General features: G+C 40.9%; 4 protein-coding genes across 58 annotated transcripts; 1 reads left to right on the top strand and 3 right to left on the bottom strand.

The window, feature by feature from the left end:
- Positions 1–3,374: 3,374 nt before the first annotated feature.
- On the bottom strand, positions 3,375–27,264 carry FGL1 (fibrinogen like 1). Of its 10 annotated transcripts, none has more exons than XM_080658865.1 (9): positions 26,744–26,782; positions 26,202–26,250; positions 19,447–19,526; positions 16,909–17,089; positions 10,295–10,454; positions 9,947–10,044; positions 9,571–9,659; positions 9,213–9,400; positions 3,375–4,169 (listed from the first exon to the last, which is right to left on the bottom strand). In XM_080658865.1, exons 3-9 carry the CDS (start codon positions 19,516–19,518, stop codon positions 4,010–4,012), a joined length of 948 nt encoding a protein of 315 aa, XP_080514991.1. In that variant the 5' UTR covers positions 19,519–19,526; positions 26,202–26,250; positions 26,744–26,782; the 3' UTR covers positions 3,375–4,009. The 10 variants fall into 10 exon arrangements, with proteins under 10 accessions (XP_080514991.1, XP_080514990.1, XP_080514983.1 ...); XM_080658864.1 differs by lacking the exons at positions 26,202–26,250; positions 26,744–26,782 and adding exons at positions 19,710–19,799; positions 26,308–26,382; XM_080658857.1 differs by lacking the exons at positions 26,202–26,250; positions 26,744–26,782 and adding exons at positions 19,710–19,799; positions 20,242–20,330.
- An 11,528-nt stretch (positions 27,265–38,792) lies between these two features.
- On the top strand, positions 38,793–123,140 carry PCM1 (pericentriolar material 1). Of its 46 annotated transcripts, none has more exons than XM_080662574.1 (43): positions 38,793–39,135; positions 40,665–40,734; positions 49,779–49,896; positions 51,864–52,109; positions 53,583–53,852; positions 54,815–54,985; positions 55,168–55,284; positions 56,721–56,909; positions 60,809–60,986; positions 61,142–61,231; positions 63,788–63,897; positions 66,302–66,518; positions 68,382–68,568; positions 69,460–69,633; positions 70,029–70,183; positions 70,300–70,535; positions 74,928–75,082; positions 75,225–75,354; positions 76,614–76,754; positions 77,484–77,674; positions 79,189–79,392; positions 83,438–83,657; positions 83,763–83,908; positions 84,405–84,595; positions 85,817–85,988; positions 88,272–88,627; positions 93,178–93,342; positions 95,531–95,587; positions 99,027–99,199; positions 99,511–99,642; positions 104,767–104,887; positions 106,295–106,453; positions 106,699–106,835; positions 109,604–109,738; positions 111,868–112,065; positions 113,589–113,651; positions 113,913–114,048; positions 114,839–114,999; positions 115,919–115,991; positions 116,495–116,751; positions 119,571–119,663; positions 119,744–119,858; positions 121,076–123,140. In XM_080662574.1, the coding sequence occupies exons 3-43, from the start codon at positions 49,801–49,803 to the stop codon at positions 121,099–121,101; spliced, it is 6,543 nt and encodes a 2,180-aa protein (XP_080518700.1). In that variant the 5' UTR covers positions 38,793–39,135; positions 40,665–40,734; positions 49,779–49,800; the 3' UTR covers positions 121,102–123,140. The 46 variants fall into 46 exon arrangements, with proteins under 46 accessions (XP_080518700.1, XP_080518692.1, XP_080518661.1 ...); XM_080662566.1 differs by having other exon boundaries at positions 54,812–54,985; positions 70,303–70,535; XM_080662535.1 differs by having other exon boundaries at positions 54,812–54,985; positions 79,351–79,392.
- Positions 123,141–125,788: 2,648 nt separating this feature from the next.
- On the bottom strand, positions 125,789–163,282 carry ASAH1 (N-acylsphingosine amidohydrolase 1). Its single transcript, XM_080660966.1, has 14 exons — positions 163,119–163,282; positions 152,126–152,172; positions 148,975–149,065; positions 146,550–146,636; positions 144,172–144,250; positions 143,563–143,637; positions 142,729–142,774; positions 141,762–141,906; positions 141,168–141,222; positions 140,952–141,033; positions 128,674–128,805; positions 128,452–128,575; positions 127,986–128,042; positions 125,789–126,869 (listed from the first exon to the last, which is right to left on the bottom strand). The coding sequence occupies exons 1-14, from the start codon at positions 163,197–163,199 to the stop codon at positions 126,780–126,782; spliced, it is 1,191 nt and encodes a 396-aa protein (XP_080517092.1). The 5' UTR covers positions 163,200–163,282; the 3' UTR covers positions 125,789–126,779.
- An 18,602-nt stretch (positions 163,283–181,884) lies between these two features.
- FRG1 (FSHD region gene 1) lies at positions 181,885–199,350 on the bottom strand. The gene is made up of 9 exons (XM_080662416.1): positions 199,054–199,350; positions 194,748–194,818; positions 191,919–192,044; positions 190,858–190,915; positions 189,195–189,309; positions 187,268–187,372; positions 184,748–184,839; positions 183,867–183,977; positions 181,885–181,988 (listed from the first exon to the last, which is right to left on the bottom strand). The coding sequence occupies exons 1-9, from the start codon at positions 199,113–199,115 to the stop codon at positions 181,952–181,954; spliced, it is 777 nt and encodes a 258-aa protein (XP_080518542.1). The 5' UTR covers positions 199,116–199,350; the 3' UTR covers positions 181,885–181,951.
- Positions 199,351–243,793: the final 44,443 nt, after the last annotated feature.

Here is a 243,793-nt window from a genome sequence, read left to right as displayed (position 1 = left end):
CTGAAGGGTCACAGGTTCGATTCTGGTCAAGGACATGTGCCTCATTGCAGGCTCTATCCCGGGCCCTGGTCAGGGCACATGTGGTGTGTCTCTCTCACATCCATGTTTCTCTCTGTGTCTCTACCCCTTCCTTCCATTCTCTCTAAAACATCAATGGGAAAAAATGCCCTCTGGTGAGGGAGGATTAACAACAAACAAAAAATGTCAGCTGAAAAGTTTAGTTCTCCCAGGAAGCTTTTCTCATCCTCCCCCTAAACCAGGGCAGGCCCCCTGCTACCAGTATACATGTCTGAGGCACATATTTTTCCTTCATTTTTATCTGCTTTTAAAATTATATTTTTATGACTATACTAGAGGCCTGGTGCACAAAATTCTTGCACTGGCTAGAGGAGTCCCTCAGCCCAGCCTGTACCCTCTCACAGTCTGGGAGCCCTCAGGGGATGTCCGGCTGATGGTTTAAGCCCACTTCCCATGGAGAAGCTCCCACCACCACCACTGCACTCACCAGCCATGAACCCCACTTCTGGCTGAGCAGCACTGACCACCAGGGGGCAGCTCATGCATGGAGCATCTGCCCCCTGGTGGTCAGTGCATGTCATAGCGACCAGTCATTCTGCCATTTGGTCCATTTGCATATTAGCCTTTTATTATATAGGATGGCTAGTGTATATCTTACTAAAAACACCTGAGCTTCATGTGGGCTTTAACTGTATTCTCTGTGCCTGATTCTTGTCGGCACTCAAATATTTGGGGGAATATCTTACCCTTAGTCTTGCTTTCACTCTCACTTTAAAGGTTCTCTCTCTACCTCACCTATCCATGTTCGAGTCAGAAGAACCTGTAGCATGGTGGCAACATGTTTCATTTAGCATCAGAAGGCTTGGATGTGAGTCTTTGTTCCCTTACTTACTAGCTTTGTAACTTTGAGCAGTCACAAAACCTTAGATCCATAAATTCTCAGCTCTGTTCATTGGGATAATATTACTTCACAGGCCCTCACTGGTTTGGCTCAGTGGATAGAGCATCGGCCTGAGGACTGAAGGGTCCCAGGTTCGATTCCAGTCAAGGGCATGTACCTTGGTTGCGGGCACAACCCCAGTAGGGGGTGTGCAGGAGGCAGCTGATCGATGATTCTCTCTTATCATTGATGTTTCTATCTCTCTCTCCCTCTTCCTTCCTCTCTGAAATCAATAAAAAATATATTAAAAAAATATTACTGGAGAGAAACCAAGATGGCGGCATAGGTAAGCACCTAAACTGCTGCCTCGCACAACAATTTCAAAACTACAACTAAAAGACAGAATGGACACCATCCAGAACCACAGGAAAGCTGGCTGAGTGAAAATTCTACAACTAGAAGGAAAGAGAAAAGCTCACAGAGAATCGGAGGTACGGCAAAGGGGCTTTGTGCGCGCAGAGAGGAAGGGCGGCTGAGAGCCTGGCTGACTTTCTCTGGCGGAAGGGGGAAGGAAGCCCCCTACCGCACTGAACCCCAGTTCTGACTGCACTGAACCCCAGTTCCGGGCGAGCCCCTGGGGACCCACGCTCTTGTGGGGGGAATCTGGACTCTGGGGCGGAGACTCGGGAGCCAGGGAAGGCAGAGGTCTGAAGCCGTGCGCGTGCGCGCAAGGGCAAGGCTGACGGGAAGCCAAGACTGTCTGCTACGCCCTGAGACTCCACCCCAGCCGTGGGCAAACTATGGCCCGCGGGCCGGATCCGGCCCGTTCGTCTGTTCTATCCGGCCCGCGGAGCCGAAAGAGCGGAGGGTTCTCTTGCTCTCCCCTCCACTCCTTTACTTTGAATTTATATTAGTTCACACAAACACTCCATCCATGCTTTTGTTCTGGCCCTCCGGTCCAGTTTAAGAACCCATTGTGGCCCTCGAGTCAAAAAGTTTGCCCACCCCTGCTCCACCCCATCCAAGCTGAGCACAGAGGCTATTGCAATTTGGCAAGTCTAATCCTGTAAGGCTGTCTCCAGCACTGAACTTCTCCCAGCATAGACACAGCTGATCCTTACAGCCAACTGGCCTGGAGGTCAATTCCTCCCAGTGATACCAACAACAATCAAGACTTTAATTACAACAAGGCTGTACACACAGTCCACAAAGGGGTGCACCAAGAGTGTCCACCTCAGGTTAACTGGGGAGGCCGACCCACTGGGCCATATAGGAAACCTAGCACACAAATCTACCCTACCAACTCAGGGAAGCAATGAAAATGCGGCGTCAAAGAAACAGATCACAAACGAAAGAAATGGAGGAAAACAAATGACTGGATATAGAATTCAAAACCACGGTTATAAGGCTTTTCAAGAATATCCTAGAAAAGGCCAATAAATATAATGAGACCCTCGAAGATATGAAAAAGGACCAACTAGAAATTAAACATATACTGACTGAAATAAAAAATATTATACAGAGACCCAGAAACAGAATAGAGGAACACAAGAATCAAGTCAAAGAATTGAAATACAAAGAAGCAAAAAACACTCAACCGAAAAAGCAAAAAGAAAAAAAAAATCCAAAAAGTTGAAGATAGTGTAAGAAGACTCTGGGACAACTTCAAGCGTACCAACATCAGAATTATGGAGGTGCCAGAAGAAGAGAGAAAGCAAGATACTGAAAACCTATATGAAGAAATAATGACCGAAAACTTCCCCGACCTGGTGAAAGAAATAGACTTACAAGTCCAGGAAGCACACAGAACCCCAAACAAAAGGAATCCAAAGAGGACCACACCAAGACACATCATAATTAAAATGCCAAGAGCAAAAGACAAAGAGAGAATATTAAAAGCAGCAAGAGAAAAACAGTTAATTACCCACAAGGGAGCACCCATACGACTGTCAACCGATTTCTCAACAGAAACTATGCAGGCCAGATGGGAGTGGCAAGAAATTTTCAATGTGATGAATAGCAAGAACCTACAACCAAGATTACTCTACCTAGCAAAGCTATCATTCAGAATTGAAGGGCAGATAAAGAGCTTCACACATAAGAAAAAGCTAAAGGAGTTCATCACCACCAAACCAGTATTATATGAAATGCTGAAAGGTATTCTTAAAGAAGAGGAAGAAGAAAAAAGTAAAGATAAAAATTATGAACAACAAATACATATCTATCAACAAGTGAACCTAAAAATCAAGTGAATTAAAAACCTGAGGAACAGAATAATCTGGTGAATATAATAGAATCAGGGGCATAAAAAGGGAGTGGACTGATAATTCTCAGGGGGAAAGGGGGGTTCAGGAAGAAACTGGACAAAAATCATACACTTATGGATGAGGACAGTGGGAGGGGGAGGTAAGGGCAGAAGGTGGGGTGGGAACTGGGTGGAGGGGAGCTATGGGGGGAAAAAGGAGAAACAATTGTAATCATATGAATAAAGATTTATTTTAAAAAATTAAAATTAAAAAAACTTAAAAAAATATATTACTTCACAGGATTGGTATAAACAAGGCTTCTGAAAGAAGAGTATAACCTACATAAACATCCTAAAAGTATAAGATATGTTTTCTAGTTATTAAGATCCTGGGTTGTGTTTATAAGATTTCCAGCTTTGTAATCAGAGACCTGAGTTCAAATCCCTACTCATAATATTTATTGTCCAGGCAGTTGATTTGGCAATCCATTATTTGCTGGATTTTTTAATGTGTATATTCAACTGCATTCATACTTAATTTAGTATGTATTTAGGCTTGTGTTAGCTCTCAAGTTGGCATATGTTCTATGCTTTTTATTTTTCTTATGCTTTTTATTTTTTATTCAACTCTTTAAATTTTGTATTCAACTCATCATATCCCCCTTTACAAAGGAATGCAATCAATATTAACATAATCTACATTTATTTGGTGAATATTACATAAAATTTCTGTACATTCAGTAACAAAGACACGTAAGAATGAAAAGTAGTACACAACAATGACCATCATCATACATGTATATGTTCAGAACTGTTACTTTTCAAATCACTTTAAACCAACAGAAGTAAAACTCCAGGGGGAACGATTAAACAATATTTGAAATAAAGTCATTTGGCCTAATTTTCATAACCACGGATTTCAGAGAATACCACCATCCATGCCAGGTGTGCCAGACAACCCCGTTGTCCGTTTTATTGCTATAGGGGCCCGGGTAGTATAAACCATTCAGGTTTGCAGAGTGACACCTAGTGGGAGAAAACATAAACACAGAACAATCAGACGGGAAAAATATTCAGACACCCCTGTAGTATTTTGCTAACAAATGATCAAAACCATCTTTATGAATTCTTCCATTTCAGACAAGGAAATATTTATCAGTTTTCAGAAGCCAAGATAATCCTACAACAGATGGTTTTTTTAAAAAACTGGTGGATTTTAGTACCATAACAAGTCTGAGGATATGAGCCAGGACGCTTGGAGTGAGCATATTGATAAAGAAGCATTTCTGTTCTTAACAGCCTTTAAACAAAAAAGGAAAACAAGCAAACAAAGGCCGAGCTTTGTGGTCCTCGGCCTTGGCAAGAGTGGCGGTGGGTAGCGCAGCGAGGTGTGGCGGAGTGCTCTACCGCTGCTCCCCACGCCCCCCCCCCCGCCGCCCCATAATTTGCACTGACACATTTATCCATCTGCTGCCAAGACGCCACTTCCGTAATTCCAACTCTTTCCCTCCCCTTTTAAAAATTGCTAGCATATCAATATTTTAAACTCAAGGATAAGAAAACAAAGACTAAACCCACAATTTAAAGTTTTCCCAACGGACAACCAATAATCATATGCCTGAGTTGCTGAGTTAATTTTTTACTCTAATATATTGCTCCAATCTGGGTAAAGTGGTTAGGTTATCATGCATTTTAAAAAGTCTCCCTTCTTCCTTTAATATCTATAAACTAGAGGCCCGGTACACGAATCATGCACGGGTGGGGTCTGGCCGGCCAGCCCCATGTGCAGTTGGCCCCACCTCTGATCAGGGTGGGGGACCAATCGGGGGCCAGACCGGCCAGGGGGAGGGGCCGTGGAGTGCTGATCGGGTCCTGGATCAGGCCAGTTGACCACTGCAGTGTGTATCATAGCGACTGGTCATTCTGGTCATTTCGTTGTTCCAGTCACTTGGCTTTTATATATATATATATATATATATAGACTAGTACCAGATGCATGAAATTCGTGCACATTAAAAGGGGATTAATTAGAGGAAATAATTTAATATTGCTATTTGCCCTTTCTCTATAATAGAAGTGTCAGAGATGAAAGAAAATTAGTAAAATGTATATGAAAACCTTCCTCCTGTCAGAGTCTGGGGCACACTATGGGACCCAAAGCCAAGTCCCTGCCCACCCACATGCACCTCAAAATCATGTGAGACTCAGACCCGGCCGCCCCCCTCCATTGGGCTAGATCCAGACCCGGCCAATCTCACCCTTGTCAAGCCCTGCCAGGCAGGGGGCATAGCCTCAGGTCCCCTGGCCCGGCGCCAGGATGGGGGGCATGGGCTGAGGTCTCCCAGCCCAGACCGGGGCGGGGGGCGTGCCTTGAGGTCCTCCATCAAGCCCTGCCAGGTGGGGAACATGTCCTGAGATCCCCTGTCAAGCCCCTCTGGGTGGGGGGCATGGCCTGAGGTCCCCTGTCAAGCCCCACCAGGCGGGGGGAGCAGCCTGAGGTCCCCTAGCCCAGCACCAGGATGGGAAGTGCACCTTGAGGTCCCTTGTCAAGCCCCGCCAGGTGGGGGGGGGCATGGCCTCAGGTCCCTTGGCCTGTCACTGGGGCGGAGGGTGTGGCCTGAGGTCCCCCAGCCTGACACCAGGGTGGGGGGCACAGCCTGAGGTCCCCTGTCAAGCCCTGCTAGATGGGGGGCATGGCCTGAGGTCCTCTGTCAAGCCCTATGGGGGTGAAAGAGGGCGTAGCCTCAGGTCCCTGCTGATTGCTCATTAAGGCTCCTTATGGGAATTTGGCCTCAGCTGTGGGTGCAGCCATCTTTGTGACAGAGTGATGGTCAATTAGCATATTCCCTCTTTATTAGATAGGATTTTGTCCCTGGCATGCACTAAGAGTATGTACAGTGTTATGAAATGAACTGCTGTGTATTTCTTTATTGATACAACCAATGAAAAGATGTCAGGCAATAGGATGTAAAGAGAACATTCACAAAGAATAGTTCTAACATCTATGGAAAGCACCCAAATTATATGGTTTTCCTGAATTAAAAAAAAAAACACACAACACCATATAATTTGCCCATAAATGCCAAGTGGTTGGCTTGGATCATTTACCCACTTGGTAATTCACTCCTGCTGACCACCCTGAAAGTGGTCCTAATCTAAATAGATGGAACTAATAAAAAAAGTACACTAAATTTGAAGTGTCAATAGTGTACTGTGTTTTTAAAACTGCATGGAGTCTGGCCAGTGTGCCTCAGTGGCTGAGCGTCCACAAAGGAACCAAGAGGTCACTGGTTCCATTCTGGTCAGGGCATATGACCTGGTTTCTGGATCAATCCCCAGCAGGGGGCATGAAGGAGGCAGCCAAATAATGATGTTTCTCTCTCATTGATGTTTCTCTCTCTCTCTCTCTCTTTCTCTCTCTCCCCCCTTCCTCTCTCTAAAATCAATAAAAATATATTTTTAAAAATATAAATAAATAAAAGAAAATCTATGTGACAGAAAAAAATAATGAGGAAGAGGTTAATAAAGTTAGACTACAGTAGCAGCAGGCATGGTAGAAGTAACACTAAACTTCTGGAATAATTGGCTTTTTCTCCAGCTTTTCTGATTTCCCACCTGCACAGCCTTCTCATCTCCTCTGACTCCAAGGATGATGCAGGTTCCTTGGGTGGCCAGCCACTGAATTGCCTTTGTCCTCCCTGAAGCCCTATCTTTAAAGTCAGGTAGATAAGGTATTTGCCCAGGTTCACATGTCCGCCAGCATCATTCAGACACAATACAAGCTGAACAACTGAGCAGATACATGGTTTTGATCTTATGCTAATATTAACCGATGTAATTGGGATGTCTGCATATGGAATTCTGTTCAAAGCTAAACATGAAGGGATGCTTGAAAGTTTGTGAATTATAGGTAAGTTTTACATAACTTACAAGGACAGGGAAAGAAAAAGGAGAAAGAAAAGGTGACCAAAGATGGCTTCTAAAAAGAACAAGAAAATTGCTAGGGAAACGACTGTCATTGCCTTTGATTCTCTAAGTAGGAAAGATAACTTTGTCTCTCTGACCCTTCTCACTGGTGTATGTGCTTCAGTTCCCTTACAGATGACCAAAAAGTAAACACACTGGAACTTTTAGAAAAGCAAAATCCAGAGAAAATACTGCTTTACAACTACTTACATTTAATTTGACCCTGCCTACAACTAGCTGTATCCCCTAGACCCGTGGTCGGCAAACTGCGGCTCGCGAGCCACATGCGGCTCTTTGGCCCCTTGAGTGTGGCTCTTCCACAAAATACCACGGCCTGGGCGAGTCTATTTTGAAGAAGTGGTGTTAGAAGAAGTTTAAGTTTAAAAAATTTGGCTCTCAAAAGAAATTTCAATTGTTGTACTGTTGCTATTTGGCTCTGTTGACTAATGAGTTTGCCGACCACTGGCCTAGACTATACAATTCTAAAACCTCACAATAGCAGATGTTCATAATGAGGACTCTCTTGGTTTTAGGGAAAATGAACATATATCTGGCATACCTCCACTTTACACGGTAGATGAATCTTAAATGCTTTAAAAGTGCTTACATCAAAAATGTGGAAAATGCGGATTATGAAAATTGTCCTTGATTGCATGGACAATCTGACGTTTCAGAAATAATTACGCACAATACTATAATGGAAAGTTTAAATGTCCAGGTATTGTGAGGTGGCCCCTGTCTTCTAAAGAGAGGAGATGCTTAAAGCTGGGGTACTGCCCAACAGGTTGAGCACATCAGCTTTGCAGAGCAGGCCCATCAGCTTACTTTAAGGATGGTTGTGTGAGGTGTCCCTGCCTGCCTTAAACGTGTGATTACAACACAGGGAGCTGTCTTGAAACCACTTTGGGTGGAGAAGAGGAATTTGGGATATCTGGACTAGAGAAGAGAAAATGTGGAGGAATACAGTGAATACCATCTGAGCCAGAGCCTGAAGACTTATGTTGAAAAGGAATTACAATTACTTTGTAGCTAACTGAGGAAAAAACTGGCAAAGTATAAAAAGGCAGATGTCAGGTTAATGAAAGCAAAAACTTAATACAATCAATAATGGAGTGAGCTTGCTGATTAAGTAACATCGCAGTGTTCCATCAGAGAGTGGAATTAGGTTTCAGGAATATGGTAGAGGAAATTCTGCATTGGGAAGAGCTTGGGTTCAACGATTTAATGGAAGTCACAGTAATTGAAAAGTATTATTACACAGAAAAATTTACAACAATAACATGGCCACCTCCTATGAGGGGGAAGGTGAAGAGCTACTTGGTTACTAAAAGGCCTGAAAAATTTTTTCCTACATATAAATACTTTCTTTTGCTTCATGCCTAGTTTCTTCAATTTGTGGCCTGCTGTTTATGAAAACAAATCCACAATTCAGGTTGCTAACAATCTTTTTTTTTAAAATTGATTTCAGGCTGAAACCAGTTTGGCTCAGTGGATAGAGCGTCAGCCTGCGGACTGAAAGGTCCCGGGTTCGATTCCGGTCAAGGGCACGTACCTTGGTTGCCGGCACATCCCCAGTGGGAGGTGTGCAGGAGGCAGCTGATCGATGTTTCTCTCTCATCGATGTTTCTAACTCTCTATCCCTCTTCCTTCCTCTCTGTAAAAAATCAATAAAATATTTTTAAAAAAATTGATTTCAGAAAGGAATGGAGAGGGAGAGGGAGATAGAAACATCAATGATGAGAGAGAATCATTGATCAGCTGCTCTTGCTTGCCTCATACTGGCAATCAAACCAGCAACCTGGGCATGTGCCCTTGACCACGACCTCTTGGTTCATAGGTCGAAGCTCAACCACACCAGTCGGGAACAAACATCTTTGTAAAAACAGTAATTTGATTTATTTCTAAGACGTATTTTTCATGCTTTGCTAACATGCACAATGAACGAATCCTCAAAAATACTTCATCGGTGAAGAATTCTAATGAAGATGATTACTTAGTACCAGTATTACAAAGAAGACCAACATGACCTCATACAGACATAATTAATGCCCAACAGTGAGATACCATCAACGCCATTACACCTATGTTTATGAGACGTCAAACCTGTTAAACCACCAGCCGGACTGATCTTCCTCCGCGCAGTTGCCTTCGTAGTTGTCATGATCCCTGTCCCATGTGCTGAATTTCATTCTTTGGTGACTACCCCACCACTGCACCTCAGGATGAAATCTCACTGCAAGCGCGTCTCCTGCTGTTCCAGAATATTCCCCGATATTCAACTCATAGGAATCCTGAAGGAACAGAGGCAATTTCTACTGTCAGTTGTGACTATTAAAAAAGTAGGTTTATGTAACAAACAAAAGAATTCTATTGGTATATGTTTGTTTCCACTGACTTTGGGGTTCATCTTGTATGTTTTATGCATTAATTGATGGTATTAGCTATTTGAAAATTTTATTACCTTTTCATCTCCAACTTTGAAATTTTTGTATTGGGCATAACGGCTATTTCTTTCAAAATCTGCAAGGTCGATTTTTAAAGTGTAGTCTCCTAGAAAAAAAAACAACAAAAAAATCGTAGTGGGTTCTTTTTTAATGTTTTAGGTAACAATGACTTACTGAGGTTTAAAATAATTTCAGTCTTGCTCAGTGGACAGTGTTGGCCTAGTTTCTTTTTCTCTATATCTTAGCTTTACACAGCCACATTTTAGAAAGGGAATTATTGCCCAAAAGAGACCATTGCCATCTGCGAATTAGTTCTATTGTCTATGATTTAGAGAAAAACATTTTAGTGTTGTTTTTATTATATTTCCAATGAATATATTAGGCAAGTCTTACCTTGTGTGGTTAATAAGTGAAGATTTTTATTACCCAGCCAATATTCACCATTTTTTTGGACAAAATTTCCAAAGCCATTTTCGTAGTCATTCCAGGCTCTACAAAATTTAAAGTGAAAGCTAATTTTAGCAAAATCCAAATAGACCTTTGCAGTACCCAAGGTGCCCACACCCCCTCGATGCTGCTCTCACACCCAACATTTCCTTGATTTGTTAATGCACTTTCAGTATTCTTACTTAGAGAGTGAGAGTCTGTCTAATTAGTAGAGTTTAGGACAGGAGAAAAAGGCTCACTTATAAATCTCACATGTCCTACTCCAAATAAACCCTTTTGTCCTAATTAGCACACCTGTTGAAGTTCTCGCTGCCATCAGATCGTCTCTGAATCACAGTCCATCCTCCTCCATCAGACATGTCACAGTAAACAGAGAATTCTGCTGGGCTCTGGAGAGGTTTGATTTTGTAAAATCCACTGAGCTTAGAGCCATCATTGAAAATTTCTGAACAATCTGTTTGCAAAACAAGGTAATGTAACATTTGTTATGTGTCTTTTAAAATATATATATAAAGGGAGCCTCTGAATGAGATTACTCAATACTAATGGAGATAGATAAACACATGGCATAGATAATCAGCTTTTTTAAACTGCATCTTGTACATTAGGAAAGTATTTCTTTTCCTAGTATTTAATTATCCTCTGACTCCCTGATATGATCATAAAAAAAAAAGGAGTGAAATACAAATCTGCTTTTTCATTTCTAATTTTTGTGGAACACAATTTTTAAAATATGTGTTCAGTTGATTACATTTATTTAAGTGGAACTTACAGATTTATCAGACAGAATAGTGGAACTTACCTCTCCTCTGAAGCTAAAATAAAAAGTAGAACTATAACACCAAACAAGTCATATGGGTTATCTTGACTTAGGGCATTGCAAATCATTCAGAAAATCTGGAAATGACCTCAAAATAGTAATTTTTTAAAAAATATGTTTTTATTGATTTTTAGAGAGAGAGGAAGGGAAAGGGACAGAAAGATAGAAACATTGATGAGAGAGGAACGTCATGGATGGGCTGCCTCCTGCACGCCCCCCACTGGGCATCAAGCCCGAAACCTGGGCATGCGCCCTGACCAGGAATCAACTGCCGACCTCTTGATTCCTGGGTCGAAGTTCAACCGCTGAGCCACACTTGCGGGAATAAAATCATAATCTTCTTGTTAGATTCTTACAACCCTCCAGTCTCATTAGACGTTTTACTAAGCCACTGACATTTCTAATCGTCCATGTATTCTTAGATATTTTTGCTGAAAACTGAAAGTTTCTACTATTCTTATCTCAGCATTCTTTTTTAGCCAGGATATTTCTTTGATCATTGAAGCAAATATAGCTACCAGGTTGTCACTATAAAGTGATTCCTGTTTCTTAAACCACTTGAGGGTGAGACAACTTAATATCATTGGGTCTCATTTAGGCTGATCTGTGCAGACTTAAAGAATATGGCGAGCCCTAGCTGGTTTGGCTCAGTGGATAGAGTGTCAGCCTGCAGACTGAGGGGTCCCGAGTCAAGGGCACATGCCTAGGTTGCAGGCTCAATCCCCTGTAGGGGTCATGCAGGAGGCAACCAATCAATGATTCTCTCTCATCATTGATGTTTCTATCTCTCTCTCCCTCTCACTTCCTCTCTGAAATCAATAAAAATATATATTTAAAAAAATATATGGCAAATACAAACTAAGCTATGGTTTAGATGCCCAGGAAGCTATGTTTTAAGGTGAAGTATTGGTATTGGTCACTATACAAAGATTGTTTCAAGAACACTCATTCACAGACTTTTGAATAAAGACTATAATATGACATCACTAACTTTCAAATTTTACCCTTACTATTTTGTTAATTTCCTATCTTTTTAAAAAAGTTTTATCTTCCTGATTGGATAATTCTATCCTTTCAGCAAACTTTTAAGTTTTTCTTCATTTTCATTGTTTTGACACCAAACTGTCTACAACTCTGCTTTGTTACTAACGTATACTCCACTTTAAATAGATTGAATAGGCAATAGGAATCAGAAGAGAAAGGAAACAAAGAAACTTGGTCACTTTCTAAAGCCCTCCCCAAGTTGAAACCAGTCCCACACTATTGCTTTGGTGAGATGATCATCTTTGTAATGATTTAAGCTTTGTTCACATATTTATTTTTGAGACTCAGAAACACAAGTGTTCTTAATACTGCTGAATTATAAAGAAAGGTCCTGTTTTGTCAATTAAACAAGAGTATAAACAATAGGGAAATGATTACCTAAAATTAGTTCAATGTTTGTTCAAAAGCTGACATCTTGTAGGCCACTCTTCATTAAAGAAGGCAGATTTTAACTTTCCTTGTTAAGAAAGCTTTTTGCTTACATTTAACCTCCTACCAAAATGCTGAATAGAAAAGTCTCATAAGGTTCAGACTGTTTTCCAGGCAAATATGGAAATAATCAGCTATAATGTTTGCATCTGGAAAACTTTGTGAATATGGAGTTTTCAGCCAACATTTCCTATTTGTTTTTATTTTATGCCAAGTGTGAGTTTGTTTGTGTGTTTTTTAAAAAATTTCTTCTTCCCAGAGGAAAATGTTATCTACAACTTAAGATCCAGAGGAAAGCTTTCAAGCAGGGGGAAAAAACAACACAGAACAACACCCAACGTATAAATGGAGTAAGCGCCTGTAGCAAAATTAATTGTATCACATAAGATAGGCGCCTGCCATGGGCAAGTGTGACTTCCACTAACAGGGTAGGGTTTTCAATAGTAACTAAAACTATAATTTTCAAAATGTTTTGAGTCACTCAACCCCCCTGGAGAATAGGCAGGAGGACAGGGTTAAAGAGCTCTGTGTTCATGGGACTTAAAAAAAAAAAAGATTTTGGATACTTACATAATATTAGAGTGAAGCCAAGGCTTCCTGCCCCATCTGACAAACACTGCATTAACCTGGGCGAGGTGACTACTTCCTTTGACCATGCAGAAAACAGACCCTGTTGGAAGTCTGAATGTTTAAGCTTTTCATAAAGGCATATGACAACCTGCCAAGTGGGCTTTTCCTCTTGTCCCAGAAGGGAGGCTGAGCTTAAAGCCGGGAACTAAAGGCATTAAAAAAGGCCAGCAAGCCCTGGCCGGTTTCCTCCATGCTTAGAGCACTGGCCTGTTGACGGAAGGGTCTCGGGTTTGATTCTCGGTTCCCGGTCAAGGGCATGTACCTCAGTTGCAGGTTTCCCAGCCCTGGTGGGGGCACATGTGGGAGGCAACTAATGGATGCTCTCACTAGATGTTTCTCTCTTTTTCTCTCTCTCCCTCTTCACTCCCTTCCATTTCTCTCTCCTCCTTTCCTTCCACTCCAGAAAACAACAGAAAAAATATCCTCTGGTGTGGATTTTAAAAAAAAGGTCAGCAGGCCCTCCAAGGGGCATGCTGGGAAATGCCAGAACTGGCTCTCCCACTGCCATTCTCAGCCAGGTGACATAAGAAGGAAACACAAGAGCCCTGGCTGGTTTGGTTCAGTGGATAGAGCGTCAGCCTGCAGACTGAAGGGTCCTGGGTTAGATTCCGGGTCAGGGCACATGCCTGGGTTGCAGGCTCATCCCCAGTAGGGGGCATGCAGGAGACAACCAATCAATGATTCTCTCTTATCATTGATGTTTCGCTCTCTCTCTCCCTCTCTTCCTCTCTGAAATCAATAAAATATTTTTTTTTTTTAAAAAAGAAGGAAAACTAACAGGAGGACCTCTTATGGCTCCTTGGAGAGTGCAATAGTACTCTTGTAGGGTGGGGTGAGTGGGCGCTCTCTTCTGAAAGCCAGGGAGAGAGCATATACAGCCGTTCCCCCGTATCCACGGTTTTGCTTACACCATTTCAGTTGCCTGTGTGTGCCATTCTGAATAGTGTGATGAAATCTCTCGAGTCCCACTACAGAGATTAGTGGGACTAATTCCTGTGTCCAGGTCTCCACACTGTAGACACTCCTCACCTGTTAGTCACTTAGTAGCCGTCTCTGTGATCACACTGACTGTCTCCGTATCGCAGTGCTTGTATTTGTCACCCTTATTTCAGTGATAATGACCCCAAAATCTAAATAGTGTTGTTGGCCATGTGGATGTGCCAAATAGAAGCTGTAAAGTGCCTCCTTAAGTAAAGAGGTATGTATGGATAGAAAAAATATAGTATGTATAGAGTTTGGCTCTATCTGTTGATTCAGGCATCCATGGGTGTCTTGGAATGTATTTCCTGAGGCTAAGAGGGGATTCCTCACACAAATAGTTGACATTCATTGAGCTAAATGCTAAATGCTTTTGTAATCACGTACATGTACGTTAACTCATTTAATCTTTACAACAAATAAACGAGTATTCTTTTTTAATATTTTTTTATTGACTTCAGAGAGAAAGGGAGAGGGAGAGATAGAAACATCAATGATGAGAGAGAATCATGGATCAGCTGCCTCCTACACACCCCCTACTGGGGATCGAGCCCCAACCCGGGCATGTGCCCTGACCCGGAATCAAACCGTGACCTCCTGGTTCATAGGTCAATACTCAACCACCGAGCCACACTGGCTGGGCTCTTCGCTCTCTTTCTTGCACCACTCTCATTTTCCTCTTTTCTCTAGTTTTGATCACACACTTGAGGTTTTCATCACTACTTCCTCTAGCCCCCTCCCCCCAGTCCTGATCCCTTTTCTGATCTAGGGGCTAAAGACAGAGCAACAGGGGCTGAGGGTGACAGCAGCAAATTCAAGGGCATGTGGGAAGTTATATCAAATTTAAATGGCGGCCCTACCCAGTTTGGCTCAGTGGATAGAGCATCGGCCTGTGGACGAAGGGTCTGGGGTTCGACTGCCAGTCAAGGGCACATTGCCTGGGTTGCGAGCTCGATCCCCAGTGAGGGTCATGCAGGAGGCAGCCGATCCACGATTCTCTTTCATCATTGATGTTTCTCTCTCTCTCTCTCTCCCTCTCCCTTCCTCTTTGAAATCAATAAAAATATATTTTTTAAATAAAAAAATAATTTTAATGGCAAGGACTTCACATCCATCCTCCCCTAGGAAATTAGATCGGGAGAGAAATAGATACGATACATAAATCTGCTCATTTTTGTCAGGACCCCTTCCAGTTTTATTTGAAAAATTTTTAAAAATGATAGCTATACCGTGAGCACTTACTGTGTGGCAGGCACAATTCTAAATGCTTTCATTCATTTAATCCTCACAATAATCCTATAAACTAGCAGCTGTTACTATCCTCATTTTACAGCTGAGAAAACTGAGGCATGGAGGAATTAAATAACTCGCCGGAGGACATACTGCTAGCAGGGCTGCAATCCATTCTTCAAACAATAGGCAGGACAACCCTCGTTTCAAAATAGACTGTTAATATGTGTTTGGATGACTAAGGGTAGGGACATCCAGGGAGGGCAGATCCAGGCTGGTCCTTCAGGAAGATGCTCTGGCAACAAAGATCCTTCTAGGCTTCTTCACCAAAACATGCTAACTTAATGGGTTGCCTGTCTGGTTTCACAGTCCTTGGGAGCTCTGACTCAAGGCACTTCTAGTTACCTTTCTTTATAAGAGTGTTACCTTTCTGGGCCAGAAGCTGATATCTAAGGCAATGCAAGGCGCATTAACTTGCCTTAATAAAATACCATAGATTGGGAAGCTTAAACAACAGAAATTTATTTGCCCACAGTAGTGGAGCATGGAAGTTTAAGATTAAGGTGTCTGTATGTTTGGTGTCTTCTGAACCCTCTCTCCTTGGCTAACAGATGTCTGCTTTCTTGTTCTGTCTTTATGTGGTCTTTCTCCTGTGCACCCATATCCTTGGTATCTCCCTGTGTGTCCAACTTTCCTCTTCTTGTAAGGACACCAGTCAGATTGAATAGGGCCCATCCTAATGGCCTCATTTTAACGTCAGCACCTCTTTAAAGGCCCTGACTCCAAATATAGTCACATTCATCATGCTGGGGGTTGGGGCTTCAATGTGAAGATTGGGAGGTAGGGGACAGAATTCAGCCCATGAGGCAGGGTCATCAATCAAATGGCCTTCTGACCGTTCTGGTGATCCCCTTCTCTGTGAATCATTTCTGTCCTCCACAATGATCGACCCAAATGGCCCAGTGAGATCTTACAACTATTGCTTGTTTACTTTAAAAGAGGCCTGGAGGAAATCAGGTGAGTAGTTTTCTGAAGGTAACAATGATATGTTCAGTGCTGTGTTTCTAGGGGGAAATACTGGCCTCATGAAAAGGAAAGTCACCAAACTATAGAATATACACATAAAACAACTCTTTTATTTTCCTAAATGATTTTCATTCCTTTTCTAAAATTTTATTCTATTACCTTACTTATTTCCCAAAGGCACATCAGAGTTTCAGAAGGAAAAACTGTACCAAGAAAAGATACACAAGTAAAAACAAAGCTCGCCCTAACCGGTTTTGCTCAGTGGATAGAGCATCGGCCCACAGACTGGAGTCCTGGGTTCAATTCTAGTCAAGGGCATGTACCTTGCGGGCTGGATCCCCAGTAGGGGGCGTGCATGAGGCAGCTGATTGATGTTTGTAACTCCCTTCCTCTCAGTAAAATCCATAAAAATGTTTTTTTAAAAACCCCACAAAGCTCAATTGTAAGATTTTGCAAATATAATCTGCCATTTGCAAACTGATATTTAAACAATCTGTTGTCTTGACCTCTTATTAAACTATAGAAATCCTCCGATATTGAGCATTGATATTAAATGTCCCCTGCAGAGATAACAGAGAAAATAGGATAAAATATGATGGAAGACATTTAAATTTGATATGATGCTTTATGTTGCTGGTTACTGGAATAAAAAAGCTCTTTAGCAAAACCTGAAGTGATCAAATGATTAGCATCATCATTGCACGTGGGTTTATATAAGTTATTGAAACACTAAAGAAAAACAGATTCTGACCTGCATATTGCCTCTTGCCTCCAAGGTCAATGACACCGCTCTCCTCTCCTTTATCCAGGAACTGGATTTCCTTCTCATGCAAAAGCTGAGCAATCTTGACCTGTTGTTGTTTGACCCGGGTCTCAAGCAGGTGCACCTGGGCTCTGAGACGCGCCTGCTCCTGGAGACAGTTCTCAAGAGCCTGCAAAGTAACGTGCATGTTGTTCTGATGGGAAATAAATGCTCCTGGTAAGTTGGATAAATTAATGATTCAATTTTGTTCCCAATTCCCATTTCAGAATATTATTCCAACCAGGAAGTCATTAAAACTTCTAATACTATTAGTTATTTGAAGGATAGAAAGTCATGGTTTATGCTAATGTGCTTGAACTAAAAAATGTTATAAAATAATCTGATGATTACGCTAAGAATTTTAGAGTCACTCTCTCGTTTGACCCTCATAACTATTCCATGATGAGGGAATGGGTTCGATCCTGATGAGGAAGCTTGCTCAGGAATTCCCAGTGGGCAAGAGAAGTCCAGATTTAAATCCAGCTCAAGGTTTCTAGTCTCAATCTCTACATGACACTAAGTGCCTCTTACTAGTGAAATTATCTAGGCCTTTGAATGACCTTTTGATATTAACACATTGCGCACCAGTAGTTTTATTGCTAGCTTTACCCAGTGGCCAGGTAAGTTTCTACTGAACAAGTACAAAAAAACATTTTACGAAGATTCATACTTTAAAAAGATATTAGCTTGTAAGAACATGTAATAAATAAGTGCAAAATGCAATGGGTATTTAATTTTAAGGCGTGCCTTTAACATTTATGTAAAACACTGGGTAATATGAAAACATGAGAATGCTCGTGATCCGCCTAAAATGTTTAATATGTTTTAAAATTATAATTGAATGCTTATGATCTTAGACATATGGTCACCTTTGTTAAAAATGCTTAATTTAGACTCTCATATTTTTGAACATCTCACCCATTTACCTGTTGCTGAAAATTCTACTGGGTTCACTTTAACTTTTTGCTTACTTATCGTTTTGTCCTCAGTCACTTTAAAAAGGGATGGGAGGACCCTGAGCCTTCCAGTTAAGTCATTTATCTACTCTAAAAAGTCAAGTAACCCAAGACTATTGCCGGTGAGAGAGTTTATTAGCTTCTTTCTAAAGTGGCATCTGACTGGGCAAACCCTCCAAAGAGAAAGCAAATGTGGTGGGTGAATGGGGAAGGAGGCTTATAGAGCTGGGTCTCCTGGGAAGAGGGACTGAGGCCAGGAAGCTGCAATAAAGCTCATGAGTGCTCAATGCTGGGAGCCGTACTAAGGGGGAGTGGGGGAGGGGGGAGAACAAAAGACAAATTTTTGCCATTTTCACCTTGACTTCTCTATTTGCAGCCAATGTCATGATCTCCTGTGGTACAAGCCAATGTTTACTTCTGAGAAATTATCAATTTTAATGTGTAAGTGCTTCACACTACTTTTATATACATTGATTTCTAAAGCAGGCATTTGGTTGTAGTCCGATATATTTCCCAATTTATATTTGCATCACTTCCTGTCCCTGTCTTTATCGGCTACCTTGAATTCATTCCATAAATACGAGGCCCTACTGCGTTCCAGGCCCTCTGCTAGGCGGTGAGAACAGCACAATTAGATAGCCTCCTCGGGACAAAGGAAAGAGGTACATCGCTTTCCTATGAAGGATTATAATGTAAATACAGAAGTGTAGCCTCACAACTGAAAGTCCCATCACAAGAGAATGGAGAAGGGGAGGTAGAGACCCCCGCCCCTGCCTCCAATTTCCTGATCCAAGTCATTGACTCTCCCCGCTATTTCTCTAGGATTATTCCTTATTTGTTCTTGATTTACCCTCTTTGGTTTATCCTCTTAGCCCATTGAGTCCCACCTGTCTAAAACAATGAACAGCGAAGACTTTTGATGGTGTCTGGAATCCTTGTTGCTTTCTAATAGTGGAAAATTGTTTGTGCTCTTGTTAAATACAGTGGACTATGCAACTTAAAAATAACTGAAGGGATTACAAGGCAAGTATGTTCAATCTGTTCAATGTTTATGAGACTGGACATACAGTGTTAATAAGCTTATTTAAAACCTAGGAGTTTTCTTCCTCCCAGGACTGTGAGTAAATGAGTATTTTTACCTTTTTACTCATGAATGGAGGAAGGCATAAGTTTATTGTAATTACTTTCGAATTATCGGTCTAACTTATACCAATAGTGTTCAATAGTAGAAAGCTCAGGGTCCATATTATGGACAGTTTTAAATTCCTAATGTTAGGTAACCACCCAAATAACCCCAGTAAGTTAAAAAAGAGTTTACTGACTTGTTGTCAATACTGATTTTTTACTTCAAAACCTTTTTAAAGCACGTGGTAAGTGCCTACTATGTGGCAGGTGCTGCCACAAACCTTCGTTTCCACCCCTTAGATAAGTTCTTCAGTGTGACAACTTACTATACATTTTCTGCAAAATAAAATAACATGCAGATCAAAGCAGGCATTACAGACACAACAATAGTCTTTTAAGAGCTTACCCAGCTTGCCTTGCCCGTTACCAGAGCAGTGGTAACAAGGATGAAACTGAACATCTTCGCCATTTTCCCCATTGAAAGGACTGCAAGAACAAGAAGACTTTCATGAAGTTATTTTCTGTGAATTTTTCATGAGGGCAGGGTTAGAGTCAGACACAAGGCCATCCAGGAGGTCAGATGCAGTTCCAGGTCACCTGAGCGTCGCCAAGGAAATTCTCCTGGACTTTGCCTGGCTTCCCCCACAGAGACAGGTCCTCTCACAGTACCTTTAATAGAACTGAACCTGTTCAACGGCAAATATAAAGGAGGGACTCTGGATCTGTGGGTGGTCCGAATGTGCTGCTTGTACACTGGTGCTGAAAAGGCACAGGCTCTTGTTAACACAACACAAAAGGTCTAGATTTTTACTGAACTGCTTCCTAGTGTGTGGCCTCAAGCAATTTACTACAAGGCTTTTTATCTCTAAAACTAGAGGCCCGACGCTAAATTCGTGCGTGCGTACGGTCCCTAGGCGATCAGGGCCATCTTCGCCAGGTGCCGGAGGCCTGCTCCACCCTTTGCCGCCACCCACCCCCAGTTCCACATTTGCCATTGGGCGATCGGAGCCTGACGGCGAGGGGGAGGGGGGTGGAGGGGGGGAGGGGTGGAGGGTAGGGGGGTAGAGGGGAGAGAAGGAGGGAGCCAAGAAGTCGACTGTTCCTGCCTGCTCGCAGCCCCCGCCCCCACCATGGGTTGCTCTCTGTGTGTGGCCTGGCGCTGACCCCATCCCCCACCACCTACCCCTGATTCCCAGTTCACCATCAGGGGATGGGAGCCTGCCGGCCAGGGAAAGGGATGAGAGGTGGTCAGTGCGCCTCATAGAGACTGGTCGAGTGGTCATTCTGGTCATTCCACTGTTAGGATCAATTTGCATATTACCCTTTTATTATATAGGATGGAAATCCCAATTCCTACTTTGCAGGACTGCAGCAATTTTGATGTAAGATTTTAAGATACCCTGGCATATGATAAGTGCTAAATGAATAGTAACTCATTTTATATATGGAAGACAGCTTTTATTTTTAAAAGAAGAAGGAAAAAGTTACAACAAATAGCAGGTGATGTACATTGTTTGCCTTAATGTCTTAATGTTTAGGCAAACTACCAAGGTAATATAAAATCTTTAGGCCCTATTTGAAATTGTGGAGGAAAATTCACTTTACCATTTCTCAAGATTTTTTAAAATCAATCTTGAAATCATTAGTCTTGATGAGAAATTTTGCCCATCCTCAGAATAACTTCTGTATGCTGCCAATGGTGAGTTTTTTAAAAAATATGTTACTATTGATTTTTAGAGAGAGGGAGGAAGGGAGAGGGAGACAGAGAAATATCAATGTGATAGCAGAACATCCATCTGCTGCCTCCTGCATGCCTCCCACTGGGGATCAATCCTGCAAGTGCCCTGACCAGGAATTGAACTTGCAACCCTTTGTGCCTGGGATGACACCAACCAACTGAGCTACACCTGCCAGGGAAGTAGTGAGTTTTTATACATTTTAGAAGCTAAGGTGCCTAGAAAGACAGAAATATCTGTGTTATCTTCAAACAAATTGTAAACATATGGTTTCTGTTAAAATAAAAAAACTGGAATCAACTGACATTTGTTAGCCAATTTTTTTTCTTATAGAAGTTATGATTACTAGGTCCTTTTAATGTGTCTCTGTCTCAATTTTTTATGTAAATGGTTCCTAAACGTGGCTATCCATTAGGGTCTCTCAGGGAGCTTTTAAATAATCATGTCTAAAGGTGGCAGCCAGACCTTGGAATTTTTTAGACTACCCTCTGAGTGCAACGTTTGGCAAAGATTGGGAAGCAATCACTTAAAGACTGAATAGGCAATATATGTTTAGTCTATGTTATTAAAGTAGGTAGTTCTTATTCCTCCTGGGGCCAAACAAAATACTTACAGAATGGGAGAGGCATTGTGCACATTCAGTCACAAACAGCATGCATGACCTTCTTGGGAAGCATTGTAAAAGACAATATGAATTTTTAGAGTATGTGAAATGTGTGCATTACAGAGAGTAAGAAAGAGTCTGCTAAATCTAACTGTATAATCTTACTTCACACATGATTGCTTCTGGCTGACATTTTTATAACTGTGTACCTAGAACTATGCTATGCATTTTATAAACATCGTACTTAATCTTCAAATAACTATACAAGGCAAGTACTATTATCCTCATCAAATAAATTAATTATAGATCAGAGAGGTTAAGTCACTCCCCTAAGCTCACACAGCAGGTGTATGGAGGACCAAGCAATTGAGCTTTCCACCTTGAAGGCTTGCCCCCAACCTGTACTCTACTTGGCCTTCCTCCCTACATACATACAGCATGGGGCAAAAGTGGACTTACATTTGTGAGTACCTGAAACACAGAGTTTATTCCTGTATTATTATTTATTAACTAGAGGCCTGATGCACGAAATTTGTGCAAGGGTAGGCCTTCCTTCCCCCGGTTGCTGGCACTGGCTTTCCTCTGGTACCCGGGACCTGGGCTTCCCTCGCAGCCCCGGCTTTGTCCAGACGGTTGTCCGGAAGGACGTCCGGTCTAATTAGTATATTATGCTTTTATTATTATAGATTATTGTATTATTTTCCATACATTCTGAATATCCCTGCTGTCTACAGGGACATAGGCTGCAGCGAGGAGTAGAGGCCCTCTTACTTGGCCTTCTCCACTGAATATCACTCTCACTCCTGAACATGGCTGTGACTTATTTGCTCTTGAGCCACATGCTTCTCTAAAGGGACATTAGGCCTGCGTGGCGGGAGAGGAGACAGCTGCACTGAAGCCGAAGCAGTCCTAGGGAATGGTAGCATCCGCAAGCATTTACCGATGACCTGCTCTCCGCTCAGCACTATGCTAAACGCTGCGAGAGAATAAAACAGCTGCCTCAGCAAAGTGATGTTTTGAGGAAAAATACAGAAAATAAATATTAAAACGGAAATTAAAGACAATATAAGTTATGTAGCCATGACACCATATGTAATTAAATATAAAAACTAAACTCCCCCAGACCACCCCTTAAGAAAAAATTAATTACTTTCTCCACTGTGATCACACACTGTATTTACAGACCAATACAGCACTTATTCACTCAGTAAACATGGTACGCATGCCTGCTGTGCTCCCGGCACCGTGCCAGGTAATGGAATTCTCATTTAGTCAGCCTTTCACGTCTTTCTCCAACTGCTTCCCTTTATCCATGCTGTTTTGCTTCGAGTAAGCTTTTTGAGGGAAAAGGCCACAGCTTGCTAATTGTTGTATCCCCAGCATCTAACCTACTTTGGCAACTCAGATAAAAGTGTAGTTATTGCCTTTGCAGAAAATATTTCCCAGGAGGGAAAATCTTTTACGGAGGGCAAAATGTGATTTCCTTGCCATAAATCTGCACTCTGTTTATTCTGACATACTTCCTCCTCTACCCTTATTTTGGTCAAGGGGAAAACAATGGGATAAGTGCATTTTTGAAAGTAAGGGTTGAGGAGGAGGCAGGCACTTTTAGTTGGATCGAACTCATGAATTTATTTTTTCTTTCTCACAAAACCCTACTCCCGAGCCCCCTTGAGTCTCCTGAGTCTCTTTCTTTAGTGCCTCGTTGTTCCTTTCTTAATATATTAAATCAAACGATAAGAAATGACATATGTTTGAGCATTTTTGACCTACAAAATTGGAAGTTTCATATGATTCAAATTAATACATATTGGTTAGATGGAAAAAAAACACACACTTGAAATCATGGTAGCCTTTTGCCAGAAGGCAAAAGTTAAAAATAAAATATTTGCAGCTTATATAATGAAAGAAAACAATTTAGTAACAACCTGTTTTTATATGAATGCTGCCTCCATGTGAATACTATATAATAAAAGGGTAATATGCAAATTAACCGTCACTCTGTCACAAATATGGCGGCGCCCATAGCCACAAGATGGCGGCGCCCACTCCTCTCAGCCCTGCCAGAGTCCCCCAGTCCCGGGGGGGAGGGGGAAGGGTGGCTGCTGAGCAGTCAGTGTGAGCTGCCTGGTGGAATGCTTGCTTCGTCACCGTGGCAACGAGGCAAGTGTTCCGCGCCCGGCCATGGATGGGCCTCTGGGCCACGGAGAGCCTCTGGGCAGTGGGCGCAGAGTGGCCAGGCCCCACAGAGAGCTATGGAGCACGAATTCGTGCGCAGGACTACTAGTACATTAATATACATCAATTAAAATACATTTAAAAATTTCTAACACATAGCCAACATGTGGAATCTTATAGTTCTGCCATGAGTCAATCCTCAGGATGTCTATAGAAAAGAAACTACAGCTTTAAAAAAATGTTTTTATATCTATGTCTGAGTCTGATTCTTGCATAAGTAACAGTGTTAAAAGTGCTCTGGGAACTAGGAAACTATATAACACTAGTGGCCTGGTGCACAAAATTTGTGCACATTAAAAGGGGATTAATTGGAGGAAATAATTTAATATTGCTATTTGCCCTTTCTCTATAATAGAAGTGTCAGAGATGAAAGAAAATTAGTAAAATGTATATGAAAACCTTCCTTCTGTCAGAGTCTGGGGCACACCATGGGACCCAGAGTCAAGTCTCTGCCCACCCACACGTGCCTCAAAATTGCGTGAGACCCAGACCCAGCAGCCCCCCACTGCTCATTTGGATAGATCCAGACCTGGCTAGTCCCACCCTTGTCAAGCCCCGCTGGTCAGGGAACGTAGCTTCAGGTCCCCTGACCCAGCGCCAGGATGGGGGGCGTGGCCTGAGGTCCCCCAGCCCAGACCGGGGGCGGGGGGGGGGGGCGCGCACATGCCTTGAGGTCCCCCGTCAAGCTCCGCCAGGTGTGGGACATGGCCTGAGATCCCCTGTCAAGCCCCGCTGGGTGGGGGACATGGCCTGAGGTCCCCCGTCAAGCCCCACCAGGCGGGGGCAGGGGGGGCTGGAAGCGCAACCTCAGGTCCCCGGGCACTGCACTGGGAGGGGGGAACAGCCTCAGATCCCCTGTCAAGCCTCATCGGCAGGGGGGGTGCAGCCTCAGGTTCCCCCTGAACAGGGGGCGCAGCCTGAGTTCCCCTGACCCAGCACTGGGGATGCACCTTGAGGTCCCCTGTCAAGTCCCACTAGGCAGGGGGGCACAGCCTCAGGTCCCCTGGCTCAGTGCCAGGGTGGGGGGTGTGGCCTGAAGTCCTCTGTCAAGCCCCACCTGGTGGGGGGCGTGGCCTGAGGTCCCCCGGCCTGGCACTGGGGCAGGGGGAGCAGCCTGAGGTCCCCTAGCCCAGCACCAGGATGGGAAGTGCACTTTGAGGTTCCCTGTCAAGCCCTGCCAGCCTGAGGTCCCCTGTCAAGCCCCACGGGGGTGGGCCTCAGGTCCCTGCTGATTGCTTGTTAAGGCTCCTTATGGGAACTTGGCCTCAGCTGTGGGTGCAGCCATCTTTGTGACGGAGTGATGGTTAATTAGCATATTCCCTCTTTATTAGATAGGATATGTTCATATTGCTGTACCTTAAATTTGCTATAAAATAAAGGGCCAACAAAATGCTTTGGCAGGTCTCTGCATCTTGGTGTCCTGAAATTCCTATCTCATTGGCATTAAGATAATCACATCTGACTTTTCCCAGAGAAAGGAGGCAGCTTCTAGTCTTTAGATCCTTAGACAATCAGGCATTTCAAAGTGTCATATCCATCTCCATAGTCATTATGTTAATTTGACCACCTGTAGAATAATTCCTGAGGCTATCTGAAGTCTGCTGAAAGTCTGCAGTGCCCTCATTTCTTTCTCTCTTCCAGTTTTTTACCTTATTTCTAATTCTAACCACCTTCTACAATATTGAAGGAAAGTTTAGGTATTAAGAAACTTGCTTTGAGAATGTGGTCTCCATCATTCATCAGTGTAAACCATTATTATTCGGCAAATCTGGCTTGTGGTAAAGTTATATCAGATTATTTAGTTCTTCACTATGCAACTAGTTGCATTTCTTTTACAATATTTTTGCTTTGGGCTACTTCAAAACTTTTTTTTTCAAAACTTTTAATTATTGTAAAATAGTTTCAATTGACTATTCTTTGATGTACTGTATTATTTGGTAAACTAGTCTAAGTCTATAAAGTCTAATTTCTTCCCCACTAAAATTTTTTAAATTTAAGTTTGGAATGTAAACGTTCAACAGCTAATATTAACTTTTACAAACACAATTATAAAAGCATGTAAAATTTCAAAAAATGGTATGTTTTAAATGAGCTATTATGGAAAAAAATACAAGATAAAAGAAATTTTAAAAGAAAGGAAAGGTTATCAAAAAGAGCATATTTAATAAGTTAGCATTCACAAATGGACTGCACCCTTAATGTAAGACAGTTCAAAATTTACCCATGACATGGACTTAGAGATTGTTTATATGCTATTTTCTTCCAACTTTTTTCCTTTTAAAAAAAATAGAAAATAGCAGTATCTTTACTTATCTCAAGAATTTATACTCAATGAAAGCTTTCAAAGCCTAAATGAGTTTATCTCCAAAGATAGAAATAAGAAAAATATTTCTGAAGTTTTTACTTCTGAAGTGGAAATTATAAAATGGTCCATTGTTTCCCACTTTGTATATTGAAACTTCAAATATAATTACATCAAATTCCCATTCAATTCATCCATAATGTACTGGGAATGGGAAGGAGATAAAATTCGAAATCTCTTTTCCAAGCTGCAGAAGCAGCCTTTTCTCTCATCGGCCTGACCTGTCTCAGTAGCTGCCGGTTGTTTATTGAGTTCTGCTGAAGATCACATCTATGAAATAAATGAGCATTATTACAATTATGTCCAAAGCGAAGAGATGTTAAATACCTTGCTAAAGTGAGAACCGAGTCAGACACAGCGCAGGCTAGGTCCGGCCACTCTGCAGGATCCTTTAACTGCATCAGGATTTGTAATTTTTTCTCTATTATTTGATTAGAAATATGGACAATGTTGATTCTGGCTTTAATCCAGAAACAAATATGTGAGGAAATCAGTTTAACTGGAAGCAAAACTAAAAGAGGAGATTCAAGGACAGATCCCAATACTCTGATATTTTTCTCCTATTTGTATGATTTTTTATGAAAGATACAATAATATGTCTTCACAAAAATACATCTCTGATTTTTAACCTCTTATTATTGGGCTCATCCAGAGAAGTTTTGTAGTTTGATTAACTTCAGTAATGCTCACTTAAAGCTTAAATAAAGCCAAAGTTCAATTGAAGCTTTGCTTTATAGTGCTAATAATAATGATAAAGTTTTACCTATGAAGATATGAATTAAAACGTCATTTCAACTACAATAAAAGAGAATCTAAATTTTTCTTAGTTATAGAAATGGGGCAAGTTAATAATTGCCAAGATGAAAGGGTCAGTTTATTTGCAAAAGGATTCCCCGAATGGCAAAATTGTGAAATTTATCTGTAAGCATCAATAACCTTCTAAACGAGTTGTTCCTTTTGTTTTAAACTCCAGAGGATTTTTGAATGTGTAGGGGGTGACTTGTTAGCTCCATCGCCCTATTGCATAATAGTTCAGACTGCAAATCCTGGTTCATCGTTTTCTTTTCATTCTGATGTTACTCAAGCTGTTGTTTGCTATTTGTTCTGTGATCCCTATTTCTTAACTCAGATTCCAGTAAAATACTGAAGTGATGTTTTCTCTCTGTTCTTTGTTGTTTTCTGGACTCAAGTACTGCGGGTGGTAGGCCTTCCCATTGAACATTTTCCTGTCATTCACTCAGGAAATTTGAAATACATCCAGGAAAAGGTAATCCTGATGATTTACTGGAAAGAAAAACAGTCAGTTAGGTTGAAGTGATTTACACACTCAGGAGAAGTAGATATGATACACAAATTTCATGCATCGGGCCTCTAGTGATAAAATAAAATAAAATAATTTGAAATACAAACCTATATTTTCCTCCTTGTATCCCTTTTGTCTTTTCCCCATTCAAGCATTTAATAACTGCTCTGCTCACTTCCTCAGAGGAGGGACAGTAATAACGTAACAGTAACTAACATATGTGGCACATTTATTATGTGCCAGACATGGTATGTTTAGTAAAGAATTCAGCCACAATAGCCCTATATGCAGGTATTGCTAATACCTCCATTTCACAAATGAGGAAACTGGGTAAGAGAAGTTTAAGTAACTGGCCCAAGGTCACACAGCTAGAAAGAGGTGGCCAGGATTCAAAGTCTGGCTCAGAATCTGCACTCCTCACTATTAAAAATAGACAAATCTGTCTCTCAGGGACATTGCCTCAGAAAAAAACCTGGAAAAAGCAAATCGAAGGGCAGAATAAAGGTCAATGTTCTGGGAAGGCATGCCAGAGACAGGACTTAACTGGGGAGGATGTTTTTCCTTTAGTCCTTGGCTGTTCGGTCAAAACATGGTGGAAGACTGTCATCAGGAAAGGTCAAATTTTCGATCTTGTATGATTGCACCAAAGGTATGAGATGAGAATGAGACCAGACATCACTGGCTGAAAGAAGTAAGTTAAGCTTTTTTTTTTTTTTTTTTTTTCACGGCCTAGGAGATGGTTTGCATGGGAAAGAAACTGGAAGTAGATTGATCCTCCAGGAGGTACCAATAGATTATGCTCAGGTGGTGAGGACGCAAATGAAGGTGATGGCATTCAGGTTGTGACAGCGGGGCTGATGAAGAGAGTTTGGCATCCAGGAGGAAGAATCAATAGGACTTACCACTAAGGAAGTGTAGGATGAGGGCAAGAAATGATGTGTGATAATGCCAAGACTTTGAACTGGATAAATAAATAGTGGTCTTACTTATATGCTCTATCTTTTGTCATATAGATAAAAACTCTGGGGATTGGTTCTATTTTTAAATGTGGTCATAAAATTTGAATCATCATGTGTTTTCCAATTAGTTGGATAATATTCTAAAATGAGATAATATTTTAAGAATCTAAAAGCTGGAGAAAAAGTACACATAGAGATTGGATTTAGGTATCTGAACAAAAAAAGATTTATAACAAAGTTATTGAAAGCAGAGAAGTCATACTGAGGACTACAGTGAAAGCAGACATCTTGAGTTACCGCCCATCTTCCTTATGTGCACAGGCACATTTTAAAATGTGGTTTTACTTAACATGTGTTCTTGTTTTCTTTTTCCTCCACATATTTTTACACAATATAGCTACATTTCTTCTTCATGTGTTACGTGTAAACAATCTGTTTTCTATTAGAATTTAACATTTATTTGGTTTCAATTGTTTTGTTTTTTATGATGTGATCTTATGAGGAGATTCTTGCTTCATAAGAAAGATGTTATTATTTAGAATCATAAAATATATGCCATTCTGAAGTCCTTGCCTACACATGGCAAAAAAATACCCCAAACATTCCTTGGCAGAGCTCTTTCTATTCTTTGCAGGGGAAAAATTGAATAAGAAAATATCTTTTGCACTTTGTTAGGGAACAATTTAGAGTTATATTCCAGTAGAAAAAAAAATTCAGATAGGTGTGTCGACGGAGCACAAAAAAGTGAGAAGGCTTGATATAGAAATAAATGACAAAGATTTATTAATGTGTCTCAGGATTTGCAAATCAGAAACACTACCAGGTAACACCCAGCTTGTTCTGAAGAAAAGAGAAGAATAAAGAGTTCTTACTCTTTAAAAAGTAAATTCTTGAGAAGAATAGGTCCTGCATTCTTAGCCTCTGGATTGGTCTGAGATAGTAATCTTACCGATGTCTGATGGTCTGAATAATGTATGTCAGGTGATATGGACACATGAATGTTCTTTCCTAAGTTCTTCAGAAGGTTACCTATAGGCTATATATATATATATATATATATATATATATATATAGTCCCCCCCCCCAAAATGTATACACACTTTAATGTAAGACAGTTCAAAATTTACCCTTAGCTCCATTTTGAGAATGAAATGTATTTTAAAAAACACTGCCTTTAGAATTATCTAAACCCCTGGTTTAAACCCTCCAACTTGATATGTCCTGGGAAGCAAGCATTCCACACAGGGCTTACCATGAATAGAGAAGGTGGGGTAAAACATATAGACCCCCAAAGAAAAAATATAGGAAAAAGTATATAGTAATTACAACTCTAAAGAACTAAAACCATGTACACATTGATGAAATGCAAACGTGGATGGAATTGTCAGAATCACAGGGTTATTATTTTTTTTTTAAAGAAAAGGACAAACTGGTTATGAAGGAAAGGGCAGTTCAGACTGGTGTAAATATTAATATTGTGTGTTGAGAGTAGCAATTGGGTATTTTGGAACTTAGTAAAAAGCGAAGTAGGCAGTAATGAGAGATGTCATGGTGATTGGATATGAAGAAAACACAAGAAGGTAAGAGGAGCCGGGGAACATTACTTATGCAAGTGGATTTGATATAATTAGTTGATAGGATTATATATAGCAATTGATTTAATTATTTATAAGTATGGGCTTTTAGCAAAAGAGGTACATAAGAAAAATTATAATTAATATGCCTCTTTTTTTCAATACAAACACTAGATCAGTGTTTCTTAACTGGGGGTGATTTTGCCATCCTCTCCTCATCCGACCCCCATTCTGACAATGTCAGTAGACATTTTTGGTTGTCACAACTGGGAGGTGGGGTGCTACAAGCATCTATGGGAAGAGGCCAGGGATGCTGCTAAGCATCCTGCATTGCACAGGGCGGCTCCCACAACAAGGAGCCATCCAGCCCCAGATGACAGTTGTACCAAGATGGAGAAATGCTGGGCTAGCTTACGGCAGAGAAGTAAAGTTCATAAATTTAATTAGAAGGTCTAAGAACCAGGTCAGAGGCTTCCAAATAGTCCCTTGTTTGACATGATCAATCTCTTCTTTCATCAAGCTACCCACAAAGCTAATATAAAGAGTAAAGATAAAATTAGTTATATTCAATTGTAGGAATATTCCAAATTTCACATTCTGCTCTTAATAGACTCTGTGTTTCCACCCATCAACATGGATGATTCTCAGAAACATAATGTTGAATGACAAAGCAAGTCAAGTAAGAATATATTCAGTGTGATACCAGTTACAGAAAGTTTGAAAACAAGCAAAACTAAACAATATGTTATTTAGGGGTATATAAGTTATATGAGGAAAATTAAGAATGATAACAACAATATCATTCAGGATAGCATTTATGTCTGCAAAGAAGGAAAATGGATTTGGAGAAAAGCACAGGGGACCCTTAAATATATTGATTACATTCTAATTTTTAGAGTAGGTAGTGGGTTATCGAGTGAAGTTACTGTACTTCATAGTTTACATAAATGTCATATATTCCCTTGGGGGTATCGAAATCACATAATACAAACAATCATAAAATTCAGTTATTGAGCGTTGGCCTGAGGACTGAAGGGTCCCAGGTTCGATTCCAGTCAAGGGCACATGCCCGCACTCGGCTCCATCCCCAGTGGGGGATGTGCTGGAGGCAGCCAATCAATGATTCTCTCTCATCATTGAAGTTTCTATCTCCCTCTCCCTTCCACTCTGAAATTAATAAAAATATATTAAAATAAACTAAAATTCAGTTATTATATCAGTGCAATGGCCACTGAAGATTTTTCCTTTAAATTCTATTACCCCCTGCAGGTTAATACTAGGTACTGCAAAGAACTGTCTTTCAAAAACCAAATGAATGAACATCAAAATAAATGAAATCTGCAAGGCATTTGGGATATAAACAAATACAAAAGGCTGGGTTTCTGCTCCAGCCATGCTTAAAATCCATTTGTGGATAAAGAACATCCAGAACACATTAAGGAAATAAATGATATAGCACACAATATTATATTGTAATGGCCCCTTTGTCAGTGTCATACTTAAATAACAGAAACAAATGATATTTTACAGCATGAGAAACTGATTTAGTTTAGCATCAGAATCCAACCCCTTGACTTGATTCCTCCTGCCGCCATCTTAGGCCAGGCCTTAGTCACTTCATGCCAGTTACCACCTGTTCTCTGTCTCTCCCCTCTCCTCTGTTCCCCCTCATTTGTTCTAAACATTGCCGCTGTCTTAAAATAACTACTTCATATTAGAAGCCATTCATGTTCTCCATCTACATTTCCACCAGACCGTTGTGCCCAATTTCACCCTGTACAGAAATCCTGGAACTATCGTTATCTTTGAGGGAGTACTTTTTTTGATTTCCTAAAGCACTTACTGTTTGTATCATTTATTTGCCATTTTTACATACTGACACTAAAACTAATTCCTTTACATACGGTTTGTCTTCTAAGTTAGGTAAGTTTTTGGAAGTCTGGGATAATTTTCTAGTTTTAGGGGGTTTTCTTTCTTTTGTCCCCTGCTAAGATTTGTAATGCCCATATTTGAGTTTGAGGACCCCATTTTAATGTAAAAATTTCTCAGACTCCTCCCTCACCAAACAGACATAATAGCATTTACATTTTTCAGGTTCCATAAATTAAAAAACAACAACATAATGACGATATTGATTTCAGTAACACTTCAGAATTAATATGAATTGTTTTAATGACAATAGCTTCTACATAATTATATATACACTAGACGCCCAGTGAACGAAATTCGTGCGGAATGTGGTGGGGGGGGAGCCCCTCAGCCAGGCCTGCATCCTCTCGCAATCCAGGATCCCTCGGGGGATGTCTGGGAACGGCCCTAAACTGGCAGTCGGACATCCCTCTCGCAATCCGGGACCGCTGGCTCCTAACCACTCACCTGCCTGCCTGATCGCCCCTAACCACCTCTGCCTCGGCCCCTGTCGCTGTGGCTTCATCCGGAATGACGACCAGAAGGTCTTCGGCTGTCTAGTCTAATTAGCATATTATGCTTTTATTATTATAGATAATCATTAGGGTAGGTAGTGGATATATATATATATATACACATATACACACACACTAGTGACCCGGTGCATGAAATTTGTGCACATTTAAAGGGGATTAATTAGAAGAAATAATTTAATATTGCTATTTGCCCTTTCTCTATAATAGAAGTGTCAGAGATGAAAGAAAACTAGTAAAACGTATATGAAAACCTTCCTCCTGTCAGAGTCTGGGGCTCACCATGGGACCCAGAGTCAAGTCCCTGCCCACCCACATGCACCTCAAAATCGTGTGAGACCCAGACCCGCTCCCCCCCCCTTGGGCTAGATCCAGACCTGGCCATTCCAACGCTTGTCAAGCCCTGCAGGGCAGGGAGCATAGCTTCAGGTCCCCTGGCCCAGTGCCAGGATGGGGGGCATGGCCTGAGGTCCCCCAGCCCAGACCAGGGAGGGGGGCGGGCCTTGAGGTCCCCCATCAAGCCCCGCCAGGTGGGGGGGTGCAGCCTCAGGTCCCCCATCAAGCCCCACTGGCAGGGAGGCACAGCCTCAGGTCCCCCGTCAAGCCCTGCTGGGCGGGGGCGCGGCCTGAGTTCCCCTGACCCAGCACTGGGGGTGCACCTTGAGGTCCCCCATCAAGTCCTGCTGGGTGGGGGTCATGGCCTGAGGTCCCCTGTCAAGCCCAGCCAGGCAGGGGGCGCAACCTCAGGTCCCCTGGCCCAGTGCTGGGGCCGGGGGCGCGGCCTGAGGTCCCCTGTCAAGCCCCACCTGGTGAAGGGTGTGGCCTGATGTCCCCCGGCCTGGCGCTGGGGTAGCAGCCTGAGGTTCCCTAGCCCAGCACCAGGACGGGAAGTGCACCTTGAGGTCCCCTGTCAAGCCCTGCCAGGTGGGAGACACGGCCTGAAGTCCCATCAAGCCCCACGGGGCAGGGGAGGGTGTAGCCTCAGGTACCTGCTGATTGCTCGTTAAGCCTCCTTATGGGAACTTGGCCTCAGCTGTGGGTGCAGCCATCTTTGTGATGGAGTGATGGTCAATTAGCATATTCCCTATTTATTAGATAGAAGATATATATATCCTATCTAATAAAAGAGTAATATGCAAATTGACCGTACCTCCGCTACACCCACAAGCCATGCCCAAAAGCCATGCCCACAAGCCAATCAGGAGCAAATATGCAAATAAACCCAACCAAGATGGCTACGGGCACAGAGAGCAGGAGGGAAGCTTGGGTTTCCCCGGCAATGGAGGAAGCCAAGCTTTCCGCCTGCCCTTGCCGGCCTAGGCCTCCACTCAAGGCTACAAAGTTTCAATGATAGAAGATACATAAATTCAAACAGAAATGGTGGCAGCCACGGAGCTGGAAGAGCAGGAGGCTAGGGTTGCCCGTGGCGATGGAGGAAGCCAAGCTTCTGCAGCCCTGGCTGGCCCAGGCCTCTGCTTAAGGCCACAAAGTTTCAATTATAGAAGATACATAAATCCCAACAGAAATGGCTGCCGCCTCAGAGCAAGCAGAAGGCTTGGCTCCGCTCCAGGCTACAAAGTTTCAGTTGTAGAAGATAAATAAACCCCAGATACCAGGGCCTCCGCTTGGGTCTCCAGGGGGCGTGGCCAGACTGCAAACCACCACAGGCCCCTCGCCCAGGCCACCCCAAGCCCCAAGGGAACCCCCACCCTGATCCGGGACACCCTTCAGGGCAAACCAGCTGGCCCCCACCCGTGCACCAGGCCTCTATCCTATCTAATAAAAGAGTAATATGCAGATTGACCATCACTCCAACACACAAGATGGCTGCCCCCATGTGGTCAAAGATCCTGCCCCCATGTGGACACAAGATGGCCACCATAAGATGGCCTGCAAGGGAGGGCTGTTGTGGGTGATCAGGCCTGCAGGGAAAGGCAGTTGGGAGGGCCCCAGGCCTGCAGGGGAGAGCAGTTGGGGGGGACCAGGCCTGCAGGGGAGGACAGTTAGGGGTGACCAGGCCTGCAGGGGAGGGTAGTTAGGGGCAAACAGGCTGGCAGGGGAGCTCAGTTAGGGGTGACCAGGCCTGTTTTTTCCTTGCTGGCCATCTTGTGGTGGCCATCTTGTGTCCACATGGGGGCAGGATCTTTGACCACATGGGGATAGCCATCTTGTGTGTTGGAGTGATGGTCAATCTGCATATTACTCTTTTATTAGATAGGATAGAGGCCTGGTGCACGGGTGGGGGCCAGCTGGTTTGCCCTGAAGGGTGTCCCGGATCAGGGTGGGGGTTCCCTTGGGGTGTCAGGCGGCCTGGGCGAGGGGCCTGTGGTGGTTTGCAGGCCGGCCATGCCCCCTGGAGACCTAAGCGGAGGCCCTGGTATCTGGGGTTTATTTATCTTCTACAATTGAAACTTTGTAGCCTGGAGCAGAGTCAAGCCTTCTGCTTGCTCCGTGGCGGCAGTCATTTCTCTTGGGATTTATGTATCTTCTATAATTGAAACTTTGTGGCCTTAAGCGGAGGCCTGGGACGGCAAGGGTGTGAGGAAAGCTTGGCTTCCTCCATCGCCCGGGGCAACCCAAGCCTCCTGCTCTTTCGAGCTCCGTGGCTGTCGCCATTTCTCTTTGGTTTTATGTATCTTCTATCATTGAAACTTTGTAGCCTTGAGTGGAGGCCTAGGCCGGCAAGGGCAGGTGGAAAGCTTGGCTTCCTCCATCGCTGGGGAAACCCAAGCTTCCCTCCTGCTCTCTGTGCCCGTAGCCATCTTGGTTGGGTTTATTTGCATATTTGCTCCTGATTGGCTTGTGGGCATGGCTTGTGGGTGTAGCGGAGTGATGGTTAATTTGCATATTACTCTTTTATTAGATAGGATTATTATAGATACTAGAGGCCCAGTGCACAGATTCATGCGCCGGTGGGGTCCCTTGGCCTGGCCTGTGCCCTCATGCAATCCAGGACCTCTCAGGGGATGGTGGAGAGCCGGTTTTGGCCCAATCCCTGCAGACCAGGCCATGGGACCCCACTGGTGCACAAATCCATGCACCCAGCCACTAGTATGCATATAGGATCTTTGGCTAATCTCTTTCTGCCCTTCCCCCTCCCCCCTTCCCTCTGAGATTCATCAGTCTGTTCTATGTTTCTATGTCTGTGCATTGAGCATCTGCACCCTGGTGGTCATTGCCTGTCATAGGGTCGGCTGGTCATTTAGATTTTTATATATATACTAGAGGCCCAGTGCACAAAATTTGTGCATGGGTAGGGTCCCTAGGCCTGGCTGGCAATCAGGGCTGACCAGGGCCTTCCGGCTGCTGGCTTGGGCCTTCCTTCATTATGCGCCACCCCCTGGTTGTCAGCGCATGTCATAGAAAGTAGTCAAACTCCCGAGGGGAAAATTTGCATATTAGCCTTTTATTATATAGGATATATACACACTAGTGGCCTGGTGCACAAATTCGTGCACATTGGAAGGAAATTAATTAGGAGACATATTTTAATATCGCTATTCGTCCTTTCTCTATAAGAGGAGTGTCAACCAAACTCACAATCCACAATGACAGATGGAAACACAAGTGTGCAATTGGCACCAGTGAGAGCTTTATATGTATCGTGCATGCACGAAGTCAACTTAGCCTTTTATAGATATAGAATAAACTTGTTTAATTAGACCTGCTTTCTGATTTAGCTAAACTTTTTCCAGCCCAGTGAGGCAAAACAACTTCTCTTTCAGGTAATTGTCAGCAACACTGCAGTAAATATCAATACGAAGCATATTATTATTATAGATCATGCAGGGAGAACAAGGGTAAAATATTTAACTGCCACAGTGTTTGACTATATTCTGTGCAGTGAGAAAACCTGAAATCATTTTCAAGGTCCACCATTTCTTACTTCTTTTCAGTCAGGTCAAGTTTCTAAACTTTCTAAATCTCCATTTTCTGGCTAATGGGATTCCAGCAAGTCTCCTATCTACCTACTCCAGGACTTCTGTGAGGATCAAATAAGATGAGGCACGTGAAACGCTTCACAGACATTTGGTTAAAGTGTGAAATGTTTGCACTTGTCTATAAAGCAAGTCATGCTCCTGGGCTGAAGAAACTGCAAGCAGGCTAGTCGTCACTAGGGAGAGGAAGCCATACGTTGCTACGTGACATCATTACCCAGTGCCCACAGCCACCGTTTCTGGGCTGGGCTGGGCTGTGGGCCGCATTTTGTGCCATGGCAGCATCAGTTGCGATTTGGTGGGCTGTCGCTCTGGGGTGGTAGCGGGGCCTGTGTCCCACTTGGGGGAAGCCGAGTGTTGCTTTGTTGGCGCCAGGTCCACGCTGCTGTTTCTCTGTAAATGGCCAGTGCATGTCACAGCAGCTCCGGCGTTGAGCGTCTGCCCCCTGGTGGTCAGTGCGCATCATAGCAACCAGTTGGATGGGTGGAGGGACACTTAGCATATTAGCTTTTTATATATATAGATAGATATGAGGGGGACCAAAGGTTTGCCTCCTCAAAATATGCCTTTTAGGATTTTGATTTTAGGCTGGTTATTAAGAAAACAAAACTCGGAAAGAAACTTTGACCCTCCCCCTTATGTGCTTAAAGGAATTTAAATAGAAAAACCTGCTTAAAGCATAATACCATAGACTAAATGTGCCAGGCCCTGAGAAATCTAGCAAAGCCTGTTTGTTGAACTTCCTTCTGTGTACCTTTGTTTCTGGGTGGCCCAGCAAGCATTTGTTTATTACATATTTGCTATTTCTATCCACCTCTAAACTGCTTGTTTTCCCTTTAAAATCCCAGATCCCAGCCGCCCTCTCATTTGTCCAGAAAGGCATATGTCTCAACTGCCAGTGCCTCCTTGGGTCTCATATTCTTATGGCACCCCCGGCATGTATATCTGTAATACAGTTTGGACATTTTTCTCCTGTTAATCTATTTGATTATTATTAGCTCAGCCAGAACAACTTAGAAGGTAGGAAGAAAAAATACTTTTTGCACCGCCATATAAAACAAAATGATAATGATGATGATACTGATAGCTAATATTTTGAAATCTTATACGGTAGTACTTTTTCCTATGCATTTTCTTCTTTAATCCAAAAATCCCTCCAAGGATTCAGTAGTCCTTGGTTTAAACCTGGACTCTACCACTTGGCGCCAAGAGCTTTGGTGATTTATTCAACCTGTTGTTTGTAAAATGAAATGAATGCAGAATCAATCCCTTCAGGGTAGTTGTGAGAATTAATATAATCACAATAGGAGAGATGCTTAACTCTGTGCCTTGTACAAAACAGACACTACGCAAAGAGGCTCTGAGAGGGTAATGTGCCCGAGACCTTGGCGCTGAGTATGGAATTCAAAGGGGCGAGGGCGCGCGGGATTGCAACCAGCACCTACTGGTTAGCTGCTCTATGCTCTGTGCACTGTTTTCCTACAAAACAGAATTTGTTGACATCACACCCTGTTCCATCGTTCAGTAAAATATGAGCTCTCCACGGGCAACGTTTTTGTTACCTAAGTCATCAGCCCACAAAGTACTAAAACATGTATGACAAGAAGAAGCGCCAGACCAGTGCACTGAGGCTGAGCCTGGATACATTGCAAATTGCAGCAGGCTGGAAGAGCGGCCGCGCCTGAATTATGCATTGAGACCAGTTCTGGTGACCGGTTTTGTGAACAGCTTCTGTTGGTCATGGAGAGCAATTTGTTGTTGGAACCCAGATGCCCATTCGTTTTTCCTTCCTTATTTTGCTTAAAACAAGCAAACAAGCAAGCAGAATTATAAACTGCCTAAAAACAGAATGCCCTTGCACTCCAGGAAAATTGACCCATTCTAACTTTCCAGGTAGGCACACTTGAAAACCTTACATATCCCTTTGTCGCATGTTTTTGTTTTACGAGAGAACTGTCAATTTACTAACCTTAAAAAAGCTGCTGCTCAGAGAAGAGCGTAAAGTAAAAGAGAATTCAGAATGCAGGTTTAGAGAAAATTTCTCAATATTAAATTCTGATGTAAATCATCTGTTCCTTCTGAAAACAAAAAAGTAGGCCATTTATCCAAGGTGGCATTAATTATTAATATTTATGATCTCCCACAAACTATATATATATATGGCTTATGGATTTTTCTCCTCACGTGTAAACCTAAAACTAGATTGTAAAGACCCTTTTGTTCCCATCCCTTCGTGACCGGGAAGTGGGTGGACAGGGAATCCAAGAGCGACCGCGGACTTGGGTCAGTTCTCCTCCCTCCGGCACCATCCGGAGTGACACCCCCACGGAAAGCGAGAAGGCGGCTCCGCTCTTTTTCCAGCTGCCAAGGGTGGTCAACCCACTTCCGCACAGGCCTCGAGTCCCCAGTTTCGCGAGCCGCCGCGGGAAGCGCACAGCGTGCTGGGATTTGTATGCCTCTCCCTTATGGCGGAAGGGCGGACACGCCTAACCCGGGTCCAGTGGCATTCTGGGATATGTAGTCTCTGGTTGTTCGTTGGTGTAATCGGCACCGGCCCACTGAGGATCCTGAGGTGATACCCGAGACTCCGGCCGGTCACATGACTGCAGTCTAGCGCGGTGAGCGCACTGCGGCCCCGCCCCGGCTAGAGGTCGCAGCGCGCGGCCGTTGCCGCGGAGACGGCGCACGTCGCACAGCGCGTAGCCCCCTCTGCAGTCCCCCCGCCCCTCTTCTCCCACCACAATGAGATCCTAAGATGGCGGTGGCTGCGGCGGTTGGCGCCGCCTGGCTCAGCTAGGGAAGGCGGCCATTGGGCCCGCGGCAGCCCGGGAACTGTGGGCTCTCCCTGCTGCGGTCTCCAGGGGAGGACCGCGGTCGGTGGCGGGTCGAGGGGGCTGACCGTTACTCCGCCCTCGGCTGGAGCGGCCGCTCGGTTTCCAGGTAATACCTGCGCGTCCCTAGCCCTTGGCAACCGAGGCAGCGCGGCGCCGGGGGCGGGAGAGCAACGGCTCTGGACACTTGACCCCCCGGGCCTGGCCTCGGGCCACGCCTCGATGGGCTCCTGGGTCTTCGCGCTGCCTGCTCCGGTCCCCCAGGCAGACAGCCCGCCCCCTGGTCCGGACCGGCCGGCGCCATCTCCGGGTGAGCGTCTGGGACGCGTTAGGGACCGCTGAGCCCCCTGCTCGCCTCTCCGCCCCTCCTTTTCCGCCCAGGGGAGGAGGCCGCCCGCGTCCCGGCCGCCTCGGGAATGTCCCTCGAGTGCGGGAAGCGGAGACGGGGTAGCGGTTTGGTTGTCAGAGGCAGGGTGGGATCTAGTTCTCGACGGCCAGGGGCCTCGGTGGCCATAGTCTCGGTCCTTGTGCTTCCTCCCTCCCTCCCTCCCCCAAATTCCATTCTGTGGGGCTCTTCACCCAGAATTTGGGGTGAGGAGCGACGCGGCTTTCGGGTCGGGCTGTGAGCCGCGGGGATTTCTGCTGTCCGGGGTGTTGGTGGAGCAGAAGGGCCGCGGGAGGCGTCTCGGACCCTGGCGGGCGGAGAGGCGCCTTGTTGCGAGGGGAATGCTGACCCGCGCCCCCCGCCACGCCGTCGCTCCCCGCCCCGGTCCCTCGGCAGGTCCAGGTCGCGTGGGCCTCGGACGGGGAAACTGCAGGCCCGAGGCGATGCGGGAAACGTCGCCTGCTTTGCAGACCCTGTGCTGGGGAGGCGGGGCCTCCAAACTTTCCATCCCCGCGGCCCACTCGGGAGCTCGCCTTTCTGAAAAACAACAACAACAACACACACATACACACCCCGCAACACTGTTGTGTGTGTGTCCTCTGCCCTCCGGGTGACGGGTCGTGTTTTGGCGCCGGGAGAAGCGGGCTTTCTGGGCGCCCCCAGCACCCCCGCCCCGTCCCCGCTTCCCAGACCCGCCCCCTGGTCGCTTCTGGTTACGGGGGTGGGTGAAGCTCAGGGCGCACCTGCCGCCTGCCTTCCCTCTCACCTGCCGGCGCATACGCATACGGGGTTTCTGAACGGGAGGTAAACTTGTGTTTTTGTAACAACAGTTATTTCTCTGTAAGAATGTAGGTAGCTTTTAAACCCCTCCGACCCCCCCCCACCCCGGATAGACAAAGTTCTGGAATAGTTTGAGTGATTGGAAGTTCACATGGGTCTGTCTTCCCATGATAATTAGGACGAACCACTTTTCTCTGGACTCCAGAGTCGATGTCAAGGTCTGACATTAATGTGTGGTGGGAATCGTACAAGTTTGGAGGATTTAAGCATTTGTGTGTATCGCATTGTTTCCCAAAAGGATTAAAGTAACTTGAGTTTAAAATATTATTGGTAAATTGGATTTTTTCTTTCTGGTTGATCTTCTAAACATATTTTAGGTCTAAACAACATAGTGCTTGTTATTCTGTACTTCCTAGTGTAAAGAATTTACTAAAGTCTTTTTTTTTTTTTTTTTTTTTTTTTTTACTCAAAAGCAGACAACAGCTTTGAAGTGTGAAGCAAGAAAGAGCTATTTCTGAGCTGCAAAGACTAGTTTCCAAACAGGTAATTTGACATCATCAGATATGTTACTGTCCCTCGTATTATAGTTGAAGAAGACTTTATGATGAAGACTGCAGTCAAAACACCGTGCGAGGTGGAGGCCCTCTCTGCTTAATGATACACACCGTCCTGGTTTGCTGCCCTGTTTGCCTGCTTTTTGGAATGCCACTTCTTCAAAATAGACTCGCCCCGGCCGTGGTATTTTGTGGAAGAGCCACACTCAAGGGGCCAAAGAGCCGCAGTTTGCCGACCGTTGTCCTATAGCAACTGTTTGGATAGCCAAATCCATTTATTCTTAAGTAATCTTGTACAACTTCTCTATTAATTGCTCTTATTTTTTTATTCACAAACAATTTTGGGGGTTTGTTATACATACTATTGACTAGAGGTTATTTTTTTTTTAACTGTCTAAAATTACCTTAAACATTAGTTTCTATGCATAGAGTATTATTAAATCCTGGCTATGTGAAGATACTCTCTGACCAGCAGAAAAAAGCCAGTGTACTAGTAAGTTCATTGAGGGAAAGTTTGCTAAGGACAATTTAGAAATTAAATGACTGAAGGATGAGGAGTAGAAGAAATTTTTGTTAAAAATGTTTTAGAAATAATCTCTTTTTAAAAAAAAATCTCAGTCTGAATTCTGAAAATTTTAAGGCAGGCCATTTTCTAAATTTATTTAATATGTTTTTGCTTTCTAGGAAAGCAGACAGATCTTCAGCTTCCTTATGAAATAAGCTGACCCTCATGATAAAATACAGATTGACAGTGGATTTATATCTTAATAGGGGCCTGGTGCATGAAATTTGTGCACCGGTAGGGCCCCTAGGCCTGGCTGGCGATCAGGGCGACCGGTGGGGCGCTTTGGGGGCCCCCACTGGCATTGGCCTTGGCTAGCCTGGTGCTGCCCGCTTGCTGGTCCCGCTGCTGCTGATCGCCTCCCTATGGCACCCTCCTTGGCTGGCCTGGGGCCTGCAGGCTGAGGGCAGCTCCTGCATTGAGCGTCTGCCCCCTGTTGGTCAGTGTGTGCCATAGTGACTGGTTGTTCCCCCGTTATTATATAGGACTAGAGGCCCGGGGCACGAAACTCATGCATGGTGGGGGGGGGTGTCCCTCAGCCCAGCCTGTCCCCTCTCATAGTCTGGGAGCCCTCGGGGGTGTCCAACTGATGGCTTAGGCCCTCTCCCCGAGCCGCAGTCTGGCCTCCCACTGTGGGAGGCAACCGGGCTAATCAGGGGAAGGCGCCACCCCATCACCCCTCTGTGGCTGCCACTGCTGGCTGCCACAGCCCCCAAGGTGTTTTCATCAACACGGACTCCAGTTCCTTCACCACAAAAAAATGACAACTTTCTTTAGGCATTTTCAAGATGTCTCATAGGATATGACATTTCTTTTTTATTTATCATCACATGAGGATATTTTCCCATTGATTTTTAGAGAGCGTGGAAGAGAGAGGGAAAGACAGAAACATCAATGTGAGAGGGACACTTCGATTGGTTGCCTCCTGCATGAACCCTGACTTGGGCCCTGGCCAGGGAGGAGCCCGCAACCTAGGTACATGCCCTTGATCAAAATTGAACCCGGCCACAGGGCCAGGGCTGAGGGCTGGGCCCCCTGCATGTTTGTGTCTCCGCTGCTCCGGCCCCAGCAGCCTAGCGCTGCGGGGCTGGGGGCCGGCCCCCCTGTGTGTTGTTCTCTCCGGCTCCGGGTCCTGGCACGGGCCGCTCTGTCTGTTGTTCTCTCAGGCTCTGGACCCACGCCAGGCCCCTCCTCCTGAGCTGGTCGTGACAGTTAAGGTGTCCCAGCCTAATTTGCATATTACCTCTTTATTTCTATATATATATGATTATAATTCTCAGTAGTATTTTCTTTTTTTAATTGTCAGACTATAACAGAATAGGACAAGAAAAATGGAATTCTGGGGAAAGGTCAAAAGTGAGTGTGTGCATTAGAGTTCTTAACACTAAAGTACATAGTAGGAGTTTGGTAAAATAAAAAGAATTGTAAAATGAGTTATAAAGTAAAATAATTTTCCTTTTAACATGGTAGGGAAGATGGATAAGATGAAACAAAAACCTAGGATCATTGGGCTAACTCACATTAGAAGAACTTGTTTTTCTCAATAGGGGTTTGGCCACCTGAAGGAGACAAGTAAATTGAGACCTGGGGGAAAATATAAAAGGTTTGGAATTCTCACATGGGAATTCAATGAGAAGCCATTATGGATACATAGCAATATATTCATCTTACAAATTTAATTGAGTGCCTACAGGTGGTACTTAATGACTGAAAAGTACTTGAGATATGGCAGTGAGCAAAAGAGACCAGGTGCCTTACCTCATGGAGTATTACATTTTGAAAATGTATGTGTGTGCGTGTGTGTGGTATACTGTAGTAATGGACAAAGGCAGTGTCATTTTATAACTGTTCCCCACTGACAGGTGGAGAGTAGAAGCGGAGAAAAACCATTAAATGAATTGACAGAATAGGCAAATAGGTGAGGAAGTTAAGGATGCTAACAAGGCATTTTTGGAATGCCTTTCCTTCACAGAATGATTCCTTGAAAAAATTACCAAATGACCTTCATTTTTTCAAACCCTTCCCATTAATAAACAGATGACAATTATGGAATTGACCCTCACCACCCTGTTGAAATTTCTCTTAACAAAGGTTATCGTTAGTAATCTTGTTGCTAAGTCCAAGTGGATATTTCTCAGTACTTTTCTTACGTGACAAAAATAACATCTAGCATTCTTATACCCCGACTTTATACACTTTTCTCCATTTCTAGTACACTGGTTTCCCTTCAGTCTGTTTGTACCTTCACAATGTTCTTTTTCTCTTTAAATATCAGTGTTCTTCAGTCTTTTCTCTTACTCTTCATCTTTCCCTGAGCCTTTTGTTTCATTTTAAGTACTTTTATGAATGTGTGACTTGCAAATTTCTCTCCAGTCTAGATTTCACTTCTGAGAGATACGTATTTGTTCACTAGACAAATTTAATTTGGTATACCGTAGGTATCTCAAACTCAACATTTTTTCTCAACCAAAACCTGTTCCTTTTCAAGTCACTTTGAATGTATCATCGTATACCCAGTTGCTCAAGCTACAGGTTGTTCTAGGGGTCATCCTTGTATTCTTTCCTCACTGCCTCATCTCCATATAATACGTAGTCACCAATTCCTGTTGATTCTGCCTTGGAAATCTTGCTTGTATTGGCTCCTCTTCTCTACATACCTACTGTTTTGATTATTGGAAGTCTTTCTATATAAATAATAGTTTATAATAATAAACTATATAAATAATAGTTTATATTAATGTGTCTACAGAATAAAATTTAGAAGGCAGAGATCCTATATTTTTAATGGTGACTCTGAGATGATTAGAATGGTTGGCATGAAGAAGAAATAACTTGCCTTTATTTTGCACTTTTTATGGGGTGGGTTTTTATAATGTTAAGAGAATTAGTCCATTTGCTTTTCAGTTTTAATTTTTTAAATATTTAATGATCATTTTTTAAAAAATGTATTTTTATTGATTTCAGAGAGGAAGGGAGAGGGAGAGAGAGAAACATCAATGATGAGAGAGAATCATTGATTGGCTGCCTCCTGCACGCCCCACACTGGGGATGGAGCCTGCAACCCAGGCATGTGCCCTGACCGGGAATCGAACCCTGACTGGGAATCGAACCCTGACAGGGATTCGAATCTTGACTGGTTCATAGGTCGACTCACCCACTAGGCATGTGCCTTTTAAATACATTTGGTATTATGTTATTACATATTCTACCTCATTGTATTGTTAATCACAATATAACAGTAGACAAAGTTGTTTATTTTGTAAACTTAATAGACTTTATTTAGGAAGTGGTTTTCTTAGAAAGATTTAAAAATATTTGATCCATTTTCCCCAAACTAATTTTAATGTGTTCAAATTGTTTTAGAACCTTATTTTAATAGTCTTCGGTTATTAGCCTAAAAATAGATTGTTAATAAATTTATAAATTTATCTTTTTTTTAAAAAATATATTTTATTGATATTTTACAGAGAGAGGAAGGGAGAGGGATAGAGAGCTAGAAACATCGATGAGAGAGAAACATCGATCAGCTGCCTCCTGCACACCTCCCACTGGGGATGTGCCCGCAACCAAGGTACATGCCCTTGACCGGAATCGAACCCGGGACCCTTCAGTCCGCAGGCCGACGCTCTATCCACTGAGCCAAACCGGTTTCGGCTATAAATTTATCTTAAAGGGTTTATTACTCTATTGATAGAAAGCATAACATACTCTAATTTTAAGAAAAAGTTATGTGAGAATTTTTACTTACCTTTAATAATTTTCCAATCTAATTTACATTTTAATACAATTTACTTTTAGTACTTTTAAATATACCACCTGTATTGCATATGTATTTTTAAGCTATTTAATATTGCAAATATGATCAATGGTTCATCATTGATTTTTCTGTCTCCCTCTCTCTGAAATCAATAAAAATATTTAAAAAATATTAAAAATCATATCAGTACATCTAGAATATAGTAGTTGCCAAATGTTTAGTTTAAATGAGTCATTTCAGCTTACTGGACATATCTCTCTATGGGTATCAATTATTGCAAAAAATGTGTAAGACAGAGAAAAGAGGAAATAAACTTCATGTTCCTATCCCTCTAACCAATAATTGATTGCATGCAAGCATTTTTTTTTTTTAAATATATTTTATTGATTTTTTACAGAGAGGAAGGAAGAGGGATAGAGAGAAACATCGATGAGAGAGAAACATCGATCAGCTGCCTCTTGCACACCCCCTACTGGGGATGTGCCCGCAGCCAAGTTACGTGCCCTTGACCGGAATCGAACCTGGGACCTTTCAGTCCACAGGCTGACGCTCTATCCACTGAGCCAAACCGGTTTTGGCTGCATGCAAGCATTTTATTGTATTTTCTTAAGATCTGTATACAATTTTGCATATTGCTTCTTACCTCTTTTACACTATACTAGAGGCCCGATGCATGAAATTCGTGCAAGAGTAGGTCTTCCTTCCCCCCATTGCTGGCACTGGCTTCCCTCTGGCACCTGGAACCCGGGTTTTCCTTGCAGCCCCAGTTTCGTCCAGAAGGTCGTCCGGTCTAATTAGCATATTATTGCTTTTATTATTATAGATGATGATATATTATAAACACAGGCACTATTATTTAGCTTTCATAATTACATGTTTTGAAGGGTACTCTTCCCTAATAGCATTCAGTCTATCGTTTGATATTTAGTTTGTTTTCAATTTATTACAATTTTAGCACAATAAACAACTTCCTTTATTATAGTCCCCTCCTCCTCAACTGTGCCCCCACCACCACTCCATATTTTTTTATATTAGCTATGGAGAGGTAGAATTACTAGATCAAAACAATTTTAGTTCTTGATACAGTATTGCCAAAATGCTTTCTGGAAAGCTTATACCTGTTTAGGTTCTCACCATAGTGACTGAGTGTCTGGTTTCCCTTTGCTGTCATTAGGATTTAGTAATAGATGTAATTGAGCAAATTTAATAATCTCTTATTTTGATTTTCAGCTGGATTGTATTCATATCTTTATCATTTTATGTTTATGATTTTTTTGTAATTTGCGTGATCAGGTTATTTGGATGGGGAGGTTTTTTTTTTAAAAAAACTTCATATAGTAAAGGTATTAACTGTATACTTCATATTTATTTCAGTGGTTTTTTCCAATTTATCATTTACTGTTTATTCTCAGCATACTTAGGATTTACTTTTATGTGAATAAAATCTGTTGAACTTTTTTTTGTTTGCATCCCAAATTAGTAATATCTCTCTTTTTAAAAGTTCTATTTTGTATGTTGTTTGATTTTTAAAACTTACTTACTTTTAATCTACTTACTATCTTGGTGTTGTATAAGGCAGCCTTTTTCAATTGGAGAGAATTAAACTCTAATGCTCTGAGCCCTCCATTGTTTACTGTGAATTAATTCCTCTCTGTTTCTGGACTGGTACTGGGTATGCACCATCCTTGGAAGAATTGAGAAAACAGTCACTTAGGTCATTTTTCTGAGTTCTGTATCTGAGATGAAGAATTCTAATTAAAGAAAGCCTGTTAAAGCTCTAAATAAATCTCTTTCAAAATTAGTTAGCAAATTGTCTCATCAACTGAATAATCCTGCATCATAGACTTCTTGTGAGGATTAAATGATAAAATGCATATAAAATTGTATAGTGCTTGGCTTACAGATAGTAAATACCAAGATATAGATATTAGCTATAATTTTTCTCATTTTTTTCTAATTAGGTATATTTGAGGATTTTCTTTTTTGGGTCGGTACTAATTTACCCATATGGGCATTCAATGTGGTTGAATTATCTTGGAGCTAGTTTTCTATTTTCCTGACTTCTACTGCTATTCTTTTTATTTTTCATACAGTAATTTTTTTCCTGACTTGTTTATTCTTACCTGTTCTATTAAATTCCAAGAAGAATTACAGTGAGGTTTTTGTTGGAATTTTATTAAGCCTGTACATTTAGAAAAAAAAACGGTGTGTTTGTAGTATTTGACTTCCTACCAGAGAAGAGAGTTTGTTTTTCTCCTTATAAAATTTTATGTTCTATTGTTTTATAGGGTTTAGTAGTGCTTCTCCACAGAGGGCAAATAATATTATTCCTACATATTTTTTTTGTCACTACAGACAGTCCTCGGGTTACGTCGGACTCGACGTGCATCGTTTCTTGGTTACGTCGCCATCTCCCATTTATTTATTAAAAAAAAGGTTCCGTCATTTTGATGTATGTACATATGTGCTTGATGTTTTTTATTATTTATTTACCACAAGTAAAGGTCAGGAATTGTTATCTTTCTTTTAAATTTTTTTACTGTTTCACTTCATTACTGCTGTGTCTGTGCTCCATGTGAGTGACGTAGGTACTTACGCAGGTGGGCTCCGACTTACCTGCAAAAATCACATTACGTCGCACCGTAGGAACGGATCTCTGACGTAACCTGAGGACCTACTGTATTATAAGTGGCATCACTTTTCCCCAGTGTATTTTCTGAAAGGTTATTGGTGATTATTTGAAGTTGTCTAGGTTTTTTAATGCATATATATATATATTAAAATATGTTTATATTGATTCTAGAGAGAAAGGAAGGGAGAAGGGGAGAGAGAGAGGCACATCTATCCAAGAGAGAAACATCAGTTGGCTACCTCCTGCACATCCCCCACTGGGAATCGAGCCTGCAACCTTGGGCATGTGCCCTGACCAGGAATGGAACCAGTGACCTTTATTTTTTATTGTTAATTCTCATGGAAGGACATTTTTCCATTGATTTTCAGAGAGAATGGAAGGGAGGGGGAGAGACAGAGACAGAAACATTGATGTGAGAAAGACATCAGTTGGTTGCCTTCAGCACGTGCCCCGACCGGGGTCAGGGATTGAGTCTGCAACCGAGGTACATGCCCTTGACCGGGATAGAACCCAGAACCCTTCAGTCTGCAGGTCGAGGCTCTATTCACTGAGCAAAACCAGCGACCTTTGGTGCATGGGACAATACTCAACCGACTGAGCCACACTGGCCAGGGCTTAATGCATATTCTTTAAAAATACCACCTTCTCTCTTTTCAACATTAATATTTGTTCCTTATTTTTCTGTATTTTTTTTTTAGACTTCTGAAACAGTGCTAAATAACTGATAATGTGGCATTCTTGATTTGGTCTTTAGGGATGTCCTTCAGGTTTTATTTTAAAATTATTGGCCATTGGTTTAAAATGTAATTTTTTCAACTCCAGAAGTTTATTAAAGTAACATGTTCATTGAAAAAAAACACTATAAGAATAAATATAGCTATAAGGAACTGTCAATATATTTGTACTTTTAAGATTTTTCTTTTTAAATTTGTAGTGCTGAATTTTATCACATCACTTTTTATTTTGAGATGAAAAAACTTAATCTGCTCTGTAATCAGTTAACACATATTCTGATAGATATCCTAGCATTAAAACATCCAGGGGATCAATCCTACTTTGTCATGGATGATAGTCCTTTTAATATTGTGTTCTAGTGATGAATGGGATAAGTTAGGATCTTAGAATTAAAGCACCTCGTATTTGTATTCATCTTTGACATTTTTAACTGCATCACCTTGGCAAAATTATCTAACTCCTTTTAATGTTAGTGTTATTGTTTATAAATGAGAAACCTATTACAACCCTGATGTCTAATGGCCTTTCGTGCCCTTTGGATTATAAAGTTGTCTCACCCTCTCCTTCACTCAGCCTCTCTCCAACCAGCACAGTTCCATCCAGGGGAAATTCAGTTCTCCACAGGATATGTAGAAATCTTATTTTCTCTTAAATATCTCTGCTCTTAAACCTTTGCTTGCTTCTCCCATTGCTGCTACTGTTTCTCATCTGTGACTCGGGCATGAAATTCACTGCCTTCCTTGATTTTTACAAAATTCCTAGAAATACAATTTAAAAGGCAAAATATTTTTAAAGTAATTTAAGCCACTGTATTCTTTGCTTTTATAGGCCATCCATCTAGTCCTGCTTCTTCCTGCCTTCTCATCTTGCTTACCATTACTTTCCTTTCTGTTATAACCAAGCCTTCCTCAGTGTTTCATACAGAGCAGTTCTGCCCTCTGAATCTTTGACATAAAGCAAATGCCCTGGTCTCTGGAGAGTATTAGTTTCTTTTCTAAGAGCACTTTTGGTTTTAGTTATTAATAACTTTTTCCTACCACATTATCTTTTAGGACTTTGTTGAATAAATTAAATGAAGTAACCTTAAAGTTTACAGGCAAGTCTACATAGTGAATATTCAGAGGTTTTCCTTCCCTGCACCCGCCCCATCACTCCAACTACTTAACTCATATTAATCATACTATGTCTAAATCAATGTGTTTGTGATACGTGGTTTTCAGTGCCTGCCTCTTTTAATTTTGTAAAATCAACTTTTCCGAGATTCTTTTATATTGCTAAGTTTCATGGAGTGATTTAAATATTAGAGTATGTTTTTACGTGTTAAAAAGGTTTTTACTTGTTTTATAGGAAATTAATTGTTAAAGCCAGAATGGCCGCAGGAGGAGGTCCTTTTGAAGAAGGCATGAATGATCAGGATTTACCAAACTGGAGCAATGAGAATGTTGATGACAGACTCAACAATATGGTATGATTATCTTATTGATGGTGTGTTATTGACTACTGATACTAAAATGCAGCTTTCCCTTGATTTAGCTAAATCACACTCACTGAAACTATCTGTAAAGTAGACACATGTTTTCTAGCTGGCCAAGATATTAAGTGATGCTGGGCTATTTGTTACATTAGTGAAGACATTTTTGTTTGCAGGTAACAGATACCAACCTTAGTTAGCTTAAGCCAAAAAAGAGGTTTCTTTAATAAGGATATATAGCTGTTTTATGGAAAATAGTTTAAAGGAATAAAGTTGGGTTTTAAGAAGGGACTAGAAAAAGGAACTAGAAAGTTTTCAAGAATTACTTTTTTGCTACTTTCATTCTTTTGAGTGCCTCTGTTTAACACAACTTTTTCTTCACAGCCCAGCTTTCTCTCTCCTCTGCTCCACATGGTGCACTTTGGCTGGCCTTTGATTCTAAAGTTTTCAGTTATAGCTGCAATTAAATACTGATTAGTTATTTTTTTCACTGACTAGTGAAATTTTAAAGTATGAATGTCCCAATTTAGATTAGATATGCATCTTTTTTTCCAGTTATCTATGGCAGGATGGGATGGGGTAGATAGAATAAGAGGTTGGCAGGAACACCAACACATGGATTGGGGTGGAGGGACAGTTTGTAGAGAAGGAAGTTTTGTTATAAATGAGGAAAATATCCCAAAGGTTTTATTATTGTAAAACTAAAGGATTCTTCTAATCTGGATATGGTGGGAATTTATAGACTTTCTGTTGAATGAGTAGGTTAGTAAGTAAAAATGTTTTCTAGTGAAAACATTAAGCATTTTTTGTTATCAAATCTTAGGTAATAAGAACACTATTTTTTATAAAAATAGTAAGTTATGTTTATTGCTCACTATATACTAGGCACTGTGTTAGATTTTTTCTGTATGTTATTTTTAATTGTGTTTTAAAAGTGACACTATTTTAGAGATTAGGCAGCTATGACTATGGGAAGTTAAATTGCTTAGGGTCATGCAATGGAGCATTTCTTCAGAAAACAGTAATTACTTTAGAACCCAGGTTGATTCCAGATCTGCCTTCTTATCATTCATACTAACTTTAAAGGAGGCCAGTAAAGGTATCTATAAATTCATTTCCCTATTCAATATATGTGTGTGTGTGTGTGTGTGTGTGTGTGTGTGTGTGTGTGTATATATATATGCCTAAGCGACTATTATGACTGGTCACTATGATGCACACTGACCACCAGGGGGCAGACGCTCAATGCAGGTGCTACCACCTGGTGGTCAGTGCACTCCCACAGCCAACCTCCCCTGGCCGGCCAACCTCCTTGGTCCCTCCACCTGACCAGCCCCGATTGGGACTGGGTGAGACAGCCCGATCACTGGCCAGGCCGAGGGACCCATCCCAAGCACGAATTTGTGCACTGGGTCTCTAGTTCATAAATAATAAAGAACCATTTATAAAAATGCTTTTGAAAATATTCAGACTGACCCTAGGGTTGGAGTTTGGGGATTTTTTTTTTTTTTTTGGTACTGATCTAAAACTGATGGTTTAGTAATCCTCCTATATAATAAAAGGCTAATATGCAAATTGTCCCTGCGACTGGGAGTTTGACCAGGAGTTTGACCAGGGGGTGGGGCCAGCTGGCCAACAGCCCACGGCCCCTTCCCCTGGCCAGCCCCACCCCGATCAGCCACCCTACCCCGATCAGGGGCGAGGCTGACTGGCCAAACACCTGGAGTCCCTCCCTCATCCAGCCCTGCCCCCGATTGGCCCAGATTGGGGTGGGTTGGCCAGACCCCACCCATGCACAAATTCGTGCACCAGGCCTTTAGTAGTAAATAATTGTCTCTAAGAGTACATGTTGATGTGAAAGTCTTTTGTCATTTTTAAGGCTGACCAAAATTTTTTAAGCATAAGTTATTTTCCTGGTTGGATAGAGGCCCTATTAACCCTTGCCTTTATTTTTTTTAAAGGATTGGGGTGGCCAACAGAAGAAGGCAAATAGATCATCGGAAAAGAATAAGAAAAAGTTTGGTGTAGAAAGTGATAAGAGGGTAACTAATGATATTTCTCCGGAGTCGTCACCAGGAGTTGGGAGACGAAGGACAAAGACTCCACACACATTTCCACATAGTAGATATGTGACTCAGATGTCTGTTCCAGAGCAGGCAGAATTGGAGAAACTTAAACAGCGGATAAACTTCGGGGATTTAGATCAGGTTAGTGAATTATTTTAAAAATAAGTTATGACTAAGGGAAATATTTGAGATGGCTTAAATAATTTCTTTTAAGTAAAATATTGAGCTTTTTATTTTTTCTTAGTTTCTGTGCATAGAAAGAATTTTAATCAGTGATAATGTAGGTTCTTGGAAGGGCAACAAGGTCTTATTTCTAAATTTGCTAAAGACGTCTTTACTTTGTTACTATACCTTATTACTAAAATTATTTCATTATGAAACTAAATTTTGTATGTTAGTACTGGATAAGATTGCTATTAAGGAAAAAGGAAAATCCATATTAGAATATTTATTATTGGCTCAGTGTGGAATGTGCTGGATAAACCTCATTTAGAATAAAACTAGGGTTTGTATTAGTAATCACTCAAATAAAGTTTACAAATAAGAGCAAGTAGAAATGATAATGAACTCTTTTTTTTAAGATGCTGAGCTTTGTTTTTTTCAATTGTGGTAAACTACACATAACATGAAAATGAACCTTCTTCACCATTTCTAGGAGTTCAGTTCAGTGACATTACTTACTCTCACCTTATTGTGATACCATCACCACCATCTAGCTACAGAACTATTTTCATCTTGGAAAACTAAAATTCTGTTCCCATTAAAAAAACAACTCCTCATTCTCGCCTCCCCACAGCCCCTGACAACCTCCATTCTATTTTCTGTCTCTGAATTGGACTGCTCTTGGTACTTCATGTGGGACTAGGTATAACAACTTGTGCTGTTGGTGATGAGTTTAATGTTAATGAACTTCACATGTGCTTTACACAGTATTTGTCCTCTTTGTGACTGGCTTATTTCACTCAGCATAGTGTTCTCAAGGTTCATCCATGTTGCAGCACGTCAGGATTTCCATCCTTTTAAAAGCTGAGTAATATTCCATTTTGTGTAAATGATAATGAACTCTTAATATTTTATTATGACATTGGTACTTTATATAGATAAACAGGTTTCCAGATATTCACAAATGTAGATCAAGTCTTATATGGTGATGATCATATGTCATTAGTCATTTATTTACTAATTATTGAACACATATTATATGCCAGGCACTGAGCCTAGTACTTTTTCAGGCTTTGCTTCATAAAAACAAATCTTTATGCTGGTGTTCATATTAATTAACATTGATTCATTGGGTCTAAAGCCTATACAAAAATCTGTGAACAAGTCAGACTAGCACTGTGAGTTATAAATATGGCCTAGTACTTTCTGTAGATTAATCTTGCTAATATCATTAGTTGAATAGTCTGAAAATTAGGAATCAAATTTGTACTAATCAAATTTTAATATTTTAGTAGAATTTTGTAGATCTGAAGCTATTTCATATCTTACTTCAAGGTGTTTATGCACACCTCCTGAATCAATATCGGATGGTGAAACTGACTAAGAATGTTGGAATTTTTTTAATTGTTGAAAGGTTAATGTTTGTGGATTTGTTTTCTTTTTCATATATAGAGAAGCATTGGAAGTGATTCTCAAGGCCGAGCAACAGCTGCTAATAACAAACGTCAGCCTAGTGAGAACCGAAAACCCTTCAACTTTTTGCCTATGCAGATTAATACTAACAAGAGCAAAGATGCTGCTCCAGGTCCTCAAAAGAGAGAAGTGATTGCCTCAGCACAATGTAAAGACTTGTTTGCTTCTGCTTTAAGTAATGACCTTTTGCAAAACTGTCAAGTCTCTGAAGAAGATGGGAGAGGAGAGCCTGCAATGGAGAGCAGCCAGGTGGTAAAATGTTTCTTTTGCTCTTTGCCTTCACAGACCTCAAAGTCTAAAACATTAACATTAAAAATCTATATATATGTAAAAACCTGAGCGACCATAACGACCAAACGACCAGTCGCTATGATGTGCACTGACCATCAGGGGGCAGATGCTCAACATAGGAGCTGCCCCCTGGTGATCAGTGTGCTCCCATAGCCAACCTCCCACGGCCCCGCCCCCCTGGCCAGCCGCCCCAATTGCCCGATCCAGGCCTGCCAGGCAACCTCCCACAGTCCTGCCGCACCCCCCCACACACACACACGCACAAATTCATGCTTTGGGCCTCTAGTATAATTATATTAGATTATGCACATAGGAGTATTTGTTAGGTAGAATTAAAGTACTCCCTGACACTTTTCATTAATCTTTCAGATTTATTCAAAATAAAGTAAATTTCCTTTTACCTAAAACGATTGTAGAAATGACATATATATTCAGATAAGTCAAGGATGCTGTTTATCTGCCAAATACTATATTGCCAATTTTTAGTAAAGGGGGGTTGGGAGCAAAGTGATTAATAGATTGTTGTAAGAATTTTTAAAAATGGTGATATAATTCTTTGGAAAAGTACTTTCAAAAGTATAATACTTTAAAATTTATTTATAAATAAATATAAACATTAGAAAAAATTTATATAGTTTGATATGCAGTTCTATAAATAAAAATTTTCAGGTAAATATGTAAACAAATTTTGAAAAATTTAAGTTAACAGTAATTGGAGTTATTAGTATAGCTGATTATGTTTGATGAAATTCTAAATTTGATTCAGGTGTTTTGCATGTATGAATTCACATAATTATTAGAAGTATTTTTAGTCATTATATTGAAGTTTAAAGTATATAAAATTGTTGCTGTTGAATGAATTATGCTGTTTTACATACTGTTTACTTTTATGCCTTTTTAAAAAAATATTTCCCCAGCAGATTGTAAGCAGGCTTGTTCAGATTCGTGACTATATTACTAAAGCTAGTTCCATGCGGGAAGATCTTGTAGAGAAAAATGAAAGATCTGCTAATGTTGAGCGCCTTACTCATCTAATAGATCACCTTAAAGAACAAGAAAAGTCATATATGAGATTTCTCCAAAAAATCCTTGTAAGTTATGGACCTTTTAAATAACGTATTGAGTTATTTTTTAGTATATCAGTGTACATGTACTGATGACATTCTGTGCCACTTCAGAGGAGTTGATATATTTCAGAAAATCGTGCCATCCATTATAACATTTTACTGCCCTTTTTAATAGTTGTATGATTTATACCACTAAAATATTTCAGGCTAGAGAAAATGAGGAGGAGGATGTTCGGACTATAGATTCAGCTGTGGGATCTGGTTCTGTAGCTGAGAGCACATCGCTAAACATAGATGTGCAGTCTGAGGCTTCAGATACCACGGTAAGCGGCTTTTGGTAATTAAAGTGCTAGAAGTGAAGATTTAAACTTTTCTCCCATTTTTCAAGATTATATTTTTATAGGCATTCCTTAATGAAAAATATATTTCAGGGAAGAAACTTCAAATTGTTAATGCTGACTATATTCTTTTTAAACCTGGAAGTTTAAAGGTTTTACTTATTAACATTAAAAATATAGTTTTAATGGTTGATTTTAAAATCTAATAATTTCTGATCTTCACCTTACAGAAACAAGGTTTTTCTAGTTTGTTTTGTTAAGCACAAGTTTACTCATCTTGAACAGCATTGGGAAAGTTCAAATTCATCATGGATATAAGAACTATAAGTATAGAGTATTACTGCTTAGCATATTGTCTATTTCAAGTGACCAAGTTCATTCGCCATTGAGGACTCATTTTAAGGCTATTAGGATTTTTCATTTCTTAGGTTAGTCTAGGAACTGTAGCAAATCAGATGACTGAAAAATTGAGATGAAAATGGGACAAGGTAGTATTTTCATTGTCATTTATTCACACAGAAAAATACTATAACTTCTGACTCTGAAATGAGATTTCTTAAAATATATCTTGAAAAATAATCAAGATTTTACAGAATTTTGAGGAAAGATTTGTAAAATACACTTAGTTCAGAGAAATTAGTGTGCTTTGAAACTATTTTGCTTTTAAGCATTTTTATTTTAATAGATGCACCTATAACTGTGCATTAGTAAACCTCAAAACCTGTTACCAGTAAACCTTTTCTTATGAAACATGATATGTGTATGTCTTTTATTCCAGATACTATTCAGCATTAGGAATTTGAAGGTTTGTTTCCTTTTAGTATTGACCTGCATAGTGGTAGTTTCTTATCTGCCTTTCTCTTCCCTGCCCTTCTTAATTTAAAGAGGAAATTTGAATTTTTTTTCTCTACATTATTTTCACCAGGAGATATTCAGAGGGCTTGATCAAAATAGTTGTAAAAGAATGGATTCTAATGAGGAAATTGTTTTTCTGTTTATAGTGGTGCTGGGAATAATTTCTTCCTCACCTTTCATTCCAGCAGAAATGGAAGGGTTGGGGGCCTATGGGGATGGGTGGGAAATGGTATAGTTGGTTATTACAATTTTTATATAGTGTTAACTATGAAGAGAATTTTTTATGACAAAATCATATTGAAAATTGATTAACGTAGCAGCATAAATGTTAAAATATGCATCAGCAGTTGTATAACTTGGAAATTGTCTAGGATAAGATAATTACAATAAGCAGTAGTCTAGTGTACAGAAATTTAAAAGTTGTAAGTTTATTGACACTTGTGGGAGGGTGGATTGGTTTTTTAAAAAATAGACTGGTAAATTTTCTGTATTTATTTATAAGGGTAACTTGTATGTTAAACAGGAGTTTGTGTTAAGAAATTAATATGCTACACTATTTAATAAAGGAGGCATCTTTTAGTCTGAGAATTCGGCCGTTCATTGAGGACAAACTAGGGAATTCAGCTTCACAAGAACAGGTTTCAGACATTGACGTTACTACAAGTCCAAAAGGGAAAGGTGACAGACCTCCTCAGAATGACAGGGAACTGAGGCCTAATAGGAAATATAGCCGAAAACGTGGATTTCCCTCAAAGGTATATACTTCACAATATTAACTTGGGAAGTCTGTATATGAGCAACTCTTTTGTTCATATTTCCTCTTCCTTATTTGCTTTTCTGTTACTGCTGTTTTTCTTAAATATGTTATAAACATGGTTAATTATATTGTAATGTGCTTTAGCAGAATGCTGTTTTTTAATGTTTTTATTCTTTTCTGCTTTCTTATACTCCTCTCCAGGGGTTAAATTTGGCAGCTGGTTTGAATTTACATTAACAAAGGATCTGAAACTTAATCCATTTTTCCTTTGAGAATTCAAAATGTAACACAAATTTTTTTGCTATTGAGAATTCAAAATAGACCAAAGTATCTGCCTTGACCATTACTTGCCTTTTGGTTTGTAGTTTTGTTCCTATTGGAAACTCCTTCCATTCTTGTTTTGTTGTTTTTTTGTATGTGTGAAAAATACTTAATCCAGTTGACTTTGTTTGCTAATGTTTTTGCAATTCTTTTCCTCCATTGTTTGCTCTAAATGTTTTTTCTTTTAATTTTTCATTATTTGCATAAATGCACTCGGGAAAGGTTTAAAGACAACTATTTGTGTAGGTCTAGTTAAACAGTTTGAATAAAAATAGCATTTCTAATGGTGCTCATATCCATTTGGCAAGAATAAAGGGCTATTTTAATAACCTAGTATAGATAAGACTAGCTTTATGTTTTATTACAAGCTTATAACCTAGGACTAGTCTTTCTTTTATGTTATGTACATTTTTTTGTTATGTACATACTTTGTATTTTTTTGTGTATGTTTAAAAATGGCAAAGCTTAACTTCTAGGTGTCTTTTGTTTTTTTTATGGCTCCCACAAGAGTTTGAAGATATAGATTAAAATCAGCTTTGGTGATGTTACTATAAAGTGTTAAGGAAAAGGTACCCTAATTCAACAGAAAAGTCAGTAAAGTAGTTGATTATTTTTAAAACTACTGGCATTGGAGAAGAGAAAGTGAACGTGAAGCACAGTAGATATTCTTTGAAACTAATGTTCTTTAAGTCTTCTAAATAGTGACAAAGAGAACTTAAGAGTTGATAATTACTATAGCATAGTATTTGCCAGTTCTTTCCCTAAGACATTACATATACCACTTTTCCTTATTTTAAGTTTCTTTTAATAACATCCTTGTAAATGAATTATATTATTCTCCTGCACTTCTTGGAGTTTATTCTAATTTGAGTCTCTTTAATTGTTTGATTATTAGGGCCATCCTAGAGTAGTTCTATCAGTACTCTGTTCATAAAATTATTTTAATTTCTCAGAAAAAATTTGTAATTCCTACCGACTTGATTCTTTCTCTGCTATGCAGAATCTGTCATTCTTCCTACCCCACCTTCCCTTCCTTAACATCCTATCAAAATGTAGTATTCTGTTAGAAGAGTAGGGGGAAAAGTTGTGATCTTACCTGAGATTCAATGTAATGGAAAATGATTAATATTCTCAAGCTGCCTACAAGGGCAGAGTCCATTTTATGGATTATTTTATAGATTATATCTTAGACCTCTGTGTTTATAACTATCTAAATGCATAATTTTGGGGCAGATAGAATGGTGTTAAAAACTCAAAACTAGAACCTAGGAATTTTACTTCCCCGAACTGTGATATTGGATAAATCATAGCTTTATTTTCTCTGGGCTTTAATTCCTCATCTTTCACATTAGAAAAAAAAAAGTTGGAGTGCATATTTATCTGAAGTGCTGTTTAGCCTTAAAAATACATTTGCATTCATGAAGAATATTGGAGGATCCTCAGCTAAGTAGAGGAAACTTAGGGTTTTCTGAAATCAGACTGTTAACCTTGTATGTAACTCATGATTTCATGCCCCAAGTTATTTTTATTTTTATTTTTTAAATACATTTTATTGATTTTTTTTACAGAGAGGAAGGGAGAGGGATAGAGAGTTAGAAACATCGATGAGAGAGAAACATTAATCAGCTGCCTCCTGCACACCCCCTACTGGGGATGTGCCCGCAACCAAGGTACATGCCCTTGACCGGAATTGAACCTGGGACCCTTCAGTCTGCAGGCCGACTGAGCCAAACCAGTTAGGGTCCAAGTTATTTTTTTAAATCTGTAAACTAAAAGCATGCTTCTTGAAAGTGACTCAGAAAGTTTAGTATGGTTTGAAGGGTGGATATAGGCTTGGCTTCTTTTTGGGTTTCTGTTCCATGTACCATCCTCTTGGCATGTTCTTATCCCTAAGTATTTTTATTTCCATTTTCTCATCTTCCTTTTATATTTGATAGTAGTCCCCACCTACAGCCCTTAGTTCAGCTTTTTGAAGTATTATTCTGAAATGTTATTTTTTATGGATGCAAGAGTTATTAAGCAGTAATAAAACCTCACTAATTTAAAAAATTGTTGGGAATTCAACTCTGGATTAGTGAAAAATCTAAAGGTGTTTACTTTAGTAAATAGTTCAGAATTCTTTATAATTAGAATATCAAAGTTTTGCAAATAGATGTGACTAACAAGGATTAAAGTTAATTTAAAAAGTTTGCTTTTTAAAGTGTAAAAAGTCCATAATACTATGTTGTTTAGTAAATCCTTTAGGAATAAGTACCTTTCAGGTTACCTTGAGGTCTGAACTGTTTTTGAGAGATGGGAGGATTTTTAAGTTAGGTCGAGCTATATACATTCTTGAAGGTTTTCTTTTTTTCCTAGATCACATTTTGCCTTATTTGTGCAATGTTTCTTCTCCTAATTAATCACCATTAATTCTTTGCTGGAATATTTGATATCAGTCTGGAGACATTTCTCTTAGTCGTTCCATTAAGATCTGTACCTGTTTTTGCTCTGGTTTCACATTTTACCAATGACTTTGATGAAATTATTTTGGATCAAGTCTGAGAAAGTTAACTACTTATAGTTACCCCTCCTCCTTCAATTTTTTTTTTTTTTTTTTTTTTAGATATAAATAGTGTTGAAATAAGCCAGAACTAAGAAGATGAGTTATAACAGGAAAGAATGTAACATGCGTTTCTGAGTTAATAGAAGCATTTTATATAAATATTAAGTAGAATCATTAAACTTTTAAAATATAAGATTTTTAAAAGCAAATCTATGATGAAAAATATAATGGTAAATAGTTCAGGCATAATTTGGTTTATAATTTATTTATATAGTTATATTTAAATTTGTCTCTGCTTAATTGACTTAATTTTTCTTGTTGGGTTTTATATGAATAATTTTAAGTTTTTAAAAGTTAGTTTTTAAATAATCTGATCCTCTATTTTTAGGCAAAAATGCTGGCTACTTTGGGGGGAATATCAGAGTATTCTAAATGAACTTATTTTAGAAGAAAAAATATTTTTGATACAAAATATAGAATCTCTGCTTTACTTTTGCTTGTATAATGTGATGTGAGTAAATTAAAGCCTTTCACATCAGATTATCAAATGAAAAATGTGTTTTTAAAATTGTTTGGTGGGTTTTTTTAAACATCTCTTAGGAGTGGGGCAAAACTGTGTTTTTTTAGTCTTTTTCAAGGATACGTTTAGGGCATTAGCCTGGTGTGATTTGCTCTTCCTTTTCTGTAAGGGCTGGATCCCTCCTTTATTTGTGTATATGTAGGTGTTTATAGCTCCTTTTGCCTTTTAGCCTTCCTGTCTGTTATTGTATGCCTTTTTCTTTATTTTCCTTTTGTTGATTCCTCTTTATGTTAAGCCATTGCTTATGGGTTTGACTATGAAATTACCTATCTGCCTTCTCTTAGTATGGGAGGCTTCCTGTGTTACCATTTTTTTTTCTTAAAGTGTACTAAACCTGTGTCTAGGGTTGTATATTTAGTACTAATTTATTATCTATGTATGTACTTTGCCACTGGTAATTGAAACGGAAACATGAATTTTAATAGATATAATTGTTGTTGGTCTTATTTTCCAGGCCAGAGATCCTCAGCAGGAACCTATGGAAGAGATAGAAAATTTGAAGAAACAACATGATTTATTAAAAAGGATGTTACAGCAGCAGGAGCAACTGCGAGCTCTGCAGGGAAGACAAGCTGCTCTTCTTGCTCTGCAACATAAAGCAGAGCAAGCTATTGCTGTGATGGATGACTCTGGTATGCCACAGTCTTAGAATGTTGTTTCATGAGCAAGGCGTGATAGTACTGCAAGGTGGATGCTGGTTATTAAATAGTCAGATCTTGATCATTGACAAGTTTAGAAACCTAAATGTAAGGCTTACCCTGTCCTGTGCTTCTCTCTGGTTATGCAGAAAAGATTGCAGGGACAACTCCTGGCCATCATACTGTACCGGGCAGACAGCCATCTCGCTCTCCTTTTCATCAGAGAGTACCCTTACGAGGTAAAAGGGACAGGCTGTAGTTCTGTTTTTGTACCTCAGACTGATAGTGCTGTTGATGCTTTTATTTCCACCTTTTGTACTTTATTTAGGTAGGATTGCTGTATTTTGCTTGTCTCCCAAGGAAGGGTTAAGACCTTAAGTAAGATGGTGATTAGATTTGTAGAGCTATTTTTAGCTTCTGAGGTTACTAGTAGTTCTGTTATTTCAATTAGGTATCCATTTGTGTACAGTAGTTCCTGTGGGGTATGTTTTTATCCTATACAGTCTTCCTGAGACTCAGAAATACTCTTTTTTCCCCTAATAGTTGTATATCACTTAGGTGGAAATTTTATTGCATTGTTTAGTATTGAGTATAATTTGTCTCATCACCTTCAAACCTAAGTGTTTAATCTTCATTAAGTTGGAAATAAATTGTTACTTTTTAAAACTCAGGTAATATTTTCTAGTAGTCTGTCATCCCATTCTAATAATTTATCACCCTGTGGGCTCTCCATTTTAGGTCCTCACTGAAGTTACCTTGTTACTCGATTTATCCTGCTACTCACACCCAACCCACTGGCTCAGCCCTCTGATCACTGTTATGCATAATTTAATTTTTCCCTTTTCATAAGGAACTTTATGACTTGCAAGTAACTTACTCTTTTATAATAATTATATAGTTGTATATAATATATATAGTATAGCATATAGTAATAAGTATAAGATTTAAAAGAAAATCCTCACCAAGCCTATGCTTATTGACTTTTAGAGAGAAAGGAAAGAGAGAGAGAGAGAGAGAGAGAAAGAAAGAGAGAGAGAGAGATAGGCAGAAACATTGATCAACATTGATCAGTTGCCTTCCATAATCACCCCCACCAGGTATGGAACCCTCAGCCTAGGTAGGTGCCCTGACCAGGAATTGAACTCACAACCTTTTTGTGCACAGCATGATGCTCCAGTCAGCTGAGCTTCCTGACCAGGGCAATAATTATAAGATTTTTATTCCCACTTTCCCTTTTAAAATTCAAAGTATCATTAGCTTTTACATTTAGGAAAAACATATTTTACTAACGACCAATACTAGTTTGGTTAATAATACACTTTTAAACATTTTTCAAATTTGGAGTGTTAGATTTCAGAGACTTTCCTGTGATAGTTATGTTATTTGAAATAGTTAAGTTTACATCATCTCATTTGATTATCACAAAATTAGTCTCAGGAGCTTTTCTTGTTTTCTCACTTTATAAAGAAGGACCTCCAGCACAGAGTTTGTGACTTGCCTAAGCTTATACGAAATTTTAGTAGCATCAGATCTCTTGAGTTTTAGGTCAGTGGTCTTCTGTTTATGAACTTTTATTTTTAAGTAAGCAGGTAATCTATTTTTTTTTAAAAGAAAAATGTGTACTATCATGAGACAGGGACCAGGAATAGAACGAATAAGAGTTTTAATTTATATACTATTTCAAAAAGAACTTTAGGTTAATAATTTTAAGACAGATTTACTCTTGTATTTATGAGATTTTGCAGAGGAATACTGATGGAAAGCCACAATTGTTATATTTAATTTTCTGGTATATAAGAGGCAACATAATTGTCCTGGGAAAGAGTGCTCCTTTCATCATTTAACTAGAAAGCTGTGTGTTAGTTATCTAGACTGTAATTTCTTCCTTTTCAAAACATAGTTTGGACTAGATGTGTGGGATTCTCTCCAGCCCAGAAATTCGAATTTCTCAATAGAAAAAGCTAGTATTTTCCTTTTAAAGAGAAACAGTTTATAGCCAGTGTCTCATTTAGAGCTAGGATAAGCATGGGGTGACTGGGTAGTAGAGCACCAAACGTTATCAAAATTATCATCAGAATACTGCCTTAGAAAGGAAGATAAAAACTACGGTCTTTTAGTATGACTAGTATCACAAGCAATTACTTCAATAAATTATCTGTTCTATTGCAGGGGTCAGCAACTGATGACCAACTGGATTTGGCCCACTATCTGCAATAAAGTTTTAGGGAATATAGCCATGCCCATTTGTTTATGTATTTTCTGTGGTTACTTTTGCCGTATAATGGCAGGGTTGAGTAGTTGAAACAAAAATTGTATTTCTACAAAGCTTAACATATTTAATACTCTCTGAATTTTGAAGAAAGTTTGCTAGCCCCTGAACTAGAGCATAATTTGTTAGTGGAGATGGGAATTGAGCCCTGTCAGAATCAGCTGTTCTTTTTTAGACAAGTGCTTTCCCTAACACAGCCCCAACCCAGACTGCTAGACCTGTCCCATCCCCACTCCATTCAGTCACTGTTCTTAATTGGGATGTAAAAGTATCCCTCCTTAAACGTTGGGACAGAAAAAGATGAACCACTATCTTAGAGTTTTGTCAATTTCCCTTTATTTTCAGATTAGATGGAAACAATAAAATGATTGGTTGACAAATAAATCTGAGGGTTAACTAGTTTCAAATTATGTTAGTGGACGTTTTTTAAGTCCTGTTTCCCCACAATTTATTTTTAGTTTCTCACAAATTAAGGTGTTGTATTTATTTATTTACTTTAATTAATAGTTCTTAATTTTCTTTCCAGTTGTAACAGAAACTACAGGTAGCCTATCTGGAGTTAGTATCACATCTGAACTAAATGAAGAATTGAATGATTTAATTCAGCATTTTCATAATCAGCTTCGTGATTCTCAGGTAACAATTTTTTCACTATAGTTGAGTTTAAAGTCACATTAATTAAAACAGTGGAGCTCAAACCTTACTGAGCATAAGTATTATATGATATGATTGTTAAAATAATGTAGATTTCTATTCAGTGGGATTCTTCCCACCTTTAAAATTATGATTCATACATTTAGCGTGGGCTTTCTTCCATGTGTCCTAGTGCTGGTAGTCTAGGGACTATACTTTGAGAAGAAAATTTATTTTGAATGAAGCGATTAGTGAAATTTTCCCTTTGTGTGCTACTGGAAAACACGTTCTTTTTTTCTCTCAAAGATGAATGGTCACAATCTTTAAACGTGTTTTGTTTGAGTCTATGTCCTTGTAATAATTTCTAACAATTTTAAGAAAGTTCTTAAGTTTAATTTCAGAGTAAATAAGTTCATAATTTATTAACCTTTTATTTATTTAAAAAAATACATTTTATTGATTTTTTTACAGAGAGGAAGGGTGAGGGATAGAGAGTTAGAAACATCAATGAGAGAGAAACATCGATCAGCTGCCTCCTACACACCCCCAGCTGGGGATGTGCCCGCAACCAAGGTACATGCCCTTGACCGGAATCGCACTGGGACCTTTCAGTCCGCAGGCCGACGCTCTGTCCACTTAGCCAAACCGGTTAGGGCGTGACCTTTTAAAATAATTATATAAATGCAAACATTTCAGTCTGTGGACCTTGAGTAAGAAAGGTGAATTAATACCTCCAGTGGAATTGAGTATGATTGAAGATGCACTATCACCTGCCTGCTGAACAACTGAAAATAAAAGAATATGGCCCAAACACTCGGGGGAGTTATTTAGCAATATCTAGTACATATTTTCCAGGAATCCTGCAATGTCCCACCTTAAGAAATTCTATGTTCACAAGGAGTCATGATATGTACAAGAATGTTCATGCAGCATTATGTTAATAGCATAAAAATAAAAAGCACCCTAAATGTTCATCCATGAACAGGAAAATGGACTAATAAGTTATGTATACATAGAGTGAAATCCTGTAACCAGTGTAACTGAACTAGAGCTGAGGAATGAAAAATGCAAGTTTAAGAAGGGTACCACTTAGTGTATGTTTAAAAATGTATAAAGAATGTATATTTTTTTATGAGTACATACATAGGTATTACAGACTAAAAGCATGTTAATACCTTTGGAAAGAGTAATGGGGTTGGGTATTTTTATGTATAGAGCTTTAGCTGTATAAGGTTATAGTTCTCTTTAAAAAGAAATTGATGCAAATGTGACAAAATGGTAAAATTTGAGCTCAATGGCATTTATTCAATACTAGAGGCCCAGTGCATGAAAATTCATGCACTCGGGGTGGGGGGGTCCCTCAGCCCGGCCTGTGCCCTCTCTCAAGTCTGGACCCCCTCAGGGGATGTCCACCTGCCGGTTTAGGTCTGCTTCCTGGAGGATCGGGCCTAAGCTGGCTGTCAGACATCCCTCTGAAAGCCCGGGAGCCCTCGAGGGATGTCTGACTGATGGCTTAGGCAGGGAGCGGGCCAACGGCTTAGGCAGGGAGCAGGCCTAAGCCGTCAATGGGACATCCTTAGCGCTGCCAAGGAGGCGGGAGAGGCTCCTGCCATCACCGTTGCGCTTGCAGCCATCAGCCCGGCTTGTGGCTGAGCGGTGCTCTCCTTGTGGGAGCGCACTGACCACCAGGGGGCAGCTCCTGCATTGAGTGTCTGACCCCTGGGGGTCAGTGTTATAGCGACCGGTCATTCCGGGTCGTTCTGCCGTAGGGTCAATTTGCATATTATCCTTTATTATATAGCTATGATTCCCTAAATCTTAGTGGGTTTTTGAAAAGTTTCATAATTTATTTTAAATAGAGGAACATAGGAAAGAAGTGGATGGAAAGCCTTCGATAGGTTTAAGAAGTTAAAAGTTTATGGTGGTGGTAAGAGAGGGATTGAGAAGGCTTATTTTGTATGAAGTGTGGCACTGTGTAGTCATGTGTGTCTATAAAACTATGTATATGTTATAGTGGCACAAAAGCAAGCACTATGCAATTTAGGAATAAGAAAGGCATATACTTACCCACCATACAACCTAGGCAAATATATATCTCTCAGGAAGAATATTTATTTTTTATATATTTTTATTGATTTCAGAGATGGGGAGAGAGAAAGAAACATTAATGATGAGAGAGAATCATTGATTGGCTGCCTCCTGCATGCCTTCTACTGGGGATCAAGCCTGCAACCTGGGCATATGCCCTTGACCGGAATCAAACCCGGACCCTTCAGTCCGCAGGCTGATGCTCTACCCATTGAGCAAACCAGCTAGGGCTCTCATGAAGAATTTTTATGCCTTTTTAAAATGAGGATGCAACCTTAAATTACCTTAATTTTTATTTTTCTTCTATTTTTTTTATAAGCCTCTACCTGTTCCAGATAATAGGAGACAGGCAGAAAGTCTTTCATTAACTCGGGAGGTTTCCCAGAGCAGGAATCCAGCAGTTTCAGAACACTTACCTGATGAGAAAGTTCAACTTTTTAGCAAAATGAGAGTGTTACAGGAGAAGAAACAAAAAATGGACAAACTGCTTGGAGAACTTCATACGCTTCGAGATCAACATCTCAACAATTCATCTTGTAAGTAAATCTGGCTTAGTGGTATTAGGTAGAAGACACATAAGTATTATAGCAGCATATAAGTAATTCCTCAGTAAATATTTGGTGAGTGAATGAACACATAGTTCCTCAAGAAAATTACAGTTTTTTTGTGGGGAGATAGAACTTGCATGTGAAAAGTTTTTAAGTAATAAGGCAGTATGATTAAAGCCAAATAGATGGCAGATCTGTTCTATAATTCAGAATAGGTAAAGGATAAAGTTAGGCCTTGAAAATTGGGAGAATTTAAAGGAAAAGTAGAAGGTAATTAGATTCTTAGACATAATAATACTGCAATTTTAACATATTCAAAATTTTCCCTTAAAGAAAAACTAATCCAAATTAATACTTGGTTTAAAAACATGTAAGTATTTATACCAAAAAAAGTGAGATAAAAAAAGTTTATGTAGTACATAGAGTTCAATGCAGAAATTCCAAAACATCCTTTTAAAAAATATATAACTAGTCATCTCATGTGGGAATAGGAAAGACAGTAATCATCCTAGTTTTACTATAGAAACGGTCTTTACTGCTTTGCAGATGTTTTACTTGCCTCTGTCTAAGATGTAGTTGCTAATTTCTCATTTGCTGTCCTCATCTTCACAAGCTGGTTCCTGCCTTTTGCCCCAACAGTAGTAGGAGCTCTAGCATTGGAAATGGAGTCAATGGAGTCAGGCTCAGTTGGTCATTATTCTTCAGCATTCCAGCTATTCTCCTACTGCTGTTCTCTTACTAAAGAAAAAACAAGGGATAGAAGTATTTATGGAGTCCCTGTTTCTTCTCTTTGCCATGTTCAAAAGAATCTTAGTATTCCTACCCTGAAACATACTCCTTTTCCCTGACCTCTGTTATTCTGCTACTCTCTAGAGTATAAACTAATCCCAATACTCATCCTTCCTAAACAGATTAACACAACTAAGAAAACCTTAAAATTTGAAAGTTGTATTCAAGGCCTTGTGATCAGTGTTATTCACATAGGAAAGTAGCACACTGCTTACTGATGATGCCAAAACGTCATTTTCTTTCCCCTGGAAAACTGTGCAAAGCAGCAGCAAAGGTAGAACAGCCCGGGAATAGAGGGAAGAGACTACTGGAAAGCAGCTGTAGCAGTTGATAATGTAGGCAACAAGTAGTGGTGATGTTGCTGAGAGAAAGAGACAAATGACGATAGTTTTAAAGTGGTGGAAGATAGAGAAGTACAAAAATTCTTAATCTTCATTTATTGCCCTTGAAGGCATAAGATAACCTTTGTCTGATCTGTGTGAACAGAAAAGTAATTAAAATGTAGTGGTTAAAGGACTACAGAGGATTAGCCATCATTAATTAGAATGTCTTATTGCTGAGTAGTATTTCATAGTATGGGTATACCACAGTCATTTTAACAATTTTGCTTTATTTTTTGGAATAAGAAAAGTTCTGCTTGGTGACCGGATGTAATTTCCTCTGAGCTATAGATTTGGTGTTCTCCTAAGGACATTCTATGCTAGGGCTGCCTTATAAAGATTTGTGGATGGTGTACTGCACATCATACACAGTGGCCTTGATGAACTTAACAGAACCAAGTTTATCAGGGGCTTTAACAAGGAATACCGTAGTTACTTTATAAAGGTAGAATATCATAGTTCTTGTCAATTTCCATCTTGTCTTTCGTTCTTTCTGTTTTAACTATGTTTGGTTGGGGGTCACCTTTATAAGTGGTCTGGATGTTAATATTATTAAGTTTCTAAAATTTATGCAGAATTTAAGATATTAATGACTTCTGCTTTCTATTTTTTACATCCAAACAAACTGTAAATAAATGTTTGGTGCGTATTTGTTTCTGGTAACTTTTTTTTGTGTGTGTAGTTGTGCCTTCCTCAGCTTCTCCACAAAGGAGTGTGGACCGAAGAAGTACAACTTCAGCTCCCTCTGCTCCTGTGGTCAATGGAGAATCCAATAGCCTCACATCCTCAGTTCCTTACCCTGCTGCTTCTCTGGTTCCTCAGAATGAGAGTGAAAACGAAGGCCATCTAAATCCAAGTGAAAAACTCCAGTAAAACACTTTTACACATATTGTTAAATAGATTAAAATTGAATAATGGGGATAAATTCTGGGTTTATTTAATATGATAAACATTCTTAAGTGATATGGTAGTACAAGTGTGTCTGTGTGTTACATGAGCAATCTTTAGGCTTTCCAGGAGGTATGTGACGTTGTAATATAGATCATTTCTATGAGCAAATGTATTCCCGTTTTCAAATAAAGAATTTGAAACAGCTGAACTACAGTTAAAATAAGTGGTTTAGAAGATGGCTTTACAGTCAAGATAGCTCTGCATTTGTGTCTTTCAAGGCTCTGTGACTGTGGACAAATAATTTGCCCTCACTTAGCCTCTGTTTCTTCATCTGCGAAACAGGGGTAATAATATACTAGTTCACAGAGGTGTTTTAAGGATTAAAAAGCATTGGCGTGCCTCCTGGCACTTAATAAAAACATAAGCTGGTCATTTTTTGGTAAACATATGACATACTTTATAGATTTCTATGTTATAGGAACCGTCTACAAATGCTCAATAATGCCTGCATACCTGATTTGCCTGAGAGCTAGTATTCAAATTGAGTATTTTGTACTTCTCATTTTAGATACATATTAAGAAATCTAGGAATATTTCTGACATTGCGTTTTAAGCTGTTAACATCCATACGTGCTTAAAATGAACACTTGGAACTCTTTAATATGCTTTTGTCCCTAACACAGCATGAAAAAATAAAGCGATGAGATTTTGAATAGACTATACTTGAAATTAAATTATTTACAGTCATAGCCCCTGGATATTTGACTAGACTTAAGTTTTGTTTGTGTTGGCTGCTATTAGATGAAAATAATGCATGCTTTACTTTCCTAAAATAGTTATAAATATTATATATTTATGTTGTTTATCAGGAAGTTAAATGAAGTTCGAAAGAGATTGAATGAACTAAGAGAATTAGTTCATTATTATGAACAAACATCAGATATGATGACAGATGCTGTAAATGAAAACACAAAAGATGAAGAAACTGAAGAGTCAGAATATGATTCTGAGCATGAAAATTCTGAGCCTGTTACTAACATTCGGTAAGAACTTTTATTTGACTTTTCTCCTGTAAGTCTGCTGTTTTGGTCAGTGTAATATTAATTGCTCTGTGTACAAAATAGCGAAAAGTTGAGTATAGTAGTTTCGTAAGTTTGCTATTTGTTAGATCAAATGCAAGTAAATTATAAGAAGTATCTAAATTAGCATTTTTCTACCTCCTTAATTTTAGGTATAATTTTGATTTTTCAAATGTTTTAAGTTTTTAAATTGCAGAAGTTAATGAAAAGCAAGTGCCAATTATTCATAGTATGAATTTAAATGTGGAAAAGCCAATGACGTTCATAGTTTGGAAGTACTTTATCAGCAGTTCTAAACCTTGGTTATTGTTGTTATTATTTTTACCTTAAATAACAAAGCTGTTTTTTTTTTTTTTTAGAAATCCCCAAGTAGCTGCCACCTGGAATGAAGTAAACAGTAATTCCAATGCACAGTGTGTTTCTAATAATAGAGATGGCAGATCAGTTCATTCTAATTGTGAAATTAACAACAGATCTGCTGCCAACATAAGGGCTTTAAACATGCCTCCTTTAGGTATGATTGACTCTATTCACAGAAATGTTTGCCATATTGTTCTTGGGAAGTAGATTTTCTTTCATTAGTGCTCTTAAGTTTATGAAATTACGGATTTCAGTGATACCTGTTTTCAGCAGATTGTCGATATAATGGAGAAGGAGAACAGGGGATTCATGTTGCGCAAGGTGAAGATGATGAGGAGGAGGAAGAAGCAGAAGATGAGGGTGCTAGTGGAGCTTCCTTGTCTAGTCACAGGAGCAGTGTGGCTGATGAGGCTCCAGAGGATGCTGAATTTGAACAGAAGATCAATAGACTTATGGCTGCAAAACAGAAACTTAGGCAATTACAAGATCTTGTTGCTATGGTACAGGCAAGTACTGCTTGGTTTTAAAAAAACTGCTTGTCAAATAGTACAGTCTTATAAGGTAAAATTTATGTATTTTGACAATTACATGACATAATTATACTAGTACATATTTATGTATTAAGTTCTTGCTATATGCCAGCTTTACATGCTTAGCACTTAAATTTATTTTTCAACTACAGTTGACATACAATATTATATTAGTTTCAAGTGTACAGAATAGTGATTAGACATATTTTATGAAGTGATCAGCTCGATAAGTGTAGTACCCATCTAATATTATATGTGATTATTACAATATTATTGACTATATTTCCTATGCTTTACTTTAATTTATATTGTTGTGACTGTTTTTGTAACTACCAATCTGTACTTTTTAATCCTTTTCACCCATGACCCCAACCTCCCCTCCTATCTGGTGACTATCAGTTTGTTCTATGTATCTGTGAATTCATTTCTGTTTTATTCTTTTATTTTGTTTTTTAGATTCTACATATAACTATTACTTACATTTTGCTTTTTTTCCCACTTCACAATGTCTTAGAGAACTTTTAATATTAGCATATATATTCCTATATAATTATAGATAAATAATTGTGAAATATTAAATAGGAAAATAATTATAAAATATAAATCATACTGCATATGTATGTGTGTGTTTGTGGTATATAGTAAATACAATTCTTATTAGCTGCAACAGAGTTTTCTGTAGTATTAACAGACCTTAATTTAGTTAATCTGACTCCTACTGATGTATACTTTTGTTGTTTCCAGATTTTTACTACTTGGAATATTCCAGTGAATATTCTTGCCCCACTCTCTTTGTGCATTCCAAGAATATATATTTTTTATTGATTTGTGTGTGTGTGAGAGAGAGAGAGAGAGAGAGAGTGATTGAGATTGATAAGTTGCCTCCCATATGCACCTGACTGGGAATCAAACCCCTTCAACCTTTTCGGTATATAGGATGACATTCCATCTAACTGAGCCACTGGCTGCATTTGTGTTTTTCAAGAGCATATAAGAAGTGGAATTGCTATGTTAGATTTTTTAAAAAAAATATATTTTATTGATTTTTTACAGAGAGGAAGGGAGAGGGATAGAGAGTTAGAAACATTGATGAGAGAGAAATATCGATCATCCGCCTCCTGCACACCCCCTACTGGGGATGTGCCCGCAACTAAGGTACATGCCCCTGACCGGAATCGAACCTGAGACCCTTCAGTCCGCAGGTAGACGCTCTATCCACTGAGCCAAACTGGTTAGGGCTGCTATGTTAGATTTTATGCACATAGCAATTTTAATGCACACCGCTTAACTGCTCTCCAAAGTGACTCTATTAATTGATATCTAAGCAGTGGTGTATGAGTCCTTTTTCTCATACCCTTGATTACATTTTTTATATTGATACACTATAGCTTGTTTAACCATTACTGGAATTGGATTTTGGCTTTTTCCAAGTTTTCCCTAATATAAGAAAGGCTTTTGTGTAAACACATGTATACAAACACATATAAGTGTGTATATACACATGTAAATATTTTTGCTTATACAAATTATATGTGTAGGGTACATAAACTGATAACATTGGTTACCTATGGAGAAAGGAGTCAGTTGGGGACAGAGATGGAAAGAAGACTTTTCTAAATGTCTTTTTTACTTTTTGAACTTTGATTATATGACAGTATTACCATTAGAAAAAATTAAAACAGCTTCTAAAGCAAATAACAATAATAGGTTGTGCTTTCTTACACATCATTGTACTTGTAAGTTACTTTGCCTTTTTTATAAGACTTCTGTCTTCAGATGTATTACCCAAAGTGGGAATAACAGAGCAGAAATGATAAATAACTTGGTGGCTTATAGATGAATCAGCTTAATTTCAGGCTTACGTTGAATGGAGATCTTTTGCTTTAGGGAGTTCCTAGGACCTAAAATACATATGAGAAATGAGGAAACTGCAACCCAGAGGGAATAAGGGATCTCCTTCTGAAAGAGAGCAATTGAAAAAAAATGATTGGTCCTGGCAGTGTGGCTCAGTTGGTTGAGTATGGTCCCATGCATTGGAAGGTTGCTGGTTCGATTCCAGTTAGGGCACATACCCAGGTAGTGGTGAATATGGGAGGCAACTAATGAATATCAATGTTTCTCTTTCACATCTATGTTTTTCTCTCCCTCTCCCTTCCACTCACTCTAAAAAATCAATTGAAAATCCTATCTAATAAAGAGGGAATATGCTAATTGACCCTCACATTATCGCAAAACGGCGGCACCCACAGCCAATAAGGAGGGAATATGCTAATTGACTGTCCGCCATCAAAGATGGTGGCGCCCACAGCCAGTAAGGAGGGAATATGCTAACTGACTGCCCTCAAAGACAGTGGCGCCCATAGCCAATAAGGAGGGAATATGCTAATTAACTGCCCCGCCCTCGAAGATGGCGGCACCCAGTTCCCTCAGCCTTGCTGGGGTGCCTGCCTCTGGAGTCCCCCAATCCCTTCAGCCACCCAGGGCCTGCCCAAGGTGCAGGCAAGCCTCAGATTTCGGCTGCCCAGCCACCCACGACCGGCCCAAGGCGCAGACAAGCCTCGGATGGCAGCTGCCCAGCTGCCCAGGGCCGCCTGAGGCTCACTGAGGTAACCAGGGCTGGCCGAGGCTTGCGCTGCCAGCAGTGGCAGCAGCAGAGGTGTGATGGGGTGTTGCCTTCCCCTGATCGCCGGGTCGCCTCCTGCCCCTGAGGGCTCCCAGAGTGTGAGGGGACAGGCCGGGCTGAGGGACCCCCCTCCAGTGCATGAATTTTCATGCACCGGGCCTCTAATATATATATTTTAAAAAATGGTAAGTTTTACTTATTTTATCTAAGGTACTCTTCATGTTCTTACATCTTTACTTATATTCTCTTTCCCAAGAAACTCAGGAGACGGTCTCAATAGTTACATAGTTATGAGCATCTAAAGGTATTATTATGCTTGATTAGATTAGCTTGGACAACTTACATGGCCCTTATGAAACTTTATGTGTCTTAGAGTCTCCAGATGGCCATTTCTTTTAGTTCCTTAGTCTGATGAATTTGTGTCAACACACTACTTCTTTGTTTTAGTGTTTGAGTTACATCATTTTAGTTCAGGCACTTTCATACTACCATCTGAAACATGCAGTTGTTTTGTATCTTTTCTCATACTTTAATTTTTCCACTTTTTATTATCAGAAAATGTCTCATGATCTAGTTTGTTTATTCCCGAGTCCCAACCCAGTTACTTTCTAATATTCCTCTCCATAATAGTAATGAATTAGGTTAGTTTTTAGATTGCAAAGACCAGAATAACACCATCTATAAACTTAAAATTGATTAGGCGGTTTTATAACTAAGTCATCTCTAACTTTTTAAGGTTTTATTAGAATGATGTTTGCAAAGTTTTAGTTCAGGGCTTCTGAGAAAGCATGAGTAAACATAAAATATATAGAGTTAAAAAATTTTTAATATACTTTTATTGATTTCAACAAGGAAGGGAGAGATAGAGAGATATAGAATCATCAGTGTGCCCTGACTTGGAATCGAACCATGACTACCTAGTTCATAGGTCGATGCTAACCACTGGCCCACACTCACCGGGCTAGGATTAAATATTTTTAAGAAAATGCAGTAGTTCACCCCAAACCTTTTTTTTTTTTTAATTCTTCATTGTTTAAAGTATTACATATGTCTCCTTTTTTCCCCATTGACCTCTCTCTGGCCACCCATTCCCCAACCCCCCCCCCTTTTTTTTTTTTGAGGGCCTTCTGGTAAAAAAATGGAAGTCCTGCTAGACAAATTCAAAAAGAGCTGTGAGCACTACCCCCCAAATCTTTAAATAAGTACATTGATTTCAATAAAATATGGATCTCTTAGGAAGATAGTAACTTCAGTTGTATTGCCAGGGGTGATCACTAATTTGAAATGGTATATTCTCATTAGTTTTTGTATTGCAAGCCATTGTCACTTGTTTGGCAGACAAAAGCCAGTGAGGAAAGGGAAAATTTTATGTAAGCAAGTGACAATGGACATTGATTATTTGATACTGTTACTGTAAAAGTTAAATCTTAAGAAAAATTAATATTCAAGTGTTTACAGTTCCAGTAGTATATTTTTTTATTTTCATATTCTTTGATAGCTCAGTATTTGGTCAAAATAACAGAAGGCAACTTAATACTTATTACTGGATAATAGGCAGCTCAGATATTGAATATACTATTTTTAGTTTCAATACTTCATTTCTTGCCATTGGTAGAGAATGAACTTCAGTGTTCTCTACTACTTTCTCTGCTTCTCTGATTTTTCTTATATAACTTTGACAGACTAGTAGTATTTACTAAGGTATGAATTAGATTAATCAAGATTATTTAATGATGTATTTTTAGGATGATGATGCAGCAGATCAAGGAGTTATCTCTGCCAGTACTTCACATTTGGATGATTTCTACCCAGCAGAAGAAGGCACCAAGCAAAATGTGAATAACAATAGAGGAAATGCCAATAAAACACAGAAAGACGCTGGAGTAAATGAAAAGGCAAGGTATGTTAAGCTTATAGCCTTCATTTAATAAAAATTTAGTGTCTGTTATAGAGAAAGTACTCGGCTAGGTGTATTGTATTACATCATGCTTAATGTTATCAGATTTACTGGAGTCCAAAATATAATGTCAATTTAATTATAGAGAGAAATTTTATGAGGCTAAACTACAGCAGCAACAGAGAGAGCTCAAACAGTTGCAGGAAGAAAGAAAGAAACTGATTAAGATTCAAGAGAAAATTCAAGCATTGCAAAAGGCATGTCCTGACCTACAGGTAATTAGGAAATTTCTCTCTTTCTATTTGAAAAAGATGTCTAAAACCCAGTGTCAATTGAAAGTACTCTTTCTAATACTGATAAGATAGATTTATTTCTGTTAATTTTATGATTAATGAAATGGTTGAACTAATGAACTGTTTTAGGGATACACATCTACACTGTGAAAGATACCACAAAGGAATTGACAGATTATTTCCATTCTTTCACTTGTTGGGTTAGCTAGCTAGAGATTCAGAACATGAATATAGCTATTAAAATACTCTGGTTTCACATTTCTAGGTTCCACTGAACTTCAAAGAGATCACTTTTTACAACATTGTCAGGCCTTAGCTAGTGAAAAAAAAAAAAAATCAAGATGAGGTAAAATGCCAGACTCGGAAAGAAAGAAAATGAACCATACTCAACACGTACTATGACTATGTACCAGAAAGCCTAGCAATTAATTAGATTTTTTAAATGAGTTAAATAAAACCTAAAGAGTAGTTTTTCTACAAACCTTCAATAAAGAATTAAAAAATAAAATATGCTGGTTTCAGCTTTGCAGTTCAGGGACTAGCATTTCCATCTTTACTGGCCTAAAATTATATAATAAAGCTCTTAAGCCATCATGTGTTATCTAAGGAAATTAAAATGTTTTATTTTTAGTTTGAATATTAACTATATATACCTTTGTTTATTAATAGTATCCCATGCTTAGGTCTTTGATATTGAACAGAGAATGAACAGTCTTTGACCATGTCAGGTAATAGGGTTAGGGTTAATATGGGAAGGAAATACCAATTCTTTTTGAGATTTTTTTTTTCTCCCTAAAATTTATTGGTTAAGTTTATTCTTCAGTCAGGTTTTATTTTCAAAGGAAGGGAAACACATCAAATGATATTTCTAATGTCACAATTTATTTTCTAGACTGTTACCTTTTCCACTATAATCCCTTTTTCCTTGTCCCCAATCTAAACAATGTCCAGAGGAATACATACCTGAGTTGGGTTGAGTATATGAAATTTTCCACAGTAACATTTTATCATCCTCTTATCTCTCTTGTTTCTGAAGGTTGGTTACTACTCATCAGCTTTAGTCTGTGCTTTTATCTTTGTTTTATTATGTCAGATTTTCTTTGAATCATGATAGCAGTTGTGGTCTCATAACAACAAATTAAATATGTCACTAGAACCCTAGAGGAGTAGTAAAATAGCTGTTTTTATGAAATTAACATAATTGCTTTAATTCCTCATAATGTTTCTAATCCTTTTTTTAGCTGACAACCACTAGTACAGGTAATTGTCCCACAAAAAAATATATGCCAGCTGTTACTTCAACCCCAACCGTTAATGAAAATGAAACCAATGCAAGCAAATCTGTTTTTGAGCCTGACGATTCTTCAGTAGTAAATAATGAGGTATTGTATAATGTACCCTGTTGTTCTTGAGTCTTAAGTCACATATTGTTTTAAAATTTATTTTTCAAGTACAGTTGAATACAATACTATATTAGTTTCAGGTGTATAACATAGTTTATTAGACATTTATATACCTTATGAAGTAATCACCCTGGTAAGTCCTAGTACCCATCTGACACCATACATAGTTATTACAGCATTATTGACTATATATTCCCCATGCTGTATAAGTCACAACTTAAGAAGGAAACAGTATCTGTGAAACATGTTTTTAAGTGTAGCCTGTTTGTGTCTTTTAGTTTGGGGAGGAAATTTTTTTTTTTCAAAAAGTGATTAAGTTAGGATCTCTTCAAAATAGTCTTGATCTTTATTAGCAAATATTTGGTAGAATTACATGTAAAGGATAGTTGCAACAAATAGCAATCATTTCAGTTAGAAAGACCTATCCTTTGGTATTTTCTTTCATTTATATGTGATTTGTAGGAAACATAACTTTTTCTAAATGGTTTGTATTTGGGTGCTATTTGTTTTCTTTAAGAATTAATGATTGCCTAATTTTTTCTTATTCATCATTAACATTATTTTTAATCTTCATGAATATTTCAGTGTAAAAAGAATAGAGTGAGAATAGAAATATTTGTTGGTATTGACAATAGTATTAGCCTGTTGTCCTTTAAGGGGAAGAGAAATCCAACTACTTTACCTTTGCTCTAATTTTTAAATTAATAGCTGTGGTCAGAAATGCGAAGACATGAAATTTTAAGGGAAGAGCTGCGACAGAGAAGAAAGCAGCTTGAAGCTCTGATGGCTGAACATCAGAGGAGGCAAGGTATAGCTGAAACTGTATCTCCAGTGGCTGTTTCATTAAGAAGTGATGGATCTGAAAACCTCTGCACTCCTCAACAAAGTAGAACAGACAAGTAAGAGTTGTTTAAATCTTTTTTTTAACATCATACCTGGAGGCAACCTTGTTTCCCTCTGCGTCACAGTACAAATTTGCTGTGGAATTGAGGATAGTATTAAATATCCCCTTTGTGCCTCAGTTTTACTAAATTGAGTTACTTTCTGTTCAAAGTTCTCATAGTATCAACTTTTTTTTAAATTACTAGGACACTTAATCAAATGGTGGTCTAGATTTTCTTGAGTGTATGACCTTTATTTTCTTAATTAAGTTTTAAGCGTATAAAAAGAAAACTTAGCCAAAACCGGTTTGGCTCAGTGGATGGAGCGTTGGCCTGTGGACTCAAGGGTCCCGGGTTCGATTCCAGTCAAGGGCATGTACCTTGGTTGCGGGCACATCCCCAGTAGGTGGCGTGTAGGAGGCAGCTGATCGATGTTTCTCTCTCATCGATGTTTCTAACTCTCTATCCCTCTCCCTTCCTCTCTTCCTCTCTGTAAAAAATTAATAAAGTATATTTTTAAAAAAAAAAAGAAAAAGAAAACTTAGTTAAGCTTTAACTTTGATACTTTGTAGTGCTATTCCATCAGGCCAGAAATAAGCACTTTTTTTTTTACTTAAATTGAGTATCTGCTATTTGTAAGGTTTCTAAGGATCTTAAAACATTTTATTACATAAGACATTTAGTTTTTAGGATTTAAATTTGAAATTTTCATATCAAGAATATTTCTAAAAGACTTGGTCATCTTTAATATCAGTCAATTACTATCTGGATAGTAGTGTTCAGATCTAAAATTTGGAATTCAAATGTGTTGTGACTTTACATTTTGATATTTTCAGATGGCATTTCTGGAACATTGCACCAAGCCTAACTCTTCTTCCTCTTAGAAGAACTTTTCTTATTCGTGGAGTCCCCATACGTATTCAGTGATCAAACTACATCTTTAGTATTTTATTCTGTTCTGAATACCACACATTTATACTTCAAGTTCTTCGGATAGCTTTGATAAGCATCTAGATTTTAGAATATAGGTTCTAGAATTGTAGTACCCAAATATGACAGTCACTAGATAGAGTATAGAGGTAACTAAGTTAAAATTAAATAAAATAAACATTTTCTCAATTACATCAGCCATATTTTAAGTGTTCATTGGTTACATGTACCTAGTGGCAACTGTGTTGGGCAGCACAGATATAGATCATCACTACTGTTCAGAGAATGGTATTGGACAAGAATGGTATTGATCTAGAAAACTGTCACTCAAGGAAAGGAAAGTTGAGGAAGGTTTAGTTTAGGAAAAAATATTCAGAGGATATGATTACTGTTGTAATTGGAAGAATTGTTTTATGGAAGGCAGAGGAAATATATTCTATATATAATTTAGAATACTGCTCATAGTTACTAATGATATTTTATATACACACACGCACACGTGCATGTACATATATATTTGGTACAGTGTCTGGCACATGGTGGTAAAGTATTTAGCTCATCTCCAGAATGATCTCTTGGGTTTTTTGTCTCTTAATCTCTAGAACAATGGCAACTTGGGGAGGTTCTACCCAGTGTGCACTAGATGAAGAAGGAGATGAAGATGGTTACCTTTCTGAAGGAGTTGTTCGGACAGATGAAGAGGAGGAAGAAGAAGAGCAAGATGCCAGTTCCAATGATAACTTTTCTCTGTATTCTCCTAACAGCATGAATCATAACTCTTACAGTGTAAAGGAAACTAAAAATAGGTTAGTTTCTGTTTTAATTCTTTGCTTGATTTGAAGAGTTTCAGGTTTTCTGACACCAAGAAATTCTTTGATTCCCTGAACCGACAGGGGATCCTACAGTATAGTTCAATTCTGACACTTAACTAGTTGGACTTATGGCAGACTCCACAAATTAAGGTGTTCAGTCCGCCAAGACTACTGTCACTTCTAATGCCAGTCATAAGTCCTCAGGGAACCGACCTTTCTGTCTGACATGGCTACTAATTTGGGGGTTCCCACAACCCCTCTTCAGGTTTCATAATTTGCTAAAACAACTCACAGAACTTAGGAAAATGCTTACATGTATTGGTTTATTATGAAGGATACAACTCAGGAACAGCCAAATGGAAGAGATTTATAGGGCAAGGTTTGAGGGATGGGGTTGCAGAGCTTCAGTGCCCTCTCTGCATGCACCACCCTCCCTGCACTCCAGTGTGTTCACCAACCCAGAAGCTCAGCTAACCAGTGCTTTGTTTAGTGGTTTAATGGAGGCTTCATTTCACAGGCTTAGTTGATTAAATCATTGGATATAGACAATGCAGCTTAATCTCTGGCCCCTCCTCTATCATCCTTGGAGTTTGGGAAATAGGGCTGAAAGTTCCAACTTCTCTAGTCGCCTGGCTGGTTTTTCTGGCCATCAGGTCTCCTCATGAAGCTACCTCAGGCCTGCCAAGAGGTATTAGCAGAAACTCAGATATGCTGGAAAGGGGCTCTTTATGAAAAACACAGGATACTCGGGATGCCAAGAATTATAGGAGCTCTGCTGGAAACCTGGGACAAATATTTTTTAACTAGTGGCCCAGTGCACGAAATTTGTGCACATTAAAAGGGGATTAATTAGAGGAAATAATTTAATATTGCTATTTGCCCTTTCTCTATAATAGAAGTGTCAGAGATGAAAGAAAATTAGTAAAATGTATATGAAAACCTTCCCCCTGTCAGAGTCTGGGCCACACCATGGGACCCAGAGTCAAGTCCCCGCCCACCCACATGCGCCTCAAAATCGCGTGAGATCCAGACCCGGCCGCCCACCACCCCCATTGGGCTAGATCCAGACCCGGCCAGTCCCACCCTTGTCAAGCCCCGCTGGGCAGGGGACATAGCTTTAGGTCCCTTGGCCCGGTGCCAGGATGGGGGGCGTGGCCTGAGGTCCCCCAACCCAGACCAGGGTGGGGGGTGTGCCTTGAGGTCCCCCGTCAAGCCTCGCCAGGTGTGGGACACGGCCTGAGATCCCTTGTCAAGCCCCGCCAGGCGGGGGCATGGCCTGAGGTCCCCGTCAAGCCCTGCCAGGCAGGGGGGGCGCAGCCTCAGGTCCCCCAGCCCAGCACTGGGAAGGGGGCAAAGCCTCAGGTCCCCTGTCAAGCCCCACCAGCAGGGAGGTGCAACCTCAGGTCCGCCATCAAGCCCTGCTGGGTGGGGGGCGCGGCCTGAGTTCCCCCAACCCAGCACTGGGGGTGCACCTTGAGGTCCCCCATCAAGCCCCGCTGGGTGGGGAGCACGGCCTGAGGTCCCCTGTCAAGCCCCACCAGGCAGGAGGGTGCAGCCTCAGGTCCCCTGGCCCGGTGCTGGGGCAGGGGCTGCGGCCTGAGGTCCCCCTGCCTGGTGCCGGGGTGGGGGTGGGGGGCACAGCCTGAAGTCCCCTGTCAAGCCCCACCTGGTGGGGGGCGTGGCCTGAGGTCCCCCGGCCTGTCGCTGGGGCACGGGGAGCAGCCTGAGGTCCCATAGCCGAGCACCAAGATGGGAAGCACACCTTGAGGTCCCCCATCAAGCCCCGCTGGGCAGGGGGCATGGCCTGAAGTCTCCTGGCCTGGCCCCAAGGCGAGAGGCACGGCCTGAGGTCCCCTGTCAAGCCCTGCTGGGCGGGGGGTGCGGTCTTAGGTCCCCCGGCCTGGCGCTGGGGCTGGGGGAGCAGCCTGAGGTCCCCTAGCACGGCACCAGGACGGAAAGTGCACCTTGAGGTCCCCTGTCAAGTCCTGCTGGGTGGGGGCACAGCCTGAGATCCCCTGTCAAGCCCTGTAGGGTGGGGGACACGGCCTGAGGTCCCCTGTCAAGCCCCACAGGGGTGGGGGGGGCATAGCCTCAGGTCCCTGATGATTGCTTGTTAAGGCTCCTTATGGGAAGTTGGCCTCAGCTGTGGGTGCAGCCATCTTTGTGATGGAGTGATGGTTAATTAGCATATTCCCTCTTTATTAGATTGGATTGAATTCATTGGGAGTTTTATGTGTATAATTCTTTTTTGAATTTTTATTTTTTAAATATTTATTAAATTGATTGGGGTGACATTGGTCAACTTGAACATACAGGTTTTAGGAATGGGTTTCTATGTTTCAAAATCTGTATCTTGATCATGTCCCCACCATCCAAGTCAAATTTTCTCCTGTTACCTTATATTAGGACCCCTTTCCTTCTCTCCCTCTATCCCTTCCCTCTGGTGATCACCACACTGCTTTTCGTGTTCAAAAGTTTCAGTTTTATCTCCGACATGATTGAAATCATATAGTTCTTAGCTTTTTCTAACTGACTCATTTCAGTTAGCATAATGTTTTCAAGGTCTATCCAGGTTGTTGCAAATGGCAGTATTTCACCATTATGGCTGAATAATATTCCATTGTGTATATGTACCATGTCTTCTTTGTCCTTTCTTTTATTGCGGAACACTTTGGTTTTTTTCTGTGCCTTGGCCACCGTGAGTGATGATGCAGTGAACATAGGGGTGCATATATCTTTGTGAATACATGATGTCGAGTTTTTCGGGTATATACCCAGGAGAGGGATTGCTCGGTCGTATGGTAGCTCTATTTGTATAATTCTATAATATATTATTTGTATATTGTGTTGTGTATTCACCACTCCATGTCAAGTCTCCTTCCATCACCATTTATGCTCCCTATTCTTTCTTCTACCTCACCCAAACCCCCTTTCCCTCTGGTAATCACCATGCTGTTGTCTGTGTCTATGAGGTCTTTTTTCCTTCTTCTTAATCCTTTCACCTTTCAAAAACTACATCTATATATTTTTTGTTAATCCTCACCCAAGGATATTTTTCCATTGATTTTTTTAGAGAGAGTGGAGGGATTGGGGAGAGACACATGGATTAGTTGCCTCCTGCACAGAGAGACACGTCAATTGATTGCCTTTCACAGGGCCCCAACCATGGCTGGGGATCGAGCCTGCAAACAGGTACATGCCCTTGACTGGAATTGAACTGGGACTCTTTAGTCCTAGGGCCGATGCTCTATCCACTGTACCAAACCGGCTAGGGCTCAAAATATATTTTTTACTATACCACAAGAGTGTTGCTGAGATATATTCCAGTTACACTGAATCAGGATTCATCATAAGCTTTGATTTTTGTTCTTTTGGGGGAGGTTGGCAAACATTTAAAAATCATAGAGCCTAGCCGGTTTGACTCAGTGGATAGATCGTCGGCCTGTGGACTGAAAGGTCCCGGGTTCGGTTCCAGTCAAGGGCACATGCCTGGGTTGCGGGCTCAATCCCCAGTAGGAGACATGCAGGAGGCAGCCGATCAATGATTCTCTCTCATCATTGGTGTTTCTATCTCTCAATCCCTCTTCCTTCCTCTCTGAAATCAATAAAAATATATTAAAAAAAATAAAAAATAAAAATCGTAGAGAGTGAAAAAAGTCTGTACAGAGATACTCATTATATTGTTATTTACAATAGTGAAAAATGTTTGATGAGTAAAAGATGGTGAAATAATTCCACCTGATGTAATGTGGCTAAGCTTATAACATGAAGAATGGAAAAAATGCTTGTGATATATTTTTATTTTGCAATATACAGAATTATATGGACACTTCTGTTTAAGACGTAAGTGAAAAATACTGGAAAAGAGTAAAATATGATAATTGTATAAGACTAAAATCCTAGAATCTTTATCCCCTTTATTTTTCATGCTTTTTGAGTTCTTTAACTTAAAAAGAGAATACTGGCCTGTGGTTTGTTGCCAGATTTTAAAAACCAAATAATTATATATGATGACCTAATGCTTTAAATCTTGTACTAGATGGAAGAATAATCGCCGTTTTCCAGAAGATGGAAATTGTCGTCCATTAGCCAAGACAAGACAACAGAATATCAGCATGCAACGTCAGGAAAACCTTCGTTGGGTGTCAGAACTCTCGTATGTAGAAGAGAAAGAACAATGGCAAGAACAAATTAATCAGCTAAAGAAACAACTTGATTTCAGTGTCAGTATTTGTCAGACTTTGATGCAAGACCAGCAGGTAGAGTTCACTATGAAAGTAAAAAATTTTTATCTTGTTTTTGAAGCAGTCCACACTTTTCTCAAGTCATTAGTAAAACATTACGGAATATTTTTCTTTCCATAGGCTCTATCTTGTCTGCTCCAAACTCTTCTCACAGGTCCCTACAGTGTTATGCCCAGCAATGTTGCATCTCCTCAAGTGCATCTTATAATGCACCAGTTGAACCAGTGCTACACTCAGCTAACATGGCAACAGAATAATGTACAAAGGTAATCAGTTTCTTGGAAATAGTGAAACTCCATAATAAGTGCTAAAACTGAGCAGTGGTATTGCAGTTATCTTCTGGGACAAAGGGTATGAGCCAAATTATATATGCAAATATTCTCTGTCACCTGAGAATTTTATAAGCAGTGATTTGCCCAATATTCATCTTTAATATTGTGGACTTGTCTTTTGTTTTTAAAATTTTACACTTACATTAGGTGAATTATATCGTGTGTAACATACCTCAGTAAAGCAGCAGACAAGAAAAAGAGTTTCTTATAATTATATCTACTATCTAATAGAAATGCTAAGTGCAGTTTTTGATCCTAAGGCTGTTACTGAATTAAGCCTGCAGGACAAGCAAATATTTGTTGTAGTGAATATCAGAGCAATCAGTCTGTTTTGCATGAATCATTTCTTACACATATTCGTTCTGAATGTACTGTAAGTAGATGTTAATATAACTGATTTTTAAATTACCAGCTTCTTAAATTTTTACAGATTGAAACAAATGCTAAATGAACTTATGCACCAACAAAATCAGCATCCAGAAAAACCTGGAAACAAGAAAAGGGGCAGTAATGCACCACACCCTCCTTCTCCCAGTTTATTTTGTCCTTTCAGCTTTCCAACACAGCCTGTAAATCTGTTTAACCTACCTGGGTTTACTAATTTTTCATCATTTGCACCAGGTAAGTGACTGAAAACCTAAAGGAAAAATAAACAAGAACAGAAGCGTTTGAGAGTATTGTTTGTCTGTTGCATGGATATTTATCAGTCTCTTTTTGGACTGGTGGGAAATACTTGCAAAGAAAGTTAGAAACTCTTTTCTACTTTGATTTTTTATAGTGAAAATTTAAGTTTATTATGGTTGCTAATGGAATTAAGTAAACAATTATGAATTTTTGCTAATTCTTATATCTTTGAATTATTTAACAACTATTAAGGAGAAAAGGAATTGATGTATCCAGTGGCTACTGTACATCAGGCACTGTGTAAAACATAGAGAAAAGATGAATAACAGTGTTCTTGTAGAGGAGCTTCATGTCTCAGCAGGGAGATACACTGCTAGACTAAAGGTGAATGCTTAGTTTAGGCTTACATTTAATTTTATTCAGCTTAGGCTTTTATTCAGACTTTTTTATGCACACATTATGTGCCAGACACTATGTATAGTAATAAATGACTGGGATTCAAAGATGACTATCGCATTAAGGAATTTAAAGTTTAGTGAGGAAGCTAAGAATGTTAATAAATGCCTAGTGCAGTACTGCAGATACAAATGAGGTGAGTGACCTACTCTTACTTGGGGCAAGAGATCATCAGGAAATGTATTTTTTCCAGAAAAAATAAGTTATTTAAGCTAAAAAATGAATAGAAGTTATTTCCAGGGAGTAAAAGGGAAAGAAAGGGCTTTGTAATCAGTGGAACCACTTAGAGTTACAAAGCGATGAAACAGTATATCACTTAGGGAATTTAAAGGTCAGTAAGTATGGCTGCTGTGTAGGGCCATAGCAGGTAAGAGTAATTGATGTGGCTGGAGAGCAGCACAGGCCTTTTGTGTCTGTTTTCCCATGGGTAAAATAAAGATTACCTCTATTTTATAGTGTTGTTTTAAGCATTGAATGAAAGAACATGCAGAGTGCCTACAGTAGAGTCTGACACCCTGTAATAATTTGATGTTAGGTACTCTTATTCTTACCTTTTAAGGGGATGGGATCTTTTTTTTATCACTAATGCTGAAATAGAGTGGGCTGAGCTAAAACTGTGATTTAATAAATGACTTAGTTTATTTTAATAAACAATTTCTTATTTTGGTAAATCTGAATGGCACATTTAATTAAAACTGTCTTATTTCATATTAAGGCTAAAGGTACTTTATTGTCATCTTACCCATTGCTTTTATTTACTAGGTATGAATTTCAGCCCTTTATTTTCTTCTAATTGTGGAGATTTTTCTCAGAATATTTCTACACCCACTGAACAACAGCAACCATTAGCCCAGAATTCTTCAGGGAAAACAGAATACATGGCCTTTCCAAAACCTTTTGAAAGCAATTCTTCTATTGGAGCAGAAAAACAAAGGTAACTCAATTGCAAACATAATTCATTATGTTTTAATAGATCACATTAATCTCTTTTTTTATTACATTTAATTATATATAACTAGAGGCCCGGTGCACGAAATTCGTGCACTTGGCAGGGGGTCGCTCAGCCTGGCCTGTGCCTCTCACAGTCCAGGAGCTCTGGGGGGATGTCCTACTGATGGCTTAGTGGGCCTAAGCTGTCAGTCAGACATCCTTAGCATTGCCACGGAGGTGGGAGAGGCTCCCACCACTGCCACTGTGCTCGCCAGCTGTGAGCCCGGCTTCTGGCTGAGCGGCGCTCCCCCTGTGGGAGCACACTGACCATCGGGGCAGCTCCTGCGTTGAGTGTCTGTCCCCTGGTGGTCAGCACACATCATAGTGACCAGTCATTCCACCATTTGGTCATTTGCATATTAGCCTTTTATTATGTAGGATTTGAAAACACAATTAGGGAGTATGTTTGTGATTGTTTGGCCTGGGAGTGTTGGGATTATGAAACTTTGACCTTTCACCAGATGTGTCTCAGGCATATACCTGCCCTGATACAAGAGCAGTTCAGAGTTTTGATCAGGGTGTCCTATGAGATTCATTTTGAAAGGATAAGACCTTACCCATACAGTGTCTTTTGGGCTTGATTTGATATCTGTCTTTAAGTTCACGGATTTCAGTAAAAACTAATATTAATTACTAGAGGATAGTTGTAAAGTGATGGCACTTTTGATTCAGAGCTCCTGATAAAACTGAGTTCCTAAGGCTTATCCAAATGTAATGTTGAGTACTATTTTATTATAGAGACAACTTTAGACAAGAAAGTTATAGTGATATATGGTATCACTTCAACTAGGAGTCCTATGATTGTCCTCTCTGACTTTGCTTTTCTTAGCTGTACTAACCATCTTTTTCTATTAAATCTCATGGTGCTTTATAAAAGAGTCTAACAGTGTTCAGTTGTCTTTCAGAAATGATGGCTGAGTGAATCTCCGTAATAAGCAATAAACATTTTTTCAAAGCTTTAGTGAATAGCCTACCTTCTGTAAAGTTCCTACTTTCTGTAAAGTTCCTACTTCATTATTATCCATATTTTATATATAATTGGTAGTAAAAAAGGATGGCTGTGGATATCTAATATGGTTTTAGATATTTGACCTACTTCAGATTATACCTAATCTCCTCCCCAAAATCTCAACTAGTATAGGTTCCCTGAATTGAATGGCTGGAGATAATAAGAGGTCAGGTGGAACATTATAATCTTGAGCTAGGGTTAGAAAACTTTTCCTGTAAAGGGCTAGGTAGTAAATATTACTGTGCCTTTCGTACCGATTCACCTCTGCCATTTTTGCACAAAAGCAGCCATAACAGTATGTAAACACACGAGTGGCTGTGTTCCAACAATGCTTTATGGGCACTGAAACGTAAATTTCATATACTAATAATTGTCACAAACTTTACTCCTTTGATTTTATTTTTCAACCATGTATGAATATAAACATCATATTAGCTCTCAGGCCGTACAAAAAAACAGCAGGCTCAATTTGGCCTGTAAACTAGGTTGGCTAACCTTTGTCTAACCTCTATAAGTAAATCAGTGTCTCCCAAATTACACTTTCAGGACTGGAACATTGTTGTTCATGTCAGGTTCTGTGATAAAAGGTTTTGGACATCTCACTGTGATCCCTTTTAAGATATTTTATAAAGTACATTGGCATATTAAAAATTCTGAGGAATCCTGTTTAACTTTGTTTTGACTCTTTTTTTTTCAAATTAGATGACCAGTGAATACCTTTTAAAATATTAAGGATGCCAGTGTTTAGCAGGTAAAATTTGAAAATGACACTGGGCCAATAAAACTAAACTATACTTGATGTGTGGAGAAAGAAATTACTAGTTGCATGGCCATTGTTTTTACCAAATTCTGGTTCTAGTTGAACTACTGTAAGTGACACAGATCCATGTATGTTTCATACCCTCTGCTTCAGCTCTTCGTCCAAGTTTTTTGTGTTTTCCTTATATGTCCTATCCTTTCTAGTCTTTTCTGTTATGAATGCTAGATCTTTGGTTTGGGACTTTTACTAGTGAGAAGGGTTTAATATTAAAGTTAGATAATTTAGAACACTAGCCTGTAAAATATTTATATAATGCATATTTTGTGAAAATATTTTAATAGTCTTTTGATTATTTACTGAAATCTAGTAAACTATAAGTTAAGTGCTATATCTGGAGTTTTTGATAAACATAGAAACTATCATTGTACCCTCTAAAAGCTTATTTTCATTGGTGTAAGGAATCAAAAGCAGCCCACAGAGGAGGTGGAAAACAGTAGGACACCATGGTTATATGACCAAGAAGGTGAAGTAGAAAAACCATTCAAGACTGGATTTGCAGTGTCTGTAGAGAAAACTACAAATAGTAATCGCAAAGATCAATTAGATACCAGTATGAGAAGACGCCAGTTTGATGAAGAATCCTTAGAAAGCTTTAGCAGCATGCCTGATCCAGTAGATCCAACCACAGTAACGAAAACGTTTAAGACAAGAAAAGCATCTGCACAGGCCAGCCTGGCATCTAAAGACAAAACTCCCAAATCAAAGAGTAAGAAGAGGCATTCTGCTCAGCTGAAAAGCAGAATTAAAAATAGTGGTAAGTATTTAAAGTTGTTGAATATTGATCAGTTGTGAATGTTGGTAACTTTATTCTGGCATATTTAATTTCACTATGGTTAGATGGGTGGGCACTGTTCTAGATATAAACATTGCATTTCTTCTTTTTTTGCTTCTTATATTTCTTATATATGTGTTTACTGTGAACTCAGAAGATTTTTTTTTCAAATCTTGTAGGTTACTTAAAAGTTGCTAAAGTCCAAGTTTTACTATTATATTTTAATATTACATCTTGTCCTACATTCAGCACTTAGTCATGCTTCTGGTTATATCCTTGATTTGATTTATTTAAAGAAATGTGGGCCTCACAATACATTGCAATCTTTGAATACCAAAATCTTTGAAACTGCTTTTAAAACAAGTTTGCTCTTAGCCTTCCTGAACCTTAGTTAATAAGGTTTAACATTAACCCATATTTTATTGAATCTTGCCATTGAATATCACATAAACGTTCTCTTTATAGTGTTAACTACATGTCACTTTAAATTTTTTTCTGTGATTTTGAACATTTTTCTATGATTTTTAAATAATTTAATGAAGGTTACACTAGGTCTGGGGAGGGACCTGAAAGTCTGCGTTTCTAATGAGCTCCCATGTATTGCCAATAGTGGTCTGTGGACTACACTTTGAGTATCAGGGTCTTACAGGATCCTTAGTAAACATGTGGCCATGTCTGCCTAGTCCTCGAAATACTGGTGTGTTTGTGTTTTAAAAACCCATTTATTCTGAGGAATTACGCTTTTTATGTATACAGTGCAGCTTTTTTACTTAAAGGCAAAGATTAACATTCTGATCTACATGCTCTCTTTTCTCATATTTAAGTATAAAAATACCTGCCAAAACATGTGTTCACATTTGATCAAGACCCATCTGTAAGGCACCCTCACAAAAATAAAAGACTAAATAGCATAACCAAACTAATATGTAACAAAATCAAGTGAGTCAGCTAAATTCTTGGTATTCAAACTGTGAGTTATGGAGAGCAGATGGCATCATTAGAAGCTTATTACAAACGCAGACCCTTGGCCCCTCTTGATACCAACTGAATGGGTGGGTACGCATTGTTTTTTAGTGTGCATGTTAGCAAGATTTGGATGTCTTAATATGTATAGATATATGTAAAATCTGAGAAACACTGAGCAAGGCCATAATTTATGTTGCTTTTGTTCTCTTGATAGCACAGGAATAACCATGATCTCTTAGAAAAAAGAATGTTTACTCTGTTGTAAAGGAAGTGGTAAGGGAGGTGGAGTGGATGGAGAGAAGATTGGAAAGCATTTCAAACAAGAAAGTATAGAGTCAGAACAAAGCTGGAAGGAGAAATGAGAGGAACTGGGTTAGGAATAGGAGATGACAAATAGACCAGTGTAGTGGGACTTGGTTGCTATCTTGAGAGATGTAGTATAGACAGTTGTGCTACAAGACTGAAATGTGTGGATGTTTTTTGCAAATGTTGACAGTCTTACAGAAGTGGCATGCTAAACCTTTGTTTATCTTTTTTCCTGTGATGTAGTATATTTTAATCTTTACAAACTCTTTATATGTAAAGATGCATGTTACTGTATGTGAAATAAGATTTTACAAATTATGTGATGATTATCTTTTAAACTTCAATTCACATTCACACTTAATGAGTTGAACATGATTTCTTGCCTTGCTGGATGTTATCAAACCTATCACTTGGTTACCAGACCCATAATTTGGGTACAGTCCACCAGGCCCATTTCCTCTTTTGATATGATTAGAGAGAATAGGAGCATATATTTTAGATATTCCTAATTTTTTTCTTGGAATATTGGGTAGAATTGTTAATGTGCTGACTTCTGGGTTCCATCCCTGAATCTTTTCATTTCTTCCCTTCTCCCCCTCCTATGACTCATTAATTAAGATTGAGATGAAATGGATGTTAAGCATTAAGCATGGCCTGTAAAGAAACAGCCCTTTTTAGATTCAGAGAATTTATTACTTATATAAATAGAGAAAGGAGAAGTAGCTAAAGGTGCCAGCTCCCTATGTCATGTATTCCACACACCATAAGGGCAACACTGAAACAAAAAGGGCTAGATGACAAGTATCACATACATGCGTGGTAGATACCTATTGCTGAGGAGCCAATGCTTATGCTGTAGCTAAGCCACTCTGTAGAATGGAGTTGTGCTCGTAGGGTAGCAGAAAGGTGTCATGTCGTCAGAATCAGGGAGAGGATGGAAAACGTTAAAGTTTTCCAGGGGAAAGGGGGAGGCGAGTGAAAATGGCCACATAGCAGCTTCTCACAAGCCTCCCGTGCTCTTGTGTTCCATGTTCCAAGAGGATTATTATAAGGCCTTCAGCCAAGCCTTAGAATCAGCTGCAGTTCAGTACTTTGCTGTGTGGCTTTTGTGGATACGTGCAGAGTCCCCAGGGTGCCATGGCTGAGCTGTTTACCTACAGTGGACACAACTAGAAGTAGTTTCTTCTAGCTATGTCAGCAACTCATGCTGAGAAAAACAGAATGAGTGTAAGGGAAGGAGTGATGAAGTGGGATAGGGGATGACACTCTTACAGTAATGAATGTCATGTGTTGTTATTCTGGCTGACTTAGCCAGTGTTCCTCTGAAGTATTATTAATTTTCATTAAGTCTCCTGTTCTCCCTGGAGGATTACTATTAAAGTGCCCAAGAGAGAAATAATTCAGTCACACTAGTATCTTACCTTTGGAAATCTAGCCCTTGATGTTTTTCATTTGGGACTCAGAACACCATAGTTGTGTGTGTGTGTGTGTGTGTGTGTGTGTGTGTTTAATCTTTTTATAGCATTTTAATTATAGCATACTTCTTTCCAGTTTCAGCTGTTTTGGAGTATGAGTTTGTCTTTGAAGTGCCTACTGGGGCTACCCAAAGAGAATTTTGTGTATGCCACATAATGTATATTTTAATTTTCTATTAGAATTCATTCAGCACTTTTTTATTCAGTAACAGTGGTTAAAAGCTTAATTTCATAAATGTTGTGAAGGTCAAACATAACCAAGAGAGCTCTTTTCCTGTAAGTTTTGAACAGAATGAATGAGCATGGCTAGACTTGAGTCAGCGAGACCAATGAAGAAACCAGGAACCTAAATATGAGATGATGAAGTCCTAACTGGAAAAATGGCTTTAGAAATAGGAAGGGAAGGTTGACTCCAGATAGGCTATCACAGAGATAAATTAACCATATATTAGGGACTTGTTGTTAGCAAAGCAGCTGCTGTGATTGGGAAGCTGTAAGCAGTAAGGCTTTATTTAGGGTCTGCTGGCTCTTTCAGAGTATGTCTAGGGCAAAGATCAGAATTCTATGGTTCTTGGGAAACATTTGGTTGAGGAGATCCATGCAACTCTTTCTGTTGTTGAAAACTCCCTATGCTGTAATTTACATCTCTGTGACTATTCTGTAACTACCAATTTGTATTTCTTAATACCTTCACCCTTTTCACCCAGCTTCCTTACCACCCTCCCCCACTCTGGCAATGGTTCTCTGTATCTGAGTCTATTTCTGAGAGCCCAAGAGATACTGGAAAATAGCTCCTAAAGTAACTGGTAAATATTTTTCTCTATTATAGTAATACCCAGTAGAAATGGAAGTGGAAGGAAATATTCTCATTTTAGTATCCAAAAACTATGGGGAAATTTTTCTTAGGAGTAAATTAACAAGGAAAGTCCTAGTTCTGTAAAAAATTATAAAATATTTTTGAAGAACACAAAACAAGAATGAACAAATGTAAAAAACACAACCATGCTCTTAGATGAGAATGGATAAGTTATTAAATATTACTTCTCAAATTAATAAATGCTTTCAATGTGATTCTATTTTGAATCCCCAAAGATTATTTTTGAAATTTGGGGGAAAATTTTTACTGCTTATCTGGAAGGACAAATGTCCAGGAATAGCCAAGGAAAGCTAGGAAGGACTTGCCTTACCAGTTGTTAAAACACACTGTAAAACTTTTGTGGCTAAAAGAATGAAAATGGCATTGGAATAGACAGAATACCCAGGAATAAAACCCAATAAATATGGAGATTTAATATGTTAACCAAGGTTACATTTTTTTAAATTTAGTAGAATATATGTATAACCTATGGGTGGGCCAAGACTTTTTAGACTAAGTCATTACATAAAAGGTATAGTAAGAAGGCAGGCATATTTGATTACTTAGCGCCCATTATTATTCTCTGTATTGGACATTTTGTATAGATTGGATCTAATTTTTTTCTTGTATTTTTTAATACTGTAAAGTTGTTAAAGTCTAGTAGAGAATTTGGGTCATATTAGATATACTCATTAAGATGGGTATCAAAGGACAATGAGTGATAGAATATATTACTGTTACCTCATGCTTCCAAAGATTATTGCAAAGATATCTCCAAGACATTTCATTTACTCTTTCATATTCTATTTATACCAGGCCTTCACAGCATGCTCAATTGAGTTACCTGTACTAGTTCACTATGGAAATCAGTTTCCCTTTCAGTTTGAATTAGTTACAACTGATAACAGTTGTCACTTTTTTTACTTAAGGGTATGAAAGTGCAAGTATGTCTAGCACATGCGAACCTTGCAAAAATAGGAACAGACATTCAGCCCAGACTGAAGAGCCTGTTCAAGCAAAAGTATCCAGCAGAAAGAGTCATGAGCAGCTGGAAAAAATAATAAAATGTTGTAGGTCTGCAGAAATATCTTCAGGTATGTTCTTTTTTGGTTTGCTTTAATTTAAGGACTTCATCTTACATTTGAAAAACTGTACTAAAGCAAGTCTTAAAATTGGTCTATCACACTTTTCTTTCTGTAGAACAGTACACATTTTTTTATATCAAGAAATATAAACCAGAACTTTTTTATTGTTGTAATGATATTAGCTCTTGACTCATTTTTCTAAAATTCTAGACAGAAAAGTATGGTTAACATTAACTTGGAAATCCTAATTGAAATTCTGAAAATCTTCTCTGAATAAGAATTCAGATATACAATCATGTCATTTTCCTGCTTCAAATCATGCCTGCAGGAGAAAGTCCATATGCCATAATGTAATATATCTGCCTCTCCAGTCTCATTTCTCATCACCTTCTGCCTTAAACCTACTTTTTTTGTGGCACAGAACTGAAATGTTCCTATAGCTGTCATGCTGTATGTTACCTCAGCAGTTGTTTTTTCTGCCTCAAGTCCTTTCTGCTCTTTGTGAGAGCCCTTTCCTCTGCTGGTCTCTTAAATAAAACCTTAGTTCTGTAACTCTGAACTTGCATCTAAATGCAAGCTGGGATAAGTTTCCCTTCTTCTTTGTTTTTGTTGTAGCCTGTGTAAACCTCTTTTGTTGCCTGTATTACATTGTCTGGTATTTACCTGTTTAAGTGTCCATATCGCCTTTTTGAGTCCCTTGGCAACAGATACTTGCCTTTTCATATTTGTTAAGTGTTAGTGTGATACCTGACACATGGCAGTCACTCAGTAAGTGTTTATTGGATGAATGGAGTCATATGTATTTGCCACTGTTTTAGTTTAAGCACTGGTACTTTCATAATCTATAAAGAATAAGTACATCTCAAAGAAATGTGGAGAGGAAGGGAGGTAGTAAATATTGATTGTCCGTTTTCAGTTGCCTATAAGATTCTTAGTGAAAATGATAATTGCAGCTACCATTTGTATTATGCTTCATTGTTTACAAATTAAGTTACTTATCTCATTTGAGCTTCATAATCCTGTGAATTGTTTTTATTTCCATTTGTAGATGAGTATACATGGTCAGAGAGGGTATCTGATTTTTTTACAACACTCAAAAAAGGGCCAGTAATATAAACTGGCACAGTTTTTCATCAAAAAGTCATGCCGTTAACTCAGTAATTCTACTGTAGGCATCCATCCTAAGGAAACAAATGGGAAAAAATAAATTGAGATTTATTGTTGTTTGAACTATATGATTTCAACTATGTTTTGTTTGTTTTTTTCAACTATGTTTAAACAAAAATCTGAATGCAAAAACACTAGAAGAAAATGTATCAAAATGTTAATAGTGGTTTTATCATCTTTAAACTTTCCTATATTTTCTAAAATTTTATAGTATTTTTTACTTTTGTAATCACAAAAGAAACATCACTTTTTAAAAAAAATGACTTCCTCAAGGTCATATTGCTTAGAAATAAGTGGTAGAGCTGAAGTTTTCATCCTGGTCTGTTAAGTCTAGGATCTTTTTGGCAAAAATACCAATTTTATTGTCCTGACCCTGAAATTTTAGCAAAATTTTATAATTTTCATCTCCTTTCACTATCTTTATCAAATAGTGATGTCTTCAAAAGTAAACGTTTGGATGGAGGTTAGGGAAAGGCACTAAATTTAAAGGATATCAGTTACATAAATTGATTGTTGATCAGATCTTTACTGTCACTTATTAAAAGAAAATGATTGAATTTTAGTGAATTGAAAAATGTTTGAATGGTGTAAATATACCTTTGTGTGTATTTACATGCTTTCTAAAAAGACTTATTTTTCAGTATTAACCATCACCCTAAAATTCTTAATAGCATATAACAGTTTTTGTTGTATGATTATTAGAGAGTAACATACATGACTGCTGGTATTAAAGTATACAGTCCTCCTCTCCCTAAGGAGATGTGAAAGGTTCACCTGGATGCGTATACTTCTAAGTGAATGGTAGAAGCTTATTATGATCACTATCAGGCACTTTAATATAAGTTTATGGCAAGTCGTTTTATATTTTCTCTGATGAGATTATTTTTAAATAGAGCATATGTGATAACATTTCAGTTCAGGCAAACAGCTTTAAAGGAATTTGCTTATTTAATTTTTTTATTCACTTGTTTATATTATAGACCCTATCATACACATTTTATGTTCATCCTATGTCTGCCCTTTCCTACAGCACATGCTAGGAGAATACTACAGCAATCTAACAGAAATGCATGCAATGAAGCGCCAGGTAACAATATGTTTAGTTTTGGTGTCCACTCTATGTTAATTTTTTGCCATTGGTTCTAAAAATCCTTAGTTTTTTTTTTTTTTCATTGTTCTGATTTTTTTTTTAGATTTAGCTTAGTGTATTATGTTATTTGGCTTGTAAAAGTCAAAGAAAATTCATACTCATAACATTCCAAAGCCTTTCATTTGTAATTCTTTACTTGGTAAAATTGGCTGCTTTTTGGTTTTCATTTTCTGTTAGTGTATGTAATATAACCAACACATCCATATGGGTAACAGAAAATGTTTTTATAATTTCATGTTTAGTAAAGTTAATTTAGTATGTCCTAAATTCTTAAGAGCATTAATAATTTTTGCAAAAATAAATAGTTATTTTATTCCTACCTCTTGATTTTCAGTGTTAAGTATTGTGTATGCCTTATAGTTGCTTGTTTTTCATTACCAGTCATCATCTATAGAAAATAAACCATTAAACAAAAACAACTGTGACATGCAGAGACCATCCTATATAATAAAAGCCTGATATGCTAAGTGTCTGGTCAACCGGTTGGCCGTTCAACCAATCAAAGCGTAATATGCTAATGATATGCTAAGGCCGCTCAACTGCTTGCTGTGACGTGCACTGACCACCAGGGGGCAGACGTTCCGACCCGTATGTTAGCTTGCTGCTGGGGTCTGGCCAATTGTGACTGAGTGAGATGGGTCAGACACACCCTGGAGCCCTCCCGCAGCCCCTCCCTAGCTGGCCAACCTCCTGTGTTCCTCCCCGGCCCCGATCGTGCACTGGTGGGGGTCCCTCAGCCTGGCCTGCGCCTTCTCGCAATCCGGGACCCTTCGGGGAGTGTCGGAGAGCCGGTTTCAGGCTGATCCAGCAGGCCAGGCCGAGGGACCCTGCTGGTGCACAAATTTGTGCACTGGGCCTCTAGTGATAAATAAAGATCATGGAAAATTACAGATTCCAAAATGCTGGTTTTATCTTGAATTATGCATTTTCATTAAGCATGGTTCTTTGTGATTTCCTATATAATAAAAGCATAATATGCTAAGTGTCCAGTCGTCCATTGAACCAATCAAAGCATAATACGCTAATGATATGCTAAGGCTGCTCAACTGCTCGCCATGATGTTCACTGACCACCAGGGGGCAGACATTCAATGCAGGAGCTGCCCCCTGGTGGTCAGTGCACTCCCACAGGGGGAGTGCAGCTCAGCCATGACGGCTGTGGTGGCAGGAACCTCTACCATACAGAGGCATAAAAAATAATAAATATGCTTATTCTTATCTTTGAGATAACACATTTTCTAAGTTAACTGTGTCAAACATATAAATAGGAAGTTTGCATATATCTTATCTGGGTTTTTCCTATAAGTTGAGATTTCCTACGGAGATAGTTTGGGTTCTTGCTTATAAGATTACTTTTGTAGTAATATATCACACTTGGACATCCTATATAATAAATAGGTCATATGCAAATTGATCCTCATGCCCTCACAAGATGGCTGCCTACAACCAGGCCAGCAGGGGGGGTTAGTGAAGGCTGACCAAACAACTGAACAAGCAGGCTGCGTGGGGCGACCAGGCCGGCAGGGGTGTTAGTGAGGGACGACCAAACGACTGAACAAGCAGGCTGCGTGGGGCGACCAGGCCAGCAGGGGGGTTAGTGAGGGACAACCAAAGACTGAACAGCAGGCTGTGTGGGGCTACCAGGGCGGCTGGGGGTCTGTGAGGGGTGACCAGGCCGGCAGCGGGGGGGGGCAGTTGGGGGCGTTTAGCTGGCAGGGGGGGTAGTGAGGGGAGACTAGGCCAGGGGGGGGGGGGCAGCAGTTAGGAGCGACCAGGCCGGCAGGGAAAGGGCAGTTGGAGGCAGCCTGGCTAGCAGTGGGGTGTAGTGAGGGGCGATCAGGCCAGAAGGGGGGGGCAGTTAGGGGCAACCAGGCAGGCAGGCAGGCAGGTGAGCAATTAGGAGCCAGCGGTTCAGGATTGTGAGAGGGATGTCCCGGATTGGAGAGGGTACAGACTGGGCTGAAGGGACCCCCCTCCACCCTGCATGAATTTCGTGTACCAGGCCTCTAGTTTTATAATACTAAGAGAACTTTAATATATTATTTCATTTTATATTCATAAATGTGTGAGGCAAGATAGGGAAGTTGTGTATTTATTATTTTTATTATATTTTACTTGTGGAAATTGAGACCTGAACATGTTAATTTATTTAGGACATTAGTGTAAAGTTGTTTTTTTTGTTTGTTTGTTTTGTTTTTCCTTTATTGATTTTTAGAGAGAGGAAGGGAGAAAGGATAGAGAGATAGAAACATCCATGAGAGAAATATCGACTGGCTGCCTCCTGGAGCATGTGCCCTGACTGGGAATCAAACCAGTAAACTCTTGATTCCTGGGTCAACTCTCAACCTCTGAGCCACACTGGCTGGGCAAAACTTTATTAAACCCTATTGGCTTTGCATTTTCTTATTCCTCTTTTGCAAAAAGTGAATTAAATCTTTATGATCTTTGCATATTTATCTGAAAACATAATATATTAAAACAGCATTTTAAATTTTCTTTGTTAGAAACTTATTACTGATTTTTGGAATTTTAAATATTTAACTACATGTGGTTCTATTGCTCTAGAATGTTTACAGAATTTGATAGAAGAACCACTTGGAGGTAATTTTTTTTCACAGAGAAATAAAAATGAAAGAGTTCCTAATTTGTACTCTTAAAAATAGAGGTATGACTACATCATTAAGGGTGATATTCTGTGTTATCAATAAATACACATGGCAGAATTTTTGCTAAATAATAGAGTGCTACCTGGTTCTGTGAAACTGAAAATTTCCATGGCAGCTCCAACTTACACTGAGTATGTTAGTAAGTATGCCAGTATGTCATACTGTAGAAAAATTGACCTATTATGTTTATGTTATAGTTGCAAATTCAGTTTTTATACTATGTCATAGTTGAGATTTGACAATTTGTAGATAACTAGATAGAGCTTAAAATAGTAACTCTCGTTAATAGCATTTATTCTCAGTATTAAAGAAATTTCCTTCTTTGTAACAAGTTCATATTAGCAAGAAAATTAAATTATTTGCCTTAGCTGATTTCATCCAGATGTTGAAAGATTTCCACTGATTAGTCCTATGGAGTGTATAACATTTTCCATATTTTTTTTATTGAGAAATAATTGTGGTCTAAGTAATACTAGATAATATTATTTATACATTTACATATTTCTTTAGTGTACAGTATATATCTTGATATTTTTATGGTTATTCTTATCTTGGTATTTTTAAGATTTCTCTTTCTACTTTAAAAGCCCTGAAATAGAATTAAGTATGCTATGATTTTTAAGTAATTTAAGGCTGAGAGTAATGATATGAGTTGATAGAAATTGTCAGGAATGTATCAATGTTAACTTTCTGATATTTTATATCTTCCAGAAACTGGGAGTGATTTTTCCATGTTCGAAGCTTTGAGGGATACTATTTATTCTGAAGTAGCTACATTAATTTCTCAAAATGAATCTCGTCCACATTTTCTTATTGAACTCTTCCATGAGCTTCAACTACTCAATACAGACTACTTAAGACAGAGGGCTTTATATGCATTGCAGGTAGCTGGTACTTACCATTCTTTTTCCTACCCTATCTGGTATTGCTGTCTTCATGATTATGTCTGAAGTATATACTTGTTCTTATGTCTTTTGATGGTTTTCTATGTGCCTTCTTGCTTTTTATTTAAAAGTTCTTGTATAGCTAAAGAAGCTTTTAGATAAAATCTTTTTCTGAGCAACTTTTCAGTATTATTTTTTCCTCATAATTAACCTATAAGGTGAGGAATATTGAATTTGTTCTGTCTGGTTTTGCTTTTAAATTTTAGTTGGACATGTATGTTTTAACATAAATATTTTATTTTCTTATTTAGGACATAGTATCCACACATATTTCTGAGAACCATGAAAAAGATGTGAAAAATATAAAGTCAGTGAATTCTGGTACTTGGATAGCATCAAACTCAGAACTTACTCCCAGTGAAAGCCTTGCTACTACAGATGATGTAAGCTTATAATGATTAATGAAATCTATACATAATTTCAGTATGTATTAAACAAATGTTAAATAGTTATAAATTGTTAGTGTTAATATTTGGTTTTCAGCTTTAAAAAACTATCAAAATACATTATAAATTATCAATTATATAGTCTAAAATAGTTTTATCTCTCTTGCTCATCACAGAAGTTGACTCACAACATTTAGTAAAATTTGTTGTGTTCAGTCAGAACCTTTCAATAAATAAATATAAGATAAAGCAGGTCTTTGGGCTAAAAGAGAAGCCTAGACAAAAGAAAGTCATTCAGGACAAAAATGTAATTTAATGTATTAAAGTTAATGAAGGAAACTTTAAGTAGGAAGGAAATGGAAATGAATGATGAGGAAAATGATATACTTTCCAATAAACTATGGTCTCCAAATAAGCACCTATCTAGCATACAGGATCTTTGGTGGTGCTAGGAAGGTGCTATTAAATGATCAAATGGCAAACGACTAGGATACTGAGGAGATAGATAACATGTGAAGTATTTGGAAATCGCCTGTTTAAAGGTTCAGACCCTGATTCTGTCATAAAAGATTATATGTGGTTTTGGAATAGCAAATACGCTTTCTATGCCATCTCTAGCACCTGGATATCTATGAATAAGAGAACCATAACTGATTAGCATATATCTGCTATTGGGAGAGTTGAAAGCATATTACTCTGTTTCTGCCCATTGTTGATATGTTAACATATTTTTTTTTTCTGAAGTAGTGTTTTTTTCCAGAAGATTGTCTTGTCTCTTAACATATAGTATTTTTTTTTTTACAATATTAAAGACTTTTTTCTGGAGTTTTGCTCTTTAACTTATACTCATGTTTAAAACAATACTTTCCCATGTCATTTTTTTTGTTTGTGTTTTTTGCTTAAAACCTTTCTCTACTAGGCTCCAATGCCTATACTACTATGGAGGTAAGCCTGTGTCTAAAAACTACATGGTTTTAATTGACTTTACAATGTCAAGTATAAGTTAATGTGAGGAATTGCTACTTGGGTTACATTAAAGTTTATTAGACATTGAAATTACTGAGAGCCAGAAGTGTTTTTTCTAAATATTTTTTTAGTAATTTTATATCCTTAACTCAAATGCCTCCCTTTTTATTCAAATTTTATAGGTAGCATTACTTTATTTTATTATTCTTAAATATATTTTTATTGATTTCAGAGAGGGAGAGATAGAAATATCAATGATGAGAGAGAATCATTGATTGGCTGCCTCCTGCACGCCCCCTACTGGGGATCAAGCCCGAGATCCAGGCATGTGCCCTTGACTGGAATTGAACCTGGGACCCTTTAGTCCACAGGCCAGTGCTCTTATCCACTGAGCCAAACCAGCTAGGGCATTTTAAGTTATTTTAAAAGATTTGAGCACATTGGTCTGCACCATCAATAGCAAATTTTGAAAATTGAGTTACAATTTATTAATGTTAACCTGACAAAGTTTTAAAGTTACTGGTAAATGAAATTTAAAAGTACTATACTGCTTAATAAGTAGGTGCTTTAGTCAGCTTGGACTGGTAAACAAAATACTGTAGACTGGATGGTTTAAACATTTATTTCTCATGGTTCTGGAGGCTAAGAAGTTTACGATCTTGGTGTCAGCAGATTTTGCTTCTTGTTGAGGACCCTCTTCTTGGCTTGCCCATGGCCACCTTCTCCCCATGTGCTTACAAAGGCAGTGAGAGGAAGACCTAGTGTCGCTTCCTGTTTTCCTAAGGACACTAATGCCATCATGGGGCTCCACCCTCATTACCTCATCTAAACCTGATTATTTCCTAATGCTATCACATTGGGAGTTAGGGATTTAACATATGAATTTGGGTGAGTAGGGGACTCACAAAGATTCAGTCCATAATTGTAGGGATTTGGCATAAATAATCATAGTTAGTAATAAATTTTTAAAAATGTAAAAAATATTATTTTATTTTTAAAATATATTTTTATTGATTGATTTCAGAGAGGAAGGGAGAGAGAAAGAGATAGAAACATCAATGATGAGCCCTAGCTGGTTTGGCTCAGTGGATACAGCGTCGGCCTGCAGACCAGAGGGTCCCGGGTTCAATTCCGGTCAAAGGCACATATCTTGGTTGCAGGCTCCTCCCTAGCCTGGTCCCTGGTTGGGGTGCTTGCAGGAGGCAACCAGTTGATGTGTTTCTCTCACATTGATACATTGATGTTTCTCTCTTTCACTCTTTCTTCCTCTCTGAAAAAAATCAATGGAAAAACACCCTCAGGTGAGGATTAACAACAACAACAAAAGAAACATCAATGATGAGAGAAAATCATTGATCAGCTGCCTCCTTTACACCCCCTACTAGGGATCGAGCCTGCAACCTGGACATGACCCTGACCAGGAATCAAACCGTGACCTCTGGTTCATAGGTTGTCCAATGGTTAACCACTGAGCCACGCCAGCTGGGCTTATTTATTTTTTTAATTGGTGACAGTATTACAGATGTCTCCTATTTTTCCCTCTTTACCCTCCTCCACCCAGTCCCCTTAGTATTACTTTTAATTTTTCATCTAAAACTTAAATTCAGCATTAATGTCAACATCTTCCCTTATTAATGCCATTTAATTAGCAGCAGCAGTACAGCATCCAATGTTCATACGGGTTGATCTAGAGCAGTTTTGTGCAGTGGAACTTTCTATAATGATGGAAATGTTTTAGATCTGCATTGTCTAATACAGTAGTCATTGGACATGTGCTATTGAACCCTTGAAATGTGGCTAGTGGGATTGAGGAACTAAATTAAAATTTTATTTAATTTGAATAGCTACATGGCTAGTGTTACCATATTGGACAGATAAAGAGCCTCATTCTCCGTGTTTCTAGACCAAGGTCCGTTGAGCTTCATTTGTGGAGCGTTAACGCACATTTCAGAGTATGTAGAAGAGTCTTCATGCCCAGGACAAAGAAGGAAAAGTAGACATCTGGGAATTATAAGTGAAGGAGAATGAGGAATTGAAGTTTAAGCAGAGGAAGAAACACTGCATCTTCTACTCCGGGTGCTATAAAATGCAAAAGCACATCCACCAGCAAGTCTTAATTGACGAGCAACAGAATGGTTTCATTTTCTAAAGTGTGTTCACCAGTACCTGAATTTTCTTTAATTGGGGCTAAAACTTTCATTTAATATCAGAGAAAATTTTAGAAGATCAATAGCTAGGGGAAAGAATATAATTATGAAATGAGTTTCAGTCAAAATACAAGTGAGACCTGGCTGGGTGGCTCAGTTGATTGGAGCATCGTCCTGTACATCAAAAGGTTGAGGGTTCAACCCCCAGTCAGTGTGCATATGGGAAGCAACTGATTGATGTTTGTTTCTTTCCCACATCCATGTTTTTCTCTATCGCTTTCTCTAAAAAATCAGTGAAAACATATCCCTGGGTGAGTATTAAAAAAAAAAATACAAGTGAGACTCATGCCACCCCCTAATCAAACTGAAGACAAAAGTTAATATGAAATTTCTTGAAGTCCAGAAAAAAAGCTAAAACTATGACTTGAAAAGAAAACAAGGAAATCTTCATGATTTTGACATAAGCAAAGATTCTTAGGACAGAAAGCACTAACTATGAAAGAAAAATTGATTCAATTCTGTTTTTGAAAAGCTACAATTAGGAGAAAATAATCTCAGTATATATAGTTGCCAAATAACTATACATGACAAATTCAGACTTTTATAAAAAACTTTTATAAGTCAATTGTAAGGCAATCAACTCAGTAAAAAACGGGCAAGAAATTTGAACAGGTGCTTCATGAAGGAAGATATGTAAATGGCCAGTGTCAAATTAAAACCACATGAGATGTTACCTTACCAGGGGTCCTCAAACTTTTTAAACAGGGGGCCAGTTCACTGTCCCTCAGACCGTTGGAGGGCCGGACTATAGTTTAAAAAAAAAACTATGAACAAATTCCTATGCGCACTGCGGGCCCGGGACGAGTCGGCTGCTAAGCAGGACAGGCAGCGGCACCCAGCGGTCCAGATAAATGTCCTCGGTGGGCCGCATGTGGCCCGTGGGCCGTAGTTTGAGGACCCCTGCTTACACCCACCAGAAAGGCTGAAATTAAACAACAGGAAGTGTTGGTATGAACTTGGAGCAGTTGGAACTCTCACACTGCTGGTGGAATTGTAAAATTGTACAACCACTTTGGAAAGCAGTTCGGCAGTCTCTTATAAAATTAAAACATAAACTTGGCATGTGACCCAGCAATTTCTCTTCTAGGTATTCACCCAAGAGAAATGAAAATATACATTCAAAAAAATTCTTGTACACTATTATTCATAGCATCTTTAGTCATGATAGCCTCAAACTGGAACATCAACAGATAAATGGATAAAGAAACTGGTATATCCATATAATGGAATACTATTCAGCTATCAAAATAATGAACTTCAGAAACACAAAACAGCATCGGTTAATTTCAGAAACATAGTGAGCAAAAGAAGCCAGACACTGAAGAGTACCATACTGAATGGTTCCATTTATATGAAGTTTCCCCTAGAGTTAGACCAACAAAATAACCTGTGGTGATAGAAATCATATGAGTGGGGTGTAATGGAGATAAAGGACCTTTCTGAGCTAATGGAAATGGTCTTTATTTTTAGGGAAGGTGGTTGCATGGGTGCACATATTTTTCAAAACTCATCAAACTGTATACTTAATGGGTGTATTGTTTATAAATTATATTTTAATAAAGTTGATTTAAAAAATATGAATGGTGCTGTCATGTTTTTCTTCTGATATGAAACAACTATATATCATAGTCTAAGGTACTGGGCACTGTTTGGGTTTGGAGGTAGGAGAATTTCCCTGAGGGTGGGGAAATAATTTGCAACATTAACTTTTCCAAGTTAGAATTTAATCTGTAACTGGCTCTGTATTGTCATCTACATAAGGACAAGTGTTCTGCAAGGTTACTTAATATTTTAATGTTTTCTGTGACTCTCTAATGTTTTATAACTTTGGTTATGTAATAATTTTAAGTATATAGTTTTATGCAAATAGTTGTTTATAATTTTAACATAACCAAACTTTTAAAAAGAAGTATTAGTGATTTTTATTTGTCTTAAAACTGTCACTTAGGAAACTTATGAGAAGAACTTTGAGAGAGAAACGCATAAAATAAGTGAGCAAAATGATGCTGATAATGCTAGTGTCCTGTCTGTATCTTCAAATTTTGAGCCTTTTGCAACAGATGATCTGGGTAAGCAGAATTTTTTATAATCTTAGAATATGACTTTACTACAGTCTTTGAATTACATTGATAAGGAAGCAACAGTCTAGAAGGACAAGTTCTGGTAGAACAGGGACTTAAAATCTATCCATCAGTCTAAATTCAGGAATCTTTGACTGTTAATTCTTTGACCTTGTGCAAATCATCTAACCATTCTGACTGCATATACTAAGAAAATGGTGGGGGGTATCTTACTTATCTTGTTATGTTCTTAAGAAAAATATCAGAACTTTCTAGCAAGCATAAGAGAAGTTTAGAAAATGTAATTTCCTTTTCCTTAAGAGAAAGGTCACTCTCTTAGATCTTCCAGTTAATGGGAAAAATCCAGAGTTAGCAATGCCTCATCCAATCACATTTTTAATAAAAGTGTTAACTTCTTAATTTGAGGTAAAAATTGAAATTTCTTAGCGTAATAATGAGAGAAGTTTTAGAGGCTTGCATTACTCAAAGGTAGAGAAAATAAACCCTGAGTCCTAAAATTGGGAAGGAAATTAGGGAAAAGAAAATGTATGAGTACCACTTGATTCATTTTCTAGGCTGTATCCTATCAAAAGATACCTGAGTACCGAATGCTGAAACACAATAGCATCGATTAATTTCAGAAACATAGTGAGCAAAAGAAGCTAGGCACTAGTTCATATGGTAATCCGATGTCGTATTCTAGTGTTTGTGTATATGTTGGGAACAAGATTTAGATTATTTCAAAGGCATTTTTCTACTACAAAGGAAAGGGCCAAACCTTGCCTTGTCATCTACCTTTTACCAAAGCAATGAATCTTCCTTTTGCCTTATTCTGATTATCAACGACTCTAAGGCCAGTTCCCTTCTGAGTAAATGCCTGTCAAATCTGTACTGAATTCATTTCATAATAGAGAAAAATCACTCTCTGACCAACCCATTCCCCTTTAGTTTTCCTCACAATCATTCACCATTAGCTTTGTCTGAAGTAGACAAAGGAAAATTGGGAAATGTCATTCTAAGTTCTTTTTCTTACTTTAATTGATTGTTTTAGCTTAGGTTTTTGCATCAGAATTTGCATGACATTTTGGAATTTATTTTTGTACTGTTAAATGAAGTAAAGTGATGTACTGAAATACATTGACTTTAGCATCTAAGAGACCTGAGTTCAAATTCCTTTTCAAACATTTAACTGGTTGTGAAACCTTGTGCAGCTTACTTAAGTTCTCTGAAAATGAGGGTTCTGTCATCCACTTTATAGTTATTTTAAGGATTAAATAAAAGTACCATACCTATAACTTGTTAAAGCTAGTTTTCCTTTTCTATGTTCAGACATTAGTTTTTTATTAATAAATTTAGAGGAATACATGAAAAAATTTTCTTTTACATCTTCTAGACATATTTCTGTTCCATATACAGGTAACACTGTGATTCACTTAGATCAAGCATTAGCCAGAATGAGGGAATACGAACGTATGAAAACTGAGGCTGAAAGTAACACAAATGCGAGATGTACCTGCAGGATTATGGAGGATGAAAATGGTGCTGCTGCCATGACTACTGTTAATAATTTGAAAGGTGTGTTGTCGAGTTCATTAACAGGAAAAGTCATTTTATATAGTTCCATATATAAAAATTAAATGCCCCATCTGATGTATAATAGTGGTTTTTTAATCACTTTCTCTTATTAGGGGTGCTAAAATTACATGGATGTTTCTTTGTATTACTTTAGCATTAAATCACAATTTAATGTTCTTTAGAATTTTGTATAAATACATATAATGTCAGATTTTATTTTGCTACCATTTTCTTTTTAAAAATAGAAACTCCTATTATTGAAAATCATAGTTCACAACAAGCTGTAAGTGAAATTTCTACCGTCCCGTGTCCTAGAATTGATACTCAGCAGCTAGACCGACAAATCAAAGCAATTATGAAAGAAGTCATTCCATTTCTGAAGGTAAGCAGTAATTTTTAAAAATAAACTTTGGTTTGTTTTTTAATTCATACAAAGTATTCCATTGTAATAAATTGAGAAAACACGTAAACAAAAGCTAAAAATAACCCGTAGTTTTGTCACTCAAGAGATAGCCCCATCAACATTTTGGGAACCTTTCCGTAATATTTTCTACATATATATGTGAATTCTGCTTTCTTCATACATTATAAACATCTTTCTACAGCATATTTTTATGATTACACAATATTCTTTCATTATTTGTTCAGAAGTGCCTACTTTAAGCCAGGTTTTGTGGACATGGCAGTGAACAAATCAAAGTCTTTGCTGTCGTGGGAGCTTACATGCAAGGATGTTACTTATTTCAAAATAAGTAAATGTGTAACAGATAGTGATATGTGCCATGCAGAGAATTAAAATATGATGATATGATAGTGTCTATTTTAGATTGGATGGTCAGGGAAGGCTTCTGAAAAGGGAGCATTTAAGCAAAGATATGATGAATTAGGAGCCAGCTTAAACCAAGATCGTTCCAGACAGCGTTAAAGGCCTTAAGATAGGAGGAACTAACTTGGCTTGTTGAAGGACCCATGTAGTTGTAGGAAATTTGTGAGAGATGAAATTGGAGAGGGGGCAAGGGCCAGTTATGTAGAAAATTATAGGCCACGATTAGGAGTTAGGACTTCGTTCAGAGTTCAAGAGGAAACTTCAGGAGGGTTTTAAGCAAGAGAAAAACAAAGTCTGGTTTGTTTGTGGATAATTGATTATAGGGGTCAGTAGCGCAGTGAACTCAGATGAGACATAAATAGTGGCTTGGACGAAGGGTGTAGTACTAGAGATGGGGAGAAGTAGACAATTGAAATACACTTTGGAATCTGACAGGTCTTATTAATGGTAGATGGTTACCTGAAGCAGGCACTAGCTAAGGGAAAGGGGCTAGAATTGGGGCCTAGGACAAGATGATTCAACATCTAGAAGGTGTGCAAAAAAGGAAAAGCTAGAGTTTACCAAATAGGACTGCCAGTAGTGAGCTATGTTGATTGCTACTCTGGGGGTTGAGTATTCATAGAATAGAATTTTCTGTTACTTTATCAGTTCTTATTGTTAAATATTTATGTTTATCCTTTTTTCCCACTTTTATAAATACTTAAATGATTTAGCTAAATTTAAATATATATCCCATTTTTATTTCTTGAGAAGTAATTCTTATACAAAATTTCTTATTCTAAGGTTATGAATATTTTCAAGACTTTTGAGACATTATATTAAACTAGAGGCCCAGTGCACAGATTCGTGCACTGGTGGGGTCCCTTAGCCTGGCCTGCACCCTCTCACAATCTGGGACCCCTCAGGGGATGTTGGACTGCTGGTTTTGGCCCGATCCCTGCAGGCCAGGCCGAGGGACCCCACTGGTGCACAAATCTATGCACCAGGCCTCTAGTATGCATATAAGATCTTTGGTTAATCTCTTCCCACTCTCCCTTCTCCCCCCTTCCCTCTGAGATTCATCAGTCTGTTTCATTTTTCCATGCCTGAGCATCTGCCCCCTGGTGGTCAGTACATGTCATAGCTACTGGTCGAATAGTCGCTTAGGCTTTTATGTATATAGATTGTCCCTCAGAAAGGTTTAACAATTTATATTCCTACCAAAAGGGAGAGTAGGAGATTGGTAAGCAGTACTGTTAATTTTGTTTAATAACAATGAACAAGGCAAAGAAAAAAGTGTGCAAGAAATAGAAAGTGGGCCTAGCTGGGCAGCTCAGTTGGTTCGAGTGTCACCGGTACACCAAGGGTTTGGGTTCTATCTCTGGTCAGGGTCCGGGTACATAGAAGAAGTAACCAATGAATGCATAAGTAAGGGCGAAATCTCTCTCTTTCCCTCTCCATTCTTCTCTCTAAATTCAATAAGAAAGAAAGAGAGAAATGGAAAGTGAAGGCAAGACTTGTACTAGAGATGGCATTCTTACATTCTAATTTAAATGGAAATTTAAAGAATTAGAAATGAAAAGCCAGTCTCCCCTTTTCATTCAGATACAGCAAACTACAAAATATGTTGTAATTGGGCTCATTTCTTAAAATCTACTTGTACTTTTCAATGTGTAAGACAGTGACAATGGAAAGCTAACCATCATTTGGATTGTAGGTAGTTTGAACATGCTGCTAAAGCAAGCAAGGAAATGAGACTGTGTACTGGGTCCAGTGGTGAATTCTCTTAAAGGTCAAAGTGGCTTGTTAAGAAAGTTAGGACAGTGGTTCTCAACTGGGGGGTCATTTTGACTCTCAAAACATTTTGTAATGTCTAGTTACATTTTTAGTTATCAGGGCTTGGGCGGGTGGAGAGTACTACTGGCATCTAGTGCATAGAGACCAGAGTGCTGTGGACAGCAGCACAGTACGCAGATGCAGTAGTGCCACTTGAGAAAGCCTGAGGATGGTTGTAAGAGTAGTTGAACTGAACTGCAGACAAGAACACAGACAATGTGGAAACTATGGCATGAGTAGTTCTGCTTAAAGTACAGAAAAAAGTGATGAGAAGGTTTTAATCAGCCAGTTTCTTTTACTGGCTATTTGCTATGGTGAATCAAAATTTGCAAACCTCTTGACGTATACAGAGAGGGGTTGGGGAGTTGGCTATTCTTATGAATAAATTATTCCAAATGTATATCTGAATGTTGAAAAGCATCTATGCAAGAAAAATCTCATATTATGTGGATTGATATTTTTTGAACAATAGGTAAATTTATATCCTAACTAGCTAGGATTTTTCTCAGGAGCACATGGATGAAGTATGCTCTTCTCAGCTTCTGACTTCAGTAAGACGCATGGTGTTGACCCTGACTCAGGAGAATGATGAGAGCAAAGAGTTTGTAAAGTTCTTTCATAAACAGCTTGGAAGTATATTACAGGTAAGAGTTTATACTTGTATGACATAAATATGTACCACCTGATTAGGATTTTTTTTGCCATTTCAGGCATTCTACATTCAACTAGCTCTCCATCTAGCATTTATTTGGGTGACATTTTAATATTTTTTAGGTTATTCCTTTACCTGGTTAAAAAAAATTGTATTAGGGCCTGTGTCTTCATCTAATTTGATCATTGCTAAGGCCTCTCCCAACTCTAATAACACTTTGTTTTTATTCTTTTTTCTACTTACTAGGAAATTTCAAGTTTGAACTGTTGGAAAAAAAATGGTTTATGTGTATATATTTTTATTAATTTAAGAGAGGAAGGGAGAAGAAAAAAGAAATAGAAACATCAATAATGAGAGAGAATCACTGATCGGTTGCCTCCTCTGCATGCCCCCCACTGGGGATCGAGCCTGCAACACAGGCATGTGACCTTAACCAGAATCAAACCCTGGGCCCTTCAGTCAGCAGGCCAACGCTCTATCCACTAAGCCAAACTGGCTAGGGCTGGTTGAAAATTTTTTGTCCTATTTTCTCAAATAATTTTTTATCAGTCTGGGAAATTTTTTGAAGCTAGAAACCAGCTGTTGATTGTGGAGACTTCTTAGGCTATAACAGTAACCTTAAATTATGTTACAGTAGTGATTCTCAAGGGGGCGGGGGTCGAGTTTTCCTTCCAAGGAGACATTTAGACATGTTTGTAGACGTTTTATTTGTCACAACAGGCAGGGAGGCCTCCAGCATCTAGTGAGATGTTAATAGTGCCAAGGCTGAGAGAATCCTGTGTTAGGTAAGGATACCTTACATACTCCATATAATAAAAATCTCTATGGTTAAATTCACTTGTATATTTTCCCACTGAGATAGTTCAATGATGTGTATTGTTATTCCAAACTAGAAAATACATTTTAAAAATGTTTATTACAAAATTTTTCTATAAAAATTTTCCTTCCTATTCCTGTGTTTAAGTTGGTTTTACAGACAGTATTATTACTCTGCTATATTTTTTTAGTGTTTTTTTTTAGAGAGAGAGAAACATTGATGAGAGAGGGCCATTGATTGGCTGCCTTCTGCACCCTCTACTGGGAAACAGGCCTGCAACCTGGGCATGTTCCCTGACTGAAAATCGAACCTGTGACCTCTTGGTTCATGGGTTGACCCAAATTCTGAGTCACACCACTGGGCACTTTGCTAATTTTTAAAACCCTAAGCTTGATGCAAATTTCCATCACTATAAATTTTCCATTTTGTTTTTATTTGGACTAAGGTATAAATTATATGTAGTTTTAAAGTTGTCCTGGCTCTATTTAATATAACTAACATATAACTTATAAGGAATATAAGACATCAGTGGTATTATCCATTGTTTAAGAATGCTTAAGATAATTTTTAAGTAAGTGTATTTTTATAAATTTAGCTAACTTATTTCTACATGAAGAAATAACTCCCTTTTAGAATCAGGTTGAAAGAGATACTGTAATTTAAATACTTTTTGTTTATTAAGATCCATACAGTCCTGCCTCAATTTTGCCTACTATAATCATAATTTTGGGCAAATCCCAAAGTATAAATTTGGAAATAAGATTTTTTTTTCTACATCTCAGAAAATCTGCTTTTCTTTTATCCTACTCCTGATTTTTTTTCCCCAAGGGGACTCATATGAAGAATAAGGGTAGTGTACATTAAATCTTGCTTAAAGTATTGAAAGTTTTTCATGAGCTAGAGCTTAAATTTCTTTCTACTTTTTTCTTACAAAACCTGTTCAATTATTTTTTTTCCACAGGTACCACTATTTGTACTTCTTTCCATGATTGTGCTAGATCAGATAGTTTTTGGAGGGAGGGGACACCAGATATCATAGTTATTTGCCTGTTTTATAAAAAGCATAGTCCATATTTTTAGGAAGAAAGAAAAAGATAAATGGCTTTATTAAGAAGTATCTCAAATATAGCAGACTTGTTCATTTGATGTATTTCAGTTTGAATAGAATTGAGGTTTTTCAATATTTAAAAGTAATAAAATTGGTGTGTGTTTTTTAACCAGATGACTATTATAATTTAGATTTGTATTGCTCTATCCACAGTTAACATTTACTGTAATCTTAAAATATTTGGTTATTTGAATAGGATTCACTGGCAAAATTTGCTGGCAGAAAACTGAAAGACTGTGGAGAGGATCTTCTTGTAGAGATATCTGAAGTGTTGTTTAATGAGTTGGCTTTCTTTAAACTCATGCAAGATTTGGATAATAATAGTATGACTGTTAAACAGAGGTGCAAAAGAAAAATAGAAGCAGCTGGAGTGATACAATCTTATGCCAAAGAGGTAAATAGCATTCATTTTTATTTTTATTTTAAAAGTAATCATAATTAGCCTGTTAATATAATTATTATTATTCATAACTAAAATGATACTTGACCTCAGAAAAGCCATTTTAAAGTAATACCAGTTAATCAGATTATAAGTTGGTACAGATGCTAGCCCCGTACTGAATCTCTGTGATAACATCAGTGTCTATAGATCAGGAATACAGACAGGAAATGATGCTAAATGTGCATTGTGAGGTTCACATTCTTGTCACTCAGGTTCGCAGAGAAGAGGATGCCTGCCACAGCTCTTGCCTACCCCAGTAGATTCCCCGGGCATATGTACCACCCAGCCAACACACATGCTCATTTGTCAGTTAGGACTTGGTTGCACATCCCTCTAGCTTCTTATACCCTAGTAAGTTAATCGCGTGTGAAATTGGATGAGGCTTTTCCCTCAACTTGAGGTATCCCTAGATCTTCACCCTATTCTTGACTCCCTAATCATGAACGGGAAAGCAGGTCAAGACCCAGAACATAATGGGATAACCTTTCCTCCTTCAGTCTAAAGTAGATAAAGTCAAGCCATCTGTTTCACGCTTTGTATAATGTTTTTATTCTAGACATAAAGAAGTTTCAGCCATTGCTTAGAGCTTGAAAAAAATAAAACAGGATAATAACATAATAAATGATTGAGAGGACTACTTTAGATAGGCAGTCTCATAAGGCTGTCTGAGGAGGGGAAATAGGAGCTAAGGCATGAAAGACAAGGGGTTTATAATGATGCTGAAGGGGAAGAGCATTCCGGGAGGAGAGAACTTAAGTGTGAAGACTCGCAGGATTGAACAGTTTGGAGAACAGGGAGAAAGCATTAAATGAATTGAGAGTGTAGGAGGGTGAATTCACAGAAGTAGATTAAAGCCAAATTACAGAGCCTTACAAACTGTGATAAGGGCCTTTCATTTTTTTCTAAGCATGATAGAAATCCGTGGGAAAGTTTGAAATAGAGGAGTGATGTAATCTCATGTACAATTTAACATTTTTGTCTGGGTACAAAAAAGAGTTGTAGAGAGTAGAGAAAGAGGCAGAGAGACCACATATAAGGCTGTGTTCGTCCAGTGAGAAATGAGGTGTCCTAGCTGAGTGTTCACAACAGGCACACTTTGGTGATTGAGTCAGTAAGGCATTCCAATAGTTGAGATGTTGGTAATAAAAGTACAGGCTGCTTCCTGGTTTTCTCACTTGGGCATTTGTGTAAATGAAGGGCCATTTACTGAGACGGGGAAGACGAAAGGAGGATAGCATTTAGATTTTTGTTTTAGACTTAGTAAATTTGAAATAGCTCTTCTGAATCCAAGGAGATGTCAGTTGGCAGTGTTGCTTTGGTTTTGATAATTTAAAAGATTTAAATAAAAGTTTAATTTACATTTCTAAGAAGCATTCAACTCTTTGGATGATGCAGCCTTTGTTAAAACTTACTGAATACAGAAGTGTAATGCTGAAACGTTACCCCTAAATTCTGTTTAATTTATTTGCTTATAGGCCAAAAGAATTCTTGAAGGAGATCATGGCTCAGCTGCTGCAGAAATTGATGAGGAAGACAGAGTACGTGCTAATTAATTTGTGCCTAACAATAATGCTTTCAAAATGAGATTAAATGATTTTAACAGCTTTTACCTTTTGAGAGCAAAGTATATTATCAAATGTCCTTTCTTCTGACTAATCTTTGTTTCTTTTAAAAACAAAACTAAAATGATTGTGTCTTTTATTAGATAATGACTATTATTAATTTTTATGATAGTCTTACTATGTATCTTTTTAAAATATACTTTAAGAAATTAATTGCTCAAATTTATTTGTGGCTAGGACAAGGATGAGACCAAAACAGTTAAGCAGACTGAAACATCTGAGGAGTATGATGGTGACGCTCCCAAAAATATGAGATCTGATATTTCTGATCAAGAGGAAGATGAAGAAAGTGAAGAATGTCCAGTGTCTATTAGTAAGTTTCAAGGTTTCATGCTAGGATCATACACTTGTTCTTTGTTGGTTTGTTTTGTTGTTGTTAATCCTCACCTAAGGATATTTTTTTCATTGATTTTTAGAGAGAGTGGAAGGGTGAGGTGCAGAGAGAGAGAGAAACATCTATGTGTGAGAGAGAAATCAAATGGTTGCTTCACACATGTGTCCTGACATGGCCAGGGATCGAACCTGCAACTCAGATACTGGCCCTAGACTGGGAATCCAACCCTCCACCCTTTGGTACAAAGGTCGATGCTCTAACTACTGAGCAACACCAGCCAGGGCCATGTACTTGTTCTTTATAAGTCTCTTACTGAAACAGTTTGGTGAAATGTAATGAATATAGAATTAGGTGTCCGACAACTCTGAATTTGAATTGCTGTGTAATCCTGACTAAATTACTTGTTCTGCACCACAGTTTTTTCTAGTACTTACTGTTTTGAAGATTTCAGATGTTATATGTAAAGCAATTGGACAAGCCCTAGGTGGTTTGGCTCAGTGGATAGAGCATCAGCCTGCAGACTGAAGGGTCCCAGGTTCGATTCCAGTCATGCCCGGGTTGCAGCCTCGATCCCCAGTAGGAGGCGTACAGGAGGCAGCTGATCAATGATTCTCTCTCATCATTGATGTTTCTTTCTTTCCCTCTCCTTTCCTCTCTGAAGTCAATAAAAATACTTTTTTTAAAAAAGCACTTGGATAATATAAGAATGCAATAAATTGTAGATATTAAGTGCTGAAAATTTACCAAAAAATTGTGTTATCCATCGTAGATTTGTCCAAAGCTGAAACTCAAGCACTGACTAATTATGGAAGTGGAGAAGATGAGAATGAAGATGAAGAAATAGAAGAATTTGAAGAGGGACCTGTAGATGTCCAGACTTCACTTCAGGCTAACACTGAAACTACAGAAGAAAATGAACACGATGACCAGGTATCCCACTGTAGATTAACACACTTCCCCCGTCATAACTACTAAAAGCAGATCCTTTTAAAGATGTCAAAATTTACAGCTTCCCCATTCTCATGTTCATGAATACAAAATTTTAAAACATCTTTGACTGCTAGTATTCTGGAGCTAGATGTGAGAATGGGGCTGAGGGTCTCACCATTATACAGACTCACTGAATCCTGTTTTCAATGTGACACGTTGCCCTGTCCTTATTCGTGCTTTCCATACCCCACTCCTACCCCAGATGGCCCCCTAGGCCTGAGAATTACTGATTTCTCCAAAATGCAATCTCCCGTTTTCTGTTGAAGTTGAGGGGAAGGAATCTAGGTGTCCACGTTTTCCTTAAACGAATTCATGTATCCACCACTACCCCCCTTTTCATCACCAACTCCCCACCACAATATTCCTTCCTAGAATCTGGCACTTCTAATTATGAGGTGATCTTAGTTTTTGTTTTCTCCTGCTGCTGAAGGCACATAGCTTTGTTCATCTTTCGCCCCTCCTGGTCAGTTCCTCTTTCATTCTTTTATCATCTAGATATAAACAGATGTAAGTTTTATTTAACCAGTTAACTGTCACGATATTTTGAATTTAATTAAAAAAGGTCCACCACTTGCGTCTATAAATGCTTATGGTGTACAAATGGTTAAGATAGAGTCTGACCTGAAAAAATAATAAAAAATAGTGTAATCCATAATATTCCAGTTCTGTGTACTTGAGGTTCTTTACAGAGAAGAGGAAACTTCTTTACTTAGTTATCTTGAAATTGCAATCACAGCCTCCTTGAAATACTTTTAGAAGATATTTTTAAATTCTTTTGTACAAAAGCCACATAGTAGTAACCACCTGTCTAGTGACCATATATTTTAGGCCTTACTATCAAAAAATTTTTCCCTTCTAGGTTCAACAGAACTTTGAAAAATCAGCAGAAAGCAAAAATGTCCCATCAGAACAAGAACCCACTACTAGTAAAGGTAAGAAATCTAAATAAGTATTCAATTTTAAGATTATTTAAAGTGCTATTTATATGCTTAAAAATTAAAAAGAAAAAATTCTTAGCTAATGTAAGTTTGAAGGTATTTTGGGCCTAATGTATGCCCCTTTTCTCCCCCTAAAAATGCAGAAAACATGAGGGTTTTGTTTTCTGCCAACAGTTGTTAAAGAAAAGTTGACATACCTAAATACACAGAAAAATATCTATAAGGAAGATATCTTTAGATAGAAATGTGGGGGATTTAAAAAAAACACACACACCTGTTCCTGGGTTTATGCATTAGAAATCAGATGGATTTTAGGAATCTATTTAAAACAACCCCAATTAAATTTGGAAACTTGATAAGGAAAATTTATAGTTGCCTTTCTTTTGTTCTTAAATGTCTTAAATGCTCTGACTCATACATACTGCCTTTATTTCGTGTAGTAATAAAATTTAACAGCTGTTTCATTACACTAATGCTGAGATTTTTCTTTATGACAGATGACCAGGATAGTGTTCCTATGAAACCGTGTTACCTCAATATCTTGGAAAATGAGCAACCTCTAAGTAGTACTGTCCAAAAGGACTCGCTTACTACCACTGATGCATCTAAACAGCCTAGCGCTTTGCCTTTACCTTTAACTGAAATTGAAACCTTGGTGCCTAGAGTCAAAGAAGTTAAATCTGCTCCGGAAACTCCTGACAGTTCTCTGGCTGGAAGTCCTGATACTGAATCTCCAGTGTTAGTTAATGACTATGTATGTATCCACTTACCTTTCTAAATATTTCTGCATTTCATTTCTGTGCATATTTATTTTCAGGTTAACATTTTCAGCATGTAAACACAACCTTTATGTTTAGGTTTAGAAACTGTCAATATCTTACTCAAACTTATTTTAAACTTTGAACAGAAGGGTGATTAAGGTGACTATCTCAATACCTAAAAGCTATTCTACTGTATATAATTTTGAGAATGGAAGAGATGAGTTTTAGGTGGCAAACTGAAGGGAGTTCATTTTTAAGTTCAGATCTGATAGGATAATGATATTTGAATCAGCATTATTCCTTTATACTACTCATACATGACTTTTCAGCTGTTTACAGCATTTCATAAATTTTGATAAACCTGAAAGTTTACATTTGGAATGGGAAATTAAACAATTTGACAGCAATAGTCTTTTTTACAAATATATTTTTTTATTGATTTCAGAGAGGAAGGGAGAGGGAGAGAGAGAGAGAATCATTGATTGGCTGTTTCCTACACTCTCCCTCCCCCCATTGGTGATTGAGCCCCACAACCGGGGCATGTGCCCTGGCCGGAAATCACACCATGATCTGGTTCACAGGTTGATGCTCAACCACTGGGCCGCACCAGCTGGGCAGCAAGAGTCTTTATGGCTATACACTGAATGACAGAAAACAATGCTAGGAAATATGCTACCGATTCAGCACCTTTGTATCAATTTAATTTTATAGCAAGCAGGTTTATTTTTTGGATTCTTGGGTTGTGTATGTTTTATATACTTCGTCTTATCAGCAAAAATGAAGGGATTTATAACAATGTACTCTTAGGTCTAAGAGTGTGTTTCCTGTATTTTTAAAATTTACATCAATTTTCTTCCGAAAGATAGATTTACAATTACAATTTTATAATTTCTCAGAAAGGGGGCTTAAAATGTTTCAAAAAACATTAGAAGAGTAATTCTTAACTCTGTTTTATTTTCTTCATTAACAGTAAAATTATACACCTAAAACTCTTAAAGTTACATGTTAGATTTATTCCTATTATCATTGATGAGTTGCTGAATGAAGTACTGCATGAAATTAACTTGAAATACTATCTAATAAAAGAGTAATATGCAAATTAACCATCACTACGCTACACCCACAAACCACGCCCACTAGCCAATCAGGAGCGCATATGCAAATTAACCCCAACCAAGATGGCTGCGGCCACGGAGAGAGCAGGAGGGAGGCTTGGGTTTCCCCGGCGATGGAGGAAGCCAAGCTTTCCGCACACCCTGGCCGGCCCAGGACTCCACTTAAGGCTACAAAGTTTCAATTATAGAAGTTAAATAAATCCCAACAGAAATGGCTGCCGCCACGGAGGGAGCAGAAGGCTTGGCTCCGCTCCAGGCTACAAAGTTTTAATTGTAGAAGATAAATAAATCCCAGATACCAGGGCCTCCGCTTGGGCCGCTGTGGGGCGTGGCTGGCCTGCAAACCACCACAGGCCCCTCGCCCAGGCCACCCCACACGCCGGCCACTCCACACCCCAAGGGAACCCCCACCCTGATCCAGGACACCCTTCAGGGCAAACCAGCTGGCCCCCACCCGTGCACCAGGCCTCTATCCTCCTATCTAATAAAAGAGTAATATGCAGATTGACCATCACTCCAACACACAAGATGGCTGCCCCCATGTGGACACAAGATGGCCTGCAGGGGAGGGCAGTTGGGAGGGACCAGGCCTGCAAGGGAGGGCAGTTGGGGGCGATCAAGCCTGCAGGGGAGGGCAGTTAGGGGTGACCAGGCCGGCAGAGGAGGGAGGTTGAGGGCAAACAGGCTGGCAGGGGAGCAGTTAGACATCAATCAGGCTGGCAGGGGAGTGGTTAGGGGGTGATCAGGCTGGCAGGAAGAAGCGGTTAGGGGCAATCAGGAAGGCAGGCAGGCGAGCAGTTGGGAGCCAGCAGTCCTGGATTGTGAGAGGGATGTCCGACTGCCCTACCGGGATCGGGTCTAAATGGGCAGTCGGACATCCCTCGAGGGGTCCCAGATTGGAGAGGGTGCAGGCTGGGCTGAGGGACACACACCCCGTGCACAAATTTCGTGCACTGGGCCTCTAGTTAGATTATAAAGGGTCTTGAATTTGAGGCAAGGACACTATTGAAGGTTTTTGCATAAGAAAGTGACATGTTTATAGTCATGGTTTTTGAAGAAGAATCTATCTGATGGCTATATAAAATATGTTGTCAAAGGAGCAATGTTAGGAGTCTCCATTATCATATAAATACAAAATAGGAGCTAAATGGGAAATGGGTGAGAAATGGTTCAAGAAAAAGAAAAACCTACAGTTTCCACTTGGGTAATGGTAGGATGAAATACTATTAAAACTCGAGAGGAGAACTAAGAGAATAAGAGAATTCAAGTTCCGGTGTGAGCTGGTCAGAGATATGAGTACTAAATTCCTGCCTCATTTTTCTGGTTGAGCCTTCACAGATTGATATTGAAAGTCTGTAAATGTTTACTTAGATTCTGCTGGATACAGCTCTGATGTATTCTGTAAACATATCAAGGACCAAGTGCTTGCTTCTGTTTTCAGCCAATTATTTCTTCCATTAGCCCATATAGACTGGCTCTTTGTTTTATAAAATGAGAACAAAAACACAAAGTATGTTCCCTACCTGAAAGTATGTAACCCTTCCTGTGAACTCTAGGTTTCTGTTTCATTATAGAGTTTAATTATATTAGAAAACCAAAGATGATAGAATTTTGTCTCTTGGCATGGGTGACTTTCGTTTTAAAAACAGAGATGAAGTGGATTGCCTTCATTAAATGCTAATTTGTTTATATTACAGGAAGCAGAATCTGGTAATATAAGTCAAAAATCTGATGAAGATGACTTTGTGAAAGTTGAAGATTTACCACTCAAACTGACAATATATTCAGAGGTATGTGGCTCTCTTTAATTAAACTTATCTTTAACAAATATTGTTAAGATGGAAATAATTTTTTTTTCATCATTCCAAAGGCAGATTTAAGGAAGAAAATGGTAGAAGAAGAACAGAAAAACCATTTATCTAGTGAAATATGTAAAATGCAGAGTGAAGAATTAGCTGGGAATTCTCAGACACTAAAGGAACCTGGTATGAGTTATTAGTTTTAACCATATCATATTGAAAATTTACTCAGTCTTACACCATCATTCATAAATGGAAAGTGGGTATTTAGACCTAGCTCTCCTTTCAATGTTCATACTGGGGTTTTTTGGTTTTCTATTTGCTGCCTTTGTTATTTTTAATATATACATTTCCTAGTTTCATCAGCTTTGGTCATTACCCAGTTAGTCCTTCCTTCTTCCTTTTTCCTTCTGTTCAGTTTTCATCATATTCTTACATTATTAAGGTTGTTAAACACTTATTTTTATTTTTGTTGTTAATCCTCACCTGAGGATATTTTTCCATTGATTTTTAGAGAGAGTGACAGGGATGGGGAGAGACAGAGAGAGAGAAACATCTATGTGAGAGACACACATTGGTCAGTTGCCTCTTGCACAGGCCCCAACCAGGGCCAGGAATCAAGCCTGTAACTGAGGTAAGTGCCCTTGACCTGAATTGAACCTGGGACTCTTCAGTCCACAGGCCAACAAAATCTTCTCTATTTTCCTGAAGATGGTTCTATATAAATATGATTCATCGCAGAGCCAAGTGATAGTCCCAGATTTCCTTTATAGTCTAATAGCACAACCTCTGGGCCACTCAAAGAGTTCTTGCATCAAGGTCCGAAGATGATTTTTGTTATTGTCTATCAATTTATCATTAACTAAAATCATGTAAGATTTTTGTTTGGAAGTGGGGTGAAGAGAAGGGCAGACCAAATCTCAAACCTTCAGTTACTTTCCCCGTCTTCAGCCGAGTTCCCATTTCAACTGGTACCCGTCTCATAGTGTGTCCAGGCCGCGCTGCTTCCACTCCCACTGAACCTCCCTGTTTTAGCGTCTGGGAACGTGATGGTGTCTTCTGTCCTCTGTTCTCTCAGAACCACTCTTCTTTTGTTGGTTTGGATTTAATTCATTTTACACTCCCCCACGGACCCCCCTCCTACCCACCCCTGAGAGAGAGAGAGGAAGTATCTGCTCAGGAGTCTGCCATCTTAAAACAGAAACCCTCATCTATTCTTTTAAAACTCTTACTGTGTGTTATCAGGGAAATATCGTAGCAAGCTAAATTAGTATTTCCTTGGTAATAACTTTATATTAAAAGCAAATATTTTAATGGAAGACAAAATTATTAGAGTAAATTCTAGTAAGTAAAATTTTAATTCAAGTAATTTATAAGACCTTAATTATTATTTTGTTTTTCAGAAACAGTGGGGGCCCAAAGCACATGAGATATCTTCAGAGGCTCATCTAACTCTCTCTTTACATAGTCAATGCATATATGAAAATGGTTCTAAATAAACATCTGTTTTGAGCTGTATAAAAATGTAAATTAGTTTGACACTGCATTTTTGATAGGTGTGCTAATTTCTGCCCATGGCAGTTAACATAAGCAACTAACTTCTGGACAGATTCAAGCCTTGATACACTGTGGGGTTTTCTTTTTCTCTTTCCTTTTTTCCCCCCATTGTGATGTTTGGTAATGTTGAATTTAAAATGTAGTTTTAAATAAAGTTTGAACTTACCTGTAAAGTATCTTTTTTGGAAATTATGTTGAATTCCATATAGCAAGATACTGCACTATATAATTAGGCTGTTCAAAGAGGTAGTGGTCGAGAGTTAGAGAAATACATTATTATAAAGTCTAGCCATTATGGCAGGCTTCCAAATAATGCCAGTGTTACTGCTCTTGGGTCTAATGTTCATATCTTATTCCTGTGCAAGATAGGACAGGTTATAAAGGTTTCTAGGATATCTGTGAAGTTATCGTAGAATATATATTAATACACTATTCAAATTGGATAATAAGTTTAGAACACATGTCCTTAGTACTGATTAGATAATTTCCAGAATTTTATTCCTATCTATGTTTTCTCCATCTGAAAAGAAAAATGTTTTATATAATCACAGAACATTTCTGCACAGACAGTAACATTGTAGTTAATTTTAAATGAAAAACCGGGCTCTTCCAAGTGTGGATTAATAGAAATAAATCCATGTACCAGAACATTAAGGTTAGGTATGCCTTTGGATGAACTATTGAGATGATAGTTTAATACCAAAGCATAGCAGTTGCTTCTGTGAGTAGTGACAAAGATGAAGTATTGAGTAATGAAAATCTGTGTGACTTCATTACTAAGTCAGCCAGCTTTTAAAAGATGGTTTACCTTAGATCCCAAACTTGCCATAGACCTAGTAATGCTCCACAGAACCAGTTAACAGTTATTTATTCCAGGTATCTTTTAAATTTGTTAAAAAGTGACAAATACCCTATGAAAATTGGTTGGTAATTTTCAGGGAAATTGAAACAATAAGTTAAATTTTATGTATACTCCAATTCTGTGTTTGTTTTCTAGGTTGTATAGGAGGGGGAAACTTCATTTTGGTACTCAAGCCAGGCCTCACATATTGACTCTCTCTCCCTCTGTGTGCATGTTAAGGTTGGATATAATGGAAGAGTTGTACTCATATCTTAGTTGTTACTGTAGTACCTATGATCCTTATCAGACTTGTTTATTTGACTTAATGTTATAGCTGCTGTAATCATTTTAGTAGATAACTAAATTTTAAAATACCTAGAGCTTGAGAGCAAATAACTAGTTTCCTATGTTTTTCCCTAGTAGCTATTGCTAAAGAGTTAGGTATTTAATATTCCTGTCTGTCTTAATTTATATGTTAAAAATTTGGTTAGAAATAAAAGAGGGAGAAAAGGTCAAAATGAGAGAGAACCCTACACAGGTTGAGATAATGTCTGACGTAGTGAGTGCAACAGACTGTGCAGGTACTCTTTGTATTTTGTAACATTCACTTTGGGTAAATGCTTTTTCACTGTTAATAAATGTATATCCTGCATATGACCCTGAATTGCATTTTCATTTAAATTGACATATTTATGCTTAGAATTTATTCCAGAATTGGGGCTTGACAATTTTAGATGTAAAAAGAAATCAAAACATAAAAAATAATGGCATATATCAACTAGCCAGAGAGACGATTTATTAAACTTGAGACTGTTTTTCTTACAGTGCAGGTATGTTCTACTATTTCTATCTTATGTGGAAGACATTTTTGTATTTATTTAAACTTTAACTGGCATATTTCTGGCTTGTTGCTAAACTTTAATATAAACAGGCCATTCTTGATCTGTCAAAGAAATAATTGGCTCTGGATTTCACTTGTTTCGCTGTAAAAATGTGGTTGCCCTGTCACCTATCCTGGAAGAGGCAGTGTTTCTTGTTGTTCTTGCTGTACAACTCTAATTGTTACTTTAGCATTTGCTATCTTTACATGTCTGGTTCTTTCCTCATATTGACTGTTGCTTCTGATTAAGGAATGGGGGAATCCTATGCCTACAAATGGCTTTGATTCAGATTTAAGCGGAGTTTTAATTATCAATTCATTTCATCTGCCCAGACTCAGAAATATCCACAAATGAACCTTTGAGCCCTAGCTGGTTTGGCTCAGTGGATAGAGCCGACGCCTGTGGACTGAAGGATCCCAGGTTTGATTGTGGTCAGGGGCACATGCCGGGGTTGCAGGCTCAATCCCCAGTAGGGGGTGTGCAGGTGGCAGCCGATCAGTGATTCTTTCATCATTGATGTTTCTCTCCCTCTCCCTTCCTCTTTCTGAAATCAATAAAAATATATTTTAAAAAAAACCTTTGGGCCAGCAATTTACAGGAAACTATTGATTTGGTTATTTTGAAAAATAGTAACGTTTCAGTACAACAGAGTTCTCTCATATAATATTCTTTTTTTAAAAAAATTATTGTTGAAAGTATTACACATGTCCCCCTTTTTCCCCCCATTGACCTCCTTCAGCCCATAGCATGTTTAAAACCATCCTGTTTTTAAAAAAATATATTTTATTGCCGAAACCGGTTTGGCTCAGTGCCGAAACCGGTTTGGCTCAGTGGATAGAGTGTCGGCCTGCGGTCTGGAAGGTCCCGGGTTCGATTCCGGTCAAGGGCATGTACCTTGGTTGCGGGCACATCCCCAGTGGGAGGTGTGCAGGAGGCAGCTGATCGATGTTTCTCTCTCATCGATGTTTCTAACTCTCTATCCCTCTCCCTTCCTCTCTGTAAAATATCAATAAAATATATTAAAAAATATACATATATATATTTTATTGATTTTTTAACAGGAAGGGAGAGGGATAGAGAGTTCGAAACACCGATCAGCTGCCTCCTGCACAACCCCACTGGGGATGTGCCCACAACCGAGGTACATGCCTTTGACCGGAATTGAACCTGGGACCCTTCAGTCCGCAGGCCGGTGCTCTATCCACTGAGCCAAACCAGTTAGGGCAAGGCCATCCTATTGATCAAATGACATCATGAAAGAATTTTTTTAAGTATTTTTTTTTTAAATTGATTTTGAGAGAGAGTAAGGGAGAGGGAAGCATCAATCAGCCACAACCCCAGCATGTGCCTTACTGGGAATTGAACTGGCAACCTTTCAATGCAAGGGACAATGCCCAACCAACAGAGCCACACGGGCCAGGGCAACATCATAGATTTTCAAATTATAAAGTGCTATGCCAGTTCACATTAGTAATATTTAACATTGGTGTTAAACCTCTTTTTTAGTGAGACTGTGGACAATTAAGAGCTCTTCCATCTCTATTGCTCCTTCACCTGTTGGATATTCAGTATTTTCCTAGAAGAGGAATATGAGTGAGTCTGTCCCATGGTCATGTAAATGTTTTGGTGACGAGTGCTATACAAATGTAAGGCACATATGTATCCATGTTTGAGGAAAGAAAGGCACAGGAAAGGGGATCTACCAGAACCCATACTTGGTTCCATATGTTCTTTGCTTAACAAATGTTCTTTTCTAACATGTCCTGGCTCTGTACTCTTTTTGTAATTTTCCCCTCTACATAAGGCTGTGAGGTCTAAAGATAAAGAGCCTTCGTTCTAGTGGATCTTAGATGTAGTTTTCCCAGTGTCACCATTCTAGTTATTGTACATTTCATTCTCTCTCCTCTTTCCATTCTCTCTCTTACTGTCCCTCCCAACGTTTAAGACATAGAAAAATGGAGTTCAGTTAAGCTACAAATTAGTATTTCAGATAACTTTTTGGATTATATAATTGTCAGTTTCACCTTGAATTATATCACATATGATTGCCCCTTGTTTTTTCTCCTTACCTAAAACTAGGTGGAGAAATTATAGCCCCTGGTTTGGATGCAACCAGTCCAGGATTATTATCCAGCATTTCTAAAAATACAATCTCATTAATGTCCTCTCCAAATTAAAATAGCAATTACCACTACTATCCAGGGGGAACCATTGTCAACCTATTTGTAAACATCTCCTCCTAATCATCTTTTTATGTTCTAGGTGTATATCTAATTTATGCATAAGCATATATAAAGTATTATGTAAATAGGCCTGCCTATACTATATATCCTAAAGTAAACAACTCTACTTCAAATTTTAATATCAGTTATTACCTTCACACACTTTAATTTAGTCCTGAGGAATCAGTATGAAACAATTAGCATCCCATTTTATTGTGCGTAGCAAAGGCTACTTGAGAAAAATAATACAAGTTTACCTCACATTTTTATAAAAGGAACAAAATTCCAAGTAAAGTTTTTTACATTAATTGAATCCTATTTTAACACAAATCCTCTTAAAATTCTTGCTTCAGGTAAGACAATACTGGCACCACTGTAATTTTGAGGTAACAAACCAAGAAAACCTCCATTCTGGGAGGAAAAGCTGCCTTTGAACGTCTGCACACGGCTGGTAACAGTGGGGAAAGAAGTGGCAAGGATTGTCGTGTAAAACTGTAACCAGTCATAAGCTGATAACCCATTTGCACAATTCTTATCATTCACACACACTCAGGAGCTTTGATTTCTCCATAATAACTCCCACCCTCAAACCAGCACGTCGTCGTACACTCAGTACACAGGGCTGCTGACACTGCTTTATTGGACGTCATGAGTACAACTGACATGGAAATGAAGTGGATACAGTCATGCCCAACTGGCATGCAGTTCACAGTTAATTGTGAGAGTTTGAAAAGTTAACAAGTGCGATTAGCATTTTTCATAAATATATTGATTTCTGAAAAACATTTTTAGTAACTACTTAGTTTAAAAAAATACATATTGGTCAAAAGGAAAAACTATTAAGTGGATGATCCCTACGAAGGTTAAAAAAATGGGTTCACATCCCATTTTGCACAAGTCTGACCTGTTTATCTACTATTCACAGAACCTGGGCCTTCGTTTTTGAAGTTAACGTCCTGGGGTTTCTGGGAGATAGGGTCATAACGAAAAAGGAAATACCTCCATTCTGTGAATAAAAGACTGTTGCAGACTGATTGCTTCATGACCCTAAAAATTACTTCTATTCAGAGTCAAAGGCCCAGGTATTGCCCATTAAGAAATACACAGTTGAATGTATTTCTCCCTCCAAAGTTAGTGAAATAACATTGCTGTCACAAACAGGAGACAGTGGCATACTGTATTGAGTTATCAATTAGTACCAGGAGGAAAAGACTGCTATACAGGAAATATACAAATCTGTAGATAAAAGTGGAAAACAATTTGCTGTAACTATTATGCAGATGTACTGATTCAGCGCCCACAAGACTCTTGCTATGGAAGTGGGTCCCACGATAGTTTAACTGCCCATCCCCAAATGTCCAAGTGAAATGAAACTCAACAAATTCTAAATGATTGTTGTACTTAAATTATCTGTAAATAAGAACAATCAACTGTTGCAGCACAAATGCCTGTGAATTGTAAACATACAAAGATGAACACGCTCATGCCTTAAAGAGAAGCCGCCCCGAGTCTTAGTTTTTGGTCGGAGATCAGATGGCTGCACTAGTGGGCCACGTGTGAGCTCCCCCCTTGATGTCGCAGTGCGTTCTGCAGGCCAGGTGTGTGCTCACCAACCTACACAAGGGTCTGGGCAATCCCGCAGGTAAGTTTCAAATTGACCTTTGGTAACGTCCATCAAGGTTGTGAATACAGTCAGCTGAAAGAAAAGTTATTTTTACTTTAAGGATGTTTTCAATTCTAAGATGTCCTGATTCATATTAGCATTTCCCATGGAACTGCTATATATAGTAGTATATATAAATATATAAAACAAATGTTATATATAATATTAACTCTAAATAATAGTAAGTTAATAAAACAACTGACTTCAACAGACTATTTTTCCAGGTTGTGAATATGATAGGCTTGGGAGAGAAGCAAGGTCTCTTCCTGGGCAGCACGCTGCTTCACCAGCGATGCTGTAAGACGTAGCCTTCAGCTTACAATCTGTAGTCATGCAAAGCCTAATGGTGTACTATGGAGTATGAACAGTTTTGCTTTAGCTGTCCTTATCCTTGAGTCATATACAGTGGGGGACACTATGCAGGCATGTAGATTACAAGGCATACACACGAGGCACATGGGATCTAAATAACCACTGTGAGCTCATGATGATGGCATGGGCCAAACAAGAAGTATGGCAGGGTCAGTGGGCTTAAGGAAGGCTTCCTGTAGGAGCCAGGTTCGGGTTTAATGCTATGGGCAGAGGTGATGGAGGCAGGCTGATTTTAGGGAGGGGGAGGGGGAAGGACCAAAGAGAAGGACAAATGGGAAAATCAGGGTGTGTATATCCAGAATACACAAGGGTGACTTACTCTAGTACATTGGGTGACTAGGGAACGGCATTTTTAGCTATCGTGTGGGGAAAAGATAAAAGGATGTAATAGAGTTTACGAGAAACCCTAATCCACCAAGACACAAAGCTCTGCCTCCAAATGGACTTCGGTCAGGTTTCAGGTGCTAGCTGTAGTGTATAGCATAAGGTTCTGGTGGACAGGGAGAAGTCGAGGCTAAAATGCTACCCTTAATTCAGTGCCATGTAAGTAAACCTAGAAACAAGACTCTGACCCAGCTGACATCCAAGCCACTATGATCGGTTTCTTTGTCCCGTCCCAACAGTTAATATTTGTCACACAAAACATTTTTAAAAACTGGCCTTAAGCTGAGCATGCCTTGTGATTTTAGCTCTGATTTCTCCAATGATAACAAGGAAAGATAAAACAGGACCAAATTCTTTTCCCTAAAAGCAAATATATGTATATATTTTAAATACCTTGTTGAGGACAGGTTTTGTTGACAGGATATCATATATAGTTGGTAATGAGATATTCTAAAACACAAGAATAGTTTGTTCAGTACATTAAATACATCAACAGCCTTATCCACACAAATGGGTCATTAGAAACCAAGACATTGTCCATCAACCTCCCCGGCACCTAAATGAATTTCCCTTGGGGTCACTGTTAGAAACACAGGTAATGGTTCTAATGTTTCACTTTTTCTTTCTGACTCTTCCTCCCCTTTTAATTCTTGTCTATCATCCAGCTTTACCAAATGGTTTCCAGAATTAGGGAAGTACAGCAAAATTTTGCTTTTTAAAAACAAAAAAACTCAGTGGGGACTATCCATTGATAATAACATGAGGTTTACAAATTCTACAAAGGCCAAATAAAAATGCGAGAACTAATACAACCTTAATGAGAACCTTTTCTTTCTCTGACATTGTGAATGCTCTTTACCTCCTGGGTTGTCTGGTTTAGACACGTCTTAGTAGCTGATCTGCGATCATCAAGGAAGAAGGGATGTTTCCAACGGTCATAGTTAGTCTCCACGACATACCATCTATCCTGCTTGAGGTCCAGTCTAGATACGAAAAGAGATTCCTCTCAGGCTCATGCCTTAAACCTGTACATATGCAGTCTGTGCTTTAGCTTCTACTTTGCTTTAACAAATGTACTTACTCATAAACATCCAAAGATTTCTTTCTGTCTCGTGTAATCACACAGCCCTCCCCCGACTTGTTGCCTCCCAGGATAAAGTATGCTGGGGCCAGTACCTTCGTTTTGGTCAATATATTCTTGGCTTCTTCATAACTACATAAAGACATTTTTTAGAAAAGAAACATTTTTAGTTGACTTGGAACGGAAGTTTTTAAACTATAAAACGAAGCAAAAACAAATACCCGAGGAGCACATTTTAAAAAGGATGGAGAGCAATGGCTCAGGGAGGAACAATCTCTGACCCCCATGTGGTGAAACACAGATCTGAAATGTCCCCTCTAGGCTTAAGGACAAACACAACAGTCTCAAGAGACCATCTTCCACCCTTATTGTCTATGCCTTTCACTCAACAATAGAACAAGGGGAAGTAGTAGTACTATATATATAGGGCTTAGGGAATAGAGAATAAACCTTGAAAACTAGGGCTATTGATCAAGGAAGAGGATCTTCAAAGATGATTACTAAATCTTACTCCCTGGAAAGCATTAAAAATAGAATTGATGCCCCTTTATTCTAGGTCATTTAGATGTAGTGCTGGCTAAAGTCAGTTTTGCTATTACTCAAGATTTCTGCACCAGCACAGAATATAACTTCTAGGTTAACAGGTATTATGATTTAATTGGATATTTTATTATATAACTAGAGGCCCAGTGCATGAAATTCGTGCACAGAGCGGGGGGGGGGGGGTCCCCCCTCAGCCTGGCCTGCTCCCTCTCGAAATCCGGGACCCCTCGGGGGATGTCCGACTGCCAGTTTAGGCCTGATCCTTCAGGAATCCCTGCAGGATCGGGCCTAAACTGGCAGTTGGACACCCCTCTCACAATCCAGGACCGCTGATCCCTAACTGCTCACCTGCCTGCCTGATCACCCCTAACCGCCTCTGCCTGCCTGACTGCCCCTAACCACTCTGCCTCCCTGATCACCCCTAACCACTCGCTGGGGGGCGGCTGGCCAGGGTGAGGGGCATATAGGATTTGTATTTTAGGTCCCTTCATAGTGGCACTATCTCCAGAACTTTTTAAATAATTTCCTTAACTTTAAACAAACACACCACACACACAAATGAAGAATTCCATATGAGATTCACCTACAAAATTCTGAAATGATTCTTCAGTTGAAGATAAAGCTGAGAAATATTTTTCTATTTTAATATGAGTAATTTAAAATGAACAATATACTAAAAGAATCATACACCATGTCAAGGGGGACATAATAAAGGCCATAGATGATGAGCCCACAGCTAACATCTTATTCAATGGTGAAAAGGTGAATGAATGCTTTTCCTCCAGGAACAAGACAAAGATGCCCATTTTATTCTATACTAGAGGCCCAATGCACGAAACTCGTGCAAGAGTAGGCCTTCCTTCCCCCAGCTGCTGGCACCAGCTTCCCTCTGGGACCCGGGACCTGGGCTTCCCTCTGGCTGCTGTCAGGCACCTGGGACCCGGGACCTGGGCTTCCCTCAGCCCCAGCTTCATCTGGAAGGATGTCTGGAAGGACATCCAGTCTAATTAGCATATTATGCTTTTATTATTATAGACTAGTAGCCCATCACGCGTTATCGCGCGCAGTAGGCCGCTCACTGCTTTCCCGGGAGCCGGCGGGAACCGCAGTGCACCGCCAGGAGCTGTGCTGCTTCCACGGGAGCCGGGAGGGACCCGCCGTCTCCTCTCCAGGCCTGTGCTCATCTGCAGAGGCTGCGGGCCGGCCCCACCGTCCACCAGAGGCCCTCACAGCCAGGGCATTGCTGTGGCGACGAAGCAAGCATTCTGCCAGGCCGCTCATGCTGCCCGCTCTCAGCGGCAGTGCCCCCCAGGACTGGAGGACTCCGGCGAGGCTGAGGGGACTGGGCGCCGCCAACTTGTGGCTATGGGTGCCACCAGCTTTGTGACGGAGTGAGGGTTAATTTGCATATTACCCTTTTATTAGATAGGATCATATTGGCAGTACTAGTGAAAGCAATTATGCAAGAAAAAGAAAAGGTATCCAAATCAGAAAGGTATGCTATTTATGTATTTTATATAGAAAAAACTAAAGACTTCACACAAAAAAAAAACCTGTTAGAACTAATAAATTCAGTAAAGTTGCAGGGTAAAAATGTACAAAAATCAGTAGCTACGCACTAATAATGAACTATCCAAAAAAGAAATTAAGAAAATAATCCCATTTACAATTATATAAAAAAGAATAAAATACCAAGGAATAAATTTAACCAGGAGGTGAAAGACCTGTACACTGAAAACTGTAAGACACTGATGAAAGAAATGGAAGACATAAATAAATGGAAAGATACTCCCTGCTCATGGATTGGGAAATTAATATTGTTAAAATTCTATACTACCCAAAGCAATCTACAGATTCATTGCAATCCCTGTCAAAATTCCAATGGCATTTTTCAAAGAAGAAAAAATCCTAAAATTACATGGAGTCACTAAAAAACCCTGAATAGCAAATGCCGTCTTGAGAAAAAACAAAGCAGGAGACATCCCACTTACTGATTTCAAATTATATTGCAAATCTACAGTAATCAAAACAGCATGGTATTGGCATAAACAGACATATAGCTCAATAGAAGAGAACAGGGAGCCCTCAAACAAATCCATGTATATACAGTCATTTAATTTACAACAAAGGAGTCAAGAATACCCAATAGGGAAAGGATAGTCTCTTCAATAAATGATTTCGGGAAAACTGGACAGCCACATGCAAAAGAATAAAAGTAGACCACTATCTTACACCATACACAAAAATCAACTCAAAATGAAGTGAAGACTTGAACGTAAGACCTGAAACCATAAAACTAGAAGAAAACATAAGCGGTAAGTTCTTTGACAATGGTATTGGCTATGATTTTTTTAGACCTGACACCAAAATCAAAAGCAATAAAAACAAAAATAAATGAGACTATATCAAACTAAAAAGCTTCTGCACAGCAAAGAAAACAACAAAATGAAAAGGAAACCTACTGAATGGGAGGAAATATTTGCAACGCATGTATCTGATAAGGGTTTCCATCCAAAATGCATAAAGAACTCATGCAACTCAATAGCAAAAAAATAAAATAAACCACACCAAAAAACCCTCAAACAATCCTATTAAAAAATGGGCAGAGGGCCCTAACCGGTTTGGCTCAGTGGATAGAGCGTTGGCCTGTGGACTGAAAGGTCCCAGGTTCAATTCCAGTCAAGAGCATGTACCTTGGTTGCGGGCACATCCCAGTAGGCGGTGTGCAGGAGGCAGCTGATAGATGTTTCTCTCTCATCAATGTTTCTAACTATCTCTCTCCCTTCCTCTCTGTGAAAAATCAATAAAATATATTTTTTTAAAAAAATGGGCAGAAGTTCTGACTAGACATATTTCCAAAGAAGATATCCAGGTGGCCACCAGATCCATGAAAAGATGCGTAACATCAGTAATCAGGGAAATGCAAATCAAACCACAATGAGATACCACCTCACACCTGTTAGAATCACTTTTCTCAAAAGACCTGAAATAACAAGTGATGGTGAGGATGTGGAGAAAAGGGACCTCGTGCCCTGGTGGTGGGAATGTAAATTGGTACAGCCACTATGAAAACCAGTATCCAAAATAAATTATGCATCCCCATGTTCATTGAAGCATCCTATCTAATAAAGAGGGAATATGCTAATTGACTGCCACACCCTCACGAAGATGTGGCACCCACAGCCAATAAGGAGGGAATATGCTAATGACTGCCACGACCTCAAAGATGGCGGCGCCCAGTTCCCTCAGCCCCCCAGCCGCCCGAGGCACAGGCAAACCTCGGATGTCGGCTGCCCAGCTGCCCAGGGCCGGCCTGAGGGACAACCAAACGACTGAACAAGCAGGCTGCATGGGGTGACCAGGCCTCAGGGGGATCAGTGAGGGATGACCAGGCTGGCAGGGGGGCAGCTGGAGGTGACCAGGCCAGCAGGGGGGAGCAGTAAGAGGCAACCAGGTCAGTGGGGCGGGCAGTTGGGGGTGACTAGGCCGGCGGCGGGGGGGGTGCAGTTGGGGGCAACCAGGCCAGCAGGTGGGGCAGATGGGGGTGATTAGGCTGGCAGGGGGGACAGTGAAGGATGACTAGGCCAGCGGGGGGGAGGGCAGTTGGGGGCAACCAGGCCGGCAGGGGGGGCAGTTAGGGGCAATCAGGACAGCAGGGAGGGTCAGTTAGGGGCAACCAGGCAGGCAGGCAGGTGAGCGACTAGGAGCCAGCAGTCCAGGATTGTGAGAGGGATGTCCGACTGCCCGAGACCGGCAGACATCTCCCGAGTGGCCCCGGATTGGAGAGGGTGCAGGCTGGGCTGAGGGGACCCCCCCCCCCCCGCACAAATTTCATGCACTGGGCCTCTAGTTATTTATAATAGCCAAAACATGGAAATGTGAAGAGGGAATAATGGCGGCGGAATAGACAGACGTGTTCCGAGCCTTGTCCCGGAGCAGAAAGAAAGAACAGCTGAGGGTCGCGCAAGGAGTGTTTGTTGGCTGGTTGGGAGACAGCTGAATTCCAGAAGGAGGTGGGGGACTGCTGAACGGGGTTCCCCTGACCTGGCAGCACGAACTGCGGCTGGGTCCCCTCCCGGAGCTGCGGGCTTGGACGCGGAGTCTGCGCCATCTTGATCCGGAAAGTGGAGCTTATCTGAAGCCTGAGAATCCACAACGGCGGCACCCCAGGAACAGCTGCGAGCCCCAGAACAACGCTCCCCAACTGGCGCAAGCACACGGGTTCAGAGAAGCTCTACACTCCACTACGGAAAGGTCAGATTTCGCCTGGGATAAGGTGAGGTCTCTGGTCCCGGCGGGAGAGAGGAACGCGCGTTTTGCGGGAGCTGGAGGACCAGGGAAGTCTGTGCCTAGAAAAATCCGTGGCTGTAGGGGCTGGCGTGATCTGTGACTGTGGAAAGGGGTCCTCAGAGCTGCTAAGAGAAGGGCACTCTAAAAAGCAACCCATTTTGATCTGAAGTGCAGGGACACCCTAAGAATTTCAGGCAGTCCAGACTTACGCGCAGCCCGTGCGCTCCCTGGGTGCCTGGGCTTACTCGCAGTCCCGGAATTCGCACACTTGGGCTTTTTCCTCTTCAAATCCTTGCATCTGATTACTAAGCCCAATACATAGGATCACCCAGTTGGGGACACCCTGGGAGACTGCAGGGGAAGGTTGTTTTTCTGGAACCTGGGGATCGGAGCGGGGAGTGACCATCAGAGAGCCAGCTCTGAGGCAGCCCACTCCCACAGGCCCCTGGCGAGTGCCACAGGGAAAGAAGGCTCTAACACTGCCTAGAGAGGCCATAGATAGACCCGGAAGTCAATCCAGAAACACTGCCACCCAGGGGCTGAATCACAAATTGACTCTTGTGTAATCAAAAATAAAGGAATACGAGAAATTAAGACACACCGCCTGCTTAAAATCAGGACTGGCTTACAACACCGAAGAGCAGTGGATCGCAGGGAACTGCAATACTGCCTGGACTGAGAAACAGGCGTGCCAAACAGAAAAACAGAGGAAGTGAATGACCTTCACTACTCCACATTTTATTTTTACCTTTTATTTTTTTTATTTTTTTATTTTTTTTAAATTTTCATTTTTTGCATCTTTTAATCAAGAAACTTTTTTTTCTTTTTTCATCACTTGATTTTACCTTTTTAATGATTACATTTTTATTTTCAATCCGTATTATTACTACTGCTATTTTATCTTTTTTTTTTTTTTTTTAAGTGTCATTTTATTTTCTCTTCATTTTATTTTGGGATTAGGGTTCTACATTCTATTTTTTATCTTTCCTTTAGCATCGTTTTACTCTACCTCAACTCTACCTTTAGGCCATCACTCTCTTCCTAACCTCCCCCTTTTCAGTGTCCTGTTTGTCTTACCCTTTTACTGCTTTAGATTTTCCCTATTCTTTCTGTTTACCCCTTGTTAAAATTTCACCCTACTTACATATCTAATCTCCAATCCCCTGCTCCAAGTCCACATACACCTTTCCCTTCGCTGTCTGAGTTATCCATAAACTTGTCCTTATCTCTGTCCTTTTGTTGTTGTTTGCTTGAATGTAGATTATATCCAATTTTTATGCTTTTTTTGTGAGATTGTTTTGCTTATTCTTCTTTTATTTATTTTTTTGTTTGTTTTGTGCTTCAGCTTTCCCTTGCCTCACTCCATATTAATTGGTGTTGTAGTTTGTACTAATCCCCAGGCACTTGTTGCTGGCATTTGCTGGGATTAGTGATTGTTCTATTGGAGTTTTATCCCCAATATATATAGTCTGTTCCCCTTTCTCTCTTAGTCAATTTCTTGTCTCTCTTACTTTTTTTTTTTTCTCTTTACTTTCCCTTTTCCCAATTTCATTTTCACACTCCTTTTTTCCTTTTTTTTTTCTTTCTTTCTTTTTTCCTCTTCTTTCTCTTCTATCACCTAATTTGCCTTTCTCTGGTGGTCACCTTTATTGGAGGTTATTAATATCGTGAATACATTCCTGTTCAGTGCCTTGTGAGTTGTACCTGGTAGTGCTGTATTTTGTGCCTTTAAATCAACCCAGGAGAGAGAGAACTACATAACCAGACACCCAGAGAAGAGAGACCATGGGGAGACAAAGAAGCAGCCTGCATATGAAAGAAAAGCAGGCATCACCAGAAAAGGAAGTAAACGAAATGGAAGCAAGCAACCTTCCAGAAAAAGAATTCAGAGAAATGGTCATAAGGTGGCTGAAAAGAATGGAAGACAAATTCGACAATATGAGCAAGAACCAAGAGGAAATGAAGAAGAACCAAGAAGAAATGAAAAATGACATCGCTGCTGTAAAGAACTCAATAGAAAGCATCAAGAGTAGACTAGAAGAAGCAGAGGACCGCATCAGTGAGCTAGAAGACAAGATGGAAAAAAATACCCAAGAAAAGCAACTTCTAGAAAAAAAAATTAAAAGGCAGGAGGAGAGTCTAAGGGAACTTTGGGACAACACGAAACAAAACAACATCCGCATAATAGGGGTTCCAGAAGGAAAGGAAGCTGAGCAAGGAATAGAAAACCTCTTTGAAGAAATAATGACAGAAAATTTCCCAGATATAGGGAAGAAAAAACCCACACAAATCCAAGAAGCTCACAGAGTCCCAAGCAAAATGAACCCCAAAAGACCGACGCCAAGGCACATTATAATTAAATTGGCAAACACCAACGACAAAGTAAGAATCTTAAAAGCAGCAAGAGAGAGACAGAAAGTTACATACAAAGGAACCCCCATCAGACTAGCAACTGATTTCTCAACAGAAACTCATCAGGCCAGAAGGGAATGGAATGAAATATACAAAGTCATGCAAAGGAAGGGGCTGAATCCAAGAATACTGTACCCAGCAAGGCTGTCAATCAAAATTGAAGGTGAAATCAGGAGCTTCACAGACAAAAAAGGACTAAGGGAATTTATTACCACCAAACCAGCAATGCAAGAAATGCTAAAGGGTCTACTGTAAAAAAAAAAAAAAAAAAAAAAAAAGAAAGAAAGAAAGAAAGAAAGAAACAGGAAGCGAAGAAGTAACACAGGGGTAAAGAATAGGAATGGCGACAAATAAGTACCTATCAATAATAACTTTAAATGTAAATGGATTAAATGCCCCAATCAAAAGACATAGGGTAACAGATTGGATAAGAAAACACGACCCATATATCTGCTGTCTACAAGAAACCCACCTCAGAAAAAAAGACGCACACAGACTGAGGGTGAAGGGATGGAAAAAGGTTTTCCAGGCAAATGGAACTGAAAAAAAAGCTGGGGTAGCAATACTTATTTCTGACAAATTAGATCTCAAACTGAAGGACATAACAAGAGATAAGGAAGGCCATTTCATAATACTAAAGGGAGCAATCCAACAAGAAGAAATAACTCTGGTAAACATATATGCACCCAATACAGGAGCACCCAAATACATAAAAAAACTCCTGGAAGATATCAAGGGAGACATTGACAGCAATACAATCATAGTAGGAGACTTTAATACCCCACTATCACCATTGGACAAATCCTCTAAACAAAACATCAGCAAAGAAACATCAATCCTAAATGACTCACTAGACCAGATGGAATTAATTGACATCTTCAGAACATTTCACCCCAAAGCCACAGAATATACATTCTTCTCAAGCGCACATGGGTCATTTTCAAAGATAGACCATATGTTGGGGCATAGGCAAAGTCTCTTCAAATTCAAGAAGATAGAAATCATATCAAGCATCTTCTCAGACCACAGTGGCATAAAACTGGAAATCAACTACAATAAAAACAACCCAAAGAAATCAAACACATGGAGACTAAACAGCATGCTATTAAACCATGACTGGGTTACCAGAGAGATCAAAGAAGAAATAAAAAACATCATGACAACAAATGACAATGAAAACACTACAATCCAAAATCTATGGGACACAGCGAAAGCAGTCTTGAGAGGGAAGTTCATAGCTCTACAAGCCTACTGCAAAAAACAAGAAACAGGGGTAATAAATTACCTAACCCAACAACTCAAAGAGTTAGAAAAAGAGCAACAAGAAAAGCCCAGTGTAAGCAGAAGGAAGGAAATAATAAAGATCAGAGCACAGATAAACGACATAGAGACCAAAGAAACAATACAAAAGATCAACAAAACCAAGAGCTGGTTCTTTGAAAGGATAAACAAGATTGATGAACCTCTAGCCAGGCTCACCAAGAAGCAAAGGGAGAGGACCCAAATAAACAAGATCAGAAATGAAAGAGGTGAAATAACAACAGATCCCGCCGAAATACAAAGGATTGTTAAAAAATACTACGAACAACTCTATTCCAACAAACTGGACAACCTGGAGGAAATGGACATATTCCTAGAAAAATATAACCTTCCAAAACTCAATCAGGAAGAATCTAAACAGCTCAACATGCCAGTAACTATGGAAGAAATTGAAGCAGTCATCAAAGAGCTTCCGGCAAACAAAAGCCCGGGGCCAGACGGCTTCACTGGAGAGTTCTACCAAACATTCAAGGAAGAACTAAAACCTATCCTCCTCAGACTATTCCAAAAAATTCAAGAGGAAGGAACACTTCCAAGCTCCTTCTATGAAGCCAGCATCACCCTAATACCAAAACCAGATAAAGACAACACAATGAAAGAGAATTACAGGCCAATATCCCTCATGAATGTAGATGCCAAAATCCTCAACAAAATTCTAGCAAATAGGATCCAGCAGTACATCAGAAAGATCATACACCATGACCAAGTAGGGTTTATCCCAGGAATGCAAGGATGGTTCAATATCCGCAAATCAATAAATGTGATACATCACATAAACAAATTGAGAGATAAAAATCACATAGTCATATCAATTGATGCAGAAAAAGCATTTGACAAAATCCAACACCCTTTCTTGATAAAAACTCTCAACAAGGTGGGAATAGAAGGATCATACCTCAACATCATAAAAGCTATATATGATAAACCCACAGCTAACATCATACTCAATGGGCAAAAACTAAAACCATTTCCCCTAAGAACAGGAACAAGACAGGGATGCCCACTCTCACCACTCCTGTTTGACATAGTACTGGAAGTATTAGCCACTGCAATTAGACAAGAAGAAGAAATAAAAGGCATCCAAATTGGAAAAGAAGAAGTAAAGCTGTCCTTATTTGCAGATGACATGATATTGTACATAAAAAACCCGAAAGACTCCATCAAAAAACTAACAGACTTAATAAATGAATTCGGCAATGTAGCAGGATACAAAATTAACACCAAGAAATCTATGGCATTTCTATACACCAACAATGAACTTACAGAAAGAGAGACTAAAAAAGCAATCCCATTTTCCATCGCACCAAAAAAATTAAGATACTTAGGAATAAACCTAACCAAGGAGGTAAAAGACCTATATGCGGAAAACTACAGGACACTGAAAAAAGAGATAGAGGAAGATGTAAACAGATGGAAGAACATACCATGTTCATGGATTGGTAGAATCAACATCATTAAAATGTCCATACTACCCAAAGCAATCTATAGATTCAATGCACTCCCCATTAAAATACCAACAGCGTATTTCACAGACCTAGAAAGAACTCTCCAAAAATTCATCTGGAATAAAAAAAGACCCCGAATAGCCACAGCAATCCTGAGAAAGAAGAATAAAGTAGGAGGGATCTCAATACCAGATTTCAAGCTGTATTACAAAGCCACTGTCATCAAAACAGCCTGGTACTGGCACAAGAACAGACATATAGATCAATGGAACAGAATAGAGAATCCAGATATCGACCCAAACCAATATGCGCATTTAATATTTGACAAAGGAGGCATGAACATACAATGGAGTCAAGACAGTCTCTTTAATAAATGGTGTTGGGAAAATTGGACAGATACATGCAAAAAAATGAAACTAGATCACCAACTTACACCATACACAAAAATAAACTCAAAATGGGTACAGGACTTAAATATAAGACGGGAAACCATAAAAATACTAGAGGAATCCACAGGCAGCAAAATCTCAGACATATGCCAAAAGAACTTTTTCAGTGATACTGCCCCTAGGGCAATGGAAGCCAAAGAGAAAATAAACAAATGGGACTACATCAAAATAAAAAGCTTTTGCACAGCAAAAGAAACCATCAACAAAACAACAAGAAACCCCACTGTATGGGAGAACATATTTGCAAATGGTATCACTGATAAAGGTTTAATTTCCAACATCTACAGGCAGCTTATACAACTTAATAAAAGGAAGATAAATGATCCAATAAAAAAATGGGCAACGGACCTAAATAGAAGCTTTTCGAAAGAAGACAGAAGGAAGGCCAAGAGACACATGAAAACATGCTCAAAGTCACTAATTATCCGAGAGATGCAAATCAAAACAACAATGCGATACCATCTCACACCTGTCAGAATGGCTATCATCAACAAATCAACAAACGACAAGTGTTGGCGAGGATGCGGAGAAAAAGGAACCCTCGTGCACTGCTGGTGGGAATGCAGACTGGTGCAGCCACTGTGGAGAACAGTATGGAGTTTCCTCAAAAAACTGAAAATGGAACTCCCATTTGACCCAGTAATCCCACTCCTAGGAATATATCCTAAGAAACCAGAAACACCAATCAGAAAGGAGATATGCACCCCTATGTTCATAGCAGCACAATTTACAATAGCTAAGATTTGGAAACAGCCTAGGTGCCTATCAGCAGATGACTGGATCAGAAAACTATGGTACATCTACACAATGGAATACTATGCTGCCGTAAAAAAGAAGGAATTACTACCATTTGTAGGCACTTGGATGGAATTAGAGAACATTATGCTAAGTGAAATAAGCCAGTCAATGAAAGAAAAATACCACATGATCCCACTCATTTGGGGATAATGAAAAACATTATAAACTGATGAACAAAAAGATAGTTACAGAGGCAGTAAAGCATCAAACAGACTGTCAAATTACAGTGGTAAGGTTAGGGAGAGGTGGGGGAAATAAGAGATCAACTGAAGGACTTATATGCATGTATATAAGAGTAACCAACGGATGCAAAACTTTGGGGGATGAGGGCATGTATGGGAGTGGGGTGGGGGTGGGGGGCAATGGTAAGATATGTACACATATAATACCTTAATAAAAATTTGAAAAAAAAAACAAAAAAAAACAAACATGGAAATGTAACAGGTGTCCATAAGTGGAGAAATGGGTAAAGAAAATGTGGAATATTATTCGGCCATAAGAAAAAAATCTTCATTTCTGACATGGATGGATCTTGAGGGCATTATGCTAAGTGAAACAAATCAGACAGCAAAAGACAAATACCATATGAGCTCACTTATATGTGGAGTATAAAAAAACCCAAAAAACTCATAGATACAGAGAACAGATTAGTGGTTGCCAGAGGCAGTTGAGTGATGGGGAGGGAGGGAGGGTGAAATGGGTAGAGAGGGTCAACAGGTAAAAACATTGAGTTATACAATAAGTCCTGGGATGTAAGGTACAGCATGGTTACTACAGTTAATAACACTGGATTGAACATTCTAAAGTTGCTAAAAGTAAATCTTAAGGCTCTCACAAGGAAAAAAGTTTTGTAACTATGTATGGTGATGGATGTTAACTAGACTTATTGTGATCATTTTGCAATATATACAAATGTCAAAACATTTTGTATACCTTAAACTAATGTTACATTTTAATTATTTAAATAAAAATAATTTTAAAATAAAATGAAATACTAAATTTGATAAAGCAAATGGATTACCTTGTACTATTTTCCAGAACTGCTCTAGTAAGAAACCCAATCCACATGGCATCTTTCTTCCCCAAAATCCATTCTAGGACACCTGGAAGAGATCACACACACAGTGTCATGGGACCTGGAAGAGGGGAGAGTGTTCACCAAAATGCACAGTCCAGCCCAGCCCTCCTCTGAAAACATCTATGAAATTTCCATTTCATTTAACAGCTGTCTACTCACCCATAAAACCGCCATTTGAGCTGAAACGCTCATTTAGTGTAAGGCTAAAGAGTCCCTGCGGAAAAGACAAAGGAGTGAAGTCAGAAACTTGGACCATGCTGTTTCAGGCCCTCTCACTGCACTGTACATGGTATATCGAGACCTGGACTGGGTAACAGGGAATGCAAAGGTGATAATCGTGGTAACGCCTCCTTGTATAAACAGAGCTTTTCTGGAAGTTCAAAGGATTTTCACACCTAGTGTACGAGACAGGTAGGTGGGATGGTACCGGCCTCACTTTTCCAACTAACTGCAGGGCAGAGAACCAATGCCTGAGGTGCGAGGGGCAGACCGAGGACCAGATTCCAGATGGATGTTCCCAGCCCTCGACATCCAGCCACATGCCTTTCAGCAGAACGGGCTGGGAATCCTTCATCCCGTTCCACCCTTCTCTGCCGTGGAGCTCATACCTCTGAAGGTGACAGGAAGTACAAAGGGACACACAGGGGCTTCGTGTTCGTTTTAGGGCCTCATTTCCTTAGATTCCACCCTTCTCAGAGAGTAAGAGCAGCACACAGAGCTACCTGTAAAATTACGTAACGGTAGATTCCTTACGGGTTTGAATCCTGTTAACATGCCCACATAGCCAGCAAAGCTTGCAGCCTTGAAGACAGTTTTATTGTTTCTTTGGAAGTCCAAATTCACTGTTAAAGGTTTGAGCTCCTCAGTGACGGTCCAGGTGTTATTATTTATATTCCACCTATAAAAGACAAATTTAGTGACGTTTAAGAACAATGATGATAACAACGGATAGGATGATGACGGCCAGGCATTATACCAGGTACTTTACCTATCTAATCCCAACAAGTACTTTGTATCACAGGGGAGGAGGGGGGTGGGAGGCTGGTGGAAAAGGTAAAGGAGCAGGAAAAACACCCTCATAGGCACAGACGACAGCATGGAGATACCCGAGGGGCAGAGGTGGGGAGGTAGAAGAAGGTAAAGGGGCGATAAATGGTGATGGAAGGAGACGTGACGTGGGGTAGTGAACACACGATACAATATACAGATGATGTGTTATGGAATTGTACAAATGAAATCTATATAACTTTATTAACCAATGCCACCCCAATAAAGTCAATTAAAAAGAACAATATGGGTGGTTTTATCCTCCATTCTTCACATGACAAAAGCGAGGCTCAGAGAAGTTAAGGTACTTCTCCCAATATGTAAGTCTATAAATAACGAACTCCAGATTCAAATTTAGGTGTCCAATTATAAAGCCCTGTTGTTTTTTTTCCCCCAGAAAAGAGCAAGAAGACATAAAATAGAATGCTATTCTTCCTTTTAAACAATATACTAGACGTGCATCTGGGCCTTCAAGCACACTCCAAATTTCTGTTCACTAGGTGCAACTCAGTTATGGACTTGCCAGTAACTGAGCAAGAGTATACCCATCTTATCTCAAAACTCAGGAGTCCACTCCTGTCACTTCTGGCCACACTTTGAGGGTGACCTGGGACTTTTCACCACTGTAATAAACCTATTCTTCTCAAGGACTGATACCATTTTCTTTACTTACCCAAGAAATATTCCAAAATCCATGTTTCGCCCATGTACTAAGTGACCTAATTGAAAGTAAGCAAGAGAGACATGTAGGAGCAGTTATGATAGTACGATTGATCTTAAAGCTGGACACTGAAGTTTGGTTAAACGATAGTCACAGCTATTCAATCCAACAATAAGAATAAGCCAAACTGTTGTCCCTGTCACATCAGCCAGATCCCCCCATAATCTCCGCGAACACAGGCTTTCAGCTAAGGTAAGAATATGAGGAAAGCATCAATGGTCATTCTTTGGTCCACTATGACAGGGTCCTACCCAAACACAGCTATTTTAGCCTCCCCTAACGTGACCTGCAAACATGCTTCAGGCATTGCCACCAATACCTGGGCCCCTCAAAGAATAGGTAAAAAATAAGAGTGAATTGGGGTAAATCACACTATGCCCTGTACTCTGAGGATCTGCCAGAAAAACATGGGAAAGTGAGGGTGGGCTACATGGGGCCCCTTGGCTGAGAAATGGTGGGAGAAGACTGATCCTGGGCTTCAAGGGAAGGCTGGGTCATTGAGGCATTATTCACGGGGTAATGACGCACCCTGTGGGTACAGCCCTGAGTCACTTCTTCCCAGTTGTTTCGTGTGCCTGAATTACACTTCAATAGGCGTTACAATGATCTAAAGGAAGGATAGTTTTCAATCCACTTGTAAAACTTTACCAAGATCCATACACTGTATGCAACATACACAGAATGTGCATGGCAAGCCTAGATTTTATAAGTTCTGATTCCACTTATTTGGAAGTTTCTTCTTTGACCCTGTGGTTGGCAGTGCTCACCCGCCCTCAGCATACTTACCTTTCTTGTCCTCTGCTATGATGGAGGTACAAATGGTAAAAAATTCATAGAAAACGTTGAATGAAATAATCTCTCCTATGAGAAAAGACAGGACATTTTTTGGTTAGCATACAGCACCATGACATTATTAGAAAATTCTTCTTTAAGAAAGAGTTGGACTATCATCACCGTGAGAGCTTTTGCGTTGGCATGCCCTAAAAAGACATGTGTAAGAATGTTCATAACTGTTTATTCTTAATATCCAGAATCTGGAAACAAGCCAAATATCCTATTCATATAATAAGTATAATCAACCAAACACAATAGTGCATACTGTTTGGTTCTATTTATAAGCAGTTCAAGAGGCAAAACGAATCGAGGTTGAAGTTACAACAGCCGTCACCTGGGGACGAGGTATTGTCTATTGTCTATGAAGGGGTATGATGGAGCATTCTGGGTGGGTGGGATTTTCTGTATGTTGATCTGAGTTGCAATTACATGCATGTATTTCAAAAATTCTATTGAACTGTATACTTAAGATCTGTGCGCTTTACTGTATGTGAATCATACCTCAGTAGAAAACATCTTGTGCTTTATTACGTTTTTTAAGAGCTGAGAAATGAACTTTACCTAAAGGCAGGCCAGTAACATCTGCAATCCCCTTCATCTCCTCCTCATAAGGGCCAGGAAAGTGGCCAAGTAGACCAGGCTGAAAACCAAATAAATTAACAATCATTCGACCGAAAGAGTTGCTTTGAGATTTGGTTCTTTCACATATAATTTGTTCTAGATGCTGCTGCCACAACAGGTGATCTTATTTTTAAAGGCACTTTCACACCATGTATTTCTAAAAGATCTATGTCATACTCACCGTAGCTCCTGCTTTGAGACCCGTGAGCTCATCTGTTCTGAGGCATTGTGCAGAAACCTGTGATTCTCAGACTGTTTCTATTCCACCCTCTTCTCCAGAAAGCTGAGGAACTGGGATAGTTCCACTAGGATGACCTTATATGGCCCACCACACAGGAACCTCACAAGAAGCACGCCCTTTCTCTCTGTGCAAACTCACCCTGTAGCCAACGGCATTATACCCTCATTTCTATTTCCTTCCCCCACACAGCAAACATCTGTATTCTAGTCACTTATGAAGACTTCTATCACAGTTAATATCTGATCTCGGCCTAAGACGCTTCATGGATTCAGATGGCAGACAATGGACACAGGGGCAAACTCAAGGGTGGGCATCATACTTTTATCCTCAACTCTGCAGCAGTAAGATTAAGATGTAAGCTCACACAGCCTCTTCTAATAATATAATGAGTTTAAAACGTACAAATCTCGCTGTAGCCGGTTTGGCTCAGTGGATACAGCATTGACCTGCAGACTGAAGGGTTCCAGGTTCGATTCCAGTCAAGGGCACATGCCCAGGGTGTGGACTTAATCCCCAGTTGGGGGGCGTGCAGGAGGCAACCGATCAATGACTCTCTCTCATCATTAATGTTTCTATCTCTCTCTCCCTCTCCCTTCTTCTCTGAAATCAATAAAAACATATTTTAAAAAATGAAATGTACAAGTCTCATTTTTCACCAGCTTGATATTTATATGCAATGGGACCTATGGCAGTGCACAAGGAATATTCCTCCAATTTAACAAACAAACATGCCTTAATGAACATTTATTAGCCACTTGTTATATCCAGGCACTGTGCTTTACATATAGTATGTCATTTAATCCTTACAACCACCATATACAATGTGCATTAGTCAATTCTCCCTGGGGAGAAAGCTGAAGTTTCATAAGAAACTTGTCCAAGGACACATGGCTATTACGTGACTGAGCCAACCTTCAAATCCAAAATTTAAAGAACAAAAACCTCAATGTTGTCGAATTGCAAAGTCTGGGCACCCTTTGCACACTGCGCCCCCTGCTGACATGCAGAGGAGGGGGACTTCTGCTGCTGCTCCTGCCCACGTGTACTTCGAGGAGGTCTGGTTAGGACGGCCACAGGGAGAGCCTTCGTGAAAGGCTGGGAGAGCATGCACATGAGGGAGCGCAAGTTTGCTGGTTGGCAGGAGCCAATCTCATGGGGATAATATGCCCAGGGCATCTGTGGGGGGTGATTCTCAACCAGGGGTGGCTCCCCGCAACCCCAACCCTGGGGAGATTTGGTGACATCCAGAAATAGTTTCCGTTGCCACAACTGAAGGGGTACTACTGGCATGCAGTGCATAGAGGCTGAAGATGCTGCTACCCATCCTTCGATGCATGAACTGCACACCCACCCCCAACAAAATATTTTCCAATCCTAAATGTCATTAAGACATCTGCCCTAGGGCCTTTGGGCCCCACCCCCATCCTTTGTACCCTGCAGGCAGGGAGGCCCCACAGCAAAGACTGAAAGAGGGTGAAGAGGAACGCTCAGAGGGTCCTAGGGGCCACACTGTGGATTTTCCACTGGTTCCACCTAAATTTAAAAAGACTGAGAAATAGAGTCTCCCTGCAGGGCCAGGAGGAAACGCAATGGTTTGGTGACTGCACAGGCACCGGAAACACGCAACCCAATGATTCTCAGTAACTGAAGCGGCTGAGGGCTCCGTAAGCGCAGGGTCAGCTGGGAAAGTCTCTGGTGTCCTGGGCAAAGCACTTCAGAAAAGCACCAAATGTTCAATAACGAGCTTGAAAGCCCAGGTGTACACTAAGGGGAAGAAAACGCCACACTCCCAGATGAAATAGGTATATTTTGCCCATCGCTCTGTAAAGTTGTCAAGATTTTAAAAAACACTGAAGGGCAGTTAACAGCCAAAACTGGCCATGCTATTCATGTCCCTGCTCTGATGATACTAAGCCCTAGAATGTCCAGTCCCCGAAGTTCCGACAGTTGTCTAGAATAAAGCAAACGTGTCCAAGCTGCTTAGAAGAGGTTGTAAAATTATGCCTTTAAATAAATACCAGAGCCTTTTCTGAACTGTGTGATTCTAAACTTATTGTAGGAAAATAATGTTTCTTACCAACTTTTGATCCACTATCTGCATGAGTTTTCCACTTGGAACAAATATATTTGCTGCATCCCTCAGGTAATTCAGCATAATTTTTAGCTGAAAAATGAATGAATTCATTCATTAATAAGAAACATAAAGTCTTGACATTTAATATTAACATTAATATAATGAAAACAGATATAGAACTTTTGATTTATTTGTATGTAGCTAAATAAAATTAGGTGATATTTTGAAACTATTTTCAATTAACGAGTAAACAAAATACATCTTCAGCATGACATGTGATTAACTACTTAGATGAAGGTGATGTTTCAGAGAGAGGAAACAAAGGCAAGGGCTAGGAAAGAGAGCAAAGTTCCAAGGGCCCGGCCGGTGTGGCTCAGAGTTTGACCTATGAACCAGGAGGTCATGGTTCAATTCCCAGTCAGAAACCTGGGTTGCTGGCCCAAACCCCAGTGTAGGGCATGCAGGAAGCAGCCAATCAATGATTCTCTCTCATTATTGATGTTTCTATCTCTCTCCCCCTCTCCCTTTCTCTCTCTAAAATCAATAAAAATATGTTTACAAAAAAAAAAAAAGAAGCTCCAATGAAACTAGACCACCAACTTACACCATACACAAAAACAAACTCAACATGGCTAAAGGACTTAAATTAAATGTAAGACGGGAAACCATAAAAATTCTACAAGACTCCATAGGCAGCAAAACAGCAGACGTATGTCGTAGCAATAACTTTACTGACACAGCTCCTAGGGCAATGGAGACTAAGGAGAAAATAAACAAATGGGACTACATCAAAATAAAAAGCTTCTGCACAGCAAAAGAAACCATCAACAAAACAACAGGAAAGCACACTGCCTGGGAGAACATATTTGCCAATGATATTTCCAATAAGGGTTTAATCTCCAAAATTTACAGAGAACTCATACAACTTAACAAAAGGAAGATAAACGATCCAATCAAAAAATGGGCAAAAGATCTAAATAGACACTTTTCGAAAGAGGACATACAGAAAGAAAGCCCAGAGACATATGAAAACATGCTCAAAGTCATTAATCATCCGAGAGATGCAAATCAAAACAACAATGCGGTACCATCTCACACCTGTCAGAATGGCTATCATCAACAAATCAACAAACGACAAGTGCTGGTGAGGATGCTGAGAAAAAGGAACCCTCGTGCACTGCTGGTGGGAATGCAGACTGGTGCAGCCACTGTGGAGAACAGTATGGAGTTTCCTCAAAAAAACTAAAAATGGAACTCCCATTTGACCCAGTAATCCCACTTCTAGGAATATATCCCAAGAAACTAGAAACACCAATCAGAAAGGATATATGCACCCCTATGTTCACAGCAGCACAATTTACAAAAGCTAAGATTTGGAAACAGCCTAAGTGCCCACCAGCAGAGGAGTGGATTAAAAAACTGTGGTACATCTACACAATGGAATACTACGCCGCTATAAAAAAGAAGGAACTTTTACCATTTGCAACAGCATGGATGGAACTGGAGAGCATTATGCTAAGCGAAATAAGCCAGTCAGAGAAAGATAAATATCACATGATCTCACTAATATAATGATCAACATAAACTGATGAATAAAAACAGATCCAGAGACAAATGGCAGGGGAGGGGAGCAGGGTTAGAGAGCAACCAAAGGACTTGTATGCATGCATATTAGCATATCCAATGGACACAGGCACTGGGGCGGTGGGGGCTGGCCTAGGTTGGGAATGGTGGGGGCAGGGGGAAGGAAGGTCAATTGGGGAAAAAGAAGACAAATGTAAAACTTTAACAATAAAAAATAATAATAAATAAATAAATAAATAAATAAGCAAGCAGCTCCAAGGAATGACACCTTTTCCTCTACCATCATTTATGGTAAACTAGAGTCCCGGTGCACAAATTTGTGCACCAGTGGGGTCCCTCAGCCTGGCCAGCGGGATTCAGCTGAAACCGGCTCTCCGACATCCCCCGAGGGGTCCCATATTGCGAGAGGGCACAGGCCAGGCCGAGGGACCCCACTGTTGCACCATCAGGGCTGGGGAGAGATGCAGGAGGTTGGCCAGCCAGGGAGGAGCCGTGGGAGGGCTCCAGGGCATGTCTGGCCCATCTCGCTCAGTCCCGATGGGACAGACCCCAGCAGCAAGCTAACCTACCAGTCGTATGGTCTGCCCCTGGTGGTCAGTGCACGTCATAGTGAGCAGTTGAGCAGCCTTAGCATATCATTAGCATATTACACTTTGGTTGAACAGCTGACCAGTTGACCAGACGACCAGACACTTAGCATATTAGGCTTTTATTATACAGGATGGCAGAAAAGTACCCCAAGTTCATTCTTCAAGTATTGGTGTGGAATTTCATAAAGTGTTCATGAAGTGTTCATTTATACATGCATTACATTCAGTAAGTCAGATTTAAGATTGCAGCGTACCGAAGGTGCCTTGTCGGTGATCAGTTCCTGCCACCTCTTGTAGGGTGGTAAGTCCAGGTTGATGGTGTACCACGGCACCGGCCCCCGATAGCTGCAAGGAGAGGCACATCATCTTGAAATGGAAAAGGCAGTTTTTTGGATGGGATTAGAGAGTTATATCTACAGTATATGGATGTTAGAGATATATTCTTTTTTTTTAAAATATATTTTATTGATATTTTACAGAGAGGAAGGGAGAGGGATAGAGAGCTAGAAACATTGATGAGAGAGAAACATCTATCAGCTGCCTCCTGCACACCTCCTACTGGGGATGTGCCCGCAACCAAGGTACATGCCCTTGACCGGAATCGAACCCGGGACCCTTCAGTCCGCAGGCCGACGCTCTATCCACTGAGCCAAACCGGTTTCGGCTAGAGATATATTCTTAATGACAATACAGAAGTTAGGCCCTGGCTGGTGTTGCTCAGTGGTTGGAGCATTGGCCAGCACTCTGAAGGGTCTTGGGTTTGATACCTGGTCAAGGGCGCATACCTGGGTTGCCCATTTGATCCTTGGCTCCAGTTGGGACATGTGCGGAGGCAACCAATCAATGTGTCTCTCTCACATCTCTCTCTCCCCCCACCGTTCTCCCTTCCTCCTTTCCACTATCTCTAAAAAATTAATGGGAACAATATCCTCAGATGAGGATTAATAACAACAACAAAATATATAGAGAAATTAGTACTCAAAATTTGCAAAAGCGAATTTTCTGGTGCTTCTGTCCTACACTGTATAGCATCATAAGTAGTTTCGGAAATCTTAGGCTAGAATTACATATTCTGGAATGTTAGTGTGAACTGCGGCTATGGGAAAGAATCAATGTTGGTTCTAGAGCTCTGTGTAACCTGAATATCACTGCTAGAAAATACCTGCCCCGGCTTTCCCTCCCAAATCTCTGCAAAGGTGCAGAGAAGCCTGGGAACCTCTCTAACTGGTCTCCCCGTCACACTGCCTCTTAGACAGTCTAACACTATGGCCAAATCATTGCTGGCGTCAGGAAGGTCACCTTTCAAAACCCTCGTGTGGCAACATGAATTAGTTTCCCATGATGGCTTCTAGAACCTTTGCTATTCACTCAGCCACCTTCTTCTTCCTACTATACTTCGCTCTTCTCACTCCTCTGCTGCAAATCCAATTCCAAGCACTGTGGGATCACCCCATCCCCCAACTCCCTACCCATCGATTTACACACAGCAATTTCTGCGGAGGACACAGCAACATCCGCACCTTTCCCTTATAACGGGCCTGAGCCATATGTCTTTCTGGTGGATGGACTCAACAACTACTCTCTGTTGCTATGGAAACATTATCTTCTGGCACTTGTTACAAAACTGAAATAGTCCCTAAGGGTGTGCCATTCAGTGATTTGTCAGCTTAAAACTCTGCCTGAAAACAGCCAGCATTTGCCCCATTATTGCTCTGCTGGCGGGCGGGGGGGGGGGGGGGGGGGGGACCACCGGCGGTCTGCGGAAAATGTTCCCAGGCTGTTGAAGTAAAACGTGACCCATACCTACATCTACGCAGAGACGGGTTAGTTCCTAAGACATGAGTTGTGCTCCTAGTTACACTTCCGTTGTCACGAGTTAACTATTTGATTCTCTAAACATGCTGCTGAGCTCGGGACCTGGTGATACGTGTGAGGCTTTATGAACCTGAACCAGCAGCCACAGGTCGTGTGATTCGGATAGACAAGGAGAGCGCCCCTGATTCTGGAAACAGACTTTCAAACAAAATCAACACATTTTGTTCTTTTCAAAGCATTCTCAAAGTCCCATTTCCTTAGGAAGGAATCTGGCAGAAATACCAGTGCAAAAATATTTATATTACATACATGTATAAATATAAGAAAACGATGTTTATCTGTAAATGTGTGTATACACACGTATAAACACACACTCACACAATAGGCAATTTGGAACCAGTTAAAAGCGGGGAAGGTTGGCAGGCAATCAATTCATAGACCCATGTGAGGTGCACAAAGAGAGTAGGAAAAAAGCCTTGACGTGGAAAGTGACTCAGTAAATGTTCAATGAATTGGGGCAGGGAGACCAGCCAAGTGAGGGGCACAATCGGCAAGGCACTGAGGACCAACGTGCTGTTAGTGTGAGAGACAAAAAGGAGACCTTGGGGAGAGCAAACCCTAGGAGGGCTGGACCCTGCACCAGCTTTAGACTAACACGGAAATTGATTGGTTCTCCGTTACTTCCTGCCAAAGATGTGCCTCTTTCTACAGAAAGGCCCGTAAAGAAAAAGCATTTAGTTAGTACAGTTTCATCGTACCTGGAACAGAGGCTATGTAGGCAAGTGCAGCACAAAATGTATAATCAGAGGCTACAAAACCCAAAAAGTCATCTTGCTATACTGGTTAAAGTTTCACTCTGCCTCCCCCCTACCCCCGCCCCCCGCCCTGGCCCCGCCCCGCCCCGCCCTGGCCCCGCCCCGCCCCGGCCCCGCCCCACCCCGGAAGGAAACTTTCATTGAGCAGAAGGAGCAGGGCAAACAAGGTTACCTGCTTTATACCTTTCCCTCCTCTCCCACACCCTGGTACCCTTTGGACGGGTGAGCTGGTCTCATGTCTTTCTCATAGACCCATGTAGCCAGCCACAAAGGATCTGAAAGGCCACCCATATATCTAGACTACAAATATGAACATTAAACCTTCAGATTTTCCAATCCTGTTTTTCCCTTGATAAATTTGTTTACCATGCCAGGGTTTTTTGCTTGAATGTTTCACCTATAAGACCCTACGCTATTTTGTCCCAACATAATCGGGTAGTTTATACTCAGGCACCACAGAAAATCCCAGGTCAGCTCTGCATTTGTGAGGATGAGTAAAATGCCTAGTGGAAGGTAGAAGAATTTAGTGAAGAACAGAAATCTCCCCACGCCCCCCTGTGATTTTGATAGGCTACAAATGAGCATTTAATCATGAGGTATTTTCATGTTTGACCAGGGTCTTAGTCAAATGCATAATATACAAACTTGAGGGGAAAAAATGTTTGTCTTTCTTAGGATAAAGGACATGACTTAAAATTTTTCACTGCCATTATTTTTATGAGATTACACAGGGAAATGTGAGTTTTGATCATCTCTCATTTTGATATTTACTCACGTTGGTCCAGAAGGAGGGTAAGTTGATTTTCTGCAGTCTTCCGTCCACTAAAAAACAAAGAAAATGTACAATTTCAGAAAATAACAAATTGAACAGGCAATTTGCAAAAACATTTAAAGTTTATGAAGACAAAATCAAGTATGGTTTGCCCTTTCAGACCATTTCAATGCCTCTTAATAGTATTTTCCTCCTGCAAAAACTTCGAAAATCTCAAACATAAGTGCACATTCCGTCTCAATTCCATCTGCTCTAGTGCCAGGTGTGGTAATCTGGCATTTGTATTGCAAATATATCATATTGTGTAGAGAGGAGCATAAGCAGATAGAAAATGTATGTCAAATAGGTTGATTTATCACTAAATTATTTGATAGAATGTGATGTTACTTGAATTTATGAGCCAACTCTATTGCAATCAGGATTTGCATCCCAAACCAGATTTTCAGGGTACACTGTCCAGGGCCCTTCATAATCTGGTCATAACTTACCCTCCCAGCCTCGCTTCCTGCCACTCCCCATTACGTGTAGCCACGTGCAATGGCGACCTAAGATATCCCGCCCTTCCATGCCTCTACAGGCGCTGTGCCCTCTGCCTACAATGCCTGTTCTCTACCGGGGGAACTTCTGGCTTTAACATCTGAGATCCAGTTCAAATACTGATTTGTGTGTGACGTCTTCATCTACTTTCCATATGAAAATAGTCATCCCTCCTGTATACTCTCACAGCATTTGCACTCAGCTCCATTACCACACTTCAGCATTGCGTTATAATTATGTTTGTGTCTCTCTTCGCTACCAAACATGTGTTCCTGGAGGTGATGGTCCTGAAACACGGAGGCCACGGCTGAGGCACTGAATGAATGAGACTTAAGGAGGAGTGTTCAAGCTTAGTAGTAAAACAGAATTAGCTCTTAACAACACCAACAACAAAGTCCACATGGATTTAAGATTCCTTAATTACCAGTTCAAGATAGCAAGCATGTTCATCTTACCTCTGGAGACCCAATCTTATATAAGTAAAATAATTTTTTTAAAAGGGGGATAAATTCACCATAAACAGGGAGTAAGAAAGAACTACTAGGTCTGTCGTTTGAGCCCAGAAACTGTCTCTGCAGGAAACCTGTGTGAGAATGAAGCGTTTACATCTTGTTTAACTTCTAATAGTATGGGAAATGTATAAAGCAGCTTGACATGACCTGTGATTCTAACATTCACTGTTGTCAAAATAACTTTGCTACAGTGTAAGTTTCTCATATGAGTGCTGTTTTGCCTTGTAATATTGGGTGGATTTTTATTAAGAAACCATTATAAAGTATCAAATTGTCAAAGGCTAATTCAATCATTAGAATTTAAATTCTGTTTCTAAGTTATTACAATGTAAAAATATTTGATATTGAATATCAATTTGGTAACCATATAAACTTAGCAAAAGCTAATTTCCAAAGCCATTCAATGTTTAATAATAGTGGTTGAAGGAGGTGCATCTTCACAAATTTCAGTCTCAGCCCTGAGATTAAAAATCCCAGTCAGACTTTCCTGCTGCTAGCCTAACTGCTGGGTGGTAGGGGAAGTCGGCATCTATTTCTTGTGCAAATTCACAGAAATGAGGATGGTTACCTCTATGAGAACAAAGTAAGTTCATGGTTGACATTACCTGTTCAATAGCACATGACAGATTCAAGTATCCTATCCAATAAAAGAGTAATATGCAGATTAACCATCACTCTGCCACACCACAAGCCACGCCCACCAGCCAATCAGGAGCGAGTATGCAAATTAACCCAACCAAGATGGCTGCAGCTACAGAGCCAGCAGGAGGCTTGGGTTTCCTTGGCGATGGAGGAAGCCAAGCTTTCCCCACACCCTGGTGGGCCCAGGCCTCCACTCAAGGCTACAAAGTTTCAATTATAGAAGATAAATTAATCCCAACAAAAATGGCAGCAGCCACGGAGCTGGAGAGAGCAGGAGGCCAGGGTTGCCCCTGGCAATGGAGGAAGCCAAGCTTCTGCAGCCCTGGCCTGTCTTGGCCTCCGCTTAAGGGTAGAAAGTTTCAGTTACAGAAGATAAATAAATCCCAACAGAAATGGCTGCCACCACGAAGTGAGCAGGAGACTTGGCTCCGCTCCAGGCTACAAAGTTTCAATTGTAGAAGATAAATAAATCCCAGATACCAAGGCCTCCGCTTGGGTCACCGGGGGGCGTGGCCAGACTGCAAACCACCACAGGCCCCTTGCCCAGGCCGCCCCACGCCCCAAGGGAACCCCCACCCTGATCCGGGACACCCTTCAGGGCAAACCAGCTGGCCCCCACCCGTGCACCAGGCCTCTATCCTATCTAATAAAAGAGTAATATGCAGATTGATCATCACTCCAACACACAAGATGGCTGCCCCCATGTGGTCAAAGATCCTGCCCCCATGTGGACACAAGATGGCCTCCACAAGATGGCCAGCAGGGGAGGGCAGTTGGGAGGGACCAGGCCTGCAAGGGAGGGAAGTTGTGGGTGATCAGGCCAACAGGGGAGGGCAGTTGGGAGGGACTAGGCCTGCAGGGGAGGGCAGTTGGGGGGGGACCCAGGCCTGCAGGGGAGGGGGGTGACCCAGGCTTGTAGGGGAGGGCAGTCAGGGGTGACCAGGCCTGCAGGGGAGGGCAGTTAGGGGCAAACAGGCTGGCAGGGTAGCAGTTAGGCATCAATCAGGCTGGCAGGGGAGTGGTTAGGGGGTGATCAGGCTGGCAGGCAGAAGCAGTTGGGGCAATCAGGAAGGCAGGCAGGCGAGCAGTTAGGAGCCAGCAGTCCTGGATTGTAGGAGGGATATCCGACTACCCGTTTAGGCCCGATCCCGGTCGGGCCTAAACGGGCAGTCGGACATCTCTTGAGGGGTCCCAGATTAGAGAGCGTGCAGGCTGGACTGAGGGACATCCCCCCTCCCCGTGCACGAATTTCATGCACTGGGCCTCTAGTTTTCCATAAAGTGTTTTCCAACAGATAATATAATTCATAGCCACAACATTAAACACCATTTTCACAAGTTTTATACATTTGTCCAACTAAGCCTTTTTCTGCTTCACATATTTTTACCACTGTCAACTGTTACACATCACAGCAGATTCCACTTCAGGTCTCACGGAATGACTGAGTTCTCAACTTCCCTGAAAACAACCTTGCCTGCAGTTGTTTCCTACAGACTATTCATGGAGATTAATTCCTTACTCTCAAACTTGGCACTGATGCTCCAATACGTATCAGTAACTGGTAACAGTCATGTCGAGAATCATGTGCCTTGTTCTTCAACTGATATTGATGCTGCTGCCAGCGTCCTGAGCAACTGTTCTCACCTGAAGGCTCAGCGTGTGAAACAGGTTTTCTCAGGACACATTTCTTACGGGCTGCCACAGCTGCGAAGTAAGCCGCCGCTGGTCAACGGCTCTCCTTGCTTTGCTAACCCATGAACTACTTGGAGACTGACTTTGGCTGCATCCTCATTTCACATTTAAAGTTTATAAAGGAATTCTGCTGTGAAGAGATTCTCTGCTTTACAATTTCTGACTCTTCTGATCACTTTTTTCCCTGTGAGTTGGGGATACTGTGAAGACTGCTTCATCTTGTAATGTCACCTATTGGTATTCTTTTATCGCAACTCTGGTGTCACTGCACAATAAACACAAGGGTTTGCCATCTAGCTCTGCAACAAGATGACCCGTATTCCACTTTACCTCAAGGGTTCGCTTCTTTTCTCGTTTAGACATGATAGGCTTCCTTGGGCAATTTCTAAAGATTAAAATGACACGGCGTATTGGTTCAGGAGGCACGTGTGCTGTTGGGTTAGAACTGCCTGTCACTGAGGTGCCCGAGCAGCAGTGAAAGGCTAGCGCAGCCACAGACCATAAGCAAACGAAGTGTGAAGTGTCCCAGAACGATGCCGTGTGTGGTCCCTGACACGTGACTTCCCTGCAATCTTTACGGCTCAAAATATTAATCTTCTTTGGATCGGTCCTTAGCTCACAAGGCCTTCCAAGAACGGCTGGCAGGCGCGGTCTGGGCACCCCCAAACCCACCCCCCGCACCGACTCCCCGGGGCTGCAATTTGGGAATCCGAGTACCAACACCCACAAACCGTCCTTGGCCTTGCTAGACCGTCTGGTCAGTGTCTTCAGAGGAAGACCCTTTGAGGGGCTGCGCATGTGTGAAAAGAGAGAAAGGGGGACAGAGATTATGTGCTCAGTTTTTTGCCTCAGTAAGGCCACACACAGCTCCGTCTGCAGGGCTGGGGCTGGGGCTGGGTTTTTGTTTTTTTTTGCCGTTTACTGGCCCCTCACTTAATGCTCCTTCCATCCTCATTGAATATTCTTACTCTCCAAATAACAGAATATAAGAGCAAAAGAAAAACGACCAGAACTACAGGGGGAAACTGTAATATCAGAAAAGTATGGTTCACTTAATAAGAAAATGGTCCCAGCTGCAATGGGAGTTCTGCAGGCTTCAGGAAGAATGAACGGAATACACATTGAGAGAATAAGTCAGAAGCTGAAAAAAATACAGGGTATAGTGAGTATGGCATACGTTTGGCTCCTTCGGCTGCTGAGAAAAAAGAGAAAGCAATCAGAAACTCCAAGGAAGACAACCCGTCTTACAAAGGCGTGATGTGGTTATGAAACAAAATTGCAGTATTAGTATGAGTATCTGATAGAGTATATGTTTGAATATTCTTTCGGTGCCACTAGAAGCTTGGCTTTAGAATTTCAGTGTAATCATAGTACACTGGGCAATGACCGATATTTACAGATCTTTCCGTTACAATCATGTTATCAATGTTTACTTAAGCAAGAGTAAAAGTGTGTAGATCGGAAGAAGGGAGAAAAAGGTACAGGGGTCACCCGGCCGGTGTAACTCAGTGGTTGAGCATCGACCTATGAACCAGGAGGGCACATGTCCAGGTTGTGGACTCGATTCCCAGTAGGGAGAGTGCAGGAGGCAGCCAATCGATGATTCCCTCACATCATTGATGTTTCTAGCTCTCTCTCCCTTCCTCTCTGAAATCAATAAAATATATATTTTAAAAAAATACAGGGGCCAAAGATGTCTCCTTGTACCACTTCAGATAACCCTCTGACCACCCCCTGAAAGCCTCAGGAAAGAAGGTTCAGGTGTCCAGACACAGGTCATCTAGAGGATGGCCACCACGGACCAGTCCAAAGGCTCAGAATGCAGGGCCGATTCTGCTCCAGAACGTGCTTTTCCTGTGGGAACTCAGCTTTTCTGCCTTCTTGGGCACACTCTGGGTACTGCCTAGTGTTCATGGTTTGCAGACCCTAACACCTATGAATCAATCTTTATCATTTATTTCTAGCTCAGCGGTTCTCAACCTGTGGGTCGCGACCCCTTTGGGGGTCGAACGACCCTTTCACAGGGGTCGCCTAAGACCATCGGAAAACACAGATATTTCCATTACGATTCATAACAGTAGCAAAATTACAGTTATGAAGTAGCAACGAAAATAATTTTATGGTTTGGGGTCACCCCAACATGAGGAACTGCATTAAAGGGTCGCGGCATTAGAAAGGTTGGGAACCACTGTTCTAGCTAAAGCCTCCAGACTCTTTCTGAATGTGTTTGACACAAGCTATCAGGACTGCAGGGTCATGTTGTGGGTGGAAGGCCCGGCTGCACGAGTGATGAGCAGGTTACAGAGCTGGTGAGAGAGCTCGAGTCCGGAGCCCCAGTCCCAGCTCTCCCTGCTCTCTCAGAGCTTCCCACAGAGGTCATAAAAGCAACGCCCCCGTTTAATTCCTGGTAGGCAACCATCTGCCCTTCCCTCGGGGCTTTAATGATCGCTGAAGTAAGCTCAGCAAGTAAATGAAATGTAATGATGTTCATCTCTTCCTCATAATCATATCTGCATGGCTGGCCTGGGTCCCAAAGCCAGTATAACAATCAAACTGCAAGGCTTATCTCTTAGGAGACAACTGCGAGGGAAGTTAAAAGCACTCTGTTAAGTCTTAGGACAGGACCCAGCCTGCCCCAAAGGTGAGAGAGTAACCCAGCCATCCTGCATGTAGGAGTCTGAGGTTGGAGAGATATTGTACTACGATAATCACGGCTGCAATAGGTAAACATGGAATTGTAATATAATACAGACATGAACTCTGCATAGAATCTGGATGTAAGAATAAAAGGTAAAAAAAGTCATTTTAAACCAACTGGATTTGGGGGGGGGGGTAGAGTGGAGACAGCTACACCCTCACCTATAAGGGAGTTTTCTGTAAAGAAAGAGAGTTTCAAAATCTATGTATAAGGCTTACACAGAATTACAATGAGCGCATTTGTTATTTAAAGTTCCTTGCTATCTCCAAATCTAACTATACATGGATTTGATAATAGACAACCTTATCAAGGTGAGTACAAATTTAAATAAATGAGGTAAAGATTCTACACGATGGGTTAGGCATATTACGCAGTCTGCTTGGTACACTGTGCTACTCTGTCACCAGGAAAAAAACACACAAGCAACTCAGAATTCCAGTCAATCTCTCTCTCATGCCCCTTTCTTTTTGCTTCCTAAGGCCAGAGGAAGTGCTGAAAATGTTCCGTGAACACTTTCTGGGTCAGTGAATTCTCTAATCATTCTGGTTATTTGATAAGAACTTGATTCTCTTTGAAATTAGTCTTTATGTCCTCCCCACTCATTAAGACAAACTAATTATAAGGCTAGGAGATACTATACTTAGGAAAATAATACATAAAGGGAAAAATTTTCCATTAGTGACTTGAATGCCTCACACCTAAAAGCAATGACAAAGTTGCACAGCTCCTTAAAATATCTGAGCCCTGAAGAAGCAGTGAGCACCTAGTGAAAAGGCTGTACAGAAAGCCTTCATGTTCTTGTCTTATTCACAGACTCAGAAAAAGGCAATGAAAAGTAAAGAACTTATACGGCTCACAGCAGGCTTCATGCCATCAGAAAAGAAGCTGAACAATTCTAGCAAGGCAATTTTAATTCAATGCTTTAATTCAACAACTATTTCCTAAAGAAGATTTCTCTTAACATGTTCTGTGTGCAACAGAGCAGACACACACCTACTGAATAAGAAAGGCATGTTTCTTGCATATATAACAAATTCAAGTGAGCATGCAAAGTTTTTCATCAGTTGTCTCACTTTGGATGGGATGGCACCCTATTAAACTAGGGATATTCAGGTAAGAGAAATGTGAATAAATCCTCCACGAGGGCAGGGACCTTACATCTTATTCATCGACCTGTTCCCAGCATCTGGAACAGAGTCTGGCACACAGTAGGTGTGCAGTATTTGCAGACTGACTAAGTGAACAGACTCTACCTTGTGTGTTCCTGCCTTTGGGTACATACTAGGGACAAGCAGGTGCACTAACAAGAAAACTGGTCAGGTCGGTGGGGTTTATGTGATTCCTGAAAACTCTGTGGAAATCATTGCTAAAACCTGATTCATTAGCTAATGTCATATGAGAGGCTGATGCACGAAAATAAGTTCAATTCGGCAATTAATTACTGAGCCATTATGTTTGTGTTCACACATTTCAGGAATCTGCTCAGCTTTATTACTGAGAACAGCCATCTCCTCCACTCCAATTCCTTTCCCTCTGATCTCTCCTCAGCCTACTGCAACCTGTTACCCGCTCCCACCGCTGCACTGGCCAAGGTGAGCAATGGCTCCAGCTGCCAAGCCCAACGGACACCTGATGTGTCAATGGCATCAGCATAAATGAGCTGTCCCATGCTCTCACTCTCCCACTCCGGCTGCTGCATTAACGTGCTCAGTTCTTCTCTACCTGACACCTGCATGCACTGGTCCCTTAGCCTCGGCCTGGGCCTCTTTCTTCTTCTTCTTCTTTTTCTTTTTACTATTTTGGTTTTATTAAAAACAAAAGGCAAGCCTGGCTGGTGTGATCTCAGGGTTGAGCTCTGACCTAGAACCAGGCAGTCACAGTTCGATTCCTGGTCAGGGCACATACCCGGGTTATGGGCTCAATCCCCAGTAGGGGGTGTGCAGGAGACAGCCGATCAATGATTCTCTCTCATCACGGATGTTTCTGTCTCTCTCCCTCTCCCTTCCTCTCTGAAATCAGTAACAACATATCCTTAACAAGGTCTAAGAGCCTGGTGACTCCGCCTCCCTCTCCCTCTCCCTCTCCAGACTTTTCTGCACCTCTCATCACCACCATCCCTTACCAGGCCTCCTTCCAGAGTCAACAGTGAAGAATGACTCAGGAAGAGCTTTAAATATGCTATATTCTGAAAGCCTCAAACAAGAAGAAACAAAGCCCACAGACATTCCAAAGCCAATGACTTTTTGTCTGTAATTTAAAGTGGGTCTTCATTATTCACATTAATCAGGAGTAGTTTTGAAATAGCTTTTGTTCCTATGTGGCTACACACTGTGTATCATGTAAAATGATTCAAAGTGAAAAAAGGGCTTGCTCTTGTCAGAGATCGAGGTCACTAAACTTCTGTGAGGTTCCAAAGATCCTTTCAGCCAGTCACTTCCAGAATTTTCCAGATCAGTAACAAAATTAAGCGGGGCCCAGGACAGGGGAGTCAAATTTTTATTCTCCCAGGAGATGTTAAACAAAACAAAAACGCACACACATAGAAGAAAGAACACCTTAACCAACAAAAATTGGAAGGCCTGCCCTGACTGGTTTGGCTCAGTGGATAGAGCGTAGGCCTGCGGACTGAAGGGTCCCAGGTTCGATTCCCGTCAAGGGCATGTACCTTGGCTGCAGGCACATCCCCAGTAGGGGGTGTGCAGGAGGCAGCTGATCGATGTTTCTCTCTCATCGATGTTTCTAACTCTCTATCCCTCTCCCTTCCTCTCTGTAGAAAATCAATAAAATATATTAAAAAAAAAATTGGAAGGCCGTAAAATCAGAATAAAAGCCAACATTCTGACTTAATGATTTTAGTTTCATGCTCCCCTCGTTCTCATTTCATTAAAGACTCAGGAAAGCAGCTTTCCAAACCGACCTCAGTAGCTGGGCTAGATTGTGACAACCACTATTCTAGGTAAGAACTATTCAAGTCATGGAGTCAGCTGATTCTTCTTGCTTTAAAAACAGCTTTTAAAATACTTTTGCTTAAAAAAGTAAAGTATTGGGAAAGAAGAAAAAAAGCAGCCCCTGACAGCTGAAACTTCTCTGACGTTCACAACTAGACCTCAGTGTGATCACACGCTGGCTGGACACCCACGGCCAGGCCACTTCTGTCCCCCTTTCTGGATCTAACCAGTCTCACAGAATTCCTACCCCAGGTAGGCAGGATAAAACCCGACAAAACCAGGCTGCTCATGATTCTGTGTCAGCACCGACGAAAACAAGGGTGCTATGCAACCCACAAAATACCAAACACCCCCTTCTCTTGCTAAATGAATGACTGTGCCTTCTTTACCCAATCAGGGAACTGCCCCACTTTCTAAAAGCATTCAATGTACAGCAAACCCCCGATTCCTCAGATGCACCTCCAAATCACACAACCAAACTCTAAAGTATGAAACAGGTCCTTTCTAACGCCTTTACTGAGAGGCCCCACGGTTACCCATGCCGTGCTTTCTCCCTCGCCACAAAGAGTAATAATTTGTTGAACTACCAGTTGTGTTTCCTGGGGAGTATGGCTGAAGGGCATGGATGGTATCAAAGTAATAATTCCTTTAAACATTCCCTGCTTCCAACCACTTCAAAGCAAATTAATTCCCTACCCATGCTAAATACACTAATTTTATTTTTCTGTATACTCTTCCAATCCTTGTCCACATGCACATACCGTGCATCCTTCTATTACTGAATTCTTTGTACATACTCCTTTGTACTCTTTTACTTGCTTAACACCATCTTTTAAAAAATTTATTTATTATCAATTTCAGAGAGAAAGGGAGAGGGAGAGTGATAGAAACATCAATGATGAGCGAGAATCATTGAACGGCTGCCTCCTGTACGCCCCACATTGGGGATTGAGCCCACAACCCTGGCCCGTGCCCTGACCGGGAATCCAGCCGTGACCTCCTGGTTCATAGATGGATGCTCAACCACTGAGCCACGCCAGCCGGGCACGATAACCACTTTTAATGGCTGAATATTAATCCCACCATGACTTTATTCATAAAGCTTCTCTCCTTAGAGAAATACTAGCAAAAGAGTCAGAGAATACACATCTTGCTCCTCCTTGTCCACATCCTCTCTAAGCTGTTCTGGATCCTCCTCCAGGCTCAGGTCAAGTCCCATTTATCTGATCAACTGGCAAAGAACAATGCGGTCTCGCTGCTTTTAAAGAAGAGAATTAGGAAAGAGCACCAGGCCGGGTGTCAAGAGGCTGAGTTGAGGCACGCTTGCTTCAGTAACCAAAGTGTGACCTCTGGCTAGACATTTCCTCCCTCGGCCCACTTCCTCCTCGTCTGTAAAGTCCGAGTCAGGCTGCTGCCTCGCCCTTACAGTCTGTGTTCCTGTAACTTGTGGGCAAAGAACCACAGCACGGGACAGGCGTCCACATGACTTGGGGTGAAGGCGCAGCAGCCACGCGGGGCCTGGGCTGCTCCCACTGCCCCGACGGGGACGCCTGGCCTTCCCCGGGGCGCCAGGGTCCTCGGCTGCACCTCCCTGAGCACCTCATCAGGGGCAGGGAATGCCCGAGTCATCAGGCCGTCCCTCGCTCCAGTGAGCTATGCACACAGGTCGCTGGAAGTTTTTCTCAGCGGTTCAGAATGCGCGCGCCCGGAACTGGGGGAACAAGGGCACCCCCTGAAAAGGGGGGGGGGTATTAAATCACAGCCACCGTTCTGCAGAGCCCAGGAGCGCCCTGAGAGGTTTGCTCCTAACAGCTGTGCCCCAACCATCTGCACCCCCTCTCCCATCGCCCCCTCCCCCCGCGCGCGCAGGAAAACGCCGACACCTGTACTGATGCTGCGGGGACCAGGTGTTCCCACGCCCCGCCCTCCCCGCCACACCCGCACCTGCGACCCTCGAGCTCACCCACCGGCGGCGCGTGCTGTGCCAGGGCGACGGCCACGGCCACGGCCAGGAAGCCGGCGGTTAGGCGACTCCGACCCAGCATCATTGCAGCCGCCAACGCCGCTCCACGACGCGCAGAGGCCGCGAGAGGCACCTCCTGGGCCGGGGCAGACCGCGCCCTCCGCCACGTGACCCGCGCCCGGGCCGCACCACCGCGGCGGGGAGGGGCCAGGCGCGGAGGAGACGGGGCAGGAAGGCAGGATGGCGCTCCTCGGTGTCGCGGGAAGGGCGGAAGGAGCAGGGTCACCCTCCCGCCCCGGAGTGGAGGAGGGACCCCCAGGATGGTTGGCAGAGTGGGCGTTAAGGCCGTGCTGTGGTCGGACCCCCCTCCTGCGGGCAGTGGTTGGGCCGAGCCACAGCCCCGCCCCGACGGGGTGCCTCCGGGGATCCGGCTCCGCGGATCCGCGCGCGGACTTCGAAGCCTGGGGAGCGGGGGCCTCCCCAGGTCCCGGCCACAGGTGGCAGGAGGCGGGAGGTCACGCTCTCCTCGGGCCTGGTAACACCTGTGCAACATCCCCAAGTGGCCCGGGGTGAGGGCTGCGCTCAGGCCGCTCGGTGCCAAATTCCCACGAAGCGGCGGCCTAACCCGCGACCCCGACCCACCTTTGCCCGAAGTGAGTGAGGTTATTCATCCTGACCCGGGGTCACTGGACGGGCTCGGGGGCCGGGAGGGGGTGCCCCATGGAGACCCCACGCTGTGAATTACCCACTTCGGCTTTCACAGCAGATGACAGGGCACAGAATTGAGGCTTCGGGACTTAGCTTAGGCACAGGTGGGGGACCAGTGGCACCGCGAACCCTCCCCCATCGATGTATTCAGCCTTCTGCGGCTGTGTGCTCACCTACCTGAAGGCGGCAGGTTGGCAGGCCTGAGCTAACCCTGGAGTGGGGTAGGTAGCCTGAAACACAAGCAGATTCACAGGTGTGTGTGCTTGGCATTCGAGCCTTCTGTGGACGCTGTCACCCTGGTAGGATGCGGTACTTAAAAGTCCAACAGGAAATCCTCAGCTTCTGATTGAGCCTCTGACATTTCAACTAGCATTTTCCGTTCCTATAAAACCCAGAATACTGTCACATCTTCATACATTACTTTTTTTTTTTCGTGTGTGTGTGTGTGTGTGTGTGTGTGTGTGAAATTGCAATTTTACCCATTTGTATTACTTCCTTAGAAAAACTATCCTTTTGTTGGAAATGAGAACTTGATGTTTTGGTGTGTGTGTGTGTGTGTGTGTGTGTGTGTGTGTGTGTTTTCTACGCCTTTTCCCCCCTGTACATGAGTCTTTCTCTTTGAGGAGGAAGTTTGACTTTTGAAATAGAACACATGATTAAAGTGAGTTCCTGATTCCACATTAAGCAAGCAGATCATTGACATGTTCACTAATTCAAAAGAATATTTACTGTCAACGTACAGTGTGCCAAGCATTGTAGGATAAGCAGGGAACAAAAAGGACAATTCTTCCCTCATGAGGTTTTCAATCTGGAAGAGAAGTAGACAGTACGGTAAGCATCATCTGTAAGAAAACATATAGGATGCTAGAAGGCAATAAATGTCATGTAGTAAATGCAGAGGAAGGGGGTCAAGAGCGGGGAGAGGCACAACATAAACAAGATGGGCAGCATGGGCATTGCTGAGAAAGTGATGTTTGAGCAGAGATTTGAAGGAGGTGAGGGAGGTGGCCTTGGGGATGCCGAGGGAAGAGTATTCCAGGCAGAGGAAGCAGCTGGAGCAAAGGCTTGCATGTGAGAATGTGCCTGGCATGTTCTGCTAATGCAGTACATCAGTGTGGGTGGAGCAGAAGGAAGGTGGAGAAAGAAGTAGACAAGTCTGAGAGGGAAGTAGGTTAGGGCAGATTATATGGGCCATTAGGCGCCATTGGAAAGCCCCTGGCTTCACTCTGGGCAAATGTGTAATGGGTAAATAGGTCAAATTCTGTTGGACCTAGAGCACTCCTGTCTTTTAGTATATAAACTAGAGGCCCGGTGCATGAAAATTCATGCACTGGAGCGGGGCGGCCCTCAGCCCGGCCTGTCCCCTCTCACAGTCCAGGAACCCTCAAGGATGGGAGGTGACCCCGCAATCAGGGGAAGGCAACGCCCCCATCACACCTCTGCTGCTGCCACTGCTGGCAGCACAAGTTTCGGTCGGCCCTGGTTACCTGCGCCTTGGGCCGGCCCTGGGCGGCTGGGGGGCTGAGGGGACTGGAGGACTCCAGAGGCAGGTGCTTGGAGCAGCCGGACCCACCTGGGGGCAGGCCTGGCTGTGCTGCCCGCCTGCCACTCCAGCAGAGCTGAGGGGACTGGGCACCACCATCTTGTGGCTGTGGGTGCTGCCATCTTTGAGATCATGGCAGTCAATTAGCATATTCCCTCCTTATTAGCTGTGGGCACTGCCATCTTTTTGAGGGCATGATGGTCAATTAGTATATTCTCTCTTTATTAGATAGGATATACTAGAGGCCTGGTACACGAATTTGTGCACTGGTAGGGTCCAGCTGGCCGGCCCTGATGGGGGCCCATCAGGCAGGGCCGTTGGGGGTAAGGGACTGTTGCTGGTTGGAGGCTGGCCCCGCCCCTGATCAGGGTGTTGGGGGCCTGGCTGGCTCGGGGAGGGGCTGATTGGGGCCCGGATCCGGCTGGTTGGCTGCTGCAGTGCATGTCATAGCCACCGGTCATTCTGGTTGTTCTGGTCGCTGGGCTTTTATATATATAGATAGCTATTTGGATTAAAGATTGGTCACCTTAAATACTACCGAGGGCACATTAAACATTTTTTTTTTCCCTATGAGAGGATGTTAATTGGTGGCAAAATCAGATTCCTTATGCAGAAACCCTATTTCAATTGTCATAATATTCTTAGGCACAATTTTCATATAATTTTGCATTTAACTTTCAAAGGCCTTTTATATGCTATTTATTCTATTTTCAGACAAATTAAGAATTTATTCTACTTTCCTAAAATTACACCGTTTTGTGCATTATTTTTTCTTACAATACATCCTTTTTTTTGTTTGTTTTTAACCTAAGCAATTCTTCAATACTAGGAATGCACAGAAAGCCAAGGCAAGGCGCGTGGCCATAGGAAACCCTGCCATGGCTGGAGGTATACTGACATATTAATATAAAATGGTATTTAAATGGGCAAATGAATGACTGTGTCCACGGGAAGGGTGGTTCAAATACTACCTTCACAGCAAGCATCAAGTATAAGGTTTGGGTGACCTGCTCAGTATGCAAGAGTCAGCCTCAGTAATCAAATTGTTTATCAGAATAGCTGAAGTGCTTGGCAAGCTGTGGGCCTTCTCTAATCTCCTACCTAACATTCCAGGCTTCCTGAGCTGGAGCCTTGATTTAAAACCATTGCAAGCTACCTACCCCACCCTAAATGAAATCTATCATACATAATAACATCACATTAACCAGAACAGGTATGACTTGATTTATAAAACTGAATATTAAAAAATGCATTCTAGATCAAGAAACGTAGTTCTAAATATAAACATTACCAGAGTAATTGCCAGTTAGTACTTTTGTTTAAAGAAAAAGGCTTAGTATATTTAATATGTACTCTTGAGTTTCAAAGCTTAGATTTTTGTCCATCTTTTCAGGAGAATAAAAGATGTAAAAAATGGAAAATAAGAGGTCATGCAAAATTATCACATGGTTCTTTCTCCCCAGTAAGCTTTATCTCACTAAGAGAGTACTTGTTTTTGGCTTTACTTTTCCATAGAAAAATATGTTAAATCATTACCTTCAGCTCAAGGTATTCCATTGCACACCTACTAATTTAGTGCTCGCATTTAATCTAATTGTCCTCCCCATGTAATGTCAAAATAAAAGTTAGCTTAATTACCGGTCACTTTTAACTTACCTTTCATATATATATGTTGATTTCAGAGAGGAAGGGAGAGAGAGACATCAGTGATGAGCGAGAATCATTAATCGGCTGCCTCCTGCACACCCCCTATTGAAGATTGAGCTCCCAACCCAGGCATATACCCTTGACCTGAATTGAACCCAGGACCCTTCAGTCCGCAGGCCGACACTCTATCCACTGAGCCAAACTGTCTAGGGCTTAACTTACCTTTCTGTTTCTTTGTGAAACATTTTTGATGTCTGATTGATTCTCTGATACCTGAGCCAGGTTCGAGTTTGAAGAGCCATTTATCATCCTCTTTCCACTTTCTTTGATATGACATAAGGTTCTGACCTGATTTATCCAGTCAACTCAAATCCAATCATCTCTAAACCTTTCTGTTGATGACTTTATATTCCTGCATACTTTTATTTTTACATAAACCATTACAGTTACCTATTTAACGCTCCAACAAGTTGTTTCTCATAAGTTTGTGGTAAATTCATGTATCCTCTCAATAAATTTTGAGCATTTACTCTATGTGCTGGGTAAACTAGTGAACAAATGACCCTTGCCCTCCTGGCAATCAGGCTTATGGAAGAGGAAAATGAAGATTTGGGGGTGTGTGTAAATCAAAGGACATCCGAAAAACTTTCTTTTTTACTATATATATATTATATATATAATTTATATATATAATATATATAAAAATTATATATATAATTTTTATATATATAATATATATAAAAATTATATATATAATTTTTTAAATATATTTTATTGATTTTTTTAAAAAAATATATTTTATTGATTTTTTACAGAGAGGAAGGGAGAAGGATAGAGAGTTAGGAACATCGATGAGAGAGAAACATCGATCAGCTGCCTCCTGCACACCCCCTACTGGGAATGTGCCCGCAACCAAGGCACATGCCCTTGACCAGAATCGAACCCGGGACCCTTCAGTCCACAGGCCGACGCTCTATCCACTGAGCCAAACCGGTCAGGGCTATATTTTATTGATTTTTTACAGAGAGGAAGGGAGAGGGATAGAGAGTCAGAAACATCGATGAGAGAGAAACATCGATCAGCTGCCTCCTGCACACCTCCTACTGGGGATGTGCCCGCAACCCAGGTACATGCCCTTGACCGGAATCGAACCTGGGACCCTTCAGTCTGCAGGCCGACGCTCTATCCACTGAGCCAAACCGGTTAGGGCCAAAATATATTTTTATTGATTTCAGAGAGGAAGGGAGAGGGAGAGAGATAGAAATATCAATGATGTGAGAGAATTATGCTCCACACTGTGGATCGAGCCCACAACTTTGGCACGTGCCCTGACCAGGAATCGAACCCTGACCTCCTGGTTCATAGGTTGACGCTCAATCACTGAGCTGCACTGGCTGGGCTGGAAATTTTTCAATACATTTAGCCTATTATTCCTTGCTCTAACCTCTAGTTTAATGTTGTGGGTGCATCACCAACCTCAGTTCCACTCCATTATGCAGCAGCCATATGATTAGGATGACCCATATCCTTATCCTTAGTCTTACCTCTGTAGGTGGGCCTTGCCTGGCCTGATCTTTAAGGTTCTCCTAGCTCTGTTGCCCCAGTACTTAACTTCAGCCTTAGCCACTGGGACTCTTGAATCCAGCAGGCCATGGTGTGGAACCCAGGGCTTTTGTCCCACAGTTGAGGCACTTGTCTTTTCTAACAGGAAAGAAAAAGTAAGCTGGTAGTCCCCATTGCTGCTGACCTTCATGTTGTAAACTTGTAGGGGAGGCCCCTGAGGATGAATAGATACTGTGGGCAGCGCAGAAGACAGATGGGAAGAAACTGGGTCATTAAGACATTGTTGAGCTGCTAGATCAACCATTCACGGAGCCTGTCCAACAGCTGGACTCTTCATTAACGTGAGCCACCATTCTTCTTTATCATTTAAGCCAGGTCAAGTTGGTTTGATTGCAAGTTGAATTATTGTATCTGAGAGTATCCTCACAGACGTGCTCACCAAAATAGGTATTTCTACCTTCTCAAAAGCAGAGGAGGAATTATTGTAAACTTATACCACTCAAGTTTCAGGACCTCCCTTGCTCTGGCCTCTTCCAAGCCTTCTACCTAATTTTGCACTTGCAATTTTTTTAATAAAGAAGACCATCCAAATTGTATAAGCTTCCAGTCTCACAAAACCTGGATCTACTGTCAGATGTTTGGGGGAGAAAATGTCCGCTTTTCTCTCCAGTTCCCTCAATTCTTGTGTCCCTAGGGAGGAGTGACTTACCGAAATGGTAAGTAGCTGGAAGGGTCACTGTGGCCCGGCCTCTCTGGCTCTGTCATTCAGACCTGCCTGCGCACAGTGGTCAGCTTGGTACAGCAGCCCTGGTGACCAGAGTAGCAGGGGAAGTAGTTGCCGCCTTTGACCACATCTTCCAAAATTGGCACCTCTCCAACAAACTTGTAAAATACCATGTTAACGTCCTGGCTGCAAAGACTTTAAGAAAGCATCGCGGAGGGCTGACGCTGGGAGAGTGGAGAAAGAGCCCCTGTAAGGTCTTGCGTCTGCTGCTCCCCAGCCCAGCCTCTCCTGCCCTTGGGGATCCCTTTCATGTTTGAAACTGGCTGTGCCCTTGGCAGGCAGTTTTCATTTGTCAAGTGACTGAGTGTCTGAGGTCATTCCAGAGGAGAAAGGATTGAGTTCCCTTCTTGGTCTCAAGTCTGAGCTGTTTTCTTTATTTCAGTAATCGTCAGTAAAGCTGTGATTGATCCCCATCTGATGCCTGTGTCTACTTCTCAATTGTTTCCCAACTTGGAATGGTAAGGAGAGGAAGTATCACCCTGAAATGGCAGCAGAAGTCAGCAATAGCAAATCTATATATATAAAAGCCTAAGTGACCGTTACGACTGGTCGGCCGAACTGTGACGTGCACTGACCACCAGGGGGCAGACGCTCAACGCAGGAGCTGCCCCCTGGTGGTTAGTGCGCTCCCATAGCCAACCTCCTGTGGCCGGCCAACCTCCCTCAGTCCCTCCCTCTGGCCAACCGGCCCTGATTGGCCCTGATCGACCCCAATCAGGACTGAGCAAGACAGCTCCGATAGACCCTGATCAATGGCCAGGCCAAGGGACCCCATGTGTGCACAAATTCATGCACCAGGCCTCTAGTATAGTAACAATGTATGTATGTGAAGTGCTGTATGACCAACTAAAAGGACCAAGCAGATCACTAGGTGCTATGAAGGATACACATGAGATAAAATATGGATTCCTGATCTCAGGGACTTTATAACTGAAAAAGAAAATTATAAATATATATATAATGCTACTCTGTCTTCTGCTCCTCCTCCCCCACCCCATTACTGCAACTCACATGCAGGAGTTGGGGGGATGGTGCTGATAGATCTACCACTTACTCCATAGAGCCACAAACTGAATACACTGATTGCTCTTTTCTTCTTTCCTGGGATTTCTCCTCTCCTATCAAACCCAAAGAAGTGGGGAAGTTTCACCTTTATTTTATAAAACCAGCGCTTCCTGGTATAGCAAATAAGGTACCATGAATGGCACTCCTTATTAAAACAACAAAAGAAACCAGCATCAAAATGAAAAGGGAACACACACACACACACACATATATATTTTGAGGCTGACTGCAATTCAGACATATCCTATATAATCCTATATGATAAAGAGCTAATATGCTAATTAGACCAAACAGTAAAACGACCATCCGGACAACCTTCCAGACTAAGCCGGGGCTGCGGGGCTGCAGGGCTGCAAGGGCCGAGCCCTTTATATGAATTTTGTGCATTGGGCCTCTAGTTTATATATATTCAGTTATGTTAGGTTGATCCATATGAAATTGCCATTTTTGTAGGTTAAAAAGTAGTTGAATAACAACACTTTCACATGCTAACTTAATTACCAACATCCAAAACATACCTGCTTCCCCTCACCCCTTGAAAATTTTTCACACCTGACTCACTGTCACTGTTTCTAATATGATTCCTGTCAACATTCTTTTTTATTTTTATGTTTTATTTTTCTCTTGTCAACATTCTTGGTGATTAAAATGTCCACAGAGACAATCCTTCCAATATTCTGGTTTCTGGACCTCTTCTCTTGCAATGTTCTTGGCCTCTATTTTATCTTACTACCCAATTCCACAATTGTATCTTAGATATTAGAGCACTTCATTTTTCTTTGGAATACCATTTTCTGTTGATTCTTCTCTGCCTCACTGGCTACCTCTTGAAAAACCTTGGTTGGTTTCTTCTGATCAGCTGACCTCTGTCTGTAGGGGTGCCCCCCGGGGCTCAGTCTTCACATGCCTTATTCTTCTTTACTTATGCTCACCCCTTATGTGATCTCATCCAATCTGATGACTTTAACGCCTTTGTTATATCGATGACTCTCCAATCTATGTCCCTAGCGCAGATCTGTTCCCCAAACTCAGACTCATATTAGCTGTCTTCTCAACATCACCTACTGTGGATATCTCATAGGCATCTTGGACTTAACATGTCTAAAAACGAACTCTATTCTCTCTTTTCTCTGTGTCCCAATCCACACTGTTGCTTTCTCAATCTTCCCTACCTCATTTTCTAGTTTGCTTAGGCCAGAGATCTTACAGTCACCTTTGACTCTTCTTTCTTACCACACACCCAGCACACTAGCAAACCCTTTTGGCTCTACCTTCAAAATATATTATTGCAGAATCCAACCACTTCTCACCACTTCTGCTTCTGCGTAGGTCCAAGCGATCCTCCTCTGGATCATTGCAATAAACCTGTAATTGGTTCCCCTGCCTTTTCCCACCCCTATCCACTGTCCACATAAATCAGATCATGTCACTCTTCTCCTCAGAATTCTCCAGTGAATGAAAGCCAGTGATCTTGATCTTACATGACCTACAAGGTCACTCAGGGTCTGGCTAGCCTCCTGCTACTTCTCTGATCTCATATCCTACCAGCTCCACCTTTTCTCATCATGCTTGGCCACACTGGTTTTGCACACGGATTTCAAACATGTCAAGTATGTTCCACCTGAGGAGCTTCGTACTTGGTGCTCCCCCTCTCTGCAATGTTCTTTCCCACATACACCTACGTGGCCTAGGCAAATGCTCAAGTAGCCCCTTGTTCTGGATGCCTTCCTACAGCATTATATGTAATATATGTAATACAAGGCTCCACAGGTCCTCCTTATCCTCCTTTCCCCACTTGCCCTGACTCCAATCATCATCACCATCTGGCCTAAACATATTTACTTGTTCAATTGTTTAGCATCTGGCCTCTTTTCACCAGAATGTGAGCTACCCAGGGCAGGGATTTTCTTTTGTTTGCTGTTTAGTCTTAGCACCTAGAACAGTGTCTGGTGCATGATAGCACTCAACAACAAATACTTTTGAATAAATAAAACAACTGAAGGTACTGCATTAACATCATATACCAAAGGGTATTTAAAATAATACAAGGTATCACCAAATTACAAATGGATTGTTTCCCAAAAGTTTTTAAAATATCTTTATTGTTGAAAGTATTACATATGTCCCCATTTTCCCCCCCATTGACCTCTTCTAGCCCGCCCCCGCCCCTGCCCCCGCCTCCCTATTTTCTAAACGTTTTTAAGTCAGGTGTTTGGACATCAATATGCATTTTCCATGTGAGTATGAAGTAAGTGCTGTTATTACCCCATCTCATGGTTGAGAAATATGAGGCATAGGTTAGGTAACCATGCTTAGGTCCTGATTCCAAGACATGTATACCTAACCACTACACTAAATTCCACTGTGTAGACAGGCCACAAAACCTTGGTAAGTCACCTAGTTCTAATCTAAAGTATTTTGTAAAAGACACCTATCTTACACAAGAACAGCTTCAGGGGTGGGCAAACTTTTGACTCGAGGGCCACAATGGGTTCTTAAACTGGACCGGAGGGCCGGAACAAAAGCATGGATGGAGTGTTTGTGTGAACTAATATAAATTCAAAGTAAAGGAGCGGAGGGGAGAGCAAGAGAACCGGATAGAACAGCCGGATCCGGCCCGTGGGCTGTAGTTTGCCCACAGCTGGTAGATTGACCTCTTAGCTTTTTAGATTGTTCACTAAATTATATCTGTTCTCTGCTGGGTCTATCTGCTTTCTTCCCACCCATCAGTCTCCCAATTTTCTTGCTATCCTTCCCTCTGCAGCTTAGATTCCGTGGTCCATCATTTCAGCCACTCACTTGCCAGTGTATTAGATGCTCTTGCTGTTTGTCCTTTCATTGCCCATTCTGTGAAATCGCAACCCTGGATGAGTATAACTATTCGTATCTTCTGCGTACTTGTACCCGGGCTGCTGAGTTCTGTTTGTAGGTTTATTGATGGTAACCATTCTGGCAGGTGTGAGGTGATACCTCATTGTCATTTTAACTTGCACCTGTCTGATGATTAGTGTCATTGAGCATTTTTTCGTATGTCTCTTGGCCATTTGTATGTCCTCTTTGGAGAATTGTCTATTCAGATTCTCTGCCCATTTTTTAATTGGATTGTCTGTCTTCCTTTTGTTGAGTTGTAGGAGTACTTTATATGTTTTAGAAATTATCCCCTTATCAGATGCATCATGGACAAATATGTTCTCCCATACAGTGGGTTCCCTTTTCATTTTGATGCTGGTTTCTTTTGTTGTTTTAATAAGGAGTGCCATTCATGGTACCTTATTTGCTATACCAGGAAGCGCTGGTTTTATAAAATAAAGGTGAAACTTCCCCACTTCTTTGGGTTTGATAGGAGAGGAGAAATCCCAGGAAAGAAGAAAAGAGCAATCAGTGTATTCAGTTTGTGGCTCTATGGAGAAAGTGGTAGATCTATCAGCACCATCCCTCCAACTCCTGCATGTGAGTTGCAGTAATGGGGCGGGGGAGGAGGAGCAGAAGACAGAGTAGTAAATGTGTCCTCAGACATGCAAGATGAGTTTTCATCTTTCATTTCTTATTTACACCGTATAGCAAACCAATCAGCATTTTTTAAGATATTAATGAGAAAAAACAGGATCCTGATTACACTTGGAACATGGTAAGATGTGGGATTTCTTATAGGTCAGATGTTTGTTGCATAGGAAAATATCAACATTGGATTGTAAAATACTTTTTCTATGAATTCAATAACTATTAATTATATACTGTACTAAAAAGAAAATAATTCGCCCTAACCGGTTTGGCTCAGTGGATAAAGCATCAGCCTGCGGACTCAAGGGTCCCAGGTTCGATTCTGGTCAAGGGCATGTGCCTTGGTTGCGGGCATATCCCCAGTAGGGGGTGTGCAGGAGGCAGCTGATTGATGTTTCTCTCTCATCGATGTTTCTAACTCTCTATCCCTACCCTTACTCTCTGTAAAAAATCAATAAAAAATATATTTAAAAAAAAAAAAAGAAAAGAAAATAATTCATGAGGCTTAGAAATAAAACACTAACTGCAGAAAATTATATCTAATGACACAGGAGGCTTAAGACTGAGAAAGTACATTTCAAAACTTTTACAGTGGCCCTAGCTGGTTTGGCTCAGTGGATAGGGCGTCGGCCTGCGGACCAAAGGGTCCAGGGTTTGATTCTGGTCAAGGGCAAGTACCTAGGTTGCAGGCTCCTCCCCGGGCCCTGGTAGAGGCGTGTATAGGAGGCAACCAATTTATGTGTTTCTCTCACATCGATATTTCCCTTTGTCTCTCTTAAAAAAAAAAATCAATGGAAATATATCCTCGGGTGAGGATTAAAAAAGAAAAAAAAAGCTTTTACAGTGAAAAGTGCAGTGGGTAAAGGGTGAACAGCATGTTCCAAGAAGGTCATTCTGAGTTGGAGATGAGGATTTCCAATCTAGGAAGAAGGTGTAGCAAAAGCAAAATGTGTAACCTACTGCTCTGTAGTTAATTTAAGGTAGAGTAAAAGATTAGCGGAACAGAGGCAACAGACTTTTTTTTTTTTTTAAATATATTTTATTGATTTTTTACAGAGAGGAAGGGAGAGGCATAGAGAGTTAGAAACATCAAAGAGAGAGAAACATCAATCAGCTGCCTCCTGCACACCCCCTACTGAGGATATGCCAGCAACCAAGGTACATGCCCTTGACCGGAATCGAACCTGGGACCTTTCAGTCCACAGGCCGACGCTCTATCCACAGAGCCAAACCGGTTAGAGCTAGGCAACAGACTTTTAAGGCAGCCATCAGTCAAATGTAAGGTCACAACGGTGAGGATGCTGAAGTCAATGGCATGGAGGATGAGAGCGCAGTAGGATCCAGGCATGATGAGCGGTGCAGACCTGCAGTGGCCATGGGTGGGGACTAGGTGCTCCAGGCCTGGGTGGATGGGTCAGGAGGAGTTTCAAACCGGGACCTGGAGCCATGGTATGGATCCTCCAACTCCAGCCACACCAGGATGAGAGCTGAATTCAGCACGCGTAAAATCAGAAGGGGCATTTTCATGGGTGAGTCGAGAGGAAGTTTTTGGAAATTTTCGTTTACCCTTCTGCTAAGTGCTTAAGTCTTTTCTCATTTCTCGGGGTTGTGAAAGAGCTCAGAGGAGTGGCGTGAGGTTATGGCAGTAAAGCGAACACGGTAAAAGAGAGTGGGTAATCATGGGTGCAGAGGTGGAAGAGGTTGAGGCAGTGATGGGACATATTGAAGGCCTTGTAGAGAGGATTTTGAGGTTCAAAAATGAGGAACAAGGCAGCATGCAAGAAGGTTCTGATTCTGTAGGCAACTGGGGAAATTATTTTCCTAAACAACAAAAGGAAGGGATACATTCCCACAGTCCAGCTGTTGTGCTTTAACGCTGATCTGAACTAGGGCCTATGGGCCAAGGAACCGCTGAACAGCCTGGGCTGGTCTGAGGTCCACTGGTTGTTTCCAACACAAGCCACCACACTTTAGACGTCCACAGGTAGCCTCCGCCTGGGTGAGTGCGAGTGGTTGGCTAAACTACTCTCTGAGTTCTCCAGGTAGATCCCTGTTTTGTTTTTCTTTTTTTCTGGTATCAGTAAAACAGAAACCCAAACAAACAAACAAACAAAAGGGGGGGGATGCCTTGAAGGAATATATTTAGGAGCAGGATAAGAAAATAGGGCCTAATCTTGTGAGACAAGAATAAGGGAACCATAAAGAAGAAGAAGAGAGAAGACGGTGGAAGCTTAAGGCACTGCCTGTTTCCTCCGATGTGACTGCAGCTATGCAGTTCCTACCTACTTGGCAGGTGCAGTTAGGGAGCTAAGGTTAGGAGTTATGACTTGATTCCTGACTCTGGAGTCTTACTTAAGTGTCCACCTTTCTAAAGGAATAGAGATGTGTTCTGTTTACTTGGTTCTCTTCCTTACAGTTCCACTTGTTCTGAGGACCGGAATGAGGAAACCGCGATGGAAAAATAAACACTAACAAGAGTACTGCACCCTGCTCTCTCCCGGCAGCACTTGGCACAGGATTGCAAACCTCATTAGATCTGTCCAACACTGTAAGGAAAACACCTGCAGATTTCCACTTGTAAGTCCTCGCTGTGCGCTCTGAAAAGAAGATGTATTCTTCGAGAAACACAAAGGCAGTGTTGAAACGCACAGCTAACTGGAAAGAAAGCCTATTGTTTCTCCTTCAAAGAAAACAAGCATCAGTAATGAAGTGCCATAGTGCCATACAGTTAAACAGAAATACACTAATAGTGGCAGAGATCCTGGTGTAGAGTACACAGAAATGCCAAAAAGCAAAACCTGCCTTAACACCATCAAGTTCCTTTCATGAAATGTGCACTTTTAAAAAATTTGTAGCCCTGACCGGTTTGGCTCAGTGGATAGAGCATCAGCCTGTGGACTGAAAGGTCTCAGGTTCGATTCCGGTCAAGGGCATGTACCTTGGTTGCGGGCACATCCCCAGTGGGAGGTGTGCAGGAGGCAGCTGATCAGTGTTTCTCTCTCATCGATGTTTCTAACTCTCTATTCCTCTCTGTAAAAAATCAATAAAATATATTTTAAAAAAAATTTGTAAACTAATAGATGGGTGAGAAAAGAAATTTCTTCTTTTATGGAATTATTCTTTTGGTTTCTAACCTTTTCATGAAATGAAATGGATTTCAATATGTGTGAGCCCAAAAATATTTTAATGGACTTTACCTGCATTAAGCCTCTCAGGCTAATATTATTGGTTAGGATAAGAACATAAAATAGTATCATGAAAAGAAAGTCATTTATGATTTCCCGTCTCAGTTAAGAAAACTATCATGTCATCATAATTTGGTGAATATAATATGGAATTAAACCAGCACATTTTAATATGTTCTGCTGTGCCATCAGTGTTTCGAATGACTGAGTAAATGTAATTTCTGCAACAGGGAGTTGGAGCCATGGGCTGATTAGTGTCTACACTGGGCCTGACACAGGAACTCCATCATATTGGGGTGGGTGCTGGGGTACTCGGTGTGATGGTATCTGTACCTAGAAAAGCCCAGGCAGGTCCTTGATATCGGAGTTTGAGCCAGTCATGGAGTAGCTTTTACTACACTGACCTTTGACACACACAAACATTTATACTTTGGACAAATATTAAATATATCTAAAGGTAATGGAGCGTGACTAAAGCATGTAGAAACTGGAGGGGAGTTCACTCTGGTAAGAAGGGAATCATATTCTCAACTCTTTTCAACTTAGGACAGACCTCCGGGCAGTGCCACTGAGAGTAATTAAAACTCATGGAAACCTCAAGTTTTACTAGTGGAGGAGTCAGAGGACAGAGTTCAGAGAGACCAAAGGATCTGGAAAAGGAGGAGGAAATGCTGAGAAGGGGAGAACTAGAGGGCGGCCACACTGCCCCAACCTCCTGCTGATCTCTGAACCACACAGCCTTGGGGCAGACTCCAGCAGCCCAGCCTACACAGAGAAGCGCATAGAGATTTCCTTTTGCCCCCCATAGGGGAGACAGGATTTAGAGCGTGAGATCAACCAAGTTAACTGCCTGTTATACAAACAAACAATTGTTCAGTGGAACAAAGAGAGTCCAATGTTTCTGTAATGCATTATTTATAATGTCCAGAATACAATCTAATTATCAGACCCATAAGAAACATACTCAAAAGAAAAGGCAATCAGTGGAGAACGATCCCCAGGTGACCTGGATGTTGGAGTTGGTGGACAAGGATTAAAAAAAAAATTCTCTTTATTGTTGAAAGTTATACAGTTGCACCCTTTGTCCCCCCCCATTGATACCTTCTAGCCCGCCCTACCACCTCCCGACCCAGGCCTTTACCACACTATTATCTGTGTCCATGGATTATGCATACATGCATATAAATTCTTTGGCTAATCTCTCCCCACCCACCCACTACCACAATCCCTCTGATTCATCTGTCTGTTCCATGCTTCTATGTCTCTGGATCTATTTTGTTCATCAGTTTATTTTGTTCTTTAAATTCTACATATGAGTGAGATCATGGATACTTATCTTTCTCTGACTGGCTTATTTCGCTTAACATAATACTCTCCCAGTCCCTCCATGCTGGTGGACAGGATTTTTAAGGTAGCTGTTAAAATTCTGCCCCCAAACCAAAACAACCCCCCCAGAAACCCCTCTTAGTGCATAGGAAGTTTCAACAGAGAAAACTATAACAATAGGATCAAATGGATTCTAGAAGTGAAAAATAGTGTCTGAAATTTAAAAATCACCAGAATGGTTTAACAGCAGTTTGGAGATGGTAGATAGTAGGTCAATAAACGTACAGATAGAAAAACTGAAATGATCTAATCTGAAAAATGTGGGCAGTCAAAATTGGGTATGGGAAGCTTTTTCTTTGGTTAGTGCTTTCATTGTAGATAAGCTTCTAAAAAAATTATAGTTGACATACAATATTTCATTAGTTTCAGGTGTACAACATAGTGATTCTATTGTTTTTATACATTACAAAATGATCACCATGATGTGTAGTTACCATGTCACCATATGAAGTTATATTGACCGTATTCCCTGTAGTGTTCATTACATCCTTGTCTTATTTATAACTGGAGTTTTTTTCCCTCTTAGTACCCTTCACCCATTGCACCCACCCTCCCTTCCCTTGTTCCCTTTGGCAACCACCAGTCTGTTCTCTGTATCTATGATCTGTTTGCTTTGTGTTTTAGGTACCACATGTAAGTGAAATCATGCGATATTTGTCTTTCTCTGTATGACCTTCTTTTAGATAAGATTGGTAGACTGGTAAGTCAGGAAAATGCTCGGCCAGATTTCAAGTGCTTTAAACAAAATTTCTCTTTATTTCCTCATGCATAAGATGGAAAAATGTGGACCATGTGACAGTTTAGATGCACTCATTCTTAACCCTGGCCACTTTCCCAAGACTGACCGTGCTGTAAACGTGGGTTTGTATGAAGTGCAATGACGGAAACTGGGAAGGAACATTTATCTGTCACCGACTTTTTTATTCATTTGTCCTTCTTTACTAGCTCATGAGTAAACTCCATGAGGGCAGGCAATGCATATTTTATTTTTTTAAAAAATATTTTTATTGACTTCAGAGAGGGAGAGGAAGATAGAAACATCAATAATGAGAATCATTGATCAGTTGCCTCCTGCATGCCCCGCACTGGGATTGAACCCACAACCCAGGCATGTGCCCTGATGGGGAATTGAACCATGACCTCCTGGTACATAGGTTGACACTCAACCACTGAGCCACATGAGCAGGGTGAGGGAGGCAATGCATATTTAAACATGTATCTTCCTAGTTGCCAGGAATTCATTCTGTAATAATTCTGCCACCTGGAATGGGGGCAGGAACTGGGGGAACACGAGGGTGAGCCCTGTGACAAGGGACCCGGGAATCACTAGATTCAGAAATTAAGACAGATGTTCGTTCCAGGGAAACCCGTCAGCAGCTGGTGCCGGAGAGACTTCCTTTCTTCGGGGTAGTGTTTCTCCAAGTGTGGGTCAGATCACTTGCTTTAGAATTACCTGGAGTGCTTACTAAACTGTCAGTTTTGGGGCCAAACCCTAGACTTGCTATCTCTAAGGATGTGCTTGGAAATCTATAGGTACCCTAAGTGATTCTTACGCATAGAAATGTCAACTATTGTTTAAGGGGTTGGAGATCTGGCAAAAGTAGAGACTAAAGGTCTCACAACCTTGGCACTACTGGCATTTTGGGGTAGATAACTCCCTTTTTTAAAAAATATATTTTATTGATTTTTTACAGAGAGGAAGGGAGAGGAATAGACAGAAACATCGATGAGAGAGAAACATCCATCAGCTGCCTCCTGCACACCCCCTACTGGGGATGTACCCGCAACCAAGGTACATGCCCTTGACTGGAATCGAACCTGGGACCCTTTAGCCCGCAGTCCGACGCTCTATCCACTGAGCCAAACTGATCAGGGCAGGTAGATAACTCCTTGTTGTGGTGGCTGCTGTCCTGTGCATTGTGGGATGTCTAGCTATATCCCTGGTCGCAAACCCTCTAGTTGCTAGTAGCACCTCTTCTCCTAGTGCGACAAGATCACCACAAATATCTCCGAACGTTGCAAGATGTCCCCCGGGGAGACAAAGTACCCCCTGGCCGAGAACCACTGCTTTGGAGGATCAGCGTAGCAAGCATGCTCCCCATCTGAGGGTCAGAAGAGAACACAGCTGGGGGAGGCCCAGCTATTGGAACGGGAATGCCCAATTCCGGAATCTACGGAAAGAGCTCCTTCCTAAGGGTGATACTGGCAGCTCAGCTACCTTGATGAAGGGGGCCTGCAACCACAGCTGGTGCATAAATACAAAGGCCGAGAACCAGGCAGGTGATGGCAGCTTGGGCCAGGTCGCAATCCCGGCTGTGCGCGGGCATCAACCCAGAAACGGCAGTGCTTCCGAAGCAGAATTTCCAGGGACGTCCAGGCCCGATGCACAACCTGGGTTAGATGACATCTGGAACCCTGTTCAGAAGCTCAGAAAGACAGACTAGCTCCTGTCCCATCTCACAAGTGAGGAGGAAAGCATTGCAGATATCCTGTGGCCAAACTGTCCAAAATAGGGGCTTTCCTCAATTTTACTTTTATCTTGTCCTGAGCCTTCTTGCTCTTCTGTAACGTTTCCCGTTCCCATTCTGTGGCCTACTGCCTGGCTTCTCTCTGCCCAGCCCCCTTGTTTGGACATGTGTTTGGCTTGTGTGTGACTTGGGCAGCACTGAAGAGGTAGAATCAAAGCCTTGCTGGCTGATTGGACTGGCACTTTCCAACTTCCCTTTAAAGGCACCTACCCTGTGGGAAGGCACAGGACAGGAGCTGGCTGCAGGCGGCCACCCTGCCTTGACTTTTCCAAACAAGTCTGAGCCCCCAGGTGTTTATTGGAATCCTTGTGCTTAGTCTTCACACGTCCTGGCTTAAAGGGCACTGCGGATGCGTGTGTCTTCTCAAGGATGCTACCCTGCTGGTGGTGTCTAACAGTTAATTTTAGTCCAAGCTGCTGTTACCATTAAAGCCTGAGGAGGCCGGCGAACGGGGCTGTTTGGTTTCTCAAGCCAAGCAGTCCCTTAGCCCGCTCTTCCACAGAAACGTGTCAGAGTAACCATTCATTCGTCGCTCCGGGTCTGCTGGTCAGCCCTGGAAGTCCCTAGTAGCATGTACTGCATCAGGTCATGTAGGGTAAGCAATAAGTGTAAAGCAGTAGATGGATCCCACGAGCTGCACATGAAACATCAGTTTCATAGAGCAGCACAACTGCTTTATGACAGGAAATTCAGAAAAGAAAACAATTCTGTGGCACTTTAGGTGTGTACTCCAAGTTTCATTTCCATGTGAAACCCTGCAGTGAACTAAAAAGTACATCCATGGAGAAGCTCAGCTGAACTTGGTTAACCTTGGTTAAAGTTGCTACTAGTTTAGCAATAATTTCACAACAACCCACGAACTCTATAAAAACACTTCCACTGATTACTTTATTCAGAAAAACAAATAAAGACAGACAAAAACCCTTGTCATTTGCAGTATCTATCAGCTTTCAATTTGGCTCTCCTGTTTAAAAAGACAAATAATAAAAATTAATCTATGTAAAACATTCCATACATAGTCAACTGCTACTAAATATAAACCTATGCTTAGACACTGTGTTCTCAATTTTGGTTATTATATTACCACACCATTTACATTAAGGTATTTTAATTAAAACTTTATTTTTCAATTTTATCCTATCCTATATAATAAAAGCCTAATATGCTAAGTGTACAGTTGTCTGGTGGGCCGTTCAACCAATCAAAGTGTAACATGCTAATGATATGCTAAGGCCGCTCAACCGCTGGCTATGACGTGCATTGACCACCAGGGGGCAGTTGCCCAGTTGCCCAGTTGCTATGATGTGCGCTGACCACCAGGGGGAAGATGCTCTGACCTGTAGGTTAGCTTGCTGCTGGGGTCCAGCCAATCGGGACTGAGCAAGACAGGCCAGACACGCCCTGGAGGCCTCCCGTGGTCCCTCCCCAGCCCTGATTATACACTGGGGGGGTCCCTGGCCTGCACCTTCTCCCAATCTGGGACCCCTTGGGGGATTTTGGAGAATCAGTTTTGGCCCAATCCCACCGGCCAGGCCTAGGGATCCCCCTGGTGCATGAATTCGTGCACTGGGCCTCTAGAGTTTCATACTAAATGGATTCTATTCTTATGAAAGTCTTTTCTTCATCTTTAACAAATGTGCCTAAGGGCTTTTTCAGTCCACATGAGCAATTTTAATTACCTCTGATTTTAAGCATGCCCAAACTTCTATTTAACAATGTTGTTTTTTTGTTAAGAGATAAAAGTTACAGGACATAGACTATAAACCTTATTTTATTTCTTCTGAGTCCATTTTTATACCTCGTTCTTAATTTCTTAGAACTAGAAACTAGATGTTAATTTTCTTAGCTGGGAAAAATTCTTTCATCATTTACTGACTTCAGGTAATAACTCGATCAACTAGTTAGCAGGAAATACACTGTCTTTATCAAGTAATATGAAGAAATGTCTTAAGACTAATCTTGCAACATAGGACTTGAATGAGTGGCATATTAGCAAATTCTTTTTTAATCTGGCACTTCTTTGATTTTAGTTGTTAAGCTCAAAGTTTAACCTCTCTACTCAGTTTTTAATGTTGTAAATCCAGAGTATTACTTAATTAAATAGGAACAGTAATAAACATCAATAATGTGCTATGATAAATATCCTGCACACTTCTGAATTCGACTTAATAATAGTGCTTCATTTTCACTTACTTAATTTTATACTTAGTAATTTTTAAACTGACCTATATTTATTTCATTTTTAGGAACCTGTGCCACTCTAATAGAACTGAATTTTGAAATGAGTCAAATGACTTCTTTTTAGCCTGCTTCTAACAGTTATAAAAAGATGTTGTAAATAAATTTATGATGTAATTTCAGTGAGATCTGAATTTCTTACAACAAAATATATAAGTACTTGGAATCTGACTATATTTAGACAGTTTTTCTTGGTGATCTTTTCCCAGACTTATGATGTTCTTTTTGGGTAATATTACCATGTTCACAAATTAGAAATAAAGATAAATATTTGAAAACTACAAGTAATTCAAAAAGAACATTGGGCCCTAGCCAGTTTGGTTCAGTGGATAGAGTATCAGCCGGTAGTCTGAAGGGTACTGGGTTTGATTCCAGTCAAGGGCACATACTTCAGTTGCAGGGGCCCTGGTCAGGGCTCATGCAAGAGGCAACCAATCGATATGTTTCTCACATTGATATTTCTGTCTTTCTCTCTCCTTCCCACTCTCTCTAAAAATCAATGGAAAAATATCCTTGAGGATTAAAAAAAAGAACATTGGGTTTTATATTGGCCACTTCTACTGAGTACTTAATCATAGTTGGAAATAAGTAAAAATATACCTACCTGTCCAGAAGTGTTTCATGCAAAAATCCATCTTTCCGGGCCTTTTTAAGAATTTTACTGTCTTCTTTACTTATTTTAAGTTTCTGGTCTTGGAAGCTCTGGAATTTCTTTCTGTTAAGAAAATATCTCTCTTGAAAAAATATTTCAAATTTTGATTATACCAGATTATTGATGCACGTACAAATATTCTTTAAGTTTTCATTTATTAAAGAAACCTAATTATATTTCTTTAATAACAGACAGCTTTTCAAGTGCTGATGCTCTTAGTTAGTGCCCACCAGCAAGAGGGCAGCTGCTTGGCAGCTCTGCACAGCCTCACCTCCACCATGGAATGCGGGCTGGCGTCCATGTCCTGGCTATGGAACAGCGTAGGGTTGCCATTCTGTACTGACACGGAACAGCCATTCTGCTAATTAACTGGGAGGACACACGAGGCCAGGTGACTTGGCTTTGAAAGCTAGCAGGATAATTAGGAAAACTGAAGGACTGTGAAAAGGAAAAGCATTGAGCTCAGTGCTTTGTCCTAGAGTTTACACAATGCTGCCTCTTCCTGTCCTTCAGGTATTTTATTTTAGGCACCTTGAGAAGCACTTCACTGTCAGATCTGTAGGTCTAAAAAGAAAAGACTGCCGAAACCGGTTTGGCTCAGTGGATAGAGCATCGGCCTGCAGACTGAAGGGTCCTGGGTTCAATTCCAGTCAAGGGCATGTACCTTGGTTGCGGGCACATCCCCAGTGGGAGGTGTGCAGGGGGCAGCTGATCGATGTTTCTCTCTCATCGATGTTTCTAGCTCTCTATCCCTCTCCCTTCCTCTCTGTAAAATATCAATAAAATATATTTAAAAAAATTTTTTTTTTTTAAATAAAGAAAAGACTACGTACACGTAATTGATTTCACACTGTTTAACATTTCCTTTGTCTTCCTCTGGGATGTCATCTTTTTTCTTAGTTTCTCTTTCAGCACAGGATCTAATCTGGACATTGGAAATGAGAACCCAATAAGTTACACATTCATCTTCCCCCTTTCCCTCTTTACTTACTACACAAGAATAGTCTAGGTGATTTCTTATGCAAAAGAAGGAAACCATTAACTTAGCAATTAGGTTCAGAAAATGACAGGTTCTAGATATTGTTTTTATTTTTATATAGAATTTATATAAATCATTGCTATTATGTTTCTCTAGAACCTTGCATCAGAAACACTAAAGAGAAAATCATTTGAAAAACATTTTGCAGATCAGATTTTGCTAAACAATTAGGCAGTAATTTAATTTTGGCCTCAAAGTGAACACAGGAGGACCAAATTATCCCTAGCAGGTAGTGTTTATTTCATAACATTGAAAGCTTAAGATAGTAGTATTTTACTTTGCATAGGCTATTACCAAATACATTCAAACTTTTAACTTAACACAATTTGTTTTTTTCTAACTGGAATCTATCCAATTTAAATACTTCTTATATCCTCTTAAGTTTTGACTGACATTTACTATCCATTGCCATAAATGAACAGAGACAGATACAGCAATTAAGATCTAAGTTTTAGATGAAAATTACTTGAGACTTTGGTGGAGAAAATACCTTTTGATAAAACTTTGGAAAATATTCTGAGATTTCTAAATTTTTGTGCTGTGTAGAGTGGTATTTCTTTCTCCACCAATCAGCTCTAAATAATGAAGTGAAGAGTTACTGATATTATTCTTGTTTTAAAAGGTAAGTGATATTTTCAAAGTAAAAAAAATACTGAAAGACTAAAACTGAGTATTCTGAAAGCCAAGAACATTTAAAAAGTAAAATCAAATATATAACATGGAGTTTAACACAAAGCATGTACAGATACTTGATAGATGCATGTAAAGACTTTTATGTATTCATCAAAAGATCCAGAATTTAAGGGCAAGAGCTCTGAAAAATTCTGTTAAGACTTTTATATTTTATACTAGCAACACGGATGCTCAAGTATTAGACAACTCAGACAGCCTAGTAACCAACCACCTTCTCCTACATGATGGGGGGAGTGTAGGTTAGTACAACCCCTACAGAGGTTACTTGGCAGTATGTAAACAACTGCAAAGGTTTACAGCCCTTGACTCTGTAACTATGCTTCTGGGAACTCTCCCTTGGATATACTCGCACACCCACAGAATGATGCACCTTCAAGGTTATATGCTGCAGCACTCCTTATAACAACAGAAGACTGGAAATAAGCTAATTTCCATTTATACAGAACTGATTAAATTATGGTATACCCCTAAAATAGAATATTATGTAGATGTTAAAAAAGAAGAGAGAGGAAGAAGAAAAACAAAAAGGAGAGGGAAAGCTTTCAATGTAATAAGAGCAAAGCTCCAAAATACAATGTTAAGGAAAAAAAAATCAGCGTCTAAAAGAGTGTATAAAGGAGGCTAACTTTAGTGTAAAAAAGTAGAAAATTACCAACATTTATATTTTTATCCAGAAACTCTAGAAGGCTGTAGAACAAGCATGTCAAACTCAAAGCCTAATATAGGCCAAATAAATGAGGCATGCGGCCTGCAGGCTGCGAGTTTGACATGTTTGCGTAGAAGGATGGGAGACATGTTTATATATGCTTGTATTTGAAAATTTTGGAATCATGTGCTCATATTTATTTATTTAAAATATTAAGTTTTAGCCTACCTAGCTGGCTTGGTTGGTTGGAACGTCATCTGATGCACCAAGAAGGTCTTGGGTTTGATTTCCCATCAGGGCACATACCTAGGTTGTGGGTTTGATCCCCAGTGTGGCTTATACAGGAGGCAACCAATCAATGTTCTCTCTCTGTTTCAAATCAATAAGCGTATCCTTGGAAGAGGATTAAAAAAATGCAGATAAGAAAAAAAGACAGGGCTAAAAACGTGCAAGTACTCAGAAAAAGATACTAATACATGGAGATAATAGCAAGGGAGCTTATACAGTAATTTCTCTTCCACAATGTGCAAACACACCACCAGTTATGGGATTTATAACTAAAAACAAGGTTTATTTGGAGCACAGTATAAAAAGCAATGAAATAAGTCTTTCAAGAGAGAGTAAATGACTTTTCAACATTTTATTTATTTTTTTACTTTTCAACATTTTATTTTTTTATTTTTATTTTTTTAAAAATATATTTTATTGATTTTTTACAGAGAGGAAGGGAGAGGGATAAAAAGTTAGAAACATCGATGAGAGAGAAACATCAATCAGCTGCCTCCTGCACGCCACCTACTGGGGATGTGCCCGCAACCAAGGTACATGCCCTTGACCGGAATCGAACCTGGGACCCTTGAGTCCGCAGGCCGATGCTCTATCCACTGAGCAAGACCGGTTAGGGCTACTTTTCAACATTTTAAAGAGATGTAGTCACATCATATGTGACATTCTATAGAAAAGTGTCATGATTACCTTTATCATTTCTTCTTCTCCTGCTGTTTTACTTTTTGCTTCTATATCGCCTGCTTCATTGCATCTGATAAAGCAGCTATTTGAGGCCAATAAAGCCATTTTCCCCTAAATAAAATAACAATAAAAAATAGTTATGAGAATATCTGCAAAAGGAGTCAGGAAAAAGAATTTGGAAAAAGCCTGGAAAAAAAAAATACAGAAAACTAAAACCACCTATAATCTAATTATTGAAAGATAACCACAATAAATATTTCTAGTATATTCTATTAGTAAGACTAAATTCTAACTAGATGAAATAGAATTATTTCCTTTGGTCTAAAAGATCTATTGAGGATATTACTAATTTAGTTGAGTTTAAAAAAAATAGCTTTAAACACAATAAAAATTATAATAATAGTTTACTCAAACAGTTGTGCTTTAAGTAAAAATTTTCCCCATAAGACTATATCATACAAAAGCTAGCTTTTGGGGCCTTTGAGTTTACTGTTCAGAACTTTAAGAATCAATGTCTGGGAGACTTTTGTGCATGGAAAGAAATATTCATATTCTTTTTAGTTGTTTATTTCTCAATGTATTATCTGATAAACAAAACTTTAATAACTCATTTTCTTGTGTATCTGAACCAAGATTATAAATTTGATTAATTAAATTTCCTTACATAAAGTTTAAACATAAGTTGTATATAGTTGATTCTTTTAGAAAAATGAATACCTTAAACATCAAACAAAATATCCACAAACATAATTATAAAAATGTATTAATATAATAGCCTTATATCATATCCAGTTATGAAAGTGCTAATAACATGGATCTAATTTTTTACTCAAGATGGGAAGGGCTGGATTTTCTTTGTTCTTTAATATATTTTTATTGATTTCAGAGAGGAATGGAGAGATGGCAACATCAATGATGAGAGAGAATTATTGATTGCCTGCCTCCTGCACACCCACACTGGTGATTGAGCCCAAAACCTGAGCATGTGCCCTGACTGGGAACTGAACTGTGACCTCTTGGTTCATAGGTTGACGGTCAACCACTAAGCCATGCCAGCTGGGCAAGGGCTGGGTTTTCTGTCATTTGGATGACCCTGGGTGAGCTTGGATATGGCTGTATATTCCCAGGTGATTTAAACCTGTACTGCTGATCTTTTAGTTACTTTCTGCAATCCAGTTTTATTTGTTACATCAGGGACTTTTAAGTCTCTCTTTAATTTAAAATTTAAAAACATTATGTCTTTCCCCCAAATAAAGTGAGATGAATGTCCCTTAAGTTCTGTATGAGCATTAGTATCTGACTCATCATCCTGACCTGACATAACAGCTTTTTCTGTTGATACAATTTTTATTATGAGCATCTCAGTATATTGGTAGGATCATCTTTCTACAAGGGGCTGTAACCCATTAGTAGTTCATGAAATGAATTTAGTGGGTCCTGACCAGTACTGAGGAAAAAATAAAAAGAGAGAGAATCAGAGGTAGAAAAGATCAGAGTGCAAGCATGTAGATAAATAAGTACTGCCAAGTACAACTCTTGTTTCAGTTATACACATGTGTACTAGGCTGCAATGTGCAATGGAAAAATGTCTTTCTCATTGGATCGAAGTGAAAAAGTTAGAAAGTTAGTGATCCAGAGGTTTTAATTCAGGGCAAGAAGGAACGAGTCTAAGTAATTATCTCTTTTTGGGGGGTGCTTGGCTAATTTATCATTATGGAAACATGTGGCTAGTGGCTACCATTTTGGACAGTGTAATTCTATATATACTACTTTAATGCATCTATAATGTTCTATTATAGATGTTTTAAAGTTTATTTATTTCTATGATAAATAGTGCTGCTGGTTATTTTCTGTGCATAAAATTGTTGATTTATCCTTAAAAGAGATTCCTTACATTGACAAGAAGCTTTCTATAAACATTAATAGCACTTACATCTTGAAAGACTGGTTCCCATTGTTCTCTTGGTCCAATAGCATCTGAACGCCCAACAACAAGTCCATCTGAATTTATACCAAGGTATTTTCCATAGCCAGATTTTAGGGCAATTCTTCAGATTAATAAACAAGATAGATGTTAGAAACTGAGAGGAAGAAAATTAAATATGGAACATAAAAATAATGTGTATGTACATAAAAATTCAGACTAACTATAGTTCAAATATTCAAAAGTCACATATGATTAGTGACTACCATATAGGAAAGTGTAGTTCTATACATACAATGTCATATTCTACTTTTATTACAAGCATTATAGCTTCTATATTATATAGCAAATATTTTCCAAATTCTTTATTCTTAAAATATATAAAGAAGTTTGTGTTTATTGATTTTTCTCTAAAAGTCCGGTGTACTTGTTGGCCATTCAAAGAAAGTATAGAAATAATCATCTTAATATTGTGTTGTTTTTTTTAAAGGAAAATAGGATTTCTATGGTTTTAGCTTACCAATCCCCTCTGATGCCAGGGGACTGACTTTATACTCATGTACAGGTTAATGATAATATAACACAAGTCATTATCATCTTGATGTAGCCAATTACTAGAATATGAAATTTAGTTGTTCTACTACACAAAGCATCATTCTGTACTTTTGCATTTTGAGAATAAAAAAGGTCAGCTTATAAAATGATTGTAAAAATAGTGAGCAAAATGTCCTTTTGGTCTTTATGACTATGTAACACCTTTGCTGGTTTCAACAACATTCCTTTCTTCTACCTTCCTATTTGTCTCTTGATTGCTAACCAGTGAGTTTAATATCATAGCAATAGCGGACAGTTTTAGGTCTGTTTTCGTCACAGGATTTTTCTAATCTGTATCTTACTTGGTCTATAACATTTTCATTTTTCCCAGCACAGTATTATATATTGCTAGGAATCATAATGTATGCTTTTATCTGGGGCTTTTCTCTTTTAAAGACAGAGTTATTGAAAATGTAATTTTTTAAAAAATATGTATTTTATTGATTTTTTACAGAGGGAGAGAGAGGGATAGAGAGTTAGAAACATCAATTAGAAACATCAATCAGCTGCCTCTTTTTTTTTTTAATATTTTTTATTGATATTTTACAGAGAGGAAGGGAGAGGGATAGAGAGCTAGAAACATCGATGAGAGAGAAACATCGATCAGCTGCCTCCTGCACACCTCCCACTGGGGATGTGCCCGCAACCAAGGTACATGCCCTTGACCGGAATCGAACCCGGGACCCTTCAGTCCGCAGGCCGAAGCTCTATCCACTGAGCCAAACCGGTTTCGGCAATCAGCTGCCTCTTGCATACCCCCTACTGGAGATGTGCCCACAACCAAGGTACATGCCCTTGACCGGAATCGAACCTAAGACCCTTCAACCTGCAGGCCGACGCTCTAGCCACTGAGTCAAACCGGTTAGGGTGAAAATGTAATTTAATAATACCTACATATTAACTGGATATATAAATAATGTTATATTTTATTAAATATCACAAGATACACTTTCCAAAAATACTGTTTTGCTTTTTAAAGTGAAAATTACTCTGTGGGCTTACGTTAGCTATATATTAAAAAAATTTAATAAAATTAAAACAATAAAAGATTATTAATTATAGTTCAACTCAAACTTACCTGGAATCAGATAATTTGACAGCTGTAAACTGCTCCGGAGGACTAGGGCCTTCATCCACTACAGGAGAAAAAACATTTTGAAATAAATTTGACATTTGTTATAAATATACATGTAAAGATAGTCTCCAGTTTTTAGAAAATGTAGTTTTCTTCTAAAATTAAATGTAGCCTGGCTAGCATGGCTCAGTGGTTGAGCGCTGACCTATAAGCCAGGAGGTCACGGTTCAACTCCTGGTCAGGACACAAGCCCAGGCTGCGAGCTCAATCCTGTGTGGGGTGTGCAGAAGGCAGCCAATCAATGATTCTCTCTCATCACTGATGTGTCTATCTCTCCCTCCCTCTCTCAAATCAATGAAAAAAAAAATATAAAAATTAAATATAAAAATATTACATTATGATGTAATTATAATGCAGTATTCATATCACCAAGATCTATTTTATCTTCTTATAAGTGCCGTATTCCTTTTACATGCTTAATAAGATAGGTCAGCATGATGCTTATCTAGTCACTTCCAAGATATTTTCTCTTTGTGTTTTAAAATGCAGTCAGTACATGGACAAACCATGTCATAATTAAAAAATTAAATGCTTTAATTAATTCAAATGGCCACTCAGACCAAAAGATATTGCTTTTTATTTCCTAATTAGTTCATATCTCAATGCTTTCTCTGATGAGCTAAAAGGGGATGAGAAAACTTAAATTGTTTACAGTGTTCCAGGTTAGTTTCAGCAAAAGGTCTGGAGAATAAAGGAATTCAAAACTTTGACTCACCCACGATTTCTTTTCCTTTCTACATATCATTTCAATTACTCATGTTGTTTTGATTTCCATAGATATTGTGGAATTATACAAAATGTTTTCTAATTTTTATATTAGAAAGAGGGAGTTGCCAATAAGAGGTAAATGTTGAGGAAAGAAACAAGTGGAAGAGTCAAATGCAATAGATTCATTCCTTTGGAATATACTTGGGATTAGTTAGATGCTGGCCTAAGTAAACAAATGCAATAAAATGTATACTTTAAGTGGCCTTTCCTTTTAATCACTTCTACCAGACACAAACCTTCTTTATGTGGAGCTCCCAGTGTAAAAAGTCCATTGTCAAGTGCATGTATGTAGGTTCCTTTATCCATTTCAATAGCTATGGTTCCTGAAATTTCACCAAAGTTTGTTACTGTCCACCAGATTCCTAAAAAATAAAATCAGTATTTAAAATTTGTATTTTAGATTTGACACAAGGTTCTTACTTAGTGTTGTTGTTATAACTTACTTTCTAAAAACATTTTGCAGTTCTCAGAAATTAATAGAGAGAAATCTCATATACCCTTTACTCACTTTCTCCCAATGCTAACCTCTTGCATAACTTTGCTACTGATACCACAACATCAAAACCAGGACATTGACAATGATACAATCCATTAATTTAGTAATGTCTCAGACTACAAGCTCAATATATAGGAATCAATTACATATCTATATACAATTGAAAAATAAGAATTTAAACTTCTATTTATAATAGTGTTATGAAATACTTAAGAATATAAAAAAAGACATGGAAGACTGCTACACTAAAACTGCGTATTGTTGAGAGTCAATGTTGTTAAGATGTTGAGTCTCCCCAAATGATCCCTATTCAATACAATTCTCCCAAAAATCCAACAGGCTTTACTGTAGGAAGTGATAAACTGATTATAAAATTTATATGTAAATGTAAAGGATCTAGAATAATCAAAACAATCTTGACAAAGAAGTGTAAAGTTGGGAGACGCGTATCACCTGATTTCAAGACTTGGTTAAGTGATAGTAATCAAGACAAATATATCCGTGAAACAATAAAAACAACACACAACTTGATGGAACAGAGTCTAGAAATAGACCAAAACATAAAAAAATCAATTGATTTCTAACAAAGATACCAAAGCAGTTTAATGGGGAAAGGAAAGCCTATTCAATAGTGCTGCTGAAACAACTGGATACAAACCTGGAAAATTATACCCCCAAACCCTGATCCTTACCTCACACCATACCCAAAATTAATTTGAGATGGGTCATAGATCTAATGTAAGACCCCAAACTATGAAGCCTGTAAAAGGAAATGTAGAAGAATATCTTTGTGACCTTGGGTAAACAAGGATTTCTTAGACTGGAGAAATAAGGTGACTGTCATAATAGAAAAGAATTAGGTTTTATAAAAATCACAAACTTACACTTATCAAAAAACACTGTTAAGAAAATGAAAAGTAAAACCACAAACTGAGAGAAAAGAGTAAGAATAGAATTTTAATACTTTTTTGGTGGGAGGAAGAAAATGAAAAGTAAAACCACAAACTGAGAGAAAAGAGTAAGAACAGAATTTTAATACTTTCTTGGTGGGAGGGTAAAGTGGTACAGGCACTTTAGAAAATTTGTGCCAGCTTTTTATATAGTTAAATATTCACGTATCCTTTGCTCTTTTTTCTTCTTACTATAGGAGATAATTTATATAGATGAGTTTAAAGGATAACCTATCATTTAACTTCATATAGTTAAATATTCACCTATCCTTAGATATTCTACACCTACTTAACTACCCAAATATGTACCTTAATTGTAGAATTGTTGATTTGCTATTTCAAAAAAATGTGATATTTTTCTGGAATATTAGCTTTATACCATATCATATAAAATATAAAGGAACAATAGCTTATGAAGTTTCAAAATGCAACCTGCCAAGTTTTAAGAGAAAGAACTGCTTTAAAGTATAGGTGTGGAAAGGATGGAAGAATGAACTAGAAAACAGGCTAGTTAAATATATTTGGGCCAATTTATTTCTTTTGCCATTTATAGGCTACCTTGATGTGTAACTAAGATTTTCATTGTATACAAAGTAATTATTTTCACTGTGAATGTATTTCTTTTAGGGATATAAAAGTCACTGGTTTAAGATGCACACATGTTCAAAGAAAATAAAGCAAGTCATTGAATAACAACACTGTTTTGTTCAATGATGTTACGTTTAAAGTTGATGAAAAAAAATTGATTCCCAGCTGGGGCCAGTGTGTGAAGTCTGCACACTCTCCCCATGTCTGTGTGGGCTTTCTCTGGGTACTGAGGTTTCCACCTACATCCCAAAGATGTGCACGTGCGGTAAACTGGCGTGTCTCAGCTGTCCTGGTCTGAGTGAGTGTGGCAGGGTGTAGGAGTGTGCCTGCGATGGAAGGACGTCCTGTCCGGGGCTGGTGCCTGCCTTGTATCCTGAGCTTCGGGCATAGACTCTTGCCACCGGCAACTCTGAACTGGAATAAGGGAGTTGGAAAAGAAGACTCTTACTTGTTCATATTCATCTTTCTTCAGTGTATGTATAGCTCGTATTTATCTCGATGTTTAATATTAGAAGTATTCTGGGTTTATTTAGAAGTTTGGTGATGTTTTTGTGACCAGAAATATGCTGAAGGAACTTAACTCTCGATTATATCAATCAGCTATGGTAAAACTGGTTTCATTATACCACACATTTCACTTACAATTCAGTTTCCAAAAACCTACTGACAACTTTAAGTTAGGACTTACTATACTCGGTAAAATATATTTGGTAAATATTTATATGAGGACTTGAAAATAATGTATCAGAATCTGGGCTATTAAGTAGTCTAATGGTGTCTATTAAATCAGAGCTGTTTCCTCTCTCCTGTGCTTTGATCTGATAATGATGGAAAGGCATCGATGATACCTACTGTGCTGGAGAAAAAATCTACAACCATAAATAATACTTGAGCACTTTAAGATAAATATGAATAGGTCATAAACTCCTCCTACTTTTTTTTTTTTTTTTTACTGTTTATCTCTAATTAGGAAGGTATTTTTAAAGGGATCCCAACCAGTGCTAACTTTTCTCAGAATATAGAAAACTTACCAACAATATCAAGTTGGGTTTCTTCATCATCTTCTCTTTTTCTCTTCTTCTCTTTGCTCTTTTTCTTCTTACTACAGGAGATAATTTGTATAGATGAGTTTAGGCATACTGATGTGCACTTTAAATATCACAAGGTGGAATCTCAGAAGAATCTTTTGAGCTGTACAATGGTTTATAAATTATTAATTTACAGCGACATGTAAATTATTTCTGACTATGTATATATATATATATAGTGTTACAGTTAAGAGCACACTTGGAGCCAGCCCGCCTGATTTTTAAATGCTGATTATATCACTTCTGAGCTCTGCGATTTTGGCAAAATTGACTGAGTCAGTTTCCAACCTTTAAAATAAGGATAATAATTTAACCCAACTCTTAAGGTTACTGTGAGGATTGAGAGTTAATATGTGCTTTCATGAGTTGCTGGTGAGAATGTAAAATGGCACTGCCACTTTGGAAATTAGTTTGGGGTTCCTTAAAAAGTTAAACACAGAGTTACCATATGACCTAACAATTCTACTCTTAGGTATAGACCCAAGAGGAATGAAAACATCCTATCAAATAAAAGAGCAACATGCAAATTGACCATACCTCTGCTACACCCACAAGCCATGCCCACCAGCCAATCAGGAGCAAGTATGCAAATTAATCCAACCAAGATGGCTGCAGTCATGGAGCTGCAGCAAGCAGGAGGGTTGGGTTTCCCCGGCAATGGAGGAAGCCAAGCTTCCCTGCTGCCCTGGCTGGCCCAGGCCTACACTCAAGGCTATAAAGTTTCAATTATAGAAGATAAATAAATCTCAACAAAAATGGCGGCAGCCACGAAGCTGGAGAGAGCAGGAGGCTTGAGTTGCCCCCGGTGATGGAGGAAGCCAAGCTCCCGCAGCCCTGGCCTGCCTTGGCCTCCGCTACAAAGTCTCAATTATAGAAGATAAATAAATCCCAACAAAAATGGCTGCGGCCACGAAGTGAGCAGGAGGCTTGGCTCTGTTCAAGGCTACAAAGTTTCAATTATAGAATATAAATAAACCCCAGATACCAGGGCCTCCGCTTGGGTCGCCGGGGGTCATGGCCAGCCAGCAAACCACCACAGGCCCCTCACCCAGGCCGCCCCACACCTCAAGGGAACCTGCACCCTGATCTGGGACACCCTTCAGGGCAAACCAGCTGGCCCCCACCCATGCACCAGGCCTCTATCCTATCTAATAAAAGAGTAATATGCAGATTGACCATCACTCCAACACACAAGATGGCTGCCCCCATGTGGACACAAGATGGCTGCGACAAGATGGCCAGCAGGGAAGGGCAGTTGGGAGGGACCAGGTCTGCAAGGGAGGGAAGTTGTGGGTGATCAGGCCAGCAGGGGAGGGCAGTTGGAGGCGATTAAGCCTGCAGGGGAGGGCAGTTAGGGGTGAGCAGGCCAGCAGAGGAGGGAAGTTGGGGGCGACCAGGCTTGCAGGGAAGGGCAGTTGGGGGGGACCCAGGCCTGCAGGGGAGAGCAGTTGGGGGGGGACCAGGCCTGCAGGGGAGGGCAGTTAGGGGTGACCAGGCCTGCAGGGGAGGGCAGTTAGGGGCAATCAGGCTGGCAGGGGAGCAGTTAGGCATCAATCAGGCTGGCAGGGGAGTGGTTAGGGGGTGATCAGGCTGGCAGGCAGAAGCAGTTAGGGGCAATCAGGAAGGCAGGCAGGCGAGCAGTTGGGAGCCAGCAGTCCTGCTGGGACCCCTCGAGGGATGTCCGACTGCCCGTTTAGGCCCGATCCAGGCCTAAACGGGCAGTGGGACATCCCTCGAGGGGTCCCAGATTGGAGAGGGTGCAGGCTGGGCTGAGAGACACCCCTCCCCCCCCGTACACGAATTTCGTGCACTGGGCCTCTAGTCCTACATAATAAAAGGTTAATATACAAATTGACTGAACGGCAGAATAACCAGTCGCTATGATGCGCACTGACCACCAGGGGGCAGACGCTCAATGCAGGAGCTGCCCCCTGGTGGTCAGTGTGCGCCCACAGGGGAGCGCCGCTTAGCCAGAAGCCCTGAGCCAGGCTCATGGCTGGTGAGCGTAGCGGCGGTGGCGGGAGCCTCTCCTGTCTCCATTGAGCAGCCTTAAACTGTCAGTCGGACATTCCCCAAGGGCTCCTGGACTGCAAGAGGGCACAGGCTGGACTGATGGACCCTCGCCCCTCCCACCCCCAGTGCACGAATTTTGTGCACTGGGCCTCTAGTATGTTCAAAACTGTGTAAGAATATTTACTTCTACTCTGATCTTTATTATTTCCTTCTCACTCTGGGCTTTGTTCCTTTTCAAGTTTCTTTAGTGTAAAGTTAGATTGTTTATTGGGGCTTTTTCTTGTTTCTTTCTTTCTTTTTTGTTTTTACACTGTACTAGGATCGAATGAACCACCTCAATAGCTTCTGAGGCTAATACATTTCTATCACCACAATTACTTTAGCAAACCTGGTTCCCTTCACTTCTGCAACATCATGCAGAGTTAGTGATCGAGTTTGCACTTTTCTTTTTTAAAATATATTTTATTGATTTTTTACAGAGAGGAAGGGAGAGGGAGAGTCAGAAACATCGATGAGGGAGAGTCAGAAACATCGATGAGAGAGAAACATCTATCAGTTGCCTTCTCCACTCCCCACACTGGGGATGTGCCCGCAACCAAGGTACATGCCCTTGACCGGAATTGAACCTGGGACCCTTGAGTCTGCAGGCCAACACTCTATCCACTGAGCCAAACCGGCCAGGGCCACTTTTCTTGTTTCTTGAGATAGGCATGCAATGCTATGAATTTTCCTCTCAGAATTGCTTTCCCTGTGTCCCACAGATTTTGGTTGTTCTGTTTTCATTTTCATTGTATAAGAATATTTACAACACTATTATTCATAAGAGCCCCTAAGTGAAAAAACCCAAATGTCCATCAACTGTTGAATGGATACACAAAATTTGTCATATTCATTGATACTACATTCACAATGGGATATTATTCAGCTATAAAAGGAGTGAGTACTGATACATGCTGCAACACAGATGGACCTTGAGAAAGTTTTGCTAAGTAAAAGAAGCCAGATACAAAAGGCTGCATATTGCATGATTACATTTATGTGAAATATTCAGAACAGGCCAATCCATAGAGACAGAAAGCAGATCAGTGATTGCCAGGGACAGGGAGGGGAGAACGGGAGGAGTGAATGCTTAATGGGTAAGGGGTTTCCTTTTGAGGTGAAAATGTATAGCAACCAGATAGTGGTGTACCTTGTGAATATACTAAAAAAACCACTGAACTGTATGTTAAAATGTTGAATTATATGGTATGTGAATTATATTGCAATAATTAAAAAAACCCAGGGGCGATTTTAAAAAGTTAATATGCTGTGTTTACAACAGTTCTTGGCACATAAAAAGTGCTATATATGTGTTAATTATGCTCAGTAGTTATAATTATACGACACATTTGTTTGCATTTTCATCATAAAGTACATTTTCAGAAGCTAAGTCTCCCCGTCCTTCCGTGAATTCACACAGTAAAAGCTGCAGACTTTTTCCAGGGCAGTGGCTTCAGCGTGCTCCTGGACACTTTCTTCCCATCTCACCTAAGAGAACCCCAAACTCTGTTTTAAATCACCGAGACCAGCAGGAAATGCTAACATTTGTAAGAACAGTCAACCCGAGCAAACCTACCAGTTAAAAAAGTGGAGATATGAGCGGCAGATACCTTTTCCTAAAAATCTTCTTCACCCCTACATCCTCCGCCTTGCATTTGAGGCTCTCATTATTTCCTGCACATGTTCTCTTACTTCATCCTCATAATAACCATTTTAGAGTATCATTAATCCCTCTTAAGTGGATTAAGAGACACTCAGAGATATTAACGAACTTGCCACAAATCACAAAACTGGTCATTGGTGGAGTTCCTACTCGAGCCCATAACCCTATCAAAACCCACATCTGCAATTGCGTTGAAAATTCACCAAGAATGTTTTTAGGGTGGAGGGAGGCAACGGTGAAAAGAATGACCACTAATACAGGAAGTTATGACCTGAGCCCTCAGACTGCTGTGGGGGAGGAGCATGGGTGAGCATGGGGCAAACATGAGGCTCCCGGCCATTGGTCCCGCTCTCATTCCCTCCCCTCGCGGGGCGTCTCGGCTCCCGCCTCCCCGCCTGCGGGGCCAAGTCCCCGCCTCCGTCCTCCCAGGCGCCAGGCCCAGGCTGGGAGCCTCAATGACTGACAGCAGTCCCGGCCTCCAGGAGACCCGCCCCAAAAGAGAGGGAGGTATGCCTCGTCCAAGTCCGGCCTTACCTCTTGGCCTTGGTTCCCTTGAGCACGAGTTTGGTGGACTTGACGTAGGAGTATTCGGCCATGGTTCTGTGACGCTTCCGTAGAGAGGTGGGCTCCGGCTCGGGATGGAATACCTCCACTGGAGCGGGACGGACGAGGGAGGCACAAAAGCGGGGACGAGGCGCCGGCCCCTGAAGCGCACGCCCGTAGCGGCGGCCGGAGGCGTCTCTGCTAAACCGCTGGTTCTCTTCACCCGAACGCCAAGACCCAGACAGAATTCCACTTCCTGTTTACTGTCCCGGCTACGGCGGCGGCGGAGGGTCTAAATATGTCACCTCTCGTTCGCTGGGTCTGAACGCCGTGTGTTCGGGAACCCGGGGAGACGCGCCCTCCGGCGGTCGAAGCGGGTATAACAGCCGGGGGTGACTTCTCACGCCACCGTGGGGATAGCCTCCTGCAGGGTGTGGGGTCCCCGAGGCGGGCACCCTGTGATCAGCCAGGGAGAGTAACCCAGGCAGAGCAAATCAATCACCCAGAGAGAGTGAACCAATCACCCCTTCCCGTGCAGCCATCAGCGGGCTGGGCCCGACGTCCCGGTGCGGCCCAGAGCATCCTCTGGCCTTGGACGACTTTACCGGCCGTTTCAGTCACAGAAGCGTGTATTGTAGTGTTTTAACTAAGGCGACCTGCGTGATGTACTACAGGAAACGATTAGGGAATAAAGCGAAAGATAAGTACGTGTCGATATTTGGGCGGCAGATTTCACAAGTGCTGCGGGAACCTGGGTGGAGGTGGGGAGGGAGGTTGCGTGGGAAACGAATATCGGAGAAGTCTTTCCGGGCGGGCGGGCCCTGGGGAGGCTGTCCCAGCGCAGTCACTCACCGCAAGCCGTTCCCCTGCCTGCTCAGCCTCCCCAGCACTTTTATAACTCACCTCCCCATTCCTTTCCTCCCCTCCACACCACCTTCTGTGCTACGCCCGTGACCTTCCTGCGGAAATAGCTGGTGATTACTCCCCTACCTACAGGGCAGCCTCTTGTTTTCAGGAGGGGAAACCCTAGCACGTTTATGCCATTTCTTCCTGCTCCTGTAACTATTTAATGTAGTTACAAATTATGTGAACTGAGACGACGACTATAAGGAGTGTGGCTGTTACTCTGAAAAATTTGCTAAGTGCCTTGGGAAGAGGAAATGCTGCCTCTGTGGCTGCTGGAGTAAACTGCAGGCAAGACAAGTGGCAACAAATGGGAAAAGATGGTAGGATCGGTGACTGTCCTCAGATGGCTTTGACCCAGTCTTCACTTTGTAGAAAGAGAAACTGGAAATCAGGGCGATGCCTCATGGGCATAGGGTCTGCAGGAGACTCCGGTCAGTGAGTCAGTGTCCACACGAGGCCCTGACCGTGTGTGCTCACTGGTTATGCCCAAAGGAAAAGTAAATTTCTTAGGCCTTTATGACAGGAGGTAGTTTTACTACTAGGAGCAAGGCACTCACAAAGATAGGCTCCTACCCTCCCAGAGATTTGGAGGAAGGATGCTCACTCCCCTGAGGATCATGTTTCAAAGGGATGACGGCTCCCAGGCCCTTGAGAAAGACATCCCTGGGTTGTGAAACTGGCAAGTGGCTTTAAAAAAAGATTCACATCTCAAATGGGCAGAGAAGGAGCTTGCATAACCTCCTTGTCTTACGAAGGGGTTATGTCCTGATAAATACTTCCTAAGTTGAAAATATCCTAAGTGAAAAATACACCTGAGGTTCGGGACATCCTAGCTCAGACACGCCCATTTCTACTGAATGCCTATTGCTTTCGCATCACAACGTTGAAAAGTCATAAGTGGGATCATCCTAAGTCTAGGACCGTCTGTAAAAGTTCTCTGAAGTACATGTTCTAAGAGAAGGGAGGTGAGCGCATGGAGTCAGGACGTCTGTCTGAAGTTTGGCCAGCTGTCTTGGTGAAAGCTGGAGGTAAGGGGGATTTCCGCTGGACCAGAGAAGAAAACCTTCCCTGCGGAGGAAGCAGGAGACTCTCAAGGAATGCGGCTATGAGAGGGCCCTCCCTGCCTGTGTCTCTGGGAAAGTACCCAGCCCAGACCCCTCCCGGGAGGGACTTCCTCAGATAGATAGGAAAGGATGGAGCCCTGACTGGTGTGGCTCAGTGGTTGGCGTGTGCCTCGAGAACCGAAGGGTCTTGGCTTTGATTCCTGGTCAAGGGTACGTACCTGGGCTGCAGGTTCGATCCCCGGCTCTGGTTGGGGCACGTTCAGGAGGCAACCATCGATGTGTCTCTTTCATTGATGCTTCTCTCTCTCTTCCCCTCCCTTCCTTCCCTCTCTTCCAACCTCTCTAAAAATCAATGGAAAAAATATCAGTGGGTGAGGATTCACAAGCAAGCAAACAAAGAGAGAAAAGAAAAGGATGGACAGATAAAGGAAGGTCAGAGAATGTGCACCTTGGTGCTCTGCTTCTCAGCTGCATGGCGTGGCCCAGGAGTGACAGAGCAGGAAGGACAGAGAGAGGTTTCTGAGACATACATCTCTACTCCCAGCCTGTGAGTGCTGGGCCACAGCCGGCGTGCCTTCATGCCGAGGTTGAAAGGGGCTTCCCGGTGTTCTGAGAGGACGAGTGAATCAGCCGAGGCCTGCAGAGGGACACGGGGCCTCAGAACGCGATGCCTTGGTGGTCACAAGCAGGTGGCAGCGGGTGACCAGAAACTTCAGCAGCGGGCGCCTGTATGTGCCCAGATAAAGTCAGGATTGCCACATGTTGGCGAACATCCGTGCAGAGTGCTCCGAGACCAGTGCACAGCAGAGAGACTGAGTCCGAGGACGGTGCCGCCCCTCCCCACGAGGGTCTGTGACGTTGGTCTTCACCCAGATGCCTTCCGCAGCATGAGCAGCACAGAGGGTGGACCCCGTCGAAGGAAGCAGCCTTGAGATTGAACTTTGAATGGGCTGAGTCCTCCAGAGGATTAACTGTGGGGAAAGAGCCCAGTGCATTTTATTGGCAAGAGTAAGCCTTTTCCCACACTCTACTGAGAGAGAATAAAACGCCATCAGTTACAGGAATAAAATACCCTTTTTTATAACGTTTGCACATATGCGCAGTTTATGTGAACTTTCAACATTTTTACATGTCACGCAGGCACAGTGCCTTGTAAGCACTCCGTAAATATTGCTATTTACTGTTTTATTTCTAGTTAGCTTCATTTATTCTTATTTGTGTTTCTAGTTAGCTTTCATCTCAGCTTTCTGTGGCAAGGATTTAATGTTCACAGCTGAGGTAACTTACACTACTTTGACATCAGCCACCCATTTTCTCTCTCTGCTTTCTTTTTTGCATCCACTCACCTACTTTTCTCCTATGGGGTTAGATCACCTCCCCGCCCCAGATAATCAAGGATTATTCCCCAACCTCAAGGTCCTTAATTTCATCGTATCTGTAAAGTCCCTTTTGCCCTGTAAGGTAACAAATTCACAGGCTGCAGAGATGAAGACATCTTGGTGTGTGTGTGTGTGTGTGTGTGTGTGTGTGTGTGTGCGCGCGCGCGGGTGGGGGTGGGGGGTGTATGGGGAGGAAGGGGCATTATTCTGACCACCACAAAGGCAGGGCCTTGAACATCCTCATTTTGTGCACTTGATCTCAGAACCTGGAACGCATTAGACTCTAAGTAAATGTTGAGTCAGTGAATAAATATTTCAATTTACATATTGCTGCCACATTGCAACCCCCACTTCTGGGCAGAATGTCCCTGTGAGAATTAAATAGCCAGAACTAAAAATAAAATCCATACTTTCTCCAATGGGATTTGGGTGGGATGGTATTTTAATGTGAGCGTATACTCCGTCTATGGCCTTCACTGCAAATAACAAATAAATGATGGCCCACTTACACAGTACAAGAATTTAATGGGAAGATATTATGTTACCATCTCCTTTGCATTCAGATTGAAGTTGGTTATGTTATTCCTTTCCCCTGAGCGGCCTGGAACCCCCTTTCTGTTTATTTCTGTTAGTGAAGATCTGATCCATTAAGCCTTTCTTAAATGCCACTTCCATGAAACATTTTCTGATCCGCAATCAAAAATAACCTCTCCTGGGAGTTCCCCTGACAGTATGTTTAGACCTAACGTGGGATTTTACACCTTCTGTCTCACGTTCCTTCTTTACTAACGGGTGCTGCAGGGGACAGCTCACCAGCCAGGTGTGTGGAATCCTGCGCTCCGTGTCCGGGAGGCCCCACCTCCTGCTACAAAAGCGAAAGGGAGTGGGTGCTTCCCTTTCCAGCTTCCTGGCTGCCCCGCGTGGGCACATACCCGGCCCCAACCACTCTCTGCTTCCTGGAATACTGAACCTGATGGGACGTTGCAAAGGAAGTGGATGGTCAAAGATGACTCTGAGCAGCCGCAGCAGAGATGCACGGGCAGGCCTGTGGCAGCCAGGGCGCGGGCACAGCAGCACCCAGCTGCATGGTGCCAAGTGTCAGAGGCCAACATCCTGGAGGTGGCATCCTAAGCAGGTTGTTTCTGTGGGATGAACGTGGCTCTGCCCCCTCAGCTTGGTTCCTAATGGGTGCCCAGGGCCTACCATGGTTCTCCAGCATCTTCAGTGACTTTGTGAACTACCCAGCACTTCTTTTCCCTATAGACTGGATAGTGTGCCTCCCCCCCCCCCCCCCAATTGATATGTTGAAACCTAATCCCCAATGAGATGGTATTTGGCGGTAGGGTCTTTGAGAGGTGATTAGTATCCTTAGTAAAGAGGCCCAAGAGAGCTCCCCCACCCTTCCCGCCACGGGAAGACCCATTATTATTTTTTTAAAATATATATATATTTATTGCTTTTTTACAGAGAGGAAGGGAGAGGGATAGAGATTTAGAAACATCAATGAGAGAGAAATATCGATCAGCTGCCTCCTGCACACCTCCTACTAGGGATGTGCCCGCAACCAAGGTACATGCCCTTGACCGGAATTGAACCTGGGACCCTTGAGTCTGCAGGCCGACGCTCTATCCACTGAGCCAAACCGGTTAGACCCATTAAAATACCACTCCATCCAGGCATCCGCCCTGGAGTCCAAGTGACATCCCATCGGGGAAAAGCATGAATTTTATTTTTCATTCTGGCTCAGAATAACAGGGTCAGTCATAGGGTTAATGGGCACTATTTACAAAGGAGACGAGTAACACACTTTCTGTGAAACTTCTTCTTACAGGTGACACAGAACCCTCCCGTAGAGACTCTTTCCCATCAGTTGTCTCCATGTATTTGTTATGTAACCCAGGGTATCATGTTAACTTACCTGGTATTGATAGGCGAGTTCTGTATGTTCAGGGCACTTTTCCCCCCTTAAGATAAAGGTTTAGAAAACAAAAAAGTATCTCTAGACCTTTCTCTCCTAAATTGTGTTTTCATCGGCATCAAATCTACTTATGAAAGGTCTCTTTAATTTTAACACTAGGCATTGTAGCATCGAAGTAAAAGGTTTATTCTTGGTCCTGTTTCTGGAGTTATTGCAGGTTTGAAAATGGACTTATTTACCTCAAACCAGTGGACACATTCCCACGCAGCCTGCTCCCCTGTTGAGGTCCAAGGGGCAAGTGGCGATTTCCTTTCACCTTTCCAGCAGTTTTGAGAAAGAGAGCACGTGGCCTGTGGCCTGGAGGGCAGAGTGCCGGCTGCATTGCAGCCCCCACTCACCCCTCAGCTAGGCTCCTTCCTGGGTGCCCGGGGCCTACTCCTGCAGCTCGGGGCGGGCTCGCCTCATCCCCTGGCCTCGGGGACAGACCGTGGCTCCTGCTAGGAGCTCAGACAATGGCTAATACAGGCAGGAGGGGACAGCGGGTGGTGAGCAGCCGAAAAGTACAAAACAAGAAACCTGACTTGTCTCGCCTGTGTCTCATGGACCCTTTACAGTCATTTTCAATAGAAACACTGAACATTTCAGGAGTGTTCAGAAAGCTGTAATGAGCACTTCTGGGGACCTTAGCTGGGACATTCTGCACTGGACTCTTTATGACTTTACCACCAGCATAGAGCACTGACTAATATACACAGAGGGTATACCGCATGGAGGCACAAGATAACAGGAATCGAGATAGGTGATATTCTATCATCATTTGCTCACTTTGTCAGAAGGCTCAAAGAATCCTGTTTTTTTCCTTTTCTCCAGTTGACATATTTCTAAGCAGAGACCAGTTGACTCGTTCCCCCGAGAAAGAGAGCATTCACAAAATGTGTGTTCGACGGAGGGAGGAGGGGAAGTAGTTCCAAACAGGCCCATGGCGTTAAGGAAGCTCTTTGTGGAGGTTGTTAATAAACAATGCCCACCCTCCTGAGAACTCCCCCATCTGCGGGAGGCTGGAGGCTGGAAATGCTTCCTGGGCTTTGCAGCGAGGCTTTGTGAGGGCCGTGGGAGATGACTGATGAGTATCAGCTCTGAGAAATGAACCGGTGGGAGCTACAGCAGGGAGAATGTGCCATAGACCGTCAGGTCTCAAACGTTTTGACTTCAGGACTCCTTTATACTCTTAAATATTATTGAGGCCCCCCCCCCCCGCCCACGAGCTCTTGTTGATGTGGATTATATCTATCTATATTTATCACATTAAAAATGAAAACTGAGAGATTAAAAATAGTATGAGAAAACAGACCTATTACAAGTTAACATGGACATTTTATTAAATTAATTATTTTCCAAAACAACGAGAAGCGTGGCATGGTTTTAGGTTTTTGCATGTGTCTTGAATGGCTGGCTTCTCAGAGGAGAGTGTTTCCCCTGTCCGCCTCCACATTTATCTGCTTGTGCTGTCGCAGGCCAGGTAGCTGCTGGGAAAGCAGTGTACACTCGTGAGGGAAAGGGAGTGGAAAAGGCAAACAACTCCCCGGTGTTATTAGGAAAAGAGTTTAGTTTTGCAGACTCCCTGAATGGGACCCAGGCTTCTGTGGATCAGATGTGAAGGTGGAGGGTGCTAGAGGGTGTGTTCAGGTGAGAGGGCAGCGGGTGGGGGTTTTTGTTGACTGGTGGGGGGCGGGGTTTAGGAGTGCTCTTGTTGCTGGAATTTACTCTTTGCAGGATGATATATCCATAAGTTAGGAATTGTGTGAATAGACATTAATGATACTGCCTCATTAAAGATGATTTTTTGTCTGTCTTTAAAGTTTGGTACATTCAAAACCTTCTGTCTCATCCCTCCCCCGCCCCCCCCGCCAAATTTGGAATTTAGAAAAGAGTCCATGTAGCTATAGTTAGATGTTGGGTCTCCCTGAATACATTTTTGGATCATTTATACATGTTGGGATCATTTAATAATCTCTATAAACAGAGCCATGTTGTCACTTACATACAAATAGTATCCTACTTCTTTTGTAGACAGGACTATACAAACCTAACAGGGTAGTATTTTTTTTAATCATTTTTTTAAAATTGATTAAGGTATTATATGTGTACATATCTTCCCATTGCCCCCCCCACCCCACTTCCATACATGCCCTCACCCCCCATTGCGTCCATTGGTTATGCTCATATGCATGCATACAAGTCCTTCGGTTGATCTCTTATCTCCCCCACCCTTCCCCAACCTTCCTGCTGTAATTTGACAGTCTGTTTGATGCTTTACTGCCTCTGTATCTATCTTTTTGTTCATCAGGTTATAATGTTCTTTATTATCCATAAATGAGTGAGATCATGTGGTATTTTTCTTTCATTGACTGGCTTATTTCATTTAGCATAATGCTCTCCAGTTCCATCCAGGCTGCTGCAAATGGTAAGAATGCCTTCTTTTTTTTTATAGCAGCGTAGTATTCCATTTTGTAGATGTACCATAGTTTTCTGATCCACTCATCTGCTGATGGGCACTTAGGCTGTTTCCAAATCTTAGCTATGGTGAATTGTGCTGCTATGAACATAGGGGTGCATATATCCTTTCTGATTGGTGTTTCTAGTTTCTTAGGATATATTCCTAGGAGTGGGATTATTGGGTCAAATGGGAGTTCCATTTTTTATTTTTTGAGGAAACTCCATACTGTCTTCCACAGTGGCTGCACCAGTCTGCATTCCCACCAGCAGTGCAGGAGGGTTCCTTTTTCTCCGCATCCTCGCCAGCACTTGTCGTTGGTTGATTTGTTAATGATTGCCATTCTGACAGGTGTGAGATGGTACAGCATTGTCATTTTGATTTGTATCTCTCGGATAATTAGTGACTTTGAGCATGCTTTCATATATCTCTTGGCCTTCCTTCTGTCTTCTTTAGAAAAGTATCTATTCAGGTCCATTGCCCATTTTTTTTTATTGGGTCGTTTATTTTCCTTTTATTGAGTTGTATGAGTTCCCTGTAAATGTTGGAGATTAAACTTTTATCGGTGATAACATTTGCAAATATGCTTTCCCATACAGTGGGCTTTCTTGTTGTTTTGTTGATGGTTTCTTTTGCTGTGCAAAAGCTTTTTATTTTGATGTAGTCCCATTTGTTTATTTTCTCTTTAGTTTCCATTGCCCTAGGAGTGGTATCGGTGAAGAAATTGCTTTGGCATATGTCTGAGATTTCTCTGCCTGTGGATTCTTCTAGTATTTTTATGGTTTCCCATCTTATGTTTAAGTCCTTTATCCATTTTGAGTTTATTTTTGTGTATGGTGTAAGTTGGTGTTCTAGTTTCATTTTTTTTGCATGTATCTGTCCAATTTTCCCAACACCATTTATTGAAGAGACTGTCTTGACTCCATTGTATGTTCATGCCTCCTTTGATAAATATTAATTGAGCATAGTGGTTTGGGTCGATATCTGGGTTCTCTATTCTATTCCATTGGTCTATATGCCTGTTCTTGTGCCAGTACCAGGCTGTTTTGAGAACAGTGGCTTTGTAATACAACTTGAAATCTGGTATTGAGATCCCTCCTACTTTGTTCTTCTTTCTCAGGATTGCTGTGGCTATTCGGGGTCTTTTTTTATTCCAGATGAATTTTTGGAGAGTTCTTTCTAGGTCTGTGAAATATGCCGTTGGTATTTTAATGGGGAGTGCATTGAATCTATAGATTGCTTTGGGTAGTATGGACATTTTAATGATGTTGATTCTACCAACCCATGAACACGGTATGCTCTTCCATCTACTTATGTCTTCCTCTATCTCTTTTATCAATGTCCTGTAGTTTTCTGAGTAGAGGTCTTTCACCTCCTTAGTTAAGTTTATTCCTAGGTATCTTAATTGTTTTGGTGCAATGGCAAATGGGATTGTTTTCTTAGTCTCTCTTTCTGTAAGTTCACTGTTGGTGTATAGAAATGCCATAGATTTCTTGGCATTAATTTTGTATCCTGCTACATTGCCGAATTCATTTCTTAAGTCTAATAATTTTTTTGATGGAGTCAGTAGGGTTTCCTATGTACAGTATCATGTCATCTGCAAATAAGGACAGCTTTACTTCTTCTTTTCCAATTTGGATGCCTTTTATTTCTTCTTCTTGTCTAATCACAATGGCTAGTACTTCCAGTACTATGTTGAACAGGAGTGGTAAAAGCGGGCATCCCTGTCTTGTTCCTGTTCTTAGGGGAAATGGTTTTAGTTTTTGCCCATTGAGTATGATGTTGGCTGTGGGTTTGTCATATATGGCTTTTATTATGTTGAGGTATGATCCTTCTATTCCCACCTTGCTGAGAGTTTTTATCAAGAAAGGGTGTTGGATTTTGTCAAATGCTTTTTCTGCATCAATTGATATGACTATGTGATTTTTATCTCTCAATTTGTTTAGGTGATGTATCACGTTTATAGATTTGCAGATATTGTACCATCCTTGCGTCCTCCCTTAGGCTCTCCTCTGGCTTTTTAAGTCTTCTTTCCAGTTGCTGCTGTGTTTGTGTGTTTTTTCCTACCTTGTCTTCTAATTCGCTGATGCGGTCCTCAGCCTCTTCTAGTCTACTGTTTAAGCCTTCCATTGTGTTCTTTATTGCAGCTATGTCGTTCTTCATCTCCTCTTGGTTCCTTTTCATGTTGGCGACATTCTCATTCAGCTCCTTATAATTCTCATTGAGTTGTGTGTATTTGTCATCCAGCCGATTAAACATCCTTATAACCATTACTCTGAATTCTTTCTCTGATATGCTGCTAGCCTTAATTTCATTTAACTCCCTTTCTGGTGATTCCTCTTTTTCTTTCCTTTGGGAGTTGCTTTTTTGTCTTCCCATGTTTTCCTGTAATGTTTTAATTGTAGATCCAATTGCTTTGCTACCCAGGTTCTTTTGGTGATGGTGTTACTGGTGTAATCTCTCAGTTCTCCTGGGCTTGGTAATCTAGTGTAGCTCCCTACTTGAGCTATTTGGGTTCTCTTGATGTAGGCCTGCGAGCTTGAGAGGCACAACTGCGGTGTCTAGAATTCAGTAGCCGTGGAGGGGGGTGTCCCAATTTTTGCTGTCTTGTACCCTTAATTGAAATCATGCGTGCCCAGCGGGGACTCACAGTGGCACCCAGGAACCATTTGTTGGGGTGCTGGGGCTCAGGGGGCCTGCTCTCTGGAAAGGCGTGACTGTGGTGTCCAGAGTTCTGTAGTTGTGGGGTGGGCAGACTCAGCTTTTGCTGCTGCACCTGTGGTGAATAGGCGCTTGCTCCCAGTGGCAGCTCACAGGGCACCCACGGTATGTTTGCCTGCGAGGCACACTGAAGCACTCTGAAGGGCCCTGGCAGTGTAGCCGCGTAATTGAGGTGCCCGTGGGCAGGTATCCAGGATGAGTGAATTCAGAATTTCTACTGCCGGGGGGAGTGCGCCCCTGTTTGTCCAAGATTGCACCCAGGGAGAGCTCACAGTGGCTCCCACGAGCACCCTGTGGGTAGATGGGCTCAGAGTGCCTGCCTGTTGGAAATTCACATCTGTGGAGGTGCGTTTGCTGGCACAGAGTTCTGACGCACTCTGAGGGGTCCTGGCACTGAGGTTGAGCAGCTGGGGTGAATGTGGGCAGTTATTCAGGAAGAGGGAATTCAGAATTTCTACTGTGGGGTAGCGTGCCCTTGTCTGTGCAGAATTATAACCAGCAGAGTCTCAAAGCTGCTCCCCAGAGTGCGCTGTGGATAGATGGGCTCAGGGGTCCTGCTCCTTGGAAATGCACGAGTGTAGAGGTGCCTTTGCCTGCGCAGAGCTTTGACGCACTCTGAGGGGCCCTGGCACTGAAGTTGCACAGCTGGGGTGTCTGTGGGCAGTTATTCAGGAAGAGGGAATTCAGAATTTCTACTGCAGGGCCATGCGCCCTTGTCTGTACAAAATCACACCCGCGGGGGCTCCCCGTAGCTCCCAGGCGCTGCCTATGGAGTGGTGTGCCCTGGATGCCTATGCGTTGGAAATGCGCGAATGAATGTGTTGTCCGGAGTTCTGCCGCTGGGGAGGGAGAGGTTGTACTTACTGCTGCCGAGCGGTGCACCTTTGGAGGTGGAGGTCCCTGGGTCTGAGGGTCAGGGTGGGGCAGCAGGATTTTGGCTGTAGTGGCTGCTGGGTAGCGGGGCAGTTCCAAGGCCTGTCTGGTTGGTGGTGCTGATGAGTTCCTAAAAAAGGCCGTCCTCCCCTTCAAGATGGCGTGGGCTCCGTGCCGTGCCAGAGTCCCGCCGTCGTCGGGGGAGTGCCCGCAGCGGTGGTAGTCTCTCCTTGTCCAAGAGAGCCTGGTCTGCCAGCCCCTGCTGCTCCTACGGGGCTTTAACTGTCCCTTACTCACTCACACACACACCACACACATCCACACACTCTCCTTTGATACCCTCACTCACTCACTTCCTCTCCCTCACCTCTGTCAGGCCAGCTGCCATCTTCAAGCCAGGGTAGTATTTTTAATACAACCTGATAACTACTTGAGCAAATTGGATCCAGTTTCTCTTCCTTCTTTGTTCACAAGGTGGTGCTGTTTCCCTTCAAATAGTACATGACCTCCAACTCCAAGAGGACAAGGTCCTCTAAACAAGGACCAGAATTCCTGTTCCATAATTATTAAGTTTTCAGGGTGCTACTAGGTTTGTCCCATAGAAGAAATGCATAGGGTTTTTCTTGTAGAGACATGATTTTTAGCAACGAGTTAGCTCAAATTTCAACACCGTTACAGTCATCTCCCATTTCCCCTTATAATTTCATTTATAATAATTATGTTGTTAGTGATGTAACGGCTTTATAAAAACATCATTCTATTTTATACCCAATGGCTGTGAAGTCATCTGCCTTGAGGCACAGTGAAATCATCCATCAGCAAACAGGGTTCAAACTGGGCCCATTTTAAGAAAGCTATTTCCACTCTAATTTGCAAGTTGGTTATTTATTTATTTATTTTGGGGGAAATTAAAACATTTCTAAAATGTTCTATGATTGTTTAAAAAAAGTAATGGTTCATTTTATGGTAAGGAAATAAATTGAACCTCTGTGCTGGAAAGTGCAGAAAACAAATCAGCATTCTTCGTAAATAGATTTTACTGCTGGTCTACAAATTACCTTGTGTGCTTTTTAGATGATGGGAAAATGAAATCAGCCCCTGTTTGCACGGTGCAGGTAGCATATATGCTGTGTCACTTTCCAGAGGATTAGGGAATGTTGGGAGGTCAGGATTCTTGAAATGAAGAATTCTACGAAGTGGCAAAATGAGAAAATGAAAATAAGGCAAACCTAGTTTTTGAATACCTTTACTGATGGATTGGAGGGAAAACCTTGGGTTGGGAGCCAGTAGATCATTGTCTGACTTTGACTGAGTCATTGGTGGCCACAGCAGGCCTGGCTCTCAGTGAAGGTCAAGGCAGACGGGAAGTCAGGCTGATGGACTTGGAATGGGGAGAGAGGCCACTGGCCAGAGTGGTGGCCAAATGTTCACCGTTCAGTGCTCAGTGCTAAGCTGGGTGATACTGTGCATCCTGAGGGCGAGGCTGCCACTAGAACCTGGGCTTTTGGGTCAAGTCTGAGTCCTCCATTTAATAAGCAGGATACGTAGTCTTAGAGATCCAGCAGAATCCACAGAGGCGTACTCTGCAGATGTTGGCTGGTGAGCAGCATGAGTTTTTTTTTTAGTTATTTTTATTGTTTTCAGAGAAGAAGGAAGAGAGAGGTAGAAACATCATTGATGAGAGAGAATCATTGATCTGCTGCCTCCTGCACACCCCCTACTAGGGGTGGAGCCCACAACCCGGGCATGTGCCCTGACCAGGAATTGAACCGTGACCTCCTGGTTCATAGGTCGATGCTCAACCACTGAGCCATGCCGGCCGGGCAGCATGGAGATGTTTACTGGTAATACCATTCAGGGAGCATTCTTTGATTGTCTCAATTGCAAGCAGCCTGCAGGAGCAGAGACAGACTCCTCAGGTGTGGGCTGGGGGCTGGCTGTGTGAAGCCGCAGTCCCAAGCTTGTACGTCAAGCGGGGAGAGAGGAAACAGCTTCTCGGGATGGTAGGCAACTTCAAGAAAGTGCATTTCTAAAATAAGAAATCCTTACGTCGTAGTCTGCTTGGGCTGCTGTTCCACGTGGCCATCTATTTCTCACAGTTCTGGAGGCGGGGGAGTCCAAGGTCGAGGCAGATCTGGTATCTGGTGAGGACTCGCTTCCTGGATTGAGGACAACTTCCTTCTCCTTGTGTCCTCACATGGCCGAGGGAGCTCTAGCCTCTTTCTCTTATCAGGACACTAACCCCCTTCTCATTCCCCATCCTCATGACCTCGTCTTACCCTGTTTACCTCTGGGACGTCCCATCTCCTAATACTATGTTCTGGTAGGTTGGGACTTCAACATACGAATTCCAGAAGGACAGAAGCATGCAGTCTGTAGCACCGTATTGAATAAGAATCAGTCATCCCTTGGATAAATAAACTAACCCCTAGAAAAAGGGTTAAAATGCGATTTGATTTTTGCCCAAAGTGTCTGTCTGGACTTGTTAAAAACAAAGCATACTTGACTATTTCCTCTAAGGATTTCTTCATTCTTACCCTATTGTATTTACAGAATTTTAACAGAATTACACAACAAGACATGTGATACTTTAATCTATCATAAGAGGTTTCTAATAGTCTAGGCCGGTGGTCGGCAAACTCATTAGTCAACAGAGCCAAATACCAACAATACAACGATTGAAATTTCTTTTGAGAGCCAAATTTTTTAAAACTTCTTCTAATGCCACTTCTTCAAAATAGACTCGCCCAGGCCATGGTATTTTGTGGAAGAGCCACACTCAAAGGGCCAAAGAGCCGCATGTGACTCTAGGCAAAAGCATATGTTTTGAAACTGTACAGTAGAATTTATGAACAAATGCTAATGCTAAGCACCTTATATACATTATTTAATTTAATCCACAAGCAACCCTATTGTTGGCTACTCTTACTCTTTCTTCTAATGTTGCTGAGGAGCTAAATTTGAGAGACTTGCCTAAGGTTTCCTCGTTGATAAGAGGTAAAGCGAGGATTTGACCCCAAGTCTCTCTGATTCCAGGACCTATATACCACTTTCCCGGAATGCATTTTAAGTCCCTGAGCATGCTGACATGCACCCTATCTTCTGAAATCTCACTTTTTTTCTGGGTAACAGCTTTATCGATCTGTGCATAGGGCGCCATAATGCAGACACAAAGTTCTTTGAAATCTCTGGTATTCCTGGTGAGCTAAGGAAAAGTTCTGTGGTATTGTTAGTGGGTCAGTGTCATTTGCAGGCTGCCTCGCACCAGCTCTGTAAGAGGTAGGGGATATATCTGTTGGCCTGCGGGGGACAGAAAGCCCACAGCTTCTACCCATACCTTCCCTGTCACGTCATCTCCAGGGGATGGACTGCTATGGTTGGTCAAGTTTGAGGATCTTTTATGAACCACAGCTAGAGTAGAACTTTCCCAACTCTAGGTAAAGGTTTATGGGCAGGCTGGAGAGTTAAGGCAGCCTGCAGCTACTCCTTTTGAGAGACAGTCTAATCATTTTTTGGGACTCCCTTTGCTCCCCCAAATGCTGGTAAAACATGTCTGCATTCTCATCCTTTGGCAGCAGAGACTATCCACTGTCTTCTACCAAACACATAACCGAAAACAAATAAGAAAAATCAACCACAAGCTCAGGTGGGCTCCCCTGGGGTTCCTGAGACTCCTGTTCTCCAGTCTGGCAGGAGCTCTGGCCCTTCCTCACCGCAGCCGCCATGTGTCTGACTTGGGTTTGGGCTCGGGGAGAAGGAGGGGTCTCTGGCCTGCTTTGTCATTAGACCGAGTTAGTAATGGAGTCAATCCAGCTTTAAGCTCTCCCTCTCTCTCTTTCTCTCCCCCCCTCTATCTCTCCCCCCCTATCTCTCCCTCTCTCTCTCTCTCTCCCTCTCTCTCAATAATTATTTTACCATGCTTTGTTTTCTGTACATATATTCTTGCTAACAGACATCATGAAGAGATTTGTCCCCTGGCCAGATACCATCTTAATCACTTTTATTATAACAAATTTTATTTCCTTTGTGGAATTGAAATCTAAAGGGAAATTCAGGAAACAAGTATGGTGAGAGAGTTACGTTGTGGGTTAAATCCTTTAGCGTCTTCTTAGGGACCCTGGTTGTCTTCTGCCTTGTTCCTCACCAAGTTCTAGGCTTGCATAATAATGGGGTTTTGGTCTTCCTGATTGTTTTTAATGGTTTTTTATGCGTTAAATTTATTTTTAATTTTTTTGGTATATTTATTTATTAATTAAAAAAACACTTTACTTCCTGATTGTTTAGCAGTAAATAAGACCACCACCTATAGGACTGCTGGGAACCATCTCTTCCCTCAGTCAGAAATCCCACTATTTGGATCTTGGATCTGGGAAGGCTGTTAATATTTACTGAGTACCTGCTTTATGCTCAGCACTATATTAAGTACTGGAAATATTAGGCTTCCAGTGTACAATTCTACAATACGTCATCTGTTATTGTATTGTGTGTTCACCACCCAAAGTCACGTCTCTTTCCGTCACCGTTTATCCCCCCTTTACCCTCTTCTACCTCCCCCACCTCCCTTTCCCTTTGTAATCACCATCCTGTTGACTGTCTATGACATTTTTTGCTTAATCCTTTCACCTTTTCCAACCAGCCCCCTAACCCCCCTTCCCTCTGACAGCTGTCAGTTTTCTGTATTTATACCTATGAGTCTATTTCTATTTTGTTTATTTTGTACATGTTTGAAATTTTTCCATAAAAAGTAAAGAAAAGAAGTCATGAACATATTTAATAATTCTGAATAATTCCATGTTCAACCCTCACAACTATAATCTGACACATACTAGTATATTCACAGTCCCATTTTAGGGATGATAAAACTGAGGATCAGAGAGACTGAGACTCCACAGATAGGAAGAAATGGTGCTGTGATTTGCAGCAGTTCTGACTTTGGATGGACCACCACATTTGTACTGTGTCTTCAGTAGGGTTCTTACATTGATTCCTCGGTCATTAGTCTTTAGGAATTAATCTTCAACTGTGAGAGTCCCTGTGTGGCTGCAAATGGATATTTGGAGCTTGGAGAGGAGCCCGGGGACAGTTTTGTTGGTGAACTTCATGGAATTCGTGGGGCTCTGAAAGACTGTCTCCAAATTCTCTGTCCTGTTGGCTTTTTCATAGTAGTTCAAATGTCAGATGAGTCACTCTTTGGTTAAATTAGGAAACATTTTGGAAAGTTAAAAACAAAGAACTGAGATAGAGATTTAAAAAGCCTACTCAGACCTCATACTTAGGTCTCAGTGGTTCAGCGTAAACAGGCCGTGACTCAGAAGAAGCAGAATTGAGCTTGCTCAGCTTCCGCAAATCCATCCATGTGCCAAGCTCACTTACCAGATTTATCAAGTTAGTCAGTTACGTGGCCCAAAAGAAGATAGACACAGGACTACGCAGTTTTGACAGGGACAAAAGACAAGTCTGGGACAGTGAGCCTGAACAGGCCACTGTGAAGCGGACAGAGGCTGGGCGATGGTGATGCCAGGAGTCTTGGGAACTGGCTGGCTAGCTGAAGAGCATAGAAATCAAGTCGCTTTCTTCAAATGCTGCCCACACCTGCTGGAGTTAAAGGGAACTCTGAGAAGCACGGGTCCCCAGCTGCCTTCCCTCATCAATACCTTGGCTGGTGGCCGTGCACTTGGGCAGGGTGCCTAGCTTTCTTGATCCACGCCAGAAAACTTGCTTTTGAAGTGGTTTGGAAAGCTCCAAAAGAGATGTGCTTGATGCTATTGGTCCTGCTGCCAATGAGAAGAGATTCTGCTTTTCATCAGCTGTTTACTCCAGCAATCTGCGTCTCTCCAGCACCTGCTGCCAGTGGCCCTGCTGAGGCTGAAGAATAGCATCGGCCTCTCCTCTCCGGTCCAGGCTGGGCTGGGAACAGGCTCTGCATGTCCCCAGGCCTGACTCAGGTAAGCTGGGATCTGCGGCAACTCCTTGAACATGAGGCTGGACGTTCTTTATAGCTTCCCCAGACACAGCAATTGGCAAGGCTTGAAAAAGAATCACTGGCAGGAAGTTCATTTTCTTTACTGCTACCTCCCCAGCCATAATGCTGAAAGCTTTTTACCTAAATCATGTTTGCTATCTCACGGGAGTGGGAGATCTTTTCCTACAGAGTTTCTCCCCGTTGGGGTTTAGTCCTAGGGATTTGAGAGTTTTAATAGGCCGTTGGAGTCCTAAGAGCTTTTCTAACTGATGTTTCTCATGTTCCCCCTGCCCCCGCCCCTGGCCCCCCACCAAGGCTTCTGATTGTGTCATCTTTGTTTCTCCCCTCCCTCCACCAAACCTCAGATTCCAGTGAAACCTTTCATTTTGAACTTCATCATCTTTCACTTAATTGGAACTTCATTCACCTCTTGTGCTAGCTTTAATCTCATCACTTCCGAATAACTTGAAAATTTGAGGGTTTTTTTTCTCACTATTTGACCCAGAGTTATTTAACTTTTTTAAAAAAAATATTTTTATTTATTGATTTCAGAGAGGAAAGAAAGGGAGAGAGAGGTTGAAACATCAATGATGAGAGAGAATCATTGTTTGGCTGCCTCCTGCATGCCCCGCACTGGGTATCGAGCCTGCAACCCGGGCATGTGCCCTGACTGGGAATCAAATCATGACCTCCTGGGTCATAGGTCGATGCTCAACCACTGAGCCTTGCTGGCCAGGTGGAGTTATTTAACTCTTGCAAATAAACTGAAAAGGGAACCTCTACTTGTTTCTGGTGAGATGTGTAACAAAACATTTTGAGGTGCGGACTCCCTGATTTGTACTTTGTTGATGAATAAAAAGTCTACTAAGAAATTTATAACTTTTAAATATAATAACTGACATTGCCTCTAATTCATTCTACCCTTCTGATGTGACATCATGTCAGGAGCCCTGTGCTCTGAAGCAGACACTGTGAGTAGCCCCTGTGTGACCTCAAGCAAACATTTCATCTTTCTGACCCTCGTTCCTTCCTTCATAAGTATGATGTAGATACCTCTGTCTGCCCACGTCATTCACATGGTGACTGTGTTAGCTCATGTACAACATTCCCTGTCAATCATCAGCTTCCTCAATCCGGGGCCCGTGGAGAAAGTGCCCTGTTCTGGGCAAAGACCCCTCTGCAGGATTTCCACAGCATCTCTAGTGCCTCCTTTTCTTGGCTTTTCAGGGATTCTGTTCATCGCTTTTCCATTTTTCACCTGCATCTTCAATCTCTCCCCTTCTTGATGTTTTCTGTCAGCATTTAAGTATACATCTTTCACTTAAGAAATATATCCTTTCATCTTGGAGAGATGCTTCCCTGGACTCTTCATGCCTTTTTAGCTGCCAAGCCATCTGTCCTCCTTCTTCATGGCCTAAGTTTCCTCAAGGGTATTCCAGGTTTACGATCTCCTCTTCCTTACTTTTCTTTCACTCTTTATCCAGGTCAACTTGGCTTTCACTTTCACCAAGTCCATTAAATTACTTTTGCTAAGGTCTCGTCTGAGTCTGCTTGGGCTGCCAAAACAAAATACCATAGACTGGGTGGCTTAAACAATAGAAATTTATGTTCTTACTAGTAGCCCTGCGCACAAATCCATGCGCCAGTAGCTCACTGTCACCCTCCAGTAGCTCTCTGCCTGCTTCCCTGCCCTTCTGTAGCTCCCTCCTCCCCCAGTCCCCGCCTCATAGCTTTCTGCCCTGCCCCCTCCTGTAGCTCTCCGCTGCCCACTTGTAGCTTTCTGCCCCACCCTCCTGCTGATCCGTGATCTGGTTGTTACATGGTCGGTCGTTACGCTTCACGGCATAAGGACCATTCGCATATTACATAATTATTATATAGGATAATTCTAGAAGCTGGAAGTCCAAGATCAAGGCCTCTGTCCTTGGCATAGATGGCCACCTTTTTGCTGTGTCCTCACATGGTTGTCCCTCTGTCTTTGTCCTAATTTCCACTTTCTAAGGACACAAGTCACACTAATTGGGGTGTACCTGTGTGACCTCATTTAACCTTAATTACCTCTTTAAAGGCCTTATCTCCATATACAGTCACATTCTAAGGTACTAAAGTTAGGACTTCAGCATATGAATTTTTGGGGAACACAATTGAACCCATAATAATCACCAACAGCCTTCTTACTTTTAAGCCCCGTGGGATTTCAGGAACATTCAGTAGAGTAGGCCTCTTCCTCTAGCTTGAAACTCTCTCGTTTGGAGGTCTTCCTTGGCTGATTTTTTCCAGAGAGATCTTTTAAAGATTTCAATTAGATCATGTCTCTTCTCTGTTTAGAATTCGTTAATGGTTTCCCACCCACAGGTAATTCTGCTGCACTGCAAGCTTTAAGGATGCAGGAACTAGGCTTGTCTTACTTCTGCTCACCCAGAGCCCAGCCGGAGCCTTCTACCTCATGGGCACTAACACACTGACCTGACTCTTGGTTATCTTCTCAGCCTCATCTCTATGCCAGTGCTCATCTGTGTCAGTCACACTGCTCTCTTCTCAGATCTGTGAGCGGATAAGTCCTGGCTGCCTGGGCATGAGGCACACCCTCCTGCTCTGTTGGCTAGTGTTCATTTGTATCCTTGCTACTGTAAGTGGTGGCTAAGGTCAGCAGCTTGGGCGTCCCTGGGAAGTGGGTAGGACTCAGGCTCCGCCCTAGTCCTAGTGAATCAGAACCCACGCTTTAACAACGTCCCCAGGTGGCCCATGCACACTGTAGAGTCTGAGAAGCCCTGCTCTTGGTCTCGGCCTGTGTTAGTCCTTTAGAAGGACCTTCCCCAACCGGCCAATACACATCAGGCCACCCGATGGTTTCACTCACAGCATCTGTGACACCAGAAGGAAGTGAGACAAAGGGAGGATGGCAGGGGAGGTGAAGCCAGCCAATCAAAAGCTGTTCACTTTAGAACTTTACACGAAGCCTAACTTTCAGAGGTTTTGGATGACCCAGAGGAGCATGTGAAACTGGTGAATGGTGTGATTTGAGCAAATTGATCATTGCAAGAAGTTTTGTTTTGTTTGCTTTAACACATTTGTTTTGAGTTCACTCTGAAAACGACTTTATATAGTTGTTTTGTTTTGATTTGCCACATTATGACACCATAGGATATGTGCACAGCAGTGAGCCACAGTTGGTTTGGGTTTTCCAATGTTTCATCGATCCACGGTGGTAGAACGCATTGCAGAGAGTCCAGCTAGCGCTCCTATTCTTTAATGTAGTTTGATTCCAGCTCTGTTGCAAATCAATGGTGCAGTGTTTTGTTGCAAACGCTTTAGACATCGCATCGTTGCCTTGATTGGTTTGTGGTTCCTGGGGCTTTCTGTGGATTCTGTCAGAAGCCTAACAATAACATTATTACAGAGCTCCAGTATTTTATAATGAACATGCAATGAATGTTTAACCAATGAGCTAAGCCAGCCGTGGGCAAACTACGGCCCGCGGGCCGGATCTGGCCCGTTCGGCTGTTCTATCCGGCCCGCGGAGCCGAAAGAGCGGAGGGTTCTCTTGCTCTCCCCTCCGCTCCTTTACTTTGAATTTATATTAGTTCACACAAACACTCCATCCATGCTTTTGTTCCGGCCCTCCGGTCCAGTTTAAGAACCCATTGTGGCCCTCGAGTCAAAAAGTTTGCCCACCCCTGATAAGCCATGGTTTGTGACTGAGAGATGAAAGGAAACACACTAATTAAAAATAAGCACCCTCGTTGCTTATCTCTGAAAGCATTTCTAAGGTGGCATATATGTATGCTTCACTTGTAACATATTTTGTTGCCTCTATTATAAAGTATTTTGAGACTTTGGGGTACCAAAGCATTCTATTAGTTTAACTGGACAACTTGTTGGAATTATTCAACAACTACAAGTGTTGGCAGAGCTGTAATTTTAAAGTATAATCCCACTTGTTACTCAGGCACGGCAGCTGCGCCTTGTTTGTTTAATAAGAGAGCTGATGAGTACTTAATTTGAGAGGAAATCTGGGAGCAGGTGTCGTGCTAGTTAGATCTAATGGAGGACACATTTGACATCTGTGGCAAGGTCTATAGGTAAAGCAAAAACAGAAGTGAAAATCAGCATTATGTCAGATCTACGTAGTTTAAAACTTCAGTTTCTCTAGACACCGAGGGAGGAAGTTTAGGAGAAATGTAAGGGAATGTGAGAGAGACCGACATTTGTTGATTGCCTTCTATGGGCACCCATTTCATTATCACAACAGCCCTTCAAGATAGGTTTTATTTGTTCCATTTTACCCAGATAAAAAAATTGAATTTCAGACCCATGCTCCTCCCTCCCCCGTTATACACTAGCATCACAGGAGTGATATTAAAAAGACATATATACACTCATTAGGGTGGCTGTTATTAAAAAAATGAAAAAATAACAAGTGTTGGTAAGGATGTGGAAAAGTTAGAACCCTTGTGCATGGCTGCTGGGAATCTAAGATGGTTCAGCTGCTGTAGGAAACAATATGCCAGTTCCTCAAAAAGCTAAACATAGAATTACAGTGTGACCCAGTGACCTCACTCATAGGTAGGTATATATCCAGGAGAATCAAAAGCAGGGACTCAAAAGGGTACATATACACTCTTGTGAATAGCAATATTATTCACAATAGCCAAAAGATGAAAATAACCCAAAATCCCATTGATGGATAAATGAATGAACAAAGGTGGTATATACACACAACAGAATATTATTCAACCATAGGAATAAATGAAATTCTGATACTTGCTACAAAGTGAATGAACCTTGAAAACAATGCTAAGTGAAGTAAGCCAGGCACAGAAAGACAGACATTGTACAATATTCCACTTACCTGCAGTGCCCAGAATAGGTAAATTCATAGAGATAGTAGCATAAGGTTACCAGGGACTGGGGCGGGGAGTGGGGGGTGAGGTAATGGGAATGTTTAATGGATACAGAGCTTCTGTTTGTGATGATGAGGAAGTTCTGGAGATGGATGGTGATGATGATTGTACAGTGATGTGAATGCATTTAATGTCACTCAATGGTTCACTTACAAATGGCTAAAATGGAAAATTTCATGCTATGTATGTTTGCCATAATAAAACTAAGCTCATTGCTTGGGACCCTCCATTAGACATGCTGACATGATTGGTTTGGACAGGGGACCAGGCACCGGTGTCCCCCAGGCACCCTCTGCTCTCAGGCTGCCCTTTCCAGAGCTGTTCCAAGATCCCCCTTGGTATTAAGCTTGGCCTGATTGCTTCTAAAGAGCTCCACCCATCAAAGCCATCTCTGCTTCTCCCTTTTCTGATGTCAACCCTCTACCCTCAGCCTCAGCCAGGCATTAGGAGAAAGTCAAGATGACTAAAAATTGGCTGTAGGCTACCAAAAAAAAAATCTCAGGTTACTGGCTGATAACCCAGATGACTCCCAAGAGAGTGGGATTCAGATTGGGTGTAGCATTCCTAAAATCCCACCACCCAGTCAGATATTTATATGTCAACAATTATTTGTGCTAATGCTTGGGATGGAAAAAGAGTAAGGTGCAGAGCCGGAAGCTACTCTGAGGCCCTAGAGAAGACTTCTGGGCTCATCACTCCAGGCCCAGGAGCAGTGAGGGAAATTGGTGATTCCACACTCTTTCTCCGTCTTGACTACTCTGTTTATCCTGTTTGCCCCCTGCCGCTTTCCTTGGGGTCTTGGGTCCTGCGCCATCCTCAGTTCTAATCATCTACCTTCCACCCCTTTGGATGAAGGAGCATGGTTTAGCATGAATGCTGAGCCACACTAAGTTACATTAATTCAGGAATCATGATTTATTTCTCACAGTTCTGGAGCTTGGAAAGCCAAGATCATGGTGCTGGCAGATTTGGTGTCTGGTGAAAGCCTGCTTCCTTATAGATATTCATCTCCTCACCGTAACCTCACATGATGGAAGGGGAAAGAGCTGTCTGGGGCCTCTTGCATGAGGGCATTAATTCCATTCCTGCGGGCTCTATCTTCAGGAGCTAGTCACTTCCCAAAGGTCCCACCTCAAAGTATCATGACATTAGGGATTAGGTTTTCAACATATGAATTCCAGGGGCTGGGAGGGATACAAACATTCAGACCATAACAATCCTATTTTATGATTAGAAGAAAATAGAATCCTTATTAGAATTCTCAGATCCAAGGTGAGAATATATATTTTGATATCTGTCCTGCTGTGGCCTGAGACTTGAAATCATGGGAAGAAATCTCCCTGCAGTCTGCCTACGGCTTAGAGAACACACATCAGCATCAACATGAAATCCTTGCTGGGAATTTCTGGTAGTTATATTTACTATTCCAGAGAAAAATTAATATACGATAAGAAATGGGATATTTTCTGTTGTTATCTTGGGTATAATGACAAGAACCTCCCTTAGAAAAGCAATAGTGAGTTGTGAGGACACTGGATGCTGCAATATCCTTTGCCTTCAGGGTATTGCCAACAACCCGAATCAATCGCAGTAACCTTATCAAGCACAAGCAAACAGTAAAATGAAAGCCATTTGTCTGAAACAGCAGGTTGGGAACTTCATTGGTTCACTTTGAAAGCATCTCACTAACCCTGCCAAAGCTTAACTCCACCAGAGCAGGACATGAATTTTTTATTGCCCCAATAATCAAGGTCTTTAGAGTTTCATGGTGTTTTCTCTAAGACAGATAATATGCTGAACATTTCTCTAATACAGATAATATGTTGACATCCTGCTTTTGATTGCCAAGGATAAACTAAAAAAACTTGCTTTGAATGGTATTATGAAAACATTGAAAGAAATAACTCTGCTGTTGAATTATGTGCTCTATACAGTCACTTAAAGTGGGAGGAGCAAACCTTTCAAAATGATTTTAAATAACAAATATAGACATCATTGTGGGATTTGTCTGGAAAAAAGGAAGGAAAATTCCAACATCTGTTCTGGTTGACACGTGTAGGGCTCAGCCCTGTCCCTACCTTGTGGATCTGCCTGCCCCCCTTCCCCCTCCATTCCCATCCTCTTTAGTTCCTTTTCTTTTTCACTATGACTTCATGCTTAGAGAAGAAACTCAAATGAGGATCAAGTAGTAATCCTGGAAATGTATCAGCTTCTTCCATAACACTACCGTTGCTCGGAAAACATTTTGAAGATTCTTCTATTGCAGCGATTTTCAACCTTTTTTATCCCATGGCACATATAAACTAATTACTAAAATTCTGTGCACACCTCAAAATATATCTTTTGCTGATCTGACAAAAATCGGCATAATTTTGATTCATGCACACCAGATGGCATGAATTGTTGTGTTGGTTGTTGTCAACTTTTTATTTGACAATCTAAAGGAAAAGAGGTCCATGCCCCTGACTAAATAGTCAGGTGTCGCATGTTTTTTAAAAATTTTTGCAGCACTCTTGTTAAAAATCGCTGCTCTGTTTGGATTGGTCTTCAGAGCAAGAAATAAACCCCATGATGAAGTCAATCTTACCGGCTTAACCTGCATTTTAGGGCCACATACAGTGGAACTAACATGGACTTTAGAGTTCCATTACTGTTCAGAACGCAGGCTATGTCCTCAATAGAGGTGGGAGATTTTAGACAGACTACTTAAGCTCTTTGAGCCCCAGCGTTCTGGTTACAACAGTACATACCTGAAAGGGTTGTGGTGTGGATGAAATGCAGTCGTGTGCCTAAATCCAGCATGGCATCTTCTTTCTCCCTTCTTCGTTCCCTGCACCTGATTTCCCATCACAGCTATCTCTGAAGTCTGACTTCTGAGGGGTCAGACACACAGCCAAGCTGGATGCTTGCTAGAAAAGGAGGAGCTAGACTTGGGTGTTAGGAAAGCAGAAAGTGGTATCCGTGAGGCTGGAGGCCACGGGAAGGCCTAGGAGAAGAGCGAGGCAGGTCAGGAGAGTGGGAAGTCACACTCTTGAAAGCCACTTAGGCAGTCCCTGGTGTCGTTGGTCAAGGTGTTATTAGTGCTGAGTTATTTGGAGTCTGATGTAATAGCAGATATAAAAAATGAGTGGCAGCTATTGCCTTGTCCTGAGTCCAATAATTCCTGTTTTTTGTTCCATCCAGTTTGGTCCCTTCGGTCCCAGTCAAATTCATGGTCAATTAAAGTTCCTTCTACATGTCTAATCAGGTCTCTGCACCATCATTTCTCACCTGCCAGGGCATCTTATTTGGACCAAGGGGAAAGGCTTATGCACCTAGGATAGGTAGGGACTTGCTCACCTTTTCTCTTCATTGTCAAAGGTAAGGGTTGCCAAGGTCAGGACAGAGCCTGGTCATAGCAGTTTGACAATTATATCTCTCATTTTTGAGTACATATACTCTTATGCAGTCTGATCTCCATTTACTTCACTCATTCACTGGTCATTCATTCAAAACATTTATTTGTGGAGCCGTTGGCCTGGGAACAAGAAGGAGCACCTTGTAGCATCAAGGGGGAAAGAAGAGAGAATGCACAGAAATATAGCCTTGATTTTGTATGACCTTTGACAGTTTCTAAAATGAAATATGATCTAACCTGGAAGGGCAGGACCTGCTATTACTGGAAACATTAAAACATTTAAAGAGTCAGTTCCGAAAGAACTTCCAAAAAGGTTTTAAAAAATGAGTAGCCATGTTGGAATGACTGTGTAGCATTTCAAGGCTTCCAAGTGTTCAACTAACACTTATTTACTCGTGTCTCCTGTGTGCCTGGGGCAGGGCCAGGGTAGGGGAGTCGCAGAATGAACTGGAAAGTCCCTGACCCTAGGCACTCAGTCACTGTCTAAGTGTGGATACCTCGTAGACAGCTCCGGGTGTTCTGGGGGAGAGGATGTGGTCAGCAGGTGGACCTGGAGGGTGGGACAGGAAGGTGTTCTGAAGGAGGCATGATCTGAGTTAGTCCCGCAGAATGAGCAGGATTTTATGAGGCAGATATGGCCTTTCGTTAGTTACATGTCCCATCCAAGCACTTGTTTGGAATTTCTATTTCATTTGCTCTTTGGAGAACAGTTCTTGGGAAACATACATTTTCTATCTCGGGATGGGAAGAAAGTTGCGATTCTTTTTGCGTAGTGTTTTTCACAGAATTTCCTTGTGCTGCCAAGCTTACTGGTAGCTTGCTGTTGCTGAAGCTTGTCAGAATTGTCCTAACAAATGTGTGATTGAACTAAATTACAAGCCTTTGCCTCGGGCACAGGAACCTTCCGCTACCCCAGTGCTTCCAGGGGTGGGCGCGGGGTGGGGATGGTCTGCCTTCTGTGATTTATCTACAGAGCAAATGATATCGAGTAACAATTCCCAGGCTTACACCTGCAGCAGGGGTCAGAAATAGTTTAAATTTAGTGATCAGCACTAACACATGGGGTCTGCCAAAATTATTGTTCTGTTTTTCAAAACGACTCTTTTCTTATTTGTATGAATGTATTGACCTGTTGCAGACTTCTAAATGTGGTGAGGTAATGAAAGTGCTTTGTAACAAGCTCTAATCTTGTTATAGTTATTATGGATTATGCTTTATTAGATATTGAATGATGATCTTAGAAAGTACAGGGGTTTTAATTGTGAAATTATTCTGAAGCATGCAGAATTTGGGAATAAGCTTTCCCTTCAGAGCATCATGATTGGTCTTTAAGTTCCCTTGATTGATATTTTGGACTGTGAGTTAGCAATTGAATGCATTTGTGTCCTTGCAGTGCAGTAAGATTTTGTATAAATTTTTTATCTAGCAAGGAAAGGCTAGATAAATGAATAGGATCACATTAGTTTCATAACTTACCTTTTAAAAGATGACTTACGACCACAGGAAACACTGACTCACCTTTTCCAGAGGTAAATATTCTTCTTGTGTTTTTAAATCTAAATTCATCCTGCTTACCTTTGAGTAATTAAAACAGATGATCACCAACGTTAATAGAAAAATTCTTCCTCTTCTTTTTTTAACCAGAAGAGAAAGGTACAATGTTATTTTCTACTGGGAAGGTCAAGGAAGGCAGTCTTGGCCACCAATCTGAGTTTAGGCTTTAATCTTTCTTAGGATATTTGTGATCCCTGCAAAAATGCGGAACTTTAAATGCCATTCAGTGACCTGATAAAATAGGACTTTTGTTTTACTATGAATGGAGCCGAGTTGCAGCATTTGACCACTGTATCGTGATTTCTATGGTTTCAACATGCAAAGGAAACATTGGCATTTCGGTGAGTATCCCAGGTCTCAGTCCTCAGCCCTCCTGCTCTCTGCACTCATTCCTATGTGATCTCAGGAAGCACAATGGCATTAATGTCATCTATGTATGAGGGATCACAAGTGTGTATCTCCAGCTCAATCACAACCTGAACTCCAGACTCATGTCCCTAACTGCCTGCTAATCACTGCCATTTGGAAGACTCCCGTACAGTTCAAACAGTACCTGTGCACCAGAGAATTCTTGGTCCCCACTCTCAGTCCCAGGCCCTGTGCATGTGCTCTTGCCAGCAGTCTTCCCCATCTCAGTTATGGCAGCTCCAGGTACCAATTGCTCGACTGGGAAACCCACCTGACTCCTATTTACTTCTTATACTCCAATCAGGAAACACTATTAAACTACATTTAGAATCTTTTTAAAAAATATATTTTTATTTATTTTAGAGAGGAAGGAAGAGGGAGATAGAAACATTGATGAGAGAGAACCATTGATCGGCTGCCTCCTGTATACTCCCCTCCCTCTCCCGCCCCAGGGATCAAGCCTGTAACCTGGGCATGTGTCCTGACCGGGAATCCAACAGTGACTTTCTGGTTCACAGGTCGATGCTTAACCACTGAACCACACCGGCTAGGCAGAATCTTCTTATTATTTAAGACTTTGATTTATTTTTAGAGAAGAAGGGAAAGGGAGACAGAGAAACATTCATGTGAGAGTGAAACATCCATGGGCTGCCTCCTGCACGCCCCCCACTGGAGATCAAGCCTGTAACCCAGGCATGTGCCCTGACCAGGAATCAAGCCAGCAACCTTTTGACATGGGACTATACCCAACCAACTGAGCCACACAGGCCAGGGCTAGAATCTTACCTCTTCTTTCCACATCCACTTTGTTTTCTCTGCTTCACTTTACATGATCATTTTCCTGGATTATTAAAATACACTCTTTACTTTTGTTCATTTATTCACCCTTGCCCCCTGCGTTTTATTCTTCACTGAGCAGCCAGAGTAAGCCTTTTAAAACATAAGATGGATAAGATTTTTATCTCCTTAAAAACTTCTCAGTGGTTTTCCAGGTCAAAGTAAGAGTCAATATCTTGTTGCAACTGGCAAGGGTTTCAATCATCGTGTTACCTCTCACTTTCCTGATCTCACGTCCTATCATGCTCCCATCTCTGCAATCCTCGAAGATGCCCGGTAGCTGTGTTTCTGCCTCAGGGCCTTTGCACTTCGGGTACCCTTTGCTTGGAATGCTCTTCCACCAGGTTTCACCATGGTTCACGTGCTCTTTTTATCCTAGCCTCTTCTTAACATTGCCCTGCCATTTGAAGAGTCTTTTCTGACCACTTAATTTACAATGGCACCCCCATTATTCTCTGTTCCTTATTTTACTTTGTCCTTCTTCATAGCACCCCTTACTACCTGACATGTTTTATATATACATTTTAAATTTGCTTCATCCCTCCTCATGTAAACTCTATGAAAACAGGGACATAATTTTGTTCATCGCTGTATCTCCAGTTTTTTTAAAATAATGCATATAGTAGGAATATTCAGGAGGTGCAGTTATTTTCAAGGTTGTTTCAGCGGGCTAGGTGCTGAATATTCATTTGTGAAAAAATAAAAACAAACAGCAAGGAATCTAAATTCTTCCTGAAAGTGTTCCCTCAATCTTTGGGCTTGGTTAGTGTCCCCCAAATCTTGGTTTTTGACATTTAATGAGCCACTTACTGGTTTCTGTCCCATTTATTTGATGATTCTGTTCTAGCTTATATTCATAAATTATTTTTTATGTACATGCCCATTCTTTCTAATTTCTTGAGTGTAGGGACTGGGTTCTATACTTGTAGTAAGTGCAAAAATGAAATTTTAACATACAAATTAAGCCTGGTATCATTAGAATCTATTTTAGATATATTTGCAGTGCATACAAGTGATTAAAGATTAGGGCCGTATTGCACACTGTGTGGCCAAAATTTAGGGTAAAATGGAATTTAAAGAAGAAACCTGGAAAACAGCATCTGTGCCACTTGCTACTGTAGTCTGAATTTTCTTTGCTTTATGCAATAAGTTCTGTATAACACTGAGTAAACCTGGCTTGTTGGAAGTTTATTGTAATAATGTCAACACAAACCTTGGTATCAACACTTGAATAGATCCCACCTGACAAATATTTGGGCAGTAGTGTTGAATATTTCATTTTCAGGTTGTGAGTGGGGGATAAAATATTTACACACAACTTCAACACAGGTTGGGAAACATAGGTGTTTAGTAAAAGAATAAAGGATGGGGAAATGTACCTTAGTTATTTATGAAAAAGGAATCTATAATTTTATTTTATACCATAAAAATACCTCCCAATCACATGTAATATACAGTAAGACTTTAGATTAGCCCATGGTGGAGTTTGCTTGATGTCTGTTGAAAGACTATTACCAAATCCAAGTACAGACATTATAATTTTCCCCCTCAATTTCATCCTTCCCCTCAGTTTATATATACATACATATTTTTCATATCACTCTAAGTAATTTTTGTTTCCTTAAATGTTTACCCTCTATAGATATCATTAGATAGTATTATCTCTGCAAAGTCATTATTTAGGCAAACCAAGCAAATCAAATTTTTCAAATCTTTCCATATAAATTATTCCTCGAGTTTTAACATTTTTATTATGTTCTGCCTTGTAAATTTACTTTATTTTTCTTACCAACCGTCCTAAGCACATCCTGTGACGCTGATTCTCTGGGTCCTTTTTGAGATGGCCACATCACTTCTAAGTGGGACTAGATGCCTGTGTTTATACCACCCACACCTCAGTCCCCCCCTCCTTTTTTTTGTAGGTGTCATCACTCATAGTAAATCCTGTTTTAGCTTCTTATAACATTTCTATGTCTCTTTACTATTATACCTTTACAAGGACCTTACTTCCATTACAGAAAGGTGTTTTATAACATGCGCTATGGAGATACTAGCTTATGAGGCTTTATTGCCTGCCCCCATTTCTAATCTGATTGTATTATTGGGTTTCATTTCTCAGTTCTGAATGTTAACAACGTGCACAGATGGATTTGCCTGCAGAGGTTATTGAGATGTTGTTTGCTTTTCCTCCCCAAAGTCATTAATAAAGGTGGGGAAAGCCAGTTCAAAAGCAATCCCTGTGTTACAGCACTAGCAACGGCCCCGCACCCCAACACAAATTTAATATGCCATTCCCTAACCTTTCCTTCTGTTTCCTTTCATTCAGTCAGTGGAATCCCTTTCACTATGTTCATGGCTGGCATCCTCAGTGATTAAGCATCGACCTATGAACCAGGAGACTGCCATTCGATTTCTGGTCAGGGCGTATGCCCGGGTTGCAGCCTCGATCCCCAGTAGGGGGCGTGCAGGAGGCAGCTGATCAATGATTCTCTTTCAGTTGATGTTTCCATCGCTCTCTCCCTCTCCCTTCCTCTCTGAAAAAAAAAAAAAAAAATTTTTTTTTAAAAAAGTACGGTAGCCCAATTTTGTGAATTGAATTAGATGAGTCCTTGAGCTTTCATCATGGTGAAAGTCAGGATTTAGGAGACTTTTCTAATGAATTAGTATTAACTGCATCAAAAGAGCTTAATGAGATTCACCTGGCATGATTTGTAGGGTGATTATTTTTCAGATTTATTGAAAAGAGAAGCCCTTTGATTTGTTATACTTTCAAGAAGGCAGCGGCTGGAAGAAGGCATGGCAAAAAGTCCAGGTGTGTTAAGGCATGATTGAGCTCCATTGCTATGGATCGGCGGGGGAGAATTCTTTGTTCATGTCACACCGGTGTCAGGAGTCTGAGGCATACAACATGCAGAAAGGGCAGACAGGAGCTGGTCCTTCATTTGACAGCTGCGTGCCTGGCACAGGCAGTGGGATGGCGAGGAGGAATGAGATAGACGCAGTCCGTACTCTGCAGACAGCTTACACTGGGGTTAGCTGGCCAGTGCACAATCTCAGGACAAGGTGACCGATGCTCTTATCTAGGAAGTTCAAGGTGCTGCGGGAGCCCATCGGGGAGCACTTACCCTCTTTAGAACTAACGGATAATGGACACATATCCTATTTGGAACCGTTAGCAGTTCCAGTGGAACTGGAGTGGAGTAAAAAAGTTGGGCATATCAGCTTAGAATACCAGTTTACTTGGGTTAGTTATCATAGACTAATAATTTAATTATATGAGCATAAAACTGATTTATAAGGCAAAGGAGAAAGGGACATGGGGAATTTTTAGTATCACTGCTGAAAATATATGTGGTACACTATGTAAGCCTCACAAATATTATACGAACATGTATAAGTGCAATGCAATATGAAGCTGTAGAAAGAATGCTATTAAGTATTATTCACTGAGTACTCTTCACAGCACAACTATAGATATTGGTAGATAGATATTCATCTAGTTGTGAATAGAATTAAGAAGATGCAAAGGGATATAATTAGTTGAAATTGCAGTTAAGCAATGCATAGAGCTGAGGGTAAACTTCATTTGGGTTATTCCTAATGACAGAGAGAGCAGCTGGCCCAGAACCGCATCCGGCTGCATCTCTGTCCATGTCAGAGAATCGGTGGTGGGACCATCCAGGCCTTTCCCTTGCAGGGAAGTAGCTGTCTTTCTCCAGTGAGCTTCATGAATGCCCTTTAGGTTGGAGCTTTAGATTGGAATCTATTATCCAATCCTGAAACACTCAAAGATGGCCTTGCCCCCAGGCAAGAGCTCAGGCTGAGAGAAGCCAGGTGCTGCAACTGCCCTGAACTGGCTGTGCTGGCCTTGAAACTCGTAGAAACGCCCTTGATGCAGAGAGACGATGCATCCCGCTCTCAGGACCCAGCTTTGCTTGTAACAGGGGCACAGTCTGTGATGTGTTAGCTTGACAGTCTTAGATGTAGGCTCTTAACTTCAGCATGAACATCTTTGTTCATGTCCCTAAGTTGTACGTTGCATACATGTTTCGTTCTGATTGGTTGCCCCATGGTCTCTATTTTAAAAATTGCTGCTATGCCAGGATATTTCTTTCTTCATGAAAATGTAGTGACTTGGACTGCTACTGATAGCATTCCCCTTTCACCATCCTCCTTCTCTTCTGCTCTTTTTGATAACCTGTAGTCTCTTATCAACTGCTGATCTTGGCTTCTAATTCTTTTTTTTAAAAAAATATTTTTATAAGCCAGGCAGAGAAAGATAAATATCACGTGATCTCACTCATTTGTGGAATATAATGAACAACATAAACTAATGAACAAAAATAGATCCAGAGACAGAGAAACATCAATCAGAACGTCAAACCTCAGGGAAGGAAGGGGAGGGTGGGGGTAAGGGGGAGAGAGCAACCAAAGGACTTATATGTATGCATATAAGCCTAATCAATGGACACAGACAATAGGGGGGTGGGGGCATGAATGGGAGGTGGGGGGTAATGGGGGAATAAGGACACATATGTAATATCTTAATAAAGGAATTAAAAAATATATTTTTATTGATTTCAGAGAGGAAGGGAGGAGGGAGATAGAAACATCAATGATGAGAGAGAATCATTGATCCAATGCCTCCTGCACGCCCCTGACTGGGGATTGAGCCTGCAACCAGGGCATATGCCCTTGACCAGAATCGAACCCAGGACCCTTCAGTCTGCAGGCAGACGCTCTACCCACTGAGCCAAACCAGCTAGGGCTTAAATTCTTTTTATGTTTTGAGTTCAAAGTATAAAATTGTGACTTTATCTTTCTAAAAGTTTTGTCAATATCTTCCTAAAAGATAGGTAAGGATGAAGATAGATTAGCACAGATTAGAGAATCAACGATAGGGTGACAAAGCAGCAGCATCCAAAACAGAAGAATGTATGGGCTGCGGCTATCCACCTTGCTGGGGACTGGAACATTTGTCAGTCTTGAGACTCTGATGAGCTTTGCCATCTTAAAAATGCCCCTGTTCTCTCTGTTCTGACGATGATGTGCGGCAAGTGTGGTGTGCTGAAAATAAGACTTGGTTAAAAAAAAAATTGCAGTTTGTACTCTTGATCCTTCTGAGATGACAGATTATGAAAAATGGCTTTGAAAAATGGACACCTATTGTAAAAAGGCACATTTGGGTGATAACTGAATACGGGAAAAGCAGGCAACACGTTGGTGTCTTCCATTTACCACAGCATAGCTGCCTGCCAAGTGAAAAAATATTACAAAGAATTCTTGTGGGGAAGGAACTATTCAGTGTCTTGACTGTCTGTGGTGGTAGATTCATAAATCTGTTCTGATGATAAAATTCTATCAGACTTAATAAACACATACCCACACACAAGTATAACTGGGGAAACTGGAATAAGATTACTGGATTGTATAATGTCAATTTCCTGGTTGTGATATTGTATTGTAGTTTTGCAAAATGTTACCAGTGGAACAAACTAGAAAAAGTATACAGAGGATCTCTCTCTATTATTTCTTATAACTGCACATAAATCTATAATTATCTCAATAAAATTTTCAATTAAAAATGACGTGCAGTGAAATCTCTGTTTATTATCAGTGTTGTATCATAATGATCTTTGCTTCTGAAAATATAAAATTAGAGAAATTACTTTAAAAATTAGGATGTAAGAATATAGTTGTAAAGGAAAAATGTATCTGGACATTTTAGCTAGTTAATTTGCTTATAAGGAGAATGACATCTTAATCTAATAGTTCCTTGGAAGGAGGCTTAGTTTAAAATGTTCACAGTAATATATGCAATTTGGAAATAATGCATAAAGATGCACTTTCAGTGAAATTTTAAATGATGTGATACATGTGTGAGACTTTATTTGACAACTAGAGGCCCGGTGCACAAATCTGTGCATGGGTGGGGTCCCTCGGTGTAGCCTGCGGGGATTGGGCCGAAATCAGCTGTCCTATGCCACCTGCTGCTCTTACCTGCTGCTCCCACTCATCCCGGCCCTGCTGCCCCTGCTGCGGGCTCACACCCAGTCAGTCCTGATCGGGAGAGGCTCGCACCACCACAGTGGTGCTCGCAGCTGTGAGCCCTGCGTCTGGTGCCCATCCCGAGGAGGGTGGGGGGCGGGACACGATCGGCCCTCTGGGAGGGCAGTGGGACCCCCTTGCTGGCCCTGGATCCATCCTGCTGATATTCACACCGGATGTCGGGAGCCACCTGGTGGCTGATTTTCTATCGTTTCTTCCTTGCAGGGTGTCTAAGGAGGGGAAGCAGCCGAGGTGCCTGAGGCCGACTTCCAGGAGGCCAGTGATGGGTCCATTGGTGCCTGGCCCGTTCTCCAGAGATTGGACCTGCAGGACTACTGAGGGAATGAGTGCTGCCACTGGGCTGGTGGGCCGCCGGGACGGGTCAGTTGAGCAGCACTGCCACTGTGGGAGCACACTGACCACCAGGGGGCAGCTCCTGCATTGAGCAACTGCCCCCTGGTGGTCAGTGCACATCATAGCAACCGGTCAACTGGTTGTTCGGTTGTTCAGTTGCTTATGCTTTTATACACTGAGTGGCCAGATTATTATGATCTCTGAACGCATAATAATCTGGCCACTCAGTGTATATCCTATATAATAAAAGGCTAACATGCAAATTGTCCCCTCAACCAGGAGTTCGACCAACAGGCAGGCCGCCAACTGCCCATGTCCCCTCGCCCTGGCCAGGCTGGCTGGACCCCACCTATGCACAAATTCATGCACCAGGCCTCTAACATACACACACACACACACACACACACACACACGCACACACACACACACTGAGTGGCCAGATTATTATGCATTCAGAGATCATAATAATCTGGCCACTCATTGTATATATAGATTGTTAAGTAGTAGGCACTATGATACAGTGACATGATTATATAGAGAGCAGAATCTGTATTCATTATATTTTAAAATTTATAAAAATGAGTTAAAAAATGAGTTCTTTCCCTACACATCCAAATGTAACCCAAACATAAAATCAAGTAACAAGTGAACTAATAAAAACACTAAGCTTACCTTTCTAGGTCATTGTTTATCATTTGAGTGTGTGTGTGTGTGTGTGTGTGACCCTGGGAGGCCACATACTTAATTTAAGTATGTTTTCTTAGTTCAAAGTATTCTCTGAATTTTCCTTTTGGACTCTATGACACATTAATATAAATATCATCAGGGAGGGAAGTGTTTGTTTTTTTGAGGAGGATGAATAGTAAAAATTATTTTTTTAAATTAATTTTTTAATTTCTTTATTGATTAAGGTATCACATATTTGTCCTCATCCCCCCATTCCTATCCCAAACCCCTCCCCATGCATGCCCCCACCCCCCTGTTGTCCGTGACCACTGGTTAGGCTTATATGCATGCATACAAGTTCTTTGGTTGATCTCTCTCCCTTACCCCCACCCTCCCCTACCTTCCCTCTGAGGTTTGACAGTCTGATCTATGCTTCCCTGTCTCCGAGTCTGTTTTTGTTCATCAGATTATGTTGTTCATTATTTCCCCTAGATGAGTGAGATCATGTGATACTAGAAATACACTTATAAGAACCGAAAATGAGACAAGCAATAATGGTTATACTGAGAGGCAAATGAATCAGTCTGTAGTGAGTTTCTTTCTGGGCCAACAGTTCTTTTGAGTCCCAATTTCAATGTCAAATGGTTCCTTATGTGTACATGTCAGCAATGATATTTCAGCTCTGGATGGTGGACAAATGGTGGTAATGCAGGTCCGACCCTCTCTGGTTTGGTTATGGGCAACCTGCCGTGACGCACAGCTGCTGACTGCTAGTATGGCAAGGCGTCGTCAGTGTCTTCCATCTGTGGACTGTTTCTCTTCTGTCTTCATAATAGTAAAAATTTATCAAGTTAAGTTTGGTAAATACTATGTTAGATGAGACTGAATCATATTCGATTGGACCCCAAATAAGGGACTACTGTAAAGCAATGCATTTTCTTTTCTTGTGTGGTTTATTTTTGGGTTCTGAAAAAAAGCAAGAAATGGGTAAGCATTTACTTGGTTATATTTGTCATAAAACCAGTTTTATGGCTCTGTGGACAAATCCTATGTATAATATGATTTGATATACTGGGTATAATTGGGTATCAACCAATTAATCAAGACATATTTGTTGAATAGATACTATCATACAAATGAGAAAGGAATAAAAAAGGAGTCTTAGATATATTTTCAAGCTAATGAAGCAATTCCATTCCATGTGTTCTATTTACTCTCTATACTTAATTATTGATGAGCAGACTGGTTACTCTCAACCCGTTGTGTTGGGAGATTGGTGGTTACTACAGCCTGGACTGTGCATCCAGAACGGAATGCCTGGCAGGTATGTGTAAAACTCGACCTTGTGGCCAGAGCTGCTGAATGTGAGGGAGCCCTGATGGCACGGAGCAGAAGGCAGAAGGTATCCAGTGGACTCCTAGGATGAGGTTGATAAGGAATTTGAGAATACTCTTTTGCTCTGGACATTCTGGGGAGATTTCTTCATTCACCGTTAGAGCTAAGAAGTGCTTTGTGAGTCCTTTAACACAGGAAGGCTTTGCTCTCCTATTTGTCCTCTGAGGGTGTCCAGGGGATGCTATGCTTGCCCACAACTCAGTTACAGTTCTCTGCCAAGGTCGAAAACTCAGGAATTCTCCTGGATTTATGTGCTATGCTTGAGAATGAACCTGTTGGCTCTGGGTTATCAGGAATTACATCTTAATTGCATAGGGCTTTGAATTACTCAAAGGCAACACTCTGGACCCACAAATTGTGGGTTGTGATCAAGTTACTGAATATCCATGTTGCTTCCCCAATCAGCCTTGTTTTTGAATGTGGATATCATTGATCATGGTTGCAAAGCGATCTTAATCTTCTTGTTTAGGTGTTGAAGAATGACTTCTTACTACCTCAAGTCAGTCATCTAAAATTTTAATTTAATGACCTATTGAGGTCTACAGACTACAAAAAATTAAGTCAATATAAAACATTGCATGTAGAGGACTATTCCCTAATGGAAATATTTGGGCTACAGTTCTTATAAAAGGAAGACTCACTTTTAGAGAGGAAAAATACATAATACTGCCTAGGTAGCTCATTGCATTAAAGAAGAGGGGGGATTAAAAGGAGGAGAATTATAATAAACTAGATGCCCGGTGCACAAAATTCATGCACGGGGGGTGGGGAGGGAGGGCAGTGTGTGTCCCTCAGCCCAGCTTGCACCCTCTCCAATCTGGGACCCCTCGAGGGATATCCGACTGCCCATTTAGGCCCGATCCCGGTAGGACTGGGCCTAAACGGGCAGTCAGACATCCCTCTCACAATCCAGGACTGCTGGCTCCCAACTGCTCGCCTGCTTGCCTGCCTGATTGCCCCTAACCACTTCTGCCTGCCAGCTTGATCACCCCTTAACCACTCCCCTGACTGCCTGATTGATGCCTAACTGTTCCCCTGCCAGCCTGATTGCCCCCAACTGCTCTCCCTTGCAGGCCTGGTCCCTCCCAATTGCCCTCCCCTGCTGGCCTGATCCCTCCCAACTGCCCTCCCCTGCTGACCATCTTGTGGCGGCTATCTTATATCCACATGGGGGCAACCATCTTTGACCACATGGGGGCAGCCATCTTGTGTGTTGGAGTGATGGTCAATCTGCATATTACTCTTTTATTAGATAGGTTAGAGGCCTGGTGCATGGGTGGGGGCCAGCTGGTTTGCCCTGAAGGGTGTCCTGCATCAGGGTGGGGGTTCCCTTGGGGCATGGGGTGGCCTGGGCGAGGGGCCTGTGGTGGTTTGCAGGCTGGCCACGCCCCCCGGTGACCCAAGCAGAGGCCCTGGATCTGGGATTTATTTATCTTCTATAATTGAAACTTTGTAGCCTGGAGCGGAGGCCTGGGCCGGCCAGGGTGTGAGGAAAGCTTGGCTTCCTCCATCGCCGGGGGCAACTCAAGCCTCCTACTTGCTCCGTGGCCGCAGCCATCTTGGTTGGGTTAATTTGCGTACTCGCTCCTGATTGGCTGGTGGGCGTGGCTTGTGGGTGTAGCAGAGGTACAGTCAATTTTCATATTACTCTTTTATTAGATAGGATTGTAATTCTTAGTTTTCATGTTTCTTTATCTCTAGGTTTTGTGGGATCCATTTCCATGATAAAAATTTCCCCATTATTATTCTCCCAATGGGCCTTGTAATTAGGGAAAAAACCCTTCAAAACCGACCCCTTCCTTGCTATTTTTGGTTGAATACCCTTATTCTTGGATTCAGTCAACATGAATATAAGGCTTATATTTAAATCAGACATGCCAGTATAAAATAAAATATTCTTTCTTGCAAATTTGCCTCTGCAGCCTCCATCCCTCATCAGATGTGAGGATTAATTCAGTCTTAGTGGATACAAGGCTTATTCTTTACATAAGAAAGCAAGCATTTTTTTTTTTTTTTTTACAAATGAGTAGAAACTGCTGAAAGATGGGGCCCTAGCCCCTAGCTTTTATCCTGAGTTCCTTGGAGAGTCAAGGTGCTAAGAGATATTATCCATCCTTCTCCCAGATATTTTTAAAGATCCCTAAGGCCTCCAATGTGCTGGAAGGTGAGAGAGGATTGAAAGTCTTTCTGAGAATGATTCCTCACATTACTGTTTTTTTTTTTTTTTATTACTTATACAATACTTTCCCAACATCTGTGCCACAGTTCTGTTTTGTTTTTTTTTTTTCTCCAAGGTAATGAACACAGGTAACTCCTTTTAAGAAACAGACCAGTTAAGTATAAGGTAAGTGCCAGATTGTTTACACTTAGCTCCAACCAGTTCAAATTATTCATCTTCTGATTACTTTTTGTTTTTCTAAGGAAAGTGCAACAATATGTTTACTAAGATGGAAGAAATTCAGCTTTGCAGAAGGAGTGTACATGTCAGCAGCTATAGCCTCTGTGGTTAGTCACTCTTTATCCCCAGGCGTTCTAGCTTCCTATCCCGGGTCTACCTATTGTAAAGGGTGCATCAGCACCCCTTTGGATGCTGCAGAAGGAATGACTCCCTTTTGGCAGCAGAAGGCATCTAAAATGTGAAATGCAGACTCCATGAGGAGACGGATCTTTGCCCTTTTTTGTCACTGTTCTATTCTAGCACCTGGAATGGTGCTTGGTACATAGTAGACCCTCAGTAAATACTTGTGGAATGAATGAATGAATCCTGGAGAAAAAGTTTGAGGATGTGAGTTTATTGGAGCTTGATCTCCAGTGACCTTCACCTGGGGAGGAAAGGTTATCAGTGAGTTGCACTGGTACCTTTTGATTCCTTCATCCTACGAAGAGCTGGCCGCACCTTCTTCCAGGCTCTGTATCTCAGGGAGCAGGACTCTATGGCCTAGGTTGCTGAATTCTGTAATTCTGTAAGAAGCCATAGTTGAGAATTCAGAAGGCTTCCAAGTGGCTGCAGAGAAGCACCAATTGGCAGAGGCACCATTCCTGGGGCCACGTTGGGTGTTGGCCAGGCGTGGAAGCCTTTCTCAGATTCCTCAAATGCATGCCAACATAATTGGACTTTTGAATGCCATAGACCTGGTTAACAAAGTCTAAAACAGCAACCAGTGCTTATATCTTAGAGTTCTTATTTCATCACAAGGAGCTCCAAGTATGTGAAGATAGGTTGGAATGTGTCAAGAAAAGCTAAGAAGGCAGATTTCTGATAAGACTCGCATGTGACTTGTATAACAGCTCTGAGTTACAGACTGCAGGATGGAATGCTGACAGTTCCTTCTCTCTTACTTGTGATCGCTAGGATTGTATTCCCCCCAGTACCGGGTGGTTTTTGAGCCAACCTTAAGAGGAGAAAATACTTGGAAGACTTTTGCATGATGTGGAGGAGATCTCCCTTGTTATCAGGGGCTCCACTGTTCACAGGTGGTTGGAGGTGATGCCCATGTCTTTGGATGTAATAGCTTTTGACAGACAGACCAGAATAACTCCTTTTTAGCCATGCCGTTGTCTGTAAATCTGCCTCGTTGGTCATCCAAAGTGATGACATTTAAGATATAGTTGGTACACTGTTTATCTTAAAGAGACATTTTAAAATTAATTCTCCAGACCTGTGCAATATATTATCTTTCAGCTTAATAATATCCAAATGTGCTTTTGTGAGGCAAAAAACACATGTGTGTTGCTTCGTAAATCAGTCATTTAGCTTAGAAAATAAAGTACATTTCAAGTATAGAGCAAAGGCCCTCAAAACACAATTATTAAAGCAACATGAGGAGTTGAGTTTGCTTCAGTTTTGGGTTTTTAATAGACTTCACTGTTACGTGGTGAAGACAGAAATGTGCCATAGAAATTTCTGGTTAAGAGCCAAGACTTTTGAAGTATTTTAGATCCCATTGTTTCCATTGGATGTTGAGAATGGAACATATTCTATTGTTGAGTAAAGTTGTTAGAAAATGTAAATATGCTGGCACATGGACTCAAGATTTCAAATAATAACTGTAAGGGATTTTTATTTACTTCTAATGAAAGTACTATTACACTGTGTTCTTGGCTTGATTTATCATGAAATTATGTGAGACCTTTACGTGTGAAGATAAAACATGTAACTTGAAAGTTATTTAAAAATACACATCAAATCCATCACTTTGTTCTGTTAGTTTTGTCTCTAAATAATTCTTACATCTTTGTTTATTTTCATTTCAACTCCTAGCACCCCAGCCTACATCACCCTCACCTTTTTATTGTCTGAACTACTGGGATAGAGTCTCCTTCCCAATGCCCTGGACAAAGGAAACACTTTATGTAAATAAGCAGAAGTCCAAATTGAATATTCAAATCAATCATGATGGAAACACAACAAAATGTTAACAGTGATAGAATCAGGGGTGCTACTTATGTTTCTATTTTATACCTTTTTTTTCTAAATATATTTTTATTGATATTTTACAGAGAGAAAGGGAGAGGGATAGAGAGCTAGAAACATCGATGAGAGAGAAACATCTATCAGCTGCCTCCTGCACACCTCCCACTGGGGATGTGCCCGCAACCAAGGTACATGCCCTTGACCGGAATTGAACCCGGGACCCTTCAGTCCGCAGGCCGACGCTCTATCCACTGAGCCAAACCGGTTTCGGCTCTATTTTATACTTTTTAATATTATCCCCATGTTTTATAATAAGCATGAATTACTTTAAAAAGATTTTGTTAAGGTATAGTTTCATCTTAAAAATTTTAAGCAATACACAAAGGTTAAGATGAGGACAAATTTTATCCTACTACTTCAACATAATAAATCATCAAATCAGGTGATCATCATGCTAAATCTCACAGACATACACACACTCTCACACACACACACACACACACACACCACACATGACAAAGGACAGCTAACCAACTAATTAGAGAGAGGAAAAAATAAGATTTTACAAATTCAGGATCAAACTATATGTGTGCTTTTTATAAAGGGTTAAAATGTATATTACTTTATACCTGAGCAGCTGACGGACATTGCAGAACAAACACTCTTCCTCTTATGATTCGTATAAAAGAAAAGATCCTTAGAATGGTCTGTTATGCCTTCTCCATCTTTCCCACTTTGTTTTCTAGCTTTGTGCTACTTCTGTTGCTTTCACTGACCTTGCTATGGTTCCTTGAACAAGCCATGCTCTTGTCTGACTCAGGGATTTTGTATGGGCCGATCTCTCTGCCCAGGAAACCCTTCCGCCTATGCTTTGCTTGGGTAACTCCTACTCATCCTTCATGTCTGGTAACATGTCACTCCTTGAGGACCTCTTCCATGATATTTCTCCCCATCAGCCATCTGAATTAGGTCCCTTAGTTACATCTTCTAATGCAATTTCCCCCTTCCTAGCGTTTATCATGAACTATGACTAGCATATGTATGTTATTTGAATGATTATTTTCCTAATGTCTGTCTTCCCCACTAGACTGTATGCTCCATTAGGCAGCAACCATGTCTGTTTTACTCTCCTCTATTTTTCTAGCTACCGGCACAGTGATGGCTATGCAATAAATATTGTTGCATGAACGAAAGCACATTTTTATACTTGTAATCAGATGGATGGACACAAAGAGAAAAACACCAGTTTTTCAAATTGTTTTTATTAGGGCCAGAGGATTTTAGATGGATTATTTCAATCACTTTTACTGATGTAGCTACTTTGACAAGTTAATTGTAATCATCATCGTATTAAAAAAGCAACCACTCTTCATTCACTCAGTCACAATTAGTATTTTTCACTAGTTGCTTATATTAGGGACTGTTTGGTTATTTAAACTAAGTTGGTTCAATGCTCACACTCAGTTCTCTGTTTATACCAAGATAGCAGAAACACTGAAGATATTTTAAAGCACATACTTCCTTAAAGCATTAATATAAGCTTGTCATGTTATGCTTTATTATAGGTAATATTTAAGATCGTCCAGGATTTTCTGGATAGCAATTCTCAAAATTCTCTCTAGAATGTGACTGAGGTCCACACCGTGGAAATCTCCACCTGCCTTGGTTGGGCAGACTGTTAATTCACCTTTCAAATCCTGTGTGTTTTCTTTGTACTTGTGTCCTGAGACAGTTAAATTATGGAGGGCACAATTCTATAAATCAAAATATATCACAAATAAGGGTGGCCCTAAGACCCAAGGAATTCTGAGAGAACGCAAAGGCAGGTATGTTCAGCCCCAGCTACTCCATTTAAGAACAACCCCCGCTAGCCAGCCGCAGGTAGCAGGCCACCTTGGAACACTGCTGAAGAAAGTAAGCAAAGGCATGGGATCACCACATTTGAAATTCCACTTGGCTCAAGTGACTGACCCCTTGAACAATGCCTTAAGGCAGTGGTCGGCAAACTGCGGCTCGCGAGCCACATGCGGCTCGCAAGCCATGGTTTGCCGCTCTGTTGACTAATGCGTTTGCCGACCACTGCCTTAAGGAATTATTGTAGATGGCCTTAAACTTGGGGACATATAGGTTTAATTATGTTACACGTTTTCCAAATTCTGGGAATGTTGTTAAGGTCAAAACATGCCTTGAGCAAAACTGATCATTGCTTTTAATGTAGCAATGATGACAGTGGGTTGGGTTGTACCATGAAAATGTGCTACTGAAAGACAGCAAAGGTGTAGAACTACCTATGGCTGGTTTATGTCAGAAGTTTACTAATAGATGTGGTAGCTGTGTATATGGTAGCAGGAAGTAGCCATTCAGAAGAACCCCTTTCAGGTAGGCAGGTGTGATTGTGTGTTGTGTCTTTTTCTCTCGAGATGTCCTTCTTGATGCAGGGGTCAGGTGAGATACAGGAACATGGAGCCCATGGTTGTGAGCCCATGTGTGACCTGCACATACGTACCTGGATCCCTCTCCTGGCCTCTGTTCCTCCAAGTCATGTTCCTCACTGCACGGCTCTGGTCACTGCACGGCTCTGGTCACTGCACGGCTCTGGTCACTGCACGGCTCTGGTCACTGCACGGCTCTGGTCACTGCACGGCTCTGGTCACTGCTCTCTTTGCTGTTAGTTGTGATGTGGAACTCAAGGATATAAACCCTCTCACAGCCCTCATGATACCACTGCATGAAGGGGTGGGGAGAATTATATATGAATACAGGGCAGGTCTCCAGAGTTCTGCCTCTGTCACCACCATTCAAAGTTATGTTAAAAAAAAAAATCAAGGAAATTGCAGTGCACTCACGAGATTTAAAAACCTCAGTTGGTTGGAGCATCGCCCCATACACCAAAAGGTGGCAGCTTTAATTCCCGGTCAGGGCACATACCCGGATTGTAGGATCAATCGTCTGTTGGTGCATGTGCAGGAGGCAAGCGATTGATGTTTCTCTGTCACATTGATGTCTCTTTCTCTCTTCTTCTTCTTTCTAAAATCAATAAAAAAATCTCCTAATTATTACTTCTTTTACATCCAAGAGAATAATGCCTAAGAAGTTAAATATGTGTGTTCCTCCTATTATCAGTCGGAATAGTCTATTAATAAAAAGTTTGCTAAGACAATTTTCCAGGATCATGACACATTACATTTATGAATTAAGTGTACTAAAAGTTTATTTCAAACTTAAATCTTAAAATAATTTTCTCCCAGAAGTAGGTTTTATAAAGTGTAGTTTCAGAAATTGGAAAAGGTATATTTAAAAACATTTAAGTATGCCACTTTTATTTCTGAGGCCTGAGAATTAATATGACACTATCATTGCCAACCAAAATAAGAGTTAAGGGCATGGCACGGAGCCACAGTTCAAGTGATTTGAAATTACCTCGATATGATTTTCAG

Source organism: Plecotus auritus (genome assembly GCF_963455305.1).
Source record: "Plecotus auritus genome assembly, chromosome: 3".
In the NCBI taxonomy this organism is placed as follows: Eukaryota; Metazoa; Chordata; class Mammalia; order Chiroptera; family Vespertilionidae; genus Plecotus; species Plecotus auritus.
This window is presented reverse-complemented; position numbering and strand designations above follow the sequence as displayed.

Bases quoted from the DNA above. Each gene is read 5' to 3' on its own strand.
- FGL1 (XM_080658857.1), bottom strand. From the start codon at position 20,323: ATGACCACTCGACCAGTCTCTATGAGGCGCACTGACCACCTCTCATCC. The intron at 19,800-20,241 runs GTGAACTGGGAA...GTGCCTTTTCAG, and splicing joins CAGGCTCCCATCCCCTGATG to CACCAGTGTACAAGCAGCAC. The intron at 9,660-9,946 runs GTAAGACTTGCC...TTTTTTTTCTAG, and splicing joins TCACTTATTAACCACACAAG to GAGACTACACTTTAAAAATC.
- PCM1 (XM_080662533.1), top strand. From the start codon at position 49,801: ATGGCCGCAGGAGGAGGTCCTTTTGAAGAAGGCATGAATGATCAGGAT. The intron at 115,000-115,918 runs GTATCCCACTGT...TTTCCCTTCTAG, and splicing joins AAAATGAACACGATGACCAG to GTTCAACAGAACTTTGAAAA. The intron at 119,859-121,075 runs GTATGAGTTATT...TTTGTTTTTCAG, and splicing joins TCAGACACTAAAGGAACCTG to AAACAGTGGGGGCCCAAAGC.
- ASAH1 (XM_080660966.1), bottom strand. From the start codon at position 163,199: ATGATGCTGGGTCGGAGTCGCCTAACCGCCGGCTTCCTGGCCGTGGCC. The intron at 149,066-152,125 runs GTGAGTAAATAT...CTCTCCTTGCAG, and splicing joins TACCCTCCTTCTGGACCAAC to CTATCGGGGGCCGGTGCCGT. The intron at 128,576-128,673 runs GTAAGTACATTT...TTTCGTATCTAG, and splicing joins AAATCTTTGGATGTTTATGA to ACTGGACCTCAAGCAGGATA.
- FRG1 (XM_080662416.1), bottom strand. From the start codon at position 199,115: ATGGCCGAATACTCCTACGTCAAGTCCACCAAACTCGTGCTCAAGGGA. The intron at 194,819-199,053 runs GTAAGGCCGGAC...TATCTCCTGTAG, and splicing joins AAGGGAACCAAGGCCAAGAG to TAAGAAGAAAAAGAGCAAAG. The intron at 183,978-184,747 runs GTACGTAGTCTT...TTTTCTTAACAG, and splicing joins CAGTGTGAAATCAATTACGT to AAAGAAATTCCAGAGCTTCC.